Raw genomic sequence first — 288,358 nt, 5'->3', positions numbered from 1 at the left:
CTTGATGGACCTTTGGTCTCACCCAGTATGGGCATTCTGATGCCCATCCTGGCTAATAGCCATTGATGGACCTATCCTCCATTAATTTATCTAGTTCTTTTTTGAACCCTGTTATAGTCGTGGCCTTCACAAAAACATCATATGCACTCACCATATGGGCACTTACTGTGCAGTCAAAGTGCTCTTGGGCAGTTCAGCTTAGTATGCTTTAAAGTTTATTACTGACAATTGCCCGAGTCAGCCTGAGCTTCAGCATCTTCCACCAGCTGGACTCTTGCGGAGCCTCACTGGAACTTCCAGTTCACTCCTGGAGAGGGCAGGTTATGTTTCTATTCCTGCCCTTAAGATGGAAAGGGGGCACAGCTGGGGCACAGCTGCCCTGGCTGATGCAGAAAAGTGCAAATTACAGGGCTCGGTCTTGCTCAGAAATGGAAATTTTCTTTTAAATCAGAATCCTCCCCCCCTTTCCTCTCTTTAACACTGTTTTGTTACATCTTGCCACCAGGAGGGCAGAAATTCAGTACTTTGCAGATCCTGTGTAGTGAAGCATAAAGTTTTACTCTAGAATGACGGATTGCATCTCTTTATGGTAGTATGTGTCTTTTGTGTTGGGTTGCTTTATGTGACTGGATAACAGCAGTAATGTGAGGAGGGAGAATGGCATCCATGTCTCCAAATCCATTTGCACATGTAGGATCACACTTTGAGATAAGGAGGCCTGAGATCTAGGTGCAAAAACATGTACCCAGGTGTATATGTAACAAGGTGTTTAAATTCCTATCTGTACACAAATTCAGAAACTACAATGGAATGCACATTTTTGCAATTACAAATGGGCATCTTCCATTAAAACTTTGCTCCATCATGTCCTTTGCTGACATAGAACTGATTTGCTAACAAATGCAAGCTGCACCCAACCTATCTGTGTGCTGCCAGCTACTGAACTTTCACATGCAAACCAGTGCAAATTACATCTGAAATATGACCCAGAAAGCAAGCTGCATAAGATAAAGGGGAAAGAAATATTCTCTTTTGATTGTAGTCCTGCTAATGGAATGTCATGGCCCTCCTGCCCCACTGTGATATCTAAAAGAGAAGAATCACAGTTTCTAGTGGGTTCTGGCCACATTTAAAAAAAAATTTACCCACAAAACTACTCCTCAAACTTATTTGCTTTTTCTACAGGACACAATCCAGATATCATTCTTGTAAATTTAAGACTATTATCGTACTTCTGTTGGTTTTGTGGGATAAGCATGTTGTCTACATATGTGGTAGAGGCTCCCCTTCAGAGCTAGGTTGGTTTGTGAATGCCTGGTAAATGACTGGCAAACTAGTTCCATAGAAAGGATGACAAACCTGCCTAGAGAAGAAATAGACTAATGGTTCAGGGCTAGATTGTGACTCAAATTTGGCACCAGTGAGAGGGAATCAGAAACCTTATTGACTCCTTTATTCAGGCTCCCTGTACCTTGGGTCATTGTTTTCCAGGTAGGTGTCTCTTGCAACCGCCAGGGACAGTTTTGAAAATTTGAAATGATCTTCTCTTTAATCTTTGATACCTTTGTTAGTGTTAGAAGATATTAAACAATTTACATTGTTGCTTTTTTATCTGTTTTTATTATAATTTTATTTGCCATTTTAAAGACCTGATTGCATGAAATTGCATAACAAAATAATAGTAAATAAAGAGTATTTAAAACAAAACAAAAATTACTTAGCACGGTGAAATCACCTACCATTCACCAAAGGCCGGCCACAATCTAATCTGCTTGAAAATAGAAACATTAAATTAATCAGATCTATTTCTATGGAAAATAAATGAGGCAATTATTATCACATGAATAGATTGTTCTTTTAGAAAATTGTTTTGCATCACTGTTGAGTCAAGCACCCATTTATTTAATCTCGTAATGAAAGGACTCTGTGAGCAGCCAACACACTGATTTTAGAAAAGGCTGAAAACTTCTAGTTCTTTTTATAAAAGCAAATGCAGTGAGTCGGAAGGAGTGGAGAAAGAAGGGATAGTATCAGGAAAATAGTTAAGAGCTAGAATTTTTTTTGGTCAGTTTTAATGAATAATAAGAATAGTGAATAGGCTGGTGAAAAATCTGATAAAAGGGAATGTACTTGAGGAATTTTCACACTGCCTCAAGTTTTCTTTGTTAGAAATATAATCAGCTAGGCTAGAAAGTTCTTTCCAATTTTGATTGTATTACATTAACTTTTTTCCTCCCAACCCAGTCTTTTAACTAAAATTGAAGAAATGGGCACATAGATAATTGGCCTGAAGAAAATGAGATGACTCCATGAAGGGTGGTGGTGGTGGTGGGGGAGGGGGGAATAATACACTGTACATACAGCACTACATTAGTTTAAAGGTTTTATCAACTGTTATATTTTATCAACTATTAAATACACTATGTAAATATAAATATGTTAAACTACAGAACTCACAAAAAGTACTCAAGTGTGGTGGGGTGCACCTAATTTTCTTCTTTGTGAGGGTTACTGAACACGTGGATGAAGGGCGGTGGGGGGTGAATGTAGACATGATCTATCTTGATTTTAGTAAGGCTTTTGACATAGTACCACATGAAATTCTCCTAAGAAATCTAGGGAAATGTAGTCTAGATTAAATTACTATACGGTGTGTGCACAACTGAGTGAAAGACCGTATTCAATAATAGTGTTTTTAAGTAGATTACTTATTACAGACAATACACTGCTACACTAACTACCTGATTATGGGTTGAGGTGACAGAACTGGTCCTATGGTTGTGACAAAGTATATGTATTGTGACATCAGAGGAATAAGAACATAAGAATGGCCATACAGGGTCAGACCAAAGTTCCATCTAGCCCAGTATCCTGTCTTCTGACAGTGGCCAATGCCTTGTCTTAAAAAACACCCCCTCAAAGCACCCCAAAAAACCGTCTGTGCAGCCAGACCCTTGAAAAGCAGTGCTTGCCTCCATAATAGCTGCTACAGGCAACCTCACACCAAAAGAACAGTTTGTTTCAGTGTCCATTCCCCTTGCCTCTCTCTCAAATCACACCACCTGCAACCCAACTAATGGGGAAAGGGACTATTTATAAGAGGAACATATGAAGTTCTTCATATCTTGGTTCTACAGGTTTTAAAACATTGAGGCCATAGTATTTCATGTCTAGTAAAAAAAAAAGTACATTGATACTTCAAAGGAAGTAACACATTTTTTTAACTCTTTGATTCCTGTGGGTCTTAATTAGCATTCTAGAATAACCCAGGTATTGATAAAAACAACAAGGAGTCCATCTTAAAGACTAACAGATTTATTTGAGCATAAGCTTTCGTGGGTGAAAACCCCACTTCTTCAGATGCATGAAATGAAAATTACAGATGCAGACATAAATATAGTGACACATGAAGAGAAGGGAGTTACCTCACAAGTGGAGAACCAGTGCTGACAGGACCAATTCAATCAGGGTGGATGTAGTCCACTCCCAATAATAGGTGAGGAGGTGTCAATTCCAGGAGAGGCAAAACTGCTTTTGATAATGAGCCAGCCACTCCGAGTCCCTATTAAAGCCCAAATTAATGGTATTAAATTTGCAAATGAATTTTAGTTCTGCTGTTTCTCTTTGAAGTTTGTTTCTGAAGTTTTTTTATTCAAGTATAGCTACTTTCAAATCTGTTACAGAATGTCCAGGAAGATTGAAGTGTTCTCCTACTGGCTTTTGTATGTTACCATTCCTGATGTCTGATTTGTGTCCATTTATACTTTTACGTAGGGTCTGTCCGATTTGGCCAAAGTACATGGCAGAGAGGCATTGCTGGTACATGATGCCATATATAACTTTAGTAGACGTGCAGATCTGTCTGACCTCACTTACAGACAGCCTCCCAACCTGAAGGAAATACTCACCAGCAACTACACACCACACCACAGAAACACTAACCCAGGAACCAATCCCTGTAGCAAACCTCGTTGCCTACTCTGTTCCCATATCTACTCTAGTGACACATCAGAGGACCCAACCACATCAGCCACACCATCAGAGGCTCATTCACCTGCATGTTTACTAATGTAATATATGCCATCATGTGTCAGCAATGCCTATTTTGTGGATAGAGACTAACACGGCTATCCCCTGATACTTGTCACCAGGTATTGATGGTAGTTTGCAATTGTAGTGGCATCCATTAAAAAAAAATCAAGATTTCCCAACACTTGCTGCACCACAGCTTCTGAGCTACCACAGTTATATCCATAGACTTAGAATGGGGAAATAACTGGTATGTCTGGTACTGTAGCATGGTGAGTGATAGGAAATACATTGGCATCTTTATGGTGACTGTTATACTGGGCTAAATTCTCCTGTGTCTGAGTGGAGGATTTGACCATCTGAAGTGCCTTCAATTTGAAGATCTCAGAATGTGGCAAAATTTAATTAAAACTTAAAGTACTCCTTTGAGGAAGGTTATGTACCAAATAGGTAAACGGGAGCAAAAGCAGGTTTAGTGATGTGCCCATGCTCACAGACACAGCTGGGGATAAAAACCAGGACTCCTGATGCCCAGTCCTCTGCTCTAATTAAACAACATTCTTGAATGCTGAACTTAGAGTAAGTAAGTTTGTTGTTGGACTAACTGCTTGCTGGATCTATTGCTGCAGCATGCTGTTTCTTTGTGAGTTCTCAAATAGGAATGAACATGCTGCAATATTTTTTTCTGATCTGCACTTTGACTTCATGAAATTTGCAGAGAATAAAAATTAAAACATGTATATGTGGCATCCAAAAGCAAAACAAAGAGTAATCCCTGCCTTTCCCTTATGTCATGAGTTTATTGTTTAATTTTTCAGGCAATGTAAAATCTGCATGTGGCACATCGAAAGCAGAGAGAGGTGTTTCATCGGTATCTGCTTTCTGATGTACTGTGATCTTGATTGTTTGAGATCAATGGGAAATTCAGGGAATTTACAGATGGATTTGGATGTGGAAGAAGTGGAGTAAAAATAGATGTAATATAAAATACACAAGAGGATTACAAATCCCTATACCTTTTACCAGCAGACTTAACTAGGGATGTGCAAAAGTCATGCCAATCTTCACTTTGCTTGAAGCCATACAAGAGAACAACTAAAGATAAACCTTTAATTTATACAGCTTTCTACTCTTGTGGATGGTTTAAATCCAACTAGCTTTTTTATTTTTATTTTTAAATAAGAGATGATCTTTGGTTATGGATGTTGATTTTACAGGTCAGTGTACAAATGTAACAAGATCACTATTCCCTAGCACCCCAAAGGTCTGAGGGTTCATGTTATAGAATCATAGAAATGTAGGAAGGGACCTCAAGAAACCATCAACTCCAGCCTCCTGCGCTGAGGCAGGACCAAGTAAACCTAGACCATCCCCATAGTGTTCGTCCAACCTATTTTTAAAAGCGTCCAGTGATGGGGATTTCACAACCTCCCTTCAAAGTCTACCCCATAACTTACCTACCCTTATAGTTAGAAAGTTTTTCCTAATATCTAACCTAAATCTCCCTTGCTGCACATTAAGCCCATTACTGCTTGTCTTGCCTTCAGTGTTCTTAGAGAAGAAATGATCACCATCCTTTTTAGAACAGCCCTTAGCAGTCTTCAAATATGTCTTCTTTTCTCAAGACTAAACATGCCCAGTTTTTTAACCATTTTACGTAGGTCATGTTTTTTAAATCTTTTTTCATGCTCTCTCCAATTTGTCCACATCTTTCCTAAGGTGAGGTGGCCAGAATTGAACACAATACTCTAGTTCTATCTCTCTTTTCCAGTAGTCCAACACAAAGGCTTTCAAAACAAAATACAAATTCATGCAGTCCTCACCCCAGAGCCCTCCCTGAAGGGCTGCCTATCAGTGTCTCTCCACTGCTTCTTGGGTAGGGTCTCTCCTGGGCCTCCCTACCTGGAGAACTTTCACCTGCTTTCTTGCTCTTTTTCCTCTGCTGACTCTCTACCACCCTAAAGACAATTTCCTGAACTTCAAAATAATACAAAAAGTGTCCAGAAGAGGACTATCTAAATAGGATCTCAGGTACACAGTGCCTGTGCAGGCCCCAGCCTCTGTATCTCATCTTTCTATCTATAAAATGCAGATAATGATACTTCCTATCTCTGACACTTTGCCTGTCTTGTCTATTTAAACTATAAGCGCTCCAGGAGAGGGAAGGAATTGGAATATGAACAATCTGGGAGAACAGGAACTAAGCTTATGGACTGATTGTACTGCCTCACGTGTATTTAATATGAAGCAAAAGGGAAAAACCCCCACAAATCTACCAATGATTGATCTTAGTGTTCTTTTTCTGAAACAAAGGGTATTCAAATAGAGGCTTGTAGCAAACCACAAACCTTCATAAATGATTCATAGTCATGCTAGAAAATAGGTGCTGTTGTACCTGATTCCTCTTGTGTTTCACTATTACATTACCCAACCTGTCACGGAGTGACAATACCTTTTTTCTTTTGTGAACTTCCTTCATTGTGTGTATGTATTATTGAGGAAGGCATCTAAAGATTGGATGGCAAATACTGTATGCAATGAATTTTTCAAAAGGCATTTGTTATTAGCCTAAACTAGTTGGATTAAATGTCAATAACCACTGAGTGACTGCAACATTGAGAAACATATGTTCCCTCTGTGCTGCAAAGTTGGAAACTGGACCAAGGATGAGACAGCTCTACAGACTAGGGAGGAGAAGAACTGGGTCAGAGTTAGGCTCTCTGCTAGTTTGGATGGAGCTTCTGAGCCTCCCTACATTGTGAAGATGTGGGGTAGGCGATGAATAAAATGGTTGAGGGTCTCCTTGGGATAAGAAGGTCAGAGAGAGAGAGATTCAGTAGTTTCCCCAGTGGCAGAGGAATATTAGCCAGCTGAAGGGATTTTGTGTCAGCTTTTGGCACTCTCTTCCTAAATAAGTATTGGATCAAAGATAGATGGACTTTAGATTAACAATTCCCTATTCAGAGGTTGGTCCAATGAAGAAGCCAAAAGGGGGCCTTTGACAGACAACGTAATTAGATGTGTAAATATGTATCTATTAAACACTGATCTAGTAATCTGTAGCCAGTTGTACTCACACACACACATTTCTTCCCTCATATGCCCCAAAAAATCAGAGTCCAGAATCTGATGAGTTGCCTTAATCACATTATGGAGCTGCCTGTAGTTTGCATTGACATAAATATTCAAAAGTGATGAATTGGGCCTTGCATTTCTTTTCTAAAACGGTACTTCAGAGTGTAAGAGCAACCTTGAGACTGCTTAAACTTACACTAGGGGCTAGGCATGCCCCTGGGTGGCATCAGATTACGAGTATAATGGTGGTTTAAAGCCATTTGTGTCCCACATGCAGGGCCATTGTTACTGAGAGTCATCAGGTTCCTTATCTATAAATGAGGACAGTACTGTTCTTTGTTTGCTGCTTATTATATTTCCAAAGTATTGCCAGCCTGAGCCTCTGTAAATCTGTGAGGGAAATTAATAGTTCTAAAATAAATAAATAAAACCCTGCAACCTGGGGTACATCCAGCTAAGGAGTAAGGGATGGGGAACAGGGAGGCAATGAAGTTTGTTTGAATCCAAGGAATATTTGCTACTCCCTACTCTTCCTATTGCCAATGGAAAGCTGTGTGTTGTGATTGAAACCTGTATCAAATACATAGAGGGGGAGAGAAAAGATTCTTAATTTTTAACAAAGTTAAAAACATTCATCTGTTTCCTGGCAGGTTTGTTTCTTTGCCAATGGTGACTGCCTCACTGCTACTCCTTGACATTAGCTTCATAGCTACTCTTTCATGTTCTCCCTCTTCCATGGCTAATGCAAAAATATTTGAACCTTCTGTGCTAAATAACTGCTAAAGAGTTGAGTGGACACCTTCAATGCTCAAGCACTGTGGAGAGAGGCAGTGTGCCCATAGAAGGCATAATGCATCCTGGAGAGAGCATGCTGGGCAGTTGCAATTGCTACACCCCCCTCTTTTTCCACAGTGCAGCCCTGCCAGTGCACAGGGAATCGGTGAGGGGAAGAGTCAGCTGAAAGCCCTACTGACTGCTTCACAGGCAGCCATTGTGCACTCCCAACCACAGCATCAATTTCAACACATCTTGACTGATATCCTAGTGGCTCACGGGGTAAATGCCTGGTTGTTTAGTGGCCCAATCTGAGCCTGTTTAGAATACAGATTGCTGGGACAATGCAATGCCTAATCCACTAAACGACAGTAACACTTTCTGTAAAAGGTAATTCAATGTTGCAACTGGCCTGTTCTAGCCTGTACATACGTCGATTTAGTTTGGAAACAACTGTGCAGGACAGCAGCTAGTGAGAAGCATGCTAGCTTCTCTGCTGGTTTTGTTCTCTGACTCTTGGAAACTATTTTTTTTGTTTTAATATAAAATTAAACCTTTTGTTTCAGGCAATTCAAATATGATTTGTTCATCTTTAGTTAAATAAAGAATCTCTTAGTCTGATTAGCTTTTAGTCCCATATGCTGGACATGCTTGCAATCTTTGCAATGTGAGGTCAACAGCAGACTGAAATCCCAGTCTATAGAACAAGAAAAAAATTACCTGCTATCACAGTTACACTTCATATTTTGTTTAAGTTTTCTTCAATTAAGAGCAATTATTTTTACTAGGACAGAAATGAAAGTGACACTTACTAATTAAATATTAATTGAACATCAAAACCAAAGTGCCTTCTGTGATCAAAAGCAGCCATCAGTGTTTTGCTGATTTATCATGTTTACTTTTGGATGAAGTGATTTTTTTTTATTTATTGATTGAAGTCACAAACACAATCCACAAGGTAGACTAAAGATTAAAACAACTTATGCTGCATTTCCTCCATTTAATTTTTAAAAACATTTTACCAATTCCATACCTGTCAAATTGTATTCCACTGTGAAAGCAAACAAAACCCAAGAAAAAAAATACAGTAACTTTAAAATAATTGATAGCAAGTTTGACCAGTAGTCTCTTCACACAACACCTTTCCTATACAATACAATACAAGTCAGAGTGTATGCCTTTGGAAGGTATGCTTCAGTCAGTCAGAAGTTACTGAGCTCAGTACAGGGGTAACTGGGGAGGTCAGACAGATGCTCTAATGGTCCCTTCTGGCCTTAATCTGTTAATGTGTGACCCATGCTCCCCAATACTTCAGCTTCACTAGGACATGTAATAATGTTTAAACTCTGTTTTTTAACAACTGAGTTAGCTGATTTGATGCAGACTGGTCAGTGTTGTCAAACACACAGCATGTTGACCATCATGTCAGTTAGCTGTGGACAAACCCCACTTGAACCTGTGTGTGTTCATGACTAGTTGATATGATGCTGACCATGACTTGTCCTTGTCTAAATTGCCCTATCACTCACTGTCAGCTAACTTGATTGTTAAAGATCATGTTTAAATGTAATTAGATTTTCTAATGAAGACTTTCTCTCTGAGATGATTTGGTCTCTGTCTTGCTTCTAGGACAGCACAGCTACTTGCTATCCGTACTGAGGTTGGATTGGCTACAATCCAGCCCATAATGAGAGAATCTCTGCCCCAAAGAACATACAGTCTAGAAGCATTATAACTTTAATTTTTACAAATGGAGAGCTGAGGCACAGAGATTAAATGATTTGCATAAAATCACTCAGGAATGCTGTGACAGAGTTGGGAACTGAACTCTGATTTCTCAAGCTCCAGGCCAGGGTCTTGATGATGAGACTTCTTCCCCAGTGATAAAGAATTACTCTGTGAAACTTGTTTAAAGCCGGAGATATTTCCTCAATCTCTTCCAGATTTAGATTTGTCATTGTATGATGATTCTTATCCTGCATAGTTGAATGGTTGGAGATATTTGTCCCGGTAGTGTGTTTGCTTTCTCAAAACTGCTGTCTTTATATAGAAATTGGCTGGACTATGCACCCATAAAATATATATATATGGATCAGGAGAGTTTCTTTTTAAAATTGCTTTTAACAACATTTTAACAGGAAGAAATACAGAAAATGAGTTAGAAAGCATCAATAAATGTTAAGAAAATGGTGAGGCAATGTCATGTACTGGCATCACTGGATTTTCTGTCTACAAAACCTGAAGAAAGTCTGTCCTGAGCAATGCTTTGGGGCTGACAAGGAAGTAGAAGGGGAGTTGATCTTTCAGTGATTTCAAATGAGTTACAGGACAGAAGGGTAAAATAACTTGAGAGAATCTTGTAACTGCAACCTGGCATTTTGAAACCCAAGACATTCCATGGTATTCTTAAATTACAACCTTCCTATGGCCAGGCTAACCAGCCAGACTCTCATCTGGTATAAAGTGGCATAGGAGGAGCCCATAAATGACATAATTTTTGGTGATTTTTAAAACCGCCCACTCCTAACATTTTTGTAACACTGAAACAAACATGGAAATTAAGAATCCATCCACCTTCGAAGATGGTCCATATTATATGGACAGCCTCATAGCTCTGACTTCTATTTCTGAATGCTAGCTGGTAGCCTACAAAATAATATAATTAGTAGGAGGCTGTAGACTCCCCATAGGGTTGATTGTTGCCTTCCATTAGGAATCTGACTCTTCTTTTCTTCTCTTAATTTTTGGCCTCCAAGGCCACTTCCACTTCAAATGTTATATGTGTGGTCTGTGATACTTTGGTAACCAGGTATTTATGATGTCTGTTTTTCCTGAGTCATAGGTGTTAATCACACCTAAAATATACTTCTGATGCTTTCTACCATATCTTTTCAGAGAAGGCTTGTGTTAGAAACTTCAGTTTAGATTTATATGGGTCTGGTTTTGATTTGTATTTTTGCACGATCTTGTGCATGGGACCTATTCTGATTTTTGAGAAGCTTATTTGAGAAGTTATTAACTGGTGAATTAGGAAGATCAGAATGATCTGTTGGGCTTTTAAAGAGCCCCCAAGGACTAGCAGAGACCTAAACTTTTATTGCATATGTTCAAATGTTTGTTTAATGCTTAACTCTAAATTCCTAGTTTTCTAATGATGGCTTTTTGATTAACTAAAAAACTCTTATAGGATTTCCCCCCTCTGCACCTGAAGAATAAATGAGGCACTTCTTAAATTCCATCTATTGTTTGGAGCAATCTTGCAGTGGTGACTACTTAATAGAGATGGAAAAGACCTAGTAAACAAACTTCTGTATGAATTACAACTGGCGAAGCAAGCATAAGGAAACAGGAATGGTCTTAGACAGCCAAGTCTTTTTTTGTTTTCAATTATCAGAATCTAATTCATGTGTTCAGTGCCAAGCTTTTTCAGGTCAAGGATCTATATTGTCAAGCGCACACAACATGCAGGATTTCAGTTACTGCCCCTCTTTTTGCCTCAAAAAGCAAAGGGATGTGAGTGCCGATAGGGCAATCATCATCTTAGCACAAACACAATTGATTTATTTTTCAGACACAAACGCTCTTACTGCAGATCAGTTTAGATTAAATGTTTCTCTGCTTTTTATGGTAGTCCACTTACTGGAATAAAGAATTTTGTGGCTGCTGGATTCTGGAAGTAGTTACATCCCAGAAAGTTGCTGGATTGGCAACCCAACCTCCACACGGCAGAACACCTTTTTACAAAAACAGAACTACTTTGTTCTAGTGAATAGACATAATATCCACTTATTACTCTAAAGCTTCATATGTTTTGGAGATTTGCCCACATTACAGCCATCACTGGCTAGCTTTTGGTGTAGCTGTGCCAGAATATTCCTCCACCAGAATAGGGACTTAGCTACTACAGTGATGGACAGCAGTATAAAACCCAGAGATAGTATAGGCAGGCAAAGCAGCTACTACCATCAGGGAAGCTTACCTGTGCTTGAAAGAAGAGTAGGCTATACCTCTGCATGTAGTGGCAGCTACATCAGTGATAGGTCACTGATGGCTGCAGTCCAGGGCAAAACCAAATCTAAATCTTTATTTGAACCCATGGAAAATGCAAGAGTTCAGAACAGTCTGTGTACAGCTGAGATGGTCATGTTGAGAGGAAAAAGGGAAAAACCTGCAGTAATTTGAAAAATAACAATTAACTGCTGGTCTTTGGCTTATTTGATTTACAGCATCTTGAGAAATGGGTTATTTAGGTTTTTGGTCTGATTTCTTTTTTTCCCTAGCATGGTGCCAGTCCCAGAACCCCATGCAAAATGAGACAAATTAACTTAATATGTCAATACTAAGGAAGTGGTTTCCTTAGAAATGGTAACCATATGAAAGCTATAACTGCTGAGACTCAAAAGCTGACTTGAATATACGGATGTGGGCACAGGACAAAGAGAAATAGGATGTGTTTACCCACTAAAGGAAAATCAAGCTGCTTCTAGGCAGTTGGCCGAAACACAAATAAAATAAGAATTCTTATAGATATTCCTTATTTTCAAGCACCATGTGAAGCTCTTGGTACCTGTGAACATAAGGAATCTGGAAGAGTTTATTACAATTGCTAGTTTCATACTTAATCGTCATCATAGCTTGAGAAATTTAGGGGATGCATTTTCAAGAGTAACTTTCTTTTGGGTGATGTCATTTGTGCCTGTAGTTTTATAACTACCAATCATTTTTGGGTGCAGATCTGAGTAGTTGGAATGGTCAGTGGGTACCATAGGCTGGGGAAGGCTGTGCATTCCCAACATTCCCTGCCCATACTCTACCCCCAGACCCCCGCCTCCTGCTTCCACTCCACACAGCCACTCCAGTCTCCCTGTGGGGTGGCCCCAGCTTGCACTGTGCCACTCGACCTCCTGGTGCTCTGAAGCTGGGGGGAGCAGAGGGGGCGTTGCGGTTACACTGCCCGCCCTCCCGTCACTCTGGGGCTGGGGCCATGCCACCTACTCCAGGGCTGGGGGGGAGGTTGGGGGCACTCTGGGGTTGGGGAAAGGGGGGCTAGCCTGGGGCGGTGGCTGGAGGCTGCAGTGGAGAGGGCTCTGGTGAGGGGTGCAGAAGGGGCAGGACCTTGGGTGAAGGGACGGGGCTGGGGAGCTAACCTCCCGCAGCCAGTGGTTCATGTGCTCCCCTTCCCCCCGATAGTTGAGCTTTTTCTCTTCTTTTCCATTCTATATAGGTGGTTATACCACACTCATCACCATTTTATCTGAGCGCATTCCAATAGTTTAAGCAACATGCCTACACATTTGTCATCTGGTGTTTGTTCTCTCATCCTCTTTCCAGAGGAAGAAATATGTGAAGTGTCTTATTTTGGACTCTCTCTCTGTATATCTGATTGCAGACGCAAATTAGTTATACAGTTATTCAAATGTGTGTCCACAATTTACCTTGTGGGTATAAAAATGGAAGTACAAATTGTGCCTGTAAATAAGGAACACTGGCCTTAGCCTACCGGAAAATATAATCTAAAATTTATACTGGATAAAACCTGGGTGCCACACTGCAGGAAACAATCCTGCATTAATTGGTGTTGGGACTAGATGACTTACTATATTAGTTTTAATCTTCAGCTTCTATAATTCTGCTACCTTCAATACATATGCATAATTTCCTTGAACAGGGAAAAATAAAACAGTTCTATTCTTACTACTTTGAGTTCTTCTAATTTCCCTTTAATTCTCACATATGAGTTTCTACCCCTTTCTGCTGTTTTTATATTGTCCCCAGATCTTGCTGTAGCCTGACAAACTGATGTACAATAAATATTAAGATTTATTAAGATTCTTTAATAAACAGGAATGTTTTGTCCAATTAAAACACATTGTACTAATGAATGTAAATGATGTAGAGGGCCTGCAGGCTACATACAGCGTCATACACAATAGTACATGGTTTCAGATTTCGCCTTAAGATTTGAGTTCCTAGGGCCAGCAGGACCTGGAGGAATCATGGAAATGACATATTCAACCTTCAGTGAGAGGGAGAAACTTGCATCAGCCTCAGGTGACCTCCTCTCTTTGGCTAAAGGAACAGAATGGATGGCACTCCAATATAACTGCTTCAAGATGGGGCCTTTGTGGGAGAGGATGGAAACAACAAAGGCAGAGTAGCACCACTGTTTTAAACAGCCGTTGAGGTGCTCTTGGTAGCCCTGTCATGCCTGCTTAAAGCCCAGGGCAGCTTCATGTTTTATGTGGTATCAGATAGTTACAAGGAAAAACTACAGTTGGCTATCACACCACAGCCCACTGTGGCACTAAGTTCAGAGAGCCAGACAATCTCTTTGCTTCTCCTCCTCTATCTGCTCCCCAGAGAAGTGGAGGCAACCAGTGGTAGGGAGCAAAGGGCAGGAACACAATGGGGGCAGGAAATGAGGAAATTAAAAGAGATCCTAATATATGGAGCCCAGTCCATCTTAAACCACAGACACTTGCAAGGGAGAACTGCAGCAGGCTGCGAATAAAGCAGACGGCTGGCTTCCATCTTAGCCTGTAGTGGAACTCTCAACACACTACATGGGCTTCTAGTGGCTAAATCGCAGAACTGCAAGTAATTATCATTAAAAATGGGGAGAGGATAGAGTGCGCTCCGGATTCCCACACACCTCAGCAGTTTTCCAGACCTCCTGTTGCCTCACAATAACCTCCCATAAAGACTGACTCTCTTCCTCACCCACAACAACCCTCTCAGATTCTCCTCCCCCACCTACTCTCACGCAACTCTCCCATGCTGCCTCTGGCTTCCCCTGCCCCAACAGTCCCTCTTTCACACGCTTTCCTGCAGCATCCCTCTTCTCCCTAAGCCCCAGCTCCCCTTAGTATCCACTTGCTTCTGAGGCATGCAGGGAGTTGAATCCTGTCTACCCCACAGCTGCTGCTTCTTGTAAGGGGAGTCTGAGGAGAAATTCAGTTACATTCTCTAAATCAAGAAACTCATCAGCTCTGTTAAAATCAATAGTAACTTCTGAGTTAGAATATTTCAAACAGCTTCTCAGATGCTAGAGGGAAGATCAGTAAATGCTCTCTACTAGGTAGCACAGGACTTTCTATAGATAGTCTGCTCCAGTTAATTACAAACTACTAGGCAAGCTTTACAGCAGAAGCAGTGGCTGTTCAGTATAAATGTATTAAATTCCCTTCCAGACAGCTAAAATGCTAGATACTGAATAGATGCCAGGTATGGACCCAGTTCTAGTTGGACTAGTTCTAAGAATGTTGGATTCTTCCTGGGATAATTTATTTAGGTCGGTCCTCAGCAGTTTAGAGAGCAGCTGATATTGAAAACTATCCAAATTGAATAGGAATATTAATGTCTATGGATTCCATAGGTGCCAACCTTTTGAAGGCAATCCATAGGGACACTTGGAAGGAAACACAGGGATGTGTGTGTATATATAGTAACCATTGAAATGCACTAAAAATAGGTATTTTTGGGAGGTGGCGGGGTAGAACAGAATGAAAAAGTTAAAATGTTTGCTTAAGATATGGATTTTCCCTAGGAAAAAAGGACAGGTGCATCTATACATGCTATAAATAATTAGTGGCTTATCTTTATTTCCAGGAGTTAATTTAGTGGTCAAAATTTGCTCAAGGCTAAAACTTGCAATATAACATCCACCTGTAAGCACTTAAAAAAAAACCTGCATGAAAAACAAGGAAAGTTGTTTGGGATGTAAAAGAAATGAAAATACTGGCTTCGATGCATTTTGCTCTTCTTTAAGGCCAGTATGGTTTGGGATTTTCAGTGTGGGTTTTTAAATGACATTTAGCATATTAACTGTGGCTGAAATATGCTAACACTGTTGCTAAAATCACGGCCTTGAGATAGGAGTGGACTGGCTCAGTCACTAGCTAAGATGCTACAGTACAAGTACAGAATACCAGAGACTTGTCTCTTAATACAGATTCTCTCCCCCACCCACTTCAGACTTGAACCATGTTCCTTTCCAATGTAGATATCTTCCTGTAAGCCTTCTCTCCTTGCAAAATGATCAAGAGCAGATAGGAACCTTCTCACCTCCAGTACTTAAATTTGTAATGAAAGAGGTGTTCAAGCTCAAGAAATTAGGTGCTGGAGCTCAAGCAATTTTTTTTACTTACTTAACTGCCATGCCAAGCCCACAGGTGTCTGGACTATGATATTGCCAAGCCTAGAGATGCTGGGGCTCAGGCCTGGCACAAATTAAGCGCTGCTTACCAACAAATATTCATTGTTCCCCGCTGTAAATGCTGAGTGGGTGCAGACAGGCCGTGCTAGCAAGTGGTGACTGAGAAGAAGGCCATTGCTGGTAGTGAGGGAGGACTAGCAGGAGGAAATGGTTGCCTGCTTGTTCTAGGGCCCTACTAGATGGCTACTGACATCCTGAGGACCCCGGGTCAGTCTAGGGCATAGCTCTTTAAACCACAAGCTCCAATTTAGTGGGAATTGAGATTCTGCCCCATTGTCCAGTTAGGCTTTTTCTTTTCTTTTTCCGTTGACGTTATTCTTTCTGTAGTTTGTTGGCAACTAAATATAACAAGTCCCACTCATTTAGTAAATTAGGGAGATGGCCTAAAATGGGACAGGCAGTATTGCATAATTAGAGACATCTTATTTTACAGATATAGGAGCTTTGTCATTAGCCTCAACGTTATGAAAGCTAGAGAACAACTTAGTTAAAAATCTTGTGAAAAGAAATCTTCTAGTAACAAGCAGAGCTTAACAATTCTATTCAGCAGAGTTGTGCTAAACATCAACAAGGGAGTCTATTATCTAGATGACATGGGTGTATCAGCCCCTCTGCCTCCACTAATGTTAATATGAACATTAGTTACATACCTGTATGGAATGGAAAAATAAATTAATCTTTTTACTTGTATGGAACCTTTCAACTGAGAATATTAGTATTTTACAAACCTTGATTAATTATGCCTTAAGTCTCTCTAAAGTAGGGTAGATAAGAAGTAATGTACCTATTTTAGCAATGAGAAACTGAGGCATAGCAGTGATAAGTTCTTTGCCCAGGGACACAATGAATCATCGGCAAAGCTGGGACTAGGCTATAGGAATTGTGAATGCTCTGAAAAGACTGAGCTCAGCATCCCCCCCCTTGAGTCAGGAGAAGATGTAGACTAACCCTGATCTAAATAACCATTTAAAAAATTTATACCTCTGCTTTTGAAAATGTTTACATGCTGTATCATTGGCTAGATTCTCAGCCGAAATTCTGTGGCAGAAAATAGTAATTGGCCAACTGACTATTTGCCCAGCATAGGGAAATCTGTCTGATCTCCTGTTGGGCTGCATGTTCTGTGCTGAACCTCCATGAGTCAGAGCTCAGAATCACTACTCATCTTCCCCTCCCCGCCACACACCTTTGTAGCTAGGATACTGTGAGCACAGTCCAGTTTGAAAAAGGACTACATAAACAGCTCCCTCTCAAAACTGGTATATAGTAACTGTGATGTGTAGTTAGTCTTTTAAACACTGCGTTTGCATATGCAAATCAGTTATTTACAATTAAATCTTAATCCCTCAATTGTTCCTCAATTGATCTGGACATCTGGGGCAACTTCAAAATTAGGTAAATAGGTTAATCATTGTGTGGAATTTTTTGTTTGAAATAAATAATTAAAAATGTGAAGCCAAGTCTAAGGCTGTCTCTCTCTCTTTTGCTTTTTGGCTATGGTGTTTGTTTTTCTGTACAGCAATAAAAATGTACACGTTATGAAAAATTTACCAGATGAAGAGTGAGTTTGCAATTTGGTTCAACTCCAGTGCCTTTCAGGCAGGTAGCTTACTAAAAACAGTAACTGTAGAAAACGTCAGAGGATCGTCAAATTTAAAAAAGCTAACTCTGAAAGCCACTTCCTCATGCACTAATGGACATGTCAGCAGATATAGGGTATATTAGTCTCAGGGTAGTAAAAAGAACAAGGAAGACATCGTGTGGCCAGCGTAATTTGGAGAATGCCACTTCACAGATTAGAGGAACAGTGCATTTTGCTAAGGTCTAGTAATGGAGTTACTTGAAAATGAGGGGCTTCTGAAATTCTGGAGATGGTAACCAAGCACCAGATCCTCAGCTAACATAAATGTGCAGAAAGAAAAGGAGTACTTGTGGCACCTTAGAGACTAACAAATTTATTAGAGCATAAGCTTTCGTGAGCTACAGCTCACTTCATCCGATGAAGTGAGCTGTAGCTCACGAAAGCTTATGCTCTAATAAATTTGTTAGTCTCTAAGGTGCCACAAGTACTCCTTTTCTTTTTGCGAATACAGACTAACACGGCTGCTACTCTGAAATAAATGTGCAGAGCTCTTTTGAAATCAGTGGTGTTGTGGTGGCTTACACTAGTTGAGGATAGGGTGACCAGATGTCCCGATTTTATAGGGACAGTCCCAATTTTTGGGTCTCTTTCTTATATTGGCTCCTATTACCCCCCACCCTCTGTCCCAATTTTTCACATTTGTAGTCTGGTCAATCTAGTTGAGGATCTGGCCTAGCACTCTAAACTGTACTTACTGGTTCTGGTAGAGCTAGAGACTAGAATGAGAGAAATCCTTCCTAGAAGGAAAAACCAAGAGGCAAAATCGTTTATTATCTACCAAAAATAAATATTTGGGGACCATTCAGGTCCATAACACTCTTAGGTACAAAGTTAGAGACTGGGAGCCCATTGATCTTGTGAACAGTGTGACGAGCAGTTTTGGACTCATTCTGCTACTCAGAACAACAAACTACTAGCACAATTCACAGTAGTGTTATTTAGTACAAGCCAGGATTAAGTTAAATATATGCATATGGATAACCAGACTGTGGAGTCCTCACTCACCTTGGTGACTGTTTGCTCACACAAGTAGTCCCATTGAAATGAATAGCTCTACTATCAGTATATGTCCACCAAAGATGTTAGTGCTCCACCATCATGGCCCTATGTAAAAATAACAATGAAGTGGATATAGAAATTAAACAGCCTAGACTTTGTGTGGTTTTTAGCGTCCACCCTCAGACTGGTGAATGAAGTCAGCTACAATAGTAGTTTTGTGGTCTGTTGCCCCTAGTCACTGGACACCTTTTCATTTTTCTGGCATGAACAGATGCAACTCCTATTAAGTCAATGGGAGTTGTGCCTGCTTATGCAGTTGCTGAATTTAGCCCACTATCTACAGCGAAATTAAATGCACTGGCAGTTTAGCCAAAGGCACAGTGTTCTTCCAGATGAGTGCCTGAAACCCATTCTACAGCCCTCCACTTTCAGAAGCATACATGCTTGGTTTGGGCTTGTCAATGGTTTCCTCTTTATCAGTATATTAAAATCCAGAAGTAGTCAAACATTGCTATCCTAATTTATTCTGTGTGAATGTTACATTGTGAAAAATGGATTTCCTGCACCGCCCTCCAAAGCTCCATTGGTTGGATGCTTACTTGGATTAAATGTCTGCAAAAGGAAGTAAAAATCCTGCTTATAGCCCTAGATGAGCTATTTTGAATCCAGGTGCAGAGGAATAGGCAGGGCTATTCATCCACTTACTCCCTTCTGCAGAGAAAGTGTGTGAGGGCAGGGAAGGGCAGAGCCTTGGTTCTAGCCCCTCTACTTGCTACGCACAATAGCTGAATCACTGTGTGTAATGGTGGGAATTGCAGTCTACTTGCGCCATCCCCAGCCTCCCCAGGAGCAAGAAGGAAAAAGGGGAAGAGCTGTGACTGACATCATCCCTTGCTCAGTGTCTAAAGTCCTGATCCCACCCCAAAGGGGCAATCCTTCTGTGGCTTTTATTGAAATTTAAATTGATCTAGAACGTATTCAGAATTTTTTTCTTTCATCTGAGGTTTTTTCCCTGGAATCTCCTTCATTTGTGAGCCAAACAAAGTTGACCTTTTCTGAGATTTCACAAAGGAAGTTTATTTTGTTTCTCTATTTCACAGGGTAAAATATTCAAAAGTGCCCAAATGATTTAGCCTTAGTCTCATTTTCAGAAGTGATGTAGGACATTTAAGAGTCTAATTCTCATTGAAAATCAATAAAATGTAGGTTGCTAGGTGTCTTTCACTTTTGAAAATGTGGAACTTAGACTCCTAAGGCACTTGTATTAAAAATTTCAGAAGCATCTATGCTTTTATTATTTTAAAATGTTTATAATAAAGCAATTATCTAAGACAGTTATTAGAATCCTTTTTTTATTATGGCATCTTATTTTTGGAGTGGGTAGAATTTATATTACAGAAACAGAAGTCATAACATTTCAGTGTCTTACACAGTATTTACAATAATAATCTGATGCTGACAACTATTGTGGAGTGTATTTATTCTCCTATGGATTAAACAATTCATTGTGAAAGATTGAAATCCCCACCTAGTTCCTTGCACAATTCTGTTTTGCCATGTCAAGCAATATAAAATAAATACCTCACTTCCTTTCATCTAATTGAATAATTTACTGTAAATAGCTGTCATTTATTTTGAGCAGTAGGGGATCATTAGCCAAATGGATGTGAGTAAGTCATGGCTTTAATGTGTTAGATGGTCGAAAATGGAATCATCTAAATAGGACCATCAATACAGCATGCTGAATTAAGTCATAAGCACTCAAAGCAGACTTTGACTCCCTCAGAGAACTGATGGGCAGGATCCCCTGGGAGAATAACATGAGGGGGAAAGGTGTCTAGGAGAGCTGGTTCTATTTTAAAGAATCCTTATTGAATTTACAGGGACAAACCATCCCGATGTGTAGAAAGAATAGTAAATATGGCAGGCAACCAGCTTGGCTTAACAGTGAAATCCTTGCTGATCTTAAACACAAAAAAGAAGCTTACAAGACGTGGAAGACTGGATAAATGACCAGGGAAGAGTATAAAAATATTGCTCGGGCATGCAGGAGTGAATCAGGAAGGTCAAATCACACGTGGAGTTGCAGCTAGAAAGAGATGTTAAGAGTAACAAGAAGGGTTTCTTCAGGTATGCTAGCAACAAGAAGAAAGTCAAGGAAAGCGTGGGCCTCTTACTGAATGAGGGAGGCAACCTAGTGACAGAGGATGTGGAAAAAGCTAATGTACTCAATGCTTTTTTTGCCTCTGTCTTCGAACGAACAAGGTCAGCTCCCAGACTACTGCACTGGACAGCACAGCATGGGGAGGAGGTGACCAGCCCTCTGTGGAGAAAGAAGTGGTTCGTGACTATTTAGAAAAGCTGGAGGAGAACAAGTCCATGGGGCCAGATGCGCTGCATCCTAGAGTGCTAAAGGAGTTGGTGGATGTGATTGGAGAGCCATTGGCCATTATCTTTGAAAACTCATGGCGATCAGGGGAAGTCCCAGACGACTGGAAAAAGGCTAATGTAGTGCTCATCTTTAAAAAAGGGAAGAAGGAGGATCCTGGGAACTACAGGCCAGTTAGCCTCACCTCAGTCTCTGGAAAAATCATGGAGCAGGTCCTCAAGGAATCAATTCTGAAGCACTTAGAGGAGAGGAAAGTGATCAGGAACAATCAGCATGGATTCACCAAGGGCAAGTCATGCCTGACTAATATAATTGCCTTCTATGATGAGATAACTGGCTCTGTGGATGACAGGAAAGCAGTGGACATGTTGTTCCTTGACTTTAGCAAAGCTTTTGACACTGTCTCCCACAGTATTCTTGCCAGCAAGTTAAAGAAGTATGGGCTGGATGAATGGACTATAAGATGGATAGAAAGATGACTAGATTGTCGGGCTCAACGGGTAGTGATCAATGGTTCTGTGTCTAGTTGGCAGCGGTATGAAGTGGAGTGCCCCAAGGGTTGGTCCTCGGGTCGGTTTTGTTCAATATCTTCATAAATGATCTGGAGGATGGTGTGGATTGCACCCTCAGCAAGTTTGCAGATGACACTAAACTGGGAGAAGAGTTAGATATGCTGGAGGGTAGGGATAGGATTCAGAGGGACCTAGACAAATTAGAGGATTGGGCCAAAAGAAATCTGATGATGTTCAACAGGGACAAGTGCAGAGTCCTGCACTTAGGATGGAAGAATCCCATGCACCGCTACAGTCTAGGGACCGAATGGCTAGGCAGCAGTTCTGCAGAAAAGGACCTAGGGGTTACAGTGGACAAGAAGCTGGATATGAGTCAACAGTGTGCCCTTGTTGCCAAGAAGGCCAATGGCATTTTAGGACTTATAAGTAGGGGCATTGCCAGCAGATCGAGGGATGTGATCGTTCCCTTCTATTCGCCTCATCTGGAGTACTGTGTCCAGTTTTAGGCCCCACACTACAAGAATGATGTGAAAAAATTGGAAAACGACCAGTGGAGGGCAATAAAAATGATTAAGGTACTGGAACACATGACTTATGAGGAGAGGCTGAGGGAACTGGGATTGTTTAGTCTGTGGAAGAGAAGAATGAGCGGGGATTTGATAGCTGCTTTCAACTACCTGAAAGGGGGTTCCAAAGAGGATGGATCTAGACTGTTCTCAGTGGTAGCAGATGACAGAACAAGGAGTAATGGTCTCAAGTTGCAGTGGGGGAGGTTTAAGTTGGATATTAGGAAAAACTTTTTCACTAGGAGGGTGATGAAGCACTGGAATGCGTTACCTAGGGAGGTGGTGGAATCTCCTTCCTTAGAAGTTTTTAAGGTCAGGCTTGACAAAGCCCTGGCTGGGATGATTCAGTTGGGGATTGGTCCTGCTTTGAGCAGCGGTTGGACAAGATGACCTCCTGAGGTCCCTTCTAACCCTGATATTCTATGAAAACTTCAAATCCTCTTTCTTGTAAATTACATATTTCCTCACTGAAAGGGAATCCAGAACTCACTTTAAATATGGCATCTTTGTTTCAAAGCTTTTTGATGAATAAGAGTACAATTTATATGACATGACTGGTAAGTGTAACAATGTTTTGGATTTCACTCATTACTTTTCTTCCTCAGTGGTTAAAGCATTTTTGCTTGTAAGTAGCTACTTGTGCTGACTAATATTGGCTGGATTCCCTAAGAAAGAAGAGATGTGCAGGTAATAAAATCTTACCTTGACTTTTATGGGCATCTAACAGGCTAATTATCTGCAAAGTTTCAGTTTGTGTTTGTATGTGTGAAATAACCTAATACAAGACAGGTCCCAGTCAATTTATTTAACTCTTACCATGCAAGGAGTTTTGGATCCAATTCAGCTTCTATTGAGGTCAATGGCAAGACTTGCAGTTGCTTTAATGGGAAGTCAGAATGGCTTCCCCAACCCTTCCAAACTCAGGCATCTGGTTTCCAGTGCAAATACCATGAGAGGCTGTTCCTGTGGTATTTTCAGCTAGAACTGGATGTAGAAATCTTAGCAATCTCCTAAGAAGCCTAAGCAGGAGCAGCCAGAAACAAACAGAATTCTGAATGATTTGGCCAGAATTCCTCTGAGGGCTTTGGACCAAAAGGCCTCATCCTGATCTCTAATAAATAGATTGGCTTAAGCCTTGAAACATGAAGTCACTATCCTTTCTAATTTTTTATCATTTAATTGTGATAACTCAGGTTACTCTTATTCATTTTCCATTTTGAATCTTACTACTTTCTTGGCCTCGATAACATCCTGTGGCAATGAGTTCCATTTGTAATTACTCATTGTGTGAAAAAGCATATCCTTATATCAGTTTTCAATTTCCCATCTTTTAATTTATTTGTCCCCTTGTTAATATGTTACAAAACAAGGAGAACAGAAGTTCCTATTTAACTTCTCTACCATTCATTATTTTATATACTTTTATCATGTCCCCTCTTAGTCTCCTTTCTACAGTAAACAATCCATTTTTTCAATCTTTTCATAAGTGAGTTTTCCTATGCCATTGATCATTTTCATCTCCTGTTTCTTAACCCCTTCTAATTTTTGCATTAAAACATGGTCAATTTTGAATAAGTAGTAAAACATATTAAACTGATCGTGGACTTCCTGTGATCTGGAAAAAATGGATGAAATTTAGGGAAAAAAGATCATGAACTAATCTTTTAGCTCTGATATGCAATACTACTATGTCATTTGGATAGTGAGAAAATAGAATTATTTAGGAGAGATGCCTGAGTACTATCAAGTATTACTATTTAGTAACTTGCTCAAGGTCACATAGTAAATAGTGTCAAATCTAGGACTTGAGTTTGAAGACTCCTCATTCTTAGTCCCTAGCTCTAACCATTGACCCATGTTTCCTGTGGCTGACTATCTTTCTTCCCCCCCCCCCCCTCGCCTCCTTGTTGATGTGACTTTTTCAGCTGAAACGCCCCAGGTTCTGCTTTTGAGCTGCTTTCACATTTATTGGATGAGTCATGAGTCCAAAGCTCTGACTAGTAGTTGCACCATGAGTAATGCTTACCACTTTCTTTGGCTCTCTTTTAGAGGGCTTTTTAATTAAAAGAAGAATCCGTTTTTTGCTATCTTAATGGACAGTTAGATGGCAGAGTCTCAGAACTGATTTATGTTTACCACTACAGTAACTTTAATATTTTCTTCATTTAAGGATATCCTCTTTCTTGCTAGCCTTTACAGGTCAGAGCTGTCTGTTTCTGTTTAAAAATAAAATCAATAAGGACCAGAAATACCACGGGAGTTTAAAATATTACCAGTCCCATATGCACAATGGGGCAAATCCTAAAGCTTTTCATGAGACAAAAAACATTTAAGTCCATGGAAATTTTGCATGAGTGAGGACTGAGTAAAAATGGAATAATGACTTCTAGATTTAATCAGTTGCAGTTCTGATTTTTTTTGTCTTTAAACTCGGGACCAAAGGTTATGCTTTTTTGTTCTTGTTGTTTTGTTTAAATCTAGATATGCTGGAGAGTCAACACAATAACTTACATGATCTTCAAAAAGAAAAGGAGTACTTGTGGCACCTTAGCGACTAACAAATTTATTTGAGCATAAGCTTTCGTGAGCTACAGCTCACTTCTCACGAAAGCTTATGCACAAATAAATTTGTTAGTCTCTAAGGTGCCACAAGTACTTCTTTTCTTTTTGCAGATACAGACTAATACGGCTGCTACTCTGAAACCTTACATGATCTTATAACAATTATGAGTGAGGACCTGTTACTTGAAACTATCCTATTAAATATTCCACCATAATATTGGGTGGAAGTGAAAATAACTATGAAGTGGTGGTTTCATATTCTAATGAGAGGATGGAGTGAAAACAGCAGAATAAAGACAATGAACTTCAAAAAAGCAGACTTTAACAAACTCTGAGAACTGGTAGATAAGGTCCCTGTGCATTACCTTTTGAAGGACAGAGGGGGTGGGGTGCCTGAGGATCTAACTCTTTGGCAGGGACTTAAAAATATAAATGCAGTCATATTATACATTATACAAAGTAGAGTTATAACAACTAGGAAATGTCAGTTTTGCTTACAAGCTCTCTGAAGGAGAGGTTAATTAAATTAATAAATGAAATGGCCAAGAAATAAAAACAGCATTTAAATGTTAGCTCTGGGCTCAAACATTTACATTCATATGTTCTCAAGCAGATTCACTAATCTTGTCTGCTTTTTCTTCCTTACCCTGCCATTGTATGGCTGTGAATTGTCATGGTTTTTCCCAGCCTAAGAGAACAACCTTCTATACAACTACATTCATTATGCTATTTCACTTTTAAATAAGGCATCCTATAAGGCAAGGTTAGGGGGTGTTTATTTATGTTGGAACTTGCTGACAAAATAAATTTCTTCAGTGAAGAATCCCTACTAAAAGTTGGTTTCTTTGCAAGTATGCAGCATGAGCATTTTATACCTATAGAAGTGAATATGGAAATTAGAGCTGTCAATTAATCGTGATTAACACAAAAAAATTAATCGTGATTAAAATGAATCACACTTTTTTAAATTGCACTGTTAAACAATAGAATATCAATTGAAATGTATTAAATATCTTTGGATGTTTTTCTACATTTTTCAAATATATGGATTTCAATTACAACACAATACAAAGTGTACACTGCTCACTTTATATTTTTGATTACAAATATTTGCACTCTAAAAATGATAAACAAATAGTATTTTTCAATTCACCTCATACAAGTACTGTAGTGCAATCTCGTCATGAAAGTGCAACTTACAAATGTACATTTTGTTGTTACATAACTGCACTCAAAAACAAAACCATGCAAAACTTTAGAGCCTACAAGTCCATTCAGTCCTATTTCTCGTTCACCCAATGGCGAAGACAAACAAATTTGTTTACATTTATGGGAGATAATGCTGCCCACTAATTTACAATGTCACCAGAAAGTGAGAACATGCATTCGCATGGGACTTTTGTAGCCAGCATTGCAAGGTATTTGCGCGCCAGATATGCTAAACATCTGTTTGGCCCTTCATGCTTCAGCCACCATTCCAGAGGACATGCTTCCATGCTGATGATGCTCATTTAAAAAAAAATAATGTGTTAATTAAATTTGTAACTGAACTCCTTGGGGGAGAATTGTATGTCTCTGGCTCTACTTTACCCGCATTCTGCCATATATTTCATGTTATAATAGTCTGGGATGATGATTCAGCATATGTTCATTTTAAGAACACTTTCTCTGCAGATTTGATAAAATGCAAAGAAGGTACTTTGACAAAGTTCCTCCTCTGCCTTGGTGGGTCCTGCACTTTTTGGCAGATTTGCTCGCCTCAGAGGTTCACGGCAGCCCTCAGTTTGGCCGCTTCTGCTAGAGGCGCAAACCTGCCGTTCACTCAGCTAACCTCATCACTGGCCAGCATGGGGGAAACGGAGAACAATCCCCACAGTCTCTGTGTCCCACCTAGTGGGTTGGGGACAGGCCAAATCCCTTTTCCAAATTAAACCTTCCCTTCTGGTGTTTCTCACAGACCAGGTCAACTCCTCTTGCTTCTGATCAGGAGTTGAGGGGATGGAGGAACCTGGGCCCACCCGCTACACTGGGTTCCAGCCCAGCGCCCTGTGGATTGCAGCTGTCTACAGTGTCCCCTGTATCAGCTGCGTGACAGCTGCAACTCCCTGGGCTACTTCCCCATGGCCTTCCCCCAGCACCTTCTTTATCTTCACTGCAGGATCTTCCTCCTGAAGCCTGATCACGCTTGTACACTTCAGTCCTCCAGCAGCATGCCTTCTCACTCCCTGCTCCTTGCACGCCCCTCCCCCCACTAACTGATGGGAGTTCTTTTTAAACCAGGTGTCTTGATTAACCTGCCTGCCATAATTGATTCTAGTGAGTTCTTAATTGGATCCAGGTGTCTTAATTAGCTTGCCTGTTTTAATTGGTTCTAGCAGGTTCCTGATTGCTCTAGGGCAGCCCCTGCTCTGGTCACTCAGGGAACAGAAAACTATTCATCCAGTGGCCAGTATATTTGCCTTCTACCAGACTCCGGTACCTCACTGGTCTGGGTCTATCACAGTACCAATGTGAGATTTCTAAAGATAGCTACAGCACTCAACCCAAGATTTAAGAATCTGAAGTGCCGTACAAAATCTGAGAGGGACCAGGTGTGGAACATGCTTTCAGAAGTCTTAAAAGAGCAACACTCCAATGCAGAAACTATAGAACCCAAACCACAAAAAAAGAAAATCAACCTTCTGCTGGCATCTGACTCAGATGATGAAAATGAACATGCGTCGGTCCACACTGCTTTGGATTGTTATCAAGCAGAACCCATCATCAGCATGAACATATGTCTGCTGGAATGGTGGTTGAAGAATGAAGGGACATATGAATCTTTCATGCATGAAGCGGGCAACATTATCTCCTGAAAATGTAAACAAACTTGTTTGTCTGAGTGATTGGCTGAATGCGAAATGGGACTGAATGGAGTTGTAGGCTCTAAAGTTTTACATTGTTTTGTTTTTGAGTTCAGTTATGTAACAACAACAAAATGTACATTTGTAAATTGCACTTTCATGATAAAGAGATTGCACTACAGTACTTGTATGAGGTGAATTTAAATACTTGCATTGTAAAAAAACAAAAGAAATATAATTTTTCATCAAAAATAAATATAAAGTGAGCAGTGTACACTTTGTATTTTGTTATAATTCAATATATTTGAAAATGTAGAAAACATCAAAATATGTAAATAAATGGTATTCTATTGTTTAACAGGACAATTAATCATGATTAATTTTTTCAATCTCTTGACAGCCCTAATTGAAATAGATATCTGAAATATCTCTAGGTTTCTTTAGCGTTAGGAGGAAGGATCTTAAAGGGAATGAGGAGCAGAATAACCATTCCTGCTTCATGGTACATCTACATTGCTAGCCATTTGTTGTATTAACAGAGTAAGAATGCCTGCAGCCAATGAAGGAATAAAGATAGAGTGCATATGTATTTCTTGCATTTTCTACTGCAGTTTTTATAAAACTAAAGTTAAAAACTTGGTGGCTTAAAAGTCCCCAAGTCCAAACGCACTGGGTTAGTGGTGGTGCTGCAAATGTACAAAGCTAAAACTCCTGATGACCCCAATGTTGTGGACTCTCATGGTTTAGTCACAAGTCTTGCAACTTTGTTTTTTTCTTAATACTCCAGCTCCTGGAGGAACTTCATTAGGCAAGAACCTGAGCTTTCACTTTTTTTTAAAATGTAAAGTTTCTAGTTCTCGTAGTTGTGGAGAAAAGCTTGAGAGTATGACCTCAGAGCACCATAAAGGCTAAGAAACCAAAGGAGATTTTTTTTTAAAAAAGTATTCTCCTTGAAACTCTTATGATTTTTTTAAAATCCAATCTTTTTTTTTTTTTGCAGGGGGAGGAGAGCGACTCATGATTTTTGCTTTCTCATATGTCGAGGCCTGCACTCAAGAATACAGCTATGTTTGGTTTTAAAAATGGCTAGCTAGTTTATTCATATGAACCTGCTATTCTTTGGTTCAACTATATCTAGTATCTTTTGTGTTAAGAAGTACTGCAGGTGATGGCCTCTTACAACTAAAAAAAGCATCACGTCCGTATTGAAGGCAGCTATCATTTTCATTTCCTAGGCCATGAACTAAGGTTTTGAGCTCTGGAGGCTCTCGATACATGTAACTTCAGTGTCTTGATTGAACTGGTTTCCTCTTGTCATTAAATCAGATTCCTCCGTATTCAGCTGAAATGTCTTATTAGAAGAAGGTAACTTTTGACACTGATTGTATATTTTCTTCCTTATTAACTTATGAAAAAAGTCTCAGTTTTTTTCCCTTATTTTCCTCCCTTTTCCACACTGAAAAGAAGAATACATAAAACCAACAACTAAGGCACTGAAGTTTATTGCTGGATGCAAACAACCTGTTCTATTCAAACATGCATCTGAAGAAGTGGGTATTCACCCATGAAAGCTTATGCTCCAATACGTCTGTTAGTCTATAAGGTGCCACAGGACTCTTTGCCACTTTTACAGATACAGACTAACAAGGCTACCCCTCTGATACTTGGAATCTATTCTATTGATACAGGAAACTGCTTTTAAAGTGCTCCAGCTGGTCTTCCTTACCACATTAAGTTTTAAGTGGATGTGTCAGTATTTGGTCTGAGACTAATTTCAAAAGTTTTCAAGCTAATGTCAAAAAGGAGCAATTGGATATTAATTCTGCAAAATGAAAATATTCATGATAGCTTGCAAATATTTTTAAAATGCCACCACTATTTACCATGCAATACAGTGTAATACTTCCAATAAGGACTGTGGTGGTGATGTGTGGGGGTTGGAGGGGGACTGTGAGCTGAATTAATATAGTATTATTTTTTCATCTCTTAAAAATCTATCTTAAATGTCAGATCATTTTCAGTGTGTTTAGAGGAATCTGAATGTAATCAGCAAGGATGTCTTTCAGACAGCATAGGTGAAGAACAGTAGCTGGTATTAAGCGAGCTGAAATCTTCTAATTATGGATGATCCCCTTTCTGTAGAGAGATGCAGAGGCATTCCTATCCTCTTTGCTTTGCAGGTAGTGAGCAGTTCACATATGGCCTGATTTTGCCATCCATATTTTTGCTGAGAACGAGGCTAGTCTTGTGGCTAAGGTATAGAAGACTGAGATTCAGGAGAATTTGGTTTCAGTTCCTGACTTTCACAAGCTTCTTGTGTAATTTCGGGGGAAGTCATTTAATTTCTCTATTTCAGTTTCTCTTAAGTTTGTTATTGCATAAAAGTTGTGGGAGCTTAAGTGACTTTACCACAACATCAATAAAGCCATATTACAAATACTCATTGAGTTATTTAGTACTATTTAGATAATTCAGTTTTAGTTTAGGAAGCTCATATCAGCAACAGGTGACATCAATTTAATTATAAGGACAATACTCTGTTGGTTCCTAGAAGAAAATCAGTTCACATTTTACACCTCTAATGTGTTCACATTAATTTTTATTTATATTACAATAGCACCTAGAGGCCTTCAGTGAAATCAGGGTACACAAGGCTAGGTGCTGTACATATACATGTAAGAAACCATCCCTGATCTAAAGGGTTTACAGCCTAAACAGAGAAGGGGTGAGAGGCAAAACAGACTTGTGTGCAGTCACTCAGTGACAGAGGTGGAAATAGAACCCAGGCTTGTAGGCTCGTACTCCAGTGCCAGTCCTTCGCTTCTCCTGAGTGGTTGTCCCTGCCTTTTCGCTGATGTGTGTCAAGGATCCATCTTCCCCTTTCCTTTCTTGTGCACCCTACACAATGACCCGGGAGAGTTGCAGTCCCTGAACTTCAGATATTGCACATTGTCCCAAAGAGTGTGTCCAAGTGGAGCATGGTCCCTCCTCCCTCCAGGCAGAATGCGTGTGCTGAGGGGACAAGCTGCAAGTATTTGGGGTTCCTACTTAGAGCTCTGGCTAAATATTCTATTTAACCTTAAGTGACCATGTTTCTGATCCTGTTTCTCACTATACATCATTCTGCATAAATTATTCCAGTACAAATGAGGGATCTGAATTTGTCAGCTCAGTGTTTCCAATGAGGTACTCTTTATCCTCAGCTCCTTTGGATTTCCATGACAGTTGAGGGTAGACAGCACTCAATATTCAGAGACCTACATTCTGCTATCTAGTCATATCTCTGGAAATTTTTATGACAGAAAACATAATCCAAGTCAGAAGATGGACTGCTTGCAAACTTCACCTGAGAGAAAAGCGTGCACATACCTGCTGCTTAGCATGAACCTCTTTCAAAGTAAGAAGCCATTATCTAGAATAGGGTTGCCCTCATTTTGAGCTTTAGTGTTGGGAATCGTTATTGAAAGAGGTGATGTCAAACGAACATACTTCTATTCTTCCATTAAGACAGAAAGAGGAAAGCATTATACAGTCCATCGATCAAAAAGATGTGTTGTTAGAAAAAGGTGCACATCTCAGCACTTTCTGAGAACAACCTATATTAGTATAGGTATGAAAACTAATAAACACTTTAATGCAGTGATTATTCAGCACTAAAAAAATGCAGAAGCAAGTGGCAATCTATTTTTTATCTGATACTGAACCTCAAAAGTAAATTATTTGTCACTGAAATATTAATTACTAGAAACATGGCTGCTAATCATTTCCCCCCCCCCGCACTGTTGTATATTTTATAAATGTGTGTACCCCTCCCAGTAGATGAGATCTCTCTGAGTAATGAGCTAAAAATGAAGATGCCGAGGGAAGAAGCTGAATTTACTTCAAGTTTTGAAGTGTGGGTACGTATGTGCGGTTCAGGCTCTGGCTCTTTGTCTCAACATTTTTTGCTTGGACAAAAAGATGCAATATGGAAGAAATCACACCCTTTCCTGTTTTACTGTATTAAAAATATATTTCATATCTGGAAATCCCATTATAGAGACATTTAAACCTAAACTTAGTGAATTAGTAGAAGCTATATGGAAAGGAAAAAATTGTGTGCTGGCAAAGGAACTGACTAGATGAGATGACAGGCCTTTTTTTCCAGCTGCAATAACTATAGACATAGGTTTAGTTTATTATGTTGGGTCAGGCAATCTGGGCCTTCACTCTCACTTCCCAATGTTGCCAACTCTCTCAATTTTATAGAGAGTTTCATGATTTTACTGCTTTTCTTAATGTCCCAGTTGCTGGAATCAAGAGGCAGCATGAGCTTCTCAACTTTCACTTTTTTTAAAAAAAGGTAAACCTTCTAGTTGCAGTAGAAAAACTAGAAAATGTGAAGTGAGAGCCCTGTATAGGCTCAAAAACCAGAAGGCAAATATAAAGAATCCAAGCTTATTATTTAAAACCTCATTACTTTTAGGCCAATATTATTACTTTTTTGGGGTCTGACTCACTGCTATTTTTCTAATGCTTGGGTTTGTTGATACTGCACTTCTCAACCCAGTACAGGATCTGGAGGTATTTGTTTCCTGTGTGTAATTAGCAGGATGAGCGGTTTCTGTTGTGCAGGATTTTCTCTGCCTCTCTTCTTTCATTGAGTCCTTGATGTGCCACTGCACATAACAAGGCTCAGAAGAAAATATCTAATTCAGAACCCCAAACACAGAACTAACTGTGTAGAACATCATCAAATAGTGTTGGTTTCTCTGTTTGACATTGGAATGGTGGTGTGTTAATCAATGAAGAGTCCAAAAATGCTTGCTAAATGTTTGGTATAAGATCTGATATTCAAGAGGCATGAGATGAAAGAAATAGAGGTGGTCCAGAAGAAATATGCATGGTGCAGGAAGGATGGGGAGAAATGTGTTGTGCCCCCAAAAGGTACACTGCCATTGTACAGGAATAGTTCATCTTTATGCAGAGATTGACTTGTAATGTTGCTAAGGCCCGTGCAAGCTTGGTTATTGGTTCTGAAAGTAATTCATATTGCTAAAGATCTAAGTAAATCTGGCTCTGTTCTCCCCCACCCCCTTTTAAAAGTGTGTTTTGCATTCCAGGGAGTATGTGTGTACATATCCATGTTCTTGTGTGGCCCCATCACTATACCATTTCAGCACACCTTCTGCTGGACCCTCAAGTTTTTCTTTGTTCTTGATTTTATTCCTCCTCATATTTTGTAGGCTCACAAATGGACTTATTCTGTTTTTTGCTTTCACTGGTGTAAATGAGGAATAACTCCATTGAAGTAAATGGATTCACACCAGTATAAAACTGGTATGAACAGTATTAGCCAGTATTAGCACTCTGAGTCTTGAAGTGGACATTAGAAAAAACTAATGATGAATCTTACCTATTGTTATAGAGGACAGAATGGATACTATTTTCTCCACCTTTCTGACTAACATACGCAAACTAACAGTACATAAGTACTTTCACAATACTGCCCTTAATTTGCTTTGTGGCATTCTATTAGCAGATCTTCTGTGTATCAGGAGAATAGTGACTAATGATTCCCAGATTCAGCAATATAACAGGAAGACAGACACTCTCTTTGGCAGCTTTGGGATTTTTCCTTTATTATGATGGAACAACCATTCTTATTAATCAAATGATGTCTGGTCTACAATGACTTTCAGTTGTGGATGAAGGCTTGTTATCCCCAGGTTAGTCAGGCTATTTATGAGATTAGTTCCTACAAATCCAGGGATATTAATAATTGAGGGTGAAGAAATTGTTCTCTCTGAAAATAAAGAATGATGCTCTGTACTTTAAAATACTCTTTTTAATGTTGAAGTTACAGTGTTGAGGTTACAGGTGACACTGGAGTTCATGGACTTGCCTTCTGATTTAGGTCTTCAGAAGGGCGGATGTCCTGGCATTGTGATTTCAGAAATGTGCACTTAATTGTATCAATTTCAGTACCGCCACTATCCAGCACATCCTTTTGAGAGGGGAGAACTTCCTTAAGGCCAGCATTAATAGGACTAAATGAGTCACAACTGTTTCAGTTTGAGGAACTCTCTGCCATAATTGTGACATAAGAATGGCCAAGTTGAGTTAGACCAAAGATCCCTCTAGCCCAGAATCCTGTCTTCCGACAATGACCAATGCCAAGTGCCCCAGAGGGAATGAACAGAACAGGTAATCATCAAGTGATCCATCTCCTGTAGCCCATTTCCCAGCTTCTGGCAAAATCAGGACCTGATTACATTTCTATAGTCTTTTTTTCTAAAATGGAATCTAGACTATTAGATTCTTTCTAAGTTTCTAGTTGACCTCTTAGTGTTTCAAGTTGGGAGACTGCCATATTGAAAGCTTTTACTTTTCCATGTTCTCTCTTGGATACTGCTGTTTATCAGCTAATGTTAATGGTGAAGTTATTGGCATCTATCTTCTGAAGGACCAAAACAGTAATTCAATCAACTGCAAAAAAGCCATGATTCCTATTCTAATTTATCAGCTATTTTAGAACAAGATTAATCTCATGGTAATCAACTTAATGTACTATATTTATCAACATTAGCTTACGTTGGGATATTCACATTTGCAAAATTCTAGTTCTAACCTTGGCATAAATATTGCATGATGGGGAGAGAACTTATACTGGGAGATGTGATGTGCTGCAAGTTAGTGAGTGAAAATAATTTTCCTGTCATGTTTTTGCTCTACCTGTAGTGTCAGAGACAGAATGCTGACATCTCTGGTCTGCTAAAGCCACTTGGTGCTGTGTAAGATTCTACACAGTGCTAAATGACCAGATATTCCCAACAGAGAATTTCCATTGTGTAGGGGAAATCTCTGCTGCCATAGAACTGGTAGAGGTTGCATAGTTACCTCTTACACTAGCAACCCGCAAACCCCTAGCATAAGGGGAAATAGTGTGTTGGGGTGGGGTGGACCTTTGCTCCTCTATGCCTATTTCTCCACTGGTGGTCCAGCTCTAACTTAAGCGTGGGCTGGGTGACCCTGAATCTGGAAGCTGTATTTGGCTTTCTGTGGCTGCATCTATCCACTATATCAGGGCCTGAATGCTTTAGTGCAAACAAGCTACCTGTCGCTCTGCAAGCACAAGACTAGAAGGCAAAGTCTTTCTCTGATGATTGAGTTTTTGTGGGTGATTTGTATGTGCTGTTTATATCATTTTCTTTTCATGCTAGTCATTTTCCTTTGAAAAGACTTTGGCTGACAGGTGTTTGATGGGAATGAAATATGGCTTGTGATCTTCATATTCCCATCTGTTAATAAACATGAGGAAACAGTGTCCTAAAATCTTTGGCACGGACATGATAAAAGGAATGGCAAATGACACAACAAGAATATATCTAAGGTTGCATCTACACACACAGTTGTGCTGAAATAACTACACCGGTTGCAATTCACACCATTTCTTTCAGCACAAGTCTGGGTGTGGACACTTATTTCAAAATCCAAGTGTCCTATTTCATTGTTGCTTAAGTTGGTAAGTCAATCTTTGACTTTTACAGGGAGTCCTCGGATTTACGATGCCCGACTTATGTCGGATGCCACCGACAATGCTTTTCAATTGACTGTCTGTTTCACCCCTACGACGCCTGTTTCGCCCTTAGGGTGCTCAATTTGTAAAAAAGTTTGCTTGATATCACTTCCTGGTTGTGTTTATACTGTTTTGGAGCTGGAAGGGGTTACTTCTGATTGGCTTTGATGCAGCAGGGTAGCTTGTTACCAGGTAGGGTTGCTACTTCTTTTTGATTGGCTCCCAGCCCTAGGCTCAGCCAATCAGAAAGCTTGAACAGTGATTGACAGAGGCTCAGCATGTGTGCTGTTCTCCCTGGCATTCTGAGCAGCATATGTGAGTTTATATGTTTGATTAAATGCTGTTTACAAAATAGAGTGTACAGTAAATATGTTGATGTTGCAACATTAGTCATCTATAATTCATTTAGGACAAAAATCTGGGTTATTGTGGTGAAAATAGTGTATCACGAAAGCTTATGCTCAAATAAATTTGTTAGTCTCTAAGGTGCCACAAGTACTCCTTTTCTTTTTGTGTCAAGCCTTGGTTCAGGAACCAATCCCCCCTTCATACCATTGATTCCTATGGGAAAAGCAGTTTTGACTTGCAACGTTTCGACTTACAATGCAATTCTGAGGAGCGAATTGTTTCGTAAGTCCGAGGACTCCCTGTAGTTTGACTGTGAAATAAATGTCCACACCCAGATGTGTGCTGAAATAACAAATGGTGCAAATTACAACTGGTTAAGTTTTGGTGCAAATTTGCATGTTGACCAGTCCTCATTGCCTGACCCAGTGCCTGTTGCAGTCAATAGAAGGCCTCCTGTTGGCTTCAGTGGGCCTTGGATTTAAACCTGAATGAGTGTATGAAGTAAAATGTTTCCTAAGTATCCTGCTACAGATGTTATTTAAAAACAAGATTTGTGGAATGCATCTCCACTTTGCTATTAATATTAGGTTCAGGAAAGCACTTAAGCAGATGCTTAAGTCCTATTGAAGTTACTGAACTTAATCACGTGATTAAGTGCTTTCCTGAGCCAGGACCTTAGTGTCACCAGACGTTATATGAACAGGAGTTATCCCATACTGTGGTGGTTATAAGTGCCTCCAGTAAAATCTCTAATTTTCAATGTTTCTAGTATTAGTAGTAGCAAAGTGGAGAGACTCTCCGTGAATCTTTTATTTATTTAAAAACAACACAGTAGCAGGATACTAATGAAAGTGGGACTAAATTATTTTCATCCAGTTAATTATATCCATAGGACAGATTATGTTACAATGGTTAATAAAGCAAAAAGACCTTTAAAATAAAAAATAGAAAACTCTACCATTTGTTTTTAATAAATCTTAAAGCACCACTGAATCCCAAGTTGACAGATGGGTGTCATATACAGAGATATTAAGGTGCTTAGAAATGTTTGCTCCTACTATGATAACCTATTATCAATATAAACATGACCAATGAGACAAATAAAAACAATTAGATTAAGAATATAAGGATTTATAGGACCCTTTCAAAAAGACTGCTAGGTACTTAAAATGGTTTTATTTCTAGTAGAATTCTAATTTTGCCATAATGAAACTTTAACTACTTATACATAAAAAAGTGGCAGCACATCTGTTAATATCACAAAGATTTTTCATACAGGTGGGATGTACATGGTGTCTTTTTTTTTTTGGTGGTAATTCTGAATAGATCAAAAAAATCACAAGAGCAACTTTCAAATGGACTTTTGGGAGGAAAAAGCATTGAAACTGGACTTCAGGAACTGCTTGCAGACTAGCAGTAATGAGTGTTATGAAAAATCTCCCCAGGAAGCAAGGGGTGTGTGTGTGTGTGTTTGTGTGAGAAATTTTTAAGTTGAATTTAGTGTTAGTGAAAAGTGCTGGATTGATAACTCTGAGAGGAAACAATTTCTCAGTGTATCTACAGAAAAGGCTGAGACATCAACAGTGCAAGCATAGCAGAGGCAGCACACATTGCTTTGAGAATGTGTTTCAGCCTTTCAGAGAAATAGCCTGATGGCATGTTTTCTTGACATGGTAGATAACGCGTACGTAAATTTTTGCATCTGTATCCTTTTGGTGCCTGTTGTCTAGCATTTTCTAGTTCAAACATGTTTTGATTAGAGTGTTTAATGTATAAATGTATAAATGTTTGATATGCTAAAGGCTCTCTGGTTATAGCTTTAGGTGATATTTCGGGGGACGTTTGCAATGCCATCCATTTTAGGAGAAGTTGCCTTTACGAATGCTGATTAGAGCTGGTCAGAATGGTTCCTCCTCCCCACATCCCCCCAAGTGGGAACACTTCAAAAATATTTTTTGTTGATATTTTTCCATGGAAAATTGCAACTTCTGAATGAAATCAAATCCCCAAAGATTTGGATTGGGAAATGGTGCCGTGGTGTCACATGGGAGGTGTAGTTTGGGTGCCTCAAGCTCCCATTCTCTTCTCTGGGTCAGGCTCCCCAGCCAGACTTCATCTCCCATGATGCACCACAGCCATGGAGACTTCCATGAAGCACTATAGTGAGCTAGCAAAAGGTGAGACCATGTTTCTTCATGGGAGATGTAGTCCAGTCAGGGAGCCTGAACAGTAGAGGAGAATGAATGCATGAGGCACTCAACCTACTCCTCTCAGGAGGCACTGTGGTGGCATTTCTGAGTGGAAACATTTTGGCTTTTGGCCAAACCCAAGCCATTTACATTTTTAGCCATAAACCAAAAACTTTCCAATTCTTGAGTTTTCATTTTTTGTTGAAAAGATGAAATTTTTCTGGGTGAACGGGTGCTTTCAGTAAAAATGTGTTGAATGGAAAACCCAATTTTCCTTTGGAAAAAACAGTTTTGATGGATAATTTTTGACCAGCCTTAGGGTTGACGTGACATAAAGCACAGCTAACAGCCATTCACATTGTGATTGGACAGACTACAGTGTAGGTGACAGAATATACAGCTTGCCCACAGGATTCTCAACACTCCATTTGTATTGAAGTATGATTGTCATTCACGAGTGTTCAACTCATTACTCATAGATTGTAGAATTTCCTGCCTGCCAAAGAGCTGCTGCTTGTCGCATCAAATCATGACCCATGTATGCATTTTTATTAAGGCTTGAATTAAGCATTTAGCCACAGCCCAGTGTAAGGGGTAGTGTGTCACTTCACTATTTCTGGAGAACAATGAGGCACAATCCCTGTCAGTGTTGCTTGGAGCACAGGGGAAATGCACATCCTGAAGCATCTCGTCAGATAATGCAGCATGCTCCCCTTTCCAAACCTGGCCAACTTGGTCTGGGGATAGGGGCTACATTCTTGTGATATGTAACTTGATATACAAACAAGGATCTTTTTAAGTCTGTGAAGTGCTCAGGGATTCTTTAGGATGCAATATGATCCAGAAATAGCTTTTCATTAAAAACTCCCAGGGCATGATATAAGTATATATTTTGTGGAAGGATAATATTGTGGAAGGAAAATTAGACCACAATGACAGGTCTGTGTATGTATATACGTATGTATGTATGTATATAACTGATTACTGCTACATCAGAGGTGTGTGTGTATAAAGGTTCCCTCCATTGGCTGAGCAAATGGAGCAGCTGCATTAGCTTGCCAGATAGAGGCCTTTGCTTTCGTGTTGGGAGCAGAAAAACGCAAATTCTATTCTATCCATAATGTGAGCTCAGGCACAGTCTGTTAGAAAAGGGGTCCCTCAATTCTTTACACTTTTTTTTAATATTTAGTTTTAGAGAGAGGAAATTTGACCTTGAAGATCAAGATTTTGAGCAATATTTTATTCCCTTGATCAAAAATGTGCTCAACACCAATATGAATGAAGTATTTCCAGTAAAACTACATTTACAGTTATTTATATTAGCTGCCCTTAAATTTGTTTTGGTTGGTTTGTTTTTGTATTGCTAAATAAAGATATGATTTGATTTTTTTTCTGTACTTTTCATGGTTGTATGGCAGAGCCCCTAATGTCAAAAAGACTCATTAATCCTGTTTCCCAAGTCAAGACATATCTCAGAAGAGATTTATATGTTTTAATATGTATGAGTGATGTAGGGACAATTTATTAAACTTTAAGCAATCTTGTTTTAAGATGGAACTTCTTCAGACAATTTTTTAAAATCAGAGTATTCAAAAATAGTTAAACTGCTAATTGTTTTATGCTATTCTATTTGCAGTATATTCCTTTGCTAGATGTATCTTTTAAAGTAAACTCATTTCCAGGAAAAAGGGTGGGGGGAAGTTTCCCAAACAATCTGTGGTATTGTGTATTATTGGATGAAGTATGTGAATGCATTAGTTTGGCTATAACTTTTATTTACTCAGGACAATATTTGTGGATTTTGACATACAAATCCCGTATAAAGCAAGGAAATGCATTAGAAATGAGATCAGTTTCTTAGGAAACAGGTTCAGGCCCACACTTAATGTCAATTAAGAGCAATTTGGAGTGGAAAGTTTCATAAATGCCAGCTGAACTCAATTTACAGAGATAGCCAATAACCAGCTGATGTGCTGCCAAAATTCCACTAGGGCATCTTTCAAATGTTCTGCATTAGTTAGTGAATACGTATGACATTCCCTGGGTAAAATGTTTTCTACCTGACTAAAACCCACCAATTCCATATCCTTCCTTGGCACATCTCAGAAAATGCATCCGTTCCATATTGGTCGATGGGGTGGTGGTGGGGGGGGGGAAGAAACAATCTTTCACCCCTGCTCCTCCTGACCACTATTCTCCTTCACTCCCTGTCACCTCAAGTAGGCTCTTCTATGTGGTTCCCCAAACAGCAACAGTTCATCTTGGGCCTCATGAGTTTGGTGCGGAATGGATTCCCTGTAGTGGTGGGTTGGATGGTTACTTAGGGTTATAGATCCCCCTTCTTTGCAAAAAGCAAATAGAGTTCCTTTTGCTTTCCCTTTTTTGACACAAGGAGCTGTAGACCAGTACGGAATTGGCCCTAGTATGCTTTTTTTTTTAAGCTGTCAGTTTCCCCCATATCCCCCCACCCCAAATTATGAAAAACATTACAAATTGCTAAACCAATGTGTATGGAAAGAAACGTAATAAAAATAAAAGCTGATAGTGTGGCCTGTTCGGGGTGGGGCATTTGCCAAGCCTATTGGCCTGCTAGGCAAGGATGACACCTTCTTAACGAGGCTTTGGTCCCTAATCCCTTCAGGATCCCTTAACTGGGGAAGAGGGGTTAGTCAGGGAGAACAGAGATTTCAAAAGCCATCTCTTAAGTGGCTAGAGGAGCTAGTGACCAGAAGCAGCAAATGGGAGTATTGCAAGGGAGTTGAGCGAGGGCGCAAGAGAGCCAGATACACCTACCATTCTCTAAACTTACACCAACAAACTCTCCTCACCAAAACAAACAAAAGAAAAGCTATAAGAGTAAAAATAATACAGGTAGAAATCCAGCAGCAGAGTGGAGGCAATCCAGTTTATTGCACTGAATGCAGAATGCGTGATTACCTGCCTTGCGGGCAGGTAACGTGTGCATTTGGTGCAAGCATTTCATGGTCCTCAGAAACCAAGTATGAGCTCTTGAGGCCAGAGTGGGTGAACTGGAGGCACTAAGGGAGACTGAAAAGTACATAGAGGAGACTTTCCAAGATGCAGTACCGTGATCCACCCACGTCTGACAGCCTCTGTGCTGTTGAGGAGGACAAAAGACTTGGGGAAGGAGAAAATCAGACTGAACAGAGGGAAACTATCTCATAGTTGGGATCCTCCTTTCAGATGACATCATGGTATCCTCTCGTATGGAGGATAACCTCCTGGAGAGGGAACCCTGGAAGAGACAGGTAATAGTAATGGGGGATTTGATTATTTAGAAATTGGGTTTGTGATAACCAAGAGAACCACAGAATAAATTGCCTGCCTGGTGTGAAGGTTGCAGATCTAATTTTTCCCACCCATGTGCGGAATGAATTTTGTTATGTGCACAAATATGGAGGTGATGTGTGACCTACATATTGGTGTGCTCAACAAAATTCATGTGGTGGGGGGGAGGGAAGGGTTTGGTGCGTGGGAGGGGGCTCAAGACTAGAGAAGAGAATTGGGCTTGGGGTACAGGGGAGTGAGGGCTCTGGCTGGAGGTGCAGGGTATGGGATGGGGCTGGGGATGAGGGTTTGGGGTGCGAGAGAGGGCTCAAGGCTGGGGCAGAGGGTTGAGGGTGCAGGGGAGTGGTGATGGCTCCATTTGGGGTGTGGGCTCTGGGATAGGGCTGGGGATGAAGGGTTTGGGCTGCCCCAGGGCTGAAGGATGAAGGCTGCCCCATGGCTACGATGCAGAGAGATGACTCCCCCAGCTCTCTCTCCCCGCAGCAACACCCTGGGACTCTCATCTCTTCCCAGTCTCCACAGCCCAGCTGGGGCTGCAGAGAGGCGGCTGCTGGGGCTGGGAGAGAGTCACTTTTCTCCCCGGCTGCTGCACGCAGCCCAGCTGGGGCTGGGAGGGATGCCCCAAACTTAGTCACAGCCCCACCTGACCCCACTGACCCCCACCCACCCCTTATTTCTTCCACTACTTCACCTTCCACATCCTTTCGAGGGTCTATGAGACACCTAATTAGTGGAGCCATACCTGCGCGGCTCCTCTAATTTTGTGCATGGCCCTACATTCTCTTTTGTGCGGCCGCTCAGGCATGAACCTTAGAGGGAACGTAGCTGGGGAGAAGGTGGTGGCTGTGGTACATGTAGGTACTAGTGAAATAGGGAAAGGTGAGAGAGAGGTCCTAGATGCCAAATTTAGGCAGCTAGGTAAGAGATTAAAGTCCAGGATTTCATCGTACATTCTCTGAAATGCTTCCAGTTCCGCATTCAAGGCTAGGTAGACAGGCAGAGCCACAGAGTCTCAATGTGTGGATGAGATGATGGTGTTTGGAGGAGGGATTTAGGTTTATTAGGAACTGAGGAACCTTTTGAGAAAGGAGGAGCCTATACAGGAAGGATGGGCTCCACTTAAACCAAAATGGAAGCAGATTGATGGCACGTAGAGTTAAAATGGTCAGAGAGGAGTTTGTAAACTAAGGGGTGGGGGAAAGCTGAGAGGTGCTGAGGAGCATGTAGTTTGGATAGAGACATCTCTTAGGGGAGGACCTATAAATGGGGATTCTCTATATCCTAATAATAATAAAGAGGAGAGGATAGAAGTTTATAAAGTACAGGTAGGGGCTGAAGGGAAACGGTCAAATGAAGAGTCCCAGTCAATTACATCACATGAAGGCAGTCAAGTAAATATTGACAAATTTTATAAGTGCTTGTAGACAAATGCAAGAAGTCTAAACAGTAAGATGCGTGAATTTGAGTAACTGGTATTAAATGAGGATATTGATCTAATAGGCATCACAGAAACTTGATGGAATGATGATGATCAATGGGACATGGTAATACCAGGGTACAAAATATAATAGAGTAGTTCATGCTGGTGGTGGACTGGCACTATATATGAAAGCATTATGTTGATTATAATAAAAATCTTAAATGACTCAAACTATACCATAGAGATTCTATGGATAGAAACTCCATGCTTGAATAATAAGAATATAGCAGGAGGAATATACTACCAACCACTTGACAAGGATGGTGATTATGAAATGCTGAGGGAAACTAGAGAGGCTATAAAAATAGTTGAAATCCGTCATTATTGAGTTTTCTGTCTCCATATTGACTGGTATATGTCACCTTAGGATGCGATGCAGAGATAAAAGTTCTAAACCACATAAATAAATGTTTCTTGGAGCACCTAGTCCTCGAACCCACAAGTGGCACACAGGATATGATAGAAGTGGTGAATGTGGCGGAGAGGGAAGGAATACTAAAGAAGCTAATCACAGTAGCGTTTAACTCCAGAAAGGGAACTATACAAAAAATGAGGAAGCTAGTTAATGGAAATTAAAAGGAACAGTCATGAGTGAAATGCCTGTGAACTGCATAAAAAGTTTTCAAAAACACTATAATAGAGGCTCAAATTTAAACGTATATCCCAAATAAAAGAGTAGACCAAAAAAATGCCACCATGGTTAAGCAACAGAGTAAAGAAGGCAGTTAGAGGCAAACAGGCATTTTTTAACAATTGGAAGATCCATTCTACTGAGGAAAATAGAAAGGAGCATAGTGAAGTGGAAAAGTACAATTAGTCAGGCCAAAAGAGAATTTAAGCAGCAACTACCAAAAGACGCAAACCAACGGCAACAAAATGTTAAAGTACATCAGAAGCAGGAAGCCAGCCAATCAATTTGTGAGGCCACTGGATGATTTAATGTTCTAAAGGAGCACTCAAGGTAGTCAAGATTGTTGCCGAAAGCTAAATGAATTATTTGTATCAGTGTTCACTGCAGAGGATCTGAGGGAGATTCCTATTCCTGAGCAATTTTATTTTTAGGTGAGGAAGTGTCTGAATCCAAGGAAGTGTCCTGTACTGAGATGTCGACCGAGGAGGTTTTGGCACAAATTGATAAACTAAACAGTAATAAGTCAGGTTTCAGAGTAGCAGCTGTGTTAGTCTGTATCCGCAAAAAGAAAAGGAGGACTTGTGGCACCTTAGAGACTAACAAATTTATTTAAGCATAAGCTTTTGTGAGCTACAGCTCACTTCATCGGATGTATGCCAGTAATAAGTCACTGGAACCAGATGGTATTCAACCAAAAGTTCTGAAGGAATTCAAATATGAAATTGCAGAACTACTAACTATGGTATGCAACCTTTCACTTAAATTAGCCACTGTACCAGATGACTGGTGGATCACTAATGTGACACCAATTTTTTAAAAAGGTTCCAAAGGCAATTCTGGCAATTACAGGCCAGTAAGCCTAACTTCAATAACCAGGCAAATTGACTGAAATGATAGTAAAGAACAGAATTATTGGACACACATAGATTAATATAATTTCTTGGGTAAGAGTCAATGTGGCTTTTGTAAAGACCAATCATGCCTCACCAATCTATTAGAATTATTTGAGGGAGTCAACAAATGTAGCCAAGGGTTATCTGGTGGATGTACTTGGATGTTCAAAAAGCCTTTGACAAGGTCCCCCATCAACAGCTCTTAAGCAAAGTAAGCCCTCATGGGATAAAATGGTAGGTTCTCTCATGTATCAGTAACTGGCTAAAAGATAGGAAACACAGGGTAGGGATAGTTTTTGCAGTGGAGGAAGGTAAACAGTGAGGTCCCGCTGAGATCTATCCTGGGGCCAATGCTGTTCAACATATTAATAAATGATCTGGAAAAAGGAGTAAACAATGAGGTGGCAAAGTTTTGAAGATGCTTAAAATTACTCAAGATAGTTAAGTCCAAAGCAGATTGTGAAGAGTTACAAAGGCATTTCACAAAAATGGATGACTGGGCAACAAAATGGCAGATGAAATTCACTGTTGATAAATGCAAAGTAATTTACACTAGAAAACATAATCCCAGCAATACATATAAAATGATGGAGGTCTTATTTTAGCTGTTATCACTCAAAAAAGAGATCTTGGTGTCCTTTGGATGTTTTCAGAGGACTATCCACCTCAATGTGCAGCAGCAATAAAAAAAAAAGCAAATAATGGTAGGAAACATTAGGAAAAGGGTAGATAATGCCACTATATACAGCCATTGTAAACCCACATCTTGAATACTGTGTACAGTTCTGGACACCCAATCTCAAAAAAGTATATTAGAACTGGAAAAGAAGAGGAACAAAAAAAGATTAAAGGTATAGAATAGCTTCCATGTGAGGTGAGATTAAGAAGAATGGGACTGTCCAGGTTGGAAAAGATACAGCTAAGGGAGGGATGTGATAGAGGTCTATGAAATCGTGACTGATGTGGAGAAAGTGAATAAGGAAGTGTTATTTACTACATCACAATACAAAACCAGGGGTCACCCAATGAAATTAATAGTAGGTTTAAAACAAACAAAACAAAGTATTTCTTCACACAATGAACAGTCAACCTGTGGAACTCATTGCTGGGGGATGTTGTGAAGCTCAAAAATATAAATAAGTTAATAGAAAATAGATCCATCAATGGCTGTTTGTCAAGATAGCACTAAGGGTGCGGGGTGCTGCAGCACCCCCAGGTTTTGTGCAGGGTCCCACTAGCCATCCTGTGCCCAGGGTCCTGGCGCTGCCAGCCTGGTGCCCGGGGTTCTGCTCCTGGCCCCGCACCTGGGGTCCTGACTCCTGGGTGCAGAACCCATGCCCGGGGCTCTGTTCTCAGCCTCACATGTGGGGCCCCAGCTGCCACTGGCCTTGCGCCCAGGGGCTTAGCTCCTGGCTGCCACCAGCCCCACACTGAGGGCTCTGTTCATGGCCCCGCACCTGGAGTCCGCATATGGGGTCCCGGCTGCCGCCGGCCCCACACCAGGGGCTCTGCTCCTGGCCCCACATGTGGGATCCCAGCCTTGGTCTCCTTACCCCTGTCTGCTTCAGCCCCACCCAGAGCCAGGGTCCCGCTCCTGGCCCCGGTTCTGGGGTTTGCGTGGAACGGACAGCAGTAAGGGGTTGATGAGGTAAAAAGTTTGGGGTGGGAACTGGCTTTCAGCAACCACACTGTAAAAAATGTTCCAGTGCCACTGAATTGCCCTTTTCTGTTCATTCCCTTTGAAGCAGCTGGCATTGGCCACTGTCAGAAGACAGGATACTGAGCTAGATGGACCATTGGTCTCATCCAGTATAGCATTTCGTATGTTAACACTTATCATTAGACATCAGGGGCCTATCCTGCCCCCCTCCTTTAATGCATAAAAATGTACATATCTATGTATGCTGCTAAAACAGTGTTAACATACTTCCTGAGCTGATCCTTCACACAATAGCCTGATGCATTGTAATCTGAGTCTGCTGCCTCTGGGAGATCCCGGGATGCAATTTCGGTGAGGGAGAAGTGAGGTGGCTGGGTAACAGCCCTGTGTCACTTCACAGTCCCCATACTAGTATAATGAAAATGTTCCTTACAAGTGACTTTGTGCTGTGCAATAATACAAGAATCTCATGAGCACAGCAATCCTATGTGTTCTGCAATGTTATGTACTTTCTGGCCTGACTCCCTGCCAGAACGATGCTAAGCATTCTCAGTGTAAGGAGACTCAGGCCCTTTGAGTTGTTCTTAATGGATTATTTTGGTACACAATTGAATATTATTACTGTATGTCAAAAGAGTGGATTGACAGTTTATTGTACTATATCGGTCTGACTTTATACTGTTTTGATTTATTTATTTCATTTTCGATTTTCTGGCCTATGAAGAAGCACACTAACAGACTGAGAAGCATGGCTTGTCAAGGTGATGACTACTTAGATTCCCTTCCACTGCCCGTTCAGCGGTAAGTGCTGATGTGATTTATTGTGCGATGTTATAATTAATTATCTATATCTATATATCTATATCTATATCTATTGTGACAGGGTCAGGCCAGATGGCTACAGGAGAGTGATAAAAGGCAGATATATTATCCCCAGTAGGTCCCTTTTCCCTGGGTAAGGTAACAGGGAAGGTTCCAGAACAATCAGGAACTTTCTGGAAACAATTAAGGCAGACAGGCTGATTAGAACACCTGCAGCCAATCAAGAAGCTGCTAGAATCAATTAAGGCAGGCTAATCAGGGCACCTGGGTTTTAAAAAGGAGCTCACTTCAGTTTGTGGCGTATGTAAGGAGCTGGGAGCAAGAGGCGCTAGGAGCTGAGAGTGAGAACGCGGACTGTTGGAGGAATGAGGAGTACAAGCATTATCAGACACCAGGAGGAAGGTCCTATGGTGAGAATAAAGAAGGTGTTGGGAGGAGGCCATGGGGAAGTAGCCCAGGGAGTTGTAGCTATCGCACAGCTGTTCCAGAAGGCACTCTAGACAGCTGCATTCCACAGCGCCCTGGGCTGGAATCCGGAGTAGAGGGAGGGCCTGGGTTCCCCCCAAATCCTCCCAACTCCTGATCAGACCCAGGAGGAGTTGACCTGGACTGTAGGTTCAGAAAAACGGCCAAGCTGAGGGCTGCCATGAAGCTCCAAGGCAAGCAAATCCGCCAATAAGCGCAAGACCCTCGAAGGTAGAGGAGGAACTTTGTCACACTATGTATTGTGATACAGCATGGCCAGAGGGCAGCAGGAGAGTGTTAGAAGGGAGCCTTATTTCCTGTAGAGGGAAGAAAGTTTGCTATAAATTAATTAAAACACCTGAAGCCAATTAAAGCACCTGAAGCCATTCCTTTAAGAAACCCCACATCCAAGGCAATAGCAAAAGAACTACTCCAGGTTTTTGCCAGAGTGGGCATCCCTAAGGAGATCCTGACAGACCAAGGACCATGTCAAAATTAATGAAAGATTTAGTACTCTACTCCGCATCCAGGCCATACGGACCTCAATCTACCATCCACAAACAGATGGACTGGTCAAGCTGCTTAACCTTACCCTTAAAAGTATGCTCCGGAAGGTGGTAGCTCAGGACGGAAAAGACTGGGATACCCTTCTACCATATCTAATGTTTGCTATATGGGAAGTCCCATAGGCATCCACTGGTTTCTCTCCCTTTGAACTACTATACCGATGCCACCCACGTGGAATATTGGATATTGCCAAGGAAGACTGGGAAGAACAACCCAACCCAGGAAAGAATGTTATTGAGCACGTGACACAGATGAGAAAGCGAATAACTCAAGTAACCCCTATAGTATGAGAACATTTGGAAAAAGCACAAGAGGCCCTGCAGACATATTACAACAATCAGGCAAAAGTACAGAGATTTCAGCCGGGGGAACGGGTGATGGTGCTAGTGCCAACAGCAGAAAGCAAACTCCTAGCCAGATGGCATGGACCATATGAGATAGTGGAAGTCATTGGGGAGGTGGACTCTAAGGTCAGACAACCAGACCGCTGAAGGCCAGAGCAAATCTACCACATCAACTTACTGAAGCCCTGGCGTGACCAGGAGACGTGCCTGGTCATTCGGGGAGCTCCAGCCCAGACAGACGACCCACAGGGGCAGGTGAAGATATCTCCTGAATTAACTCCAGAACAATGAACAGAGGTCATTGATATGATCCAACAGAACCAGGATGTGTTCTGTACACAGCTGGGCCTTACAACACTGGTCCAAGGTCATATTGTTACCAGGCCCGGAGTAAGGGTGACGATAAGACCGTACCGGTTACCGAAAGCTAAAAGGGAAGAAATTAGGGACAGAAGTGAAGAAGATGCTGGGACTCGGAGTAGAGGGCGGGCCTGGGTCCTTCCCTCTCCACTCCCCTCCTCTAGAACACTAATGGGGCAGTTAATACCCCAGTTCAGGGGCAAGAAACGGTGCCCTGAACCCCTCCCCCCAGAAGAGAAAGTGCGAGACCCATCATAGTAGTGCCGGCAATTTGCCACAATATATAATCTCATTGTATGCTAAATAGAGTTAAATTGTAGGATTATAGAATTATAATTATAAGATTATAGGATTATAAGATTGATCAGTAGTTAGAAGGGATAATTATGTATTAGGTATTTAAGTAAGTAGGATTGAAACGCAAGGGCTACAGGCTGAGGCCTGTGAGATTTTTAGCTTAGCCATATTAGCCCATAGGGTTAAGACATGCTTGACATAAGTAATTACCAAAGAATGACCCTATGCCACAAGATTACGGGGGAAAAAGATGTACCAATGGATGATATTGCAAAAAATTAACAAAGTAAATTTTTGCTTTTAAAATACCCAGTAGGCACACTTTTCTTATAGTGCACCCTGCAGTTAGGGCACCTATGTGCATAAATGCTAATGCGGTATAGTCAAATGCCATTATAAAAAGAGGGTGCCAGATTAGGAAAATTGAGCTCTCTGTGGGGAAACTCCTGCAGGAACCATCCCTCTTCTGATGACCAATCCATGAGACCCATCAGACCCAAACACTTAAGGTGACCAGATGCCCTGATTTTATAGGGACAGTCCTGATATTTGAGGCTTTGTCTTATATAGGTGCCTATCCCCCACCTTCCATCCCAATTTTTTCACCCTTGCTTGCTGGTCATCCTACTAACACTATCTAGGAGGATGTGAGTATAACTATATTTGTAACTTGTGCATAGGTCTGTATAGAATTTCTATATGTTTCGGTAATCACTTTAATTGTAACTTTAATGAAACTTGTAAAATGGACTAACCTTGAACTTGTGAAATGTATGTATGGTCACTATCTTTGGTTTTTGTGTTCCTAGAAACTCTAAACCTGAAACAGGTAGCAGAAGTGACTTTCACTCTGTTAAGCTTGAAACTGTAGCCACCAGAGCTGAACCTATGGTGATGTAATACCACATTACAAAATTCACTTCAAATAAAATAAAAGGCTACAGATGTCATACACATGTGAGCTAAGATAAACACTGAGTACTATATCTGAAGTCCAGTTGCTCCGGTTTGGCTCAATGAGTTTCTCTGTGGATCAAAACATCCAAACTTTAAAAAAACATACATTCAAAGAGCTGAGTATGTATGGGTAAGTCTGGGTTGTATTCATGCAAAGTTATTAGTAAATCTCCTATTCCATGTGTGCAGTTTGGCGTTTAGAGCGTACAACTTGACTGCTTATAAAGAGAGCATGAATTAAGTTTTTTTTTGTTAAATGTCGGACTATATTTGTAGCAATAATGTAGCCATTTCAATTGCTTTACAGTATCACAATCTGATTAGTGGCTCACAGTGATGAAAGTCATCATAATGAATGGTACCCTATTTAGACGGCTGAAAACCCAACTATAGAAGTAATTAATCATTCCTAACCTCAGTGAAAGTGAAATTATGATTTTGTTCAGATATTCCTTGTATAACTCACACCCACTCAATGTAGTGCTCTGTCCTCCTCTAGTGGTAGCTGAGCCAAACATAGAGGTGGTTTAAGAATCCCGAAACAGTAAAACTCTTTCAGAAATGTCTGCTCTCTTGTGTGGTTTTTGTTTTTGTTTTTTGGGATTCTTTAAATGTTAAGGTTTGTTCTGGTAAGAAAAAGGAGAGGGAGAGAATAATGGAGGAGGGAGAATGGATTGCAGTCTGTCATAATCATAACTAGACCAAAAGAGTGGTGAGTGTTTCAAAGGATGCTAAAGTAACAAAAGAGACAAAAGTGAAAGAAGGGAGTTGGTATTGGGGAAGGAAAAATACAGGGTGGGCGTGGGGAAAGCGCTCCTACTACTTACTCATGCATGTGGGTTGACTGTACAATAAGGTCCAAGGATGGTGCAAAACAGTCTTTGCAATTTGAAAACCACAATATAATGGCTTTAACTGGTGGGATTTAAACAGAGTTGTGAAACAATTGTTGTGGACTTGTAAAAGGAATAATATAGACAGAATAGTATTTAAATGAGGACTGAGTCAAGTTTCAGAATAACACTTAGTTAACTAATAAGAAATAGGCTGTTATAGCTTAGCCTAGTTTGCATAGGCTGTTATAGCTTAGTCTAGTTTGTCTCAGGATTCTGGCTTTGTATTCGTGTGTGTGCGTGTGTGTGAGAGAGAATTGTGTTAACCAACAGGAAATGTGGCACTGTGTATTGTGTTGTGAGGCATTTAAAATTATAAATATAAATTTTTATAAAGAGTTCAACTCTTTATAACCCAACATCCCACTAGGAGTCTGTAAGACCGCTTTTTAAAAAATATTTTGTTTCCACAATGGTCAATTTAGTACTGATATCCTCTATCCATAAAAGAATACCATGTTGTGCATCCTCAATTGCTATTAAAGTCACTAATCATGTTGATTTTGCAAGAATTCAGGACAGGCCCTTAAATTGCGTTCCTGTCATGTTTCAATTGTTTACACTGTTTTTCTCTCCACTATGATTTTGTGGGAAATCACAGTTTGGTTTGGGAAGTCCCTGGTGTATTGAGTCACCTCGCTAGTGGTTTTCTAGCGTACTGTCAGACCTATCTTCTCTAATTGACATCTGGTTTGATATATACAGTACTTAGTAAAAAAGAAAAGGAGTACTTGTGGCACCTTAGAGACAAACAGATTTATTTGAGCATAAGCTTTCGTGAGCTACAGCTCACTTCATCGGATGCCCACCGAATGCATTTGATGAAGTGACCTGTAGCTCACAAAAGCTTATGCTCAAATAAATTTGTTAGTCTCTAAGGTGCCACAAGTACTCCTTTTCTTTTTGCGAATACCGACTAACACGGCTGCTACTCTGAAACAGTACTTAGTGTATGTCCAAAAAAAACAACTAAAGGAGAAAAACAAAACCACTGTTATAAAAACCTATTTTCCATCTCTGTAAGTTAAGAACACATAGTGACCAATATGAGTTTTATGAGAGAAAACATTTAGAAGTAAATTTAAATTATCCCTTTTTCAGTTAGCGCTGTTTTAAATGGTTTCCAGAACTATTATTAGGTTTAATATGAAACACTGGTCTTTTAAGGGAATAGAGAAAAATGTTTCATGCAGATGCCATTTTCAGAGTGATAGTCATGGTCAGTTCAATACAGCTTGTTTTGGTGTATATTCCTTAAATATGCTCGACATACTGCTGTAATGTCTTAGCTTAGTTTTTGAAAACTCCTGATTGATGGGAACTATTTTCTATCAACCTTTCTCTCAGAAATTTTACTGCATTTTAATTCTTTCCATGTTTCTAGGGAATTCTTCCAAATAGGGAGGTATTGGAAGACATTGATTTTCCCCCTCCCCAACATGGTAATGAAGTAAAATACAAAAGGCTGATCAGCTTTTGTTTAAACTTCATGCTGCAGCCATTCTTTTTCCATCATATTTGTGGCTTTTTGCAAAGCTCCTTATGGATGGTAAACCGTTACCATGAGCTCAAGAAATTTAAAGAGGACCTAACACGGTTCTTTAGTTTAAAGTCCGACTCACTGGTTATTGTTAGGATGGCAAATACACACTACCTAAACATACTTTCATGTTTATAAAATGCATAATGAGAAATTGTCTACATTTAAAAACAAACCCAAAAAACATATTTTGTGCATCTGAACCTCTCATCTGCTAGGATAGACTCTCTTTGGCCTCGGCTCTCGTCACAGAGGCTAATCTGCTTGTATTCAATTTAAGCAATTTAATTTCGTAGGATGTAACCATCTCTAGTTGGAGATCCTCACTCCTGCTTTATGCCAAAATGGTCTATCAGGGCCCTAAAAGCCCTGTATTTGACTGGGGGAAGATTCTCCAGGTGTAGGAATCATGGAAGACAGCCATAAGGCTGCTTCCCGAGGACCCTCTCCCAAAACCTGGTTGGAGGTGTCTTGGTAGTGGGGCTGTAGCCCACAGCAGTATGTAGATTCTGGGCAGTACTGTGGCCCATAGGCTAGCCCCCAGGGAAGGCTTAGACTGGGGCTGCCTAAATTATTTAGGGGCCTCTTCAGACCATTGAACAGCCAAGATCTTGGGGATACAACGTGGTTGAAGCTATGTTGGCCTCTTCCCTCCTCTTGAAGTGTGAGTTCTGTGCTGCCCATCTTAGCGCCCCTGAAATTCAATGTGGGTTGAAGGCACTTTGCCTTCCTGACTGCAGAAACTAACAACTTCAGAAAAGTTTAATACGAGGTTTGAATAAGCTTTTAGTTCTAAAAATGAAATGTGACCCTAGAGAGGAATTAGTCATGTTTGTACTTTGCTTTGGAATTATAAAGGGCAATATATTTTATTATATAAATAAAGAAGTTTTATTTAAAGGTCAGGAGTTAGTTAGTGAGTACTCAGGCCAGAAAAAAATCTATCAAACACCCATGGGAGCAGGTGGCTTGTCTTCATTTTGCAATTGGTTTAAATCTTGGCTCTGAACACCATATTATAATACCATTTTCAGTCTATAGTGTCTTGCACTTGAAGCTCTCAAAGCACCTTACTAACATGAACAAATGTAAACTTCAACCCTGTAACTTAGATAAATATTGTATCCCTGTTTTACAGAGGAGAAAACCAAGGTCCAGTGGGCAATCCTTTTATATTTGGATACCCAAAGTTAGCTATTTAACTCTAGTGACTTGTCTGCTGTACCTTTGAAAATCAGGCCGCCTTTTCCTACATTTAGTTCCCCAAATGCAAAAAGTTTACCATTAAGTGACTTGCCCAGAGTCACAGAGGAAGTCCATGGCAGAATCAGGAATAGATTGCAAGTTTCCTGATTCCCAGTCCTCTCTTTAACCAAAAGGCAATCCTTCCTCCCTTTGTTGGATGTTCTTCCTTTCTTTGTTAGACTAAGGAACAGAGCCCTAAGAAGGAACAATACAAATAAGGTCACCCTATACATATTTATAGCTTTGTGCTGCTCTCTAAAATGTACTCTGTATCTGCAGTATTCTGATAACTTATCAAAGAGAGATGCTTAACTATTCTGTCGTAAGAGCAACTTGATCTCTGCCATCAAGAAAATCGTGCTTAGTTTGGCTCTCAGCTCTTTTTAAAATCTAGACTTAATGCATTAACTTATTCCAGTTATCTTAATTTATTTACCTGGGTTTTTTCATGTTTGCATTAGAGTTTATCTGTAGGTGTTTCCTTGTATTTTTATACAGTAGGTGAATGGAGCTATATAAATTACATTTATAAAGAATCTGTATCAATTACTAGTGAAAGGAGCTATGTGAACTCATAGTGATGATAATAGATCTATGGCTGTATGTCACATAATGCCAATCACCAAAAACTGAGCTTGCTGGAAAAACAGGAGGAACATTCCATTCATTTTTTTTAAGACCTTCATTATCATAGATTGTGCTGAATGAATGGAAAACTTGGCCCAGGAGTTTTCAGCCACCTCAACTTGGTGTCTAAAATTGTACCCATAATTTTGCATGTGAAAACAAATGGGGTAGTTAAACAAATGTCTGATCTCCCGTATGGGCCATGTCTCACGACACACCTTCAGTCATGTGACTTTCAAGATGCATTGTGCAGCTTGGTCAGAGGGGAGCCTACATTGAACTATGGGCCAGGTGACCCAGCTCATAGGCGAGAGTGGGGCCCAAAACTACAATTCCCATGAGGCAATGTGGCACAATTGGGAAAGGCAGTTTAATGCTGAACTGACTTTAAACAAAACTTTTCAGGTCAGGTCAACAAACCAATCTAGGGATAGACCTTATTACTAATGCCAAAATGGTTAATAACATTATAAATTATCATAATGTAATGTTAAAACAAGATTGCATTTGTATTTACTGAATTTTAAAAGATACTTACAATTACTTTCATGCAGATGATGATTGGAAAATGTTAGCTCAAATTAGCATGTTTTTGGTTCCTTCATTAAATGAAATGTTTTAGCGAATTAAATAAATTTCTAGGGAAATCTCTACTTTCTGTTAACAGGTATCAAATGTTAACAGGTGCAATGACAGGTATCAAAAATGTCTGAGGAGAACACCTCCTTAACCATAAAACCATATTTTTACCTCCAGTGTATTTACTGTATTGATTCTGGGATATAGCCTTTATATAATTCTATTTTTCTATATTTCTTTTATACAGTGTTTGCAAGATGTAAATGAGTGTATGTCTTGTACAGAATATTTGCTAGAAGTCTTTAAATTAAAATTGTAGATGTACTACAAATGGTAGGAACAAATCTATATACTAGGAGCCAGTTGGTCAAAAGCCAATGAACCAACAAGAGTGTTTTCTCAAAGCCTAGTACACTTCCCCTTTTACAAGACACCATTTGGTATAGACATTATCTTTATCTCAAAAAAAAATTTCTCGTGATATTTATGTCGTAGTAAGAGATCTGGTTGTGTGAAATAATGTAAGGTATTCTTTATTCAGGATATTTCAAAGAAGATCATAGCTGTACACTTGAGAGTATGTCTACCCTACATGGTAAATCCAGGCTCAGACTTGTGTTTAAGCCCAATCACCCCCTACCGTCTACATTCAGTCTTTTGACTTGTGCCAGAAGTCGCTTGGGACTCTGATCTGCCAACCCTCTGAGGGGTAGGGGTCTGAGCCAGAGTCCTATCATAGTGCGGGTCTAAACTTGCTCACTTTGCAGCATGGATATAATTGAAGCTTGGGTTGCCAGATTTGTGTCTAGAGTTCAACAACGCTATCTCTGTAGGTCTGTGCATTCTGACCCTTCCATCCCCAATATTCCTAGGAACCAGAAGCAACCTTCTGGTTCATATACAGCTATTGGCATTTAACCCTTCATTTGCACGTGAATTGCTCCGCTGGAAATGTAGTTAACCCTATTATGTGTTAGCTACGGAAGAACTAAAAAGAAGTCTAACACCAAGTGCACTGCTGGTTGGCCAGGGGAAAACAGATGGATTCTGGTTTTTTAAAAAATGATGTGAGAAGGACAAGACACTTGGTTTCAGCAAGAATGCCAGATTGTACCCTGGGTACAACAGTATCTCAGATTGGTGGCCTGGGGGGATCCACCAGACTGCTTAGTAATATGGGGAGGAAGTCAAGCAGCTGTACACTGACTACCATAAAGCCAGGGGTGATAACCACACCTTAGGGAACTCCCTCTCTACCTACTTCTTCAAGGAATTAAATTGGATGTTGGGAACTGTGGCAAACGCAGAGCCCACTGTCCTGCACAACAACCTGCTGAGTGGGGATGGCAAGCTTATACTGCCGGAGAAGTACCTGCAGCTGCTGGATCAAGCAGCCAAACCCTGGTACTGATGCTGGTTGCTGATGAAGCTATGCTGCCAGAGCAGCTACAGCATGTCTTGGGTCCATGTTTGGAGGAAATGTTTCTGAATGGCCCAGGAGAGCAGCTTGCAGCTGAAGATCATGGTATGTTTTGGTTGCCCTCTTTTTTTTTTGTTAACCCAGCAATTCCCCGCCCCCCTTTTTAGTATTATGTCCAGGGCCGGCTCCAGGCACCAGCGAAGGAAGCAGATGCCTGGGGAGACCAATAGAAAGGGGCGGCACTCCATCCGTCATCGGGGCAGCACGTCCGGGTATTCGGCAGTGGGCCCTGCAGTCCCTCTCTTCCTCTTCGGTGGCAGCTCAACCAGGCTTTTTTTTTTTTTTCCTTCGCCGCTTGTGGGGGGCAAAAAAGCTGGAGCCGGCCCTGATTATGTCCAACTAAAGTATTAGAAGCTGTGCGGTGTTGTGTGCTTCCACTGAGGGTAGAAGCCATGCCATTTCCCTAGCAGATCTTCACCCTTCCTCCACTCCCTCACTAAGTGGGATTCATTTCAGATAGATACTGGGAAATGAGGGAGGGGAAGCTAAGCAGTTAGCATGAAACTTTACTGGATGAATGCATATTGTTAGACTAATGGGTTTGGAGCAGTAAACTTATGAACCTTTCCTCCAATTACAGCAGTTTGGAAATCAATCATGCTGGACCATCCCCCCAGCACAGCTGAAGGGCCCCAGGCAGTCTGTATTGTGAACCCAAATGGTAGCAGAGAATGAGTTCAGCATTATGAGTCCAAATAGTATTTAGTTTGTGGTGCCTGTATTATGTATGAGTCCACATGCACTTAGTTTGGATCTGTGCAATAATTCAGGGTACTTCTAAGGAGCCTGTAATCCGTCTCCATCCTAAATCAGCATCTTACTTATTTTGCCACTAATTTTCACCTCATCCTGGATAATGATGCATGCAAACGTCTCATGGAGTAGAAATTCATAGACTTCAAGGCCAGAAGGGACCGACATGATGATCTAGTCTAATGGTTGGTTGCATTCCATGGCAGGGCGTATTTAATAGGGCTGTCTTTGTAGCTCATTAGCTCCCTCCATTTGTAAATGTGCTGGTCTGTCACCATACACCAAAAAAATCTCCTTAGCATACTTGGATGGGACTCTACTGCTGGCCTGGAATAAGAGCTCAAACTTCCACTCAGGTACCTCCAGGACCAGGTATGAGGCTTGTGCTACAATGCAGTGTGGATGCTCAAGTGCAAGCTTGGTAAGAATATAGCTGCAGATGTGAGTGCCACAGACCTGGGTTTACTTTGTGGTGTAGACCTATCCTAAGTCAGAAAAGTGGGCCTCTATACCACATCTCTTTGCAAAGAGAGAAACCTTTGGTTTTAAATCCACACACAGGTCTAAATATCTATAATATTATATATGCACGCTGAAACTAATTTTTTTTATATCTTCATTCTTTCATTGGAACAGGGATTGGAAGCCACATGTTCCTCTCCCAGGTGAGTACCCATGGGAGTAATGGTAAAAATCTATTGAGATACAATGGTAATGGGGGCAGTATAAGAACCTATATAGAATAGAATTTGCTATTTTTGTTCAAGTCAGAGACCTTAAGAATTGTAATGAGTTTAATGAACTTGGTGCAGCCTATGCACAGTTGAACAAAGTTTTCTCTCTCTTCTGAGATCATTGGACTTGAGAAATGAGAAACATGATGAGCCTTCCAACAATGTAGGCTTGATTCTGCATTCCTGACTGTCCTTAGCAAACATAACACATGGTGTAGGGAAATGGAATGGTTCAGTCCTTTGCCCTTGCCATCTTAGTATCTAAGCATCTCCACAAAAGTGGATTTACGTAGTGTTCCCTCTAATTTTTCCCACCCATGTGTGGAATGAATTTTGTTGTGGGCACCAATATGGAGGTAATGTGGAGGTGATATTGGTGCCCATAACAAAATTCATGTGGCAGAGTGGGTCTGAGAGGTTCAGAGTGTGGGAGGGGGCTCAGGGCTGGGGCATAGGGTTGGAGATGTGTGGGGGGGTGAGGGCTCTGGCTGGGGGTGTGGCCTCTGGGATGGGGCTGGGGATGAGGGGTTTGGGGTGCAGTGGGGCCCCCCAGGCCTACGGTGCGGAGCCCCCCAGCTCTCTCTCCCTGCAGCAGCACCTGGGCCCCTCTCTCACCTTGCTGGGCTAGGCCAGGGTTGGGGGTGGGGCCACTGTCCCCCAGCCACAGCAGGATGGGGCTGGGAGAGGGGCGCCGCAGCAGATCTGGGGCTTGGGGAGAGGCATGTCTCCCCACAGCAGCCCTGAGCACCTGTGTGGCGCTTAATAGGCAGCTGCATGGCTACGCAGCTTAGGGAGAATTTAGGAACCTTGTCAGGTAGGGTAGTACTATGTTCCCTGTTTACTGATGGAGAACTGAGACCGAATTAGATCATGTGACCTACCCAAGGTGACCCAGAAAATCTGTGATATACTAAGATTTGAACTGAGGTGCCCTGCCTCCTAGTCCAGTGCCATCATTACAAGACCATCCTTCCTCATAGGTATTACTCATGCTGTTTTTGTGTTCTATGCATAAATGAAGGCCTTCACTTTCTAACACCATATTTCCAGACTTCAAAGCATTAAACTTGCTTTTAAAAGAAACTATTGCTAAATGAAATTACAAATACTTCAGGTGTTTGCCAGCTGCTACAGCCTCTAGTGAAGACTATTGCTATCTGTACATGCCATGCACTGGAGCATTTTTTGCTTCTTAGGAGACTAATATGGTATAGATTAGAGGGGATTTTGACATCCTGAGTTTCTACACCTGCTGCCAGGTGGAACTAATGGTATAATTTGGAGTGTTAATCATTGTAACAGTTGTTTGTCTGCTGTGCAGTCACTCTCCCGGCCAGCACTTGATTCATTCTCTCTCTCTCTCTCTCTTTTTTTATGGTATAGTGAGGTATTTAAAGTTGGTTTAGACCCTCAAATGTCTCTTCCTAAAAACAGGAAGCAACATTTCGTTCCAAAAGCAGTACTGAAAAGTTTGAATGAATCACCCTATTCAAACACCTAGCAGTGATTATTTTTAATTAGTTCCATATTCCCAGCAGACAGATTTTCTTCAGACATGTATTTGTTCCAACCACTCATCTTTGTTCACAGCTTTATATTGGACAGGGGCCAGCTGAGGTATTGAGTCAAAAACCTTGTTTAATCCCAAGTGTGCACTTTGTCACATACTGATATCTCAGGCCATGCCATGTTTTTAAACCAGAACTTTCTGGTGTTTTAAAATGACTATATATAAACAACTGAAAATACTAATTTTTTTAAAGGTCACCTGAAAACAAAAATTTGCCCTATTTTGTAGGCCTAAGAGGTTTTTTTTTTTTTTAAAAAACTCTTTCTCTGCTTGTTCTTAACATTAAAAATTCAGGTCTTGGCTATCCTTTGGAAGATGCTTCCTGGATTATAGAGGAGATAATTGGATTATGAAATCAAAAGTGCCAGGGAAGTGATTAATTGAAGGGGAAGCAAATTTTATTGACTGTTTAAAATTCTTTGGAAAAGATCTTCAACTGGTGTAAATCAGCATAGCTCTATTGTCTTTAGTGCAGATACATTAGTTTACCACCAGTGAGGATCTGGCCCTTTGGGTTTTTGTTTACCTCTTTATCAACAACTTTTGAGAACATTTTCTTTGTTAATTTCAATACAGCCTTCAAACAAGAGCTGAGAACTTCAGATACACATTAGAGTCATCCAAGAAGTACTGATGGTCAAATTAAAAAAGGCTGGAGTTTCATGTCAGCTCAGACAAATGTCCAAAATATCAGGTACTTAACTGTGGATTAGAAACTGCATGGGAAGCACTAGAAGAATAGGCTCTCACAGGATTTCTAGTTCCTCTTCATTTCATCCAGGTTGAAAATAATTATATTTTTTTCCATGTTGTTTTGATCCTGTCTCTGCGGTATCTATTTGGGGTTGGGACACATGAAATGGCAATGAAAACAAACTCTGCCTTATAAAAGTGAACTAAGTCTTGTTGGAAGTTTTGCAATGAATTTTGGGCAACAGTTTTTGTTCATATCTTATTTCTTCCAGACGTTCCTAGTTCATTCAGCTAACTACTTTCTTAGGGGCCAGTCCCACAACTTTTAATCAATGAGTAATCCACACTGACATCAGTAGTCCTGTTAATTTTTGTGGGACTATTCACAAAAATAGGGGTTTGCAGGATCAGGCTCATGGTGTGTATTTCATTCAGATATTCCTCATCTTTGTCCTTTCCCCTTCTTTTTCCTCACCACCAACTCCCTTCAGAGGTTGTAAATCTCCCATTTACTCCATCTCTGCATATCATCTGCACTGAGATACTATCACTCTGTTCCTTGTGCCCCTCCCCTTTATCTTTATCCTATTCCTGAAGCCCTGTTCACTTCTGTCCAGCCCCTAACTCCCAAGAATGCCCAAGGATTCAGAAAATATGTAAGCACATGAACGGTGTTAGATATGTGCTGAATTCTATCAATATTCAGCAAAGCACTTATGTACATGTTTAAATGCAAATACATGCTTAAATACTTTGCTAAATTAGGGACCATATGTGCATGTAAGTGCTTATACACCTAATGCAGCCACGTACTATAAGTGCTTAATTATTTTTGAATTTTCTATAGCACCTATTATTGTAATAAAGTGTTTTAAGTACCTAATATTTTCACCCATGTCTGAAACTTGGGCTCCCTATCTCAAAAGTACTTGTGTGTATTTGCTATCTGCATTTTACAGGCTAGTTATCATGTGTAGTTGTTGTCCAGCTAATGAGAAAGCAGAATCCCTGAAAGAAAAGGAGTACTTGTGGCACCTTAGAGACTAACAAATTTATTAGAGCATAAGCTTTCGTGAGCTACAGCTCACTTCATCGGATGCACTCTGAAACAGAATCCCTGACAGTCAATACAGTCTTCACTTGGAAAATATCAGGAATGAGTATTTAATGATTTTTTAAAAAAAATCATTTGTATGAATACTTTAAAAAAATCTGAGAAACATACATACAGTGTATAAAGTAAAATAGATTGGAGTTGAAAGCAGCCTAATATTTAGTATTTTGAATATTGTATTTTATTTTAAAATGCTGCATAATCCCCATTCTCTTTTGATGTAGTTAGATTTTTGTTATACAGCTTTATTTTGTTGTTGTTGTGTGTTCTGTTGTGGTTGTGGTTTTAAATACCATTCAGGAATAAAATGTTTGCTGGAAAATTGAAATTATTCTTGCAAAAGCCTATTTTGTAATAAATCTTAGAAATAGTATTTCATAGGAAAAAGAGGATACTATATTAGTTACACAGCAGCTATGTTTTGGTGACAAGAATTCTGTGCCATTATAGAATGGCTGGAGTAACTAATGATACCTCGTTCAATGACCTTTTATCCTTGTTTCATTTCATGTTGATTTATCTTATAATGATAACAATTCCAACTAAGAATTTTATAGCCACAGAAAGGGAGCTTCATTTATAGTGAATAAAATGTTTCCCATTTCAAGGATTTAAAACTCATCTGCAACAAAAATATTAAATCCAGATCACGCTCTTTTTTTCTTTTGCTTTTTTTTAAAGCTTTACATAATTACCCATATATGCACCCTTTTGGAATTGCAGTGTGTTATATAGCATGTTGAGTGAAGCCAGAGGAAAACTTTAGCAAAGTAGAGACCATGTCAAGAGATCCTCTATTGGCTGACATTCATAAGAAACCTGGACAAGGAGCCCATTTTCATCCATGGGTCAAATGTCCCAGTCAGTAACTGCATTCAGCATTTTAAAGTTTAGGTCAGCATCTTGGCCTATGGGCAGTCAATAATTACATTTCACTTGTAGTGACTGCAGTTTTGGTTGTATCAAATTGCCAGAAAGTAGGATTTTTCCTAACCTTGTCTTTTATACTTATACCCCTGTAATTTTAAAGCAAGTTGTGTAGCATAAGATATCATGGAAGCTCTAAGAAGTAATATGAGATAAAGCTTAAGAAATGGTGTCGTACAATAGAAATCACAAGAACATCTGGCTTTTAATTTGATGAAGATTGAAATCATCAGTGGCTAAAACTGAAGCTTTAGCAACTTTGTCTTTTCACTCATCAGTTAATTCCATTCTTGTAAAGGTTCTCTTTTGTGTTAATTCAGTTCCTCTAACCAGGTTTTCATTCATCAATGTTTTTGATTATTTGAGGTAAATTGTTCTTTTTTTAAAAAAAATGAAATAAATAAATTAAACCAAACACCAACCAAGAGTGGGGGTGGGAGGTGTAACCTTTTGTAGTGATAATCAAGGTGGGCCATTTCCAGCAGTTGACAAGAATGTTTGAGGAACAGTGGGGGGGGGGGGGGGGATAAACATGGGGAAATAGCTTTACTTTGTGTAATGACCCATCCATCCCAGTCTCTATTCAAGCCTAAGTTAATTGTATCCAGTTTGCAAATTAATTCCAATTCAGCAGTCTCTCGTTGGAGTTTGTTTTTGAAGTATTTTTGTTGAAGAATTGCAGCTTTTAGGTCTGTAATCGAGTGACCAAAGAGATTGAAGTGTTCTCCAACCTACAAGATCTCTATCAAGCATTCTTACAAATACAATACCCAGCTGCTGAAGTGAAGAAACAGATTGACAGAGCCAGAAGAGTACCCAGAAGTCACCTACTACAGGACAGGCCCAACAAAGAAAATAACAGAACGCCACTAGCTGTCACCTTCAGCCCCCAACTAAAACCTCTCCAACGCATCATCAAGGATCTACAACCTATCCTGAAGGACGACCCATCACTCTCACAGATCTTGGGAGACAGACCAGTCCTTGCTTACAGACAGCCCCCCCAACCTGAAGCAAATACTCACCAGCAACCACACACCACACAACAGAACCACTAACCCAGGAACCTATCCTTGCAACAAAGCCCGTTGCCAACTCTGTCCACATATCTATTCAGGGGACACCATCATAGGGCCTAATCACATCAGCCACACTATCAGAGGTTCGTTCATCTGCACATCTACCAATGTGATATATGCCATCATGTGCCAGGAATGCCCCTCTGCCATGTACATTGGTCAAACTGGACAGTCTCTATGTAAAAGAATAAATGGACACAAATCGGACATCAAGAATTATAACATTCAAAAACCAGCTGGAGAACACTTTAATCTCTTTGGTCACTCGATTACAGACCTAAAAGTTCCAATTCTTCAACAAAAAAAACTTCAAAAACAGAACCTCTTCTTACAGTGTGTATGGTAACACCCATTGTTTCATGTTCCCTATGTATATAAATCTCCCCACTTTATTTTCCACTGAATGCATCTGCTGAAGTGAGCTGTAGCTCACGAAAGCTTATGCTCAAATAAATGTGTTAGTCTCTAAGGTGCTACAAGTACTCCTTTTCTTTTTGCGAATACAGACTAACACAGCTGCTACTCTGAAGCCTGTCATGGTTTAATAAGTGATTCAGTATTTTAATTGGAATGTCTCTGTAAGTTCATTTTGTTTTTTTCATATAGATGTTTGTTGTGACACTTTTTTATCCCTTCTGTAAACTTCCTGGGTGGTATTACATATCTTTTACACTGAAGTAGCAACATATTAGTCTTGTCTAAATAAACTTTCAATCTCTCTTTTGGCCATCCTCATCCTCTGGCTTTGGCTCAAACTGTAACTTTTAGAGCACACAGCTTCAAATTTTCCTCAGTAGCTTCATGACCTCTCTGAAGTATCCATACATTCTCTGTGGTGATTTGCAGTTGTTTTCACCCTCATTTTCCTCATATTTGCTTTTCAGTAGCATCTTTCAGGGAGGCTCTTGATCAGGTATCTAGACATTAGCCACTCACATTGGTTTTCCTTGTCTGTGTGCTATTTTCAGAGCACAGTTTTGAAACCAGATCATTAACCTCTCTGCCATGTGTGGGATTTCTCATTATTGTTTGTGTCTAATATTGTAGATGACGCACTACCTGACACAGATGCTTTTGATTTTTTTCAGTCTTTCGAATGCTTCTGTTGTAGTTAGAGCACTATAATTTTCATATCACAGCTATTCTGTGAGGATTTTGGTAACACAAAGGCATATGGAAATGGTTTTGGGATACATTTAATTAGTCACAGTAGACTTTTTTTTCCAATTTTTTTTTTACAAAGTTGTCTTTGTCCTCTTAAATTCTTTGCTTTTAACTCAAATGTGGTTGGTCTTCCCTGCATAATTATTATTGTAAGTACTTACACTTTCCTTCCTAGGGCCATCATATACTTGATATATGTAAGAAGATCTCTCACATAGAGTATGAAGGCATAGAAAGAAGAAACCCTGTTAGATATCACAGAATTAAATTTAGAGACAGTTGTGTGCTTGATTTTGGTATATTGGTACCATATGATTTCTCTGTCCTATATAGCTTCACGGCTCCAAACTCTTAAGTTCTGAATCCTGTAATAAATGCAGTCATATTCAATCTCAAAAGCACTACAGCCATATGTGGCCATGAATGTGGCTCTTCTATAGTCTACACATATTTTCTAGTATCTCAGAGCGTAGTGAGCACTGATTGCAGGAATGTTCCATTGGTCTTAATGGGTTAAGTGTGGAGAGAGGATGTGCTGCTTCTTCAAGAAGTGATGAAGGGCTGCGGGTGGAGGAAGGGGAAGAACACAAACAGAGTAGCAAGAAGGTACAGACTATCTGCATTGTGAAGCTTGAGGTTGTCATGTAATTTTTGTTATCTATTATCAATATTTGATGATGCAAAATCAGATTGTTGCGCTTTGAATGTTTGTATTTCTCCCCCCACCCCACCCCTCACTGTTCCTCAGATGTTCTTGTTAACTGCTGGAAATAGCCTACCTTGCTTGTCACCATGAAAGGTTTTCCTCCCTCCCCCCCCCCCGCTGCTGGTGATGGCTCATCTTAAGTGATCACTCTCCTTACAGTGTGTATGATAAAACCCATTGTTTCATGTTCTCTGTGTGCGTATATAAATCTCCGCTCTGTATTTTCCACTAAATGCATCCGATGAAGTGAGCTGTAGCTCACGAAAGCTTATGCTCAAATAAATTTGTTAGTCTCTAAGGTGCCACAAGCACTCCTTTTCTTTTTGCGAATACAGACTAACACGGCTGCTACTCTGAAACCTGTGTTCCTATAGAACTTTAGTGAGTGATCAACTTTGCCAAGCTTAACATGCAATTCAACAACATTGGTTTTAAAATGATCCAGGTTCTAGCTAACAGCACAGGACTCTTGACACCCAGACCTAGATTCTACTCCTTTCTCTTCCACTGTATCTAACCTTGGGCAAATCACGTAACCGCTCTGTTTTTCCCATATGTAATACAGGAATAATAGTTACCTATTTCACACGATTGTTGTGAGATTTGCTTAATGTCTGTGGTGCGCTCTGCGATGCAAGTGCTATAGAAATGCAAACTATTCTACTGGCAAGAAACTGTGTGCTGTAGTTCCTTCTATCTTCCTTTAAATATAAAGAATTGTATTTCATCTGTTGCCTTTATCAAACTTAGTTACACTGTTCTCATCACATGCTTAATATAATTGAAATAATGCTTGGCTGCCCGGAATGATCACAGAGAGCCAGGATTTCACACCTAATCAAGTCAGTTGTAGTGTTGCCATTGATTTCAATGGCTCCAGGATTTAAGGTGACCAGATGGCAAGTGTGAAAAATCAGGATGGGGAGGGAGGGTAAATAGGTCCATATGTAAGACAAAGCCCCGAATATCGAGACTGTCCCTATAAAATTGGGACATCTGGTCACCCTACTGGGATTTCACCCTGGGTTTTAGGACCATTGCCTTGTTTGAGCAGTTGACGCTATCCTGGAGATGGCTGCGCATACTGAGCTAACCAGAGAGGAGGAAAAACAGTGCCCAGAGAGGACACCATGGGGTAGGAAGTTTCTTCTTAAAGGACCTTTTAAAGACACATGCTCCCTAGACAGACTGAGTAAACCAACACAGAGACTGAGTTAAAGAAGGAATCCCAGGGCCCAAAAGAGGACAAAAGAGACAGTTCACTTGCCTGAGGATCATCTTTTCAAGAGAAAAGGTAACTTGCTATCTACTTCCAGAGAGGCAATATGGTCTAGTGAATGGATTATGGGATTGGAAGTCAGGAACTATTCCTGATCCTATTTTGTGGGTATGGAATTGACTTGCTATCTGGCTTAGGGAAGCTACTTCACCTCCCTCTATCTCTTTCCCCTTCTGTAGAATTGCAATAAAAATGCTTATTTACCTACCGCAGAAGGCTGCTATGAGATTGAATATTTATGTAATTGTTTGAACAAGTAAATGTTGTGCATTATCTCATGTGCTGCGTTACTTTGAAATGCTGTCATTGCTCATACAGCATCCTAAAACATTGTTAAAAGTGGTCAATCCAGCGAGTGGGAGCTTTTGAGAAATGTGAAAAATGGGTGATGTGCATATCTCAGAATCTGAGTATCTATGGACCAGACTTTATTATCTACCCCTTTCTTCTATGTTGCCACCTAACTAGCTAGTTCAGTAAACTTTTTTAATCATTCACTATAACTGAGAGACTACTTGAATAGCTCTCGACCTTGTAATTTTTAAGACACACATTATTCCACTCTGATTCTTAAGATATCTTTGGAGATATTTTTAATATGATTTGTCCTACTTGTCATCTCACCTATGTATTTATTACAAATACTTGTACTGTATTGTGTTAAATAGAATATTTGTTGCCTTTAATTCACATTTTTCCCCTTAGGGAATGGCTTCCTGACATAATTGCCTGATCTCCCTTAATTTGGCTCATTTGCTGACTGGGGATGGTGAGGACGATCTTATAATCAGTTGTTGAGTTACCTGTAATGAGCAAGTTAAGAAAGAGATGAGAGAACAATGCCCCAACCTTGGGTTGGGTTTCTTTATTTTTTGCAAACAGGCTAGTAGCCTTAAGAAATCTGTTGGTTTTACCCCATTTCTAGTCTCATTAAATTCCCTGGTGTCTGTTAGCTATTGGCTCTCCCAGCTCACATTACCCCTTAGTGATTTGGAGTGATGGACCAGAGAACACACAGGAGTATTAGCAGAAATGGGCTAGCTTTCAGTATTGTTTCATTGTATTTGTTACTTGCAATATTTAGGTATGCTGTGATGAAGAATATATGTAGACTTGAATAAGATGGTATATATATATATATATGATTATAGAGGCCTGGTTTTAAACAAATGTTTGTGCTGTTGTGTCTGCATTCATTGTGCTTTAGCTATTAGTTTGCTATTTCTTTTCTTTTGCAAATGTGTGCGTGTGCGTGTTTTGTATGTGTTGGGCACAAAGGAAAAATTGTATATGCACCATTGCTGTTAACGGGAGTTTCTCCATTAACTTGAATGGGACTTAGATCAGGAGCAAAATGAATGCTTGATGGATAGGAACGAAACATGTAAACAAAATCTAACATATGGAAAAAGCTTCTGTGCAAGAGGGATGGAAAACATCATTGTAAAGCAATGTGGGATTCAATGGCTAGTTAGATTGTTGTAAGCCCCCTTTTTGTAAAGCAAAAAAAAAATCTCAACTTCATTGTCAATGAGAACCTCAGCTGGGCACATGTAGGGCACAAATGTTTGATTCTGGATTTGTTATATCCTGTATAGACATATTTTAAAAATAACACTTCACTTCACTTTGAAACACATGATTTAAGAAATAAGTGGTATTTGAAAAATGCAAAAAAAAAATTATTTTGATACTTACTGGTGGGTTGGGAAAGACAAATGTATCCAGATAGTCAAATAAATAAAAGAAACATAATCAGAAGGCAAGATGCACTTTCCCCCACAATTGTGAAGGGTAACTCTTTTTTGTAAACAGCTTTTGTACAGTTAGAAACAAATCTTTGAACACTAGGCTTGAATACTAAACTTTAAAGTGTAAATGTGTGGGACAGCTCGCCAGTTGTACCAGAGCTCTTCTTGATGCTGCTGTTAGTAGGGTAGAGGTGGGGTCTTGGGGGTCTCCAGTTCCTGGGCCTGCCAGGGTGCCCTGGCAGGGGAGTTGCTGGAGTACAGTGTGCTCAGGCTGTGTCCTGATAGGCCTCTCAGTGCCAGGTCTATACTAGCTTGATATTCCTTCATACTAGGGGAAAATTCGGCTGTTCTCTTAGGAAAGGGAGTTTGCCCTCTCTAGGGTATTTGTTAGCCGTGTGACCAGAGCAGGTTCTGGGAGTCAGAAAATTACTTTCTTTTGAAAGTATGGCACTTTTGTGACTTCCTAATTGGAAAATAAGTTCATACATGTAACAAGCCTCTTCTTTGCTGAGTGCAAAGTTGTTTTAGACATAGGAAATGCCTTCTAGTCTATCAGCTCAACCCCTTGCAAATGTACATTCTCCTTAGTACATTTTGTCCAGTCTAGTTTTAAATATCCTAACAGAGCTTCCATCACTTCCCTTTGGAGACTATTCCACATGTTAATTGATTTTACTGTCTGGAACTTCCTGATATTCAGCCTATCTTTTCCCTTTATTTCATTTCACTATTCTGAACTGTCCCTGATTAAATCTTCACCCTCCTTAATGTCTATGCCCTTCAAATATTTATAGACTATTATCTTGACCTGGGTTGATCTTGATATATACTTTTGATATATAGTGTTTTAGCTTATTGTGTCCTGGGTCAAACTCGGGCGGCGGGGGATGGGACTGACCCCCCACCCCCCAAAAAAACCCCATGAGAATAAAAATAAATAAATATTCTCCGTGCTTCCTAATCTCAGTGATTCCAGATATTCACAGAGTTGGCTTTATAGCTTTGTGGGGGCCCCAGTGTAAGACCGCTATTGTCCTATGTGGATCTCCTGAAGCATTGGGCCTGACCTCTGGTCCAGCTGCCTGAGTGAGGTGCTTCAGAGAACTTGTGGATCTTTATACCTAGAGTAGAACAAATGATGGAAAGCAAAACATGAATAATTTTTTTAGTGAATTTTGTGATTTTTTTTTAAAACAAATATTCACAAATTTATTTTCATTGTTTGCTCAGTTCTAAAACCAACATTTTTCAAATGTGAGTGCATAAAATCTGACACCTCAATCTTTTTATTATTTAGGCATTTAAATAAGTGACCTGATAGTGAGAGGTGCTGAGCACTCATAGCTCCCAGTATAGTCAATAAAAGTTGTGGTTGTTTCACCTTTGGTGATCACAATATTTTTGTTTAGGTTCCCAACTTGGGCACCAATTTTGAAAATTTTGGCTGAAGTGCTTAGATCTGAAGAATAAAGAATATGCAACTTCCAGTCTCTGGTCATGATTAGCAATTTTATTATCAGGGCATGGGGCATTTCCCTCATGGAACGAAGGATGCTGAAATAGGAATCAAAGTGCTTCCTTAGATTTTTTTTTTTTTTTTTTTTAGTTTTAGGGATTTATTTAAAAAAAAAAAGCAGCAGGTGCTAAAGGTGACTTCCCGTCCTCATTTAAAAAAATTCCAATTGCTTCACTCATCAGAACTCTGCCAGTGACACTGAACACTTGAGCACTGGGTGTGTTTGTTGTTGTGCTCTGACAGCTAACTAGGCAATGATTAAACCAGAATATACTTACGGCTTTAGAGGGGAAAAGGTTTAACATCATGTCACTCTTGGCTAAGACGCTAGAAATGAACTAGAAACAAATCTTTTCAATCTGGCACTGTCAAGGTAAGTGCATGAATCAGTCCCCAACCACTTCCCTCTCCGCTGAGAGAGTCAGGTTCAGACCGTGCAGCCTTCTGGGGTTTATTATCCGATAGGAGGCTGGTCTCATTAATTTTTCATAATTTTTCAATTTTTCTTGTTTATCTTGTCACATGTGAAAACAGAGTCTGCCTGAGTTCTTTCAAGTCGACTGCTACATGACCCTACTATAACTGAAAGTCACATGTTTTTTGTAATTGCTTTGGTCAAAGCATATATTCGTCTTAATGTTGTATTGGTAGCATTTATTTTAAGCTGTGGTCTCAATTTCCAAACACAAGCACTTAAGCAGGATCTTCAGCTATGGCATTTGAGCATTTAAATTGACATTTAGTATGTAAATGGGCTTTTATCGATTTTGGGGTTCTAGGATAAGTGTGTATTTGGGCTTCCATTTAAAATGGAAGCCCAAGTTGGAAAAACTGGGCATTCATGGGCCTGATTCATCATTGCACTTTGCCCCATCACACTAACCGCAAAGCACCACACCTGTAAGGATCCTGGAGAATATCCCCATTGCTGGGTGTCTTTATGCCAGCGGAGTGCCACCTCTGTGGGCATTCCCAGGTAGGCGTGGATAGAGCAGCAAAAGGTAGGCATGGCTGGAGGCAGCATGTCTGGGGATTTGACACCCCTGAAATGCCCCATAGGGGCTGCAGCTATAGAGGTGCATGTTAAGGCAGCTGTTCAGGCTACTTTAGCTTATTTTGAGGTCTGAGCCAGCCCCCAGCAGCTCCTCAGTAGAGAAGGCACAAGTTCCTCTGTCCCTGTGCTGGTGACAGTGCGGGGATGAATCTGGCCCCATGTCTTCATGAGGTCAGATGCTGGAGTCATAAAACTTACTATCCCATGTAATGCTAGACAAGAGTTGTAATTATAACCATCCCTCTCACAGTCTTCATTATTTTTGTGAGCTTCTGCAGTGTTTGTAAGATGATACTGCTTTCAATCTACAAGTGAATGCTCACAGATTTTTGTGTATAGATCCAGAGTAGTATTTGAGGCCTTTAGATAGTTGTTTGACAATTACTTTTAAATTAACAAAAGTAAGCAATATCACTGCAATATTTTTCTCCTCTTTCTATTTTGATGTAACTCAGCTGTATTTAAAGACAAGGATCCCCCCTACATTGTACAATACTTCTGTATAGGTTCATTCATAATGTAATAGCACAGGTTAATTGCAATCTGTGCAAGCAGCAAAATCTGTGTGGGGACTTACAAAAATGTAAATCATGTGTTTCCAGAACAGCTGCTCTGAGCTTTGACAAATGAGTGTATAAGAAATACAGGATTCCCATGCCCTCCAACAACCTCTATCAAACTCTACCTCCATCCCTACTATCCATTTTTCTCTTCTGTTTTCATTGTTTCTTTGAGGAATTCATTCTTTTCCATATTCTCATTTCTTTTCTTTTGGGTTTTTGATCCTGCCCCTCTGCCAGGGAAAATTTCTCTCTCTCTCTCTCTCTCTCTCTGTCTCCTTTTGCAGCTTCTTAAAGATGATACTTTTGCTACAGACTTAGAGACTGATGGATTCAATTGCTGATAAATGGCTTATAAGGACAAGCTAAACAGATAACAAAAACCTCATCATATACGGATACGGGTTGTGTATAGATTATACACACACACACACACACACACACACACACCATGGTTAATTTTTCCTTGAGATTACTAGGTACTGCAAATATTGAGATAACATTATGTTCTATAATTAATAAGACTAGCCAAAAAACTTCAAAACAAAATATTTTTTCCTTTTGGAAAATGTGGTTTTATTGAGATTTTTCTACTCAAATTGTTTTCAGCAGAATTTTCTATTGGGGGAAAAATCAAACAATTTTTTTTAGTTTTTGTTTTGGGTCAACATTAATCTGTGTCCACCTGAGCTGTAGTTCTGGATCTCATGCTCCCATTCTCCGCAATGGTCATTGTTCCCCAGCTTGACTACATCTCTAATGATGCACTCTGGTCTTTTGAGCTGAGCAATCATGCAACTCCTAGAATGTGATGTGGTGGCACTGGCATTTTTTTGACCAACTCTACTCATGACATTCTCTCAAACATATGGTCTCTCCGGCACACCCAATGTCTGCCACATCCTGCCGCTCTTTTTTTTAAACCTATAGTTCTGAGTGTAAGGGGCAATTCCACAAAGAGCTTTGAGACTTATTACCATTCATTGTGGGAATAACGTCTAGTGTTTAACTTATTTGTATCTACACACAGCTATCAGTCACACTTGGATTAGAGCACAACAGCATTGCACTCCCAGATTTGTCTTTACAATTTGTTTAAATGCAGGAGAAATCTAAGCCAGTTAGGTTTTAGATCTCCTATAGCTTTAGCAATGAAATCAGTCTATTATTATTAGCGGTCTCTGTATCTCCTGGGAGCTTGTTAGGACAAGCTTTCAGACTTCAAGCAGGTAAATATGTCATGGTTTAGCTAATTGACTGTGTTTACACAGGAGAAGAAATGTTAGGTTTAGGACATCAAGTGCAGCCTTTTATGTCAGAATGTCAAAGATGGTGTATCCTCTAATAATATGAGCAATGTAAATTGACAACATCTGCAATGCTCCTTGTTCTTTATATACCATTCTCTGTAAGTATGAAGACAGGGCAGACAAGTATAGCTTCTGTGCAGCAAGACAATATTTCTAGAACTGAACAACGTACGATTAAGACGAGGTCCTTACTTGGAGAAGCATGAATAAAATGAAAAGAAATAGTTATGTGAAAATTTATTTCCGGGAAAAAAATTGCAAAAACACGATGGGGAAACTTGTGCCAAAAAAAGAAGCTGTGATTCATACACAAGAGGGTTCTGAGTTACCAAATAGTTCATTGGCCTAGTGTTCTCTTCAGTTACTTTCTGTGGCAGGCTGCATGAAGGGTTCTGTAGTCTTATTCTTCTTTTGCATCTAGAAATATACCCTGATCTAAGAGTCATGCCTTCTTGTTTTGGGAGCACTGCTTTATTTATGTTAGGACTGAAAAACACTGCATTAACCTACAGGTGACAACAGAAGAATACTAAAATACTAGTGAAATCAGTGCTATCATATAAGTAGTAGAAGAAATTACTTTATTTCCATCATTATGATTTACTTCTAGAATATTGTTGTAGGAACTGGAATATGATTGTCAAAATATGGTTTAGGCAGCCAGTTCTCTTTTCTTAACTTTAGAGCAAGGAGGTTCAATCACCTTGTTTCTTAGAATGGTTCATCTTTACAAATGGGTCACCCATATGTTGGGTTGATTTTTAATGCAACTTCTCTTTTGGTTGGGTTAGAAAGTTCCAGGCCATCTGGGTTCTAAGTTAGATGGGCCTAATGCTCCCAGTTGCAAATGTTCCCAAAGTTAGTAAGGTTAGGAGTCTGGAGGGTTTTGTTTGATCCATGTATAGAAATAGGTCAACAAAATTTTTGGCTCTGGATTGCACAGGTGGGCAGAACTTGGCTTGCGGAATCTGATGTGTGAGCTTGGCTTTGAGATCCCAGGTTGACTTTGCAGGTTTGACAGTTGAAGATAAAACACACACAGCATTTTACTTGTGAACTGAAAAAACTTTGATCTGGAATCAGAGACACCGTAAGCATGCACTTTATGGAATTGTCTTTGTATGAAATCACTTAGCACTGTACAGACACAATTTAATTGTCAATTCACATACTCAAATGCAGAAAGGGGGACCTTAAACCAGAAGTACGCAAACTTGAAAACTGGCTCCACTCTGTGTCTTCATATGATCACACCAAATATTATTAGTTTATTTACTGTTTGCATTAGGGTAGACCCAAGAGATTCCACCAAGATGAAAGCTAGGCATACTGCAAACATATAATTAGATAGTTCCTGCCTCGGAGCTTACATTCAATAGAGAAGACAGGCAAAGGGTGGGAGAAAGGAAGTATTACTATCTCCATTTAATAAACCATTATACTTCTTTCACTTGTCAATTATATTTACTTAAGATATATTTCAGATTTGTTTATAAGGAAGCTGCTGCCTTTATTTACAGTATTTTAAATAAAAAGATTCTAATAACTAAAGCTGCCAAATATAATACATTTCAAGTTATAAAACATTCCCTTGCTTCCAGCTGTTCATTTTCACATGTAACAACACAAAATCCCGGAGCCACTTATTCCGTAATTGTGTTTAATGCAAAATACAGTTCTCATAGAAAATACCTGTTTGTTTGGTGTCAGAGGCTAATTCATTGAACCTGATGATATATTGTTGCAAGACAATGGTGCTCACTACAACTTCGCTCCTTTTAGCTGCTTCCCAGGTTCTTTTCATGGGCAGTAATACAGAATTTATTATAACTGCATATATAATTAACAAGGGATAATTGTCTTAATTTGTATACTGCTTCCAGAATATTTTTTTTGAAAAACATCATTGTTCCCTTTTTAATGTGCTACAGAATGTTGAGCCTGCATACCCTTATGAATCATGGGTAACTCATTTGTATAAGAGATTCACTGAGAGTGACCCAAACCCTGCTCTCTCTAAATGAAGAGGAATAAATAGATATGTTGCTTCATCCTACTTGCTAAGAGGAAAAATATCTTTGTTGCCTCCATTCTTATCATTTGTAACATTTCCATGGCTCCCCATAAAGACCACCTGGTTCTGTCCTCATTACATCAGAACATTAGTCCCTTCACACACTCGCTTCTGAATGTAGGGGTTGGCACCCACACTGCAGGGCTCTTGTCATCAAGATTTGTTCTTTTCCCCCACTCCAGTGCTGCTGTTAATAGCAAAGGGGTGAAAAGTCTTCACTAATGAAATGCTTCAGAGGAATGAGCAGTTTGAGGGACCCCTCTACCACTTACCTTTTGCTTTTACCAGGTAAATACCAGCTGATTTCCTCATCTCAGTGGACTCTAATTCTGAACCCTGTTGAAGAACAAATTATGCCAAACCAATCTATTTTCTGTCTTTGACAGGGTTACTGGCCTAATGGATAGGGGGAAAGCAATAGACATGATATAGCTTAATTGTTAATAAGGCCTTTGCCACATTGCCATATGACAAACTAGGAAAATGTGGTTTAGTTTGTTATAAGGTGAGTGCTCAACTGCTTGAAAGAACATTCTCAAAGAATAGTTATCAATTGTTTGCTGCCAGACTGGGAGGGTATATCTAATGGGGACCCACCAGGGTCAGTCTGGGTCCGTTACTAGTCAATATTTTCATTAATGACTTGGATAATGAAATGGAGAATATGCTTTTAAAATTTGCGGGAAACAACAAGCTGAAAGGGGTTGCAAGCAATTAGGAGGACAGGATTAGAATTCAAAAGGACCTGGAGAATTGGTCTGAATTTAACAAGATGAAACTCAGTAAAGAAAGGGGCAAAGTACTTCAGTTACGAAGGAAATATCAGATGCACAACTATAAAATGTGGGATAACTGGCTAAGTGGTGGTAGTGCTGAAAAGTATCTGGAGATTATAGCAGATCACAAATTGAATGTGAGTGAACAATGTGGTGCAGCTGCAAAAAAAGCGAATATCATTCTGGGGTGTGTTAACAGGAGTGTTGTATGTAAGACACAGATGGTAATTGTCCCACTGTATTTCAATAAGGCCTTGATTCAGCAAATAACTTAGCCATGTACTTTGCTGAGTTAGCACCTATAGCTTATTATAGTGGTGTTGCTGCTCTGCTAAAGTTAAGTTCTCAGCTCACTAAGGGTTACTACACCAACACTCAGGGACTTTTGGGGTGCTAGTTATCTCTTGTTTATCTTGTCTATGCTAACACTCTTCTAATGGCTTTCAAAAATACAGAGTATCTTTATAGAGCTACCACCTTTGCTTTCCTTCAATTATTTATTGGATACATTTGGTCAGGGATATTGCACAGCAGATGGGGATGAAGCTCCAAACCCATTCTGGTTTTGTCTGTAAACTCTACAGACTCTAACTTTCTGTAAACAGGCCCAGTCCTTCATTCCTTAAGGTAATTCAGTCTTTACATAAGTAACATAAGGTTGAGGACAAAAAATGAGTAAAAATGAGAAGTGAAGAGCTAATGTTGACACTCATAACTCATGTCATTATGCTTTTAAAAGAAGGCATGAATTACATTATTGGTGTTATAATGCTACAAATGAAGGCAGATAAAAAGGAAAGTCAGGAGAGGGGGGCATCGTAGCAAGGTTTTTTTTTTGTTTTTTTTTTCCAAACCAGGCACAGGCTCCATTTTCTTGGAGCTTTTGTAAGTTTCTAAATGGGTGCTTGTTGGTGATATGACTGATGGGCAGCCCCATAGTCTGAACCTCCAACCTTGTACAACATTGTCCCCCTTTCTCTCCCCCTCCTGCACACAAAGGGGGTTTTCTCTGTACCTTAAGGCATGTTGTCTTTGTTGAGGTTGGCCCAACTGTACTATTGGCTGATCACCAATGGGGCGGTCAGGTGACATGGTCCTCTACACTGTTGCTAGCAGTTCTATGAGGAGAGCAACTGGATGTTCTTCTCTTCCTGTTGCTGGTCTTGCAGATATTTCCTGTATAATGTTTGGGGTAGGAGCAGCTGCTGGCTGGTAGGACTTAGTAGCCTATGCTGAGCTCTGATTTTTTTGTCAGTCCCTCTATGTGCATGTAATAAACCTCTATCTGTGACCACATCTGTTAATCATACTCAAAGATTTTCAACCACAAGACCTACCTTTAAAATCACCCTCTCAGAAATAGACTAAGCAAATAGGCCTTGCAGTGTGCCCTGAATGTTATCAAACTCTGACACTGATGGACCTAGTGGGAAACAGATTCTAGGGTCAACAGCCTTCCACTTTGCCTGCCCTGGCCTTAGTACCCAAAAACAAATCTAGGACTGGGCACCTCCAGTATATCAGCGGATATCAGTTGATGACTGGGAGGACGAACAGAGGGGCTGTCAAGGTTCCTTCCCCACTCTGAACTCTAGGGTACAGATGTGGGGACCTGCATGAAAACCCCTTAAGCTTATTTTTACCAGCTTAGTTTAAAACTTCCCCAAGTTACAAACTATTTTACCTTTTGCCCTTGGACTTTATTGCTGCCACCACCAAGCATCTAACAAATATATAATAGGGAAAGAGCCCGCTTGGAAACGTCTTTCCCCCAAAAATCCTCCCCAAACCCTACACCCTCTTTACTGGGGAAGGCTTGATAAAAATCCTCACCAATTTGTATAGGTGAACACAGACCCAAACCCTTGGATCTTAAGAACAATGAAAAAGCCATCAGGATTTTGATTTTGATTTTGAAAGAAGGATTTTAATTGAAGAAAAAAAGTAAAAATCACCTCTGTAAAATCAGGATGGTAAATACCTTACAGGGTAATCAGATTCAAAACAGAGAAAATTCAAAATAGAGAATCCCTCTAGGCAAAACCTTAAGTTACAAAAAGACACAAAAACAGGAATCTACATTCCATTCAGCACAGCTTATTTTATTAGCCATTTAAACAAAACAGAATCTAATGCATATCTAGCTAGATTACTTACTAAGTTCTAAGACTCCATTCCTTTTCTGTTCCCGGCAAAAGCATCACACAGACAGAGAGAGCCTTTGTTTCTCCCCCCCTCCAGCTTTGAAAGTATCTTGTCTCCTCATTGGTCATTTTGGTCAGGTGCCAGTGAGGTTATCCTAGCTTCTTAACCCTTTACAGGTGAAAGGGTTTTTCCTCTGGTCAGGAGGGATTTTAAAGGTGTTTAACCTTCACTTTATATTTATGACAGGGGCCATCTTTCATTTGCACGAGCAGCCCTATATAGAACCCATTGTAATAATCTGGTCTCAAGATGGCAAAGATATAAAAACCCAAAGTCTGTGTTCTGAGGCTTCTTTTATACATGAGCTCCAGACTGCCTGACCATGCTTAGGACCCCCAAAGTATACAGTATAAAAAGACTCTGGGCTGTATGTATTCTGAAGTCCCAGGCTGTCACTTGCATAGAACAGCAGTGGGCCCCAGCATAAAAGCACCCAGGTACTGCTACTAGGGCTAAGCAAGAATAGTATCCTATTCTAGGACCAGCCCTCAAATGGAGGGGGAATGGAGAACCTGGTCCTTCCCTTCAAAGAGCAATCTACATCAGGAATGAAGGACAGCAGATTGCACCATGCAAAATAAACATATAAGCAACATTTTGTACAGAAGAATGAATGTCCTTCCTGAATCCTGGCCAAGAAGTTGTCTGTGTCTATACTTTCATTTTATGTATTGTTTTAAAACAAGAGAACTCAATTTGGCATTGTATACATGTTTTCAGAATGACAAGATGATGAATTTGATTTATGAGCCAAGTGAAAATTCATCTGGTGATCTCATCCCAGTTTGTTTGTGCATGTTGCAAAACTGTCACGTGGTTAAGTGGCCAAGCTGGAAATCTCAGCCCAAAGAAGACCCCAGTCTAGCAAGGGTGCTGCACGTTAGGATTGAGATAGATTTGTAGAGCTATGTATAGGGAAACTTCTACCTTGGTCACAATATACTTCATCAAGTAGATTTGTTCCTGATTTTCATGAGCAATCCATGCACTTACAAACTTAGAAACACAAAATAAAAGTGAGAAAATGGCAGTATTTTTTGTTCAGAAAATAAGTCTTAGCTAGTTTATAAATGAGTACTATTTAAGCATCAGAATACAACACTAACCACTCTAAGCACAAGTTTATCACTTGCTGATGATACAAAGTTGAGAAAGTTATACAGGAAGAACTGGATGGCCTTGATGAGTGGAGTAATGGGTTAAAATTGAATAGTACAAAGTGTAAAATCATGCACTTAGGATCTAATAAGACTCTCTTCTACAAGCTAGGCACTCATCAGTTGCAAGTGACAGAGAAGGAGAGACCTGGGTGTGTTAGTTGATCACAGGATGATAGAGCCACCAATGTGATGTGGCTGCGAAAAAGGTAAATGTGATCCTAGGATGTATCTGGCGAGGAATTTCCAGTAGAGAGAGAGAAGCATTAATGCCATTGTACAAGGCAGTGGTAAGATCTCATTTAGAATAGTGTATACAATTCTGGCCACCCATGTTCTGGAAAGATGAATTCAGACTAGAACATGTGTAGAGAAGGGCTACTAGGACAATCAAGGGAAGGGAAAGCCTGTCTTATGAGAGGGGACCAGTAGAGCTTGGCTCGTTTAGTCTTGCAAAATGAAGGCCAAAAAGGATATGATTGCACTCTATAAATACATCAGCAGGTTAAGGGAGGGTGAAGAGCTGTTTAAGCTAAAGGGCAGTGTTGGCACAAAAACAAATCAACTGGCCATGAAGAAATTTAGGCTGAAAATTAGAAGAAGGTTTTTAACTATCAGAGGAGTGAGGTTCTGGTACAGCCTCTCAGTAGCAATTGTGGGGGCAAACAATTTAATCAGTATTAAGAAAGGGCTTGACAAATTTATGAATGGGATTGTGTGATGGGGTTGCTTGTGGTGGTGGTAGGCAGGACTCTGCAGCCCTGGGTATCCCTTCTGCCTCATATCTTGTGTTCCTAATATCTCATCTTTTATATATTAATATATTTTATATATTAATATAATATCTTTTGGGCCAAAAGAAATCTAATGAGGTTCAATAAGGATAAGTGCAGGGTCCTGCACTTAGGATGGAAGAATCCAATGCACCGCTACAGACTAGGGACCGAATGGCTCGGCAGCAGTTCTGCGGAAAAGGACCTAGGGGTGACAGTGGATGAGAAGCTGGATATGAGTCAGCAGTGTGCCCTTGTTGCCAAGAAGGCCAATGGCATTTTGGGATGTATAAGTAGGGGCATAGCGAGCAGATCGAGGGACGTGATCGTTCCCCTCTATTCGACACTGGTGAGGCCTCATCTGGAGTACTGTGTCCAGTTTTGGGCCCCACACTACAAGAAGGATGTGGATAAATTGGAAAGAGTACAGCGAAGGGCAACAAAAATGATTAGGGGTCTAGAGCACATGACTTACGAGGAGAGGCTGAGGGAGCTGGGATTGTTTAGTCTGCAGAAGAGTGAGTTAGAAGAAATGAGGGGGGATTTGATAGCTGCTTTCAACTACCTGAAAGGGGGTTTCAAAGAGGATGGCTCTAGACTGTTCTCAATGGTAGCAGATGACAGAACGAGGAGTAATGGTCTCAAGTTGCAATGGGGGAGGTTTAGATTGGATATTAGGAAAAACTTTTTCACTAAGAGGGTGGTGAAACACTGGAATGCGTTACCTAGGGAGGTGGTAGAATCTCCTTCCTTAGAGGTTTTTAAGGTCAGGCTTGACAAAGCCCTGGCTAGGATGATTTAACTGGGACTTGGTCCTGCTTTGAGCAGGGGGTTGGACTAGATGACCTTCTGGGGTCCCTTCCAACCCTAATATTCTATGATTCTATGATTCTATGATTCTATGATTCATGCTTCTGGACTTCAGCCAATCATCTGCAGCATTCAGGAAAGGATTCCTCTCCCTCCCACCTCTGAATGTATTCTGAATAGTTTTTGTTTCCTTCCTCTGAAGTATCTAGCTGGAGGTGGGACACTGGATGGACTGAGCTGGGCTGTGAGGTGGTGCTGAGAATTCTCTTTCTTAGGTGCTTGCCTGCATATAACTGATCACCATATCAGTTGGGAGGGAATTTTCTCTCAGGTCAGATTGGTAGGGATCTTAGGTTTTTTTGCCTATCCCTATGGTACTAATTTATTACTTGCAGTTCTGCGGAAAAGGACCTAGGGGTGACAGTGGATGAGAAGCTGGATATGAGTCAGCAGTGTGCCCTTGTTGCCAAGAAGGCCAATGGCATTTTGGGATGTATAAGTAGGGGCATAGCGAGCAGATCGAGGGACGTGATCGTTCCCCTCTATTCGACACTGGTGAGGCCTCATCTGGAGTACTGTGTCCAGTTTTGGGCCCCACACTACAAGAAGGATGTGGATAAATTGGAAAGAGTACAGCGAAGGGCAACAAAAATGATTAGGGGTCTAGAGCACATGACTTACGAGGAGAGGCTGAGGGAGCTGGGATTGTTTAGTCTGCAGAAGAGTGAGTTAGAAGAAATGAGGGGGGATTTGATAGCTGCTTTCAACTACCTGAAAGGGGGTTTCAAAGAGGATGGCTCTAGACTGTTCTCAATGGTAGCAGATGACAGAACGAGGAGTAATGGTCTCAAGTTGCAATGGGGGAGGTTTAGATTGGATATTAGGAAAAACTTTTTCACTAAGAGGGTGGTGAAACACTGGAATGCGTTACCTAGGGAGGTGGTAGAATCTCCTTCCTTAGAGGTTTTTAAGGTCAGGCTTGACAAAGCCCTGGCTAGGATGATTTAACTGGGACTTGGTCCTGCTTTGAGCAGGGGGTTGGACTAGATGACCTTCTGGGGTCCCTTCCAACCCTAATATTCTATGATTCTATGATTCTATGATTCATGCTTCTGGACTTCAGCCAATCATCTGCAGCATTCAGGAAAGGATTCCTCTCCCTCCCACCTCTGAATGTATTCTGAATAGTTTTTGTTTCCTTCCTCTGAAGTATCTAGCTGGAGGTGGGACACTGGATGGACTGAGCTGGGCTGTGAGGTGGTGCTGAGAATTCTCTTTCTTAGGTGCTTGCCTGCATATAACTGATCACCATATCAGTTGGGAGGGAATTTTCTCTCAGGTCAGATTGGTAGGGATCTTAGGTTTTTTTGCCTATCCCCTACATCATGAGGCATGGGTCATTTGCTGGGGTCATCTACGTATTTCTCACTTAATCAATTCCCTGCCAATGCAGGGGGCTCAAGCATTGGCTCAGCTCTCTCTCTCCATTTCTCTGTTGCACACAATAGATTTAGTATCCTGAGAGATGTAATACTCTGGTCTAATTATAGTTGGGTTTAGTGTGCAAATGGCTGGCTGGTGTGGACAGATGGTATGATCTGGTGGTCACTTCTGACCTTCTGCTCTGACTTATTCTTTAGAGAAACATGCAATTATAAATCATTTTTTCATATTACTGAAAATAACAATATTAACATGATAAATTAACTTGGTCATCATTTGTACAGCTTTGCTTGCAAGCATTTCAGATGCTGTAGACTAAATCAATTTGTTGATGGCAGGGAATAGTTCAGCATAGGGCAATTAACAGGCAAATATGTCCCCTTCCTACTGCTTGCCTTTTCTTTCTGAAAACTAACTGGTGTATCTTATCTAGCCATTTCACCATTGGTGTACTCTAATGTATGAGGTGATGAGTTATAGCAAATAAAAAATAGGCTACCCTCTGGTGGCTGACCTAGGTCTATTTTCTTACAGCTTGTAGATCCTGCAAATTTCTATACAGATGCCTAACTTTACTCACATGAGTAAATTTAATCATATGCATAAGTCTTTCCAAAATTAGAACCTTGTTAGATTAGACCTGTTGTGGTCTACCCATCAAAGTGAATGAATTGAAAAATTCATTTTTACAGTGTCTCTTCCTTATGTTCTCTAGTGAGCCAGTAATTCTCTGATGTAAACATAAGCGCTTTAAAGAGAATGTTAATAAGTTGTAATAACTGGAAGAATCATCCTGAAACTCACATATTTTTCAGCAATTAGTATTGAAATAATGTAACCAAAATGATAACTTGCCTATTGCCTTTTGGATATATGTAATAATGCTGTATTTAATTTGACACTGACATGTATATGAATGGTGTTTAACGGTTGAATAGCTTTACTTTCCTTATAAGCAAAAGAGTTGTAGAAAATGTCTCCCTGCATAGGTCTAGATTTCACAATCAGCTTCTTAATTTTGTCTCTTTAGGTTTGATTAATAACACTATAAATGCTGCATACATTAATTCCCACACATCTCAGACTCAGTCCTGATGCTGGTCTTAGGAAGCTTTTATAATAGCTGTTATACAGCTACAGCTTTTATTATATTTTTTTCTGTAATCTTTAATAAAACATTGGTAACTAAAAAAAATTGGTTTGTCTCGACATACACTGTGGTAGTGATCATACCTTTGCTATTTCCCACACTGTTAATAGTGATTTAAGCCTACTGCCATATTAAACAATGGTGTTAAAGGGTAAATGGTATTGTCATTGACTAACTTAAATAATGTTGTATTTACCATTTACCACAAGGGACTCATCTGATTTCAAAGCATCATAACCTTTCAGTAAGTGCTGTTGTTTTGGAGTGCTGTTGTTTTGGGAAAAGGTTAGCTGGTTCTTATCTTTATTGCCTTTTAATCATTTTTCTGAATAGAGGCCAGCAGACTTAATAGATATAAGGAGCAAGCAGCCACTGAGTCAAATAAAAATATATTCATACATAGGTTTGTAAAGGATGGACAGCAGTGCCTCATTTAAAATAAAAATAATTCATAGATGCTAATAATATAACCAGCCTTCAAAACCAGAAAGTATCTCAATTTACCTTTTTTCCCTACAGAAACCTCTTAGACCCATTTAGAGTTATATAATGCTGTGCAGTGAGTTGACAAACATGTTGAAGTTACAGCTAGGTGGATATTGAAATGTTTTTTTTTAAACTTTCATTTGATTTTTAAAAAAAACAACAAAAAACCCATCCCTGTGAATTTGCTTTGGTGGTATTTCAAGCCCTTTCTTCTACTTTTCGTGAACATTCACACAAGGGGAATTTTTGTTAGCAAGGATAATCCCCAAAACAGAAGGAGTCACAAATGGTTGTATGGATGCATTTGCACAAATGTTCATAATGAAAATTTCAATGGCCATTTCAGCCTTGTCTTTACTAGGAAAAAAGTATATTCTGAACTCCAGGTTAGCTAATTTGAGTTAACCGATATGAGATAAAATCCTAGTGAAGCTGAAAAAACTTATAGTTTTCACATGAGATACCAGGTTGAGTTTAAAGACTAGGAGAGAGACAAGGTGGGTGAAGTAATAATTTCTATTGGACCAATTTTTATTGGTGAGAGAGACTAGCTTTCAAGCTGACCCAGAGCTCTTGTGTGGCCAAATCCCTCCCCTGGCTCCCAGTCTGCTTTTGTTGACTGGTATACTAAGGCCTTAATTTTCAGAGCATCAGCAGGTTAGAATCTAGTTCTCTCCATCATGACTGTATCTCCAGCCATGACTCGCCGAGATGGCTACACTTTCTCAGAGAAACATAGCTAATGAAGCCTAGAAGAAGCACATGAGAGCCTAAGATGTTGGAGAATGCTACAAGGGTGTTTGGCCATGGAATAAACGTCCCAAGGAGATTAGACTAAGTAGAGTCTGAGCATTTTAGGGAATGTTTAAGAGCTTCCTCTCCATTAAAGCTTTTCTATCACAACCAGAGTGGAATTAAAAACTATAATAGATATAAAACCTAACAGAGCTTGCTGTAACCAGGGAAGAGAGGGGACCAGAAAATTCCATGAAGTCTGCTAGAGAGATCCGCTATGCGGATCAATTTGACTGGCAAGTACTTAGATACTACAGTGAAGTACACTATAGACAATGCTTTAAGATGGAAGGTGGGCAAGTACAAAAACAAAAAAACACATACAAACGAGTAGTCTGAACATTGTAAAATCTAAGTCATAACTGTACATCTCAATGATTCCAATAGGTATGACTACATCATTTACCAAGGGCCCATCATACAAGTAAAGTGTACTAAGCATAACCAAACTATACCTTGCAGCAACTTTTGGTTAGTGACATCAAATGCAGTTGGGATACAATGGCTTATGGCTTATAAAGCTTTCCAGTACTAGGGCTAAAGAATAGTCTTCATAGGAATAGTCCCATTGAAGTCAGTGCAATTACTTGTGTTAAGAAAAAGAGCAGGATTTTGCCCCTTGTGTGTTCTTAAGAATATATGTTTTCCTTAAGGTAGTAAGTGAAAAGTTCACTGTTCTATATCTCCAAGTAGCTACTAAGTGTTTTTTTTACAAATACTATTTTTAAAATTTATTTTGACATTATTTTAATTTTAGTGTATATAAGTTTAAGGACTAGCAGTAATACAAGCTGAAGACCTTTTCTGATGTAAAATACAACCAATTTACATATTTACAGTGGGATTTTTAAAAGCCTAAATGTTGACCAGGTTTGCCTCACTGAAGTCAAGCAGAGTTTTAACATTTACTTTAATGGGAACAAAGTTAGGCTGAGGGTGAGCGCTTTTGAAATTCTCACCTCTTTACATAATTTTCCTCTCTTCCAAATGGATGATTTATTTTCTGTGTTAAGGAGAATACGAATGATTCCCTGTTTTATCTGACTATTTGTCATTTTTAGGTTTTGTCCTATGAGTGCAAAATGTAGTAACAGTCATTTGTACTCAGTAAACAGAAATTTAATCAGCTGTCAAAGTACATTCTATAGTCCAGAAAATGAAAAATGCATTATTGCAAGTCAAATGAACCTGTACTGTGTGTCATGCAAATGGCTTATGTCGTTATAAATCAAACTTTTTATAAATAATTATTTTTGTCAATTATGACGTCTTGTTTCATATCTAATAAAGGAAAGAGAAAGTATACATAGTAACAAGAATAAGAGAGCCACAATCAACCATGTGATGCAATTACACAATATTCAATTCAAAGCTGAATAAAATGAAGACCTTAAACATCAGCAGCCTGTAAAGTCTAAAATTAAAAAACAGTGGTATTATACATGGCAATCTGGGAATTCTGATAAAACAGATCAATAATTTCTGTCTTCTGGTATCTTGTTTCCATACTGATCTATATTGCATAATTCCAGGGGTGACTCTCGTCCCCATACATACGTATGTAACGTACTTGGTTGCTTGTGCAGCACTATTACACCACAGTGGAGGACGCTTTTTTTTCCTGAGTCCAGCTGCTGATCAGCATATACCCTGAGGCAGGAGAATTGATGACGGTCATGTCATTTTTATCTTCGCTAATGTAATTGCAGATTCTATTCTTACTGCAAGACTTTATGTAATGACAGTGCAAGGGTACTCATACTTTGGTGATGAGTGTAGTACAAATGTTTAGATAGGTATATAGCTAGAAAAAACGATAAGAGTTAATTCAAACTTTCCTTAATCATTTTTAGGGTAGCAGCTTCTGAACACAGCCAGCTGCAAAATGTAACCAGTTGTCAGACTAGCACGGAAAGAAAAATGGTGGGGCTCTCTTTAAGTTTCCACCAAACCCCCAAAATAGGTATATGTTTCTGATGGAATTAAAATCTCTGTGCCTCATCAGTTCCCATCTGGCCAGCACTAGAAATAGAATTGAGGGAAATGCAGTTCTGTTCTTGAGACAAAATAAATATTTAGGGCCAAATCTTTAGCTGGTGTGAATCAACAGAGCTCTAATTGACTTCAGTTTAGCTACACTAATTTACACCAGCTGAGGATCTGACCTTTATGCTGTGTAAACAAGCACGTATTTTGAAAGTCTGTTATGTAGGTGAAACTTTAGGTTCAGTTAGCTATGCCTGTTATAGGTTCCTGTGTTGCCTTTATAGTTACAAAAATAAAATCTGCAGTGCATTGTCTAACCATAATAGTTATGAGCAGGGCACAAACACTGTTGTATCCTTATTTAAAATTAGAACGTGGATCTGTACACATTTTAAAAATATACATTTCTTCTCCTTTTGTCTTTTCCTAGAATACCTTTCATTCAGGTGATTATATTCCATAAAATAGCTTTTTATTGCCCTTGCGTATTTAAATGTTTTGAATTTGATTTGTTTTTCAGCTCTGTACCTCTGTTCTTACTTTTTAAACGTGTTTTGTTTTTTTATAGCCTGACCCCAGTGGCTCTTTCATTTTCTCTATTTTACCCAAGTGTTCAGAAGTTTTGCATTTACTAATATTCTGATCATGTTTTTTGGATTATATGCCAGCTAGCTCTTACATTCAACAATCAAAAAATGATAAGTATGTAAAAACTTTTCTAGGACGAAGAAAGGCTTTATGAGGCTGTGTCCATCTTTACTACTTTCTCCATGTCATCTAATTTTTTCCTAATGACCCTAGTATTGTGTAAAGATCAAAAGAGACAACAAAAATACTATAAAGAAACCAGGGGCACAGCTGGTATCCTAAATACTCATGTTTACTAAATAGGCACAAACCTGAAAGGTCATGCAGAAGCATACATACATAGTGCTGCTCTAACTAGTTTCTGCTAGCTTTGGAAAGGTAGAGCACAGTAAACTCCACTAGAGAGCTCATAAACGTATTTAAAGGGATACTACCCTATTTCTATGCACTACCTAATGACTTTGCCCCAGGAGCCCTGCTTTGACATGACATTTCACACACTCATGATTCTCTTTCTGAGGAAAGGTGTCTTGATGTCTTGGAATACTACAGCTTTTTTGCTGTCTTCAATGCCTATTTAATTTTAGTGGGTATTTGATAAGGCCTGTAGGGCCAGATTCTGACACTCTCTGGCCAAGATTTTCAAAAGAGACTACAGATTTTTGCTGCCTCACTTGGAGTTGCCCAACTGGAATCATCTTAAAAGGGCCTGATTTTTCAACATCTGAAAAATGTATCCCATTAAAATGTCAATTTTGGAACTGAAAAAAATTAGAGCACCTCTAGACACTAATCACTTCTGAAAAATCTTGGTATCTTTCTCTGTTTTAATAGTAGTTGACTCCATGGAGGCGTGTTGTTTAAAAGGTGTCTCAGGCCCATAAGATATTTATGAAACCCTTGTTTAACGTTGTAATAGTAAACAGTTAACTTGACACAAACCCCTGGACCACACTTATCACTGGCATACTACCAGTGTAATAAACACCACTAGAAATCTTTTAAACCTATTGTTAAAGATACAGTAAAAAAGGGGGGAAATGGCTAAAGAATTTGAAAGTAAAGTATTGAGGCTTTCATTTAAATAACATTATTCAGTTTCCCTTCAGCTGTAGAGAGCTTTTTATGGGAAACATTCTGTTTGACAGTCTTTTAGGTGGTATTAAAAGAGGTAATTACAATCCTTTTTTGCAGGTAGGGGGAATAGAGAAAAAGTTAACTGAGATGGTCTGGAGCTGTAGTGGATGAAGTCTGATCCAATTTTCTTGAAACCAAAACAAGACACACAAATGCAAAAGGAGACAGAAAAGGATTGCAAAGATAGGAAATGCAGCTTCTGTCTCTGGAGCTAAATCTTACTTGCAATGTCAGTGTTGGAGAAATGTGGGCACAGCATGTCTCGTTAGTCATACTGTGAACTGTAAAACTTATACTGGCATCAGGCTGCTTAGGGCATTGCTTTTAGTTGCCTCACTGGTCACGAGGTCACAACTGTGTTGCAAAGGATGTAGTCTTGATCAGCTAAACCAGGCTATTAAAGAGAAGGCAAAAAGAGAGATGGGAAAGAAAAGAACCAAGGCAGAGAAAGAACAGGATACACACAGGGATGCAAGTCTCAGATTCTAGTCAGTGGTCAAGATTTAGCTACTGGTGGTGATGACCATGCCTCTCTGGCCTAATCTGGTCAAGATATTGTCACATTCTGGGATAATCCAAACATGTGAGCTGTTGTTCCTGAGGGCCTCAAAATGCTCTGCTACTGTAGCTCTCTTGTCTGGACACTTCTAGCCAGCATACAAGCTTTCGCTATCTTTTAAGTAGCTGTGCCTCAGCGATCCTGATTCCAGCAGCCTGCTTGTTACATCTGGCAAGATGACCCCAATGCCCCCATCCCAAATGTTCACAAAACCATGTACACTGCAATGTCCAGCCTTCTCCTAGACCATTCAGAGAGATTAAGGTTCGTTTGTTGCTTTAAAGATTCAGTACTCAGCAGCTTGACATATTAATTGGAGTTAACATTCACTTTAAATCAAGCACAGCACTAGGCTGCTTTAGATTAAAACAAGTTCCTTAACAAAAGGAGATGGGATTTTAAGTGAATTAAGTATAAATGAATTAGAAATGATTACAAGCAAATAAAATTGAAAATGCTTTCTAGAGACTAAGACTTAACAAAGCAAGCTATAACCTTTGTTCAAGCTAATTTCCTTACCAGTCTACCTTGCCAGCAAGATGGCTGACCACCTCTCTGGTCAGGATCTCCCACAAAGTCCAAAGTGCTCAGTTATTTTGTTGCCTTAAGTGAAAGGTCACTTGTCCTGCCCCTTTCTTTTATAGTCCATTGAACCTTTGATTTGTATTCTTCTTAAGGTTACCCCCCAAAATAAAGTTTGCGGAAGCTGTGAGGAAGATGACATGGAGTCTGGGGGTGAAGGGAGTTCCATGCAGGTTTCTTCCCTGCTGGTGTTCGCTAAAATGCAAATTATTTGTTTCTTCAATCTCCTTCCCCTGTGGTGAATGCTGAGTGGTTGTCTCTTCCTCTTGTTGGCTTGATGGTCCTGTTTACTTTCTAATTTTTTAATTTTAATTAAAATTGCATTCCCATTGTTTCATTGTACACTGGAAATACCTTTTTCAGGTGACAAAACTACATTCCTTTGTTTAGGGTAGGGTACCTTCAGCCCTGCCTGGCAGACACACTTTGATAACATAATTTCCAATATAGCTGTAATCTTGAATTGGAGCTTCATACATACACCACACAATAATATTAATGATTAGTATGTTAACTGTATCTAGAAGGTGTCATTAGTAAGTTGGGGTACACTGAACTGGTCAGGCAAGCTGACTAGCACCAATATCAGTGAGCTGCTTGCCTTCTTGAGTTGGGATACCGCTGGAGTCATATATATCAATCAAGACACTGAAGGCCCAATGGTGTAATGGTGGATCCTGGGGTTCCAGGAGACAGTGGGGGTGCCAATGGAAACTAGACACCAGGAAACCTTTCCTCAGGCAGCCATAATGGTGAATCTCACTCTTTTCAGTCCACTTGGTCCCACTGACAAACAATGTCCAAGGAAGATGTGGCAGTCTCAAGCCATTTGCATTCACCTGTCTAAACACATTTTGGTAATTTCAAATGTAAACATTTCATTCCACTTCTAGAATTGTTCAGCTTACTGTTGTAACAACCCATGATTTTACCAGTCGTCTCGAGGACCCCTTATCACACTGCTTTTAGCCTAAACAATTCTGTTTGTACCAGATTTATCTCCAGTTTTTGCTGAATTTCATAAACAATTTTATGAAGCAGGCTGAGGTGGACGCTTGTTGCCTTGGTCAACTTACAGTACAGGCTTCGGAACAACAGCAGTCCCATTGTACCTTAGTGAGATCAGAGTAGGATGTATCTTGATATGAGGAAAAGACTCTGGCCCTTATTGATTTATGTTTTCTGTTCTTACATGTGCATTAGTCCAGGCAATGTGTAGTGAAGTAGATGAAAGCTCCTTAACATGGAGTGCTTCCAGTCTCCATGTAAAATCAGGGGACCCCCACGTTTGTGCTCAATCCCCACACATTGCTACCACAAAACTGTGTAGGTATCTTTTATTTCAGTTTCCTATGCCTCCATTTAAACTCTCAACCACCATTTTTCCAGATCACATAGAAGCCCTTCAGGTTTATTTCATGACTCATACAGAAGCATTAATCTTCTGCCCTGGTCATTAATGAAAGAAGCAGTTGTTTTTAATGTACATTTTAAAATATTTTGTTCATAATAATTCATCAGGTATTTTGATGTGTATACAACTTAGTGATACTAATATATAATGGTATAGCACTTGTGGCACATCAGTTATACCCATTAAATGTAGGGCCTGATCCTGTTTCCATTGAAGCCAGTTAGTGTGTTACCATACGTACAGTGGCACCAGGATCAACTTCATAGTGGGAACCTTACAGAAACATCTCCAGACAGCAGATTTGAGGAAGGCAATCTCTTTTAAAACAACCCTTAGACATTAGTTCCTCTTATGCCACTTAGACATTGGGCAGTCCAGTTCCTCCACTGATCACAGTCCCTCATCTCTTTTTGTTAGTTACTGTTGGTGGCCAAGTCTCTACTCTGTATGTTAGCATGCTCAATACAATAACAAATGAATTTAAAACACCGGTGACATTCAAGACTGTAAATTAATTATTTAACAGGCCAATATTTTTGGATCAGTAATTTATTTGCCCAGGAAATCTTGGCCAGGGTGTAAAATGACTTGTTTTAATTGTAAGCCATGTGTCTGCCTCTATCATACTACTGAGTTCACTGATGCACAAAGTGAAGTAGCTTCACCAAGGACTCACACAGTGAATCGGCTCTGGTTCAGATAGTTTTACAAGATGCTACTGTTGGTTTCCATTATTTTGTTCTGTAACTATTACACCATGTGGCCTCCATGCTGTTCCCGTTACCAGCAGATTTCTGCCTCTACTGAGAGTCCATCAGTGCTCTTAAGAAGACATATTTCTGAAATGCACAAAAATCACCATAGTAATTGTTTTAATTTATAAGTTTCCACTATGGGCCCTTTTGAAAGGATCTAATTTAGATGGATGTATATAGCTAAATATTACTAAAATAGAATTCAGCTGCCCAGAATTGTGTATTTTTATGCAAAATGTATACAATTTTGTGAGGGGAGGGAGGACAGACTACTTCAATTTTTAAGCAGCATACATTCCACATATGATCCATATTTATTTTTACTTTATCTGCAATGTTTCCTTTAGACTTAACACCTCTCACCTTGAGCTGTTCAGTTTTTTAGATCAAGGTTTTTTATTTACTAGCAGGAAAGTCCACATATTCATTACAATGGATCTTACACCTGCTTACAGCTTCCTGGAGGCAGAACCAGACCTGTCAATTAAGGCAGGTTGTTAGTGTCCATACCCTTGAAGACCCAGCCAGATTAATTTGCCTCTCCCACCTGCAGGAAGGCTTTAGCAAGCCTTCTGCTTGGAGCAACGAGAAAACAAAACCATTGAAAAGAAGTTTCAGAGTAGCAGCCGTGTTAGTCTGTATTTGCAAAAAGAAAAGGAGTACTTGTGGCACCTTAGAGACTAACAAATTTATTAGAGCATAAGCTTTCGTGAGCTACAGCTCACTTCATTGGATGCATTGAAAAGAAGTATCTTTCATTCTCAATGTTCAGTTTATTGGTGGTATGAGGCTGTTCAAAAAGATTGCTGGAAGCTCTCTTCTGATACTGTGGGGGGCTGCCTTGCTTCTCAACTCTACACCAATGGGGAGAAATCCCTCCTGAGACCTAAATCTTGTACTGAATGCCCTGACTAAGCATCCTTTATCTAAACTTACGTGAAAATGTCCTTTCCTCTAGTGGGGAAGTCTGCAGATGCAACCCATGAGGCACAAAGTTTACAGTTTTGAGGACCACTTAAACTCTCACATTTTCCTTAATGTTCTTCATGGTAGTTGTCTGTTATCTCACTTGAAGTTGTCTCCAAAGCAACCCTTGGTGGTATTTCTAGATAGCTTTCTTCAGTTTACATGGAACACTGGAGTACTCAGTTGCTGTGTTATATTTGACATAAACTAGTATTAGTTGCAAGGCTTTTGTTAGCTGAAAAATACATGTCTGACAAAACACTTCAGAGCTAATGACTGACAGGTGTTTTATTATAGTAAAAAGTAGGTGAAAATGCAAAAAATAATTAAGATATAAAAGCTTAGTTGGCATGTTACATCTCTTCAGTGATACTCTTCAGCACAGCTAATCCTTTAAAATCTTCTCATTATATTTGTATTTCAATATCTTTTCATAGATGTCTCCAATATTTGATTTTAGTTGCTCCTAATTGTATCCTTGAATCAGAGAGGTTCGGAGCACCACCAATCGGAATTGAGGGTGTTTACCCCTTCTTAGGAAGAGCTAAGCATCTCATAGGACTGGGCCCTATTTTTATACATCTTCTAATTCTGGCATCTCCACAAATTTACTTTTTGATATCAGTGTTCTCAGTAATATATTTCTCACCCCCCGTCCCCCAAACTTTGTTTTGTGCGTATTTAGGTCTCATGAAGTTTGAGAGTCTAACAACTCTTACTTGCTATAAGACAAGCATGGTCTGTATCAGCTTAGTGGTTAAACTTCTGAGAAGGCCACTGCCTGTCAGTTATTTCACTATAAAATAAAGTAACTTTTTGACTCTAGTCTTAATTTCAGCCAATATAAAGAATGTAGAATAGAATATAGTAGTGATTTCAGCTACTGCCTGGGTATAGGCAAATCGTACTCCCCTTTGGAGATCTGTATGTCTCTAATGTGGAAGTGGTTTATAGGTGGTCAAAATCTTTATTTGGAATATGAAGCATGTCACTTTCATAATGCAGCCAAGTTAATTCTTCATTTAGTTGATTTTTTTTTTTGGTGATCCATCCTTATGGGAAGTTTTATCCCCATATTCTATTCATGAAGGCTATGTCTAAATTGATTCAGATGTTTCATCTGGTTGTTTTCTTTTTTACTACACTTTAGCATGCACTTAATTCAGGTGGATTCCGTGCAGCGTTGGATGGAGGACTTGAAGTTGATGACGGATTGTGAATGTATGTGTATTCTTCAGTCCAAACCAATCAGCACAGAGGAGGATGCACAGAGTGAACTTATCCTTTCATCACAACATAGTGCATATGATAACTTGCAGTTATTGTTAAAAAGGGCTTGGATCATAAGCACAGAGTTGACCAGGATTGCTCAAAAACTAGAGAAGAACAGATGGCAAAGAGTTCACAGCATGACAGTAAGACTTAATTGTCACGTACGTTCAATGATAAATGAATACAATAGCTTCACTAGAAATTCCTCAGAAGAAATGCACCAGGTAGGATTATTTCTTCAATATTGATTTGTTTGTCAATTTGAATTTATAAACTATGTTTAGAATTTGAGAGCTGATAGATCTGGAGAGGGCAACCTTTGTATTTTTTTTTAATTACAATAATGGCAAATCATTCTGAACAGTGAGAAAGACTCCATGTCTCAGAACTATCCAGTCCCCCTCTGGATGTATAACAAACATGTCTTATGTTTGGATCAGTGTTTTTATAGGCCTGATTCTGCCACTTTTACTTACGTTGAGTAGTTCACTTCATGTGGCCTACTGGAATTGAGTCTTATTTTCAGTTAAGATGTAGAAAATGTTCTTATGGGACTGGGACTGGCTTAGCTCCAGTTTTTATCTCTATTATAATTAACAACAGATACCAATAAAAAGAAATTAAAAAAAAGAAGTTCACAAAATATCTTCTTGACTATTTCTAATTACTGTAATCAAGTGTTTTTCTCTTATTGAAAGACGATCTATATTGGATACATTATTTCAAACACATTTTTGTCTTTTTTCCCCCTGCAGTTTGAAAAACTTTTAATTGAAAAATGTTCAGAATTTACAGCAGTCACGGAAAGGTAACTTCAATTTTCTGAACTTGATAGTCAGTTTTGCTTCTTAACTATTGTTACAAGCTGTGGCAGTTTTAATGAGGGAGGCAAATCCAACTAATGCTCCTTGAACGTTTAATTGAGTATGTGCAGCTTTCATTAAAATGCCCTCTGATTATTGGGCCATCAGTGCCTTAAGTTATATACTTAGTTATATCCATATTTAGACCCTGATCTTTCATTAGGATCTGTTGTTGAACAGGGAACTTGGCATGGCACAAGGATCAATGCTAGTGTATTGTGATGCTTTAACCCTCTGGGCTTTAGGCACTGAGGGTGAAAAACTTGCTCTATTGAAATCAATAACAAAACTACCATTGACTTTAGTGGGGCCAGGATTTCAAGCTAAGTTTGAAAACTGCAGTCCTGGTTCATGTTTGAAAACAATGATACCACATGTTCATGTACTGCTGCAAGTTTTTTGTTAGCCTGTTCCCTAAGCACAGATATGTATTCACTGGTATTAGTTAGGTTAGAGTCACTGATATAAGCGCTATACAACATTGTTAAAGTCAGAGTTGTGAAAGAATTCTTCTCATGCTGATGCCCTGATTCTAACAGAACTTTCCTTGTTTGCACAGTCGTGCCAATCAATAGTCTCATTTGATTTACTTTAAACACTTAGCCTGTCATTCCTCATCTTTAGAAAAAAACATAATAGATAATTACCAGAAAATAGAAAATGTGTTTCTTGAACACTGTTGCTTTTCATGTGTGTCCTAGAGCACACTCTGATGGGGTAGACAAACCCCACACTGCAGAGCAAGGAATTAAATAACAGCTTTGGGGCCCAGGCAGCCTTGCCCAGTAACATCTGCAGGGCCTGCACAAGCTGGAGGCAGGGCTTTAAAAAGAGGAGCAGAGCGGCTTGGAGGCAGGCAGTGGAAGGAAGCAGATGGCTGATCTGAAGGGAAAGGACTGCCCAGGAACTCACTTCCTGGGACCTGACAACACAGGCCTGTGCAAACGCACAAAGGAGAAGCAGGACAGAGTGTGCGGGTCAGAGACTTGATTGGAATGATTTACACTGGGAAGCTGAATGAGAACAAAGTAGGAAGTGGTCAGGGGAGCAGCAGCTTAGCTCCCATGGTGTAGTGTGTAACTGCTCCTGGGCTCCCCACCCACTCCGAAAAGACAATACAACAAGAACCTTCACTTCCATTGAGAGGGCAGCTGGAAAAGATACTGACTGTTCAAAGGCCAAGCCCCGAATGCCCCTGTACTAAAGGGAAGGACTGGAAACCCTTGGGATGGGAGGCGCTGAAGGAAAGGACTGTGCTTCAACAGGGAAATGTACTGTCAACCATCACCTGACCACTAGGTCATACTGTCAGTTATTCATCTTCTACAGACTCATTGACTTCAGTCAGAGCTGTAAGTGCTAAGCACTTCTAAAAATCAGGCTATTTATGCATCTGCTTCAATTTATATGGGTGGTGGATGGGAAGTGGTGAGGTTAAAAGAACTGCTGAAGGGAGTGGCAATGGGGATGTTGAATGACTGAACTGTTTATTGCCTTGCTTTTTCTGGGTTTTGTTGGTTGCATATATGATCTACCAATTTTAATTCAAGTGAACGAGTTTTTTATGGGGGAATATTATATAAATCCCCCTGGTCCCTCTGCCAGCTGCTTCTGGGAGCTGCCTAAGGTAAGCGCTGCCCAGATCTGCACCCCAGCCCCTTGCCCCAGGTCGGAACCTCCTCCCACATCCTAATTCCCTCCCAGACCCTGCTCCCCAACCCTCTTCCCCAGCTCTGAGTCTCCTCCTGTGCCCCAAACCCCTCATTTTTGGCCCCACCCCGGAGTCCACACCTCCAGCCAGAACCCTCACCCCCTCCCACACCCCAACCACCTGCCCTGGCCCAGTGAAAATGAGTGAGGGTGAGGAAAGCAAGCGATGGAGTGAGATGGGGGCAGGGCCTCGGGGAAGGGGCGGGGCAAGGATGTTTGGTTTTGTGCAATTAGAAAGTTGGCAACCCTAATCTCATCAGATTTCATAAGCTAAACAGAGTTGGGCCTGGTCAATAATACTCAGATAAAAGATATCCAAAGACAACTAAAGTGCTCTAAGAAGTTGTGTGCATAATTCTGTAGACCAGTGGTTCTCAAAGCCGGTCCACTGCTTGTTCAGGGAAAACCTCTGGTGGGACGGACCGGTTTGTTTACCTGTCGTGTCCACAGGTTCGGCCAGTTGCGGCTCCCACTGGCCGTGGTTCGCCGCTCTAGGCCAATGGGGGCTGCAGGAAGGGCGGCTAGCACATCCTTTAGCCCACACTGCTTCCCACAGCTCCCATTGGCCTGGAGCAGCGAACCGTGTCCAGTGGGAGCTGCGATCGGCCGGACCTGTGGACGCGGCAGGTAAACAAACCGGTCCGGCCCAGCAGAGGCTTTCCCTGAACAAGTGGTGGACCAGCTTTGAGAACCACTGCTGTAGACCTCACTCTAGTCTTTGTCTGCATGAAAATAATGCCCCTCCACAGTGCTAGGAAGAACTGTACAAATGGAGGCACAATCTTTTAGATGTGATGCAAAACTGAGACCCTGACTAATTGTGGCTGTTCTAATAGCTAATTAGACAAATAAGGATGTTAACCGTGGTAATCCTGCCCCAAATTTTTGGATATTTCTTATTGTTAGCATAGAGAACATTGTTACTGTTTAACAATAATTTGGCTACCCAAATTCTTCCTGTATCTGTAAAAGTTATTCTCCATCTTCCCTCATTGAAACTGTAGCATAGGGTTGTTGGGCACAGAATGGCTCTTGCATTCAATCCTTGAGGTTGCTGTATTTTCGTAGTGGTAAGTGCTCTGTGTGTATAGAGGGCTAATTTCTGCTCTCAGGTACACCATTTTAAATCCAGACTAACTCCATTGACATGGACACCTTGACTTATACTTATTAGGGCCTTGATCCTACTCCCATTTAAAATATGGAAAATTAAACTTATTGAGAAAAAATTTGGCTCTGCAAATAGAGGACGTACATTCCTACAACTGAAATGCAAACACCTCAGGGTGGATCGCAGCAGCCATTTGATGCACAGCAACACTAAACTTTAGTCAACAGTGGTGGAGTAACTCTGGATATATCCCAGTGTACTTGAAAACAGAATTTGTCACACAGTCTATGAAGTGCATGGTGAACCTGTAAGATATTAATTTATAATATTATCATTTGACTTCTTCCTTACCTTGCACAGACAAGACTTTGCTAAAAGCCTCTTCTGACGTTAACTATAATAAGTTGACTTGAACAGTTGAATCTCCATTATTAACATTTGTGCAACATAAAGTGCTTGGTTAGCTCAATCAGCTTGATAAAGGTGATAAATAATGTGGGTATTTTTCTCATTCATTTCCCTTCAACTTCTTTTCAGGTGCATACAAACTGAAGACAAACGGACATTACAGTCCATGAAATCTTGTATTAATGAAACATTAACCACAGTCGCACAGTATTTCGGCCAGTTGATAGAATTGGCCTTAACATATGAGATACAGGTCAGTAAAAGCTGAATGCATTTGTTTTAAAACATTGTGTTGAAGAGGAGTGTTTTTTGTTTTGAATGGTGGAAGTAAAATATTTACAGCCCTCAGTCCCTACAAACCTGAGGTTGGTGCTTCAAGTATCCTGAAAACCGTTCCAATTTTGTTTTGAGATAGAGTATCTCATAGGCCCTGATAGTAACCTATTTAAGTCTTCCCATAGCCATTACTGATCAGACCCTTCTCTGATTTCATGTGCACTTAGTTTTTCCAGAACACCAATATACTTCACTTTCTCTGTTCATTGATCTGGTTCTGATATCCCCCCCAAAATGATCATGTGGCTGCCTGAGTTGATCACTTCTGCTGTCAGGCTCTCTTCAGTTTAAAGGAGGTGACCTCTGGACAGTGTCCAAATAATGATTCAGTGCAATGGATCTGCTTCCACTCATGCTGCTGTTGTTGTTATGCTTATTACAACAGTCTAAGGACCAACCAAGAATGGGGCCCCATTGTGCGAGGCATTGTATAGACCAGTAAAAAGGGTAGAACACACAAGCAGAGTGAACAATATGGTGGGTGGGTTTAGGAGGTAGATCAGATAATTGAAAGTGAAGGGACATGAAAGGGATAGGGAAGGGATTAAGAGGGGCAGGTATGGAAGACAGGTGAAGAAACACTGAGGGAGGGGGGAAGAGGGGATTGGCATAAACATCCAATCAATACAGATCAGTCAAAACTGTGGGAAGTTCTCTGAATGTCCAAAGGTCCCTGCATTGACTGTTTCTGCTCCTACCAGCTGGAGTCTTCAGCTCTTCTTTGCTGTTTGTATCTTAGGGCCATATGATGGGAGGTTGGGGAGGTGCCATGTGCCCCTAGAGCATCCGTAGTCTCTCCTGCACAGTTCTGGGGGTGGGAAGGGAGCTCCAGTTGGGCCCCATTTTACCATCTTGTGTAAGGGGAACGATCCCTGCTTTGGATCCTACTGGCTGGAGTTGCTGTCTGGCTCCTCTCCGCAGGTTTTCCCCAAAAGGCCACATCAGTCCTAGACTTTAGTTCTAGTGAGTGAAATATGTAACTGTGTATGAGCTAAACAAGCCCATTCGCTTTTTTTCCTTCCCCCAAACCAGAAAATAACCAGTTAATGAAAGATGGAAAAAGACACAAGCAGTGCCTTTCCTTACCCACAAATGGAAGATTTTTCTCCCTCCCCATATAGGACCAAAGGATGCTGGAGAACAAACCCCTCCATGCACAGAATCTTTTCAGTAAATGCACTGTATGATCATAGAACCTATCATTTAACCACCTTTTGGAAATATAAGGACTGAGACTGTGGCATTGGACTGGGATTACATATATATTTACTCTGGGAACATTCTTTAAATGGTAACAACTCAATCTGTACCAATCTGGCTAGACTTAAACTGGTGACTTGCTTGTTATGCCATTATTAATTCCCTTAACCATCTATTATGCTCTGTGTATTGTAGTATTTGTGCATACTTCAGAGTTGATGCTAATACAGCCCAGAAATGTTATGTTTTCACTGCAGAAAAGGAACATGAAGGGCTGAGAATGGAGGAAATAGTTATAGTACTTTAAATACTTTGCAAAAATTAAATTGCTTCTGTGCTCTAACTTAGAGCAGAATTTAACTTGTTGTCTTAAGAGATTCAAACCCATTATGGCCTGTTTGTTACCTTTCTCTCTGTCTAATATCTTAGTTTTAAAACAGATTGTTGCCCAGGAAATGGGAAGCTAGAGAAGCAATTTTCAACATTGCAGAGCTAAGTCGAGGTAACAAGCTGCCTGCTGTTGAGCTTTAGTTATGTTTTATGGGAACCCTATGTAATGCCACAAATGATTCCAAGCATAAATAGCTATGTAAATAATTTAAGTCATTATTTCAATTTAGCAAATAAAGTAACTAGGCTGTACTCAGACTTTCCTTTTTTCTTTACCTTAACGAAAAGGTAAAGAAGTAGGATTCACTTTATAGTTAATGACATGATCTTTGTGTGAAATATCGAATCACTTAATTTTAAGGGAAGCAGAAATTATTTCTCTGAGCGATTGTATATGGAAGAACAGTGTGTGTCTGAATGGGTGAAAATATGGAAAGAGTTCAGGGTTACTAATACAAAAGCACTTTTAGAAACTGTTTAAAATCTTTTCGCTTTCGTTTTATGTTACCTGGCATAGTACATTATACAGTCCCTGCTACAAAATGTGTGTCCCCCCGGCCTCAAAGGACCTAGTCCTTTTGTTTTAGTGCTCAGACTCCATTAGGATAGTTATTGAGGCTGCCCATTGACTGGATGCCTGGTCTCTGTGTGCTTGGCTAAAATTAGAAATTTTGTGAGCTGACACAGTGCTAGTATAGCACTGCTTGGGAACCACATGTATGAGTCAAGTGAGCCTGTTGAGGTCAGAACTGACAACTCAAACAGCCTCTCTCTGTCCTGATTAATGTTACTGTGATGTTATACCCCATATTGTTCATAGAAATACGGTTATGATATGAATATGGCCTAAGATATATATTATGCAAGATGGGTCTTGTAAGGTATCATTGGAAAGGTTATGATTTACTGAATGTGATTATCCAATCTGAATTCATGTATAATTTCTGTATCTAAAGTTAGAAATATTGACTATGTAACAATTATAAATGGGTGTGTACTTGGGGGAATGCTCACCAGACAGTAAGCAATCATCCTGGATAAGCCATTAAGGAGAACCATAGAACTGTGAAGATACTAATCTCTCTCCTTCCTGAGAAGTGTCCTGGGACATACCTGTCACCTGGTATTAAACACCATGTTGGACTTCTACTAATTTTCCACTAAAAGGTGGGGGAGGTCAAGACTGGGAAACAAAAGATCCCCGCCTTATGTAAATCTTATTTAAGGCTGGGGAGTAGGTTGATCTGGACTCTCCCTTCACTGCCTTCCCAACCAAGAAGAAAGACTGCTAAAAGTACCTGAAGAGACAAAGGAACTAAGCTCAGGGAAAGGCAAGGGTTGAGTCCAGACTGAGACTGAGGAGTCTAGTCTGTAAAGAGAAATAAATGGAAATCTAAGCTACAGAATCTCTGCATCCTGCCTTAAGTCAACATTTAGGGTGAGAAATTACATTTTGTAATGTGTTTCTTTAGTGAATCAAGTTTAGTTTGCGTGTTTTGTTTTATTTGCTTAGTAATCTGCTTTGTTCTGTTTGCTATCTCTTATAATCACTTAAAATTTACCTTTAATAGTTAATACACTTATTTCTTGTTTATAACAACCCAGTTTGTGCAATTTATAACTGTGTGTAGGGGGAGAAGTTGTGCATATCTCTCTTAACATTGAGGGAGGGGGGCAAATTTTTATGAGATTGGGCTGTGCAGATCTTTCTATATAATGCAAGACAATATTATCTTGGGTGTACTTTCCAGAGGGACACCCTGCTGGGAAAATTCCTAGCTGAACCTTCCCATAGAGAGGTGTTTGCAGCCTCTGTGTGATTCTACAGGTGGTGCTCCCTACATACGTGTGTGTGTGTGTGCGTGTGCAGTCAGGGAGCCTGATTAAGCAAAACAGGGAGAGGGAGCCCAGGCTAGAGGAGCAGGCGGGCTGAGTGAAATCCCAGTGTATCAGGTGGCATCCCAGAAGGGAGTCCAACCCATCACAGTTGCCATGGATTGTGAGGATTTTACTCCTGTCTGGATAAATGTTAAAATGTAAAACAATAGGTTCTTTGACTTTCTAAGAAGACTTTTTGGGCAGTGGTGCTAAAAGTTAAAGACAGAAATACAGCCTGTTGAAGAGAAGAGGACTGAATTTTGGCTCATAAGCTTATAAATGGGAATTTTTTTCTACACTTCTTCCAAAGATATGAGAAAAATAAAGATAGACTCATAGATATTAAGGTCAGAAGGGACCATTATTATCATCTAGTCTGACCACCTGCACAATGCAGGCCACAGAATCTCGCCCACCCACTCCTGCAATAAACCTCTCACCTATGTCTGAGCTATTGAAGTCCTCAAATCATGGTTTAAAGACTTCAAGGTGCAGAGACTCCTCCAGCAAGTGACTCGTGCCCCATGCTACAGAAGAAGGCAAAAAACCCCTGGGCCTCTTCCAATCTGCCCTGGAGGAAAATTCCTTCCTGACCCCAAATATGGTGATCAGCTGTGGGCATGTGGGCAAGATTCACCAGCCAGATACTCAGGAAAGAATTCTTTGTAGTGACTCAGATCCCATCCCATCACAGGCCATTGGGCCTATTTACCATGAATAGTTAAAGATCAATTAATTGCCAAAATCATGTTATCCCATCATACCATCTCCTCCATAAACTTATCAAGTTTAATCTTGAAGCCAGATAGGTCTTTTGCCCCCACTGCTTCCATTGGAAGGCTATTCCAGAACTTCATTCCTCTGATGGTTAGAAATCTTTGTCTAATTTCAAGTCTAAACTTCCCAATGGCCAGTTTATATCCATTTGTTCTTGTGTCCACATTGGTACTGAGCTTAAATAATTCCTCTTCCTCTTCCTCTCCAGTATTTATCTCTCTGATATATTTATAAAGAGCAATCATATCTCCCCTCAACCTTCTTTTGGTTAGGCTAAACAAGCCAAGCTCCTTGAGTATCCTTTCATAAAACAGGTTTTCCATTCCTCGGATCATCCTAGTAGCCCTTCTCTGTACCTGTTCCAGTTTGAATTCATCCTTCTTAAACATGGTAGACTAGAACTGCACACAGTATTCCAGATGAGATCTCACCAGTGTCTTGTCTAACGGTACTAACACCTCCTTATCTCTACTGGAAATACCTTGCCTGATGCATCCCAAGACCGCATTAGCTTTTTTCACGGCCATATCATTTTGGCGGCTCATAGTCATCTTGTGGTCAACCAATACTCCAAGGTCCTTCTCCTCCTCCATTACTTCTAATTGATGCATCCCCAGCTTATAACTAAAATTATAGTTATTAATCCCTAAATCATGACCTTACACTTCTCACTATTAAATTTTATCCTATTACTATTACTCCAGTTTACAAGATCATCCAGATACATAGCTTCTCTTTCTTAAAAGCTGTATTTCTTCTTTGTAATGATAACATGCACTGGTGGAGAGAACAACATTAAATGTAGCATCATGGAGCCTCTGCTCTTCTAACCACCCCCTTAATCTGTGCAAATGCAGTGGTACACATGCAAAACCAAGATAACGATTTAAAAAGAAAATATGCATTTAATCAATTACATTTACTGGTGACTTAATCAGTGCTTTTTCTGTCACAAGGCCATGCACTGACTATGAGACTTCCTCTATAGTTTGAGGGTCGTTAATAGATCTTAGCAGAATCCTATTATAGAATTGTGGAAACTAGAAGAGGAAAAGGCCTGTTAGGTCAGTAGTCTGCAGCATTACTCTGGTGTAAAAATAGGAGATTCATAGCATTATGTCAGTTTTGAGCTAGGCAAATTAATCACCCTTTGCAAATCATAGAATAATTCCATGCTAAATCAAATAATGTTCTCCCAAATAATTGCAGTGCTCTTTGTTCAGTATTTTAAATGTTGTTATTTTCTTAAGAGAGATCTCTATATAAAAAGGTGTAGGGGCAAATTCTACCCTTAGTTAATCTATGCAGTTGAAATAAATATGGTAACCCAGTGTTAACAAGGGCAGAATTTGGCCCATACAATGTCTTTTTTCTCTCTCTCTCCCTTCACTTTGTGATTAGTAACTTTGAAACTGGTTAAACTGACTAGATTCAGTTACTCCAACCTAAAAGAAAAAAACACAGCTATCCCACCTTGATTCTTTTCATTGGAAGTAACTGGTGTTTATTATCTTTTTGTGTTGCACAGAATCTTGTGAGACAAATAAATTCATCAGATAATATATATATCACCGAATCATCTACCAGTAGTTTATTCAGCCTTACCCAGGAGGGTGCTCAATTGTGCCGCATCATAGCTAAGGTAAGGTGCAAACAAATTCATTCAATGTAGAGTTAACTGGCTATTTTTTTTATTATAGTTGCAGTGGTCCAGAGGTTTCCCAAGTGTTGGGGGTGCAGTGCTAGGGAAGCTACTTCCTGTTCGGAGAGGAATCCAGTAGTAAATCTAGAACTAGATTAATTACCATGTATTATGGGAATGGTTGGTTTAGAGTTACTAACTGGGCATTTATGATAAACATACTGTACAGGTTGTAATATGAAATTCTATAATGCAGCAGGCTAGAACTTTTTATTTCAGCTAATCCAGTTTAATGAAAAAATAAATTTTTACTTTAAGAAACCATGTTTTTCTTTTTTTCATTTAAAAATATCAAAAAAGACGGACATACAGGGGAGTGGCAGCTGGGTAGAGGACGGCACAGATGCTGTTGCATTGCAGGTGTCATGGAACATGTGACCCTATCTCAGTACTGACATTTTAAGTGTAATTTTGGTGTTCGTAATGTAGCTATTTATGTAGAGGTTGAATTTTTCATGAGGCGCTAATTCAATATTTTCTCCCTTAAATTTATGTCTGTGCGGCTAGAAGAGCTAAATGGTAATGGTGGAATTCTAAACCCTCCTGAAATAGGCCATGATTCAGTCTGAACACAAATAGAACACAGCATGTTTGTTAAGGGGATAATTACATCACATCACTGTATTATGATGACAACCCAGAAGAACCGGCTTTACTGGAACCCAGCCTTGTTACTGGTGCATGAATTGGCTAGAGAGGGCTGGCTGCTTTCCTGTATGGCTAACCTTTTGTTGTCTATTCTCTAGGGATAGGCTTTTGATGAGTTACGGGTTGTTTTGGGCTTCTTAATAGTGTATGCTCCCATCCTCACCACCCCAAACACTGTGTACTAGCCATCAGAGTGACCTCTGTAATTTCTAACCTACTGTCCACTGGAATTTTATGCTTCAGTGAAAACTACCTTTATTTTACTCCAGAACAGCATTTTGAAAATTCACTTTGCGCCGTTCAAAAATCATATGCCATATACAACCCCAGTCCATACACAACATCTATTGATATCAGTGGGAATTCTGCCATGAGTTGAAGGATATCTGAGAATAAAGGAGTCTGTTGTTCCCTTGATATTCAGGCCTAGCACCTATTAATATTTATAAAACTTACATGGACATACCAAGAGGAGAATGGACCATTCACGTTTCTAGTTTCCTTACCATTTCTAAATCTGCAGCTAGCTGTGGATACCTTAAATTTATTATGTGTTTTGCTTATCTATTTAATTCCACAAGCCATTACAAGAATAAATCCAGGTATTTTTATAGTAAATTATCTTTTGCCCATTGACAACACTTGAATTTCAATTGGATCAAGACATTATTTCTTATCAGATATAAAAGGAGCATCATGTTCTTTTGAGACGTATTGATTGATAAAACTCTGAATTTCTGGATGGATGTATGAATTTAACTGACACTGTAGGAATTTAACTGATCATCATTTTCAACAGGAAAGGGCAGTAGACGCATGCAGAATTAATTTTTATTTGTTAGTCATTTTAGCAGCTTTTAGAAACATTTAGCATCAATAAAGAGTAGGTTTAAAATGCTTTGTTTATGTTTTTAAAACTGAATGTGCATTGTAAGGTATAGACAGTAGAACTCTACTTGAAGTCCCAAAAGGAGTTTCAAGGAAGAGTGCTAGTTTATGACTAGAGTGAAGACAGTATACTGTCAAAAGAACTAAAAACCTGTATTTATAAATCTTGTTTTCAAATCTAAAAAATAATAACCCCAGGAAAAGATACGTCTTTTAAGAGACTCATGGCCGAATAAATAATACATGAACACCAAAAGAGTTTGAGTTACTTCAAATTAAAGTAAAAACAAAAATTACTGGTATAGTCTATCAATGAAAGTGGAGGCTTTCACATTGTATGTTGACATCCTATGCTATTTGTATAATTTAATTGATGCCAATTTCATAGAATATCAGGGTTGGAAGGGACCTCAGGAGGTCATCTAGTCCATCCCCCTCCTGCTGTCCTGTTGACAGGAGAGTTTCTCCCATCGACCCAGTGCAGTGTAGACACTGCAATAAGTCGACCCAAGGTATGTCGACTCCAGCTACATTATTCAAGTAGCTGGAACTGCGTAACTTAGGTCAACTTAGGCCCATAGTGCAGACCTGCCCTAAGTTAAGGCACAGAAAGGCTAAATAACTTACCCAAAGACACAGGAAGTCTAAGATAGATTTTAAGGGTGTAAAGATCCTTACATCTACTCTAAATGAGCAGCCAATTATTCCCTCAATGTGATGGAATCCCCAGCTGATACAAGCCAGGATAGCAAATGACATCATCTTCTCCTTCACCTCCTGAGGCAGGAATTGTACTGGAAGTGGAAGAAGATATTTCACGGGCTGAAGCACACTGTGCTCTATAGATTGTTACTGTTACAATGGCCTCTCAGGAGATTTATAAGCTGGCGCAAATGCCTCTTTAGGCCTTTAGCCAGTCCCGGGATTATGGAGCAGAAAGGTGGCTTAAAACCACTTTTGCCTTCCGTCTCCTTGTTAATGAGACCTTTAAGGTTTTCCACGGTGCTTCTGGAAATTCTGCTGTCATTTAGCTGCCTCAGTTCAGTCTGCTATAACTAGAGATTGTTTCTCTAATGAACGTTGCAGAGCATATTAGAACTGAAGTGATTACCTGCAGCTATCAATATTGGTTATTCAAGGGATAAGAGGGCAAAGTATGTCACAACTTTATATAGGAAAATCTGCACACTCTAAAATGCAGCCATTTGGCTGGGTTTCAAATGCAACCCAACATCTGTATATGTTACTGTGATGTAGTCAATGAATTACTCAATCCAATGCTTGTCCATCCTTTAAGGAAGCAGAACCATTAGTATGGTCTGATCTAAAAATCCATAGTTGAAATGTTGCCAAGTTTGTTTTGGTAAACTATCAAATTATTTAGAGATCTCCTGTAGACAGCATTAATTGCATATTGGGTTTGGGCTTAATGTTATCAAAATAAACATTTCTTTAAAAATGTTATCTCTTATCTCAATCTTATCTCAATCTCAATCTTATCTCTACAATTGTGAAAAGAAATGCGAACAAGATGATGCAGGTGCATTTAGTATAATGTTACAAACATGTACATTGTGGGCTGATGTGGTGTGACTCAGCAGTTACTTCCACTAGTGCAAAATGGCTGTAAAATGATGATCTTCAGTTTTGGTAGCATTTGATAACCAATTTGCACTGGTGTAAAAGACTACACAAGGTGCAGGGCAGTAGTGAATCAGGCCCTGTGTATGTTCACTTTAAAAAAAAAAGGTGTCATGAATGTCCCCTAATATATAGTAAATAGAGCAATCCGAATACCATATACATATTTAAACCACCACCTGCACACAAATACGTGCACATGTATAAAAAGGGCTAAAGTGCCATGTAAGAAAATAAAATGCTAATTTACCAAAAGGTAAGATAGATATATAGTGAAAATAATATTTCTCACATAGTTGTTTGTGTTTTTAAATGGATTCACTCTGGTTTTATTTGCAACCCTTTGTGTGCTATTTACTACTACGAATACTCATGGAAAATGGTTTTTAAGCTTTTGTGTTTGAATACTCCCAGAAAGCAAGCCATGGAGATGACTGAATATTTCAAATAGTGAAGAAAGTAGAGAAAATCTCGGTGTGTTTGCATAAATGCTGTGACTAGAAAAGTAAGCAAAACTGGTCAAATAGTTTTTCACTGATCTCTATTTCCAATGGTAAGATGATGATGATCTTGAACCTACACAGGTGGACGGAAGGGGAGATGTGTGTGAGAGAGAGAGTCTTTCCTCCACTCATTATTATTATTATTATTGTTATTATTATTATTATTATTATTGCCTTTTTGCAGAGGCAAACCACAGACCAAGTACTTTCACTTCCTGAATGCAAGGACAGTACGAGTTTGTTACTGACACTAGAATGAGACTTAGCACATGGTTCCACATTGGCCAGCAGAACTTTACCAGTGAAGGTCAGAGGAGAACATGTATAATCCTGTAGAAAGGTGGCAGAGCTCCCACTCTAGTTTCTAATCCCCAGAGCTCTAAGAGACATTTGGAGGCAGCCAGAATGCTTCCTGGGACTCCCACTGATTCCCTCTAATATAGACCCAAGACTATACAGATCCAAGACTATATAGACTCCATCTACCACTGAAGTGAAGGCACACTGGGGAGTGAAATGCCATAACTGTTTAACAGCACATAGCAACTACACACAAACCACAGGGGAGCTGAAGGCAGGTAGAGTGTTATTACCATGGCCAGAATGTTAGGTTGAGTCCTATGGAACCTTTAATTTCATGAAGGTCAGGGCCTCTGCAAGCAATTCCAGCAGCCACTTACATGATGCTCACCCTTGTTGCAAAGAATATTGACTCAGAGGGAAACCACCTAATGTTACCACCATTGCCTTCAGTTCCCTGGGCTTTTTTTTTTTTTGGAGGGGCAGGGGAGTCTCTCATTAAAGTACTTTTCAAGGACAAGCCATCTTGGATAATGACAAGAATATAACCCGTAGCAGTGTGGCCAGGCCACATTGGTAGCCTCAGTGAACATAGACACACAAAAATACATCTTCATCTGTGCTTGGGAAGGAGTGTTAGACATTCTGATGGGTCTGATTTTTCAGATGTTCTCAGCAGCCCCATTTCCCCTTGACTTAACTGGAATTGTGTGAGAGCAGCATTTCTGAAAGCCAATCCCTAAATTGTTGCACTGTGAGGGAGATTTTATAAGGGTGAATAACTGATCCATGTGCTGTTCACTGTGCTAAGAGTAGAGTTTGTCTATGAAACACAAACAGCTTTATGCTGTAATTACAGCTACACCTAAATAATAAATATTAATTTTAGCAAACAAATGACATTTGCTAATACCAAATATCCCTACAAAATGCATCATGAATCCAGCCTGTACAGTGTTGTCATGCTGACTCATCTGGAGCCTATTCTTTTCCTCAGTAAAGTTTAATGGCAACTGTCCTATTAACATCAGTGGGTGCAGGATCTGGACAGAGCTGCCAATATGGTTCAGACTAGATGTGGATCAAGTCCCTAACTGCATGTTGTCACTCAAAGCATACAAGATGTTGATATTAAAGGTAAACAATACACATTGCAACAGATTATCCCTGTCTTGCATTGGTAGGCAGGATGTAGCGAGTACAAAGAATATTTCCCTGCACAGTTCCAATGGGAAGGCTAGAACTTTTTAAAATTGAAACAAGACTTTCCTTTTGTCTGTCTGTCTGTCTGTCTGTCTGTTCTTTGGGAGAGGCAGACAGGGAGCAGTTATGCTGTGAGAAGCTTGGGCCAGGTATGAAAAATCCTCAGTGCCCTACCTAGAAACGACTCATTTGAAACCCCACATATGTAAGTAAATCAGGGAATGTCTAAAATGATGCGATTAGGTTTATTCCTTTTATTTCTTTATGGCTTGTGGATTCCTCTGTGTTAATCCCAGGTGCTTTAGTTTTGCTTGTAACCTTTAAGCTGGACCTCAAAAGAGCTATTCTTGATGCTTGATCCTTGTAGTTGGGTTTTTTTTTTAAATCTAGCAAAAGCCTGAGTTGTCAGATGTATTTTCTTCTTTTTTTTTAATTAATAAAATTTACCTTTTTTTAAGAAAAGAATTGGATTTTTGTGACATAAAATGTTTGTGCACATGTTTAATTAGCTGGTGGCAACAGCTGATTCCTTTTTTTTTCTTTCTCAGCTCTTCCCGGATGGCGGGTGAAAGGGCTTGAGGGTATCCCACAGGAAGGAATTTCCAAGTGTGCCTTCCTGGGTTCTCAAAGGGGTTTTGCCCTTGGGGGTAGCAGCATCTACCAATCCAAGGTCAGAGAAAAGCTGTAACCTTGGGAGTTTAATACAAGCCTGGAGTGGCAAGTATTAATTTTTAGAGTCCTTGCAGGCCTCCACCTTCTGCGCTCAAAGGCCAGAGTGGGGAATCAACCTTGACACCACACCTCTGTGGGACTCTGCTCTGGCCCTCTCCACTAGCTTCTCTGCTGGCCACTTGCCACGCCTCTCCCCCAGTTGCCCTGCTAGCCACTTGACATGCCTCTGCACCAGCTACCCGCTCACCAAGATGTCTTCAGGGCTCCCACACACACTTAACACAGCTCTTGGTGAGTTCAGATCTCAGTGATTTCAGCTGCTAGTGGGAGAACCTCACTGCTGGTGCACCATAGGCACTCTTGCAGTAGATACACTATCCCAAAGTAGGTCTAATACTTAGACCTAGGTATCAGTGATTTCAGCTCTGCAGCATGTAACAAGACTCTCAATAGAGTCTAAATTAGCTTTTTTATTATACCATGAAAAGAGGAAGGATCAAATAGTGTCTAGGACCCTTAAACAGGGCCCACACCACCAGGTACACATATCTATCTCCAATATCTCACACTCATTGGTTTTTGGAACCCAGTGTAGCAAATGCTGTTCAGTTGAGGGTCAGTCCCTCTATTGGGGTATGCCAGGTACAGTTCTGCTGCCCTCGGTTCACATAAGAAGGGTAGCAACCCTTTATTACACCTGCCCCAATAACAAGGAGACTGGGGATCCAACACCAGCCACAAGTGATAATTTGGGCAAGCAGTCCCATCATGCTGAGCACCTAGGCAGGGTGATCTCAAATGTTGTGATCTCATACGAGATCTGCTTCTGAAGTCTTTTTCCACACCTCACCACTAGATATCAGGGGAGAACTCATCCAGACTCTGCTTACAAGTGCAATCTGAATGACTGGTAGAAATTGGCAACAATGTGAGAGGCTTAAATTGTTCTAAACTGATATTTGAGCTCAACTCTGTGGTGTCCATAAAACAATGTTAAAATGCCTTATTTGAGCAAACATGGAACTGTCAAATGGGTCAAAAACATCCTTTCAAATGGCTTCTTTACCATTGTGCGACCCCAGGGTCGAGTCTGAGGAAAATGTGGTTTGTCTAAGGTCAGAAGGTACTTTACCCACTCACTAATGGCAGTAGCACAAAATGTGCCAAACATGTTCCAAATAGTGAAGCAGAAATGTTCCCTTTCTCAGAGAACCTTTAGATGTTGCCAACTTAGTGTTTTTTCTTTGAAAAAAATGTGGGTAGTGGATGCATCACTCAGTTGTATCATTATTTCTCCCATGCACTAAAACTTATTGGGCCTGATTCTGTCATCCTACATCTTGTTTAGTCACTTACCCCAGTGCACAGTGAGCACACACCAGATCAGAATAGCAATATTTTTATGTCTCTTTTGTATTCTCTGTGCACTGGCATAAGTGACTTTTTGAGATGCAGGGCAAAAGGAACCTGGAAATGAGTTCACGATTTCCTTCAGTAGCAAAGTGAAAATTGATGTAATTTTTTGTGAAATCTCAGCACCACACACTCACACACAAACCCCTCAGATATTGCTGTTTCACATTCGCCCTATTTCAAACCACTATTCACTGGTGAAAGCTCGCGTGGGGGGAGGGATAGTAATTTATAATAAACAAACAAACCCACAAAATTGTTCATGCAGCTTTTAGTCTCATTTTCCCTGAGCATCAGGATCTACTATCCCCTTCCCATGTCTGTGCCCTCTTCCCCCACCTCCATCTCTCCCCCATTTCAGGTTTCACAGATTATCTAAGAACTAGGGCATTTAAACCATGGTAAGGTTGTATGGCTAGTTGCATGAGGTTGATTTGTTTGATTCTTGGTGGAGTTTTTGTTCTTTTTTTCAATATGTTACTTTGCTAAAGTTTAAAACGTTCTGAAATAAAAAAACTCCAAACTGAAAACCTACCTGGCCTCTTATTCCTGCTGAAGGCACATTATATTAATTAGAAACAAATAGTTTCAGTTTTTTGTGAAACCTAGAGTGTTCATGCCATTATGTCAGATTCTAAAACTGTGTGGTGGGAAAGAGTTATTCTTTTGACCCAGCCTGGCAGACAGATCAGTTGGGTCACTTTGGTGCATACTCAGCAGTATTAAAAGTAGCATCTCTAAAGCAAATGAGAGACAGGGAGGGAGAAAGGAAGTCCTGTAAGGGGAAACCCTAGGAACAGATAAACTAGTTTTGTGTGTGGTGGTGTTATTCTGAATAAAGAAAAAGCTCAGGATTTGGCTGTAAGTTTTGGACAATAATCCATTTTGTGTATATGTGTGTGTGTGTGTGTACATATATATGCCATGGTGACAATGGGATGGAGACCCTAGTAATGTGTATATAATTTTAAAAATAAACAGAATTAAAGCTAGGGCCTGGCATAAGTTATTGGCTGTATCATTGTCTGGCCATTGCAGGGCTATTTTCACAAAATTCTTCTCTTTATTACAGTATGTCTATTATATTTTTGTTCCCTTGGACCTTCCCTGTCAAGACTCATTAATCATGGAATGATCATTAAAAATCAGTCATTAGGCTTTGAGATCATAGGGAGACCTCAACAACCTGAGTTATAAATCTTACCCATGGAGTCTCGCACTTGTGGAAAATTGGTTTACGTGAAACAGATTGCTTCTAAATTAATTCTGCTTCATGACAGCTAAAAGAACCAACAAAAGCCAATAACAAATAAATGGTACATAAATAAAGGAAAAATACCACTCAAGAAACAGACCTTGCTGTAAGTGAATCTAATTAGCAGATGAACAATTAAGGGGTAATACTAATGGCTTGTGATTTAATACTATGCTAATAGTCTCCTTACAAGAGAGAAATGCTAAGGGTGAAGCTGCCAGTACTGGGCTTGATATTCTAATTCAAGCCCTTAATTATGCCCCAGAGTGCTCAGTCCCTACAGGACTGAACTGAAGGCAATATAACATGCTATTCTGATTGCTGGAACATTTTGGTACATTTAGTTCGGCTCAGGTATCAAGCAAGAATTTGGGTGGGAAAGAGGGAAGTGGGCTTAGGTATGTCAGAAGCTCTTGGAAACAGGCACAGCTGTGTGAGCTCAACTTCCTTGTTTTCTCTGAATTAGTTCACACATCTCTAATTATTACTATTTTAATCTCCATCAGGCTAAATCCTTCTATAATCAGTATTAAAGGTACAGATACCTGTTCTTGCAAGATGCTGATTGACTCCTGGGAAGTGCTGAGAGTCTTCAGCTCCCCGTGAAGTCAGGAGCAACTGAGAGCTTTTGGGTTTGGTGTTTGTTTATCTCAAACTTCAGTTCAGAAGTAGAAATCTCCCTTTTTGGCTTTCCTAGATTCATTACTTATGAGCAACTCTTTACATCTCAATACTACCCATAGCTATGAAACAAATAGGTAGTATATCCTGCTGAGCAAGTTGTTGATAACTCACGTTCTGCCCATGTTAGACAAAAGCAGGATGGCTGTTATCACACAGAAAGCTTGCAATAAATGTGCCACCATTGTTTGGGAATTAGTAGTGTCATCCATTCTAAACGTTCACTTATTAAGATTGAAGTACTGAAATACATATCTTCAATAAAGAGCAATGTTCAATGTGTCCTCTTTGTATCTGACAAACTGCAAGGACTTTAGAATTTGAAATAATCAAATGCCTGATTGCACTGGGGTTAGAAAAAGTGCAGTGCACTAACTCTATTGTATCTTTTTCATTTGTGTGTTTTGAGCTTTTGATGGAAGAAAGGTATGATTGAAACATAAAGTAATTTTGTTAGTATATTGCCTTCATTAATTTTAGAGATTCAGTAATGAGCTATGTGGTAGGTTTTGTGCTTCTGCTGTGTATATGCTTTATATACTTTTTCATGATGATTGTAGGAGCAAATTCTGCTCTCAAATACATGCATACTACTTCCATTGATATCAGTGGAAATTACACATGCATAACCAAAGGCACAGTATAAAATTTCTACCTTGAAGATTTATTCAGAGCTCATCTTTCAAAATTCTGATGTTTTTTCAAGTAGTGTCACTTTGTTAGATTTAACATACTCCAAACAAACTCTTCTACAGTTTGTATTGTTTTCATATATAGAGAATGCAAAATCATACAGTATTTTATTTTAATTCCAGAAATCAATGTTTGATTCACATTCATGCCATAACCCCCATGCCAATAAAGTTCTGTGTGTCACAGTATTTCTAGGCATCACAAGTGGTAAAAGAAGACAAAAATGAAAACAAAGAAAAAACCACACCAAAAAGACAGTTCTGTGAAATTGAAAATATCTTAATCTTAATCTATATCTTAATACGTGGACCTTTTAGGTGTATTTAGGAAGATGCCTGAGGATTTCTACTTTTACTGAATGCCATTTGGTTCATGTTGGAGAGAACTAAAACCTCTCCAACGCATCATCAAGGATCTACAACCTATCCTGAAGGACGACCCATCACTCTCACAGATCTTGGGAGACAGGCCAGTCCTTGCTTACAGACAGCCCCCCCAACCTGAAGCAAATACTCACCAGCAACCACACACCACACAACAGAACCACTAACCCAGGAACCTATCCTTGCAACAAAGCCCGTTGCCAACTCTGTCCATATATCTATTCAGGGGATACCATCATAGGGCCTAATCACATCAGCCACACTATCAGAGGCTCGTTCACCTGCGCATCTACCAATGTGATATATGCCATCATGTGCCAGCAATGCCCCTCTGCCATGTACATTGGCCAAACTGGACAGTCTCTACGTAAAAGAATGAATGGACACAAATCAGACGTCAAGAATTATAACATTCAAAAACCAGTTGGAGAACACTTCAATCTCTCTGGTCACTCGATTACAGACTTAAGAGTGGCTATCCTTCAACAAAAAAGCTTCAAAAACAGACTCCAACGAGAGACTGCTGAATTGGAATTAATTTGCAAACTGGATACAATTAACTTAGGCTTGAATAGAGACTGGGAATGGATGAGTCATTACACAAAGTAAAACTATTTCCCCTTGTTATTTCTCCCCCCCACCCCACCCCCAACTGTTCCTCAGATATTCTTGTTAACTGCTGGAATTAGCCTACCTTGCTTGTTACCATGAAAGGTTTTCCTCCTTTCCCCCCCTGCTGCTGGTGATGGCTTATCTTAAGTGATCACTCTCGTTACAGTAAAAAGAAAAGGAGTACTTGTGGCACCTTAGAGACTAACAAATTTATTAGAGCATAAGCTTTCGTGAGCTACAGTTCATTATGCAAGGCACTGAATTTAGCCGTATAGAGTGGAGAAACCTCTCCTTACAGTTTTCAGAGTAGCAGCCGTGTTAGTCTGTATTCGCAAAAAGAAAAGGAGTACTTGTGGCACGTTAGAGACTAACAAATTTATTAGAGCATAAGCTTTCGTGAGCTACAGCTCACTTCATCGGATGCATTTGGTGGAAAAAACAGAGGAGAGATTTATACACACACACAGAGAACATGAAACAATGGGTTTATCATACACACTGTAAGGAGAGTGATCACTTAAGATAAGCCATCACCAGCAGCAGGGGGGGAAAGGAGAAAAACCTTTCATGGTGACAAGCAAGGTAGGCTAATTCCAGCAGTTAACAAGAATATCAGAGGAACAGTGGGGGGTGGGGTGGGAGGGAGAAATACCATGGGGAAATAGTTTTACTTTGTGTAATGACTCATCCATTCCCAGTCTCTATTCAAGCCTAAGTTAATTGTATCCAGTTTGCAAATTAATTCCAATTCAGCAGTCTCTCGTTGGAGTCTGTTTTTGAAGCTTTTTTGTTGAAGTATAGCCACTCTTAGGTCTGTGATCGAGTGACCAGAGAGATTGAAGTGTTCTCCAACTGGTTTTTGAATGTTATAATTCTTGACGTCTGATTTGTGTCCATTCATTCTTTTACGTAGAGACTGTCCAGTTTGGCCAATGTACATGGCAGAGGGGCATTGCTGGCACATGATGGCATATATCACATTGGTAGATGCGCAGGTGAACGAGCCTCTGATAGTGTGGCTGATGTGATTAGGCCCTATGATGGTATCCCCTGAATAGATATGTGGACAGAGTTGGCAACGGGCTTTGTTGCAAGGATAGGTTCCTGGGTTAGTGGTTCTGTTGTGTGGTGTGTGGTTGCTGGTGAGTATTTGCTTCAGATTGGGGGGCTGTCTGTAAGCAAGGACTGGTCTGTCTCCCAAGATCTGTGAGAGTGATGGGTCGTCCTTCAGGATAGGTTGTAGATCCTTGATGATGCGTTGGAGAGGTTTTAGTTGGGGGCTGAAGGTGATGGCTAGTGGCGTTCTGTTGTTTTCTTTGTTGGGCCTGTCCTGTAGTAGGTGACTTCTGGGTACTCTTCTGGCTCTGTCAATCTGTTTCTTCACTTCAGCAGGTGGGTATTGTAGTTGTAGGAATGCATGATAGAGATCTTGTAGGTGTTTGTCTCTGTCTGAGGGGTTGGAGCAAATGTGGTTATATCATAGCGCTTGGCTGTAGACAATGAATCTAGTGGTATGATCTGGATGAAAGCTAGAGGCATGTAGGTAGGAATAGCGGTCAGTAGGTTTCCGATATAGGGTGGTGTTTATGTGACCATCGCATTTGCTCAAGAAACTCCCTGAAAAAGCACAAGAACAAATCTCCACAGACACACTCCTGGAGCCCCGACCTGGGGTATTCTATCTGCTACCCAAGATCCATAAACCTGGAAATCCTGGACGCCCCATCATCTCAGGCATTGGCACCCTGACAGCAGGATTGTCTGGCTATGTAGACTCCCTCCTCAGGCCCTTCGTTACCAGCACTCCCAGCTATCTTCGAGACACCACTGACTTCCTGAGGAAACTACAGTCCATTGGTGATCTTCCTAAAAACACCATCCTAGCCACTATGGATGTAGAAGCCCTCTACACCAACATTCCACACAAAGATGGACTACAAGCCGTAAGGAACAGTATCCCCGATACTGTCACGGCTAACCTGGTGGCTGAACTTTGTGACTTTGTCCTGACCCATAACTATTTCACATTTGGTGACAATGTATACCTTCAAATCAGCGGCACTGCGATGGGTACTCGCATGGCCCCACAGTATGCCAACATTTTTATGGCTGACTTAGAACAACGCTTCCTCAGTTCTCGTCCCCTAATGCCCCTACTCTACTTGCGCTACATTGATGACATCTTCATCATCTGGACCCATGGAAAAGAAGCTCTTGAGGAATTCCACCATGATTTCAACAATTTCCATCCCACCATCAACCTCAGCCTGGACCAGTCCACACAAGAGATCCACTTCCTGGACTCTACGGTGCTAATAAGCGATGGTCACATAAACACCACCCTATATCGGAAACCTACTGACCGCTATTCCTACCTACATGCCTCTAGCTTTCATCCAGATCATACCACTCGATCCATTGTCTACAGCCAAGCGCTATGATATAACCGCATTTGCTCCAACCCCTCAGACAGAGACAAACACCTACAAGATCTCTATCATGCATTCCTACAACTACAATACCCACCTGCTGAAGAGAAGAAACAGATTGACAGAGCCAGAAGAGTACCCAGAAGTCACCTACTACAGGACAGGCCCAACAAAGAAAACAACAGAACGCCACTAGCCATCACCTTCAGCCCCCAACTAAAACCTCTCCAACGCATCATCAAGGATCTACAACCTATCCTGAAGGACGACCCATCACTCTCACAGATCTTGGGAGACAGACCAGTCCTTGCTTACAGACAGCCCCCCAATCTGAAGCAAATACTCACCAGCAACCATACACCACACAACAGAAGCACTAACCCAGGAACCTATCCTTGCAACAAAGCCCGTTGCCAACTCTGTCCACATATCTATTCAGGGGATACCATCATAGGGCCTAATCACATCAGCCACACTATCAGAGGCTCGTTCACCTGCGCATCTACCAATGTGATATATGCCATCATGTGCCAGGAATGCCCCTCTGCCATGTACATTGGCCAAACTGGACCGTCTCTACGTAAAAGAATGAATGGACACAAATCAGACGTCAAGAACTTTAACATTCAAAAACCAGTTGGAGAACACTTCAATCTCTCTGGTCACTCGATCACAGACCTAAGAGTGGCTATACTTCAACAAAAAAGCTTCAAAAACAGACTCCAATGAGAGACTGCTGAATTGGAATTAATTTGCAAACTGGATACAATTAACTTAGGCTTGAATAGAGACTGGGAATGGATGAGTCATTACACAAAGTAAAACTATTTCCCCATGGTATTTCTCCCTCCCACCCCACACCCCACTGTTTCTCTGATATTCTTGTTAACTGCTGGAATTAGCCTACCTTGCTTGTCACCATGAAAGGTTTTCCTCCTTTCCCCCCCCTGCTGCTGGTGATGGCTTATCTTAAGTGATCACTCTCCTTACAGTGTGTATGATAAACCCATTGTTTCATGTTCTCTTTGTGTGTGTATAAATCTCTCCTCTGTTTTTTCCACCAGATGCATCCGATGAAGTGAGCTGTAGCTCACGAAAGCTTATGCTCTAATAAATTTGTTAGTCTCTAAGGTGCCACAAGTACTCCTTTTCTTTCTCCTTACAGTGTGTATGATAAACCCATTGTTTCATGTTCTCTGTGTGTGTATATAAATCTCCCCTCTGTTTTTTCCACCAAATGCATCCTATGAAGTGAGCTGTAGCTCACGAAAGCTTATGCTCTAATAAATTTATTAGTCTCTAAGGTGCCACAAGTACTCCTTTTCTTTTTGCGAATACAGACTAACACGGCTGCTACTCTGAAACAAGCAAGCGTGTAACAGGACTGGGAAGTGAGCCTAGTTTCTCAAGTCCCAATGCATGTAACCACAAGGTCAACCTTTTTCTCTTAAGCTTTTCTGTAGCAGCTCTCATTAATCTCTATTTTAACAGAATGTCAGTATTTGATATTTTCATTAATATCCTTTTGGGATAGTTTCACCCCCCCGCCCCCGTGTGTGTGTGTATCCACTTAGTGAGGAATGGACCAAGAGACTTGGGAAGAAGACTGACTGCACCAAAGCACCATCTGTATGTCTGAGAGATGATTATATACATGATTATGTTAGGGATAGGAAAACTTGTTTAGGCAAAGTAAGATCTAGGGCTTTGCCCATTGCCCAACCAGAACCCAGATCTTTGTTCGGATTTACATAATTTCATCAGAGTCTTCCCGAGATCCAATCACTCCTCAAGTGCAATCTTCCTTATGGATTCTGCTCCCCCTCACTTCTCTAACAGCTGTCACCATTCCTAACTTTTTTTTTTGCCTTTTTACTACTGTTCACACCCTTTCATGTGTTTAGATATTATGCAAGGACGTCTGTCTCCTTGCTGGACTTAATACTCTAGATCTTCTCAGTCATTTGGGCCTCAGAATGAACAGCTTGCCTCTCATGTGAAATCCCAGAATTTGAAAGGTGGTGTTTACATTAATAGTAGTCCTTTGGAATAGTAATGAAAAGTGCCATAATGTTATCTTTTTTAAAGGCAAAATAGATATGTTTTAAGGATGATCACTTGTATGGATACACACATACATAAATCTCTAATGCATCCCTGCAACATTTTGGCAACATATGAGGCGCATAGAGAGAGAGAGAGAGAGAGAGAGAGATTCAGAAATTTGGAAGACTGTAAAGTATTTGCAGTGGGTTTCTTATTTTTCCCCTAAAACCAATATTTACTGGCAGAATCTCTTCTTTCCCCAGCTAAATTTTTCAAGCAAATATTGTTACTACCCCAAGACTGGAAATTCTAATGATAATTCTGTGTATAATTTTCACTTGTATGACAAATTTAATTAAAACAGTGTTTGTAAATGGTAAAAGTCAATAGTTTAAGCACACCTCCCACTGAGGCTACATTACTCTTTCATCTCCTAATTTATAAGCACTAATCAATTTGACTCCTCTGTGCGATCTTAAGACCTTTTTTGTTGTTGTGGCAGTAGTTAATTTGGAGAAATTACTGAAAAAACATTTATTATCCTAGATCTTTCAAAAAGAACAATTAAGTGCAAGGTAGTAATTAGTGTTGTTGACCTGAGTTTGCTTTCCTCTTACAGGAAGGAGGTGTTGTTGCTCTCTTTAAGATCTGCCGCCAGGATTGTTTCAGGTGCCTTTATCCCCAGACTCTCAGAACACTGGCATCTATATGCTGTGTGGAGGAAGGGATTCACCAGCTGGAAAAGGTATTGTTACTTCAATGCTCTTTACAGTGATTGTTCAACAAGATCAGTGGAGTCCAATCATTAATCTTGTCTAGTAATTGGTAACTTGGGAATGTGTTTGGATTCAGTTCAGGCTTGTGTTTGATACCTTGCTTGATGATGAGTTCAGTTTTCCCACACTGAGCACATCTTCAATGTTTACACTATTAGTTTCAGCAATAACATTATCCCATTCAATTGTCTGTACAAATGATCTCTCTAAGTAGGGATAATTTCCATAAGGCAAGTAGATGCATTGATGGCTGTGTCAAGAAATTATTGAAGTAATTACCTCTGAACTTGCTAAAGTCTTTGTTTAGAAATCCCCATATTCCAAATAACCCAAACCCTTGAAATTTGGAGAGCTTTAAACATGTTTAAGCCCTTTTTTCTGACATCCCCGCAAAGCACCTCTGTAGTAATGAGGTGACATATAAGGGGTATAATTGTATTAATATAGAGACAAATATAATAGCTGAATGTTAGGAAGAGGCTTCCACCAATAAGCAATAAGTCATGTAGAAGACCATTTTAACACTGATAGCTGACATGAAAACATTATCCCACAAAATTATTTGGACAGTTTATACTTTAATCCACCATCACCCACAAAAGTACACTTCTATATTTAGGAAAATGAGCACTTCTGCCAGTCACTAAATCATGATCTCATCCTTTGTGTTTCATAAAACATTCATCTTCTACAGTTGAATAATGTGCCTCTTCAAGTTAATGATAAATGATTTCACTGCTACTTTACATTGACATGTCTTGTAATTTACTGCCCAGAACTCAAGCAAAGTATGACAGCACATCTCCAGCAAAAATTAAATCTGTAAGCCTAGGTTTAATGAAGATGATAACTTTTCACATTTTTGTTGAAATAAGTGTTAGTTCAGACTAACAAAGGAAGAAAGCTCAAGAGTTCACCCATTACATCTGTAATAATTGTGGCAACAAAACTGCTAGAGGGGAAACAACCTGTTAATCTAGTCTAGGCCATTCCCTGGCAAAGTCAGGATGTAGTCTCTTGATATAGGACATACCAAATATTAAGATGACATTACAGAAGTCCAAGAAGAAGCAGTTGTCCTTGGGCTTAGATGTCTATGGACTGATTGTAATGGGGAGAGGAGGTGGGAAGGACAAGTTTGGACAAAATCAACTCTCTGCTGGGGTTTGACTATTTTTAACTGAGATCTTTACCATTGGATTCACCAGCTAATTTGTCAACTGGGCCTTCACTCCCTAAATCTGCACCTTCTCAGGATCTGTGCCTTGTCCATTAAGGGCCAGAATTGGAGTTGAGATGTTTCGTTTCCTCCGTCTGGCTAAACAGAATTAAGGTTTGTGACAGGAACATTCCATTGTTAGTGATGTAATATGTGGTAGAAGCAGCTGTTTTTTTTTGTTTTTTGTTTTTGTTTTTTTCTCTGAGGAGGAAGAAGCCAGGTGTAGCTGGAAAAGGGGGAAGCTCAAGAAAAGTAAGACAACTAAACAAATGTTTAATGGAGACTAAAGGGAATAGATCTACAATAATGATTATTTAGGCAGATATGATTTAATGAGGAAACAGAAGAGTTAATTCACGCTGATAGTGGAAAAATAGGACAGCCATGAGGAGAGCATACTTGGGTGATAGTTAATTTGAGTTATATTTGAGGGAGCTTAGGAAACTGGAAATGAAAAAGAAAATGACAGACGCCCTATACCACAGGTTCTCAACCTTTTTCTTTCTTTCTTTCTTTCTTTCTTTCTTTCTTTCTTTCTTTCTTCCTTTCTTTCTTTCTTTCTTTCTTTCTTTCTTTCTTTCTTTCTTTCTTTCTTCCTTTCTTTCTTTCTTTCTTTCTTTCTTTCTTTCTTTCTTTCTTTCTTTCTTTCTTTCTTTCTTTCGCAGACTCTCCCCAAACATGCTGTAAAAATTCCACTGCCCACCTGTGCCACAATAACTGGTTTTATACATATAAAAGCCAGGGCCAGAGTTAAGGGGTAGCAATCTGGGAAATTGTCCAGGGCCCTATACCATAGGGGCACCTTGAAGCTAAGTTGCTCAGGCTTCTGATTCAGCCCCAGGTGGCGGGGCTGTGGGTCTCAGGCTTCAACTCCATGCAGTGGGACTCCAGCTTTCTGCCCTGGGCCCCAGCAAGTCTAACACTGGTCCTGCTTGACAGACTGCCTGAAACCTGCTTGCGGCCCCCCAAGGTGCCCCAGACCCCTGGTTGAGAACCACTACCCTATACTAACCTTAAAACAGCCATCTATCACTCTATCAGCTAGAATTTTGTGGCTGTTGAGGATATGTATATGTTTATGGATTTAGTAAACTGTTCCTGAAGGGAGGAATGTTTCACACATGAGAAAGAAGAGGGGGAAATTCAAAACAAAGTAATATTGAACTGAAAAATGGAAACACTTCATTTCAATTTTCAAAAAAAAATTTTCCAGCTAAAACAGTGCAGTGAAATGGACATGATTTTTGCAAAGCATTTTGGTGTTACCAAATTTGCATTTTTTTCTGTGGAAAAAATGTTTTGGCTGAAAAAAGCTGCCCAGCTCTAGTTGGGATTTAAATTGCTGTTCTGTGCATCATCATCATCAGACCATAGAAAGGAGGGCATTTAACACCAGAAGGAGAGCATTAGAACTTCAGCCCACTTTGATACTGTACTTTTAATGCAGAAAATTCATTAAAACTGAAGATGTATTGTATCCAAAACAATTTGGATTGGATAATTCAAGACAAAATAACATTATTTGACAATTAGGCTTCAAACCCATTAATGCTTGTAAAGAACCACCTAATGGAATATTTAGTGGGGAGCTGAGCTAACAGGGAATGATATACTCATGGAAACAATTATAGGGCTTAGTGATTGGAGACATTAGAAATATTTTCTTTTATTTCTCAAATTTCATGCAATCTCACAAATTCAGTGGTAGAATAAGCGTGTCTGGGCTGATGTAAATGCTATTAAAGTAGGGAAACCACCAAGACAGTGTGGTGGTGTTTACAGAAGCAATGGGAGTACACTTTAGTCTGATGTTTTTCATGGATTTTAAAATATGTGAACACTAAAGTAGCATAATTACATTATAAAGAAATTCTAACATGAATGAAGCTATAATGAGGACATAAAACATAGTCTATGGGAGATGGGGACAAAGGTTAAACTAACCTTGGTCAATGTTCTGTATGGAGAACTGTTTGTGAATACAGCCTTATCTCTTCTTATATGTATTTGACACAGATGTCTAATGACAAACCCCTAGGAAGCAGGAGGAGAGTTTTGGACAAGACCATATTGTACATGTGATATGTGGGGAACAGTATGAATACTGAGATCACTCATAGTGTCCTTTTAAAATTCAGAGGACAATGATGTGCTTTCTTCATCTAGGTTTCTCCATAAGGAGGATTATCTAAGGGAAAGAATGGTGCAGAATTAAAATGTTTGGTCTGTGTAATGATATGCAAAAATGTGTGATGTTTAGTTTCCTTCCTTTTCACAATTCAAAGTTTGCTTTACACAAAGTGTGGTTAAAATGGGCATGTTCACAATGAAGATGTGAAAAAAATGTGTTTCTACATGTTTTCATTGTGAAGCCATCTTGCATGGAAAATGAGCCTAGTTTCATTTAAGATAGTCATGTAACATGGAGGATTCTTTGCCTAAAATGGCTATTTAACTTCATAATGAAACACTTGAGCCCTGATCTTGCAATGGCTTCTATTTATGCAGCCCCCTGCGCTACATTAATGTCAAAGGGATTCTGTGTCTGCATAGCTTGTTTGTAAGGATCGGGGTCTAAGGCATGATTCTTTTGTACTTGTACATTTTTGCAGTAAAAATGCAACACTTACATCAAGGCTCAATTGTGTGATCCTTAGTCAAAACTCCCATTGGAGGAAAAGATTTGCAGGATCAGGCCACAAATGGCTAATTATTGCAATATAATATAATTAATACCTATCCTGTATGAAGCATTAAATAATGCATTTAAAGGCTGCAACTCTCCATGGATCTAGAACTGAGGCAACTGCAACAAAAACAAATGATCTTCACAAATATTCATTTAAACAGCTGCCCAAATATTAACATTGACCAGAACATATTTGTTTTAAATATTTAAAATGGCCTATGGAGCCAGACACCTGGAATCTATTCATTAAAACGGAAGTGATTCCAGAGAGAGGCTGATGACAACACTTGCTACTTTAATAAAACATTTGCACAAGGTTGGGTGTATGTACAAAGCTTTTTAATATTGTACATTATGTACAATTGCCCAGTTATGGGCTGTAAATTGCTATGAGTCCCTCAATGAAAACACATTATTTTAAATGGTGAATTACTGCAAAAAATAAGTTTAGGAATGGGAAAACAACTGTGAACTGAAACTTTTTTGTGAAACTGAAATAACTTTGCAAAACCCCTTTAAATGTCAGGAAAAATCTTAACATTTAATATTATGTAGGGACCCTGCCTTGGAAAGACAGAGGCACATTATAACTTTACACATGGGTAGTAATCTTTGTAGGACTAGAATATTGTCCAGCAGGTTAGACAAAACAGAAGAGTTTTTAACAATGGTTGCTTTATATGGGGGTAGGACTGTGTGAAATGTTTGCTGCAGAACCTGAAACCATGCGTTTGTACATATTTTTGAGCTACTGAATGCTGATTTATTGATTTTGAAACAATTTCAAACTTCGTGGTTTTGACTGAGTGTTGTTTTGAGTTTCAGATTATTAAAGCCAAATACAGGTGGTTTGACCCCAGTGAAGAAAAACTTTGCATGATTCCTTGTTAGTTAATCCCGCCCTCCCCCCCCCCCCCGAGTTTTACATAGTTCTGCTGAGAGGCAGAAATTGGAGATTAACTTTAAAAGTTTGGATGTGAGGATCTATGTTACTTGCTATGGAGAATAAACACCCAATGTAGTTGATGGAGGCTGTGCCCAATGAAGTCAATGGCAAAGGACTGGCCCAACAGCGAGTCAATACTTTAGCTTTTCATTCCTTAATTTTTTGTAAATAAGTCTGAGTTGTCCTCACTAGAACTAGTCACGAAAATCAGAGATTAGATAAAGAATACTCTTGTCACTTATTTCAGTTTAAACATAAAGACTAGCTCCATCTAGCTAAGGTACAGTAAAACATTGGCAATCCTAGGAAATGATTTTTATTATAAGCGAGCAGTGGCTTGCTACATTACAACTGGCAATGAGCAAATTTCATACAATTCAAAGGTTTGCTTCAAACCATCTGTAGTTTCAGATGTTTATTCAGACACCTTGGATCTGTTATAGTGGGCTAGAAATTTATGAGAATGGGCTTCCTTATGAAATTTCTGTTATTCCACTTGGGCAATAAGAACCTTTAAGGTGATATTTCAGCATTTTCATTTTAAATTTGTATCAGAAGGAGAAAAGAGAGAAGTGCCTAAAAGGGATATAACAGCTAAATTACTTTTTTTTCAAACTTAAAAAAAATATGTTCAAGAGATGGGCAACAATTCAGTTTTACTCAAAGTAGGTCACTCATTTTAAATTAGGAAGAGGGAAGGTGAGCTACAGTGTTTTTAAGAAAGAGGGCTTTAAAATTAGATATTAATTCATAGAGAAGTAGAGAAGCTTCCAAAATAGTCATGAAATTCACTCCTATAGCTCATTGAGAAACAACCCTTTGTTCTATTTCTCATGCATATACAGATGTCAGAATGTTATAATCGGTCTCAATTTTTCATGGGTCATCTTGACAAATATTTTCACATCATTGTCCATTTTGCAAAGTAGAGATCAGTGTTCATGCTTAAAAATGGTATTTTGGTGAAAGCAAAACTTTGGGAAAGTGCATGAATGGGAACATAACTTCTTTAAAGAGAAAAATACTTTCCTTAAGAATGTTTAAAAGACAGAATGCATTAGTTTATGGGCCAAGTGCATATTGGGTTACTTTAGAGAAAGGGGATTTAATCCACACATTCTCTTCATAACCTAATGAATGCCCTCTGGCTAAAATGTCATCTCTGATTGTATTTTCTATTTCTAGTTTGCACATTGTTCTTTATTTTGCAGCCAATAGGGCTGACATGGCACTGGCCCCATTTCCTTAGTTGATAGCTGGGCTTTGTAATAATTTTTGATGAAGTTATGAATAATAATTAGGAGCAGATAAAGACACTTCTGTTCATCTAATCATGAGTGAGGAGAATGTGAAAATGAGACAAGCTCAAACAACTAGTTCGCTTACACTTTGTCCTTTCCATCTAGAGCTGGTAAATAAATGTCACAGTTACCATTGTTTAATTTTATAGGTCACCGAGAAGACTGTTGTAGCAACAAAATGGCAGAAGAACATTAAGCAATAGTTAGGGGGAATAATGTTTCCAAAAGCTGCGTGGTAGCCAGCCAAATCTATTTCAACATCTGAGTTCATGGCACAATTAGATAATGTAAAGTTCTAGACTCGCAGATCTGATTTATAGGACTGTGCTTCTCAATAAGGCCGTTTTAATAAATTGGCAGTGAAAAATGTGCTGGCAAATTGGCATTTGGCAAATGTGCTGGCAAATTGGAAATTTGGCAAATTCCATCTTCATCAAAGCCCCAGCAAGGTTCATTAAATCCTATCTAAGAGTGCAGGAATTGCCATTTTTCCTTTCGGCTTCATACACGTTATTTGGTGGCTACACTTTTATCTTGTGATTACATGACTATCTATGAATTATTAGTATATTCATCTCCATTCAACAAGTTTTTATGCAAGAGCAATAGGACTGTTTAAGTAACTGCAAAGTTTGTATTGTACTTAGAGTATGAAGTTTGCTGATTAGGTTACAATTATAGTGAAATTCACTTACTGAATCATTTACCATTTCCACCTTACAAGCATGGTAAAAGGGATGAAATTTGGCAGTAAATTTGTGTAATCTTTTAATCTGTTCAAATCCTAGTACTGGTTATAACTGATGAAAAGTAATCAGATTTATGGGAATACTGTTTTGATCATGTCAGGAAAATACAGTGCATACTTGACAGCCTGGTTCAGGATACACAGATGTCAGGGGAGGGGAGGAAGTGCCTGTTAGGTTAGGATTGAAGGACTTTGCCAGATCTATGTAGGGAAACCTGTACAGTACCTTCCTGGGCTGAGGCCACTGCTATTATCCCTATTCCATTAAGTAACTAATTTCAATTACAGATTTTTAGAAGAGGGAAAGGGGTGCTAGCATGAATACCACTAGAGATGATTATGTGGACAGATATGGCAAAATAGGACATTAAGACTAATCTAATAAACTAGTGAACACCTGCCGTTATAGAGCATGATTTGTTTTTTGTCAGTAGATCACCATTTAGATAAGCTAGGTCCTCATTCTGCAAACACTTGCACATGTGCTTAGCTTTGAGTATGTGAATACCTCCATTGAATTCAATAGGACTATTCATGTATCTAAAGTTTGACACATGTATAAATATTTGTAGGATTGGATCCTTGGATTGTAATAAATTTCACAAAGCAAGAAACTCAAATATTCATCATTAACCCTTTTCTCTGTTTTGCAAGACACATGTTGTTCAGGCAGACCATTGGGTGATAGTAGATAGCATGGGTGCTACATTAAGGGTTGTGCAAAAGTTTTGTAATGAAATCAGGTGAGCTTCATCTGGTTTGGGTTCTGCCAGGTTCAGTAAAGCCTAGACTACCTTAGATTAGAAAACTGGCATTGTAGGCACCTGCCATGCTCAACACACCTCATCCTGCAGCAGTGCATAGGTGTTGCATTTGCTCAGAGCAAGCCTCACTATGGTTCTGTCTTGAGTTCAGCCATGTCTACTCTAGCATGGCAAAGTAGCTAAAGATCTGATGTTGTAGCTGCACCATGGCAATTGGTCTGTGCAGTAGAGCTGCTGCAGTCCCCTCAGTGACCACTCTGTAAGGTATAATGTTTTGATTGCCTTCTTGTTCTGCACCACTGCAGTTTGTCAATTGTGTATGAACTTTTGATTTATAAGATGCAAATCAGGCAATCTGAAGGTTGTTTTTTTTTTTTTTTAGAAATTGAAAATATATCTTAATTCAACAATAATGCCACTTAAGCTTGTGAAATTCATGCGGTTATATGTTGTAAAATGCTTAACATTGTACACAGTTTGTTCTTTAAAATACAATTGGAATTGCAACTTGGATTGCCGCTCCCACAAATCTCAGTTTGGGGATCTGTGCTGGAGACAGGCATGCACAATGCATTGATTCTTCTAGTTATAGGTTACGCTCAGTTTTTGCAGTCTGCTAAATTAGTATTTCATGCTATTTATTAATTTTATACTGTACTAAATACTTCATTTGAAGCATTTCAAATAGCTGTAGATTTATTAATCAAAAGTCAGGATGTTAACAGAATATTGTAGATGAAAAATAACTTGAAGTCACCAGACAATGTTTATTATTTAGGAATTTATAGTAATCCATAAAATGATAATCAGGTCTATAAATGATCCATGAAAAGCATATAGGAAATCAGATGATTACATGGCTAATGATAGATTAGTATTTTAGTTCGGGAAAATGCACCTAGCAAGCAAGCTCACTTTTCAAATGAGAGGGAGAGGCGCTTGGTCAGCTTCTAAGCTGAGGGCATAGTTTAATGAAAATCAATGGAGACATTTAAAAAGAATGCAGGAAGAGGGAGATTTAGAGCAGCAAGTCCAAACATTCCCCCTCCCCCGCACACACAGGGGAAAGAAACAAGGAAGAAAAGGAATTGAAAAGGGATCTATGAAAAGAACAGCTTTCTTAACTCTCCTGGATACTTTCTGTCCCCCTATCATCAGGAAACAACATTAGCATGTAGCATCTATGCTGGCATGCTGCACACATATGTTGAAATGTTCATTAGTCAGCTGCAACCAGAATGAGTGGGGTGGGAAGGATTGAAAATACTTCCTCATAGAGACAGAGGAATTAAATCTTTCCTCCCATTCCCCGCCCCCCACAACAGATTCTGTATTGGAGGCAGAGGGTAGCTAAGTGAATAATCTCACTGACTCTTACACTTTGTCTTTCCCTTCTAATAGTGCTGTGCATGTGTAAAGTTACTTCAGTGCTTTCCCCCCCTCTCAATTCCAGGGAGTTCTGACTGACTACACGGAGCCAACTGCTAATTCTTACAATGGGCCTAGAGTTTTTTCAGAGCTCACTGCAAAAGAGAAACAACAGCAACTAAAACCTCCTAACCAACCAGCCAACCTTTGCCAACTATTGTGATATGCACAAAGTCATATTTCTCAACGCGGTTGAAGTTAATATACAGATGGTGATAGCAGATGTGGAGGCTTGTTTACGTGCACAGCTTAAGGTTGTTCAGTCAGGTTTGCTTGCAGGAAACCACTCGGATGTGGCAATCTGCCTGACGTTCTAAAACTTTCATGTGTGTGGTTTTTTTTTTAAAGAGCTTCTTCAAGAACATCTCAATACCAAACTATTTTTAAATGACATAAAAAAACTTTTTTTGCAAAGCGAAGCATTTGACACAAATATTCATAGATCTACCCTGCCATGCATCTCTAGCCTGCCTACAGTTACAGCCCTGTACAACAGCTCTCTGACTGTTCCTTTCCTTCTCAGTATTGTCTTTCTTTAACGTTTATTTCCCAGTGAGCTTGCCTCAGATTCCAGCCAGCCTGTCCTTCTGTCATACTTAGGGATAGGCAAATTTGACATTTGAATTTGAAGCATATTTACATATGGAGTGGGTGGGTTTCCTACTTTTCAGATGATATTTAGACATTGGTAACTGAATGGCAAAATCCTCTTCCTGTCCCATCCCATTAGTAGGAGTTGGAACAGATTTATTAGAGCTGACCTATTGAGCCAGATGCGGCTCAGTGACCCTGAAAATGAGAGGTGGGAATAGCTTTCTGCAAGAAGGAGCTGCCATGCTTAGAAAGGAGGCTCAGGCACTTGGACTCTAGAAGGAGCCAGGCTCATGCTTGGGGGTTTAAGTCTTGAATTTGCTTTTTGGTGATCATCTGGACTGCAGAAAGGGGTGACTTTTTATTACAGTAGGTAGCTTCTGTGTAGAGCTGGGTAGAGACTCCACCAGGTTTCAACTCTTGGATACAAATATCTTAACTGAATTATGATTACTACATTATGGCATAAGACCATGTCTCAGAGGGGAAAATGGCAGGAGGAGGAGATCTCTTGCAGTCTTCCCTTAGGCCTAGTGTGAAAGTGGGGGTTGAAAACTTTCTTCCATCCAGCAGACCATCTTCTAGCTTCAGCCCAGTGAGGAAGGGGTAGAAGAGGTTCCCCCCAGAAGCCTTTCCGTGACCTCTGGGAACAGGGAAGGAATCTTCAGCAGTGTAACTGAAAGCAGAATTTCCCATGGGTGACTGGTTGCCCAGGCATAGGATGGGGCCTACTTGACTAACTTCAGATTCTGTGAACACCAGTATCCTGGATGCCCTTACTCCCTAGAGTAGGCTGACACTGCTACTCCCTAAAAACAGGTAACTGTAAAAATAGGCTTAGACCCTTATTTTTTTTAAATCTTGAATCTCTAAGTTACAGAGTGCTACTAAGTGGCATTGTACAGGGGCCCTCCTAAAAGTGGCATCATCCCATGATGCCTACTGACTTGTAAGTCTTAGTTTACAGTGGGGGCAGCATTACAGACCACACTGGTTCTGAACTGAAATAGATCATATTTAGTGGTCCTACATTTCTCAACGGAGTCTCCAATCTGCAAAATTATAGGAGGAAAAAAAGAGAAAAGCTTACCATGTAAATAAACAGGTGGGCTGGTTTTGTAGTGGTTAAAGGTCGGTGTGGCAGTCTGCCTATTTTTATACAAGGGAAATAATTTTAAAGTTAAAACAATATCCCTTTGATGGAGTTTTTTAGATTATTGTCAAAAGGCAAGTAGATTCTACACAGTGCAGGAATAGAAAAGTATCCAGAAAATGTTTACCCTTAAAAGTAGGACTAAAGGCCATATGACTTCAGCCCTGCTGTATAAAAGAAGTCAATCTCAAGCTGTTGTTTCAGTGCTGGCTGCTAATGCAAGCACAGGGATCCTCTCATTGTTCATAGTACATACATTTACTTGTGGACCAATTCCCCTTCCAATTCATTGCTGCGTGAGCCTTCCACCCCTATTCATGTACACCTAATATCCCTGTAGCAATTCCACTAAATAATATGTAAGCAATTGCTCTATCTTGTAGCTGTTTTTAAATGTGATTTAGCTACTGGGAATAAAAAGAGGGAACCATCCATGTGATGTCCACTTTCCCATGGGTCACTAGTGACCTGCAGACACAGTTTGGTTCCTAGGACAGAGACTTGGAACATGGAACTCCGTTGAAGGGTCTGAAGAAGAGTGGCTGAATAGTAGTGTTTGTTGTTCCTGCCTTTGTTTTCTACTAAAATATTTTTGTCTTCTGTGGGTCAGCCCACAGTAGCACCTCACAAGCCAAGCAGTTTTGCCTGGCCTAAGAAAATCATCTGCTTTCTTTTAAATAAATACAGCCTCTTGAGAGTTTCTCAGACTCGGAGATGAGCAGTACTTCAGTGTGTTAGGCTTTCCTGCTGCTGCAGGCTTATGCCAACTCGGGATTCAAAGATTGGCAGTGTCCCTCAAAACTAGAATGTCCCAGCTGGTTGTGGAGAAACTGGGGATTTGTTTCAGATTCAATACAGCTGATCTAGGGGTCTAGCCACCACGTATCCCTAACATCTTGTTCTGGGTTCCACCACTTCCTATTGCAGAGTTTTTCCCTCTGCTTAGTACCATAGCTTCTTCTCTGCTTTAATGGTGTTTTCCACCAGACCTACTATGTATTCTTCTCCCCTCCTCAGTATCACACACCTAATGCTGGCATAGTCACTTACAATGTCTCCCTTTTTAAAGAAATCTTTGATCAACTATTGCAACCACAAGAGTCTTATCAGTTTTGATTTGCAGAATGAGATAACTTTGAAGGTCAGTCTCTATAGGAATTTCTTTGCTATTTAATGCCCCAGTTGATGGGATTTAGACTCCCAAGTGGTTAAATGTTTGAAACTGGGATTTAGGCTCCTAAATCAGTTAGGCATTGTAACACTGAGTGTAGCAAAGCCTAAATACCTTTACAAATCTGGGCCTGAGGGTGGTTGATGGTCTTCTAGTAGCCAATGCAATCCTCACATGGGAGGGATGGGTGAATGATAGAAAAGATGAGCCATTATTAAGAGAAGCTCATGTACCTTAGCTTCGCTGTCTGCAGGAACTGAATCAAGTTCTCATTGAAATTAATAGGATTATACTGGTGTAATTTAGAGAACAATTTGGCCAAATGACACCACTTGAGAGAGGCAGCTGTAAGATCACCATATAATATAACAGCAATATTCTCCTTCTTCCTGTGTGAATGTCGTATAAGTATAGTGCAAGTTGTTAAGAGCTTCCCTGACACAAAGTGGAAAAAATAAATCTTGTTGCATGGTTTTCAAAAAAGGTTGAGGGAATAGGTAATATAAAAACCTCGAAGGAATATGACAAGGAACAGGGATTGCAGGGGGTATTCTATACTTTGGCCAAGATTTTCAAATGTGACTGGTGATTTTTTGGGGGTCTGCAACTTGAGGCAGCTGAATGAAGCCTGATATTCATCAAGTGCTTGACACCCACAAGACATTAAGTCAACTTTATAAATTAAATTCAGTCCATAAAACTAATATTTACTTTACATTAAACTGCAAAGGATTGATGAGAAATGGACATTGCAGTGCATTGGCATTATAAATGTACAGCCCTTTCAGTTAGATGCAAGAATTGAGGACTAGACTAGGTGAATGACTGAATATATTAAAGCCCACTAGGTGGGTTTATGGTAAGGTTCTAGCCATAATTGTTTAAGTAAATCTGGCCCTGCCTTAAGTAAACATAATTCTCACAGGCTGATATCAACCTGCCTTGCTTCTAATCATCCTTGGAGAGTTTAAAGAAGGTGGATCATAAGGGGTAGAAACAGTGAGCATCGATCAAACCTATGATCAAACATGGAGCAAGAATCCCATGAAATCATGTGAGCCAAGTCTTCTATCTGACAGGAAGGAATGTTGTGGACAATAGGAAAAGAAGTCTTACTTATCCTAGCAATTGTTAAAGTTGCTGAACAAACCCTTCACTTGTAGCTGCTCCAGGGGAAATTATTCTCACTTTGGATGGGAGTAATTCCTACCTAAAATGATTGTCTTGTGATATTATAGGGGTGTATGAAGTAAATGAGTGATTAGTTTGAAAATTCAAATGGCCAGAAATACAACTACTTAAACTTTGTATGTCATTTTTGTTAATTGTGGTTTCCTGTAGCATAGCACATACCTTGGATTGTGCAACAGTGTCACCCAGTGGAGACTGAAATTATGACAGTTGCTCAGTTTATAATTACTTTCTCGCTGTCCCCCCCCCCCCCCCCGCCCCCAAATGTACTCTGGATTTGTAACTATAGGCCCCACTTCAGGAAAGCATCCCTGTTCAAGGCAGCATTTAAGCACATGCTTAAGTGTTTTCCTGAATCAAGGCTGTAGTGACTCATTTATTGACATACAACTCTTATCTTCCAACTTGCAGAACAGTTTTGCATCTTGACCCAAGTCGTATATCTGTTTACCAGAAAGAAACATTTTAGGACTCCATTAATTTAAAAAAAAAAAGATTTGTGTAAACAAAAAAACCTCTTTCAAAAAAGTTGAATTCAAACTTAGAGTATCTATTTCATTACAATCTATATTTAACAGTACATCAATCTAACCTTGCTTTGTGTGTAATCTCAACGAAGTACTTTGAAAGTCTCCATCCTTCTCCCTTAAAGAGGGTTAGATAGCCAAAACAGTTTGTGCTATTGCTCGCATACTAATCAATTATCTAGCATAGGCCTTGTCCTGCTCTTGTTGAAATCAATAGAAAAACTCCCATTTCTTTCAATATGAGCAGGTTGAATCTCATTATCCATGTATGTTCAGAAATGCGCTAGGGAGAATCCATCCCTTCCCTATAGCCCCTTTGTGCTAGTGCCCCTTTAGAGCATACATAGCTCCTGCAGCAGCATCCAGGATGAGAGGTGTATCAGAGCATTCTGGGGTGGGCTGGAGACAGGGAGCAGTATGGTCAGGGCATCTTTACACCCCAGTAATTCCTTACTGCTGTTATATTTTAAAGCAATGATCTAGTGAAGGAGAGTGAGATGAATCAGTATTCAAGCTGCTCTGACCTGTATCTTTGTTCTAGGGCATGTGCAACCAGACTCGCCTCTGCTCTCGCACTGGCCTTAGTGCCCAAACAGCAGTGGAGCTGACCTACTGTCTCCAGCTATACCCCAAACCATTTAAAGGCACAGTACACATTTACATTTAAGAGGTGCACTGCTATCCCTTTGTTCTGGCTCTAGCACAGTGTGCCTTTCCTTTTTTGTGTTTAGGCACTTAACATCCCTTTAAAACTAATTAGCAGGTTCCCAAACCCTCCCTTTTTTTCTATTTAATTCAAAACTAGTGCCACATCCAATTTAGAAAGAAAAGTATATAAAGACCAGAAAAGACAAATCAATAAACCAAAAGTAACCACCATAATTTCAAGAAATATAAAATCTATTGGGTTTGCTAATGGCTAGACTCTTCCTAACTGTGTCATAGTTAACTCTGGCTGACAAATTCTGAACAGTATGGTGGATGTGTGACCTCAGAATAGCATCCTAGACAAACTGTGGGCCCTAATCTTTTCACCTGTGCATGACATAAACAGTGTTATCTTCACGTGTATTTACTAAATGTAATATCCTTCGTGGTGATTTTGAAGTCATTGCAGTCAGTTTATAGCAAAGATACTCCTCCCAGGAGTATCTAAGAGGGGCTAATTATAGCACTTCTGTACCTCAAATTTATAATAGAAATATGAATAGAGAGAAGGTGGGAGCTGTTAACTTAGCTCATCACTGACCATGACAACTTCTGTTTTTCTGAGTTAGAGGAAATTTCATTTCACTCTGTTAACAGATTTAGGACTTTTTATTTACCACATTTCATTCTGAGCACCAAATCCCTTTACATTGAGGGGTATGTGGAAATTATTTCGCATGTAAACATTGCTGACCCCAGCAGTGGCTAGATGCAAGAAAAAGTAATTGCTTTGCAATTGGCAAGGATGTTTGAAAGCATGGCTGATAAGTTTAGGCAAATTTATGCTGTCTACAGATGCAGCAAATTTTAATATGTGATGGGTGGTGGGAGAATTTTTCTGGTCTTCAGGGAGTAGCATGTAGAGTAGTTCTGAAAATGTAAGACCGTTTATTATGTGCCATATTCTGCCACTCTTACACTGAGTAATATTTTACTCAGTAGTAGTAAGTAGTCTCACTGAAGTCAGCAAGACTGCACTCACAGTAAGATACTACCAAGTGAGGAAGAATGGCAGAATTTGGCCTTACATTTTTTTTGCAGAAATTACTGTTTGTAATCAGTAATATAGTGCTATTTATCAAAGGACGTCAAAGCACTATATGGAGGAGAGTAAATATTATACCCAATATACAGCGTGAGTGCTGGTGGGGGGAGAGAGAGAAATCAAGAAATCGAGAGAGGATAAGAGGACCATAACAAGTCAATGACAGACTCCAAGTCTACAAGAAATAGACTCCTAGTCTCCTGATCTAGCCACAAGATAACACTGCATCCCAGATTTGAAAAATATCCCAGTGGAAGAAGAAAAAGAGTTGTGTGTTAGAGCTATGTATGTGTTATACAGCCCATTGCGAACGATGACTATTTCTAATGTGGTTGTGTGGGAGGATACTGGCCCTTTTATATGCCCACATTAGGGTTGCTCACATCACAGTTGCTGCATTTGGGAGAGAACTGTAGCTGCATGTCAGATGCTCCCACCCAGAAGCAACTGGGTGGGGAGTGCATGAGGCCATTTCTCCTCTTCCTCTTCCTCCTCCTTCTCCCCTCGCCCCCGCCCCATGGTCTGACCAGTTGAGATAGCTGGAGGAGTTATAGGGAGTATATTGTATCCTTCCATGGGCTGTAATATATCCCTTCTCTCCCCCTCCCCTCCCCACCATACAACTGAGGAATCACTCTGAGGAATTCTGCTTCAGAGAGGTCAGTGCCTACTGGGTTATATCAAAAGGAACCATCTCAGTCTTTACTTGTATTGGTTTTACCACAGTAATTGTGCCAGAGGTAAAGTTGATGTCATATGGGTAAGGACCATTATCCTGAATGCTGATAGCCCTTCATTTCATTTCCCTACTCTGTAAGACTTCTCTTTTCAACAGGGAAGAAAGCTCTTATCTCATTTTTAACACACCCCATTGACTGTGCTGTAAGGATTCCCTTTGTGTACAGGCTATTCAAAATGGAGGACAGCCGATGTGTTTGTATGCAAAGTCTCTTGTGTAGTGTGAATCCCACACAGCAGGACCTAGGGCAGCTTGTATGAGCATCGGGAAGCGAAACTCCAGTTAAGTGGATGAAGTGACTTCCTGACAAAGGGCAGGTAATTGAGGCACACTCACATAATTATAATTGATTTTTTTCACAGAAAAAAAGACAAAACCTATGGAAGATGCTGATGTTGATAATGGAGAAGAAAGTGATTTAGAGTGGGCTGCAGCTGCTTTTTAATAGCATAAAAGTTATAAAAAGAAAAGGAGTACCGGTGGCACCTTAGAGACTAACAAATTTATTAGAGCATAAGCTTTCGTGAGCTACAGCTGGATCCGATGAAGTGAGCTGTAGCTCACGAAAGCTTATGCTCTAATAAATTTGTTAGTCTCTAAGGTGCCACCGGTACTCCTTTTCTTTTTGCGAATACAGACTAACACGGCTGCTACTCTGAAACCCATAAAAGTTACAAAACTCCAGAAAGCCAATTCAGAAAGAAAGCCAATCAGGATAGTCATAGAATCATAGAATATCAGAGTTGGAAGGGACCTCAGGAGGTCATCTAGTCTAACCCCCTGCTCAAAGCAGGACCAATCCCCAACTAAATCATCCCAGCCAGGGCTTTGTCAAGCCTGACCTTAAAAACTTCTAAGGAAGGAGATTCCACCACCTCTCTAGGTAACGCATTCCAGTGTTTCACCACCCTCCTAAAGTAAAAAAGTTTTTCTTAATATCCAACCTAAACCTCCCCCACTGCAACTTGAGACCATTACTCCTTGTTCTGTCATCTGCTACCACTAAGAACAGTCTAAATCCATCCTCTTTGGAACCCCCTTTCAGGTAGTTGAAAGCAGCTATCAAATCCCCCCTCATTCTTCTCTTCCGCAGACTAAATAATCCCAGTTCCCTCAGCCTCTCCTCATAAGTCATGTGTTCCAGTCCCCTAATCATTTTTGTTGCCCTCCGCTGGATGTTTTCCAATTTTTCCACATCATTCTTGTAGTGTGGGGCCCAAATCTGGACAGATGAGGCCTCACCAATGTCGAATAGAGGGGAACAATCACATCCCTCGATCTGCTGGCAATGCTCCTACTTATACGTCCTAAAATGCCATTGGCCTTCTTGGCAACAAGGGCACACTGTTGACTCATATCCAGCTTCTCGTCCACCTTAACCCCTAGGTCCTTTTCTGCAGAACTGCTGCCTAGCCATTCAGTCCCTAGTCTGTAGCGGTGCATGGGATTCTTCTGTCCTAAGTGCAGGACTCTGTCCTTGTTGAACCTCATCAGATTTCTTTTGGCCCAATCCTCTAATTTGTCTAGGTCCCTCTGTATCCTATCCCTACCCTCCAGTGTATGTACCTCTCCTTCCAGTTTAGTGTCATCTGCAAACTTGCTGAGGGTGCAATCCACACCATCCTCCAGATCATTTGTGAAAATATTGAACAAAACTGGCCCGAGGACCAACCCTTGGGGCACTCCACTTGATACCGGCTGCCAACTAGACACGGAGCCATTGATCACTACCCGTTGAGCCCGACAATCTAGCCAACTTTCTATCCACCTTATAGTCCATTCATCCAGTCCATACTTCTTTAACTTGCTGGCAAGAATACTGTGGGAGACCATGTCAAAAGCTTTGCTAAAGTCAAGGAACAACACGTCCACTGCTTTCCCCTCATCCACAGAGCCAGTTATCTCATCATAGAAGGCAATTAAATTAGTCAGGCATGACTTGCCCTTGGTGAATCCATGCTGACTGTTCCTGATCACTTTCCTCTCCTCTAAGTGCTTCGATTCCTTGAGGACCTGCTCCATGATTTTTCCAGGGACTGAGGTGAGGCTGACTGGCCTGTAATTCTCAGGATCCTCCTTCTTCCCTTTTTTAAAGATGGGCACTACATTAGCCTTTTCTAGTCGTCCGGGACTTCCCCCGATCGCCATGAGTTTTCAAAGATAATGGCTCTGCAGTCACACCCACCAACTCCTTTAGCACTCTCAGATGCAGCGCATCTGGCCCCATGGACTTGTTCTCGTCCAGCTTTTCTAAATAGTCCCGAACCACTTCTTTTTCCACAGAGGGCTGGTCACCTCCTCCCCCTGCTGTGCTGCCCAGTGCAGTAGTCTGGGAGCTGACCTTGTTCGTGAAAACAGAGGCAAAAAAAGCATTGAGTACATTAGCTTTTTCAACATCCTCTGTCCAATAATCCTACCCTGGGAAAACCATCCGAATCCTGAGAAAGGGGTAGTGTGTGACAGGGGAGCATGTAGCATTTAAAGATTCTGTAATTTAAATAGATTAAGATTTTAAAGTTGGGTGAAAGAAAATCATACCCTGGAAAAACTGAGCAATTTGTAAAAAGCATATTTTGGGCCAAATGTTCAAAAGGAGAACATGAGTGTACCCATTGTTCAATTGCAAACCCGAGTCTGCAAGTGTTGTGCAGATAATGGCATTCACCAGTACACTTTCATGGGGGGAAGCATTTTGTGGGTGTGCAAAAACAGAGCCAGATCATGCCTTCCCTATCAATGTATGCAACTCTCTCTCCTTCTGCCCGTAAGGGTTGTGTGTTTCTGAGGGTAAGGAAAAGACAAAGGATGTTTTAAAGAGCAATAAGTGGTAGTTAAAAGATGTTTCTGCTAAAAAAGGGAATGTGGAAAACCATCCACCACCTTTTTGATGTCTGAATAGTGTGATTAGTGCATGTATTAGCTTTGGGCCTGAAACCTTGTGGATGCAATTTGCAAGAGTTGCATAAGCTGTGCCAGAAAAAGTGGGGGGACACCTATCAAAATCTGTGAAGGTTTAATAGCCAAATGCTACAAATGCAAAGGAAGACCTAGTCATGTCAGCCAAATTTGTTCCACAGATCTTCAGGAAGAGAATCACTGAGAAGAAAACAAAGTTAGAAATGACAGGTTTCAGAGTAGCAGCCGTGTTAGTCTGTATTTGCAAAAAGAAAAGGAGTACTTGTGGCACCTTAGAGACTAACAAATTTATTTGAGCATAAGCTTTCGTGAGCTACAGCTCACTTGAAGTGGGCTGTAACTCACGAAAGCTTATGCTCTAATAAATTTGTTAGTCTCTAAGGTGCCACAAGTACTCCTTTTCTTTTTTTGAAAGTTAGAAATGAGTGCAAGGGATTCTGTGACTACCACTGCTGTTTGTTTGTGTCGTGGTAGCACTCAGGAATGACAGAAGCTCCCTAAAACCAGAGGGGGGGGAAAGAGGAGGCCACTGGCACCTGAACTGTGGCCATGCTGCCCTTTCTTCTCAAGCCCCCGCCCTTCTACTGTCCCTTCTCCCCATGAGGAGCCATCCCTGTTTGCTCCTCTCAACCCCTTCCCCTATTGCTCTCCCTTATGGACCATAAAAAGTGGGAGGGAGGGTATACTCTTCCACTTTTAAAAGTGATGGGGCCATGGCCTCCTGGCCCCCCACCCCATTCCGGCACCACTGGTAGCACCTAGGAGCCCTAACCACAGACCTCTGTGTACAGCACCTAGAACAATGAACAAAAAGATGATCCATGCCTTCAGGGGCACACACAGGTTTTTGGGGGCCCATGAGCAAAATTTGACATTTCAGTGTGTCACCCCTCCAAAAAAAAATAGTACCTCTGAGTAATCATACATGCTGATGGAAGTTACAGTGCATGGAGAGAATGATGAGGCTACAGAATAGAAGATGTTCAGCGTTGCTACAGGGGAACCCAAATTTTACTCAATTAGGGCTTGATTCTTTGCCCATTGAAATCAATGGTAAAGCTCCCATCCACTCCACTTGGCAAGATCAGACCCTTAGGGTATGTCAACACTGCAGCTCGGAGCGAGCCTCCCAGTCTGGGTAAAAAGACTAGCTTGAGCCCAGCTAGTGCAAGTGCCCTAAAAGTAGCAATGTGAATGTTCCCTCTTGGGTTCTCAAGCTTAGGGGAGGTCAGATGGGCTTGAGAGCCTGAGATTCCACACTGCTCGAACCCTGTTACTGCAAATCTGTCTACCAGGGCTGGGAGACTTGCTCAGTGTAGACATTTCCATAAGGGCCACATCAACATTTTCCAAGTAGCAGGAAGGCCACAGATATTTTGCATAAAATGGAGCAGACTGCATCAGCCTTCATCTTTAATATGAAGGTGCAGTTCAGAGCCAGAGGACCTTGGCACACCAGGTTGTTTAGACCGAGGTGGAACACTAAATCGCATGTAACTAACCATATTGGTGGGGCATAGATCTCCTTGCTAAAGACAAGGGCAGCTGCGGCCATGCATTTTGATGGCCCATAAACTAGACTTTGGATGCCTTCATGCTAAGCAGAAACAGGTCAAACTAATGATGATTCACAATGGAATGTACAGAGTTTAATTACTTCCACACAGTAAAGTTAAAAAAAAAATCTTGATATTGAAAATTAGCCAATGTAAGAACTATGCTGGAGGAAATATGGCAAGTAAAACATTCAGCAACCTTTATTCTTAAGGAACCAATGAGTTATAAATGTAATATAAGTTTGCAAATAGTACTCTTTTTTCATTACTATCCATGGCAGGAATTTTTTTTTTAAATCACTTTTCAAAAAGTCAGGAGGATTTTGCCTACCACTCTGCTTGCTTTTTAAATGACTGCTTGTTCTGCAAGGTGATGGAAACCTTCTCATTAGCTTCAGTGGGCTTTTGTTCAGACCCTAAACTATTCATTTCAAGTCTTCAGTGTTTTTTATTAAATGTAATATTTATAGTTGAAACACTGGAAAGTTATAAGTTATAGGGAAAGATCTGTTTACAGTGCTTTAGCTAGGTGAAATTCACTCAGGGTGAAGATAGGGCTTAAATGAGATGGAGCAGTACAAAGACTGGCCGGCTGCATGGGGTGAATTTCAACCTCTGATATTATCTCAGCCTTCTTTTATGTGCTGCACTTTGTCTGAGACACACACATAGGCAGTAAACGTTTTAGCTCCACCTGCTGGGCCATTAAACAATGATACAAAATCACAAACAGCTGTAATGCCCTGAAACTAGAGTGTACTTTAACTAGAGCTGGTTGGAAACGTTCTGTCAAATCTTTTCAACAAAAGATTTGAAACCTATTTTGAGTCTTTTCATGACCCTTTTTTCCTACTTTTCATCCAGCTCTATAGCTGATCAGAAACTTTTTTCATTGTAAAAAGTTTTTGTTTAAAATGTTTAATTTAAATTTTGTTAATTTTTCCCTGTGTTTTCAACCATTTCTTATATCACTTTTTTGTCTTTACTAAAATGTGATCACTCTCCCCCTCCAGAACACAATAAACAAATCCTGATCCTACAAGCTGCTCTGCATTCTGGAACCCATACATCTGGGCAGAGCTTTTTTGATTTCAAAGATGACCAATGGTGGTGTAAGAGTCTGCTTACAAAGAAAAGCTTACAGGATCAAAGCCCCTCATTAAAAAGTGCTAAACATTAAACTAGGAATGGATGAACTGGTTGACTTGACTAAATTAAGACTTGGCTTTAATCTTTGCCCAGGATGCAAATGGAACCCACATTCAAACATTTTGAGGTTTGAAGGTATTTAAGATTTTGAAACATGTATGTTTTGTTTTCATATAGTTCTGCACTCTGCTGGACTCAGAGTCTGTAAGGAGAAGTGCAGAAATACCCTAAGAGAGGCTGGTCTTATGATATGATGACCTGGCCAGAAAGAAGGAATACAAAAATCTTTCAGTGAACCCCTGATTATGTGAGAGTTCCTGACCAGTTTTGCTGATTCAAGAGATGAAAATAATTTGGATAAGGAGCCATATGTTTTTCAACTTATTTTAACTAAAATGTTGATTTTGCCCATCCCATTGAGTAATCATATTTAGCACTTTACAGCTGCTAAATACCTAATCCTCACAACATGCCCTGTCAGGTAGGAAAGCAAGTATTATCCCCATTTTAAAAAAGGGTAAACTGAGACATGGATTAGTTAAATGATTTGCATAAAACCGTGCAGTGAGTAACTGGCAGAATGGGAATTAGAATTTAGGGTTATCTCAACACCATGCTCAGTCTCAGATTCATGCTGCTGATTAGATAAAATATGATGAAGTTGATGAGGTTTTAATTTCACTACTAATAGCATAAATAACACTGAATTGCAAGATATTGCTACATGAAATATTTTTTAGCCAGAGAAGATCCTGAGCTGTTGTTCTGATCCTGATTTGAACTTCCCCAAAGTCTGAGTGGCTTCCAATTTGGTGTTCTTGCCTGTTACTATCTTACCGAAATGAGCCTTAGTTGCAAAATTTTGATCTGAGTCCAGATCTGAACTGTCATATTATCAGAGAGTTGTGATCGCATTTGGAGCCATCTCTGCTTCTTGCTGCTTGGAGAGGATAATAAACTTGGGACACAATTTGGGAAAGCACTTAAGTGTGTGCTTATGCCTGACCCCATACCCTCCTGGTTATGCATCTGACTGGAGGGCCTAGTGGCAATGCCGTGGGGCTACTCATGGTGGGGTAGCTTCTGTAAGGTGTGAGTATAGGGCACCTTAAAATCCTAGCCCGCACTGCCTTGTGGGTAATCCTTGGTTGGAGCAAGGCTAAGGGACATCATCCTGACAGAAAAGCAATGTTGCTGAGGCATTAGGCAGTCGGCAACAGCAGAAGCTATGACCATTGAGGCACTGAATGTCTTGACTCGGTCTGGCCTTTGGACTCTGTCTCAATGGTCTTAAAGGGAATGGTAGATCTAGGGCAGACTTCACTCCACCATACTTTTGTCTAGGCATATATATCAAAGGTCTTGGTGTGATGGTCACAGGACTCCGTAAGGGGCATAAAGAACCTGAGGCAGCTACTAAGGCATCCTAGAAAAAGTGGCCCGAAAAAGCTTTGCTCCAACCCAATCTATCCTGGCCAAAATGAAATAAAGTGACTTGAAGGTTGGAATGTTCAGACCCTGACCCCTGCATTTGATTCTGACTCTGATTTCCAAACTATGGCACAACTAAACTACAAATTGGTTGGACTCTGACCTTGGTGCATTATCTGAGAGCAGAGTTTCTGATACAGGTTCTATCCAAGAGAATGGTTACACCATATTCTGGCGTCGGAAACCAGTAGGAGAAAGGAGAGAACAGGGAATAGGTTTTGCTGTTAGAAACAGCTTACTATCTTCCTGTGAAAGCTCCAATGCTCTATCTATTCAACCTATGATGTTCAGAGTGCACACACAGAATGGTTTCATCATGTTGTTTCGTGTCTATGTGCCTATCCTTCAAGCTAGCAATGAAGACAAGAACATTCACTTCCAACGGCTTGACGTGATTGAGAACTCACAGAAATTAGACCATTATAATACTTGGTGACTTTAATGCAAGACTTGGATGCAGTTTTGAGAATTGGCCTGGTATTCTGGGCAAATATGGAATTGATAAAATGAATGAAAATGGCCAGCGAGTGTTAGAACTCTGTGCAAGTCAAAATCTGTGTGTTACCAACACCAGTTTCGCTGGGAGAAACATAAGAAAGACATTGTGGAAACATCCAAGGTCAGGAGACTGGTACCAATTAGATCTAGAACTTACCAGGTGCAACCTGAAAAGTCTTGCACCATGAGGTTTTATCACAGTGCTGACTGTGACAGTGATCGTGCCTTAGTCTTCTGCAAAGTCAGAATCGATGCCAAAAACATCCATCATAGTAAAACTACCAGTTGCCTTCAGATTGACATCGGCCAAACTAAGATGTAGAGAGATGCAGCTATTCCATGAAGAAGTTGTGAAAGTCAGTTTTTTACCTAAGAACTCAGCAACCGAGGCTCGGGAAAGCTTAAAAACCAACATGTAGAATGCTGCTGTAACAGTGTTTGGCAAAAAATGTAAGAAAAATGATGACTGGTTTAAAGAGTACTCTGGAACCCTTCTATCACTGGTTGAGAACAAAAGGACAGCACTAACCATCTAAAAGAAATCTCCCAACATTGTAACCCTGGAAAATTTGAGAGAGGCTCAAAGAGAAATGCAAAAGGAGGCTAGGTGGTATGTCCAAGATTTTTGGTTGAAACTCTGTTATGATATTCAGAAAGCAGCTGATGCATGTGATCGCTCCAGAATGTATGAAGGCATTAAACAAGCAATTGGTCTAGTAAAGAAGAAAACATCTCCACTGAAAGACTTAAACAGAAATATCCTCACTGATAAACAAAAACAACTCCAGCATTGGACTGAACACTATGGAATTCTACACTTCAGTAACACTGAAATCAAACATGAAGAACTTGAAGCATTACCACATTTTGAAGTTCTGATGGATTTGGATAACGAGCCTGCATTAGAGAATTTGTAGAAAGCTATTAAATCTATTCCTGGAAACAAGGCATCCGGTAATGACTGCTTGCCTGTTGAAATCTACAAATGTGCCAACAACTAACTAGTCCAAAGCTCCATGAAGTTATATTACTTTGTTGGGAAGAGGTAGTGGTACTGCAAGATTTCAAAGATGCTTGGTTTATACAATTATTTAAACACAAGGGAATATAAGCAACTGAGACAACTATAGAGGTATTTCCCAGTGGAACATCATTGGAAAAGTTGTCACCACTCGCATTATGCTCCTTACACTGCAATCTCTAGGTGAAAGAATCTATCCTGAAAGTTAGTGTGGTTTTCACTCAGGACACTCTACCATTGATACATTTTTGGTCAAGCAGCTACAAGGGAAGTGTAAAGAAAAATGAACACCACTATACATTGATCTGATGAGGGTCTTTGATATGGTCAACAGAGAGGGCCTTTTTACTGTTCTGAAGAAGCTGGGTTGTCTCCCCAAACTGAACATCATTTGGTCATTACATCAATGGTATGAAGGCAATTGAAGTGTATGAAAACAAAGAATCAAATGCCTTTGATAACAATGGGGTGAAATGTGTGTGTCATAGCCCCTGTACTCCTTTTCATTCCTGCTTCTTCACGTATTTAAGGACAGCAATGGTGGCTTTAGCTTTGCACCACACTAGCTGGAGGATTGTTCAACATCATAAGGTTTAGATGGAAAACCAAGGTGAAAAATCTGGTTCTGAGAGATTTCCTGTTTCCGGATGACTGCAGTCTTGCCCACAGTGAATCTTCTCTGCAAAATCTCTTGGGCAGTTTTTCTGTGTCATGAAAAAGCTTCAGGTTGACAATTAGTTTCAAGAAGACTGTGATCATGTACCAAGGGGTGAAAGAACCAATGTCTGACACTATTCTGGGCGGGTAAATCTCTTGGAGTTAACAGCTTTTGCTACTTGGGTTCTACAATCTGCAGGAATCTTGACTTTCAGATTGAACTGACTAACAGAGTTGAAAAAGCAGCTAAGAATTTCAGGCTATTACAGAAGTGTGTATGGAATAACATCAAACTATTGACTAAGGTGAAGAGGCGAATCTGAAACTTTTGTGTGCTGTCCTCCTTGCTTTATGGTTCAGAAATGTGGACTACATATGCTAGGCACATCAGGAGACTGAACAGCTTTCCTATGAGATACCTGTGCAAGATGCTGAAAATAAAGTGGGAAGACAAAATACCAAATGCAGAGGTGCTGGAGTGTGCAGGACTGACACATTTAGAAACCACTATTAAGAAGAGGAGGTTGTGATGGCTCAATCATGTTAGAAGAATGGGAGGAGACCATATCCCCAAAAATATTTTTGTACAGCAAGATTCATGATGGCTCTAGAAAGTGAGGTAGCTCTTTATAAAAATGATATGAAGTCATTCAACTGCAATGTAAACAGCTTGGAGGTCCAATCTGAAGGGAATATCTGGCACAGGGTGCAGCTCAACATGAAGCTGTGACCAGCCGATGGAAGCAAATGGAGAAACAAGAAAGCAGCATACTGTAATTTTGGATTCCAACTCAGACAACATGTGGATCTGTGAAACATGTAACAAGCTATGTCGCTCTCAGATTGGGTTTGTCATCAATAAGCAGATTCATCAGGTACCTGACTAGACCTCTCGTGTGCGTATACATGATCCAGTGGATGGATTGATTGTTTTCTTATCCATCAAGGTTCCGATATAGGAAAGCATCCTCATGGACAGCATTTACTAGGCAAACAGTATTGAAGGAAGGAAGAGGAAATATTCAGCAGGTATAATGACTTCATCATTCTAGCCTCTGAGCAATATCCTTGCTTCCAACACAAAAACTACATTCCTGTCATATTCAGCATTTGTTCTACAAAGGAGAAATATCAGGTAATTTCTAAGTGATATTGCTGTGAAATAATTTCATCTGATGGTTCATAGCAGGTCTCTAAATGTTCGTCCAGATGGATGCTTGTGTAAACAGCTGAATTTAAGCTTGAATCTCATATTTTAACCAAATTAAAATATTTTGGTGTAACTGCCATGATATAAACTAGTATTTGTAGGTGACAAAAAGGATCTTCTTACCCATAAAGAGAAGATTCTTCAGCTAGTTTAAGTCAGCCTGACTCCAATGAAGTCAATGGAGTTACACTGACATATACCAGCTAGAGGTCTAACCTTTTGCTATGTAGTGAGTTGTTGTTGTCATCATAATAAAGCGGTCATGTCCCTTGTCATTATTACAACACAAAGAAACTCTTTTATAAAGTTATCCACTAGAAGTTTTATGGTTAAGGTGCTGTGAATGTTTCTACTGTAAACCATTATCTTAAGTCTTTACAACTTAGCTGTAAAAATTCTCTGCAGATGAAACCTGGCACGCACAGGCTCAGGCCTGGAGCCAACTTATTTAAATCAATTTGCTAAAATAATTGCAAGGCCATTTTTAAGGTATGACTGAAACAAACAGAATTTTATTAATTCTTGATGCCTAGTGGTGATTTTATAATTCAGAAATAAACTTTGCTTTTGAAAGGGAATATAGGCACATTTTTGAGCCCATAGAATGGGTTATGTCACTTATGCATATTTTTAAAATCTCATTTTGAATGATGGGTGCTCTATATATTCACTAACTACTACTTAAAGAAAATATCAGATTGTTACTCTGCATCTGGTTATTGCACATGCACTCCATTAAAAAAAGTATTCTAGTTGTCATTTGCAACTTTTTGACGGAACTCATCCAGTCAGGGAGATATGCAGTTTAGAAGAACTTCTGCCAAGGCCCAAATTAGGGACACCATGTGTGACAAGAGTGAAAATGAGGGACACCAATTATGGTTCATGCAGGAAGCTGAAGATGCTGTGGGATTCCTTTCTTTAGTGTAAATAACCCTTTTTCTAACCTGAGTTTTATGATTCTCTGTTTCTGATGCAAACAACTATCAACAATAAAAGTGTCTGTGTGGGAGCTGGGGGAGAGACACAAATTTGCATAGAATGTAGCTAACTTTTAGACTAAAATTAGTGACTACCTTAAAATGAGAAACATTTGAAAGAGGTGTTTGGCAAATACTTATGAATAATTCATTCGTTAATAGAAAATGGGATTGGTTCATGGACAATTTACGTACAGGAAAACAGGCTGTGTAATCGCCTGCCTGTACACGTGCCTTTACAGGATTGGAGCCCTAAACTTGCACTGAGTAAAGCAGCAACCTCTGGTGTTTATACCTTGCATACGCCTGCACTGCTTATTCTAAAGTATCGCTTGTGCTTCCTGCCACAACCCCTGTGGCATAATGCTCTGGTTCAAGGATGGACTTGTCAGCTTTTACTTAATTGTGTATGTTTCTCTTGGTCTATGTGAGGACTTGACTTTAATGTGGGATTTTTTTGGTACATGTAGGTGTACTACTATTTACTACTTACTTTATTTTTTCAAATTATCCAAGGATCCTCCCTAACACATTCAAATCTTTCGTTGTATGTGTTTAATTCCCCTGTCAGAAGCCTGAATGTACTCAATCTAAAGCTACAGAAAAAGTATGTGTCAGATATTTTCTGCGAGGGAAAAGGGAATATGAAGAGTTAGATTATTTGATAATGACTGCTTCTTTGATTGTGCCCTGAGTCCAGCTCTTGTTGGATCGGTGGGGAGAGGGGAAGGCTTCTCATCATTGTAATACACCAGAAAAGTCCTCTGTGAATTTTTTTTTCTTACTGGGAATACATTGACAGGCACTTTTTGAGCATAAAATCCACAGTGTCACTCCAAAAGACTCAACAAAAAAATACAAAGTAATCAAATGTGTTGAAATAAGGCTCTTGTTTCTAAATGCCAGGCACCAGGTGTTTGATAATGTGTCCTCATGCAATCAAGTGCCTAAATGAAGTTCCACACTATCCCTTACTGTAAAAAGAATGGGTTATGTACAATTAATTCCCATGGCCTCCTTTGTTCAGTTGTAGCAATAAAAATCCATGCACATAGGTGCTGAAACTAGGGGTGTTGGGGATGCTGCTGCACTGCCTGGCTTGAAGTGGTTTCCATTATATACAGGGCTTAGAGTTTGATTCAATGGCTCTCAGCACCCCCACTATTAAAATTGTTCCAGAACCTCTGTCGTTGCAACTTTTATTTACTACTAGATAGTGTTAGTATGAAGAAAAGGAGTACTTGTGGCACCTTAGAGACTAACAAATTTATTTGAGCATAAGCTTTCGTGAGCTACAGCTCACTTCATCGGATGTGTTAGCATGGTATTCCCTATACTTAAAATAGGGTAAACTAATGGAATATCACAAACACTGCTGTAAATGTGACTTGGTAAGGTTACAGACATGATTATATGATTAGGTTGCCCATGATAGAAGGCGACTGGACTCGATGACCCAGGAAGTTCCTTCCAGTTCTATGTTCCTAGTGCTAATTTCTTGGCATGGTATTTTAATGGTAACAATTGTATTTAGCCTTTGCTCTGTATCCTCTTGGGTTAATAACGGTGGACCAGATTTTTAGCTGGTGTAAATAAGCAGAGCTCCCTCTAAGTCAGTGGAGCTATGCCAGCTGAAACCTGACAGCAGCTTAAACTGGCAACTGCTGAAATATGAAATAGTGTATGTGGAAGGTGGAATTATTTTTTGTCTAATTTCATAATTTTTAAGTGGAAATTATAGGCAAAAATGTAGGCCTTTTGCATTTAAAAAGTGCAAGATGAGTTTAAAAAAATCCATAGACAGTAAAGATGAAGGCATTATAGGATTATAATTATAGGATATAGTTCCATCTTGATGATCAAGGATTAATGCTCCTACATATTCATTCATTGAAATAAGGATATAGTGTATGCCACTGTATTCCGTTTTGAACAGTTGCAATACAGGGGAATGTCATTTAATGTTTCATACTGTAGTTTTGAAAATGCAGTGTGGTCTGTTCCAAGAGTGTGGAGCTAATGATTGAGACATATTTTTCTTCTGCACAAAGGCAAATGTGATCATTTTTCCCTTCCTCTCCCACCACGATAATTTTTCAGTTTGGTTTATGTTCGAGTTGTAATCCAGCTCTGTAGCTTTCAGCTATTCTGCCTTGATACTGAATGCATTGCTTTTTAGTTTCTCAGCTGCCATAGTGTTCATCTCATTACCTGTAGCTCCCAGCTATTCTGTTCTGGCTTCAAATTGCAGGTGCTAAACACTAATACACAGTAAGTGTGGAAGGAAAAAAAAAACAAGTTAACCTCAAAGTCAACTTTGATATTTTTTCCCCATTCCTCCCAGTGTTGCACTGTGGGATGCAGTCTTCACTTTCAACCCCAAAATGTGGGACATCCACCCTGTGAAGGGTGGAACACGACTTGGAGCATTTCCCCACACCCCTTGTTTCTCTCTCCTTTATGCTTCTAATCCCAGTGCCCTTCCTCTTGTCCTCAATGCTTTAAAGGTTAAGACTTCAGTGTACATAATACTCCAAATAAGGAGGTCATAAATGTAATTTTTCCAACATTCCGTATTAGTCACCTCATTAAATGCCAGGATTTCATCAGAGCCAGTCCAATTGCTTTTACAGAATCCTATATTCATTTAATGTTTCTGAGAGAACAATGTGTATTGATGAGAGGACAAGGCCATAGGTGCTGGAATTAGGGTGCTGAGGGTGCTGCTGCACCCCTTGGCTTGAAGTGGTTTCCATCATATGCAGGATATGCAGTTTGGTTCAATGGTTCTCGGCACCCTCACTATAAAAATTGTTCCAGAGCCACTGGACAAGGCTATATTTTTTTCACTCCTGTTGTAATAAATGGGAATCATATCCGTCCAGAAGTCATCTGTGCATGAAATCAGTCTCACATCCATATCTGTTACACCAGTTAAGTTTAATAATAAGGTTGTGCCCTTACGAATTTAAGCTCCCTGTGCTTTTCCAATAATCAATATTGAAATATCAATAATACATATAATAAAGTGCTTATCAAATAACATTCCTCAAATGCAAAGTCTCTGCAGAATCTTGTTGCATTCATAGAATTCCTTTGTTTGTGTTATGGCTCTGACCCATTCTTTTGTATAGCCAAGGTGATGAGCAAATTTGACATTTATCTGATTACCTCACCAGAATTAAACAGAAAACAGGGCAGCTATCCAAAGTTCCTTTCAGTGTAAAAGCTAATTATATAAATGCTTTGAGCAGCAGTTTCTTTTTGGATGTTTAAGTGCTTTTATTAGATTGTTCTCTTGTCATTTTAAAATTTATTATTGGACACTTATAAATGATGTTGCTTGCTGGAGCTTTTTTTTTTTTTTTTAAATCGTTGCCAAAACCGCATAAAGCAGATCTTGGGCTAAATTTGCTGGCATATTGCATCATTGGAAAAGAAAAAATAAAGATGACTAAACTGCCTTTTATGAGTCTAAAATACCAACCGTATCTTTTTATGGGCCAGCCAGGATATATCCTTCTTATATTTTTCTCACTATTAAATCAAGTCCCCTTTTCCAAATACAGCAACTCAGCATATCAAAAGTATGAAAGCAAAAGTCAGACCGAGGGAAGGACATTTGTCCTTTATATTTTGATACTGGCTTTTAGGTATAAACAGCAAGTACTGGGCTGAAGCTCTAATCATTCAATTGTATACATCTTTTACACACTATGGGTTGATTCTCCATTTGTCTTGTAGCTTGCATAGTCCTTTGCTCCTGCACCAAGTCAGTATAAAACACAGGCTAATAGACCGCTAAGTCAAATAGGCAATCTGTTTTAGGGTTTTTCACTGCAAAACTATCTGAGCATTTTCCCCATATAATGGATAGCAGAAGTGAAGTCTCTAGGGGACTTCATGGAGTCTCTGGCACTTTCCCTTTTCTTTTTTCTTTCAGATCACAGTTCTCCACTCAGACAAGTGGTAGCATTTTACACTTACCTTGCATGGGTGTAAATGACTAGACAAGATGCAAGTCACTGGAGAAATGGACCTAAAGTATGTTGGAGGGAATGGGGTATTAAACTGCCTAGGAAAGCGTGCCCCTGTGGATGGGTTGGTGGTCTAATCCTCAGGTTTTGCAATATTTAGACTCAATGGAATCACAGGTTCAATTTCTGTTATGGCTGAGTCAGCATATGCTTCCAAGGAAGATCAGTTTAGTTGCATGAAGTTTCCTGTGTTGGGGGCAGGGGAGAACTTCTGGTTAAGACACAAAGATGCAAGCTGCTGTCTGGGCGATGGAGACATAAAATACTCCATGGCATGATTTGTAATAGTAGGAGATTTGTCCTGATGTCCTTGATCTGCTTTCCCCACCTCTACTGTGTGTTGCATGCTCTTGGTTGCTGCATTTTAGTGATACTTTACAAAATGTATATGGCTTGTAAAGACATGGGAATTTAAATGTAAAATACTGGTCATAAAAATTCCTTAGCCACTGTGTTCATATTCCCACAACTGATGCCACCTACTTGCTCAATGAATAGAAGGACAATGTATAAGTAGCTAGGCTCTGGTGATTGTGGTTCATTCTTCTGGATACCTGGACTTGCCAGCCCTTGTGCACAGAAAGTGTTGGGTCTCTGAGATCGGTGACTATGGCTCAGAGTAAAGCAATAAAATGGAAATAGGGAATTTACATATTCCCCTTTCTACTCACTCTCAGAGCAATGAGAGGCAGGGGAAAGAAAATGAGCCCCGTTAGAGCCCTGCTACTCTTGTGGGTATGTGGAATCCATCTGCAATTGCATGGAGCAAGTACATACCTTTTGAAGGCCACACAGTAGCAGGGGCAAAGACAGATCCTGCTGGAGTTCCTGATGGCCACAGTTGATGATGGGAAGCCTGGCTGTTCAAAAAGGATGGGGGAGAATTGAAAAGTGGAACCATGAAAGAGGTAGACTGATTATTTTGAAACTCCGGTTATAGTGAGTTGATTTGACATAAAGACACCTGGGTTGTTTTATTCTGAATTCTACTTAGGGAAAATAGAAATTAGTGGTGGTTAATACTTCAGTGCATAGTATAGACACTAATTAATCCTTACAATGCTATTCTGATGTGTATATAGCTAAATTTTTCAAACCTGAGTGTTTAAAGGTAGGCTCTAAATTGATATCTAGGCATCCATGGTTCAAATTTTTGGTTATTTATTATTTAGTCCAGTTATTACAGGGAAGCCAACATTGAGAGGCTACAGTTCTGTCACAGCTTTCTGAAAGGTGGCCAGATCTTCTTGATAATATAACTTTATAATCTCTACTTGCCTGTGAATTCTGTGATATTCTGTGAATGCCTGTGATAAGTCATGCATGGTCCCCCCCCCCCTCTCTCTCTCCTCAGTGGTGAAAATAAACACTCCCTTGCAGTTGTGTTCACTGCATGCTCATGCATTGCATCTGTATACATTTACAGTGTAAATTATGTAACTATATGTGTATTCTAAGCAGCAGTTCTATTTGGATTGATGTTGTGTATTTAGTTCTATTTTAGCTCTTCTGAGTCAGTTTTCTAAATGATTTTCATATGGCTTTGCTGTTTATACGTAACCTAAGATCTCAACATATTTGAGTATATGAATTTATTTTTCTTTTAAAATGTACATTGTGCTCAGGAAAGTTATTAGAATGAAACAACAGGAAACAAATCCTTTATTCATAGAGTAAAGTATGCATAGGCAGCAGCTGGGAGGTTCACTCTCATCCAAATGCATCCGATGAAGTGAGCTGTAGCTCACGAAAGCTTATGCTCTAATAAATTTGTTAGTCTCTAAGATGCCACAAGTACTCCTTTTCTTTTTGCGAATACAGACTAACACGGCCGCTACTCTGAAAACTCTCATTCAAGGTATTCATCCCCATTCAGTCCTGGGCCTTTCTGCTGAGACTGTCAGCAAGGGTGCAATTTAGTGCCATGTGTTGTGATGGCAGTTTTGGGAATGAGGATTCCTCTCTATAAACAATTGCACTGAAGTCCTTCTGCATTGAATAACAGTCAACAGGTCATGACCTTGGTCATTATTGACCTAGGTTTGGTTTGAACAAGTGACTTTAGAGGTGAAAGTCTGTGTAACCTGTTACCTAATGCTTGAGCAAGTCCCTACTGCAGTATTTTTTGAATGTCTTGAAATATACATAATTTGTTTTCAACTGACTATTATTATTAGCATTTTTTTCATCCCAAACAAGGATGATACTGGAAGGCTTCAGGATGACAAAGTAGGTTGGGTTTTTTTTGCTCACGATTATGTCTAGCACACATTGGCTAGTAAATCAATTTGTGAGGACATACTAATTTTTGACAGAGTTCTATTAATACACCTTGCAGCTAAATGAGTTCTGTGATTCCCCAATTTCAAGTTTAGAATTCTTCCATAACTAGAAGGAAAATATCTTGCTCTAGGTAGATTAATGTTGAAAGCTTGTCAAAAAAAATTTAACATTGAAAAGCAATTCATTTCTTCCTGTCATTTTTTTGAGTATCTAATCTAAACACCATTTGTAATCACTAGGAAAAAACCCAAAGAGATGTTAATAGGGATCCTATTGAATATTTATATTTCCCTTTAAAAAGTACATCCCAATGACTAATATTCAAGACAGTAATTCCTGTTCCCAGGAATCTGATATTTCTTTTAGAGTAAAGAAATTGCCGCTACTTACCATGCAACTTAATTTATATCCCATGGGGACATTTAAGGTAACCTGGCATTGTATATTAATAAATAACTAAAATGGGAACAAGAGAAGCATTAAACAAACCATTTAGAGATGAAGAACTGAACATTAAAAATACACAAGGTTTAAGGAAACATTGACTGGGTGGAGAGAATGAGACAGCTCCACAAGCCTAAATTGCTTGATTGGTGAGTGCATTTGGCAAGTCCATGTAGCTTCCCTGAAGCTCTAGGTAGGTAGGTTGTTCTGCCTTGACTGCTTTACTACATATGGCAGTTAGATAACTGAGAATATGGCCAGTCCTCAGAACTTCATAGTACACTCAGGAAGCCATTCCTGGCATTGTTCGGTGGGATTAGATTCTTCCTGACTATGCCACAGGATGCTCAGAACTTTTCTGCACCTTGATACCTCTGAAAAGTGCTAAATTGGGTTGTTGAGGGACTAATCAGAAGAACAACACATCCAAAATCTAAGGCATCTCTCTATGCAGTCTTCAAATACTTCCTAATAATTAAAGAGAGCATTAAGTGTGCCCTACATGGCAACATTCCCAAAGCTTCCCTTGATGCTAGTGTGTCTCTTTGCTTGTTTTTGATGTGGATTTGTTGTATTTATCCATACACTTATAAGAATAAGTTCCTGTCATTTCCTCTAGGAGCTCCACAACACATTTAAAATAAAGTGATAAAAGGACTCCCTCAGGGACTCATTTTGCCCAAAAATTAATAATTTATCACCTAGGAAGTGAAGATATTAGTGGAAGATCAAAAGATATTAACTAAGTCCTCCCAATCCCTCACAAATAGGGATTGAGAGGATGAAAAGGAAGGGTTATATTTCTTTTTTCTTTTCTTTTCTTTTCTTTTCTTTTCTTTTCTTTTCTTTTCTTTTCTTTTCTTTTCTTTTCTTTTCCCCCTTATCGTTCTTCTTCAATTTTAGAAACAGTGGGTTGTTCCCAGAAGATGCTATCCGGGGGTGAGGCTTTATGTTTAGGCCTAAATGCACGACTCAGCTCTTTGATAGTCAGGCTTGGACTCAATCTGATGTCCTCTGATAGAGTTTTAAAAATCTTAGAGCGTTTTCAGCATTAGAGCCCTACATATCAGAGTCTTATCCGGGAGCTAGTCTAGTGCAAGGGTCTCTCTGGATCATAGCTGCCTTAGAAGGTCATGAAAAGGTAGATTGTTGAAGTATCTTAGACCCAGCAAAGTGCCTTGTAGACTAGAATCTTAAATTCAGTACAGGAAGGACTAGGCAGCCATTGGAGTTCCAAGTATTGGTATGATGTGCTTACATCTGCCTTTGTTCGCTAATAGGAGTGCTGCAGGCTACTGCACAAGCTTCTTCAGGGCAGTCGTACTAATCTGCAGTAGTCTAACTGGGAGCTGACAAGCATCTGGATCACACACAATATTTGGGAGACGATTAAAGAGGGGTCTTTCCCATAAAGTGGAGATACCAAATATTTAATACAGGGTATTGTATAAACTACCCCCTCTATTGATAATGCTGATTCTAGCTTCTCTTAAATTTTGAGCAAGAAATTGGTTCTCCTCTGAATCTTCCTTCTGGAGGGGAGTCTGTAAAAGCGAGTTATAAAATCTGTCCAACTACCATGAGCTGATAGAGAACAGAAAACATGGAAAGAAGCAAATAGAAAAAAATTTAGATTTTAGAGGAGCTTCCAAACAAAGCTTAGCAAAGGGGTAATATTTTTTAACTATAGGGCCTAATTCTACTGTCAGTTACTGAGATTTGTGTGCAACTCTGAGATCAATGGAATAACTAGATTTACATGGATTAATGGATAGCAAAATCTGGATCATTGTGTACAATTTCTGTGTTCACACATGTAAAACAGCCTTAATAAGCACATCTACCTACCTCATGGCAACATGGTGAATTATTCAGGAATATGTAGCACAGTCAGAAAACAAATTGTACTGGTCTACAAATACATTGATTATGACATAGTCCATAGGTCTTTCATCACTCTTGCCTATTGTTATCTGGATAATAGCTATATATATATATATATATATATATATATATATATATATATATATATATATATATATATATATATATATATATATATATGTGTGTGTATATATATGTATGTATATATATATATATATTACAATATGAGCTATCACATTGTGTTGGCTGTTTTACATCATCCCCTGTTGTTACATACTGAAATGCTACAGGAGACACTAAAACAAGTGTGTATGTGTGTGTGAGTAAGTGTGTATGTATGTGTATGCCTGCTAAAAGGAACATACTTTGAAGATATCAGTCATTCCAGATGTACAAGAATGTACAAATCTTTGCTTTGTTTTGCTTTACTTTTCAAAACTTGTAAGAGACTAATAGCTATAGCTCTGGTTTAAGACAGCATATGCCTATGCTACACTTGTGTTAGCTTCCCAGAAACTCCTGGTCTACAAGAATCTTGTTTCTGTCATGGCTAGAGGCTGACAATTATAGGCCTTCATCATATTGGCTTCTTGGCATTGTCAATGAGCTCCTCAAGATTCCACCCATGTGGAGCTCATTGCAAGATTGGGTAAGTTGAGTGAAGTGACATGCGCAAACAGGGACTTAGATATAGGGTGACGAGATAGCAACTGTGAAAAAACAGGATAGGGTGTAATAGGCGCCTATATAAGAAAAAATCCCCCAAAACAGGACTGTCCCTTTAAAAACGGGACATCTGGTCACCCTACTTAGATGAGACTGTGACATAATATCTGTTTGTTTTGACAAACAAATTCTTATTTAGAGTAGGATTTTCCATGCTTCGTCTCTGCCAAAACATTTTTGTTACGTTTGAGCAAAATCAACTCAGTCATTTTGAGTTATAAAAGCTTGGGGATGGGGAAGAAACACTTTCCCCACTCCGACCCCTGTGCATTCTGAGAATAATTTTTTTACGTTGCACTCAATTTTTAAAAAGGCTGAATCTATTAAATTTTTGTTTGGTATATGTCACTGAGTCCAAAGGTTCAAGCCAATTTTGAAAACAAATCAGTTCAGTAGTTTTATAAGTAGTATACAATGCACACATGTAAATCCTAATTTGGCTGTGAAAATATTTGTCTTATTGGTTAGCCTATATCCAACTGTTCCCCCTCCTCCTGCACAGGTTGACGGGATATTGTGCTTGGCTGACATTCTCACAGATAGTACCCATTCTGAAGTCACTCGTGCAGAAGCAGCAGCAGTAATAGCACAAATCACATCTCCACATCTCACTTTCACTCAGCATCTCAGCAGCTTTCTGGAGAATATGGAGGAAATTGTCACAGCACTTGTCAGTAAGTATGTAGGGTTTGTTTTAAGCCTTTCTTGTTAGACTCACTGGAAAAGAAGAAAAAACTTATGATGAAAGACAAACTTTCCTCCATTAGCAATGTTCTCTAAGGAGTATTTGCCTTTCTTGCCACTATAATGTTCCACAGTAGAAATCTATGTGGAATAGATCAGTTGTTTTAAATCCTGAAGTTAGAAATTCTTCGATAGTTCTAACATTATTGATTTTTAGCCAAAGTTCAAATACAATTTATTTGTGAAAATAGCAGCCATTTGAGGCCTAAAACCATGTGCCTGGTTATCATCTCACCTACACTGGTATAAATCAGGAGTAATAATACAGTCAGTGGAGAGCTGTCAATGTAAAACTGGTGAAAGTGAGTGGAGATTCAACCCCATTAGCTTTCTACAATTGTATGATACTTTATACAAAAATTACTATATGTCTTGTTCTTGTGCATTAAAAAGTGGCCATTTCATTAGGATATCAGTCCATGCTAACGCAAGAGGTGGAATGTAGTGGTGACAAGTACAACTTAATGATGAAGACCAAAATGCATCCTCCAGTCAACAATGATTTGCTACTGCATGTGACTGGGGTTTGCCTTTATCTGGGGTTAATGATAACATTCTTGTAAATTAAGAAGCTAGTATTATGGTCTGAGACATCATTCATATCTGAATTTAGTCATTGCTAGGTAGGGGAACCTTTAGTTTTTAATGCTGTTTTCTAGCCTCTTCCAGTACAAGAGTCTGCCAAATGCTTCCTCCACTCCCTCCATATTAGAGATATAAATACTTATTCATCTTTAACAATCCATAGTTACATACATTTACAGATACCAGCATCATCAGCTAACTGCATATGCAAGACCTGCAGAATAGATACATAGGCTCTGCTCTATCCCACTGAGTTCAAGCAACCAACTAGGCTAATGGACCTTTTATCTGCTACTGATAAGTGACATACACTTAAGCAGGTCTGTCACATTCCATACTTGGAAGTCATTGCAACTCCTTCACAAGAGCCGGTACATCATAATCTGTCCAAGTGGATAGAATGAAACCCACATCAGAATCACTCCATATTTTTAACAACATTGATCTATCCACTTAGCTGCCACTCTGCCCAGGCATTCCACATTCACAAACACTGTACAGATGAAATGACCATTAACAATGACCATTCCACATTCACAAACACTGCCCAGTTGTTGTAAATACAGAACACTCACAAATCTGGAGTCAACACTCTGATTTAGTACTGAATAAAATGTTTCAACCTGTGAATATAACTATTAACCATCAACGGTTAGCCTGCAGACTGTCATCTTGCAATTTCTATTAATTAAAAGTAGGTCTACTATGCCTACAGGCACCTCTGTGCTCCGATCCTCCCCAGCTCTGGCACACTATGCTACACACCTCTCTTCTATCCAGCAGCCCTTTTGTGATGAGGTGGTGTTAGGAATTCTGAGGGGGGCTGCTTCTTGTGCCCAGTATGTCATCAATACCCAGTCTATTCCACCTCTAATTTACCCAATCCCAACCTGAAATGGAGTTATAGGGCACCACCCAAGGATGCTCCAATCAGAGCTGTTGCATTTTGGATTTTGTTGAATTTGTAAGTAAAGAGTCCATCACAAATGTTGGCCTGTTGAGCAGAGGAAGCTGAAAGACACCTGTCCCTGCGGTTGGGTTAATATGTCAGATGTGGAAAGTTATTTCAGATCTCAAATATGGCAATCATACTATCTTGTCCAATCCAGTGAGTACGAAATCTGTTAGACCTTATTTGATACTTTCTATTGTTCAGTGTACTTTTCAAGACTGGGCCTCAGCATCATGTCTGAAGATTAGAAGCCCATAGTACACTTGCCCTGGAACCGGTACACTGTGTGTATGGGGGGGGAGGGGTGTGTGGTGCGGGGGGGTGGTGATGGTAGGAGAGGGAAATGCATGAATATGTGGAGATAAAGAGCAAGGTAACCCAGCTTCCTCAGCTGTCAATTTCCAATTTATACTCCATTTGTTGAGCTAGCTTGCTACCCGTCAAGCAGTATGTAAGCATAGCAATCGTGGCCAGCCAAGAATATGCCAAAATGAATCTGTGTTCCTGTGGGCAGAGTCACTGAGGAGAGGGCTATTTCCTTTATTGCCACCACCAAATCAACAGATGAGGCATGATAAGATGCACCAAGCCTAAGCAATATAAGCTTTAGGAATAGAATGACTCAAATTTGGGAAAGCCTTTTCACTATCCAGTCATCAATTTCCTTGTAATATTTATAGCTGAGTAATTGAGTGACTCTCGCTTCATATTTTTAATTTTTAAAACGCACTGAAATCAAATTGCTGGATGACTCAGACCTAGTTCAAGTAAATGTGTACAGGAATTAAAAGGCACTTAGGAGGTTATGATAATAATAGCTGTGTCTGCAGCATTTTTTAAGAGGTCTGCAAAATTTAAAAATACAAGATAGTCTGAGACTATAAAAAAGTTTTAGAAACAGTAAGATAAATTGCAGAATTTTATTCTCATGGATCCATTAGTTTTACCCATCTGCTGACTGCATCTCATTTTGTTTAGGAATATAACATTTATCTTGAACAACATCCAATGGAGAAAGTTAAGTGTGATAGCCTAGGTCACTAATTAAGTGAATGCTCCCAGAGACTTGTAGTCTAGATTTATCTTGCCATCTATACCTGCTTCAGTCCAGTCTGCAAAAATGCAAGTGGAAATGTCTAATATTAATTTCAGAGGAATATTTAACTCGTATACAAATCTTTTCATGCTGAGGAGTAACCGATTTATATTAATTAAATTATTTTCTGCATTTCTAGAATTGTGCCAAGAGGCGTCATCTGGTGAAGTTTTCCTTCTGGCTTCAGCAGCACTTGCCAATATTACATTTTTTGACACAATGGCTTGCGAGATGTTGCTTCACTTGAATGCAATGAAAATTCTTCTAGCAGCTTGCGCTGACAAGCAGATAGTGGATACTCCATATTCTCGAGATCAGGTGAGTGGTTTCTGAACAAAATGTTATGTTTACACATGACTATAGCAGTCAGTGGCAGTTCCTGTTATAAAGTGACACAACAGTTTCAATTCTAATATCCAGTTCTTGATATATTCAAAACTTTATTTGGTCCCATATTTTCCATGCTTAGTTTCTGCCCAAATTTTTGTCTTTTTTCGCTCTCCTTGTAATTTGAACAATATTGAACAAAGTAATTTTGAACATGACTTTATCAAAAATGGCTGAGGTTTTATATTTGCCCAGTGAAGATTACATACATGCTTTCAAAGGGCCTTTGCCTGGTGTGAAAAACATGTGTTTTGATTTAAGAAAATTATGGTTATTAGAAAATTTAATGCACAATAGAAAATCTCCTTAAGCCTACAGGCCATCATTTAAACATAAATGCATAACACCTCTGTGTGCAGCTCTTCAAGGCCCAAATCCTTCAAGCACTTTTGTGCATGCTTGACTTTCTGCATGCATGTAGTCCTAATTACTCACCTACATGAAGTTAAGCATGCATGTAAGTGTTTGTAGGATTGAGATGTAAAGGAGTTTACTAGTTCTACCGGCTGAATAAGTGCCTAATTCATGTAATGGGCTTTGGATCGAGTCCTAACTGAGTAGCAAGTAGTTTAAACAAGTGGAGTTGTTTTTTTTCTTTTTCATTAAAGAAATCTAAGGAGTTAAATGCAAAGAAATGCGTTATGCATAATTAATCACAAAGAGTTCATATGTGCCCATGAGTCACTGGCCTGCATTAGGGTTGTTCCAGAAGGGTACTGTTTAAGTGAGAGCTGTAGTATGATTTCAGCCTCAATAAGATAAAATACTTTTTAGAGCTCCCAGTTTTCAGGGATGCACTCACTATTACTCATGTAATGAGAGTGCAGAATTGTATTCTGTTTTGAGCCTGTCAGCTCTGCTAGCCAGTGTGGTAGAGGATGAGGCTCTAACCTTATCAGCTGTCTACATTTTGTGGGCAATCTAGATAGAGCAATAGGGCCAGATCCTCAGCCCCTGTTAAGTCAGTCTCCTTCGTGCCTCTGCAGCAACACAAAGGTGATTTCCACCTGGCTAAGGACCAACAGCTCAGGATTGGGATGACATAGTCAGCCCTCTGTCACCAGTTTAGGAGTGTTCCAGATTGTACTTGGGAAGGGAGGGGCACAGCAGGAGCCCAGTGTTCTCCAGTGACCCTGGCTGCTGGAGAGGCTCCAAAGTAGACATCATCTGATGGGGTAAAACAAGTAATCACTGAGGCTGCTCTGACTTGCACCTGTGGCCATTTTGCCATCACCAGAAAGAATTGAGAATGGTGGTAGAAAGATGGTGTAAAATGTAAAAAGCCACAGATGCCCATTCCCTACTCTGTCATGCCAAGCACTGCTCTGGTGCCCCTGAGGATCTAGGCCATGGTGTTTCGCTTACTGTATGCCCATTATTTACTATATGTAATTTGCGTGCTCTCGCTCTTTCTTTCATATATGCTCTGATTCTTTGTCCTCTGTCTCTTCCTTCCAGTGGACACAATTCTGCTCCCTTTGAATCCAGTGGTAAAGTCACTATTGACTTTGGGAGCCAGACTGGCCATTTTCTTCATAGTAGCAGTGCAGCTGTTAAAAATTTTAAATTACAATTACTGTGTTAGCCAATAAGCTCGTTCCTATTCTCTTGCAACTTGCTAACTTCCATTACAGGATATCTTAACTAAAGTAACAGGAAACTTTTGAATGACTGACCCTTGGAAAATGTGCAGGAGGTTAGATCACGTCAACCCATTTATCTCATTCGCGGTTGCAAGGAGGGCAGGGGTGCAAAGAAACAATGTTCAAGGAGGACTGGTACATAGACTGGAAGGAGTAGGTGTCTGGGTTTTACCGTTATCCATTTGCTAGGTATCAGTAGGTTGTGTAACTGAAGATCATGCTGCTAGGACCTGTTTCTGTGTTGGTGCCTAGGATGAGCCTGATTTGCTGTTGATCTTATCTTAAAAAAAAAAAGAAGCATGTTTATGCTGGCCAAGCGGTTTTAGCAATATGATCCTTTCAATGTTAATTACTATAGGACTGGAAGCTTTATATTACTGCTACTTATGTTGCCTTTTGGATATTCAGAACTTACTAGCTTCCCTTTGTCAGAATGGCTCAATTTGCGATGGGAATTTAGGGCTGGTTCACCATTACTCTGGGGACAACTCACAACAGGAGGGCTAAAGTGGAGGAAATCTCCAGAAGGTTCCCATGGTACAGTTTTCATTCCAGTTGCTGTGCTGGAGAGGATGGTGTTTGTGCCCACCCTTTCCCAGGCAGCAGAGCCCCAAGGATCAGTATGGGTTCAGGGGATCAGTGGAAGACCCTTCTACCTAATGGCCCTGTGACACTGTATTGGCAGCTGTCCCTTGCTACATGCAGGCTTTAAGGAAGAGCTCAACCGTGGCTTCTGAATAGGCATTTGTTTGACACAAGAGGTTTATCTTATACTGGTGATGTTAGCCGTGTTGTAAGTGGGATGTTTGTTCTATTATGGCAGTTTAATAGAATATGTTGCTTGGTTTTAATTTGTCATATGCCCAGATGCTGTGATGATGGGGATATAAACTGGTTGATGGCCAGTTTATATCCATTTGTTCTTGGGTATACATCAGCGCTTACCTTAAATAACTCCTCTCCCAGAAGCATTTATCCCTCTGATGCATTTATAGAGAGCAATGCATCTCCCCTCAGCCTTCTTTTGGTTAGGCCAAACAAGCCAAACTCTTTGAATTTTCTCTCTGAAGGTAGGTTTTCCATTCCTCAGATCATCTTAGTAGCCCTTCTTTGCACCTGTTCCAGTTTGAATTAATCTTTCTTAAACATGGGAGACCAAAACGGCACACAGGATTCCAAAATGAAGTTTTACTAGTGCCTTGTATAATGGTTCTAACACTTCTGTGTCTTCACTGGAAGTACCTCGCCTGATGCATCCTAGAACTGCATTAGCCTTTTTCATGGCTGCATCACATTGGCAGCTCATAATCATCCTGTGATGAACCAATACCCCCAGGTCTTCCTCCTCCTCTGTCGCTTCCAACTGTTGAGTCACCAGCAAAAATTCTTGTTAGTCTCTAAGTGCATGACCTTGCACTTTGCACTATTAAATTTCATCCCATTTCTATTACTCCAGTTTTCAAGGTCATCCAGGTCATCTTGTATGATATTCCAGTCCTCTTCCATACTTGCAATACCTCCCAATTTTGTGTCATCTGCAAATTTTATTAGCAGACTCCCACTTTCTGTGCCAAATTCATTAACACGGCCAGAGCTAGGCACCAGCAAACCAAGCATGTGATTGGGGCGGCACTTTTCAAAGGGCGGCATTCTGGGCCCTTTTTTTTTGTTGTTGTTGCTTCGGCGGCATTCCGCTTGGGGCTGCAAAAAACCTAGAGCCGGCCCTGCTCATTAATAAAAATGTTAAATAAGACTGGTCCCAAGACTGATCCCAGAGGAACTCCACTAATAACTCCTCTCCAGCCTAACCATTCACCTTTCAATATGACCCATTATAGTTTCTCCTTTAACAGGTTCCTTTTCCAGCTTTCAATTCTCATATTAATCCCCCTCTTCTCCAATTTAACTAATAAGTGCCTGTATCAAATCCCTTACTGAAATCCAGATATATTTGATCTACTTCATTTTCTTTGTCTAAAAAATCAGTTCTCTTCTCAAAGGAGATCATGTTGGTCTTGCATGTAAAGCCATGTTATTTTTTTATCCCAATTACCATTTACTTCTATGTCATTAACTACTTTTGCTTTCAAAATTTTGTTCCAAGATCTTGCATACAATTGAAGTCAAGCTAACAGGCCTGTAGTTTTCTGGAATAGTTTCCCACCCCCAACTTCTTAAAAATAGATACTATATTAGCAATTCTCCACTCATATGGTCTGACCCCTGAGAGTCAGAAATTCTGGATGCTATTCCCAGCTGTGCACAGACCTATTTCTTGAGCAAATCACTAAGTCTTTGTGAACTTGGGCATGTCATATACCTCACTGTACCTTAGTCTCCCCACCTATAAGACCAATCCAATGAAGTTAACATTATGCCATTAAAATCACCCCCAATGACAAGAAGGTACATGGATAAATCCTAGTTAAGAACAGGATGGAGTGTCTAGAAAAGTAACCTCCCTCTAGCAATAACTGAAAAGGAACTGCAGGGGCTGCGGCAAAGTACATCTCTTGGCCCGCGCCACTTCCCATAGCCTCCATGGGCCAGGCATAACGAACCGCGGCCAGTGGGAGCCGCAATTGGCCGAACCTGCAGACATGGCAGGTAAACAAACTGGCCAGGCCCAGCAGGGGCTTTCCCTGAACAAGCGGTGTCCCAAGTTTAGGAAACACTGCTTTCAAGCATTAAGAGTCTCTGAAGCGCAAAACAGGTCTCCACTCCTCCAAAAAAAAAAAAAGGATTTCTATTTCCTGTCTCATAAGAAAGCTCCATAGATCAAAAAACAGCATTTCCGCACAACTAGCAGGGGATGCCAAGAAGAAACCACTTCTTGGGGCCCAAAGGACTGGTGCACAGGTATCCAATCAGGAGCTATGCAGAAGTTGATCCATCCCACCATTCCGAACAAAATTCCCTCTTTCTCTCATCCCAAAACTAGAAGCGTGGTAAAATATTATATTAAGAAGGAGAAAAAAAACTACTGCACCTCTCCAGTAAGACCAAGAGAGCTTGTATGCATTAGCGTCTACCTTTTCATTAAGAACAGTTATAAAATTGGCACTGGTGTTAATACAGATACCAATGACTGTTTAGTAAGTATCAAGTTTCTTCATGTTCAGGGACTTCAGGCTCCTCCTGTCAGAGAAAGCTGGTACTCTGCTGTGTTTGTGCAATGTGTGCAGCATGTTGTCTTCATGAATCTTTAGTGCTGTCAGATACAGGAAGGTGTAACTGAAACTTTTGTGGCTCAGGGTCTCCTTTCATTCTCTACATGGGGAGAAAAATAAAAAAGAAATCTGTTCCTTCTGAATTCCCACTTGTCTTGTCTCCTCAGTGATGCTAGCATTCTCACCTTACCTGTGAAGTTGTGGAAATGCAGTCTAACAACTTTTGATCTTTCATTATCCAGGGGGACAAAGACTTAATGGACAAAGAATCTCTCAATTTTAAAGCAGTTATGTTTGCAAGTTTAATACCTCAGTAAGCCATGTTCCCCAAATGTATATGGGATGGGGGAGGGCCTTTGACTCAGTCCTGGAGACCCACAGTTAGCTAGCTGTTCCTCCTGTTTTCCACATAATCCTGATGTTTTCCCATTTTTGCAGCTTCTTGCTGGAGATGTTGCAGGCTTTGAGTAAATCATAGCCTCTCTTCCTCTAGTTTCTAGATTTTTTTTTTCCTGCCTCCTCCACTCACTCAGGCCATTTATTAAGCTTTCCTGTTGTGTTGCCTTTAGTGGGAAACCCCCTCCCCCAGTAATTTTAGGGTCAAAAGTAGAGGAGAGGCAGATGTTACATTATGACCCAGGCCTTTAGGATGAGGTTTTTCAAAGGGGTCTAAAAGTTAAGTGCCTAGCTCCCAATGAAAGCAGTAGGAGTTGGGTGCCTAACTCCATTAGGCTCCCTTGAAAATCCCACCCTTTATTACTGCATCAGAAATTGAATATCAGCTGATTCATTTTTTCCTATGAACTCCTCATCTAAGTTCTACTCAGTATCATCAGAGTGGTGGCTTACCAGCTTTTTTTCTCAAGCTGCTGACCAGATGGCCTTGTACTTGGAAGCCAGCATGGGTCCCTGGATATGTTTGCCTGACAATTATTAAGAACAGGGGACTTGAGATGGAGGAATTTGGGCAATGAAGCACTGCACTCTGTACCGGGTGCCCTTCCACCTTAGTTTGACAGGACTATATTAAAAATCATGGAGAGAGAACAAGATAAAATGGTGTAGGGGGGAAGGGAGGCTGCGAAGACTTGATCTCCACCCTGAGGCTTTGGTGTTGCTGTCAGAGAGAAGGGGGGGCAGGAAACCTAGGTCTCCCCCTGCCATTGCTGCCTCTGCTGGTGTAGTGTCTTATTGGGGTCCTGGCTGAGACAGGAGAAAAGATCCCCTGCCCCACTGCATCACAACCGCTAGTGCAGTGTCTCTGCTAGAGAAGGACCGGGGTAGGAAGGAAAAGCTCCTGTGCTACTTGAGACACCCATGTTTTAACATTTTGGGCTAAGTCACTTGCTCAGTGTCACACAGCCAGATAGTAGCATAGTAAGGAACAGAAACCAGGTGTCCCAACTCTCCCAGGCTGTATTCAGTCCAGCGGATCATAGCTTCCCCCTGTTCCTTTTATGATCAAAAGCAGGGAGGGGACCAATCCTTCTGCCAATATGAAAGTCTATGTTTAAGCATATGATCAGCCACGTTCTCTCTGGATGCCAATATCCTGTCATACACTGTGCATAAGTACTGGGTAGTATGTCCCTACCCTTCTACACTGGGGTGATAAAAGTAATGTACCGAAGATCTCTTAAACTCTCTGTTAATATGAGAGTCTACATAAAAATTACAGATAGCTCTGAACTTTCTTGATTTTATGACTTTTGGTTTTTGATGTCCCATTTTCTACTACTGCTTAGTACTTTGCACAGCCTATCTGGGGTTGAAAGTTCCTTTACCCAGAGTAGTCCAAATATGCTCTGTGACTGGATAATATAATACACTAAATGTTCTGGCATGACACTGTCGCTTATACTGGTGACAGGACTCACATTAAGAAAATGAATTCATATGCCTTGCTGCATAGTGAGTGGTGAGGTAATCTCTGTTGTCTATTAACAAAGAAAAAGATGATAAATTATGGTAATTAAATTCCACAAAATACTTAGGAAATCAAACAAGAGGCAATGGTTGTCAATAATAGATATAACAATAAGAGCAAGGCCACAAGTCAGAGGAACTCTAGCAATGCCATTATATTACTGGTATCCTAATGAGTTTTCTATAAGAGACCATAACTTCCCTGCAGGAGCCACCCCTCCTCCCCCTTTTTTTTAATACACTTGCTCAGCTCTGCACTTCTGTGCCAAATTAGGTTGTTTGAACACTGGAAAAAGAGGCAGATAAGTTTTTCATGGAGTGTCAAAATATAGTTATGTAAGAATATAACTGTGTGTGAAAATCATCTTTGGCAAGCACAGTGGAGTCAAAATAATGGAGACTTAAACTTCAGGGGTCCTTTCTCAGCCAAAATGGTCATTATCCAGTACTTGAAAGTTAGAAGCATGCGAGACAGGCAGCATGTTCCAGTGCATAAGTCACTAGACAGAGTTAGAAGACCTGGGGCAAAATCCTGGCCCTGTTGAAATCAATTGTAAAACTTCACTAGGGCTATAATTTCAGCCCTGGGATCTATTCCTGACTCTGCCATCTATTTGATGTCATCTTGGGCAAATAATTTAACTTCTCCGTGCTTCTCTTTCACCATCTGTAAAGTGGGGTAAACAGTAGTTACTCATTTGTGTATAGTATCTATGGATGGAAAATACTATATAATTAATGCAGTTTTTATTTATTATTACTCCATGTTGACTCTGCCCTTGCCTGCCACGCTGTCAACTGATGCAGAAAGTGCAGCTACTTGTCTACTGTGGAAACTGGAAATGATATGCTATGGGTTTTAGAGTAGTTATAAATTTGTAAGACCTAAAATGATGCAGTCACAAATACATAAGAGTGCTTCTTCCTTCTGGTTCTCTCCAGTCTGGCAGGAAACAATAAAAATAGATTTGTCAAACAATACAATAGATCTCAAACTGCTGTGGAGTTTTGATATTTTACAGCACCTTTTCCCTGTAAATAAATATCACAACATATGGGTAGCTGGTGACCTCAGGCACTGCTGTCGGCAATGGGTGCTGTATAAACTCTGAAAATTCCCTAGTCCCTCCCTGAGTCACAATTCTACTCCTACGACTTTCTTGCTCCCAGCAGAGTAGTAATTTACTGCTGGTATAGACACCAATAAATTACTACTCCCACTCACTCAGCTAATCTGACCAGCAATTGAGAGGCTTGGCACTGCCTGCACTCCATTCCCCTGCCCACCTTCTCCAGGGAGGAAGTAAGCATGCACGCATCATGCTTACTTCTAGTCACTCAGACGAAAAGTCCAGGTTGCCTAAGTAGGCAAGTAAGGGGGATTTCTACACCTGTACACTGTCTTCCAGTCCTAGTTACAGGCTAGTCCTGTGTCATTTAATTCTTTAAAATATTAATATAGTTTGTGGAAAACTATGAGTAAATAGGAGTATTCAGTGTCTCCTTTACTACAGAGGTCAGGGGTTTATTTTGTCTTAATCCCTCATGCTGAATCGTATGGTTCCCAGAAGAATTCCTCTTGCATCTCCCTGAGACCATCTGCTACAACATCTCCTGTCTCCACCTGCTGCTGTGACACTGCCCTTTACTAACCAGTAAGATAGTAGAAAGCAAATGACTGTCATACACACTGCTGTGTGCTGCTTCTTCCCTGTTCTTTTTGGTCTGGAAGGGAAAGGGATCCCCATCCTATATTAAAAGAAAAGGAGTACTTGTGGCACCTTAGAGACTAACACGGCTGCTACTCTGAAACCCATCCTATGTTGTGTCCTGGATACCAAACATTCTGTGCTGGCTCATGTAGTATTGAATCTTCTTCCTTCATATAGTACCAGGCACCAGAGCGAATTCACTCCTATTTTTTAGAGGTTTCTTAGGACCTCTTGATTGTCTAAAAGGTCTTTCTCCATAAGTCTGATACCTCAAAAGCAATGCCTGCTGTCAGCCTTTGACGGGGCTGGGGAGAGGGGAAGCTCTCCATTTGCAGCCTCAGGTAGGTTGATTTTGCTTTGATGTTTTTAATTTACATACGGAAATAAAGAACTCTAATAAACTCCATATTGCTTCTTGCAAGTGGCCAGACATGCCTTTATCCCTGGAGACGGGTGTCTGGAACTTTGCAAACTCTCTCTGGCTTATCTTTATTTGATTCATTTAAGTGAAACAATATTCACACTCATAATGTGTAGCAGAAATTAATTTTACTTAGCGATGAATCAGCCTTAAAGGAGTAATTAACTAAGAAGATTAGCAGTTCCATATTGATCTTCTTTGCCACTCAGTTTAATGATTTGGTCATTTTCATTTTGAGTTTGAATTTTTCTCCATATATCAGCAGTATCAGTAAAAGTTTATGAAACACATTTACCTTAGTAACAACAAAGATCATGCCTTTCACCTCTACAGGGCAGGACTCATAAAACTAGGATACAGATCATTGAAGAGCAGGTCACAACTGGGAGGATATCCTTTATTCCACTGGATCCCAAAATGTACCTCTATTGCCCTCTAATGCCTGTTCACTCTATTTCTTCTTTCCCTTGCTAGCATCTTCACTGTTTCTGATAGCTGGAATTTCTAGGCAGCAGAACTGACCAGTAACTGCCAATAGTGGGGGGACAGAGAGAGGGCAGCCGCTTCAGCAGATGTTACTGAGCATGCTCAGTCTGTATGATCATGCTTAGTACAAGCCAAGCGGCAGTTCTGTGGGGCACCTGACCCCGCCTGTCCCACACATCATTTCTGCTAGGAAGCCTTTAGTCTCCATTCGGGACTGAGTTTTCCCAAACAGTGAGTAAACCTTCTGGCCATTTAGTCCTTTTGACACACTTGGGGTTTGCAACGAGGACATTCACTTTGCATTACCTTTTTTAGCCTGTAAATGAATTTTTCATCTAGTCCTAGCTATAACGCAAAAACAGTTTGATACCTTTGTTCACTATTGGTTAAACATGCTAATAAATCAACATTGTTATTTAAAACAAGACACATTATCATAGTCCGTTGTGGTTATGGGTCTCCTTGCAATATAATTTCTTCAAGCTGACGCTTCTCCATTTAACATATCTGATGAAAATTTCTTTAAAGACCCTTAATTAACTTAATAGTTTCCTCAAATTTCAATCAATTTTTTCTTTACAGAAGATTGATTTCCCAGAAGTGTTTTATTTCTGTAATGTACTACTGACACTAAGAAAACATGATTTAACACCATTCCATATTTCAATGTCAACCAGACCACGAAAAAGACAAAAGGCGGAGTTCATCTTTTACAAATTCAGTAGAAGTTGTGGTTGGTTAGGCTATTCTTTTTTGGGGGGGAGGGGGCTAAAAACTCTCTTTTTTGCAGTACAGAAAGCAGTTTTTGTTTACTGTAAGATGTAATGATACAAATGCTGCCAATTAATATTAAAACTAAAAAATGTAGGTGATTCTTATATCTGTGAGGTTCTTGTCAATTTAGATGGCTTCCATTAGATTTTGTATATGTGCTGTGAGATATTGAGAGGTTAATTTTATAAATACATAAGACTAACGTGATGTGGCAACACTTGTAAAGATATGAAACTTATATTTATTATTATTAAGCTATATAAGATTTAAAGAGAAGAGACTTCCTATAGTTTTAAAAATACACTGTAGACCTCCTAAGTCACTAATACATTTGTTTAGAGCCTGTTTTTTTTTCCAGTGGTGCTAAGCACCCAGAGTTCTGAGTGCTCAGCATCACTGAAAATTAGCTTTTAGGCCTCAGTTTTAGGCCTCAGCAAAGCATTAATTCACATAACTTTTAAGCATGTGAGGAATTCCATTGGAGTCAATGGGACTATTCACGTACTTAAGTGCTTTGGATCAGGACTTTTAAGGGAAGTGCTTAAAGTTCTGTTCGGAAAAGTGTCTTTAAAAGTGGCATGGTGGGGCTCCGTGTTCATTATATCTCACCGATTCTATGATTATCCTGCTATAGACTACACCATTATAATTTCACAATAAGAAGTAAAATTTTGATCCCCCTGCACCAAGGCATAGCTCCATAGTATTAATACTAAATGAGAATCTTATTCAGTAATTGACAGCCTGTGACACAACTCTGATTTCATGTAGTGGTACAAATACTTGCTGATCAGTTTATCTATCAATCTGATCTGTATTTCTAGTGTGCTCATCGCCATTATGTTTGAGTGAAGTAATTGTTAAATGATCCCTAAAATTAATGACTGTATCAGTATTTTGAGACAATTTCTCAGAGTGGAGGCTCACATAGCTTCCTGGTGCCTGCCACTGTGATTTTGAGCTAAAATAAATGGTTGAAGCGGAGGTATGCATAGCAAATGCAAAAGGAGGAAATACATCAGAAGAGACAGTGTAAAGACCGAATTTTTGACCAAAGAGAGACTGTTAATGAATGCAAAGAATAATACAGTATGAAAAGTAGTTAACAGCACATGTGGATTACTTGCTGTTCTTACCTCAAGATTTTGTTTAAATTGGTTTTAAGGGAAAAAAGCACCCAAAAGTCTTTATTTAATTTGTAGACTAATTGCTTCCGAATTTCATTTTGAAATGTGAAGCTGTTTTTGATTTATAGGAGCATCTAAAAGAATCTTAAACCACAAAACCTGTTTTTCTTTTCTTTTCTTTTCTTTTCTTTTCTTTTCTTTTCTTTCCACTTCTAGAACTTAAAAATTGCAGAACTGATTTAAATCAAATTTGGCCTGAAAAACTACGTTGTCATGTGAAGTCAAGTTTCTTTCTGAACTATGAGCCCTTCAGAAATAGTTTCCAACCAAAATTAGTGATAGACAGATATAAAAAACTTCAGAGATTTGGATAATCTTTCAGAAGCTGGGATGCTTATTCAGATTCTTCTTGTGCTTATCCCAGTCTGTTCTGTTTGAAAAGCTGGAAATCACCTGAGAAGAGGGTCTCTAAGAATTTTTGGAAATTCCTAGTGTAGGTAGAGTTGCTACAGCATGAAAATATCCTTTCTCAGGGTATTTTAGTGCTTCTGCTTCCAGCCCAAACCAGGCAATTCAGAGATGTGTTTGAAAATCCGAAAGCAGGCTAACCCATTGGCTTCAAACCTCAGACATTTTTTTTTTGTTGGCTCAGTTCTAGTTTGGCTTGATTCTTATCTTATCCAAGCTACTTTGCCCATCCCTAAATCTGAGCATGTACGGAAACTGCTGCTGCTCATTAAAATACCAATCACTGATAAGAAAGAAACAAGTATGATTTGCATCATGTGTAAGTACAATGGGAATGAGAACCCTAGCATTTGGAAACTCGAATACATCTAAGGAATTGATGAAGTGTGAAGTTGGCTGAAATTTAGGAACTGAGGAGCAGGTCTTGGACTCAGTGGAGATGTGGCTGTAAACCATCTTTTCCTTTCCCTGATTTTGCTGTCTGGGTGCCACTTCCCACTCCCCAGCTTTATTTAGAGCTGCACAGGGAATAGGAATTATCATTGTAAGAGACTTGTCTTAAATCCCCTCCCCAATCTATGATTTATTGTTGTGGCTAGTACTTTGTGGGCAATGTAATGCAATTGTAAAGGCTTAGTGAAGAATGTCAGATATCTGTTTATACTGGGTAGAGCTTCATTGGGAGCTAGATGGTTGTTCTTGGTATCAGCCCTCCACTGCTCTAATGGTGATATGCTAAAAAACCACAAAAATTCTGAGCAAAGATAAATTCCATTTGAAATCCTTGAGATACTTTTCAGATATTCAAACCCTGCTGCTGATTTTTCTCTCTAACAGGAAGTATATAAATAATTCATTTTCCCCCCTGCTATTCTATGGAAGATGAGTTAGTGTTCCCAATGGTGAAAGAATTTGATACAGAATAATGGTTCCTGAGCCAATGAGAGAGGGTATTGGTCTTTTTTTTCCTGTTCTTTTTAATTATTGTGTTTTGCTCTAAAATCCATACTATGCCAAGTGTACGCTTGGTGATCTATTAAAAATTCAGATAACATTTCAGCTGCTGCAACAATGACTGTGAATATGTTTTTTGCATGTATGTGTTGTGCCCATCACTAAAAATTTAACTTGTATCTATAGTAAGGGGTGGGGGTGGGGTGGGGAAGACAAGAGTCTTGGGTGCTGTTACCTGAAGTTTATGCAAAACACAATCCAGTTACTTTGGTCTGGAAATGAATGTAGATTTGTCTGAGGACTTGAGTGTACATCTTTTGTCACCAAAGAACGACTTACTGGGGAGTGATAATGCAAGCTCTTGCACTCTGCTCCATCAGTATGTCCCAGCCTTAATCTGGAAGACCCACAACTAGCAGTTGACATGGTTTTCTTTCCTGCACATTCATGGCTGCTTTGCAGAGGATGCTAATAAGGGTGTCATTGCTATCAATTGTGGTAGATTTTTTTGATGCAGCTGCCTTTTCATGAACTCAACATAGACCACAGGATAGCCATTGGGTAGTAACAATTTCCAGTCACAACAGCACTGGACTGGATTTTAACTGGTGACTCTGAGGTGAAATGGTATATCTATTCCATTATCAATTCTTTGATTCTCTGAGTGACTCAGTCCTTCCTATCAAGAGAGTCCAAAAAAAGGTTCAGAGAAATGTGGCTTCCCCTATACATGGGAGTATTCTAAGGCCAATGAGCAAAGAGTGTATTTTGTGGCCAGTACCCTTCCCCCACACCTTATGGTTGAGGTTGCTATGTTTATTGACAGCTTTCCTAGAGATATTATGTCTAGGAATTACACTGCAGTACTGGAAATCCTGATTGGCTTGAGCTGTGACTTTCCCAATGGTCCTATACATCTCGAGCATTGGCAGATAGTGAGAATGTGGTCTGTGTTCCATTTTCATAGATATCCCTAATCTTGCACTGTCCTATGACACAAAATTCATTTGTTGCTAAAGGATCCAGACAAATTTTAAATTTGCGGCAAAGGAGATTTAGGTTCGATATTAGGAAAAACTTTCTAACTATAAGAGTAGTTAAACTCTGCAGTATGCTTCCCAGGGAGACTGTGGAATCCCCATCACTGGAGGTTTTTAAGAAAAGGTTGGATTTGTCAGGGTTTACTTGGTCCTATCTCAGTGCAGGGGTCTGGGCTGGAAGACTACTTGAGGTCCCTTCCAGCCTACATTTCTATGAGTCTATGAAAAAGAGGAGCATTTTCCTCAAAATGATAATTAGGCTGCATCTACAGATAGAATTTTGTTTTCACCTGGAGAGTCCATTTTTAGTGTTTACATTGTCCTTGGACTTTGGCCTGCATTACAGTGTGTCTCCATTGTATGAATCTTGATGTGAGAGACAGGAGTTTTACTTGTACTAAACTGGTCATCCCAATAAGTATATGATTTTTAAGAATAAGTACAAACACTTAGAGTAGTGTCTTCTCCCAGTTAAACTGTATTCTGTGTTGCTTGTGTATGTAGTTTACGTTACAAAAAGGTATGACTCATTTTTCCACTGAAAAATTCTGCTCACTTTGAGTGAAATAATCCGAATTCTTCTCATGCTGTCAAATGATGCTTAGAGCATAAATAAGACACCACCATCCGTCTATCCTGCACCATTCTTGCATGTCCTCTATGATGTTAAGTCCTGTAAGTTTTCCCTCTCTGGCTAGCGTTTAATGAAGAGATTTTTTTCAGTTGGCCCCTTTGGCATGTTCTTACAGCTGCTCAGTAGCATGCCTGCCATGCTAGGTGCTCTGGCTTCATGCTTAACGCATGTCCCAGATCATTCCATCTTTTTTTTTTTTCCTGGAAAACTTTCATGATAAAGGGTTGGGGCATTCTTTTTATTTGTTATAAATTCAATTTAGTATAATACCTAATATTTTTCAAAGGCCTTTCCTTTCAAAGGAGGTCAGACACCTGTTTGGACCTTTGGTGGGCTTCTGGGTTTCATGTCTATATGTTAAGATGGAAATAACAGTTGAGTTGAAGATTCATAGTTTGGTCTTTACTCTAAAGCTTAAGTGCCTTTAACACCTACTTAATATCTTCAAATAAGGCTTTAGTTGGGCCTGAGTGATGCATAACCCTCTGCAAACCCTCTGCACAGGGGTAATTTAACCCTTTTTGTCCAGTGCACAAATATCTCTCAAAAATATGCAGTCCTGTATAATCAAGGAAAGCAGAGCTGTCTTGATTGAGCCCCAATACACCCCTCACTCAAATAATTTCTTGTATAGAAAGATACACAACACATTTTTATATATAAAAATACTTATTAGATAAAATAACTTGAAGCCGTGAAATAATTGGCATGTATTCAAATTGTGGTTAATTGAATTCATCTATCACTTAGAGAGCCACATGGGGTACTGACTCTGCATAGAGGAAGTAATTTTCATTAACAGGATATAATTTAGAATGAAAAAATATATACACGCTGCTTGAAACTCTGTTAATAATTAACATGGAATAAATACCTAGACATATATTGAGTTTCCATTTTTCTACCTGTCACTCTTTAGAGATTCATCAGCTCATTTGCATCCTAAGTAAGTGAATTTATTCAGAGAGATGACACTGTAACACTGCCTTAGAAAGTGGAAGACCTTTATGTAAGAGCACCAAAAATTAGTCACCTTTGTTACTATAATGCCAGAGTGAGATCAACATTAATGGTCATTTGTTCTCATGCTTGCTTACATCTGTCAAGGAAATTTGTTTGTTTGCGAACACAAATCCTACAACTAAAAGCTGTTAGCCAAATCTGTCCTCCTTCCATCCATTATTCCTCAAGCAGATCAACAGCATCAAGTTAGAATAAGGAAAAAAAAACAACAAAAAATTCTTTTAAATAAAATTATTTTTGTTTTGTTTTGGAATTTATATATAATAATGGTTATTCACAATCCCTTTACACAGTAATGTCAACAACATGTGTGGTTCTTTGCATGCAGCAAGATATGCAGGGAGTTATGTGAATGTTAAATAACAATATCTTTGCATGTGACCCCGAAGCGCTGCATCATCAAAACCAGTATAGTATAGTGGATTGAGTATAAGAGCTACCTGTTTCCGAGTTCTAATCCAACTTCTATCGATAAATCATTGTATTGCCAAAGAGAAGTTGCTTTGGACCTGATTTTGAGAAGCACTGAAGACCCACAACTCCTATTGTGATTGCTTAGCAGTTCTGCCAATCAGGTCCCTAATTTCTGCCACATTTCAGGGTGCAATCCATACCAGTGAGGGTTGTCAGCACCTGCTCTGAAACCATGGGTCCTTCACAATGCTTTGCTGTTGTAGCTCCCAACCTGGGCCTCTCACAAACAGGATGCAGGTCACACACGAGTGAATGTGTGTGTGTGTCTGTGTGTGTGTGTGTGTGTGTGTGTGTGTGTGTGGCCAAAGCGCTGGTCCGGTAGTTCTGACCCCAGCAGTATGTCAGCAACACTCCAGTCACACTCTGGCTTCCACCAGCCTTGGTTGCTACTTGCAGGGTGACCCAATGCACTCCCTGTTCTCTAATTTCCCCCAAATATGTATTCTGAACTGTACAATCCTCTCCAGGGCAGTTCAGATATTAGAGTTCTGTTGTCCCTGTAAACAGTCAACATTCAACAGTTTGCTACTTTAACTGGAGTTACCCTAACTGTTCGGTTTAACTACAACACTAGATTAGTTTTGATTAAAAAAATGTATTTAACTACAAAGAGATTTTAAGTATGTGCAAGTATAAGATATTAAAGTCAGAAGTGATTACAAGAGAAATAAGGATTAAACACTTTCTAGTAGCTAAAACTTTAAAAAGTTAGATTTGGCTCAAGGTAAAAAATCCTTACCACATGTTCCCACCAACATTGACTCAGACTCTCGGATCAGAATCCCCATGCAAAGTGAAAGGGCTGCTTTGTTTGTGTTTTTAGGTGAAAGAGAGAGAGAGATGGGGAGTGATAGCTTGGGGTGTTTTTGCCCCTCAGTTTTATAGTCTAGTCACCCTTTGAAAGGCATTTTCTGAGGGTCATCCTAGATAAAGTTCATTCCAGCTGTGAGGACTCCCTGTGGAGTCTTGTGGCAAAAGAGGTTCCATGTTGTTGATTGCTAAAATTCAGACCGCGCTGTTCCTGCCCCTCTTCCTTGCCAAAGAATGGCCACTTGACAGGTAAAACTAATCAACTTTAACACCCGGAAAGAGGTGTAAGCTTTTGCTTTGTCTTTGAGAAACTGGTTTACTCACTCCCCAGACTTGTCTGGTAAACGCATTGTAGTCATAATTTCAGTTTATGTTCAGAACTCTTAATATGCATTTTGTACATACTTTACAGAAGAATATTAATCAGTGTTACCAGTTTTTAAATGATGCTTCCTGAGGCATATTTTGCATAAAGATTATTGTAATAATGTGTAGGGTGTGAATACCTGATTGAGAAGCGCAGAAGACCCACAACTCTTATTGTAGTTGCTCAGCAGCTCTGCCAATCAGGTTCTTCATTTGTTTCCTCAGCTGCAAAATGCGACTATGGCACCAATTCAGGAAAACATTTAAGCAGGTGTTTAAGTCCATCTCTGTTCAGGATAACACTTGAGCATGTGCAAAATCCCATTGACTTAAATACATGCTTAAATCCTACTTATGTGTTCTCCTTTAATAGGTATGCTTTCCAGAATCAGGGCCCAAAATACCAACCTCGCAAAGGGGTTCAGAGGATTAATTAGTGTTTCTATCATGCTTTGAAGATTAAAACTGACTTCTAAGTAGTAGTATTGGATATACACTGAAGTTCTCAGTAGTTACTCAATGGGAGTTTTGTCAGAATTTGAGTATGGAATTCAGGATTTGTACCCAAATGAACACTGCTAGAGGCCCAATTGTTTGTAGCCCTTCAGCCCCTTTATGATGATTTAGCAGCATAAAGGGGCTTCCATAAAGCATGCAAATCTTACCACCAACCATCCACACCAACCTCCATCTGGCAACCCCCAGTACTGGGGCTGGGGGAAAGGAGACGTAATTGGAGTGACACTACACTCCAGCTACTCTTGAATGTTATTAACAGCTGAGTGTAAGTTGAAGCAACCACAGAGTATGGAGAAGTGATAATAAAATGTCAGCCCACAAGGATAGTTTTTTATTCTACTCTATTGTTCCATTATACTATCTTACTGAGTATATTTATCATTTCTGAATTGTAACATTATATTTTATGTTCTCCTCTCTCATTAATGCAGATTGTGACAATATTAGCAAACATGTCTGTGCTGGACCAGTGTGCTTCAGAAATAATTCAAGGAAATGGTATGTATTTAAGCTGAGTTAATGCTGTATTTGTATGTATAGAATGCACATGAGAAAAGGAGAGAGCTTGAGAGGTGACCTGTGTTAATCACAAGGCAACATGATCTACGGATGTGATCCAATGCAAATGAAGCCTGTTGTTTGCTATAATTCTTAGTGGAATCTGCATCTTCTGGCCCATACAGGTTGATGAGGGATACAAAGTGAGGTCTCAGAATGGCCTCGTAATGGAAATACACTGCCATTCTACAACATGATTTAGAAGACTTCAAATATATAGCCATCCTGCTGATTTAATATTTATAGTTCATGTCATTACCCACAGCTGTATGTTGAGGCAATAACAGTAACATTTGTTTCTGTAAATCAAGACTTAAGGTGTTTGAGAAGACCTGTGATTCTCATAAATCAGATTACATCATCTATGTATTAAGCATTGTACATTAGCATCCTGCATTTTGCATTGTTTCATTCAAACCGTACAATGCCATAATAATACATTACTGCTCCAAAATGTACAAACAGCCGCAGCAGCAATGCTTTCCCACAGGCCTTTAACAATATTTTTGGCAAAACTTTATGGGAAATGTACATTTTAGATTTGATTCTGATGAACAGGGAGGAATTGGTTGCAGATCTGAAGGTGGAAGGCAGTTTGGGTGAAAGTCGTCATGAAATGATAGGTTTCATTATTCTAAGGAAAGCGCAGCAGAATGAGGACAATGGATTTCAAAATTAAAAGCAGACTAACAAACTCAGAGAACTGGGGTCCCATGGGAAGAAAATGTAACAGATAGTGGTAGGTATACTTAGTGGGGAAGGAAAGTTACTAAGTGATATCAAAAAGATTGGGGTGTTTAATGCCTGTTTTGCTTCAGTCTCCACTAAAAAGGTTGATTGTTACTAGATCCTCCAGTGCAATTAATGTTAAGAAAAATGGGGAAAGAGCGTAAGTCAAAATGAGGAAAGAATGGGTTAAAGACTATTTGCATAAGTTGGATACATTCAAGTCAGCAGGCCCTGATGAAATGAAGTAGTCGGAATACTTAAAGAACTAGCTGAAGCAGTCTCAGGATTATTAGCATTTTTTTTGGAGAAGTCATGGAGGATGGGTAAGGTCCCAGAGGACTGGAGAAAGGCAAAAATAAGGCCTGCCTTTAAAAAGAGGAACAAAAAGGACCCAAGGAATTAGACCAGTCTGCCTAACTTTGATATTTGGAAAGATACTGGAACAACTTATTAAACAATCGAGTTGTGTGCACCTAGAGGATTATAATGTTATAAGGAATAACCAGCATAGCTTTGTCAAGGACAAATCATTCCACACCAACTTAATTTCCTTCTATGACAGGTTTACTGGTCTAGAGATAGGGTGGAAGCAGTAGACTTGATATCTTTTGGTTTTTTTAGTAAGGCTTTTGACAGTCCCACATGACATTCTCTCATAAGCAAACTAAGGAAATGTGGTCTAATTACTGTCAGATGGATGCGCAACTGGTGGAAAGACTACTCAAAAGTAGTTAATGGTTTGCTGTCAAACTGGGAGGGATATCTAATGGGGTGCAACAGGGGTCATTCTTGGGTCCAGTACAAGTCAATATTTTCATTAATGACTTGGATAATGGAATGGAGAATATGCTTATAAAATTTGTAGATGACACCAAGCTGGGAGTGGATGCAAATACATTGGAAGACAGGATTAGAATTCAAAACAACCTTGAGAATTGGTCTGAATTTAACAAGAAGAAATTCAATGAAGTGCTTCCATTAAGAAGGAAAAATCAAATGCCCAATTACAAAAAGGGGGAATAGGCTAGGCAGTACTACTGTTGAAAAGGATCTGGGGTTGTTAATGGAGCACAAATTGAATGAGTCAAAAATGTCTTGCAGTTGCAAAAAAGGCTAATATCATTCTGAGGTGCAGTGTCATAATTAAGACACAGAAGTTAATTGTTCTGCTAAGGAATACTGTGTCCAGTTCTGGGAATCACACTTTAGGAAAGTTGTGAACAAATGGACAGTGGACAGAGTCCAGAGGAGAGCAACACGCATGATAAATAGAAAACTTGACAGATGAGGAAAGGTTAAAAAACCCCAAGGTATTATAGGAGACTGTAAGGGCAGGAGAACAGTCCTGTGGATAAGGAAATAGCAGATCTAACTGATTTTATAGAGCTGCTACCAGGTGGCACCATAATTATGATTATATGATCTTAAAATAGGGTATAAATTCCTGTTGTTCTCTAAAAGTAGATGGCTAATCAGTGAAGTTTTACACAGCTTTTGCTGTCCCATGAAGTTTAGTTTGGTTTTGCTTAATATGTTTTTAATAGAAAGGGTCTGAATTTGAGTTGTGGCTGAAACATTTCTTTAGCAGGCCTACTTTTTCAGTGTTGACTAATACTCTTAAAATCATTTTTTGTTTACACAAAACTTTGTAGAAGTGGATTCTGAGGAGAAATGATGCAATGGTCTGTTTGCTAAATATAATTAGATTTAAGGTAATTTTTAGTTGTTTCTCATGTTATAGCTGAAAGTGTTGTGCACACAGACCTGACTGATGGAGGATTGGCACAAACTAACCTGGATTCAATAGAGTCCATGGACACATAGGAGGCTTAGGTTTTCATTTCCTTACTTTTGTGTGTTTGTGTCAGGTGTGTGTGTGAGAGAGTGAGTGTGAAGTAAAGCTGCCTTACAACAAGGTTTTCTTGTGTATTGATTACACTATATATTAGGCAAAAATCTGTGTAGGGTCATGCTATGTGTAAGCTCATGTATTTTCAATTAGGCATCCTCTAAACAGTTTGTTGTTACAGCTTTATTGTTACTTATAACACACCCACTATTGCAGTCTACTCCTCGTAAAATCAAATCCTACAAGGTGCTGAGTCCTTCTGAGAAGTGATGCGCACTCTCCACTGCCACTGAAAACAATTGGTCTGATTCTCTTCTCATTCAGATTGGTATAAATCAGGAGGAACTTTATGGAAGTCAATGGAGTTACTCCAATGCCAAATGAGTGACAGAGGAGAATCAAGCCTAGTGGAACTGGAGGGCACCGAGCATCTTGCAGGATCAGGTCCTTGCTGAATTGACACTGCTGGTTTCAATAAATTGTCAGGCAGTTTGGGGATGTGAATGGACATCCACTATGGTCTAAGGTGAGACCACACAAGTTCACTTCATTTGTGATGAGTAAACCTTATTTGGACCCCGACCCAGGGTGTTAAAATGTTAATGCATTAGAACACTGTGCCATCTAGCCTTCCCTCTTAGCCAGTGAGAAGATGCAAGTAAGTGATCATTTTAGTTCTGGCACATGTCCGTGTAAAACTTAGACTTAATTAATTAACCAAAGTGTGTTTGTGGTACAGTAAAGTCTGCATATTTCCTTCTTGTTGGAAGCTAAGACCAAGACAGCTGCCTCTAGGCTTGTGAAAACGGGTGAGAGCCAACTTGTGCATAATAGTTTCCTATGTCTGTATAATATGGTAACAATTAGCAGTTGGTTAGAAACCAGAGATACTGATGAGAGAAGAGTCTTTGGAATTGGAAGATCTTGGATGGGCTCTCTTCTCAACTTTGGTTTCTAGCTCTGATTCTTTTGGTAATTGGAAGCAATTAATATTTTTGTTAATTATGTAAATGTTCTAACAAAAATATATATCCATAATATTAAATAACAGATGTAGGTAACAATAAATACATAGACAGAAGTATACAGATTATTGACATTCTGAGTAAAATCCTGGCTCTATTAAATTAATGGGAGTTCAGTTGTAATGGTATTTAATTGGAATGGAATAGGGGCTTCATATCCCTTTTAAATGTTTTTGACATAGTATCTATCTATCTATCTATCTATCTATCTATCTATCTATCTATCTATCTATCTATCTACCCCCTCTGCTGTTTTGGTACTGAAAGAGTAGGTTTTGTGAATGATATAATTTTTTATAATCTGGCTGTTTCTCTCATCTCTTAATCATTATGTCCTGTTTTAAAAGGTATCATGATACCTGTAAGACTTATACTTAGCGTGTTTTGCTCTAGATATACTGCGGGTGTGATATTTTATGTTTTTGTTATAGATAACTATGTGACCTAGTGGGTTCTCCCCTGTAATCCAGCTCATGAGAAGTCTAGGGGCTGCAAGGAATCTTTTTTTCCCCCTCTTACTGTGTGTATATGTCCAGGGAGCTGATGAGTCATCAAAACATCTAATTGAGTACAGTAGCTGTTTCATTGCTGTTTTGATTGTATTATTGTTACAGGGTGGCCATCAGTGTAGTATCGAGACACACATTATACAAGGTACCTAGAGGAAGAGTACACAAATAATTTTCCCTTCCCTTGCACTTCTGTGAAGGGTCCATCTCCCCCAAAGCACCAGGACTGAGGAGTCTAGCTTGGCTGGTGGTATGACATATCTATTGGGGTTGTGCATGGATAAGACTATGTACCTGCTCCCTCTGTGCTAGCCAACAGAGCTATTTGAACACGGTGATGTGTGCACGCCTCCCTAGTAACGGAATATAGCACGATCCTGCAGCAATCACAGTGTAACAGGGAACAATGTGCAGCTCAAAGCCTGCAAAATTGGGTAATGCCTTAAAGTGACAACCTTGCCCTGTGTGCTGACATCTGATCCCTGCAGGCATAAGGTGTGGGGAAGACTTGTCCTGGCAGAGCAGAGATTCCCCCGGTGCTCCCAGCTGGTGAAACTATGGAGCTGTGAGAGCAAGGCTGCTGAGGACTGCCTGCACTGTCACAGGGTTACTGACACCCAATCTCTGCAGGCTCATGGTGCAGGTGGGAGGTTGCACTCCCTTTGACTTTTACAGAGAGATTATTTTTTTAGTCCATTTCAGTCAGCTGAAATTGATGTTTACTGATATCTATCAATTTAAATTGAATCCTGCCAAAACTAATCATGACCACAGACCAGCAGATTAGATGTGTTGACCCAATAACTTCACAAAATCCTGAGCCTTCACAGAAGCTTAACAAAGTAATGTTGCTGAGCCATAAGCACAGGGCCCTATGCACGTAACATCAAACTGGCAAAGTAAAGGTACTTAGCTAGTAATTTACAAAGGCTTATCAGTCAACGGGTAAGATAATAACTTCATAGAGGCTTTTAGCTTGACACTAGCCCACCAAAATAGATTTGCTGAGTGGAAATTTAAAATAACAGTGAATATATCAGTAGTTATAATGTCATGTTATAACAATTGGAGACCAAGGCACATATCTTGGAGTTTTTGGGTGAATAAACTGAAGCATAAAACTTTACTGAGAATGCAACAAGACCAAAGAGTCTAAAACATTAGATGAATATCTTCCTTCACATCCATGTCTCTAAATGTCACTGAAGTCCATGGGAAACATACAAATGTGTTTGAATTGAGAATTCAGTCTATTAGCCATGATTTAAATTGAAACATTAAAAAGGTGTTTTAAAACATATGAGCTGGAAAGGAAAATTACATATATGTAAGATCTTCTAATGTACTTCAGGCGCCTGCATATAGATTAATCTCGAATTAGAAGTTGAATGTAATAAAGAATTAAAAGCACTGCCATGGATTTTGAGCCAGATGTGATAGGTCAGTCTAAAATCCAGATGTCAGTCTGTACTAGAACAATCTGGAGAGAAGAGGGGGAAATGTGAATGAATTTGCTGGTTCCATATGTTTTCTAGCTTTCTGTAGACAACATATGTTTTTGCGCAGATGCAGATTGTGCCCATATTCTGAACAACAAAATCGTATGTTGCAGTTGTGCAGTCATTATTCAGCAAAGCTTGCTTCGCTTTTAAACTACTTTCTTGTATGGAAGTTTTTGTTTTCTGGGAGAGATACTAACAGCAACTTTCACTTCTTTGTAGGTGTTCAGCTTTTAATGGAAATGCTCTTTGAGAGATCATCTTCTGGGAATTCAGCAGAAGTCACCGCTTGTGAGCGAGTTCAGCAGAAATCTGCCGTTACTCTGGCACGGCTCAGCCGAGATCCTGAAGTGGCACATGCAGCCATAAAACTCAGCTGTAAGAATTTAATGCTAACCTAGTGGCAGACAGTAAAATATGGAGAGAATGACTTCCTGCTGAGACTAGGGCAGCAGAGGCTTTTGCTGGTTTAGCAAGGAGAGAGGATCTCTGATACCACTTGTTAATGGTTGAGCTCTACAGAACCTCTACATGAGGTTCCCTGCACAGTCTGTCCTGACAGTGGATGTGGAGAATGTACTAAATGAATCTATGGCTAATTTTTCAGTGGAAACTGAGGTGCAGCTTCCTCCTACACATAGCTAGGGATGGAGGGGATACAGAGCTTTTACAGTGACTATCTGATGTTGTGACACTTGAAGATGCAGCATCTACTCTCTCCTCAACTTAAAACCTCATATATATGTGACTAGTAGGATCCTCCAGCAAAGAGAGACAATAGGGACCAGATTTTTCAAATTTAAAAATTGAGGAAAAAACATGTCTGTTCTGGGGAGTTGCGGGATGATGGATAGGAAGGATTTTTTTTTAGGTCAGCTCTATTCATTGTAAAAGAGCAGTAGAGGGTAAAAACAATGTATTTGCTTATGCTTTGCCGTTATCTAACTGACAATTTTAAATTGCACAGCTCGTTCTAATGCATGTGTGGAGTTCCTTCTATACCTTTTGTATAGCAGTTGTATTTATTCACAATTGTATTAAATGAGACGGATAAAACAAAAGAATCCACCAGGCTGATTTTTGGTGTCAAAATGGCAAGTTTTAGATGGCAACAAACATTGTTTATCTTCATTCTTTTTTTACACTTTTAGGTATTCCTCGCCTTATAGAACTCTGCAGATCACCCACTGAAAGAAATAACAGTGATTCTGTTCTAGTGGCTTGTCTGGTAGGTGCACTTAAGCCATCCTTTATCTCTCCTGAAAAATGCAGAAATCCTATTAGTTTCAGTAGGATTTCAGTGTGTGTAAGTAACACAAGTTTGTTGTAAATTACATGTCAGACTCATCCCTTCCCATCTTGGGTTCAGTGCTGTGTACCTTAATTCCCATTAAAATCAAGATTGGCATACAGTGATGGCACACAGTCCCTTCAAGGCCCCTTGCTCGATGCCCTGCACTCCTACCACACCCTGCCCTAGGAAAGGAAAAATGAAGGTGGGTCCTCTAGGGCTGTCTAGAAAGGCTGCACAGAAGCAGTCAATCAGAGCCTAGCAGGCTCAAATAAAAGGAACTGTAGGGCTTGCACAGGTCAGTTCCTGGCTGGAACCAGAAAGGTGTGGAAGGGGGCTCTGCTCTGGCCAGAGGAGCTCGATGGACTGACTTACTGTCCCTGGGAATGAGAAGACCTGGAGGATTTGGCTAGTAGATTTGTCCTCTTCATTCTCAGTGAAGTTACAGTCATGACCTATTTAATTTCACACTTGGAGTTGGTTGATTCTCATTGTATTTTAAAACTCATCCAATGGCTTCTAACCTCCTCCAGTTTCCTAGATCACTCACAGTCAGGCATTGGAATAGGACATGGTGCAAAGACAATCCTTTCTCCTGGCTCTGACTTCCTTTGGATAGAATTCAAACCTCCATCATAAGTGGAGCTGGTAGCAAAGCCTATAGTTAAGGTTGCCTGACACTTTCCATCATAAGAACTGTTTTCAGATGCTTATAACTTAGCCAAAGCTTAACCATTTGGGAGGAGCCTGAAGGGGTGAAAAATTTGTACTGATTGGGCAAAGAGACTGGAACTGGGATGAGGAGTCCCAGGGGGTGGAGAGACAGGACTGGCACGGGGGCAGGCTGGAGAGGATATGGACAGACTGGGTCAGGCTTGTGAGGAACAGAAGCAGAAGGCTCTGTACGAACTAGAGTACATTCCTTTCCATCACCAGGAATCGAACTCAAGATTCCTGAATCTGAATCTTCCTCTGCTGTTGACAGATATCCATGAAATCCACAAAGTGTGTTTCGTCCCCCACTAGTGGCTTGTATAAGTAAAGGATGACAACTTGCTACTGCTATCAGTTACTTTATTAGCCAAGTGCCTGAAGTCTGAGCAGTGGATCTAAAGGATTGAACTCTGCTAATGATGCCTCTGGAGGCTGGTATGATTCCACATGATGGAATTTCTGTATTTTCAGTTTGCTTTTTTAAAAACCCAGAAAATTACACACAAAAAGCATGTTTAAAGAACGTTTTTAAGGTTGCAAAGTCAAGTACTTAAAAGTTAGGAAATGCCAAAATTTAAAGTTGCATGTACAATCTTAAACAGCGCCCTCATGATATGGTTTTTAATTACATGATCATGTACTATTTTTTTCTACAAGACCCCTTTTGAGTGCTTGACTTGGCAACTTTAACTTTTCTTTAATATAGTTTTTGTGTGTAATGGATATAAGGTGCTGCTTACAGGACCTGTCAGGAGAAGGAAATGCCAGCACTATATTAGCTTCATTCATTCCTCTAAGATAATCAGAATGAATCCTGACAGAGAGTATTTACATATTGAATGGACAGGGTTCAATACCATCAGCTCTCTTCTTCAGTAAATATGAAGCTACAATGTGTACTGTCAAAGTGCAGAATAAGACTCTTGTGCATGGGGGCAGGGCACCTTCAGTGAGATAAACATGACTATGGAATGCCTTAGAGGACAAGAGCAGACTGAGTTCCAACTAGGCCATGTTCAATTCTAAATGCAAGGGCTGGTTCTTCAATAAGGCTTTGTCACACTTCCTGGAGAACCCAGGGTTGTGAGGCACCTTTCTCTCACCTGACTGTAGTGTGAGGAAGCCTTGTCTATGCCTGCTAGGGGTCAGCTCCCCAGTTCCACTGGCCACTCTGTCTGTTGGTGATAGGCACACTCCAACCCCTGAGCCTGCTGAGTGTCTCTCTGGAGTGCCCTGCCCCTGGTCCACTGGATACTCACAGTAGTCACAGATTGCCTCAGCTTGCCAGTCCACTTAACACACATAATTTAGATATGGTTATAGTGAAAACAAGTAGAAGTTTATTAACTGAGGATAGAGATTCAAGTGACAGCAAGTACAAATATTGGAAACAAATAGTTACATATAAAACAAAACCATAACATGCATTCTAAAACCTAGACTTAATTAAGTAGGTATTCTTTTCTCATGTAGAGAAATCTCACCCAAAGTCCTTTGTGTCTTACAGCCAAATTGGCTGTGACCCTCCATTCATAAGACAAACATGCTGTTAGCTTACTCCTGAGTCAAGGATCCAGAGTGTACTTCTGACCACCCCAATATAGCACAATAATCCATTGTATTTACTTGTAAAGAGGATCCTCTCATGCTATTTATTTCATCCTGTAAGTTTCCTCTCTTGAAGATTTCACAATCTCTTGATGAGCATTTGGCTCGCTATGCAAACAGGCATCCAGCGTGAGACGTACAATCAGAGGTGAAAGTAAGCTGGTATGGCATACCGGTAAGAAAGTGGCCGCTGGTACGGGCCACTACACAGCCAACATTAAGCAATGTACCGGCAGGGTCACTGATATGTGGGGGGGGGAAGGAGGGGGGACGGGAACAAAAGGGGCAGCTGCCCCGGGGCCAAGCAATTTAAAAGGGCCCAGGGCTCCTGGCAGTGGGAGTGTCTGTTACCTCCTGCTTGAAAGGAACCTGTCTGAGACATGTCAACTCCTGGTTACCAGCCTTAAAAACATAATATTCAATACAGTCTCACAACTCCTTAAATATCTATACATATATTTCACAAAATGATTGATGCCCAGTGGGCTACTGGCTGTCAATAGGGAGGGGAAACAAAGGTACAGAAAGTGAAATGACTTGCCAAAGGTCACAGAACTGGTCATGCATTAAGGTCATGCATTCAGTCAATGCATTCAAAAGAACAGTTTCATAATCAAATTGAGAGGGAGATTTAACTGGATGAGTGGACAATTCAGTCTAGTACATAGGTCCTATGCTGGCACTGTGCACAGGGGTCAGTTTCAAGTATTGACCATTATCGGTGGGCACTATATGTTATGGACTCAAAGTGAAGAATTTACTAATCTTTAATTGTACTGTCATTGTTTCTGACAGGCAGCCTTACGAAGATTAGCAGTTATGAGTCCTGATGGCCTTGAGGATTCAGATTTCCAGCAGTTGGTAAAGCCTAGACTTGTGGATTCCTTTTTGCTGTGCACAAATATGGAAGAGAGCTTCGTATAAATGACTAAATATAGCCTCCGAAGCAATTGAAATAACACATGCAGGATGATGTAGTTCTACAATACTATTTTTATGATTAATTTATTTTAAAACTAAGGTCTGGTATGTAGAGAAAAAGAAACAGAAAAAGCAATCTTGTATCAGTGGTTTGAGCAAGTAATCCACCCTCCCTCCCATTTTTCTGCAATACTTATAGACATGTCAACAAATCAGAAAATTATGATTATAACTATTGTCATGTTAGATTTGGGGCCAGATTTTCTTCTTGATTAAACTGGTGTGATGAGATTGCAGCATGATAACTAGGGAGAATTTCATCCCTTGATTTTAAATGTTATGACATTTTATCACTATTTCTTTGTAATTACAGTACTATTAAGTTGTCCAAAAGATTTATTAGCTTAATGCACTCATTTCACAAAAATTGATTCTTAAAAATGCAAAAATATACTTGAATACAATTGAAACAGTGCCATCTGGAAACAAAATTCTCAAGTCTCCATTGAGGTATGCTGATTTGCTGATATGTTGAAGATCTGGTCCTACTTTTTTTTTTTATAAACAGAACTGTGGAAATATCTGCACAGGATTAGATACTGAAGGTATGTAAGAAATCAAATAGCCACATTTTCAAGACTGAATTCTGAGATTTTTTTTGAGAGTTGATTTAGGCTGTCTAAAAATGTGGTCCTTTACAGAATATATAGTTACAGGTCATTTTTTCCCTATTTTAATTACATATAATTAAAAAATCCTGGAAAATGATAGTTTATAAAAATATGTACAAAAATATACCTGATTCTGTACAAAATGTTTAGATATCCACAAATAACTTAGCATGTCACACAAATCCATTTTCCTTGCATTTCATAGTTGTATGTGAATTTCTGTAGTGCATAAGCCCCAAAATATTTTTAGTGATTCAAGCCAATACTTGTTTGAAAGTATGTGTGCATATATTTTAAAAAAACAGGTAAACAGATTATAACTCTGACTGAACCTTGAGTTATTCTGTTTTCTTAGCTTGTCATTTTTCTTTAAAATGTAGGGTGGGATTTTAAAATTCACTCAAAGATGGCAGAAGAAAATTCCATCTGTAAATGTTTACATAGAGGGTAGAATTGATTGAAAAATGGGAATTTTTTCATCAAAAATGTTTGAACTTCGAAATTTTTCAGCCAGGAATGTCATGGGAGTCTTTTTGCTTTTACTTCTCTCTAGTAACTCAGGAAGAGTTGTGTTTTTGACATTTTGTGGTTGTTTGTGAATACTGCTCTGAATAATTTGTGGTAGGCAACTATCTGGTGCTAGGATGTCTGCAAAAAAAAAGGAAAGAGAAACCCTAATTCCTGAATTTACCTCACAGAAGTGTTCTGAGGCTTAATCTGTTAATATTTGTTTAGTGTTTTGAGATTTGAATGAACAGCACTGTGAAAGTGCTAAATTGTCATCATCTTCCCAGTTTTGAGAAAGATGCTTATCCTATGTATGACAAAGTCCAGCTCACTTCCAGATGTGTAGGAGCACAGAAGAAGTTTCTTTGCTGTCATCTTCATGGTAATGTCTTAGGTCAACCATGTATTTATCCTGGATGAAGGTTAACATGCTTTTTATAAATATTAGCACACGTACAATGACCGCTGCTTTAAGCAACCACTCAAAGGTCAGACAAAAATCAGATGCTTTACAGAGATGCTTTTCTTATATGAGTGGAGATTAATTCTGCTTAGTATACCATGACTATTTTGAGGCAGTCCTTTAAGACATGACCGTGCACTGTAAGGATTGGTCTGTTGTAAAGTCTTCATTGTATTATACCAGTGACTTTGGCACTTTCCTCACTAAAAGTAAATACATATTTGAACTGACACATTAAATGGTGAAATCATCACCCCTGGTGTAAACCATTTAACTTGATAGCAACATAGAGGATAGTAGAGTGTACTACAGGGATCCTATTAAGATGTTATAATTTATATTTATAATCCAAAATTGCATATAAAGGGCCAAATTCTGCTCTGTCCCATTGTTGTAAACCTCTCTTCTTTGGTTAATGTCAGTTATTCTGTATTTGCATTCGTGTAGCTAAGAGTAAAATTTGTCCCATAATGTGTTCAAGTCAACAGCTGCATTCAAAAATGGATAGGTACAAACTGCATGCCATTGTTCTGCCGAAAAACGTGTCACATCCAAGAGGGGACAGAATTTACTGGTACATGTTATGCCTGTGTAAGGCCAAAGGGATGTTTATATAAGCACCAAAAATAGCTATCAATAAAAATTAAAGAAGTCCATTTCTCATGTGCATGGATACCACTTTGCACTATTTTATAAGTCTAAAATGGGTATACGTGGAATTTACATTGCCAGAATCACATGAAGTAGAACTGTGTGAATAACTGAGGTTTTTGTCATCTCTGTGGCTGTTCTGAAAATTTAAAAAAAAATTGGTTTCAGGTTGACTGAAACAAAAATTTTCCAAAATTTTTGGTGAATTGAGGAGTTAAAAAAAATAAAATTTTGTTTCAGATTGAACAAAAGGTTTTTTACCTAAAAGGAAAATATTTATTTTTAATTTGAGCTTTCTGAAATGTTTGTTTTTCATGAAATTGAATTAAATGTCAAAGCAAATTTGTTTTGAATCAAAAAACTGAAACATTTAATTTCAAAGGTGTCAAAATGAAAAAAAATTGTTTTTTTCCCGATTTTTTTTGTGTGTGACTGGAATAATTTGGTGAATTCAACACACATTTGTCTACACTGCAATTTTACAGCCCCACAAGTCTGAGCCCTGCAAGCCCAAGTCAGCTGACATGGGCCAGCCGCAGGTATTTTATTGCAGTGTAGGCATACTCTCAGTATCGCACGGGCAGAAGAGTGTTTTGGACTACATCCAACTCTTTGGAAGTGCAACTAGTCAGTAAAAGCTGATAGAAGGAATACAAACACTTCAGTGCTGACCCAGGTAGAGCAGAAATAATAGTATAGGTGCAGTGGCGAACCAGGATCCATTTATAGTAGGGCATAGTACAAAGGGAGAAAATTCATAGAAAAGCACAGCCAAACAACCCTTTACATCAACCACATATTGGATCACAAGTGTCATATTGATTCACAGTACAAACTTAGTCAACAGCCCTCAAGATCTTGAACAGCAGAAAACAGGGCTGGGTGGGAAGAGGTGGGGGGGCGGGGCGTAGGGCGGAGTGGGATTTTGAGCATCCCTGGGGCCTGGAGGAAACTGGCGCCTGTGGTTTTTATTAAATTTTGTTCCATTTTTTTGTTTTGTTTTTTTGGGAAACCAACCCCCCAAACATTTGAAGACAAAACAACATGAAAATTGTCATTTTGAATTGACATTTAGACATAAAATGTTTTTTTGTTTTGTATTTTTAGCCAAAAAGAAACAAAATGGCATTTTAATTCTAAATGAAAATTTGTTTAATTTAAGAACATTGAGTCTAAAAATATCCCTTTTGTTTCGCCTTTCCATGGGAAAAATCAATGTTTTAAATTGTAGCCGTGTTGGTCTTGTCTCTCTTACCAACAGAAGTTGGTCCAGTAAAAGTTATCTCATCCATCTTGTTTCTTAAATAAGAATTGACAGTTTCCAATGAAAAATTTCAGTTTTAATGAAACCATATTTCTTAACAGGAAAATTTTGTGCACCAAAATTGTTGATAGCTCTAAAATATATGTATTAAACCTTATTGAAGTCAAGGAGCTGCAGTGGGGAACATAGGGCAAAATTTAGCTCAGTTACTTTGGAATCTGAAAGCTATGCTTGCTAAAAAAAAATTCTCCCTTCATTTGCATTTCTCAGAACTGTTTTTTAAATTGTATGTTTTTGAAATGTTGGACAAATGGGCAGTGAACTGCAAGCTCCTTTGTAAGTTGTTTAACATACTTATGACTTTGGACTATGAACTGAATATTTGTATTGAAAATAATATTTAGTTCAAGTATTTACAGATATTTTGGCTCAGACATTTATTCACAGAATAAAAATTTATACTTCAGTGTATTGTGTGTCTATTACATTAAACATTATTTACAGTGAAGGTTACTGGTCTGGCATTATTTGTTTTAAGGAATGACTTTAGGTTCAAAGAACAAGACCTATGTTTATAAATCCACCTACTGACTTATTCTGGGTGTTGTACAGCTAGCAGCTGATTCTAACTCCTCTCCACAACAGTAGAAAGCATAAAAAGACTGTGTATTGTAAGGGAAAAATTAAACCACTGGTGATGTGTTGGGTTTTTAAATCAGAAACTGTGCTAATGATAAAATGTCTCCAAGAACTTAGAAAAGTGAAAGGAATAGATAAGCTAAGGCAGATGCTCAATAAGAGCATGTTCCATGGTCAGAAACCAGCATACCAAAAGCCTAGTCACCCACTCCCTATTGGCCCAATTTGTGACATATTGAAAAGACAGACATTCTTCAGGACTTTGGTTCAAAGAGGAACTCCATTGCCAGCTTGAAATCTTAGGGCAGGTCTATTCGGTGTCTGGCTTTGACTTTCTTAGCAGATCTTCACTAACCAAGATGTAATGGATCAGCATATTGCATGGAAATCCTTTTGAAGTCAAGACATTTATAGAAGAGGATTTATATGACAGGACATAACAGGCCTTCTTAGCCCCCTGCTGGAGTCTTCCTACACCCTTCCTACACCCTAGGAAAAGTACAGGGAAGGTGGGTCCTCCAGGCCTGTCTAGAAAGGCTGCACAGAAGCAGCCAATCAGAGCCCAGCAGGCTCAGATAAAAGGAGTTGAAGGGCTTTAATAGATCAGTCCCTACTGGTAATTTTAGTTTTATTTTTTTCATTGAAACTTTTCACTGGAAAATAAAAATTTCCCAACCCTCTATACTTTGGACAGATTGAAGTTTGTATTGGCAGCCATTGCTGAAAAATATTTTAACTATTGAAAGCATCTTCTCTTGAGAAAGATCCCAAAGTACTTTACAGACTATGCAGAGCTTCTCTGAAATGCAGCCTGTCTTGGGGGTGAAGTCAGCCAGTGCACATCAGTGTGTGTGTGTGTGTGTGTGTTCAAGGTAACCCTGGCATCTTTATTTTCTTTACTCTTTAGGGTTTCCATCTAATTAAAGACAGACTGAGGAGATGCTGGTAAAGGCATTCATCATCCCAAATAAAGGGAGAAAGAAGCTGAGCAGTTGGCTATAGTTGTGTATGTTCACTTGAGAACTGAAGGAATTCACTATCTGAGATACATGCACAATGTGTCATTATTAAGTAAATGTTGATCAATATTTATAAAACCTGAAATACTTAAGGCAACCAATCAAACCCTACAAACAAGTTGTGTGAAAATTCAAATTTGTCTGTTTTACATTGTAAGCTCTCCAGAACAAGGGCTGTCTCTTGCTGTGTTTGTACAGTACATAGCACACTCAGACCCTAATGTTTGCGACCTCTCAGGGCTACTGGAGTAAAAGGAATGTTAATTATAAGAGTTTCTGTGAAAGTATCAGCATTTTCTTTCTGTTTGATATTACATTATGTAGTTCCTGAAAATATTCTTGCAACCTTTAGCATACCTTGTGTGCATGTATGGTGAATGCTTACTAATTTTACATGGTTTTATCTTAGACTACTGCCTATTTTGTTGTGGTATATTTTCAATAGCAGTATTCATGAAGTAAGAATAATTGAACTTAGTGTACTCCATAAATAAATTTCTTGTATGCTAGCTTATTAGAGAGCCCGTATTATCAGACAATACTTCTGTTGCTTCCTATCTTGTTCCTTCGCTTATTTCCCTCATATTTTCACTTGACCCTCTTGCTGTGATGATTTTGTAATGGGCTTGTTAAATTGTATCATCTGGTACCTTTTCTTTTTGCACATAAATACAAGAAAATATCACGGACTCTTTTTTTCCTTTTCTGTAACAATTTTTTGTAGAAACCTATTAAATTCTGTACAGGTGATACAGCCTACAGATTGCCCCTTATTAAATGGAAGCCCTACATAAGTCTATGCCCTACATAAATCCCACTTAAGCTTTCAAAACAGAGTTGGACTAACCTGGTCCACAGGCTTATGCTGAGCCAGGGCACATGGATGAATTTTAATCCATGATTACATTATAGAACCTTTAAGGAGACTTAGTGGAAGCTAGAAAATCAGGATTACTGGATAATACTCCATAAATATCTTGTCTTTCTAACTGGTGTGGCTCTCTTTCACTTCATCATATCTAACTAGAAGAGACACATTTGTCTCACCTTAGCTAACCAGACTTAGTTTGGTACATAAATGTCCTTTTTCTTCCTTACCTGATTGTTCTTGCTGTTGTCAATCAGTAATTGTGAATGATCGGTGAAGTGTTCAATGGTCCATAAACTTATGGTACATTAACTGTGCGTTACATATTAACTGTGAAGCCAGAACATTTCTTCAACTCCCTATGACTGCAGTACAAGAGACATGAAATGTTAATACACTATGAATTCTTGATGACTAAGGGAGGGGAGAGGATCACTAATGTAAAGGGAGTTAGAGTTCCTGCTGTATGAATGAAAAGCCCCTTTACCAATTTTTGATGACTCAGTATTTTACTGTATATTTGTCAAGCAGTGAATATGAAGAGTTCCCCATTCAGTGATGATCTGTTTAGGTTGTAAACTCCTAGGGGCAGGAATATTTGTTTGTTTGTTCTGTGTTTAGTCAAAGACCAAAGCCAACTGAAATCCTGGTCTATGACTAAGGCTCCTAGGCACTACAATACTAGTACTACTAATTTATGATAATAGGGGAAGAGAGATGGAGACCCTCAGAATCCACTGAAGGTGGGAATGAGAGAAGAGTAATAGGCCCATGTAGTAGGATCCTAGAGCACGGCGTGTGGGCATCAGCCTTGATGCTGAGGCCTGCAAGAGTCTGTCAGAGAAGAGTGATTGTTACTCAAATATTATTACTAGAACTGGTACAAACAAAAATTAGTTTTGCAAAATAAATTGAAATGTAAAAGTTGCTTTCCTTTTGAAGGGTTCTATATTGATTCTTTTTCTTTTTTTTTTTCTTGAAAAACTTTTTGGAGGATTTTGTCACTTAATCCCACTGCACTGCCCCTCAAAAGTACCAAACACATTATTGAAATTGTTGTTCAATTTTAAAGTTTACCCAAACTGAGTTTTGATAAGATTTTTGAATCACTTTTTGGAAAGAACTTTTTTTTAAAGGCACAACATTTTTTCACAAAATGAAAAATTTCAACAACGGTGACAATTTTTCAAGATAAAGTGGTTTTCAAAAATAATTTTTTTCAGAGAAACATTTTGTTTGGCATATTTCAACCAACTCTACTTATTGCCATACAAAAGCCATTTTAATATAGCTGTAAATTATAATTTAAAATATTAAAATAAACTTGGATCATAACTCTTATTTAATAATGCTGAATATAAAACAGATAGGCTTAGGGATAATCAAGAGAGAGAAGTTTATTTAGCAAAAGCAGCTTAACATTATTTGATCATTGGCTTGCTTTATAACGTCTTGCAGCATACAAATGAATAACATTGACATTTCGCCTATTGGCATGAATGGATAAGTTATATATTTTAACAATAGTTCTGAGGCCGCATTTTCAAATGTATTGTACTTATTTTTTATGGCTGAATTTCTAATATTTGCCTGGAACTAAAAAAGAGAAAACTGATGAAGGAAAATAAAACTTTTTGAAGTATAAAATATTTCTGCTAATAAATTCAGCTACAGCAATCATCTCATTTTAGGGCCTAGTGATTTTGCACTAGAGGAAGAAACAAATCCATGACAACTGTCCTCCTGGAGCCCCACTTTCAGAAAACAACCTTTTCTCTATTCTGTGAATCTTGGAAGCCCCAGTGATGAGGTCAGCAGAAATTAAAAGATTTTTCTCTCACTTCAGATTGTTGCCACATTGTAACTTGGCATTTTCTTATTAGTTATGTTCCGTGATGTTCCAAAAGAGTTATTTGTGCTTTAAATCCAGGATCCAGACTCCAAGGTGTCAATTATCAAGGCAAAATTCTGTCATGCTTTTTGACTCATAATAATAAAGTTAACAGAAGTCCTGTCTTTTTAATTTAGAGCAGTCATGTAGTTGTGCTCTCTACACACCAAAGGTCTATTTTTATGCTGTGGCCAAGTGCCAGGGTATGGAGTGAAATCAAGTGGTTAAGTCTCACCTAAAGAGATTTGTCTTGTTGAATATCCAATCAAGCATGCTTCACTTGGGATGATCTTTGACTCTTAATGTGTTTGCTTCGTGACTGTCTTCCTTCATGTATCCAGTGGACTTTTTAAGTTTCTTCAAAAACTTCTTGAGAGCAGCCTTCTCCCTATCCACATCAGCACAGCGGAGAGCTGCGGCCCTCTGGATAATTTTGATTTTATCAGCATTCCTCTTCTCTTCCCCACGATTTGCAACTCTTGCCCACTGAAGAGCTATTGTGTCTTCAACCTTTTTTAGAGGCATCTTCTTTACCTTTAGCTTATTCATGCTGGACTCTTTTTTAAAATCCACAACAGAACAATCAAGCTAGCCACAAAATCAATACTTTTTCTCTTCTAGGTAAAGTGAGTTATTAACTTTCTTTGAGCGTTATTGCAGCTTCTTTCTTGGAAGGCTTAAGGTTAATAATTAACCAATTTTCTCAGAGCGGGTTGTTCTCATTGTTCTCCTGTTGTGCCATCCTTTTAGCTGATTTAATAAACCATCTGATAGGTTTTTACTTGAACTACTTTAATTTCAAGCCTAAATTTCTGAAAATAATTTGTAATTTGAAGAAATTGAAATTGAAGGGCTTTTTTAAAAAAAAATTAAAAAGCACTAAAAGCAATTACATTAAGGCCATCTCCATTTTACATTTTTATTTTAAGATTGTTCGTTTTTTGTAATGAAGATAGTGTAGCTATTGTTCAACCTGATGTTAACTGTGGCTGTTGTATTATGAATATCAGTGACAGTATTGTTATGAGCTGGGTTAAGCCTTGGTATGGATTGAGTTGAAACCTCATTGAAACTGATGTGTGACTGCACCTTTCACTTAACATTGCTGTAAGAGACTGTTAAGGGGTTACACCTAAAACAAGGCATAATGGAGTCTGCCCAGAAACTAGTACCATGTAGGTGAAGGGTTCATCTGGGTATTGTTCTAGCCAGGATGGTGGGTACGCCTGCATGTGTGTGAAGAAGGCAAACTGGGGCTGCAGACAAGACGTGCAGAGAGAGAAAATGAAGCAGCGGGCTGTAAAGCACAGTGTGACCTTGGGAGAAGCCTAAAGAAAGATGCCGAGTCAGAGGTGCTGGATGAAAGAAGCTTGGGCCTCAGGAGCTAAGAAACTGCTCCATTTGCTTTCCAGTGTTCACAGAAGCAGGACTTTGTTTATTCCTTGTAAACGAACAAGATTGCACCAAACAAAAAATGCCAGGCACCACTATCAATTTCTACTTCCAATCACAACATCCCTAGTGCCCCAAATCTTGAGTAGCTGCTCACGTTTAAAAAGGGGTAATAATATATTAGTCTGTAAGCCCTTTGCGATTTCACAGAGAGATTAAACCACACTTTTTCTAAAAGCTACATGATGGTTTTAACCCCCTCCAATGAAACAACCAAACAAAAACCTTAAAAAAAATTCTGGTTAGGAATGGAGCAGAAACTCCAGACACTGGTTAAAGTTATTCCAAGAGCCAACTTTTGATACGTTTTATAACATCTGAGGTAGAGCTTTAGTGCTCTGAATTAGAGAAGGACAAAACCATTTGGATGAAATAATAGGTGTAAGCCTTCATCCAGAATCACAACGGAATCTTTTTAAAGTTTTAAAAAGGTTTAGTAAATCTATAATAATAAAATCTGTTATTATTCATTGTAATGCACCCAGAAGCAGAAAGGATGAAATACAACCAGAAGAACCACTGCTTTTATATTTGCGGCCTATTGAGACACTGGTAATATAGGAAATCTCAAAACCCCCCTGATTGTTGTTCTGAGATTTCTTTAGAATGAATTTTCTCTGAAATATGCTTGTCAGGTGAAATATAGATGTGAGAATAATATCAACAAACTATGAAATTCATATCTGGGCAGAGTCTCCTCAAGAACTCCCCCTTAAATTCTCTCAATAGAGAGGTTTAAGTGCAGGGCATGTGTTGTACAAGTCCTTGGCACAGAGGTGGATTTTACAGATAGTTTACTGACATTATTCTCTCATCTATATGGATTTAGGTGGTGGTTGTTTTTTTTAAGGGAATAGGGAATAATAATTTTTTGTCTCAATTTGACATGTAAAACACAAATGGTGAAAAGTAATTCAATAGTACAATAGAAAAATGTTACAGCTGGCAGAGACAGAGGGCTGAAGTGAATGTAAATAGGTGGAACTCCATTGATGATGTAGCCCCTTTAGCTGTAGAATCTGATAATGGCTAGACCTTGTGTTTGAACCTGATTCAATGCCCATTGAAGTCAATAGACTCCCATTGACTTTAATGGGTATTGGAAGAGATCCTTGGTGTGCAAGGGAAGTGAGGGTAAAAAAATCTATAAAGGCTGCATGCAGCTGGCCAGAATCATAGTCTCAGCATTCTCCTTTCTAGCTCTCCAGAATGCTAGCCATCACAAACGGGGTAAGAAAGACACCAGCACAATATGCCCTGATCATTGGAATTGGCAAACCACAAAAAGGTCTGTTTGCGGTATCCCCTTACAGAATATACCAGTGTGTGTGTGCTCTCCCTGCACTTCTTGTAACACAACAATTGTAACACAATAGTAGAATCAAATTCTGAATTTGTAGAGCTTTTTGTAACATCTGGTTTAGACCGTTATTTTCAGGAAAAGGAATTGACATATTGGAATAGGTCTTCAGCTGGTGTAAACTGTCTTACTTCTGGCCCATTCTGTACTATACGTTTTAGAATATAAAGATACAACAAAGCTGAACAGAAAATCTCAAAGGGCAAAAGCTCAATTTTGTCGTTTGTTTTTGTAGTATGCGTGTTCTTGTTCTTGTTCTATTTAGTCTCATCAAAACTCTTTCAGCCTTATTTTAGAACCAATAATTTTTTGAATTCTGTATTCTTGGAAAAAATCACAAAAGTTGAACTGTAAGGTTTATAAAATAATAGTTTTGTGTTAGTGATATCATTATTTCTTTGCAATTTTTTCCCTTTTCAAACTCCTAACCCAGCCAGGGTTTAGATCACATTAGTGACAGGATTTCTATAAGATTGCTCATTCACTACATAAATCAAGAAACCAAAGCAACACAAGTCTCCGAGCATTCTCACTGTATGATACAGTGCAACCAGCTTTTTAAAAGCTTCTGATAGATTTACTTAAGCACTTGCTGGGGAAGGTGTGCTGACATCTACTGGAAATTTAAAACACTTCATCATGCATTTCCACGTCTGCTAGCGGGATGTATTTGGTTTAGGACTAGAGCTGGATGTATGACGCAAAAATGCTTCTACTGATACTTGTGCAAATTTTTAAACAAATCTGCTTCAGACATTTTTTGGATTATGTTGGTATCATTTTCTGTGCAAACTCCAAAAGTAAGTTTTTAATACTGTGAATACTGGCAGAAAACAGTAAACTCTCATAATAGACTACTCTCACAAAAGTGAAATTTAAATTTGCTTTCTGAGTATTTGCATCCCAAAGCTCATTGAACGAGTTATGTTCACCTGACTGGGGAACAGAAGTGATTTATGGGGCCAATCTCAATTGAGCAACAACGCTTGGCCTTTGAATAGCAACCCTTAGTTAAAAGAAAATTTGTAAATAATTCACTGACTAATTTTGGATAATGAATGACTGAATCTGAGAGAATTGCAATCTGTTCATCAATATTCCTTGAAAAGAGAGAGGTGAAACTTATGCATCATGAAATGTATTAAGTGACAATGATTTGTTCAGCTCCATTTAAAACCATATTCTAACCGTAATCCAGTATTTTGGGACTAGATTGTGACATGGACTATGTATCATGGAAGGGAGTAAGACCTCCCATTATATCCTCACGTGGGATTCTTGAACCTTGGGTTCAGGTGTGCAGGAATCAGAGGGCTGCATGTCTGCTTAATGCCTCCCTGGAGCAGTTGGGTACGGAAGGTGCAGGGTGGTAGAATGTGGTAGGACTATGCCCCCTCACCCACCCATCCACAGTAGCTGGCCAGCATGAATCAGTGTGAGGGGTGTTGTCACTTGCTGCCAAGGTAGACCATCAACAAATAATTCCCTATAGAGCAAGGAATAATTGTGCCTCAGAGGTGCATCTGAATCACCATTGCCATTTATACACCACCTTTGCCTCGGGGCTGTGCCTAAATGCAGTAAGTATCTTATAATTTTCCATAATTTACATGACTGGGTTGTATAAAATGGTTGTCACACAATTAAAAGTGATGAGGCAGGGCTGTGTGTTCACTTAACTACATGCTGTGTTCAATATCATTCCACTGGCTCTAAGTGAATATCTGTTTCACCTGGCACTCCCACATCTATTAAATGTCCAGTCTGAATGGATAGAACTGCATGATTTAGAACATAAGAACAGCCATCCTGGGTCAGACCGATGGTTCATCTAGCCCAGTATCCTGTCTTCCAACAGTGGCTGGTGTCAGATGCTTCAGAGGAATGAACGGAACAGGACAATTATCGAGTGAACCACTCCCTGTGGTCCAGTCCCAGCTTCTGGCAGTTTAGGAACACCCAGAGCATGGGGTTGTGCCCCTATCATCTTGGCTAATACCCGTTACTGGGCCTATCCTCCATGAACTTATCTAATTCTTTTTTGAACCCGATTAATCTTTTGGCATTCACAACAACACCTGGCAATGAGTTCCACGATTGACTGTGCGTTGTGCGAAGAAATACTTCCTTACATTTGTTTTAAACCTGCTGCATATTAATTTTGTTGGGTGACCCCTGGTTCTTTAGGAATTTTAATAGGTGAATACCCAGCATTTTGACTTACAATTATCCAGCCAAACTCCACTGCAACCCAGAATGTATGTATGTATTAGAACTACTACAGTAATTAAAGAGACACTTTCATTTTTCTTTTCTCCTAATGCCCTTGCTTGGACAAACAGCAAGGGCAACAGGAGTACTTGTGGCACCTTAGAGACTAACAAATTTATTTGAGCATAAGCTTTCGTGCTTGGACAAACAGCAAGGGCATTAGGAGAAAAGAGAAGTGCAGGATTAACGCATGAGTTGAATGTGTTTTGAAAATGTGTACTGTGGACTGTTTTTAAAATGATTTTTGGGTGTCCAATTTGACATATCTTTAGAGGGGCCTGATTTTCACATACTGGGTGCTCAGCACTTTCTGAATTTCAAGCCCCCTTATGGGGTCAGGTTAGGCACCCTAAATCACTCGTCACTTTTGAAAATGTAGGCATGTTAGTTTGATTTTGTTTAAGATGTCTTCAATGAGAAGCTTCATTAGGGAAGGTGGGAGAAAGTTTGCCAATAATTTAATGTAAAATAGGAATATTTTCAGGAAGTTAAAGAGCAAAAAATGATTAAATATTCTTCCTGAAGAGCTATGAATCCAAACTCAACTTCATCGTACTACTTAGACTGAAAGTGACTAGAAATCAACTATGAACAAAGAAGAAACAGATCTTTTTCCTTGTCACAATTGAGAAATGCAAAAAGTAGTTTTCCCCTCAATTAATGCTGTTTGTTTAAACTGGCTTTCTTAAATTCTCTCAATTTGCATAATCTAAAAGCTGTTTGTTAGCTTTTTGGTTATGTTTTTTTCCAGCTAGTTGTCACCCCTGTCCCCACTTTACCTTCTCTGGTACCTATTTTAGTAAAAACTACTGGGTAGCTGATCCAAGCCTTTTCCATCCACCATTTGCCAAAATAAGACACTTATTCTGGGAACAACTCTGCTGTCCTTCATCAAAATGCAAACCTGCTCCTTTCTGACTCAAAGGCAAGACAAGAGCAACCATATAGGGATTTAACAGTGGTTTTGCACCTCTGAGCATATGGGTTGTTGTAACATCCTTACCCTGCTCCCTACAGTTCAGCCCTGTGGAAAAGGTCACATTCCAAATAGGAATAGGTTTCAGAGTAGCAGCCGTGTTAGTCTGTATCTGCAAAAAGAAAAGGAGTACTTGTGGCACCTTAGAGACTAACAAATTTATTTGAGCATAAGCTTTTGTGAACTACAGCTCACTTCATCGGAAGCATGCAGTGGAAAATACAGTGGGGAGATTTATATACATAACACCCATGAAACAATGGGTGTTACCATACACACTGTAATGAGAGTGACCACTTAAGGCAAGCTATTACCAGCAGGAGAGCGAGGAGGGGTGGGGGGACCTTTTGTAGTGATAATCAAGGGTGGGCCATTTCCAGCAGTTGACAAGAATGTCTGAGGAACAGTGAGGGGTGGGGGGGGGGGGGGAATAAACCTGGGGAAATAGTTTTACTTTGTGTAATGACCCATCCACTCCCAGTCTATATTCAAGCCTAAGTTAATTGTATCCAGTTTGCAAATTAATTCCAATTCAGCAGTCTCTCCTTGGAGTCTGTTTTTGAAGTTTTTTTATTGAAGAATTGCAACTTTTAGGTCTGTAATCAAGTGACCAGAGAGATTGAAGTGTTCTCCACCTGGTTTTTGAATGTTATAATTCTTGACATCTGATTTGTGTCCATTTATTCTTTTACGTAGTTTCTCCAGTTAAGGGAGATCTTTCTTAAAATGGTGTTTTTCTACATATGAGAATGTCAGGTGAAACAGATTGCAAACGTGATAGTCTAACTTATGTTCAGAATTGGAACTGTTTGGCTGTCAATCAGGATTAAGGTGATAAGGTCTGACATGACAGTTTTCTGACTTGTATTAATAGGTTTTAATCCCGCATGTTACCGTGTCCTGACATACTTGCATTGTGTTCCTGGTTTGCTCGGCTGACAGGTTTCTATCAATCTATCCATCTTATTTAGCTGATCTGTGGCAGATTTATCATGAAACAGAAAATACATTTTCTCTTACTAAGATCCTCATGCCTATATGCAAATTCATGTCTATTCATGCTGATTGTTTCATGCCTCAGACCTACTTCTACTGAAAACCTTGAAGGAAACATGCATTCCTCATATGTATACAAAAATGCTATGTGCGTTTTCAGTTAATATTTTTCAGACCAAAACACTTTGCTGAATCAGGCTAGAGTACTTAGCCCCTTCCAGATCAAACTCTGTGCAACGTGAGCAATAACCCACTTGCACAAATAAGGGGTTAGATCCTCAGCTGGTATAAATCACATTGATTCTTGGTGCTACAACAGCCTACACAAATTGAGGATCTGGCTCAAAACCTGTAATGTATGGTAAAAGATTTAGGATACATAGTACTAAAATCCTTCCCACGCAATATCACATGATATCCCATTAGTTGTTATAGTAAATCTGTCTTTTCAGAAATGTATTCCATAATGATCATGGCAATTCTTGCTTTCAACTAGATAGAGAACACTTATATTAGGAATGGGAATTAGCCTGAATAACATTCTAATTATTTACACTGCTATATTTGAAGTGTGTTAAGGTTGTTAGTAGCTTTTTTCTTGGGTTTGGTAGCCATTCTGGGGCCACCTTTTCATCCTTTCTGAACCAAAGCATAAGTGTGAACCAGTTTTGAAAGTAAAAAAATGAAAGCAACAATTGTGATTTTATAACAAACCACAAGAGGGGGGAGAATGAACATAAATGAAAGGGCTCGATTTGAAGGAACATGAGGATTTATAACAAAATGAACAACTGTTAGATTTAAAACAATATTGTACTGGAGTTTGGTGTTATTACATTAAGCAATATTTGTTTGTGGAATGAAGACATTCAAAATAGTGGGGAGATCCTACTCTTTTTTGTGCTGTTCGTTTATAATCATGTCTCTCTGAGGTCAGTGGACAAACCACATTTCCTGTTTGCAAAATACCATGACAATCTATAATCTCTTGCCTTACTGCCTTGAGCTGAGAAAAATGTTAATTAATTGCCAAAAACAGAGATCTATATGACCTGAATAATCACTAAAAAAACCTCATGCTCTGCTTTTAAATTATTTTTTCCTGTTATGTAAAAGAGCTTTCTGCCTCTAATAATCTGGGGATTTCTTTCTGGTTTATTTGATACCATGAAAACTAAAGAACACTTCACTGAAGCCAACTTGGAGTATGGCAAACAATAGAATTTCTAGTCCTTTATACAGTGGTTCTGACCTTTGTAAGAACCCCCTAACCCTGTATCTCTTCCACCTCACCTTAGGAGTTGCCACTTCTCTGTTTTCCTGCCAACTTTTTCTCTCCCTTTCTGTCCCCATTACTTTTTTCTCTTCTTGTTTTATTTTACTTTTTATGCTTTCCATTTTTATTCACTTTCCCTCTTCATCTTGCTTTTTGTGCCCCTCCCTGGGCCATTCCCCATCCCCCTACTCAGAAGAAAGCTCAGTCCAGTCCAAGGAGTATCCATTGGTGGCTCTGTGAACCCAGAACATACTCAGCTGGACTGAGTGTTGCGAAAGTAGGCACACTATATTTTGGCCAGCTACCTGCTCCCTGACCTGCTAGCCCTGGATGTGTTAGTGGCTCCTCTGACCAACTGGATTAGGGAGGAGAAGGGAAGGAAGGTGGATTTCAAGAAGCTATGAACTGCTTTCCCCATGCCACATTACAAACCCAGGGTTATGCAGCTTTCTCTCCTTCCTCATTCCTGTGTATCGCATGTGGTCATCCCTCAGGAGTGGGCACACCCCGGGTTAGGAAAAAAGCAAAGTGATAACAATGGTAATAACTTCACCAGAATTTGGGATGGTATGTCAACTGTAGCATGGTGAAGGACTGGCGGGATTGGCAGCAAAGTAGCTTGGAAGCCATGCCATTACATATGGTGGTCTCCATTCAGATCCTTACCACTGCTGTTTTGCACCTAATTAACACTGCCCAGATAGTCAGAGTATTCCCCAGAGGGAGTACCGTTGTAATGTTGTTAGTTACAATTTTGCCCATCTTAATTTCAAACACTGTAGCTGACTGGCACAGGGGGAAACATCCAGTAAGAAATTATGAAGAAAGCCAAATTAGAAGAAGACAGAATGCTGATTACCATTGCCATTTGACTAAGGGCAAAATTATTGTATGCACAAGCTCTAATAGTGTTTAAGTGGTTACTAGAATGGTTACTAGAACAGTTACTAGAATAGTAGTCTAGCTCCATTGATGTCTGTCAAATTATTCCCGATTTTCAACATGGTTCCACAGATTAAGTTTAGAAGGGATCATTGCGATCATTTAGTTTAACCTGCATAATGCAGGCCATGCATTTCACTGAGTGATTCCTGCAGGAAACCAATAACTTTTGGGTGAGCTAGAGCATATCTTCTAGAGAGACATCTGATCTTGATTTAAAGACTTTAGGTGAGAGAGAATCCATCACATCCGTAAATTCCTCCAGTGTTTAATTCCACACGGTATTTTTTTTTAAATTGTGCCTCATTTCTATTCTGAATTGGCTAACTTCAGCTTCCAGCCATGCAATCTTGTTATGCCTTTGCTAAATTATAGAGCCCTATACTATCATAAACCCTCTCCCTATGTACATACTTGTGGATTGTGATTAAGGCACCTCCTAACTTTCTATTGGACAAATTTAAATAGATTGAACTTCTGAAGTCTCTCACTGTATGGCTTTCTAAACCTCAAATCCTACTTAAACTCTTTGTAGTCCTTTATAATTTTGCAACATTTTTAAATATAGAAACCAAAACTGGAGACAGTATTCTAGTAATGGTCTTCTTCATACTGCATATAGAGGTAATACTATCTCTCTGCTCCTTCCTTATACACCAAAAGATCTCATTAGCTTTCTTAGCCAAATGACTTTGGGAACTCAGTCAGTTGGTTTTTCAGCATAACTTCTAAGTCCCATTCAAAGTCTCTACTTTCCAGGATACAGCCCCCCATTCTGTATGTGAGAGTTGCATTCTTTTTGTTCCTAGATTATGATTATACATTTGGCTGTGTTAGAACACAAGGGGGGGGGGAAGCTACCCATGTGTCAGTAGAAAAGCTACCATTGACTTCAATGGGACAAGGATTTCACTCATGCTATTCAAATGAACCCAGCTCAACAAGTGATCCAAATCATTCTCTACAAATGATGAGTTCTTATCGTTTCACCAATTTTTCAATTATCTTCAAACGTTACCGGCAAAGAGTTTATTTTCTGCCAGACCTGTATGAAAAGAAAATCAGAACCATTACAATTTTGTTACGAACTTGAACCTGGGGAATATGTTTCACCTTAGAATGTGGAGGTAGAACCTAATGTGATAGTCAAAATTTTGTTGTTAGAAATTTCCCATGAGTATGAGACATTCCTTCTTTGAAGATACAGCACACCTTCTCCATTACAGTGATGCAATGTGACAGTTGCTTGAAAGCTTGTTCCTCTCACCAACAGAAATTGGTCCAATAAAAGATATTACCTCATCCACCTCATGAATCATATTCAGTGTTCTGTTTTCTATTTAAATTGAACATATCTGTTATACAGTTTTTTTCTTTCACCTAATTTAGAATATTGGTGTTAAAACAGCCTAAATAATCTGAAATGTTAAATAATTACTAAATCTTAACTGAGTGCCTTAATCACAATAGTCAACTGCATGGGGGCTTTACAATGAAGTAATACTTGGTGACAGCTTTGCCTTTAGTTTGGGATCCAAAACTTCATTGTAAAGTCACCAACAAAGGTGACCATGGTCATTATATATATATATATATAAATCAAAGTCCAACACAAGCTGAACCTATCAAGCTTATATTCACTAACTTTTATTTCATTTCTAGTACAGATTGGAGTGTTCTTCCAGCATCAGGTAGGGAATATGGCATGAGGAAGTAGGCATGACAAAGTAGGGTGTCTTTTGGAAACCATGCTGAATTCTTATATATTGATAATTTAAATGCTGCAGTGTTGTTAATGCTTGTGACTTTTTTTTGTTGAGTCTCACAATAGCTGATGGTTTTCTCAAAGCCCCAGCTTCTGGGGTCATTTGAATATAAGGGACCCTCATCTTTCATTTTAAAAATCTTCTAGACTTAATGGTTGCAGAGAGAAACTGTACAATATTGAACATCAAAGCCCCCCTCCCCAACTAGAAAGCAAATAAAAAGAATACAACATTTAGTATATTTTTAAAAGTGTATGATTTTCAAACATACTCATGATTTGTCGGGGCCTAACTCATGAGTTTTGAACACTTGGGTCTGGCAATATTGATGTTATCAAAGTATCTCAGGCCATGATCATATTCTCTGCTTCCATGAGTGGAGGAGAAGTGCTTAGGTAGATTCTCCCCATGGGAACATTGGTGCAGGGAGTGGATGTTTCTGCAACATTATTTCCTTCTTCCCATAACCGAGTGGAAACTCCTTTTCAGGAGCTCAGTGGTGAATGAACTCAAGGGTAGAAATGAGGACAGAAAGGGTAGGAGCCATTCACTACAGTATTTCATTTCCCCGAGAGGTATTGAATATTTTTGCTAAAGAGAATATTGTTTGAAGCAGCATTAATTTGGGCACAGCAAACTGCAGCCACCTCAGGGAGGAGATTTTTTCAAAAGCTTGGGATGGCAGCTCAAGGGCAGCATGACATCTGCAAAGATTCCTCTTAACTTCTCCCCATCATGGGGAACTCCCCATCCTAGGATCAACCTTATCGAACTTTCTCATGCTTTACGTTCTTCCCATGGGCATTTAGCAAGGGAGGGTTCAATTTAAATGCCCTTAGAATAATCGATTGTGTGATAATTTATTAATTGTGCACAACTGTAGGAGTAACTTCCAACATTGAGGAAAATATCTGAATAGGAGGTAGAATTAATAGTTTATCTCCACCATAGAATTTTACACTTACTTCTCATTATAGCTTTACTCTAGGGCTTGGGTACATTGGTTGACCAAGTAGGAGTTGACAGACTTTCTATATAATGCTAATTAAATAGAAGACACAAAGCATGTTAAATAAGCCACAGATGCATTTTACAATATATTTTTGCAATTGATTGAATCTTCATAATAGTTATTGGGCAAGGCGGTCAAAATGTAAAACAACTAACCAAAAAGTAAAATGCCAAAAGTGATTTTACAGAATAATTGTTAATGTTGCCCATAATAGTAATATTAACATCTGGAGACAAACTACATAATGAGCTATGCCTGTTCAAACTATTTGCTACAATAAAGCTGACAGTAAAACACCATACTATATGAGTGCAGTTTAAAGAGACAGATCTTCAGAAGGTGTGAATTAGGGCTGCTCCATTGTAACAAGTGGAGCTACACAAAGTTACACCAGCTGGAGATCTGCCCCTTTTTTATCCCAAAGAATTGCTTGACCTAGCTGACTAGCTTGAAGGCAATGTTATATTTACATTTCTGCCATCTCTACAACATCAAGATACAGTGATGTGTTTCAAAGGAAATGTTTATATGTTTTTGAAGTCTTCCTTTTTTGTTTTGTTTACTGTCAGCTATTGGTTAGCAAAACACACAGAATGAATAACACAGCTTATATTAAGTCGCTACCAACAAACAGAAATAGAACAGCAACATTAGTTTATAAATTGTACAGTGCTAGAACAGTGAGTTGGAATTCAGCTCTGGTTCTGGAAGGAGTAAGTTAATATTACAGTGATTTTACTGGTCTGGTACAATTCTGAAATAGATAGTAGCGACCTGAGAACTTTCAAGTTCCACATGGGACCTTAGGAAACTTTGAATGCTTCCTCTTGTTGTCTTGATCTTTGGGAAAACCCTTAGGCAGAATGCTAGCAGCCTTAATTTATCTAATGTACAGTTCCTAGCTTTTTGTCAAACGATAAACATGAGGGGCCCTGAGACTCCAACTCTAAGAAACAAAACTAGAAAACCACAAATAGCATTTTTCATTCTCCCTGGTAAGAGCTGTAAAACCCTGAGTTAAATCCCTCTGCCAAAATGCTTTTACATGAACTTCACTTCCCTGTTCACTAGTTGTACTCAAGTTAATTAACAGCAGCACTCCCATCCTCAACTGCAGTTTCCAGGTTGATCACTGAAGGCGGTATGACCACTCCAAAGACTGGATGCGGTTGTTTTACAGCCCCTCAATGGAATGTGTACTCCAAATTGCAGTGGGGGCTCCAAAGTCTGGGGCATTTGAGCTATAGCCTCTAAAAGATTCTTGGTATGGAAGATGGAAATACTACACTGTTAAAATAACAGTGGTGAATGGACTGTAGAGCTGGGATGAAGGCAGATGCATTTCACTTGGATTTTGTTTACTCTTTTTTTCCCCAAGAGGGGTGATGATTCTGGTGTATGGGGCAGGACAAGGTGCAATGCATATTTTAGGGCATCTTTAAGTAGCAGTCAGACCCATCCCTTGGGTAAGGCATATCAGGGCCCGTTGTTTGGGGGCCCTGTAGGTGGTGCAATTGGCCGTGCAGTTGGTCCCGGAAGAGACACATCTATCACTTCCGGCCCTGCCCCATCCCCTAGGGATGACCCTGGTGGCAGTTTTCACACTTAAGAAAAGTATTCTTGCATTCAAATATCAGGGGGTAGCCGTGTTAGTCTGTATCCACAAAAACAACAGGAGTCCGGTGGCACCTTAAAGACTAACAGATTTATTTGTGCATAAATTTTCATGGGTAAAAACCCCATTTCTTCAGATGCATGGAGTGAAAATTACAGATGCAGACATAAATATACTGGCACATGAAGAGAAGTGAGTTACCTCATAAGTGGAGAACCAGTGTTGACAGGGCCAGTTTGATCAGGGTGGATGTAGTCCACTCCCAATAATAGATGAGGAGGTATCAATTCCAGGAGAGGCAAAACTGCTTTTGTAATGAGCCAGCCACTCCCAGTCCCTGTTCAAGCCCAAATTAATGGTGTTAAATTTGCAAATGAATTTTAGTTCTGCTGTTTCTCTTTGAAGGCTGTTTCTGAAGTTTTTTGTTCAAGTATAGCTACTTTCAAATAGAATGTCCAGGAAGATTGAAGTGTTCTCCTACTGGCTTTTGTATGTTACCATTCCTGATGTCCGATTTTGTGTCCATTTATTCTTTTATGTAGGGACTGTCCGCTTTGGCCAATGTACATGGCAGAGGAGCATTGCTGGCACATGATGGCATATATAACATTAGTAGACGTGCAGGTGAATGAGCCTCTGATGGTGTGGCTGATGTGGTTGGGTTCTCTGATGGTGTTGCTAGAGTAGATATGGGGACAGAGTAGGCAATGAGGTTTGGTACAGGGATTGGTTCCTGGGTTAGTGTTTGTGTGGTGTGGTGTGTATTTGCTTCAGGTAAGCAAGGACTGGCCTGCCTCCCAAGGTTTGGAGAGTGAGGGATCGTTTTTCAGGATAGGTTGTAGATCGTTGATAATGTGCTGGAGAGGTTTTAGCTGGGGCTGTTCGTGATGGCCAGTGGTGTTCTGTTATTTTCCTTTTTGGGCCTGTCCTGTAGTAGGTAATTTCTGGGTACCCATCTCGCTCTGTCAATCTGTTTCCTCACTTCCTCCAGGTGAGTATTGTAGTTTTAAGAATGCTTGATAAAGATCTTGTAGGTGTTTGTCCCTGTCTGAGAGATTGGAGCAAATATAGTTGTATCTTAGGGCTTGGCTGTAGACAATGAATCGTGTGATTTGTTCTGGATGGAAGCTGGAGGCACGTAGGTAAGTTTAGTGGTCAGTAGGTTTCCAGTGGTAGGGTGGTGTTTATGTGACCATCACTTATTTGCACTATAGTGTCCAGGAAGTGGACTGGTCCAGGCTGAGGTTGATGGTGGGGTGGAAATTGTTGAAATCCCGGTGGAATTCTTCAAGGGCCTCCTTCCCGTGGGTCCATATGATGATGTCATCAATGTAGCACAAGTAGAGGAAGGGCACTAGGGGACAAGAGCTGAGGAAGCATTGTTCTAAGTCAGCCATAAAAATGCTGGCATACTGTAGGGCCATGCAGATACCCATAGCAGTGCCAGTGACTTGAAGGTATAAGTTGTCCCCAAATCTGAAATGGTTGTGGGTGATGACAAAGTCACAAAGCTCAGCCACCAGGTGTGCTGTGGCCTCATCAGAGATACTGTTCTTGACAGCTTGTAGTCCATCCTCGTGTGCAATATTGGTATAAAGAGCTTCTACATCCATGGTGGCTAGGATGGTGTCTTCTTGCATTTTGTTCACTCTTTGCTTCTAATTACATTTTTTGACTTTCTAACGTGGTCCTATGTGTACTGAGAAATAACAGCAACAAGAATGAATTTAATACCATGCCTGGTGTCTTGGCAGCAGAGCTTAGTACTCCACTGTGGGGAGTAGCAGGTTCAGCACAACCCCATAAGTCTTACTACTTGGGCTGGCAGATGGTGAGTGTAATGCATAGACAATGAGCTCATTCTGCAAGTGGAATGTTCAGCAGCATTGATCTTACGGCACACCCAGCCTGCTAAGATTTTAGAGAAACACCAGCTCTGATCTGAAAGGAAATTGTGCTGCCATGCCTGTCTTTCTGGTAGTTTAACTTGCAAATTTAATAACATTTTTAAAAAAACCCACAACTATACAGGAAGGCTGACACAGCTACACAGACACAAAGTAATTTCCTAGAAATGGCAAACACAAGAAGCAAAACTCTAATCTCTCATCATGTAATCGTATTTTCAGGGAGTCAGCCAGTCTCAGTGGCTACATTGAGGTCAATTCTAAACTGTGTATTATATATAAGACATCCATTAATGAAGCATAAATTTCATTGGCAATCCAAGTGCTGAAATCAACTCACTGGAATGCATGTTTTGTATCTGTATTGGTATCTTATGGATCTGTTCCATAACTGAAACAGGAGGTTCCTGTAGACGTAATAAGTGGTGTGTATTTAGCAGAAAAGCGTGGCCCCATGATCATGTTAAAGTAGCATAAATCTTCTGAATTGTAGCTAGCCGAAATTCTAAAGTTGAGGGAGTCTGAGAATGGCGGATTAATAAAGGACACAGAAAAGATCATGTTAACAAAGCCAAGAATATATGGGCAAAACTAATATAATTCATTCCTATAGCCAAGGGTGAAATGAAAGCAGGGAACTATGAAGTGAGGGCTACACTTTGCAACAGCCCTTATTGGTTGAGGAGGACCGAATGGGAATCCATTTAAGATCCCATCAATACAATGCTTAGCTCAGTCATGGGGGTCAATGAACTGCTTCCAGCTTCTGTCAGCATAATACTAGGTTTAAAACTTTTTTCCAACAATTACAGGTGTTAAAAATGGTTTGAATAGCACCAGTGTCACCTATTACAGAACATTATGAGCTTTGTTTTTTCATGAAGGTAGACAAAATGCTAGTCTACTTCACAAGCTAAGCGTAGCTGTATCTTCTTTTTCAACATGAAAGTTTGGATTTGATTGGGTTTTACAACTGCACAGTCTGAAGAAAGAACAGATTTTGGCCATTTTTATAGCCTGCAAAAGTTCCTGAAGACGTGTTTCAAAGTAGTAACCAATATAAAAGAAACTCTTAATGGATCAGAAACAGCTTTGTTTCACTTATGTTTCCATAGCAGTGCATGAGATTTCTGTATTCCTTGGCACTGGAAAATAACATCACTTTTTTTGAAAACACCAGAGCAAACTTCATAGGTGGCATAAATTGGAGCAATGCTGTTGGCTCCAAGCTGTTTTACGCTAATAAGTTTGACCATAGAAATGTATCTGTCATTTTAAACAAATATCTGCCAGAATTTTATTTAAACATGTTTGGCACCTTTCAATTCAACTCAGTATGTAACAATAAATAAGGGTTACATTATGCTCCTAGGCATAGTGCATAGCAAAGGATAGTGCATAATCTGCCCCAGAGTTGTCTCGGGAGACATTGCATCAGGGTCTGAAGTCTATGGCCAGCAAATGAGTTATGAGATCCTGGGTTCCCTCCCCAATCTCTCCTCACTTGCCAGCCCCAGGAAGAGAATAAGTGGCCAATAGTCCCAATTACTACTGTGTGCCAAGACCCAAAGTTCAGGGAGCCTAAATAAGTGCAGCAGAAATGTGGAGGGAATCTTGCACAGGTAACTAGTCGAAGTCAGAAAAAAGAAAAGGAGTACTTGTGGCACCTTAGAGATTAACAAATTTATTGGAGCATAAGCTTTCGTGAGCTACAGCTCACTTCATCGGATGCATCCAGTGGAAAATACAGTGGGGAGATTTATATACACACACAGAGAACATGAAACAATGGGTTTTATCATACAGACTGTAAGGAGATTACTCATACAGTGTGTATGATAAAACCCATTGTTTCACAGTACTCACATTTAGATGCTTTTCACCACTTGAAAAATATAACACCCCTTTCCATCGTCCTAGTTGCCACATGTGTCAGAAAATATTCACAGTTTTAACAAAGGGCTAAATCAGCTCCTCCCATGATAAAAGGTGCAGACTTGGGCTAAAGGTGAGGGATCCATCCCTAAGTTTCTTCACCTGGAGTGGTTGGGACTTTCTGCTGATCCCACCCCAAACCTGGAAGATTCTCTGATTCCTTGATGTCTCTCTTTACGGGGGGTCCCTACTACAGAGTTGGATTTGTGGAATGGGTAATAGTCTTATGGAAATCTCAGGAGGGGAAACAATATGCATACTACCCCCTTCTCCCACCCCAAACAGGCTGTGTACCCCAATCTCCATCTATCTCCCACTCTTCTCTATGTAAATCGCAACCCTACAGAAGGAGGAAAAGGAAAACAGTGCAGCAGAGGTGGTGGAACCACTTCTGTGTATGAGAGGCGTGAGGGTTCCCTCTGGATATAGATCAGTGGGGCACAACCTGGCACCACTGGTTAAACTTTACCTCTCTGAACAGCACCACACATTAACGTGTTTACGCAACATAAACTGGAAATGTCTTAATCTTTATCATGCGGTTTCTATGTAGCTATATAATCGAGGGGCCAGGCTCTAATTCGAGTGATACCACTCTCAATCGGAAGTAGCTCTTAACTTCAGTGATGTTACTCCCAATTTACCGCAGTATAACTGGGATCAGAGTCTGGCCTATGGCATACAAGGAGAGTCCAGTGCAGGACAAAATAGCTTAAAGGGAGAAATGAATGAATGGTGATGAAGAATAAAATTCTGGAGTGAAAGATCCGTGGAGGAAAATTTCACATGGTGTAGATATGAAATGTGAATATTCAAGATGGAAAAAGTATCTATTGGAATAAATTTTAATAAAGGAAAAAAAATCTTAATTTGTTAGTAGTTTAGGAACAGTAAATAGGTTGATAGTTCCTAACTGGTGGAAACCCAAAATTTAAAGCCTTTTCTGTACCTTTTGGTCCTGCTTCCAAGCCCATTGAGATCAACAGGAGTCTTTCGGTGGTCTTCGGTGGGCTTTGGACCAGGCCAATAATCGTCCCGTTGAAATGAGGTAGCCATTTATACGCAGGTTTATTATTTCCATTTTGCTGCATATAATAGTGTTACATACTGCAGGCTAGTGGGTTCTTTTTTATTATTTAGAGTATTTAAAATGAAGCAGATCCTGACTGCCATACTTGGAGTCCGCAGTCGGCCTACTTTTGGGCTCAGATATTATCTGCTCAAGATAAACTGGGTTGAGTCTTTTTGTTTAAATTTGGATTTGTTTAAAAATGTGCAGTAATATTTGTGGATTTTTTCCCCTTCTGTTTATTCATTTCTATGGTGCTGCAGCACGTGCTGGCTTTTGTAGATGTAAAACAGAGGTCCTGATCATTTGCAGTCATTAAAGAGCACATGGCATTTTTTTACATGAATAGAGGTGTTAGTGAAGGTGTCCTGGCACAATTCCAGCTGTGGTAATTAGATTTTTTTTTTGTTGCCTACCTAAATTCCTTCAGCAGTTTCATTTGGCTACAGTTGTTGGGCCTGATTCAATGTGGTCCTGTGGCCCCTTTGCACTGGTCCCATAGATGGGTCAGGAGGGGGATGGAGGGGAAACTATGTATACCCCAGCCCCTTCTCTTACCCAAAACAGGCTGTGTACCCCAATCCCCAGCTATCTCCCACTATCCTCTGTGTAAATCCCAAACTTGTGGAAGGAGGAAAAGAGAAACAGTACGATAGGGGTGAGGATTCTCTCTGAACATAGATTGGGGGCACAAAGAGAATATCTCTAGTGCAAGGGGTCCCTACAGCAGGTGCAATGTCTTCGCTGCCATCTCCACAGCAACCCTGGGTTGCATTCCAGGGTTGGGGAGGTATTACAATGGGGAAGCCAATATTCTTATGACCCAGTAATTCTACACCCCTGCAGTGGCCCATAGGGATGACTGCAACAGGGTACTAGTTAGCCTGTTTCAGGGGTCAAATCATGTTGTGTCCTGTGGTAGACAAACTGACTTCTGTTTGTGCAGGTTCATAAAGCACTGTAGAATTCTTCAGAATAAGAGGTGCTGTATAAATATAAGTTATTATAGTAACTCTATCTGGGAGTAAAGAAGAAATTCACAAGCTGGGACAGAGTTCTGTCCAAGAAGTAAAATTCAGAATATTCTATCTGATGTCATAATGGAAAATAGGACAGTCTACTTAAAAACTTAAAGCTTTAGTGAGTAACTGGCACTGTTAAGGGTAAGGAAAACAGTTCAGATAATATAAGAGATTTGTTTCTTCACCCAAATTATGACTAGTGCCCAAATTGAAATCTGACAGTAATCATGCCTGTCTTTGTGCCCTTAGCCAGGCACAATATAGCCCTAATTACTTAGAGTAGGTGAGCAAACTTGATTTTTCCCCAAGGATTTTAATGGCTCCTCAATGTCCACATGCAGATGGGATTGCTGTCTCTGTAGCATGTTCCCCACTCTCCTTCTGTGGGGGTTCAGGAGGGTCTGAGCTATGGAGGGGGAAAGATATGATCCTTCTTTGTTCTTTCTTCCAGACACACAGGGTTACAGCACAAGTTAATGGAGCCCAGTGGTGTATTAAAATGCACTGGTTTCCCCCTTTGTGCTGTGCAGTGCCTGTGTAAGCAATGTTCGGAGGACAATGGTTAGATGAGCAGCTGGACATATGGCTTCTGTAAAAGCTATGTTTCGCAGGGGCCAGCTGGAGCAGACTGGAGTTCAGGAGCCTCCTCGCAGATACTCCTTGCCTCATGTAGATTCCAGGGGCCTCTTAGGTTTAAACTGGCTCCTGACTTCTTCTGCCAGGATAGAGGCAAACCATGTCCCTCAACTCAGAGAAGAATGAGCTGGGAACTTCATGAATTTAATGGGTAGGAATCTCTGTGATTGGAAGTTTCCTCTTCCCTATGTGGAAGTGAATGAGGCACCCCAAATTAAAATCTGGCCAGAAAACCAGGATTAACACCCTGTCAACGAAAATGATAACAGGAGTTCAGGGCCTCTTCACACTTCAGCTAAAAGATAGTACTACCCACCCTACTCTGCTTACCCTGTGATAGTCAACAGAACTGCAGCGCAAAGTAGCAAGACGGGCAGAGTACGGAGGGCTATTTTAATTCAAAAAACATATTTGCATACCCTGAATGTGTCATGTCATTCAATGAATAGCAGTGCATCCCTCTTCAGATACATGTCTGCGGCACACCAGGGGTTACAGACACACATTAAAACCAGTTTCTGTTAGATATTGGCCAAACAAAATACTCTGACATGGGTTTTACTAAGCACGTTTTGCCACCTGGCCAATGTTTTGCTGCCAAGTCATTCATTCAGGCCTTTGGTGTGAAAAAGATGTTTAATAGTCAGTGGAGTACTATAGTAGGCAATAGTTTATAAATTTCCATGACTACTTATACTCAATCTAAATGACTGTTTATTGCGTGTCTTTTAGGACCCCCCCCCTCCCATCTCATTGACTTACAGTATCAGTGATTTGTCCCTACTTCTATTTTTAATGGAAAATATTCGCCATGTCTTTTGCCTCGAGCACGTGAGAGGACTCAGTTGAAAAAAGTCAGGGTGGATCCGCACAGAACAGAAGCCATCCTTTGCTAGATACAGTATCTGCACCATTCTCTGCAGTAATCTCAACCTGCAATAGAAGACATATGTTACAGAGCAAAAAACTATAAACCTTCCTTGTATAAAATAAAGCTAATTTCCTACTCTTTTCTGCTGTAGGTTTATTAAAAATGACCCAGTCAGTATTATCAGTAAAACATACCTCATATTAAAAAATGTACCTTAATTATGAAATATTACTTTTATTTTCTTAATGGAATTCTATAGTACTTCAGGGAAATATTACATAGTAAGGTTAAATAAATTCTGTTAACAAAAAACAGGCCCAATTTTAACTTCAGAGTATCTGCTGTTAGCTCTGCAATTCTAGGGTGACTCTATAGCCAAGAAAGGCATGAACTATAAAAGAAGATTGTTTCCTCATTTACCTCCTGAATGTGAAAAGATGTTCATTGCTATGGCCAAAGCTTAGTAAAGTCAATCAGAACAGTCCCATTGACTTCAATGAGATAAGTATCTCTTGGATAAAGACACTTTAGTAATATTAAATAACCAATGCACCAGATTAATTTCTGGTGTACTTATACTGAAGCTAATGGAATTACACCAAGGATTAATTTGGCCCACTAATATTTGGGTCTGCTCCTGTTCCAGTGGCTTTAATCAATAGGACAGTGGATAGGAATATGGGCTTCAGAATCATTTTTTTTATAAAGCAGCCAGTAATATGCAGCACCTCCATGATTTTAAAATACAATATATCAAATGACAATATAAAAACAGAGAAAAACACAAAGAAGGTGGCATCAACAAAAAGGAGGAGACAGTCTTACTGACAGAGCGGTGATGTGGAAAAGGAGACATTTAATAGTCAACAGAGCACTATATTGGGTAATAGTTTATGATGTTCCATGACTACTTATATGTTGCTCAAATTACTCTTGTTGAACAAATTAATTTTGAAAACTCATTCCATTCATTCATTTACTAATGATTTCCCCTGCCCTCATTTTTAATGGAAACCATCAGCCAGATCCTTGTTCTAGGGGCGGATCTAGCCAAGTGAAAACTAAAAGGACACTACAGGTAAGTTACAGCTTTGAAAGACTTTTCGTCATGGAGTTGCAGTATATTTCTGCATTAAATATTCCAGGAAGCTCTACATAGTAGTGAAGAGAACTGAACCATTACTATTTAACAAAAGCCAGTCAAGCTGGGTTTGGTTCATACCCACTGCTGCAGAAGGTGTGTGTAACTTACCTGCACCTGATGGGCTCACTGAAAACATCTCCCAGGGGAGGAAAAGCTTAAATCACAGTCAGTGCTCTAGAAGAGTCTCAGAAGAGGTGTCCTGGGAATGTGTTAAATCAGTGCATCCTTAGCTGTCCATCTTTGGGGCTGTGATAATATGTATTTCTTTCTCTCTGCTCCAGTTTTAAGATATTAAATAGAAGATACAATGACAGATGTTGCAACCGCACGCAGTATGCTTCGGGGCCACTAGTACATTTATAAATGTTTCTGCTGTGACTGTGTTCTACCCCATGGGGTAGGGTTACCAAAGATCCTCCAGGAACTACAGTGTGTGTGTGTGTGTGAGTGCACATGGGGGAGATTAAGACAAGTCTCTGAAACTGTAAACAGCCACAGAGATTTATCATCCCCCTACTGAGGCTTTCCTATACTGGTTCAGATTGTTTTTTCTAGAGACCAACAGACAAAGAAAGGGCTTTGGGTGTAGGAAGGATACAGGGCCTTCTTTCTAATCCAAAAAACAAATGTGATTTTTTTGTCTGAGGGGTCCCAATCCTGTTGCCAGGTTGGAAGGATTTTGGCCTACTAGGGCTTGTAAGATGATTGTGTGACATCTGCAGTGTTTTGTGTGTGTCTAAATCTGTTTATTGTTTTTATGTTTTCTTTCTAATGCCTTTACCTTAAGAATAAATGGGCTTGCTTAGGAAGGCTGTGTGGTAACTGCTGGTAATGCATTGTTCATAGCACTCAAACAGGTGCTGACCATTAGGCAGGCTGGTTTGGAGGGGATATCACAGCATAAGCCAGGGAGCTGTGCAGCCTTAAAAAACGCTAATCATAAGGGAGAGGACCTGGGTCCCTGCCCAGAGTTAAGAGATAGCTGAAGTCTTGAGATCTGACGGGGCCTCCTGGAGTGGACCACGGCGTGGGAGAATACAAGTGCAGTTTCCTTGAAACTGTGACAGATGTAAAAAGAAAGTGCTCCCAAATAATCTATAGACAACTAACAACCCAGTCCTTCAAAGAAAGTAGTATTCCAGAACATCCCTAGACTTACTAAACAAACTGTTTTGTGGTGAATAGAATGTGTGCTAGGGTCAAAAGCTTCCTGACCTTTTAAAATTTCTAATCTTGCCACAAATATACTACTCCTAACAGGTAGCCATTACAGGGATTAATTTTTCCTTAATTATGCTGCACACCAACAATTAGAGACTGTGGTTGAAGAGTTATTTGTATTGTTTTGAAGAAGTCATATAACACAACATTGTCTTCCTCAGGAACTCAACTTTATGGGTGTTTTATCATTCTAATGCTGAAAAATTTGGGGTCTAAAGGTTCTTAATGATTTCTATGATAGTCTTGCCATTGACTCCAGTCAGAATCAACAGGAGTTAGATGCCTAAATACCCTTGAGGCTCTGGATCCCAGTGACGTCAATGGGCTTTGGATGGGTCGTTTGCCAAACTGACCATTCTCCAAACAGAAGAGCAAATGGGGCAACACATTTTCTTTTCATGTCCCCCAAATATGCTTTCAAATACAGTACTTCCGGAAATAATATGTCATGGGGCAGTGTTGCTTAAATGGCCCTGTGAAATCTTACCCAGAAGAATCACCTTCTGCAGTCAGTTCAACCAGGATTGGTTCTAAAAGACAGAAATTCCGATTGGGATTGTCTGCCTGTTAGTAGATGAATTATTTATTGTACAAGATAATAATGGACAGACACTTGCACTGGTGGCAGGTGTAACATCTGGCAGATCTCTTTAGTAATTATTTGCTTTTATAAATACCTGTTACTAAAAGCAGGCACAAAGACATTTATACAGAGCAACCCATTGTTCTTCCTAACAAGTGCACACACTGTATGTAAATTGGATTTTCAGATTTACAAAATTTTTTGTTTTCCTTTATTATAAAACAAAGAGAAGAAGGGCAGATCAAGCCATGTTGCTTTATAGATGCTAGTTTATTAAACTATAATGTCAGAAGCTGTCGAAGGAGAATTAATGCTCACTTTTATGAGTTTCTTATGTCATATAGCTTAAAAACATTTGGTGTAAATATTCATCATATGGCTTAATTGGTTTGATATACTGTAGCAACATGAGTGTAGTCAGATGCTTGTTATGTAGGTCTTCGTGTTGTTTTAAAGTCTTTATTATTATGACAGCAAAGTCTTGTTCATTAAAGTTTCACAATCCATTTTCATTAGGATGAAACTGATTCTGTAAATGAACAGTTGCTCTGGAAAATCAAACCCTTGCAGCTATCACAGGGGAGGTACAAAGTCTGTATTAATTATCAGGAATATGGTGTCGATCGAAGATGTTAATTGCCCTGATGGTTAGTTATTTGGGGAATTGCCATGCATTTCATGCAGGGATAATAAAAATGAATTTTTAAACAAAGAGATCTTAAAATAATATCTAATCTGTAGAGAATACCAACATCAAAGGCTTATCTCAAAGCTTTGAATTTTATCTTTGTGGTCCAAAATGTTAAAGATGAATTGAACAGTATTTCAGTTGGTTCAAGTTTGTGAGAGGAAAACAAAACAAGAGTTAATTAACTGTTATTACAAATCTTTTCAACTTTAATTTGACTTTCAAATATTAGCATTTATCTATGAACTATGCTTCTGGGTTTGACAAATTAGCTTTCACAGAACAAGTTTAATTAGGCTTCATTGTGCTTTTATGTCACTTTGCACAGCTCCAGACAATGAGTGGATTATCATATTAAAAGTCATGTGTTTTAAGCATTAACAAATTCTTTTAAAGGTTGACAAAGTTGGAAAGCTATTGCTAGTCAGGTGTGGGGAAGATGCATCCTGTTTAGGTTTATCCCATGCATTCTTTGCAGAGAACAACTGGCCCTGACGTACACAACCCTGCCTAGGTGCTGTCAGGTACCCACAGGCTATTCCACCCACCTAGCACCTCAAGAAAGTGCGGGATGTGTGTTTACTACCAAAGCCTAGTACTTGCAACAGCCAGGAAAGAGAGCTACAGGTGCGCACAAGCCAGGAAAGAGAGAGAGAAAGAGAGAGAGCTACAGGTGCGCACCACATGAACAGGTGGCATGTGACTGGGAGATCTGGGATAGTTCTCTATCTCAAATAAAATGATCTCACTATGAACTTTGATGTTTCTGTTATATTTAATTTCTTTACTAGTAGCATTAGGGATATTCAATATTTATATCTAAGATATCATAAGAGAGGATAAAATTGACATGAGATTGAGGCTGCATAACAGGCTGATTCGGTAGAGCAATCCCACGTAAGAATGGTGAGTATTACAGGAAATATATACACAGATTCTAAAGTTTTTATAAATGTTGGTATAACTCACAATTCAATATGTAACATCAATATATTCATCATTAAGTACAGGGATGTCAATACAGTACAGGCTGACCATGTACTTGCCTTCAGTAACCTATTTGAGGAGGGCAGCAAAATCAGGGTAGCCAGATTTGCACCTGAATGTTTGGTGTCCTCTGATTACATCTGCCCCAGGTTCTGTCTGCTTCCGGTAGCACACCATATACTCCTCCCCCTCCAGTCAAATCTTGCCACTGATCCCTTTCTATGGGATGTAGGCAGCTGGAACACAGCAGTATCAACAGAAGACATAGGGCTGAAAGGTGGTTTCATTGGAGACGTTCTTGACTATAGGAAGGGGGAATGGAATATGGCTGGGGAGAGAGATGGAAAACACATAGGTTTGGAGGAAAGCGATTTGTGACTGGTGAAAGGGGGATATGGGACTCCATGGAAAGAGTATGATTGGTAAAGCACAGGTAGGGCTAGATAATCTTGTCCAGCTGAACCCTGCTTGGTGCAGAACTGGAGTGAGTGGAAAAAAGGCAGCTTTAAGCAACATTTATGCTCCCTAAAACCTAGAGCATCCAGAGACCAGTTTGGAGCCCAGTGTAAATGAGACCATCCCTCAATGCTGCAGTAATTGATGCCTGTCTGCTTATGTTTTCAAGGGTTATTTGGGCACCAAGGGATTGACATGGTAATGAGATGCTCTGGACAGGTCACCTTTATCCTGGACAAACTCCCGATATCTTTGGGGGAGCAGATCTGCTGGGTTTCTGGTTAGAAGCCAGGATGTGTCCTTCTGGGTGGGAGTGTAACTGGGGGTTGTGGGCCGGCTGTCTAGGATAGGTGCAGAATGAGAGAGGGGTGAGTTTGCAAAGTAGAGAGTTTGATAAGTAGATGAGGAGAGAAGAAAGGTGGAGGGAGATAGTGAAAGATAAAAAATGAGGAAGATAAGAGAATGAAGGGGAAGGAGTGGGGTGGACAGAGTGAACTTTTAAGGAACAAAGAAGCAATTATTAGGTATTGAAAAATGAAGGAAAGCAGAGCTGCTTTGTTTCAGAGTAGCAGCCGTGTTAGTCTGTATTCGCAAAAAGAAAAGGAGTACTTGTGGCACCTTAGAGAATAACAAATTTATTAGAGCATAAGCTTTCGTGAGCTACAGCTCACTTCATCGGATACTGCTGTTCAAAAAGGACCCCTTGGAGCATCATACAGTATAAAACCCCCAAAGAGACATACAATCAGCATCTCAAACACACATTAGTCTGCCACCCTGATCCCTGGCCTCAGGAATACCTTTCAGTGTAGCTACTTTACTTGGTTTCCACTAACTTGTCTAGATTGAGTTTGTTTTATTAAATATGCCTTTCCTAGCATTGTTTTTTGGGTAGCTGACTCTTTAAATCTTGGAGAAACCAGTATCTGAAGCCATATGTGACTACTGTACGAGAGGAGTGTACAGGCTGTATCCCTCACCCACTCTTCAAGTTGGTAAGTATTGTTAGTATGTAATGTTTTCCTATTCACTTATTACTGAAAACGTGGCAAACTCTTGTATATGTCAAGTTATACAGTTGAAGTAAAGAAAAAATAGAGTGTGTGTGTGGGGGGGAGTAAAAGGAAGAAATCAGGGGAATACAGATTTCTTTTCATTCGCTCCACAAATTTTCATTCTCTTCAACAGGTGTTGGATATGCTCAAGTAATGCAGGAGAGGCTCACAGTAAGAAATTTTTAAAAGCACTGTTAATAGAAAAATATAAAACAACTGTGTGTATTAGAGGTGGTTAAAAAATAGAAAAAACAATTTGAAAAAAATTGGAAATATTAAAAGTTGTTTCTGTTTCATAAGGTTCAAGATAGGAAAAACTTTCGCTAACTTTTTTTTTAAATTAATCTTAGTTCTTCCCCTATTTTCCTTTTTTGCTGCTGAGTGCAATAAAGTGAATAATGTCCAGGGATTTCCCCCACCCTCCCATTTTTAACTCTTTCCACTTTGTAACTTTTCAACATTTCTTCAACTTTGGGAAAGTGGCAGACTGACCAAGTTAGTGTTTCCATTTGCTACTCTGTCACTTTTTCAAAGTTGAGGAAGTTTTAAAAAGTTAATAGAAAAATAAAGTGATGTCCCCCATCCCCTACCACAACCTAGTTATTCATTCTATTACATTCAGTGGTGAAAAAAAGGGAAGAAAGGGAAAATTAAAAAATAAAAAAATTCAAAACATTTTCAGTTTCCAAAAAAATCAAAATATGTTATTAAACAATATTTTCCCACAGAAAAATAATTTTTGATGAATTCCTATGTTGTGATGGGAAAGCTTTTTGTGAAAATCTTTTTGACCCATTCATATATTGAAGATCCCAGTATTTGGTCTACTCTCACATGCACTGTCTCTGAGTTCCTTTGTCAATTTTTTACTCTGTGCTTTATTTACTTCAGTGAGAGATTTTCTGAGTAAAAATTGATTAAAAATAAGTAAAAACCTCATCTGTTTATACCAAATAAGGACCTAATCCTGCAGAGATTTACATGAGTTTAATTTTATGCACTGTGAGTAGCTCCACTGAATTCAATTCCTAGCTGATGTAAACTGTTACAGTTCCATTGACCATTATACCAGATGAGGATCTGCCTCATTAGGATTAATCACAGTGCATAAAGTTAGATATATGCACAAGTCTTTGCAGGATTGGAATCTAAATCCAACCCCTCCTATGCCAACCCCCCCCCCACATTTTTATATATTCTTTTTGCTGTTACATTTCACTCCAAAGGTGTGGGAAGTGATGGAAGACAATCCAATACTGGTATATAGCATAAAAGGTAATATATAAAAGCCTGTGATAAATGGTGTAATGTGTCACCTGTGGGTTAGTAGGTAAATTCATATCTGGAGATATCCAATTTGTCTGTACAAATTTTGCTTTTACAGTATATGGAATTGTTTGAAGTGCTGTTTAGTTCTACTTTGAAAAGTGATTGTGAAAATGCCATTGTGAGAGCTCTATATTTGTGTCTCAGGGCAAAGGCAGATAGATGCCTAAAATGGAGATTAGACACCTTTGAAAATCCCAGTTGGTTCTTATCAGTTGTGTCTAACTCCCTGTTGATTTCAATGGGACTCTGTTACTTAGGCATTTAAACACCTTTCTACATCTTTAGGTGCATAATTTCCTTTGAAAATCTGGCCCTTGGTGACTCCAGTTCATTTTTTCTCAGTTTAAAAGTATAAAATTATATTTTTTTAATAAGTGCCAGCCCTTCCAAGAACCTAGGGAACATCAAGCTGGTTCTTTCCATCTTGCATATCACCCCATTAACAAATGGCTTGCAGGCCAAACTCTTGGGTCAGTTTCAGTGCAAATTTGGCTGCATGTTAGGCTGCAACATAAAGCAGGCAGGTAACTATTTCAAGATTTCATAAATGATTCTCTTTTCATTGCCTGGAAGGTAGATCTTGCTTCTTCACTTAGCTATCTACATTCCCTGATACTCCCCTTTTTGATTCAGTGTGGTTAAAAAAAGGGGGAAATAAATGTTAGCGTTTCTACTCATAGAATTATAAATGCACAAAAAATGTGGGAGTGAGGAAGCTCAGACAAAGGAACAAAAATACAAGGCTGCTTCCAACCTGAAACCCTTCCATGCAACAACAAAAGCCAAAAAAGTTGACATTGATGGGAGCAACTGGGTGTTCGGCACTTTTCAAAATTAGGCGGGTTCCCTGATAAGAATATAGAAGTTGAATTTTAGGCTCTTATATTCTGAATATCTTGGCCAAAGTTAATTTGTCAACAAACAGCTGTAAGTTGTTCAACTAGGTGAAAATGTGATTATTAAGGCTGGCCAAATTGCCTATTGGTGGATAACTTTTCTCTGTGTGTGCATATAAATCTCCCCACTGTATTTTCCACCGAATGCATCCGATGAAGTGAGCTGTAGCTCATGAAAGCTTATGCTCAAATAAATTTGTTAGTCTCTAAGGTGCCACAAGTACTCCTTTTCTTTTTTGTGAACTTTTCCATGCAGGTAGGTAAATTAGAGACTCAAGCTAAACCATGTGTCATGAGCCAAGTTCATGAGCTGGGGAGTAAGTATTTTCACACTTCTTTTCTTGGTAACGAAATGACCTTTACCAAAATGATAATTAGAAACCATAACCTGTCTTGTAGGCTCAGCAGTATATAACCTCTGTAGTTACCTTCCAATCCAAAGCATTGCTACAGGACCCCAGAAAACATGATCCTAGGCCAAAATCCTGAACAAGCCCTTTTCTCGTGGGAAGAATTATGAACTATTGCTGGATGAAGAATGTAGGTCTCTTGCCTCTAAAGTAGTGGTGACTGTGAGTGTACTCATTCCATGGGGGAAAGACATTTTCTACATTCTTTTCCAACAGCCCTTCCTGGCAGACTCAAATTGCTGGGTAGATCCATGTCCAGTTATCCTCAGCCAGAAAGAAAACTAGTAGAGCTGGCCAGAGATCAAAAATTCTACTCTGTGAAGACTTCTGAGGTTTCAAAACTAGATTTTGTTCTGATGCGGAGAAACTCAGTGAATTGAAAAAGTACATTTCAGGTCAAATGAATTATTTTTGCACACTGGAACAGCTTCAACAGGAGAGTATGAAAGAGACCTATATCAGAATATGCCATAGCCCAGTGGGTAAGGGTATTTTCTTGCAATGTGGGAGACCCATGTTCCAATCCCTTCTCCACATCTGCCAGAGGCGGGAATGGAACCCTAGTACAATCCCTAAATCATTGCAGCTGGGCAAAGGGAAGGTCCTGCTGCTTTTTGAATGGCCCCTTGGTCCTGAAAAAACTCTATGCTCAAAACTCTTTGGAAAACTCCTGTCAATTATCAAATAATTTCAGTGCCTGAAAAATACATTTAAAAAAAAATTTTTTATTATTGCTGAAAAGGAAATTTTCCATTTCTACACTGAGCACTAGTAAGCTATTGTTATCAGCCATGTGGTTTGCAGGTAGAGTGCGGCCCATTTGCTAAATCAGTTTGTGAAATCTCTAAATCATTGCAGCCCATCTATTCAAACAGAAGTAGCAGAATGTGCTTTCATGGTAATGTAAAATGCATTAGAAATGAATCGCATAATGCTTACCTCTCAAATTACAGAAAAGACAATGATGACCATATGTGCAAATGCAAATTGTGTACAAAAATATCACAAATGAATCCCTGAGCTATAACACTTGTTGTTCATTTCTATAAATATTAACATATCAGGATTTATTTTGACATACCACTAAGATAAGTGCTAGAACTGACAATAATAATGTATAATTTATGTCCTTCATATTACCTTAACATCACTGCACTTACATTATTACATAAATTAATTTAATGTTTCTGACATTCAGCAGATTACTTAAGCATTTGTTCTTTTGTCTTCTGATGGTTTCTGTTTCTGTTTTCTGAATTACAGAATATTATTATACTCTAATGTTTATTTTATGTTTTGTACAATTCGTAAATTCACTTTAAAATTCTGAAAGTCTTTAGTTAACATTTGGATAAAAATCCTTCTATCACCATTTTGTATGTGTTGGGTTTGCGGCGGGGGTGGGAGGGAAGGAGAGGAGGGTTAAAGCTTTTGTGTATTAAACAACCTTAAGATGGTGCTTCAAACTGACAAAAGCTAAGAAGTACAAAACAATGGATAAGGCCAAGGTTGATAACAACCTATCATTGTTAGGATATTTTTGGGAGGAGAATGTGGTGAGGGTGGGGGATGGGAAAGGAACACACATACAAAGATTCTCGTGTCAGCCTTAACTTTGAATCTCTTGGATTTTGTCAGTTTGGGACACACTTGGCATTATTTTGATCACATGGTAAGCTGGACACAATGAAACATGCCAAGTGTGAAGTTATTACAGAAGTGCTGGCAATGCTTGTATTTGCTTTATACCTAACACATTTCAAGAGATCACCTAGTGGGCATGTAAGGTTCCATCTTGTATTGAGCTGTGACACTCTGGGTATGTCTACACAGCAAAGAAAAACCTCTGGCCCGTGACAGCCGACTTGGGCTCGTGGGGCTTGGGCTATGGGGCTGATTCATTGCTGTGTAGTGTTCTGGGCTTAGGATGCTCATCCGCACATCCTGTTCTGATCCTCCATTTTATAGGGATGGGAAAGTATTTTCCCACAAGCCACATAGTGATTCACCTTGCACAAAAGAGTTGATGCTACAGTTAAAATAATCTTTTTCTATGCTTGGGAGATGTTAGTGACCACATAGAAGAGGCACTTTATCTGTTTGTGATGATGCATATTAATGCTCTAGCAAGTCATAAAATAAAATAAATAAGTAAGGATTTGATGTCCAAAAGAGAATTTCAACAGCTGAAATCTACTAATGATCACTTTCATTTTCTCTTCTCTCACTTCCTGAAAAAAATAGATTTGAAGCTTAGGGCCCTTCATAATTTTTGGAGCCAAATAGTCTGATCCTGTTTACTCTGGTGTAAATCCATGAACATATTTTCCAAAATGAGAGAAGTTACTTCCCTAAACATCCATTTATATATGGAATTCAGCCTCTGTGGCATGGTGTGGTTTTGTGGACTTGTAGGTATTTAACAGGAACTAAACTGAAAAGAGATGTGGAGATGGACAGAGTTTAGGTGTTCTTTGGGAGAGATGAGACACTGAATCTTGTTTTATCCATTAGATTGTTGATGTGATAGTTAAACAAGTGTTTCTTTAAGAATACTACAAGTTCAGTGAATAAATTGACTTTAAATTAAGATCTGGAATTGCATGGATGAGATACATGGAGACCATATATCAATGAACCAAAATTGGTGCATCTGAAATTATACCTAATGGGTGAGCATAATAATGAGGGTATGGGCAATTCCACCCATCACTCCCTTTTGGGATCCTTAAACAAAAGAGACTTTGGGGGATGCGGGTGGGGGAAGGTGGCTACTGAAATGCTGGCTGATCACAGATGAGAAGGGGAAGGAGTAAGCTTCACTGTCATGGCTGCCAATCCCACCATCTGCTATACCCTGGACCTTCATCCAAATCCTGAAAGATGACCTGATCAGACAAGGCCAATGGGAGAAGGAGACAGATGATGTCATCACCTCCACCGGTTTTAGCTAAATCCCAACACAAGTTGGGATTTCAGATTTTGTCATCCTCCTACTTCATCCCCCAGTGTGTCCTTTTCCTTTCTCATATTATTTCTTCTCTTTCCTATCTCTCTCCCTTTTCCCTCTGTCTACTAAGTGTCTGTATTAGACAACCAGGACTGTGTATTTTGCGACACTGCTTGTCAGCCTGTGACCAGAAAAAGGGAGCTAAAACCAGTGCCCTAAACAGCCTGAGGCTTGTACAAGTTTGCCAGGTCTTGGAGTACCCAATAAGACCCTGTGTTTTTCCAGTGAGGCTGCAAGTGAGAATCAGCATCAAACAGCATTTTCTTTCATTACTTTGTTCCTTTTTTCCTCCTTTTGTGTACATTTGTCTTGTTTTGTTTTCTAGGAAATGGGATCAAACTTTAAAAAAAAACAGCTCCAACCCATCTCAACTAACTTCTTCCCTTCTTCCCAAAAGGACAGTTATTACCATCTTTCATACCATCTAAAGTATCAAATATGGGGGGTTTCCTTCCAAAATATCTCCCGCTAAAAGGAAAAGAAACAAGGGATATGGTAAATATGAAAGTCTTAGTTACACATTTAAAATGCTTTAACCTCCCCCCTTCAGTTTTGTATCTTAATAGAAGGTTAAAAGATTTGTAATGGCGTGTTTGCGATGCTACTATATATTATAGTATATCTGTATATTAAACCCTGAACTTTGTTTAATACTGTTTAGTGTTGGACAGTTTGGAGGTTATGTTAACACCTTTGACTCTTTAGGCCCTTTATTCCATCTAAATTAATACCACACACCTGGCATGAGTACTGAATTCGTTTTTTGTTTTTTGGGTTTTTTTAAGCCTTTTGGAGTGTCAATATTATTGTCTATGTTGGCTGAGATCCTCTGTGGATAAATGCCAGTCCTGTATAAACTGTCCCATGAGTAGAATCAAAAGAAATTGAAAGGATGACCAGGGATGATATTGCTCATTTTTATTATAGAAGTATGGTTATGTTTTAATGGTGATAGAAACCTGTGTTTGAAACTTGTTCAAGAAATTTGTGTGCATCTCATAACATCTCTTTGTACAGACTTAGTTTTAAGAAAGCAGGGAAGATATTAGTTACTGGGTGAGGTTTGTTGGTATGAATGATTAGTAAGTTGGTATAGTGGAGCCCGTACATTTAGTGTGAGAGCGATCATCCAAACAGATATACAACTGGATATAGAACCTCTTCGGAGGTATCCACCCTGCCACTCCTGCATGACATGACAAACAACATAGAACAAATAGGCAGACCTATGCTCTTTATGTAGAATTTGTTCCTAGGGAAGCAGGATGGGCTTTTTTGGTAACAAATACTGGGAACTGTAGTTGCATAGTATGGCGATTACTACATAGAACTTATTTCACCCTAAATCACAGATCAGGGTGAAACTTCTCTTTAAGATCCCATGTGAATATACACCTTTTTGAAAGGAGGCTCTATGTCAGTGGTTCCCAAACTTGTTCCGCCGCTTGTGCAGGGAAAGCCCCTGGCGGGTCGGGCCAGTTTGTTTACCTGCCGCGTCCGCAGGTTTGGCCGATCGTGGCTTCCACTGGCCGAACCTGCGGACGCGGCAGGTAAACAAACTGGCCGGCCTGCCAGGGGCTTTCCCTGCACAAGCGCCGGAACAAATTTGGGAACCACTGCTCTTTGTAATGGTATTGTGCCTACTGATATATGCAGTGTAATACTATCTTGGTCACGTATGAAGCTAAATAGGTCTATTTTAGTATTCAATATTTTAACAGAGAGTCCCAGAAAAATGCCTAGATTGGATGCTTGTTGTTGTGTTTTTAATCTTAATTTTCTATATAGACTTATTTCTAAATATTCCATTTTGATTAGAATCTGTCTGTAGGAGCAATAATGGGAAATATGATATTCCTAGACTGTAGTTTGTTTGATATTAATGAATCCCTGGACTTTTAATTGGCCTTTCTTCTTCATTGGCAGGAATAATCTCTCTCTCTTTTTTTCCCCCTGAATGAGAGGGAAGTGGAATTGTTTAAAAAAATCAAAGCTCAGCTCTGCAGAAACTGAAGCAGAACAGCATCATTTGAGTTTTACTGATGAAGTGGCACAAGGGAGGCAATTGTATTCTGTATAAACACAAAAGAAGCATTCTGGAAGTAAAGCAGAATAGCTTCTTATGCAGTAGGAGCAGCTCTCTTTGATCTCTGTTGTGGCAGCACAAACTGCCTCCCACAGAGAAAGCACAGAAGAGAAAAGGAGACACCCCAAGTTTAAAGAGGCAACATGGGATAGGAGAAGAAATGATAAAGTAAAAAGACATGGAAACAGAAAATCTGGGGGATAGGTGGTGCCAGATAGACACTCTGAGGAGCAGCTTCAGCAATGTAACAGGAGTGGCATATCATGAAAGCGCTTCAGGGTGAGGCCATGTCTACAGTAGGAAATGGAATGAGTGTGACATCAGTTATTAACTCTAGTGGCATCTGAACATTATTCAGGTGTAAGTGTACGCAAGGGCAGACTGTGTTCAGCAGTGCATCACTTCATGTAACTGTTAAACTGTAATCTAAGCAAGAAGCAAATGAGGGTGGGGAGGGAATATAATGGAAGCATGATATGCTGAACTGCTAGAGGAGGAGATTCAGCTTTATGTCCTGAACTCAATCACTTAACCTGTCTAACCCAGATCAATACCTTTTTTATCGGACATGGATCAGTATCCACTGTCTCCAATGGTTACTCTTATGGGAAACTACAAGGCAGGGAGAAGGTGCAGGAGTCCTGGAAGCAGCCGGGATGGGAGGAGTGACAAGGCAGAAGGTATGAAGCAGGAATGAGGGAAGAGGCGGCCATGAGGGGAGAAAAGGAGGGAAGAAGCATCTGTGGTAAATTTAGTCTTTCTTGGGGAGAAGCTGCAGTATGAGGTACATATACAGACACCTCTTGTGAACTAACTTTATTATCAGCAAACAAAGGAAGAACAGTACACAACATTCTTTAATTCATTACATATATAGAAACACCATTAGGAGGTACTCTATAGCTAATTTCAATATACTGCAGCAACCTTTGTAGGGGCCTATTGGGATTTATTTGTGAAAACTGTCCTGGCAAAAATTTTGGCAATCATGGACTGAGACAGGTTTGGGCTGGGCCAGATTTGTACTTGGAAGGCCTTGGTGGTATATGGTATTTGATATGTGGATGAACTCTTGCTGATATAGTTTATTTGATGTATTCCTTTTTCATGCTGTAGGATTATACCTAGGAAATCAGCATGCAGAAAAAAATGCCAAAAATTAAAATTCCGACTTCTTCCCAAAGACACCATTTCAGTATCAATATCTCTTCAAGTTTGCCATACTGCTGTGCATGAAACTGCAACAGATGGCAAGACAGTTACTGCCGGTTTGACATGCTGTAGTTTGGGTAATATATATCTGTATTGCTACACTGAAATAACTGTGACGTGTAAATACTGCATTTGTCCCTACGTGTATTTAAAGGAACTTCTGCACAAGCACAGCTTCTGGTAGGTTTGGGGGGTTTGTTTTTCTTGAGCAGTTAGTACAGCTTTCCCCTAAGGGCTTTTCTTTACTTTAACAGCGAGCTTGAGTTGGTATGCTCAAGTTTCTGCAATCAACCTAGCCTAGCCTATGCAGATCACTGATAAGAGCAAATTGATCCAGTGAAGCAACAGAAGCTTAACCTAGCTCCTGAGACAAACCTGTCTCAGTCCATGTTTTGTACAAATTGCCAAATTTTTAGTTGTAACTGGAGCTGTTGCATTCCCATTGCATTACAATATGGGGCATCAGCATCATTCAAATGTCAACCCTCTCCCCATGCCCACTCCTGGATGGACCAGTTAGCTGGAGTTTAAAGCACTACTTAACTCAAGCTAGAGATTTCTGTGTGCAGATGGGAGTCAAGTTAGGGGTAACACTCAAATTATAACTTGAGCTAATTGTGCTGTAAAGACATACCCTTTTCCTGGCTCCACTGAATAACTACGGGTCTGCTGAAACTCCATGAAAGGTGATGGTGCTGTTGTTGCAGAGAATTTAAATGTAGATGCATAAAAAAACAGCTTTATGATTAGCTGCCAAATCTGGAGTTAGATTTTTGTTATTTGCATTTAAGAAAGTGCCCCAGGCCAATAAAGTGAAAAGATTGAAGAGACAAATGCTGCTGTGAGAGGGAAATAATTTTATAGTCCTTATTCAGAAATACTCTGTTTAATGCCCTGACTAGATTCACAATCACACAATTATTGGTGGGAGTTTACGTAGCCCCATAAGTGGACATAAACAGTACATGATGACATAGTACCTGCCTGAGGTCAGGAAGCAATTTCCAAATATGGGTTGGTTATGCCAGAATTGGACAACAAAGCACTTCTCACTTCTCACTTTTTACCTCTTTCAGGGAGAGATTATGCTTAAAGTGATGCTCTCCAGTGATGGATCGGGTATAAAAATCCGGCCAGAGGAGAACAGATAGTGAGGAACATTAGCATGTTTGATTGAGATCCTATCTATCATGTGGTCTTAGACCATCTATTATAAAAGACTTTTAAAAAAAATTAGAGGCTATGTAATTTTCTATTAAAAAAATCAGAAAAGTGAAATTTGTTCAGAAATGGGTTGAAGTTCTGAAATTTTCCTGAAACATCTGGATCTTTTTTCAGGGTTCTAGTTTGCGAGGGCGTATATAATTTGGTGCTTCTCCAAGTATTCCCGTCAACAGATGGTAATGTGATGAGGATCTTTGGATTTACTTCTCTCCATGATGATGAAAGAATCTTGCCATATACTCCCAACCTCTGATTACAGTAAATAAATTAGGACACATTTTCTGTTCTCGTTCTAGAGACGCATCCCTCATGTACATTGTGATTCCTGTAAGTCAGAAGTTTGTTCGAGCAATTATATCTTCCTGTACCATTTTGTTTCAGTGAATAGGAGATGTGCTAAAAAAAAAAAGTTGGGTCTCTTGCATTCTGATAACAGCACATCCTGTTCCATGGTATGAAGAGTAGAGTGTTTTTTTTTTTTTTTGGCTTGTGGAAAGTCCAATGAACCCACCTTTAAGTTTAAAACAAATATTGATTTGGTGGCCTGTTTTCAGATAACATTGAGAGTCCTAGTGTGCTAAGCTTATGGGAGAAGACCAAGACTAATAACTGACTTTCTATTGGTTTTTGTGCATAGCGGTACTGGTGGTGTACCCCTTTGAATTGGCATCAATAAAAGCGATCTCCTTCATTTTCTTCTGCTGCAGACAGACTAATTTATCTTGTTTTTCATGTTGCAGCTGCCACCACCAATAAATCAACTTAATGATGATGATGCTAGGAATACACCAAACACTTTGTTATGCTTTCTTTCTGTCCCTCTATTTCTTATCTGAGAGGGTGTGGCAGTTACCAGGAGAACGTCCTGGATCAGGCCAAACTGATCCTGTGAATCAATAAAAACTAAGGTCCTTCTGAGCTAGATTGTGGCATTAATGCTACATCTAAGCTTGGATCTGGGGGCGTGACTAGCACATCAGTGTAGTCGTGATGGCGTGACAGCAGCAAGCTGTGGCATAGGCTAACTGCCCCAAGTACAAGCCTGCCTGGATCCCATGGGTAGTGTGACTTTGTTACTATTTTTAGCATTCTAGCTTGATGAGAGCTAGTGTGCATATGTCTATGTGATCTGGGAATCACACCCCTAGCTCCAAGTGTAGATGTAGCATTAACTACAGCTCTGAATGAGATGCAGTGTACTGCTGCAGGGGAGAACTTAGGCAAAGATTGTTTTTTTCCCATGTGTTTCCTCTTTCTGAAGCTGGTCAGCTCTTTAGGGCAGGAAAGAAAACTGGGGGGGGGAGTATGGCTGCCCCTACTTTATCCCCAGCCTGTCTGAGGAGACATACTTTTAGAGATGCATGGAGGTAGTGGTTTTGAGTCCCTAACTGTTCCTGACCCTGGGGCAGTGTGCACAAAGGAGCGATGATGGCTGTTTTGGTCTCCCCCCTATATCATGTGCTTGGCATGTGATCAATCTGGCTGTTTATAGTCAACAGCAATGTAATTCTTTTAGCTCAAGATATGCATTTGGGACACAATATATCTGAACAAGGTCCTCTGCCAAAATCTGCAACTCCTGCACCAGCTGGTTAGAGCAAATAAAGCTCAGTTGCTACATGCTTGTGGACAGATAACACAAGTGGCATATGAACTTCCAATGTGGGTTGATTCTGAAACTGGAGTGATTGTTTTTTGGAAATGTGTTTTTTGCCTTGTTTGCACAGCTCTTTTTAAACTCTCTGTGTAGGACAGTGGTGTGAAACCTGTATAGCCTGAAGCCCAAATACGTTTTTTCAAAAAGCTCAAGGGGCTGCAGTCAATAATGTGGGAAGATTCTCAGTTCTGTTCTGCTTCCTTTACTTTGCCTGGACAGTACAAAGGGAGCAGAAAATACCCACAGTTCCCCTTCTGGGATTCCCCCTTGGTGTGTGGAACTCCCCAGTGGACAGAAAACCCCTATAGCCAGCTCTTACACTTTCCTCTGCAGTCCTTGGGAGAAATCATGTCTTGGGGTGAAGAGGGGCATGTCAGAGGGAGAATGGACAAGTGGTGGGATAATACTACATTCCTGCTTACCTGCAGCTGACATATGGCTCTTTGGGGACCAAAGCCAGCTGGCACAAGTTAGAGCAGCCCAAAGGTGCTCTAACCTGGGCTGGAGCAGAGACTCGGGGAGAAATGACTGGTGGGTTCTCTGCTTCTCTTTGTTTCCCTTCTTCTAGGCTGCCCTGGGTAGCTGTGTGGGATGAGGGGAGCCATTCTGTGCCAGGCACTCCCAAAGCTTGGGCAAAACCAATCAAGCTGCTCTCCTGCTCTCTCTGGGGCTCCAGTAGCCTGATGAGGAAGTAAGCAATGGAGCAGCTACATTTGCTCTCTTTTCCCTCCTCTGCAATGTAGCAGGCTACCAGGGAGTGCTGCTAAGTAGCTGCCTCAGGGAAGGGACAGCAGCTGTTTACAGTGCTGTGGCTCACATCAGAGTTGCTCCAAGGGAAGTAATGGGAGGCAGTTGAGAAAGCAGTTTTCCCTACCTTCAGTGACAATGCAAAGACTTCAGTTAAAAAATCACAAGGCATGGATCAGGAAGCACATTTGCAATTCAAAATCAGTTACATGTTTTCTTCTTTACGTGGTGCCCCTTGAGGGCCCCAGTTTAGATTTTCCAGGTCCACAAAGAGTGGTGGTGGTGCAAGGGTTGGACACTATTGGAGCACCATAAAAGGGAGACTTTTGAGAGCTTTAAAAGACACAAGTTGGACATCATTGTGTAAGGTTCTTAGATGGCTCTGGAGTGGGGAAGGTGGCTCCTCCCCATACCAGTCAAGGAGGGGTTAAAGAACTGCTGTGGTTCCAATTAGCCCCAACCGATGGCACCTGTGCAGCTGTCAGGCCTGGGGATGGGCCTTTAAAAGGAAAGAACTCAGTGCAGTTGGGACTAGCACTCTGAAGCAAGCAGGACCAGGGCTTGCGGACTGGGGTTCTGTGTTACTGACATATGGCTTGAGAATGCCACCTGCCAGCCTGAGCCCCTGAGGAAGAAAATAGACCAGTCAGGTTTTTTTTTCTGTTGGAAACTCCCAGGATTAAGCCTTGGCCTTTAGGTATACAGGAGAGTGGAGCCAAGACAGTCTGTGGAGCTGGAAAGTCTGCTTCCCACTCCCTTGCACAAGGAACAGGGCCTGACCTCTTGACTGCTTCTTGCCCACTTCAGGAAGGGGTGGACTCACTGAGAAATACAGCAAAGATTGTATCCCATCTCCCAGGACCACCATAGGATTGCTGCCATCCAGAGATTGCTGCATGAAGTAAATGAGGTACCTGTTCTGCCCCAAAAGGCATGACCTCAAGACATAACCTTTGACAGGCCCCTAGCCTCTCAATGTTTGGGCAGGATAAAAACAACCACACTATCTTCCATCTCTTTCCCTCCCAGCAAGAGGCTAGGGGTTTTTGTTTGCAGCCAGCCCGCACAGAGCATGGGAGCATTTGTTGCTCATGCAGCTCTCCTAACACAAGGGTTCTTCTTCCTAAAGCACAAGTGTAGGGTGGGGAGTAGAGTACAGATCAGATTGATGCTCAGATTGATGCTGATGATCAGTCAGTTGTGTGTGTGTGTGAGGAAGAATGATGATGTGGTTCTGTGGGAGCAGCACCTCTATACCATGGGTTAATGATGGGAATGAGAGGCTCAAGGAAGGGAGGACACAGTTGTATGGGAATAATGTTGGAGAGGAAGATGGAATAGTGGGGGGGGGGAAGGGAAGAGTGAGGGAGCTGAGTCTGAGAACAAAGAAGGAGACAGAACAAACAGCAAGAGGGAAGTGAGCATAGAGTATGTAGAAGATGATGAAAGGGAAAGGAGAAATAAGGGGGAGAATGAGACACTTTTAGGGAAGGAGAGAGAAAAGAAGAAAGCATTGATCCAGCCATTAATGGCCTCTCAATTGCCAGAGGAAGACTCATGTGTTGACTATAGGTGAGAGGGGAATAAAATCTGTTCTTGAATGCAACCTGTGCATTTACATATTTCGTTTATATTAGAGAAAGTTGCAAGATTGACTCTTCTTCCCTGGTTCATTTCATTCTACTTGAGCTCATCTTCTATCTACTACAACCCAAGTTCAGCTCAGTTAATTCAAACCCTAGCTAGCATGAAATAGAGCCTTTTACAAAGTAGGCTTATATGGTGTTGAGAGCTAGCTTGCAAAAAAAAAAAGTTTGTTCTTAAATTGGGGTGAGGGTACATATATTGATCCACAGGGAAGCTTAGAGCCTCTTTTAATGAAAGTTTTGTATCAGAGAGACAGAGGGAGGCCTTGGAGCAATTGCATAATTTTAAATATTAAAGGTGTAAATTTGATGAAGCCTCAAACCATACACCAGGCTTACATTTTCTCATTTACAAAATGTACCGCATTGTACATTGGATTAAAAAGTTATTTTTTATTTCTAACTTTTAAAATTCAGCTCACTTTCTGGTGCGTCTTTGATTTATATTGCAATGCCCTTCAAAAGCCTGTTGAATCCTAAATAGGGAACAAAACAGAAAGATGAGGAATTGGCATTTGAGCGCTTGGATGCTTTACTGAATCTTTACTGAATTTTCCACTGAATGCATCCGATGAGTGAGCTGTAGCTCACGAAAGCTTATGCTCAAATAAATTTGTTAGTCTCTAAGGTGCCACAAGTACTCCTTTTCTTTTTGCGAATAGAGACTAACACGGCTTTAACTTTACTGAAGCTCTGTCCCTTTAAAGGCTTCCCTGACCCACTACAGCCATAATCTTTCAGCAATTGCCGTGCCTTGGGATTACAGATTCAGACCTACCCTGCCAATTTTGAAGACCATGTTCCTCAGAATGGAAAATGAGGTGGGAGCGGGGCAAAAATCAGGCTTCAAAATAGAAAGTTGATTGGAACTTTAACAGGGGAGAGTCTGCTGCTACTCCACAGTGAGAGGTGCCATAATGTAGTATCTTGGAACAAACCAGTGCTCTATGTAGTCCAATATATTTTCTTTGAGAGTTGCTGGAGACACATCAATCTCAGAGGAAGGTGCCTTAATTGTGCAACATTGTACCATACAAGGTAATGTCGTTTTAAGTCTTTCTGAAGATCTTTCTGGCCATGAAACATGAGAACTTGTTGCCCTTAATGTTTTTATCCTACTGTAGTTTACGTGTTCTTATTAATGCAGAAATCTAATGTCTCTCTTTTAAACTTCTGCCTTGTTGGACTGTCCAGAAATGTATGCAATATCAAGGCATATATACATAAATATTCATATTAAACCATGACACATTTTAGGGGAAAAAAACAATGTAACCTGGAAACAACTTTGCAGTTATATTTGTTAAGCATAAACTACACCCACCTTACAAAAGTTGTTGTTTTTATTCCCACTGTAGAAAAATGAAAAATAAAGATTCCGTCTTAGACCTCCCCCCATCCTGCAAAGACTTATTTGCGTGAGTAAATATACACACAGAAATAATCCTATTAAACTCAGTGGCACTGCTCATGTGTGAAAGTTTCTCATGTTTGAAGGATCAGGGCCTTATCATGATGCTTATATTCATGTTAAACCATAATATGGTACTAATACAGTGCAACATTTCACCATACATGTTACATCAAATTGTCTTATTTTGAAACCTAGAGGTTTCAATGGATCTGTTTATATCCAAAAATATGACTACTAATAAATCCAACAGATTTATTAGTAATAGTATGGCCCTCCGCCTCGTGGCACCCAAGCCTGGGATGCCGCTCCCCGGCTCTGCGTCAGGGGCTCAGGTCCTTGCCCCACTTTCGGTCCTCATACCCAGGGTTTTACTCTTGGGGCACTGGCCCCATACCTGGCCCCCTGCTCCTGGGGCTCTGCTCTGCTACTATCCCCATGCCCGCCCCCAGCCCTTGCCCCTGTCTGGGTCCCCCATCCCCCCGGAGACACGGTGCTGCTCCTGGCCCCACCTGTGGTGTGGGGGGCGCAGACAGGGGTTTCAGCACCCCCACTACTAAAAGGGTTCCAGCGCCACTGCTCATGCATATTTTTCATTTCTTTCTCATGAGCAGTTTATTTTGCATTGAATTGCAATGTAGCATTGGGCAATAAATAGTTGTACCACTTTACATGTGAAACATCCACATATCTCTGCTGACAATGGGATGTGAGAAACCCTGGCACAAGCTTTGTTGTAGCTTCATTACAATTAAACCTGCATACTCTGTAATGCATCAGTAAAGGTTTCATATAGACCCACATATGAAAAGTATGCTGATTTCTAATAACCGAGCCGAGTTTGCACACAAATCAACTGATTCACAAACTCATCTATTCAGATCAGCATGCTGTGTGCAGTAAATCAGGGTTGCTCATGTAAAATGAAACATAATGTTATCATATGCTGGAAGTTTGCTCTCTTTGGCAATTCATATATAATGCCAGTTCCCTAATCAACCAGACTTTCCCCATACTTTCAGAAGCCTGCAGGCAAAATGGAGGTGAACACCATGGGCATTACGGTCTTGATAATATGGTGTATTCATTTCCATATCCTGGATGTCTGACCACAGCCTCTGGGCATCAGTACCATAGAAGCTGGTCTACTAACTCATGCATTTTTTACTCATAATCTACAGCCACAATTTATGACCAATAATACTTCTTTTGTTAAAATTGCTTTAACAATTACTGTTAGTAATTCACTCCCTTTGAATAGTACGTATTGCTTTGTCTAGTAGGAGCTACAGGAACCTGTTAGGTCCCAGCTGTGCTTCCCAGCTTCCCTCTTCATTCCTCAGCTCCCATGTTTCATTTCATTAGCATCCCTATTGGGCACCAAAGGTCTCTGGGATCCACTGCAAATCTTAGAAGGCCCCAAGGAATAAAGTGCCCACACGGCACCATATTAGAGCTGGAATCACCTAGCGCTGTTAAAAAATTTTCTTCACAGGAAATTTTGAGAAAAAATTAGTATTTTAGTTTTTGTCAAAAATTTTTCTGTGAAATATTTTTTACTTTTCAATGGAAAAAATCATCAAAGTTTTCTGTTTCTGAAAATCATTGTGATAATTTTAAGTTTTTTTTAAAAAAAAGAAAAGAAAAGAAAAATTTGGTTTCATTTTCTGTTTTTTGACAAAAATGTTGTGATTTCCTCCCCCACCCTCCATTATTCATTTTTTGGTGAAAAATAATCAATAAACACATATTTTATAACGTGTGCAATTGGACATTATTCCTGGCTTTTCTAAAGAATGTCCTCAAGGATACTAATTTATTATGGGGAAGAGAAAAGCAATGTGATTTTTATGAACGAAGGGGGGAGTTGTGGAGTAGAGGGAAGACAACTTCAGAAATCATAGGGTAGGCACAGAGTAAGCAGTGCTTTATGGGGCCTGTTTTCCAGCTTTCAAGCAGACACCTTCTCAGCTCCTTTTTGCTCTCCACCACCACTTTATCCCTAAAATGCTTTCTTTCTTTCTTTCTTTCTTTCTTTCTTTCTTTCTTTCTTTCTTTCTTTCTTTCTTTCTTTCTTTCTTTCTTAATAAACTGACACCTTCTAAAGTGCCCATGTGTGATGTCAGGAATGGTGCCCCCAGGGCAAATATAATGAACTGCTCATTTGGGCCATGCACAATTTATGAAATAAGTATTGGAGGCATTATTCCTGTGGACCTTTTAAGATCTGTAGACTTAGAAATACTATATTTAATATATATTTCCTTTAAAAATACAAATGAAAAATCCATGGAAACTCACTAACAAATAAAGTTAATTTTAATGTTGATACATGACCTAGACTGATCTGACACCTGATTGTAATTCTGTAACCAGTTCAGCATGTACTTTTTGTTCAGAGCAAACAGGACACCCTAGTTATGGCCCTGTAAACAGATTTGCCAGTTTGCCTTCCTTCCAGCTCTCTCTGCAGTAAGATGTCCTCGAGTGCTTTTTCTGGTATGCTACCAGTGCACTGTGTGCATATCCTCTGGGCACTTGACCTCTGTGCTGAGGCACAATATAATGGCTTTTGTAATTTGCACTGGTACGGATTTGGGCAGCATGGTAAGTGTGGATGCATGACATGGTTGATTCATAACTGTGTTGTGAATAAAGCTGTTTTGTGGGCACACCTGTGTTGTAACCAGATCAGAAAAGAATCACAAGCTGGTTACAAAAATACATTTGTACATGTAGCGTAAGCTAGTCCTTACATAAATGTATATTTCAGTGAGATTACGCAATGAATTTGGGCCATTATGGTCATTGTGATTAACCGGTATGGCATGGGTGTACTGTAAAGCATTATTAGATATTTTCCAGTCCTGCAACAATTGATCCCGTCCCACATTATATTTTTCAACATTTGTCTTCAAAATAGCGTTGTTTCTTCTGAGCTGGGATACATGACAAGGTCCTCAACCAAGGCACAACCTCTGTGGTTTTGTTTCGTTTCCATTTGAAGCATAATCTTTTTTTGGCTAATAAGATACCAGTCTTTGCAACCCCTATTTAGTCCATGCATTATGAGGCAATAAAAAGCATTTTAAACAAAACTTGGTTTGCAACCTAGACTTTAAATTGTTGTTCATGTCACTGTAGTGCATTGGAACCCCATTATGTTAAGTGTTGTGTATATACACACAAGACAGTCCCTGCTCTGAAAAAGTTACAATCCAATGACACTAGCCAAACAAAGTGTGAGAGAAAGAAAGTATTATTATATTCCCCATTTTACAGCTGGGGAATGGAGAAACGTAGACATTAAGTGACTTGTTCAAGGTCAAACAGGGAACCTGTGGTAAAAACAGGAGCTGAATTTCCATCTCCATCCATTTTAGATTTGGTTTTGGTGAGTAGTGAGGACCTCATAGAAGAAATGGTTGTAGGGGACAATCTTGGTTCAAGTGATCATGAGCTAACTCAGTTCAAACTGAATGGAAGGATTAACAAAAATAAATTTGCAACTAGGGTTTTAGATTTCAAAAGGGCTGACTTTCAAAAATTAAGGAAATTAGTTAGGGAAGTGGATTGGACTGAAGAATTTATGGATCTAAAGGCAGAGGAGGCCTGGGATTATTTTAAATCAAAGCTGCAGAAGCTATCGGAAAGCCTGCATCCCAAGAAAAGGGAAAAATTCATAGGCAGGACTTGTAGACCAAGCTGGATGAGCAAGCATCTCAGAGAGGTGATTAAGAAAAAGCAGAAAGCATACAGGGAATGGAAGATGGGAGGGATCAGCAAGGAAAGCTACCCTATTGAGGTCAGAACATGTAGGGATAAAGTGAGACAGGCTAAAAGTCAAATAGAGTTGGACCTTGCAAAGGGAATTAAAACCAATAGTAAAAGGTTCTATAGCCATATAAATAAGAAGAAAACAAAGAAAAAAGTGGGACCACTAAACACTGAGGATGGAGTGGAGGTCAAGGATAATCTAGGCATGGCCCAATATATTAACAAATACTTTGCCTCAGTCTTTAATAAGGCTAAAGAGGATCTTAGGGATAATGGTAGCATGACAAATGGGAATGAGGATATGGAGGTAGATATTACCATATCTGAGGTAGAAGCAAAACTCCAACAGCTTAATGGGACTAAATCGGGGGGCCCCAGCTAATCTTCATCCAAGAATATTAAAGGAATTGGCACCTGAAATTGCAAGCCCATTAGCAAGAATTTTTAATGAATCTGTAAACTCGGGGTTGTCCCGTATGATTGGAGAATTGCTAACATAGTTCCTATTTTTAAGAAAGGAAAAAAAAGTGATCCAGGTAACTACAGGCCTGTTAGTTTGACATCTGTAGTATGCAAAGTCTTGGAAAAAATTTTGAAGGAGAAAGTAGTTAAGAACATTGAAGTCAATGGTAAATGGGACAAAATACAACATGGTTTTACAAAAGGTAGATTGTGCCAAACCAACCTGATCTCCTTCTTTGAGAAAGTAACAGGTTTTTTTTATACAAAGGAAACGCAGTGGATCTAATTTACCTAGATTTCAGTAAGGTGTTTGATACCGTGTCAGATGGGGAATTATTAGTTAAATTGGAAAAGATGGGGATCAATATGAAAATTGAAAGGTGGATAAGGAATTGGTTAACAGGGAGACTACAGTGGGTCCTACTGAAAGGTGATCTGTAAGGCTGGAAGGAGGTTACCATTGGAGTTTTTCAGGGATCAGTTTTGGGACCAGTCTTATTTAATCTTTTTATTACTGACCTCGGCACAAAAAGTGGGAGTGTGCTAATAAAGTTTACGGATGATACAAAGCTGGGAGGTATTGCCAATTTAGAGAAGGACCGGGATATCATACAGGAGGATCTGGATGACCTTGTAAACTGGAGTAATAGTAGTAGGATAAAATTTAATAGTGAGAAGTGTAAGGTTATGCATTTAGAGATTAATAACAAGAATTTTAGTTATACGTTGGGGATGCATCAATTAGAAGTAACGGAGGAGGAGAAGGACCTTGGAGTATTGGTTGACCACAAGATGACTATGAGCCGCCAATGTGATATGGCCATGAAAAAAGCTAATGAGGTCTTGGGATGCATCAAGCGAGGTATTTCCAGTAGAGATAAGGAGGTTTTAGTACCGTTATACAAGGCCCTGGTGAGACCTCACCTGGAATACTGTGTGCAGTTCTGGTCTTCCAGAAGGATGAATTCAAACTGGAACAGGTACAGAGAAGGGATACTAGGATGATCCGAGGAATGGAAAACTTGCCTTATGTAAGGAGACTCAAGGAGCTTGTCTTGTTTAGCCTAACTAAAAGAAGGTTGAGGGGAGATATGATTGCTCTCCATAAATGTATCAGAGAGATAAATGCCGGAGAGGGAGAGGAATTATTTAAGCTCAGTACCAATGTGGACCCAAGAACAAATGGATATAAACAGGTCATTGGGAAGTTTAGACTTGAAATTAGACAAAGTTTTCTAACCATCAGAGGAGTGAGGTTCTGGAATAGCCTTCCAAGGGAAGCAGTGGGGGAAAAAGATCTATCTGGCTTTAAGATTAAACTCAATAAGTTTATGGAGGAGATGGTATGATGGGATAACATGATTTTGGTAGTTAATTGATCTTTAAATATTCATGGTAAATAGGCCTGATGGCCTGTGATGGGATGTTAGATGGGGTGGGATCTGAGTTACTACAGAAAATTCTTCCCTGGGTATCTGGCTGGTGAATCTTGCCCATATTCTCAGGGTTTAGCTGATCGCCATATCTGGGGTCGGGAAGGAATTTTCCTCCAGGGCAGATTGGAAGAGGCCCTGGAGGTTTTTCGCCTTCCTTTGTAGCATGGGGCATGGGTCACTTACTGGAGGATTCTCTGCTCCTTGAAGTCTTTAAACCACGATTTGAGGACTTCAATAGCTCAGACATAAGTGAGAGGTTTTTCGTAGGAGTGGGTGAGTGAGATTCTGTGGCCTGCGTGGTGCAGGAGGTCGGACTAGATGATCATAATAGTCCCTTCTGACCTTAGTATCTATGAATCTATGAATCTCCTGAATCCCAGTCTAGTGTCTTTATCAACAAGATCAGCCTTCTGCTTTAAAAAGAATGGTTACTGAATAGCCAGTTATTACCAGTTTGCATAAAAGCTCTTTTTAATGTATCACCATTTCAGTGTTGCAGAATAAGGTTTAGTGACTACTTATTTCATGCAAAAATTCCCCAGGACTGATATCAGCAATAGTAAAACATTGTTGAAGCGGGGGGGGGGGGGGAAGTATGAAACTAAAAATAAAAAACATACAGTATATAATCCTAGCAATATTATCTGAAAGGCAGTAAAAATAGACTCAATTAGACATTGTCAAAGCTTTTTCTCTATGCAGCTGCCTAGCAGAATATGACAATTTATCCACAATATAAAAGTTCAATACAACGTATAGTGCATTGTGTCAGAATCCATTAACATTTTGCTACCTTAAAGAGTGTTGTAAAGAAAAAATGCAAGCTTGTCATTTTTTTGTGTTCCTTTTGTTACAGTGACATGTTTGGAATTCTATGCCTGCTAGAGTGTTGTGATTTAAATTTAATCATTTTAACAGGGATTTAGTAAGATACTGTTTTTCTTTTGCAGACTTCCCTAAGATGAGAGCTACATGAAAAGTGAGAATCAATTATACAGAAGTATAATTTAAATATTTTTTTTATTTAAAAAAAAAAAAGCCTTTTCATGCAGCATTCCCTCAGGAAAATAGCATTTTTGTAGAGATTTCTTGGCTCTGCTTTACAACAATATAATTAATTATAATCTGAGGCGTTCCATATAACATATATGTGCACACGTGTATAGAGGGAAGGAGTGACGCCTTTTACATGTTGCACCATGATAGCTGCTCTATTTGATTTTTCTTTAAAAATAAAAACCAACCAAAAAACCCCCGTTTAGCCATGGTCCTTCATTGGGATCTGCTAGTGCAGACCCCCTCATTCATGCAGTATCCTTGCAAAGTCTGTGTGACTCTATACAAGTGAAGGGGAGTCCAGGCTAGAAAATCCCAGTGCAGGACCAGAGCATTTGATTACATATCTCAGCCATTTTAACATATGTCAAGCTAGTATTTGAGGCCTGATTCCACTTTCAGATGTGGGAAGTGCATTGCCACGTGTCTTCAAAAATCAGCTTCTATGTACCATATGCTTTTTTTGGCACTATAGCGCTTTTCGTGGTACTATGGTTATGGTACATACTTTTAATATTATTTTTGGGTCTAGAGAACCATTTGATGTGAAAATGGCAGGAACAGTCTACATCCCATACTACCCTTTTATGACTGTTGCATAAATATGCTGCACTGGCTTTGGGCATGTTGTTATGCTTAACAATAGTTATTATTATTGTGAGCATGATCTACCTTCAGCCATATTATGTAGCAATTGTTTGACTATCCCACTTTGGTAAAATAGGAAAGTTACAGGTAATAATAAAAGAGCTCTCCTTAGTTTGGATTAAGAAAAGATTCTTCCCTTCCCATTCAAAGCCATCTATGTGATATGTGGAGAGATCTCTCTGTGGGTGCTCCATTATGAAGCCTCTCACTTCCTCCCGTGCACAATTGAATTTTTGAGTTTAAGTGGGGCAGAAGGTCTTGCACTGGGTAAATTTTGTCTTACCTATATTGTCTCTGTTTTTCCATCACAAAGTTGGTTTTAGAATGCTACTATCTTTTTTCACTTTTGCCAATTGAGGCAGAGGGGTTTCTTTCAAAAGTTAGTCTCCTCAAAGCAACCGTAGTGAGTACCACATTCTTATAATTAAATGTTGTGTGATGATGATGTAAAGCTTCAGCTGCTCTATGAGCAGAGAACATACATGTACATCTGCCTTCCGTCGGACCTTTTATAATTATATATGATGTATGTATATGTACACACACAAGCATGTGTGCGCTCTAATAACACTTTTCTACCACATCACACCATTGTGTATTTTTGTATATGCAACTTATTTTTTAGAAAAGCTATTTCACGCACACGCATGCACACACACACGTATGTAATGATTTAAAGCCTAATAGGCAGTCCAGGACTAGCATTATTATTGTTTTAGTAGTGATTGCTGGATCCCAGTGGGAAGCTGTTCTTTCCAATGCTATAAACCTCGTATTTCTATTCCTGGAATCTCCCCAGATATTGAACTTAATAGTCAGACTGCTTTAATATGTACAAAAGCTTTAAAGGTGATTTTTGGAGGCGTTTTACATTTCTTGGTTTTAATCCCCTCCCCATTCATTCCTATACTGTTGGATTCGTGGTACTAAAGGAGCCATTGCCAACATGTGTTGTGATTCTGGGTCTCAGCCTACAAGATTACTTCAATGATACTTTGGATACTTTGGAGGATTGGCCTGTTGTCTGCTATTACAGCTTGGAAAGTTAGTACTTCTGTAGGATATGTCTAAAGGACAATGAAATATGGCACAGAGTGACTTTGGTGATTCAGTAGGGACCTCTTTCCTGCGAGGTAGTAATATACTAGTCCACTAGTAGATTGCAGAAGGATACCTTCTTTCAAATAAGACCTATAGCTAAGATTTTGACTTCCTGTGTCATATATAGTCTTTTCATAAGAGTAAGGGTATTAACCCCAGTGTCCCAGAGACTCAAACATAGGTAATTATATTTTTCTAATGAACATTCCCATAATGCTTTCAGTGAATAATGATATTTATTTTTCATTTGGACCCAGGCACTCTTAATATCACTAAAGGCTTTCTTTGTTTCATGTCATATAGGGTTGTGCAGCATTGCAGTGCATAGTAAAACAGTTGAAGAATTTTACTCCAGAGATGGCTGCATTTGGTAAGTGAAGCAATCCTGTAGTTTGTATAGATGTATAAGTTTGCTAAAACTCTTTGAGATCCTTCAAGATGAGATAGTGTGTACATGAAAAATTGTTATTTTAATAGTGCTGCAAAAATACAATTCAAAACAAAATCAAACAAATTACATTGGTGAATGATGAATTAATGACATATGTAAGATAGCATCAATACGTATTTTAACCTTCATTTAAAACTGAATTTTCAGTTTAAAGAGGGGAACTTTTCTTCTTGTTTGAAAAATTGTAATAGAAAAATGAATATTGAAATATATTGGCCGGGGATTTTCAACACAGTTTAAATAACTAATTAAGAAAAAGTTGCAGGGAGGAAAAACATTAAAACTTGCAATAATTTATTTTTAATAAGTGTAAAACAGATTATTTTAATTAATACATTAAAATTAGAGGGTAAATAAAATGTTTTAAATTGTCATTAAGAGAGGTCTGGAGTTGAAGTATGGAGATTAAAGCCTTTAAAAATGTAGGCAAAAGGCTTAATGAATAATGAACACAGGAAAGAGTTGAATGGATAGACCCCATATCCTGTATGTTGCATTCCTGGTTTACTCCAATCTTGTTGACCTATTTCAACCCTTTAGTGTTATAAAAAAATGAATAGCTAAGCAAGTGTGGTTCCATAATCTCTGAGATATTAGTATTTTCTGTTTCCAAAGATCCGTAAATGCTTTTAAAATATTTGTTGTAATGTATCTTTAGATTTACCAGCTATATATTTTTTAACCTCTTCCTGACCAGATAGTCTTCTGCTGGCTAATGGCTTTAGGGAGCCAGGCTAGGTCCAATGTTTGTTTCTGTGTAGTCTTTTGCTACTTAATTTCAAATCTCTTCCCCTTGCTGGGTCCAGATTCCCATGGAAGTCCTTATAACCAAGTATTGTCAAAGTCACCCAGTGCATACTGTAGTCAGTTAGTTGGTTAGAACTGTGAACTGTGGCTATTCATGTTACTGGATAAAATTCAGATACAAGTGCTAAAAAATCTTTTGATTTTTATATAAATGCTCAGACTATGTACCCCACTAAAGCTGCTTGAATTAAGTTCCTTGTGCTGCAGGGTCTGTGGAAAAGCCAATGCAGTGTAATGGAGATATATCTCCTCTGTTGCAGTAAATGTGGTATTATTTCAAGTAAGCAGTACATTTTCCTTTTGGATGTATGCATATGCCTCCTGTTGACTTAGATCTAAAGATGTCTATGTGGCAGCCACATAATCACACCCATTGATTTTAATTTATGTGCATTCAAAGGCAGAATTTGGTGCTAGGACTGTATATTTGTCAGAGTTATGAGATTAAGAGATCCATGCTTCTTTTTTTTTTTTAAAGAAACAAACAAACTCACTCTTCGGAGACCTCCACTTTAGCTTAGCATCTTAGGACTGCTGAGGCAATGAGCTCACAAAGATCTGTGCTTTGGCATCAGAAAGTTAGAGCTGAAAACCTCACCGAGACCTTTGGCTTCATATCAACCCAGCATGCTAGAGGGTCAGTCAGCGATCACACAGGCAAGAGAATATGAAGTAGGAGCAGGAGATGGAGCCATTCCCAGGCTGGGTCATTTTAGAGGATTCCAAGCCTTCCAACCAGCAGGTGGGCTACACTGGCACCTAATGGGCAAGAACTGTTGTCCAAGATGGGAGCCCCATCTGCCTCCTTTCTTCAACAGCAAGATAGTTCCCCTGCTAGCTTTCCCTCTCTGCGATGGGCATAAAGAAAGGGTCTGCGACTTTCAGCTTTCCTTCCCCTAGCTGGAATGGCTCTGTCCATTCTCTCTGCCATCCTGGAGCTTTATAGAGGAGTGTCTGAGTGGGGAGGGTGGTTGGAACTCATTGGAAGTCATTGGAAGTTTTGCAATTCTATGAGGAATTTTTAAAGACTTGAGGATTTGGCTCGGGTGGATTTGAATGTGCTCAGTGCCTATCAAGGTTTGGCTCACAGTGAATTTAGACCTGGAATGACTATATAAATACTACTGTTCTTATTATTTGAACATCTCATTTTCATGTTTCTGGTCTCCATTTATGTTTATAACCCTTTATAACTAAAGCTTCTTCAAGTGAGAGACTAATACTGTTGTTACAGGCCTCATAAGACTCCAGCTAAAAGGTACTGAAGATTCACCTGCAGTTCAATTAGTCAGGTTGTTGGTTTTTGATCTCAGGTTCCCCCCAGTCGAGTTAGAGTGCTCAGAAACTGAAAAGGCCCTTTTTAGTTTAAAGAAACTGATGTGATGCTGCTGTGTAGGCCATTAATGTGCTACAGTGGACTTGCCTGGTACTTTAGTGAGGATTGTGGTGTGCTGTTAAGGGATTTCCCAGGAACTGCTACTTAAAAATTACATGGTGCTACGCCAGCTCTGGGACTTGTAGATTTGTATTCACTCTGTAGCTTCATTAACAATTTTAACTGGGATATATTTAGCACTATTCAGCGTGTTTTCATTATGTTGTTTTAGCCTTAGAAAACTGTTCATCCTTGTGAAAATAGCACGTGAATTGTAATGTTATGTTTAATGCTATGAGCTTTGTTGTTGTTTTTCCCCCTTTAAAATGAAGACTTTTTACAAATATGACCTTGCCATGTTGAAACCTACAATAGCATGGTCATACATTGCCCCTTATCATTCTTCCATTGATTTCAATGCACCTCTGGAATTGATCTGATTGCTGCCTTCAGAATAAAGGAAGAGAGGAAGGTTGGTCTATTGGTTCAAGCATGGGACAGGGAGTAAGGAGATCTGGATTCTGTTCCTGGCACTCGCCACTGAGGAAATGGCTGGACCACTGGACTGCGGTACTGTCCCCCAGAAGAGAGGAGCACAAAGTATGGCACAGCCGGAGGGCTGAGTCCTGAAGAGGACGCCACGGTCCTTGGAGTGACATGGGCTCAGGAGCAGAAGTGATGGTGGGTGAGACGCCACCGAGAGTCAATGTACCGACTTGTGGAGATGATCTACAAGACAACACTAGAACCAGCATGATGAGTCACACCCCATCATAGGGCCAACCAACTAAATTTAAATCTAGTATGAAATATGTAACAGGAGCAGCTGAACTAACTTTATTGTTCTCTTTCATATTGAATTTAGGAAAAAATTGCCATTTTTATTAGCTTTAATATAGCTTCTACTTTATTTCTAGTCTACAGCCAGCAATTCTTCAAAAAAAAAAAACAACTTCAGAAACAGACTTCAACGAGAAACTGTGGAACTGGAATTAATTTGAAAACTTGACACCATCAAATTAGACCTGAATAAAGACTGGGAGTGGCTGGGTCACTACAAAAAATAATTTCCCCTCTGTTGATATTCACCCCTTCTTGTCAACTGTTGGGAATGAGCCACATCCACCCTAAATGAATTGGCCTCATTAGCACTGACCTCCCCCCACTCAGTAAGGCAACTCTCATCTTTTCATGTGCTGTGTATTTATACCTGCCTATTGTATTTTCCACTCCATGCATCTGATGAGGTGGGTTATAGCCCATGAAAGCTTATCCCCAAATAAATTTGTTAGTCTCTAAGGTGCCACAAGGACTCCTCGTTGTTTTTACTGACAGGAAGTTTTTCCAAATGTCCAACTTAAACCTCTCTTGCTGCAATTTAATCTCATTGCTTTTTAACAGTGAAAGTTCAGAGTACTGGGGCTGATGATATGTGTGATACCTCTTGCCTTGTTAGTGTGCAGTAGCAGGGCATACCTGGGTATTCATTAAGAGCTACATACCAAGGATTCTACAACCTCCCTCCTAGCTCATTGTTGTGAAGGCACACCTGGGACATGTATCTACCTTGTTCCTCAGTGGTGGGAGCAGTGTCCCGTCCTTGGTTCTTTCCAGTTAGGTAGTGGTAAAAAAAGAAGTGGGTGAACTAACCTAACCTAAACTCCATAATCCCCAAATGAAAAGTGTCTAAACTCAGTTTACCTGAATTTACCATCAATTACACTTCTAGTTCTTTCTGTCCTGCATAGGTTGTCCTTGCCTGAGGAATTGGTCTCTGATCTATATTTATGGCTTCTGTTTTGGGGGGTTATTAATTTTAATTTTGGGGTTTGAAATTAACCAAAATGAATTTATTCCTCTCTACTTTTTAATGTTATCTACTTATCTTTTCTCAGGAGTAAATATAGGAGTCAATGTATTGTATCTCCATAGACATATATTATATTTGTCCTGTCCTGTCACAATAGGCTTGAAACATTTCTCATCTGGCCATATATCTTGATGACATCAGAAACACGATAATTAATGTATTTTCTTACCATTGGGGAAAACATAGCATTAAATGTTCCCTGCCATCCTTGGAGGTTGGGAATGGGAATGGACATGTTTAGTAAAGCGCATTACTTTCTTTAATGAGTCTGCATGTAAATAACTGTACTTTATTTACTAGTCAACTGATATACGTTTCTATGATTTTTCTAACAAAAAACTATAGTTTTGATAAAGCACATCCAGTTAACCAATTTTAAAAATAGGATTAGGAGAAATCAACTAGTTTATGAAGAGATGGGCAATTGTTTATTATCTCAGCAAAATAAAATACTGTTTGTTCTCTTCGAAATAACAAATTCATATCTCTAGAACTGAGAGAATTGCTGTCTGCATTTCTAATCATTGCCATTGGGTGGTGCCAGGCAATCAGTATATACAATATTAGACAACTGTTTCCTTTTGTACATATCAGAAATCAAACAAGCTTTAAAATCTGAGCTTGAATAATTTACAATGCAAATAAACTAAGGAACTAGTTCAAACAGTTAATGTAAGTTTTTTTTTACATTTAAGATAAAGCAAGGGTCTGTCTTATTTCTGCTTATTTTTTATATGAATACATTGACCTGAAATGTTGTTTTGCCCAAAGGATATTAGTATCTAGGTTTTGATCACTTCGAGCTAATGTAGCTTAATTAATTGGGCCTTTTAACATGCCTGTTAATGTTAAGGCTTTTGTTCCTTAGGCTTGTAACAAACATGTGTGTTAGATGTTAAAGCTGACTGGAAACAAATGACACATTTCAAACTTTAAAAAATACCTACTTCATTGATATTTAAACAAGAATAATTTACTGTTCAATGCCCAATGAAAGGAATGAAATATTAACATTTTAAAATCATACATGTTTCCTGACTTCTTCTTTTCATATATTGTATTATGTTAATAAAACGTATATACCAGATTGTATCCTGGAATTCATACCGCATCTAACTCAGTGTTTCAAACATTTAGTTTATAGTAACAGAAAAAGAAATAAAGGGTGCCATTAAACATATTTGTTATAAAATAAAATTGCATTAGCTGGAAATAAAAAATAAAATAAAAATATCACTGACGAGGAATTCAGGGGGGTAAGAGTCTGAAAAAAGCATTTAATTTTCAGAAAGAAATATCACATTGCCGTGTGTGTGTACACACAAGCACATATCACACCTTTTCCTATGATCATTTGTATTAAAATGGAGGAAACAAACGATCATGTGATATGTTTATAATTTACAAATGTTTAGTAAAACAGTTAATGTGAATTGAAACTCACTCTGAACACCATATATTAATGTATGAAATGGTTTCAAATAAAATATGGTCTGTGGCACACAGCTGAATAGGTTTAAAAAAAAAGGTTTGTCCAACTTATATGGGCTCTTATAGCTCCTGGGTTGCTTGGCACAAAACAGTAATCTAGCTGACATTCAATTTAATATTTTATCTTATACTCGGGTTTTTTCATTATCCTTCTCCTAGATAAATTTTTTTAAATACAATCAGTTTTTTAATCTTTTAAAAGTTCTAGTTGACAAGAAACTTCATGTCAAATGAGCTGAAGAATTTAAAAGATGCCAGAACCGAATTGGAAGGCAGGAGAGAATGAACAACCACACCACACACAGACGTGATTCCTTTCTTATCCACACATTTTATCTTGTTCCTTTTCACCTGATTGCAGCAGAGCAAGACCAATTTTCTAAAATGATGCACTGTATTCCACTTTGAGGCCAAAAGCTTCCAAAATGTTTGTAATAATTTAAATTGTAATTTCTCTGTCTAGACTTTCTTTTTCTTGACTAACTTTTCATTAAAAAGTGAACTTTTCTGCAGTACATAAATCAGTGGCACATGTGCATTTCTGGACTCTCCCAAGTTTTACGCTGGGAGTGTTTTGTAAAACATTCCAAAACATTGAAATCCAGGAAATGCAAGAAAACAAGTCTTTAATTCAAATTTAGGAACATTTTTTAAAAATGTGAGTACAGTTTTCAGGCAGAAATAGCAAGTACTCATAAAATGTCTTCCGTCTAATTCTAATACCAGTAAGAATACTAACATCACCAGCGATGAGCTTAGGTTCTTGTATGTGATGCTTTTGTGAAGTCAAATTTGGTAGGCTTTTTTCTGAAGTTCTGTTTCTATTAATATATATTTTTGTCTTTATTTGTTGTGCCATTTTTAGAGGCTCACCTTAAAAAAATATGCTGTAGTCATTTGCAGCATTTGTGGTGTTTAAATGTACATCGTTATGCTGGTTTGGTTCCACTGACATCTTAACATTCTTAATAATCACTAGTCATTTATGTGTGCTCTGTAAAGGCATAATGTGCGTTTATATAAAACATAGTTATGACGGCACATTATCTTGCGAGGCAGCAGTTAAAATGAAAATTGAACAACTGCAGACTTGCTATGTCAGTGTTTTAATAAATTTAACAGATTGATCCACAGTCCCTACCTCACTTTGTGGGTTTATACATATATCAAAGTGTTTGAGAGTTGTATGCATAAGTCCCTTTGAGGAGTAGTGAGATGTATGCATGAAACTCCTCACACTGCTTTACTAACTTATCTAGAAATTCTTGTTATGCAGGCAAGATCTTACTAGGACATGGAATAAATTCAAACATTTGAAACTAACTCTTAGTGGCATTAATAATTAAATGGAGTTTATAACTGGCCCTTACTTATGAATGGATAACTGGTAGCTTATAGAGCTGCTGGCCTGCAATCTATTACAGCTATTTGTGCTAATTTAGTAAACAGTCTGAAGGTGGCCTAAAGATTTGGCAGTCATGATGGATGATCATCTGAACAAGAGCTCCCAGTGTGATGCTATGGCCAAAAGGGCTAATATGATCTTAATCTCAAGAAGTAGAAGAGCGGCTATCTTACCTCTGTGTTTGGAATTGGTGTGACTCCTGAGGGAATGCTGTGTCCAGTTCTGGTGTCCATATTTCAGGAAGGATTTATAAAAAATTTGGGAGGATTCAGAGAAGAGCCACAAGAATGATTAAAGAACTAGAAAACATGCCTTATGGTGATAGGTTCCAGGAGCTGAATCTATTTAGCTTAACCAAGAGAAGGGTAAAGGTATGCCTTGATTACATTCTATAAGTAACCACATGGGGAGAAAGTATTTAATAATGGGCTCTTCAATCTAGCAGTGAAAGGTAGAACATGATCCAGTGGCTAGAAGTTGAAGCTAGACATATTCAGATTAGAAATGAGGTATACATTTTTAACAGAGTAATTTACCATTGGAACAATTTACCAAAAGTCATGGTGGATTGTCCATCACTGACAATTTTAAAATCAAGATTGGATATTTTTCTAAAAGATCTGCTCTAGGAAATATTTTGGGGAGTTTCATGGCTGTGTCATACAGGCAATCAAACTAGGTAATCCCAATGATCCCTTCTGGCCTTGAAATCTATGAAGGAGAATTATCAGCTATTGCATGTTTTAAAAAATAATGTAGTTGCTGTACTTCAGTATCTTTAGTGCAAAAAAACCCAAAATATGATCAGGAAAGCATTAATGTGGCTACTTCACATCACATTATATTCTACTCATCACAATAAGGTTTATATAATATCATACATAATTTATTATTAATTTTTCAGTGTTCTGTACAAAAAAGTTTAAACGGTAGCTATGGTAATGGGAGAATAAATTCAAAAATGTATGGACCAGATCCTCAGCTGCTGTAAACCAGCATATCGCTGTTGATTTATTTGGCACTACATCACTTTACAGTAACTGAGACTTTGGCCACCTGTAATGCACTTTTAAAATTGTTGTTGCAATGTTTATTTTAAAGCTGAGATAATCCATGATTTACATGTAACTTTTGGCTTCTGAACCTGTATTTATGATATCAAATTTGTCCTATCAACCTACTTAGCTTTTCTTTTTTAAACCCAGTGTTCAGGGGTTTGCCATTCTCCTGCAGCCTGTTCCAGTACTGCTGAATTTAGAGAGAGAAAAATTGCTTTTTAAACGCATTTAATTTTGAAAAATACCAAGGTGTGGAACAATAATCCAGGAGGTTCAGTGTCAAATTACCATTCTTTATTAAAAAATAAAATAACCAGGAGGTCTAGCACATTATTTCACTGCCTAAATCACACAGTAAGAGGGCCCATCAAAGAATAGTGGGAATTATCCCAGCAGCTTGCTCCTTGTTAGAATCATTTACCTCATGACCCTTTCATTTGCCTACTGCCACTTTAGTTTAAGAGTGACAACACTGTATAGCACTCTGCAGTTTTTTTCCCTTTCCCTTTCCCTTAGCACCAGATGCCTTTGTAAAGCAGACTGGTGAAGCAGTGAACAAAACCTTGTGGGATAAGTCTGACACTGGAAGTTAATGATTATCAGTCGAAACAAAACACTTGTTTACATGTTGTAGTCATTAGAGGTTCCAGTCAGTCATACCTCGGCTGGGATTCCTGCCAAATGTTTTGAGGGTTCTTTCACAAGCTGTGCAGTTTTGTAAATACAAAAGCACTCTTATTAAGCCTTTTTAGTATTAGACTGTGCAATTAAGATTATGGGTAATTAGATTCCTTTATTTGGAGTAGAATGGTCCAAGATACACACGCAACTTTCTTAGCCATTGGACACCATCAGATCTGTATTTGGGTGTTCCGCTACAGATCAAGGACTAGGACAACCTTTTCATATTATGCACATTTTTTCTTTATTACAAATTGCAGTCAAACCTCACAGTTGTATGATTTTTTTTCTCACCTTAATGTCAGCACCTTCATCGTGATCATAAAACTTTCTTTTCTGTTTAGTGTGTGTTAGTTTTCTGGAGACACTTTGCTTATATCTTTTTTTCTAAATACTGCTGGGTTTTCATTTCAGCCTTATTACAAGTAGGATTTGGGAAGTGATTTGACTGTGAAGGAATTTACAAAAATTTCCAATTAAAATTATCCTTAGTTAAGCTAACACTGGCATAACAGTGTTGTCCAGCTCCTTTGCTAGCAAGTGAATATTTCTTTTAACACCTGTGTATTAGTCCATACCTGTATAAGTAAGTGGTTGCTTTCTCATTTCAATTTAATAGAAAACAGCCACAACAGCTCAGATTTGACCAGATTTTGTGAACACTTTAATCATGTAAGGATGCATTTAATAAATAATCATGGGAGCCATTGAACCCGTTTCACATACTCTTCTGTCTTGACAGAGTTCTCTGAATTCAGCACAATGGTAAATTATTTAAGGTTTGGGAGGCCATATTTTGTAACTGTGAATTGTAAGACAACTGAATCATCCGTACATATTTTATCTCTATTTTTTTCTTTGCCAAAGAAGATATCAGTTTTAGTTGCTACCGTGTAGGACTGCTCGCTTTGACATTTCCCGGTTGTCTGTAGTACTAGGCAATAATTAAATATCAGGTGCATAAGCTGCTCTTTAATTTGACATGTGTGCTCCAGGCAATAAACACATGCAGTGCAATGTGGGAGTGTAATTGCTAAGGAATAAAATCTTGTACCAAGTGAGATCATTGTATCAGGTACTGTGTGACAGCTCATTTGATCATTATGCCCAGGCTAAAGAGGTTGCCTAATTAGTTTCCATTAAAACCCACCCTTTAATCAGGAATTATTCTTGCATAAAGAATGTCACTTGGTCCAGATGAATGAACAATGGTTCCCCCTTGAGATTCAACTATCTGTTACACTTGGGATGCCATATGTCTTTTCAAACAATTCAACTATAGCAGCAGTAGTCTGTGAACCTGGATCTCATGCCACTGAACAGTGCATGCATTTTCTTAAAACCAGCCAGCATTCTACAGAAAGCCATGAGTGGTTTTCTGTATATACTGTTTCAAGCCATACCAAGCTCCATTCAAGCAATACGCTGTATGGGCTGCAAACTTGCAAGAGACTGATGCTCTTACTCATATTGTTTCTAAATACTGCAGTACGTATTTTATTGTAGCGACAAAAATTAATTGTGAATGCTTTTATCTGGAGCTGGGCTTTGGTCATGCACCTAGAAATGTAGAGCTAATCTGATGCTTTCAGGTTTGAAGGAAAATAATTTTCAAGCTCTTTCCTTGTGAAGATAGCCTTGAAAATGTAGACTGATGGAAGCTGAAGGGTTGGATGTGATTTCCCCCCCCCCCAACACAAATCTGAGCAGGGGGGTGGATTAGATGATCTCCTGAGGTCCCTTCAAACCATGATATTCTATGATTTCAGTTCACCTAACTAAAAAAGTTATTCTGGATCTTCCGCTGTTCTGCAGTCACATGACTTGGCTGCTTATTGGAGTCCAGGCAACCCACAGACAACAGGGCTCAAGTCTTGGGAATACTCCAAGCTAAATCACAGCTATCTTGCTATACTTGCTGCAAGTGCCTGCCAGTCCTGCTGTCTGTCTGAAACCGAGCTGGCTCATCTGATGAGCAGAGACTGTAACCTTTGGACTCAAAGAGGGGCATCTTAATAACATGAGTGGCAGCATGGTGTAGTGAAATAGGCCTGGGACTGAGAATAAAGCGCTTGATATTCTAAACCCAACTCTAACATCAGCTTCATCAGGGGCCTTAGTCAACTCACTTAACATTTCTGCCTTACAGTAATGGTTAATTATGTAACATTTGCAAAATGTTATTGGGCTAGAGTGTCTGTTTATGATTCCATAGAAAAGGGAAATATGCTGTCATACCATCCCCAGAGCAACCAGTGAGAAAAAATTGCCACTCCCAGGGTATACCTATACTGCAGCTGGAAGTGATCATCCCTTCCACTGTCAGGAACTGTACCTTTAAGGGGCTCATGTTATGTAACAGAGGCTCACATTGTGTAACTCAGAGGCAGAAGGAACTTATGCTGAACGTCTCTGAGTGATTCCTGAACCCCACATCCACCACATCTTTTTAGATAAAATGATTTATATAAATTTGGGGTAGCCAAAGTAATGGTCCCGATAGTCTTCTCCTAAATGGTTAGTCATGTGCATATTGGTGTGATCATAGCAGACATCAGTTGTATCCATTGGGATGAGGAGGAGTGAAAAACGTTTGCAGGCTAGCCCCAAAATATTAAGGCTGGCTGCGTATCCCATGATAATGACATGGTTTTATAGTTTTTTACCACATTTTATTCTGGCTGTGGGCAATTATTTTCAAAGAAAAGAATGCTGTACTATGAGCATGCAGGAGATCTTATAGCTGTGTATGTCAGAAATTCAGTTGAGCCTCCATTGTACAGCACATAATATAATCTGCATTCTCAGTTTCCTGGCCTAAGACATGTCATGAGTTTGAGTACCACCACTTTCACACTTACGCCGCATGGTTTATTACTCTATGGTAGTTCTCAGTGGAATATGAGGACATATGTTCTATACAGACACTACTGTGTACCATGACCAGGGTACTAAAAGGGTTAGGATCCAAATTCTGGACATGATTCCTCTGCAGTGTGGATTTATTATTAGTATTTAATATTTCTATTTTGGTAGTGCCCAGAGTTGGCTAAGCACATTCCAAACACAATGGAAGACTATGGTTGCCTGTAAAATAAAGAGTAGGGGACAGGCATACAACATACAGGAAAAAATGACCAGTGTGATGAAAGTCCCATGACTAATTAGTCACACTTCTTAAGTTAAAGATCACTGGTCCATCTAGTTAGTATCCTGTCTCAGATACTGGCAAGTACGAGATGCTTCAGAGAAAGTTCAAGTATCCTTTTGGAATAATGTGCCCATAGCGGAATTGTCTTTCTAACCCCAGACAGTTAATGGCAGTCTTGTTCTCTAAGATTTTATATCCTTATTTTCCCCCTCTTAACTAGTGTAACTATGGATGTTCATGTTACTCCTATAAATATCTAAAGCTTTTCAGCCCCACTAAGTTCATGGCTTCATTGAGTTCCAAAGCTTGGTTATGCTTTGTGGTTTTAACCCCTCACCCCACAATCCCCCCCAAATGATTTATATAATGACATTATAGTATTTTACAACTTTGTGATGATGTCAAGATACCCCTATTTTCAACCCAGCACCATAAATCAGTTTGGCTTCACTCTAAACTTGTCCTAGCTTCAATGAAAAGTTCATGAACTGAGCAAACTTGGCTCAAATTTTGATGAAAAACTGGCCTGAAGACAGTTCACATTTTCATTGAAACCCTTGCAGTGATTCCACAAATAGTTTAAGTATGTTTAATGATCTTCATAGGCAAACTTCCTTAAAAACAAAAACACATTTGTTGTAAATATTTAGAATAATCAGTTCAAGTTTTGGGTGAATATTTAGGGCTTTTTGTATTTTATCCAAACCAGTTTTCCAAATCCAAACCAAGACCTAAGATTTATCTCTCAATTTTTCTCTTACAAATGTATACATTTATTTTTATTTATATTATAAAATAGGAACTGTATGTTTATTACCTTTTTGTTAATAATCTAAACAATCTTTTGTGTTTTATTAGGCATCCACTACTATGGAATCAAAAACATTGTCCAACACAGAATTAACCTTTCTCATATGCAAAAAACAAATTAAAATGTATTCAATGTAAACTGAAAGCCATCAGAATTTCTCTGTGTAGCATACTGGTACTTTATAGTCCTTATTGACCTGAACACATCAACTATAATTCAGAAGCCTTATTACAATTACTTAAAATGTTTTGTTTTACAATGAAATTTCAAAATTTTTAGTAAGAATAATTTATTGGCCTCCTTTTAATTTTACTGTGTACAGTGAATGTTACCGAGGAAAATAAACCATTGTTTGTTTTGTTTCTGTAATGTTCTGTTCTAGCTATGTGGTCAAATTCTGCTCTTAGTACAACAATGTACATATGAAGTAACACTACTGGGTTTACTGTAGTCTTCTTCAAACCTGGCATAATTCCATTGTCCACTTATTCCAAATTTACACCATTATAACTGGGAGGAAAACTTGACCTAGTGGATATTTTGCCTCATTAAGAACAGTAGGATTATTCCAAGATGAATAATACAAAATATTTCTTCTAATATATCCATTTTAACAGAAAATCCAAATTATATTTGTACAGTGGCTCAAAGCTGTTCCTAAATCCACAGCAAAGAATTCAGAATTATAAAATGTGCCCAATAATATACCTATACAAAATGGATAACCCCAAGCATTCAAAAAATGTGAATTAGGTCCTATGACAGGGTCGGGCTAGATGGCTACAGGAGAGTGATGGAAAGTTGATATATTAGCCCTAGATTAAACAGATCCCCTTTTCCTGAGTAAGATAATGGGCTGTTCCAGAACAATCAGGAAGTTGCTGGAACCAATTAAGGCAGGCTAATTAGGATACCTGGAGCCAATTAAGAAGCTACCAGAATCAATTAGGATAGGCAGGCTAATCAGGGCACCTGGTTTTAAAAAGGACCTCACTTCAGTTAGTGAGGTGTGTGTGAGGAGTTAGGAGCAAGAGGTGCGCAAGAAGCTGAGAGTGAGTCGGCATACTACTGGAGGACTGAGAAGTACAAGTGTTATCAGACATCAGAAGAAAGGTCCGGTGGTGAGGACAAAGAAGGTGTTGGCAAGAGGCCATGGGGAAGTAGCCTAGAGAGTTGTAGCTGTCATGCAGCTGTTACAGGAGACACTACAGACAGTTGCAATCCACAGGGCCCTGGGCTGGAACCTGGAGTAGTTGGCGGGCCCAGGTTCCCATCATCCCCTCAACTCCCTATTTGATATGAGAGGAGTTGATCTGGACTGTGGGTCCCACCAGAGGTTAAGGTCTCTGTCCTGTCCCCCGATCCATTAGATGGGCCAACAGAGACTGCGGGGATTGTTCTTTTTTCCCCATGCTGGCCAGTGATGAGGTTAGCTGAGTGAATGGCAGGTTTGTGCCACTAACAAAAGGAGCCAAAGTGAGGACTGCCGTAAACCTCTGAGACGAGCAAATCCACCAGAAAGCACAGAACCCACCAAGGCAGAGGAGGAACTTTGTCACAGCCCCCAAAATCACAAAAATTGCTTAAAAATCATGGGATTGGCATAAAATCATTAATTTGCCTTCTGGTTAAACCTTTTGGCCTAGTCTATATGGGAAAATTGACTGGAATAGCTATTCCAGTCAAATTATTACACCAAATTATGCTGGAATAGTTACTTTTATTTCAAAATAGCCCACATGAGGAGCTATTGCATAATAGTGTATTCTGCAGTAGATATTCTGGTCATTTTACCCATGTAGGTAAGGATTTAGCATGCATTCAGTTCAGTTTTTTTCAAGACTTTCTCTGTAACAGTGAAGACTAGAAACTTACCTAAAAAAATAATGAAGCTGAGATTCTCATGCAATTTTTTTTTTAATTCCAGCAGCTGGGGCTTTAACGCTAACACCAAATATTGTGAGACTCATGACAAAATCATGAGATTTGGGAACACAGCCTACAGTGGAAAATCTACAGCAAACAGGATTCAGAAATGTAAGTTTTAATGTTGACAATGGTACAATTTGAAGTATGGTGAAAAAGTCTCTTATTTAATAAGTGCTGTGACTTATGATCTATTATTACTGACACTTGTATTAAAAGAATAAACTACAAATTTATTTTTGAACTGAATTCATTATTCAAAAGGTTGTTGTTCATTCTCTAGCTTTTTAAAAGGCCAACTTTCATGGGAAGTTGAATCTGAAGTTCAAAAATAGTATGTATTTACAGTTGACTTCATTTTGAAAGCTTTTCCTGTTCATTCTTTCATATAGAATGTTGAACACATAATATTCACAGACCCTCATGATAATAGGCTCATTGGGACAGGGAAAGCATCTTTCTTGCTTGTTCCATTTGAGTTAATACATCTGGTTTGGGCTCTTGAGAAATCAGGTTGGTATCTGCAACTCCTTGTTAAAAGATGTCTACATCCCATCCTTGGTGCCCCGTCAAAAGTTATTATGAATTGATCCCTAAAAGCTTTTGAAAAATTACGTTTTACTAATGTCTTAAGTTTATTTTAAAATAAATGCAAGTGCCATGTACGATCGTTATTTCTTATATATGGTAGAGCTGTCAACCGCTAAAATAGGACAGATCTACATGTTAGGTTAGATTGGGAGGTGAAGCAGAAGCACATAAGTTCTTCAAAAGGGATATGGAATCTCTCTGATGCTTTTCTTTACAAAAAAATCCACTAGTGTATGTCCTGGAAAATAGAGTTTACAGTTTTCAATGGTAATGACTGGAAACATATTTTCAAGTAGACTCAAAACACTGCAAAAATGAAGATCTGTAGGGAATAAAGGAAGGATCAATATATGTGTGGGTTTTGGTTAACTACAGAATCTACCAAAGTGTTATGATTTTTCCAAATCACAAGACACTAATGCTATAGAAGAAACTCTGATTATTTCTAACTGAAAAAACAGAGGTACTTAATGATGACTCGGAAAAGAAAAACACATCAAAATTGCAATGTTCCCTTTGTTTCTTGTAGAATTTAAGAACGTCTTTGACATCATGATCTGAATACATAGTTTTTATCGTTGAACCATATCACGCTTAAATATAGAGTTAATCCAAGAATTACATATTTACTATTGTGTATCAATTTTCATATTAATATATATCTGCTAATGCCTATCTCTTCAATTATAGAATATTTTTAGTATTTTTGAAATGAAGATCCTGTCTGAAAACTAATGTATTCTTTTGTATCATATCTGCTAGTCATATGCTTTAAAAGTCCTTCATTCAAGGTTGCACTGGAGGTTAGGTAAAGCTAAGGCTGCTATCAGTAAAATAATTTGATTTTTTTTATCATATTGCATAATGTGATAAAGGAATAGTTAGGTTGTGTTTTGTGGAATTTTGAATCTATTCAGAAAAGCATATGTGGACCCAGAATGTTTAAGGTTTTTACCGTGTGTTTGATTTTGTCCTTTTCGGTTGGCAAGCAGGGGAAAGTGAAAGTTCAGTTTCTTTTCAGCTCTGTCAGCTTCCTCACTACTAACCTTATTCTGTCTCCTATGGCACTCCAGTCCTCTGTTCATATTCTTTCAGCTACTCAAATATAATTTTATTTCTCTTGCTATACCTCCAGTACTTTCCCAACTGCATTCAACAATGTATATTCTCCTGGCAACTGTATTCTATCCACTCTTTTTTCTCAGCTTCTCCACTGCCATTTAATTATATTATCTTATTCATGTTACTCTCATCCTCTCTCTCTGTTCCCACCATCTGCTATAATTCTCTCTCTTAGCTTCATATGTTCCCTGGTCTTAATATACAAACTGATAGATATCTTCTATTGTATTCTGATCATCCCTGTGCTATGCTTGCAGTTATAAACTATTGCCTCTTCTTCTTCACACACTGTGGCCTACTCTGACACCTCCTCCTACCCCTTCAGCCATCTGCTTCCTGTATTGTCACTTGAGTGTCCTCTCAGCTTCAGCATTCTGGATTTACTCTCATGGCATTTGTTCCCTTTTCAGTTCCTTCAGCTGTTTAGAGACACTCTTCCTGCTATCCTGCTAGTCCTGCATTCAAGTTCTTGCTCTTCTCTCATCTTCTCCCCTATGCTTCACTAAACTTCTTATCTCTTCTTATATGATACTACAATCAGTTCATCTTCCCCATGCCAGCCAATTTTCTCCCTATCAGTCCTTGTCCCCCCTTTACATTCTGCACAGGTATCTAGGACCATTGATGGGAGTAAGTTTTCTTTATCATGAGTTCTCAATGCATTCAGAATTAAAATATTTCCTTTGATATCAGCTCCTATGAGTGAAGAAACAACTCTTCTTATGTGGTGTCTCAGTGGGCTTCAATTGCTCACTCCAGCCCCCGCCCTATTCCCCCTACCCGAGTTTGCCACTGCAATCTTGCCCAGAGTCTTCTCAATCAACCATTGTGGTGGACTCCACTAGGACACTCTGGTGTAGGATTCAGTAGTATGCAAGAGCTCAAGAGTCAGCAGCCCTGCTCATGAAACAAGTATACATTGAAGCCAAACAGCATTTATTGCTTCTGACCTACCACTTGACGAGGTACAGGTGGGATCCCTCAGTGCTTTGAGGCCATTATCCCAGCAGATGGTCTACCAGTGACACCTGTAGCTGAGATAAGAAATGGACATCAGAGGGCTAGGAGGTCTGTGGCTGAATCCAGAGAGCATAGGTAAGAGAGATCAAGCCAATGAGATAAAACATGGCCTTTTTGGAGTGAGACTGCTATATAACTCTTTTCCAGACTTTCCTTTCACCCTTAATTTTGTCTAAACCAAATGGGAAAAATTAGCTAGTGGCGCGTGATGTCATAGAAAGATAAGTGGATAACTATGCAATTTGTAATGGATGTATTACTGGAGCTGTACTCCAGTAGGTGCTAGTTTAGAACTGCAAGCATAGCACAGGGATGATCAGAATACAATAGAAGATATCTATCAGTTTGTATATTAAGACCAGAGAACATATGAAGCTAAGAGGACAGAGTACAATACAATTAAAGTTAGGCTTTTCTATAACAACTGATATGTTGCCAATGTGGAACTTCCTATTTTCCTGTGAGATGAAGAGAGCAAATGTGTACTCCTGTTCTGGCTGTTTGTTCTGTGAATGAAATGGTAGTTTAAGAGAATCACTTTTGTCATAGATGGTCTAAAATTGCACCCCACCCTCCAATCTTCCTAGACCAAACACTACTCATAATCAAGGAAAAAACCTTAAAATTCTTTAAGATGATGAGGAACACCAGCAAAACCAAAAATCTGCCAGGCAGAGAAACTCCAGCCCAGGCTAAAGAACAGAGACCTGGCAGCAGCATGGATGCTCTCATTCTGCAGATGCACATGTGGAATTGTGCCCTGAACTTACAGAGCTCATCAAAGACATAATTTGCTTACAAGTGGAGATGTACTTATTCAGACAAGAAGTGGCTGGGAAGTTCAAAGGAGTGGAAAAATACTGTCTGAAATGAGACAATAACCCCCCCTGGACCTGAATGGATGAAGTTAAGCAGTGCATGCAGTAAAATATTACAAAGATTACCTATAGCCCAGAGTGCTATATTTAGTCTGCTGCAGTTAGTCTCTGTTTAGTCCACAGCTCTTGCTTTCAGGATCTGAGGTTGGCACCAGTTTGGAATGATGTGTATATAGTCCCAGAATGGGGCTCAGATCTTTTCTTTTCTCCACTTAGCTTCTTAAACACATCATTTCTTTCTGTTGGTGTATCTGCTTTTCTAGTAATGGAGCTGATTTCCATGAATAAAGTCTTCATATGCTTTGTAAGACTAAGATGGGAGTTTCAGGTTATTAGATGTCTGTCTAGCTGGAAGGAGTCCAACACCATTTTGCTATACAAGTAGGGCGATTGTGAAGATCTAAAGAACTATCGTCCAATATGCCTGCTCTTGAAAGTATACAAGCTGTTCACCAAAATAATAACAAACTGACTCTCACATAGTCTGGATGAGCAGCAGCCGAGATAGCAGGCTGGTTTTCGAAGAAATTTCAGCACAATGGACCGTATTTTCGCTATAAACCAGCTATTGGAATGCTCAAGGGCATACAAATTCCCTTTATGCATTGCCTTCATCGATTATGAAAAAGTGTTTGACAGAGTAGGGATCAATGCAGTGTCTTAAAGCTCGTGCAGAGGAGGGCATTGACATAAACTACATCAAACTACTAAAGGAAGCAAATTCGTAGTGCGCTACAGATATAACTCTATTTGATGCCCCCCTTTGCATATCAGTTAAAAAAGGTGTGACACAAGGAGACATTGAAACTCTTCACAGCCTGCCTTGAAATGGTAATGAGGAGGATGAATTGGAAGAGTGGATTCAGTATCAATGGAAAGCAGTTAAACCACCTCAGATTCGTGTGCAATATTGTGTTGATTTCCGAAAATACTATCAAACTACAGAAATCAGGCAACATGCGCCAACCTCTTCAACTCAACATTACTTCCGGCAATATTGTACTGCTGCAAAACATGGGCGCTGATGAAGGTAGAGGAGTAGCAACTGTTTGCCATGGAGAGGGTGACAGAAAGAAGAATTCTGGGGTTTCAATCCATGACTGAGTTCCTAGTGAAGTGATCAGACAGAAGAGTGGGGTGTAGGACGTCGTTGAGAGCAGGTATAGTAAAATGCGATTGGCCAGGCATATAGTGAGGCTCACTGACAATCGATGGACTGCAGCTGTCACCGAGTGGTACCCATGGGAACTCAAATGACCATTCAGCTGACCTCCAAAGAGATGGGAAGAGTTCATCATGAAAAGACATGGCTGCACATGGAGAAGGAAGGGCAGGATAAAAGATGAATGGAAGACGTGTTGTGATTGGCACAATCTACATGAAGGCTGAAGGGACCAATCAGTCAAGGTTGGTTGGAGGATGAGTATTTGTTTCAGGTTGGGGGCCTGTCTGTAAGCAAGGACTGGCCTGTCTCCCAAGATCTGTGAGAGTGATGGGTCGTCCTTCAGGATAGGTTGTAGATCCTTGATGATGCCAGTCCTTGCTTACAGACAGCCCCCCAACCTGAAGCAAATACCTATCAGCAACCACACACCACACAACAGAACCACTAACCCAGGAACCTATCCTTGCAACAAAGCCCGTTGCCAACTCTGTCCACATATCTATTCAGGGGATACCATCATAGGTCTAATCACATCAGCCACACTTGTACACTTGTGAACAGAGGCTTGTTCATTTGGGCATCTACCAATGTGATATATGCCATCATGTGCCAGCAATGCCCCTCTGCCATGTACATTGGTCAAACTGGACAGTCTCTATGTAAAAGAATAAATGGACACAAATCAGACGTCAAGAATTATAACATTCAAAAGCAGCTGGAGAACACTTCAATCTCTCCGGTCACTCGATTATAGACCTGAGAGTGGCTATTCTTCAACAAAAAAGCTTCAAAAACAGACTCCAATGAGAGACTGCTGAATTGGAATTAATTTGCAAACTGGATACAATTTAACTTAGTCTTGAATAGAGACTGGGAGTGGATGGGTCATTACACAAAGTAAAACTATTTCCCCATGTTATTTCTCCCCCCACTCCACCCCACCCCCCACTGTTCCTCAGACGTTCTTGTTAACTGCTGGAAATGGCCCACCTTGATTATCACCACAAAAAGTTTTCCTCCTCTTCCCCCCCCCCCCCCCCCTTCCTGCTGGTAATAGCTCATCTTAAGTGATCACTCTCCTTACAGTGTGTATGATAAAACCCATTGTTTCATGTTCTCTGTGTGTGTGTATATAAATCTCCCCACTGTATTTTCCACCAAATGCATCTGATGAAGTGAGCTATAGCTCACGAAAGCTTATGCTCAAATAAATTTGTTCGTCTCTAAGGTGCCACAAGTACTCCTTTTCCTTTTGCGAATACAGACTAAGACGAGTGCTACTCTGAAACCTGTATCCTCTTTGTTATCTTGCCCTCTTTCTATCTCAGCCCCCATTTCTCTTCTTGTTGTTTTCCTCCATTCCTTTCCCTTCCCAATGTGTTACCACATATTTCTCTCCTTCCTGTCTGTTCCCCATCAGTGGTGATGGGGGAGCATTTCTTTCACAACCTCTCTTTCATAAAGTCCTGAGAAAGATGAGAACTGGAGTCAGAGCACCCCATCACTATAGCAATAAGCTAACAGATAGAGGTTTGATGCTGCCACTGGCTAGGTGGGAGTCAGTTGCCTGATTGCCCTCTCTACTTTTGTGGCTTTTTGCTCCATTCTGCTCTTGTTATACCAGTGAGAGTAAGGCAGTGAGAAAAGAGAGAAGGGACTATGAAATCTAACAGCCTTCTCCTGCCCATCACAGCAGCCCCTAGCCATTGGAGACTTGCCCCCTCCCTCTAACCCACCCAAATAAATAAATAAATAAAAGAAAAGAAAATCAAGAGGATGATGATCTAACGCTCACTTCCCAAAACTGGCTTTAAAAACCGCAGCAGCCATCGATCTGGACAGTTGGGAGGCATAGTCATACAATGAGTTATTGGGACTCCAGGAATACAGTACTAACATCTAATCATGAGCTGTAACAAACACACTTCCTCTACCAAGAACTTTTTTGTAAATAAGCTTTAAAATAGAGAGAGAACTTGAACCTCATCAATGACAATAGCTGGTAGCTACAAAGAAACTTTCAGTGTTAGCAGTTCAGGAATGAGGAGAGTTGATTCAGTGAGAAAACAGGAATTAGTTCTAGCGTTTAGTAAGCACCTCTTGAACTGAAGTTCACTAATGAGTAATTCAAAATAGCGGGCATGTTATTGGCCAGATCTGAATTTGCTATCAAGCATTGATATTGATGCCTGTTACCAATCATATAGGTTTTATGTAAGTAATCTCTCTTTCAGTCCTTAGGAGATCCTTTCCAGTATTATCAAGTACACTTACAGTATGCCTAAATGTTAAGATGTTTCAAAATGATTCACATTTCTTTGAACATAAAGCATTTTCTGAATGGTTTTAAAACTGAGTTGGAAGGAAATGTGCTTAAGTTTTACCAAATTCTCCATTTTTACAGCAGTCCAGATCAACAAATGTGCAGCATTATTTAAAATAAAGGTACGAGAGCATGAAAAATTGCTGTGGAAGTGAAATTCTTTATTTAAAAAAAACCCTTTATTTAAAAAATATATCCTCCAGTAAATTTGTAAAACTCAGAACAATCTACTTAAAGTTAGAGGAAACTATAAGCACAGGGAAAAAAAGACAACTTAAATATTTTATTTTATTTAATCTCCTGGCCACACAAAATATCTCTGTTCCTGACGGTTTGTCCTCTCCAATAAGACAACTGCTTATAATAAATACAAATAGAGGATCACCTTTGAGGCTTGCTTTTCATTTGATTTTTAAAGGGAGAAAGGTACAGGGTTTGCAGACTTTTTCAAATGAATCTAGAGAGGCTGGATGAACAAAGTAGGACAGCTCCAGCTAAGAACTGGATGTGGCTTTAATTTTAGGCAAGTCATTTTTTTTGTGGGTGTCTAAAACTGGATCGTAGGGGGCATGTTATCTGCATGCAAGTCTCATTGAATTCAGTGAATAGTGTGTGCATGTTTATCTAAGAGTAGAATATGGCCCCAGAAGCTCTGAGTGGTTAACATACCACTTAGAAAGATAAACACTATTCATTTCAGTAGCATGTGGTAAGGAATAATTGTAATTTAACATACTTGAACCAAAGTAATTACCTTTCCAGTGTTTCCACAGTATGAAATTATAGTCCACAGTAATTTAGAAATATTAATTCTTTCAGACTACTGATGTGAGTGGTGTATTTTGAATACATTGTGCAGGCTGGGGAAAAAATAAGTTTCACGACCTTGTGCTCTGTAATCTGACTTCCTTTTCAAATACTGTACCTCAGAACTGCTGGTCAGAGACTAGCTTGTAGATGAAGAGAAACGGACATTCAATCTCTTTGTGCATATATGTGAGGTGCTGACAATTTTTGTTTGTGTTTTGTAAGTTTCCATGTATGCAAAACATGAATGTTCCCAAGACAGGCTTTCTTCCCATATCTTCCTTTGGATTTTTTCCTGTTTCTGTATTTTCTTATTGAAAAAGATCAGGTTTGCATGGAGAATGTCATTAATCATGACATGCAGTCTGTGTGCTTTTAAAAAGTCTATTTCTTGCTTATAAATAAATGGTAATTTGTTTTAAAGCGTCATTGCACACAGTGTTCAGCCAGTTCTCATGCATTCGATTATTTTAAATAAATGTACCATAAATGGAACAAGTTCTTTCTAATTTGCAAATGATATGCAACATTTTTCAAAAAAAAAAGAAAAAAGAGGAAAAACTGTAAAATTTGTTCTTAACTACATCTCATTAATGTGAAGCTGTTCAATGACCTGTTAAGATTAAAGAATTAGTGAATTGGTAAAATTATCAGAATGAAAAATCTGTATAATTTTGATTTCAATTTAAAAACCTGCTAAACATTCTTCGGGCTTTAGAAAAGGATATTACTTTTTAATATCTGTTCCCACAAATGTCCTGATATCATTACAAATGGACTGAAATAAAGGCAACAAATAGTATGTTTAAATGTATCATGTTACAACAGTCTGTTTAAGCTGATGATTTTTTTCTTTTCATTAAAACAACTGAAGACATTTAATTAAGTGACCACTCTGCTAAGTGAAGCAAAAATTAATATACATAAATGAATTTATGTGTGGGCAATGATTCATATTTAAAAATATGCTTCAAATGAGGAGCCAAAGAGAAAGAAAACAGTTTAGAAGAATGTTCTGAAAGACTGTCAGATAATTAATTTTAAATCTCGGAAATACATAGGGTCTACTCATTGGCAGTACTTGAACTAAAAATTGTGACACAATTGCCTTTCAAATACTGGGGCATAGTATCATAAATGAGTGGGAGAGTGACTGCCATCAAAGCTCATCATCTTGACCAGAAAAATCTGTTGATTGAATATAACACCTATAATAACATGCTGTCTAATATGCTGAAAATAATATGTTGAGGCATGGGTCATCATTGCTAGAATTTGATTCAGAAATGCCTATGGTGATGAGCCCATAAGCAAAAGTCAGACTCACTATGGCGAGAATCCATTTTTCTACATGAAAAACAAATATGGGCTTAAGGAAGACTCCTTTGACACTTGTAGACTATTTTTATTTTGGTGTGCTAGTTTTTGTTTTTGTTTGTTTTCAGATTCTTCTCTGCATTTGAAGCTGCTGGTGTATAACAGGTACACATATGAAATTGCTTTGTAGCATCTGTATTAGAAGTACAATTGCATAATTTGGTATACAGTAATGTAGGAGTTTGTAAAGGTTTTCATAGCATAGACCACATATTAATCCTGACTTGGGCCTCTACGCAGTATCACAAGAAATAAGAGAGAGGTTGTCTTGTGGATGACTTGCCTCTCAATTGCAATATCTTAATAACCTCTCTGCAACAACTATAGAACATGTTTACATGGAAAAGTAATATTAGGAAAATGTTAATATATTTTTGCAATTTAACTGTGGTAAACAGCGGTAAACAATGGAGAAAGCCAGTATCATGTGACCAGCCAGTTATCTGCAGTTAAACAGCAAGTGCTCCATAGACAACAGTTTAAGAACTGCATCTGAAGAAGTGGGGTTTTTACCCATGAAAGCTTATTCTCAAATCTGTTAGTCTTTAAGGTGCCACCGGACTCCTTATTTTTTTTTGTTTAAAAGCTGCAATCCTCATGTGTTCACATGACTCCAGCACTCTGGGTTCGGGGAATAAGGACCCACACTTAGCCTTCTTACCTGCTAACTTAATCCCCAGGCAGTCTAATGAACATAGCTAGGCTTCAGTTGAGCTACCTGGCCAGCTGAGGGGATCAGCAAGAAAAAGTTGCTGGCCGCTCAAAGCTTTTGTTCATAGCTGTGATAGCTCCTTTGCCTGCTTGTTCAACCCTATTCTTGCCCTGCCTACTCTAGCTCACTTGGCTCTCGCACTTGGCTCTGGCATCTGGTTCTGATCCTTGGTTTTGATTCCTGGCTGCCTACTCTAACCATATGTACAGCTGCCCTGTCCTGGTTTCATGACAGTGGGGTCTTAAGAAGAAAAAAAGGGTGAAGTCCTGACTCCACTGTAGTCAATGGCAAAACTCCCTTGGACTTATCTAGAGCCAGGATTTCACTATAAATATCATGAGACTTGCAGTTAAAAATTGTGAGAATTAGCAATACTGTATTATAAACATCTTGTCTTTGTATATGACAGATACCGACCATATGTTCTTCCAGAGTTGAGCACAGTAGTAAGAAAACTGCAATGTTCTTACACTCTTGATCATCCATCCACCACTTCCACCATAATGAACCTTTAACTAGAATGAAAGAGAGGAACAATACAGGAGGCCCTTTCCCAACTGCTTGTATGTCATGTTCTAACAAATAGCAGTTGGCAGTTGGTAATGTTCAGGTTCAGTCTAACTCCCATTACTACTGAAAAATTCGGGTATCACCCATAGCATTTCATTGGTGAGTTCACTTCAGTAATGAGAGGGCACTTTGGGGAGTACAAAGCCTAAGTCCCTGAGGCCACACACAAAGAACAGAGCAGCCACATTTCTTTTACTATTTTTGCTAATAAACACATGCATCAGTAACTGCCATAACTTAATTACTGCAAAGTAGCTTGAAACCACTAACTTAACACTGCATAAACAAGACGTAAAAACAACCTCACTAGGAATATCATTCCTCATCCTTGGACTTGGACCCACTAAAGTCAATGGCATGAAATTAATGGGAGGAAGGTTGGGCCCCTTGTGTCCCTACTGGGTTAGGACTTCAATGCATTGTGCCTGGGAAACCCCATTTCCTTGTAGCGTTTGCAGTTTCATTTACATGACATTTCATAAAGGTTTCTCTTTCCAAGTAAAATGCAGGAGTGAGTTTGTTTTTTAACTTTATACATGAGGGATTAGATCATCACCTCTCTAACTAGTGCCAGGGGCTGGTTTGGACTCTGGGGCAGCTGGGTGACTTAGAGCGACCTTTGCCTCTCTCGCCCTGAGCTGAGCCAAAAGTGAGGATTAAGCCTTATTGGTTGGGATTTTCAAAAGTACCTAAAATAGTTAGGTGCCCAACTCCCACTGACTTCTGAAAGCCCTCTCCCTTTGTCTTTTTAATGATGTACCCCTGGTCAGACAGTAGGAAAGACAAGATGCAAGGGATGTGGTTTAATTAGGTTACAACTTTATTAACTCATCTGGGAATAAGCAATAAGTCCTATATTGCAGGACTGTTGTTTCCACTTGTTTGGGGAGGGCTGCTGTCAGACCCGCTTTTCCAGTCCTGCTCTGAACCCATTGTTGGGATCCTACTGCTGTCCCCTCATATGCGGATAAAAGGGGACAGAGGAAAAAGGGTTGTCTCCTGACACTAGGAATTCCAGTTTCCCCCTCCCTCAGCTTCCTGAGGGGATGCCTTCTACCAAGTGCACTTCCAACTCCAGTTCCACTGGGGAACTAGACCACCTCTGGAATGATACCTGCACTGGACCCAGGAAACCCTGCCATGTTGACAGCTTGAACCAAACCGCTTTACCTACTTCACCAGGTCCTGGATTTGCTCTGGGGAAGGTGGAAAAACCCACCCCGCTGCCTAATCTGGTGATGAAGGAAAAATTTATTCCCAGCTGCCCAAAAGGTGACCTGTTGCTTTTTAGCTGGCAGGGTGTATTCCCTTTTTAGATTTCATTACTATTAATACTTAGCAGTAGTACTGTGGTAGCAGTAGCATTGTGGTATTAATGGCCACACACCTGTTGTGCTAGTTGCCATAAAAGCATGTAAAAAAGGAGTTTCCTGCCCTTTACAGTCTAAATAATTTGTGTTTTTAATCATGTAAAGAGGATAGAAATAGATACTTTTTCAGATATATTGATGCATGAGATAAAACAAAAAATAAAAGCCAACCAACCAAATAAAATCAAACCAATAAAACCAAATCTCCCCATCCTCCTCACAGAATGAAAAATACACTCTAAATATGTGTGATATTCAGAGAACATTTCTATTTTACGTAAATGGATTTTACCTAGCAATAAATATGATCTGAGATAACCTTCTGAGCTCTTGGTACAGCTCCTCTTGTGTGTCTCAGTTCCACTCACGTACTTTTGTATACACATAGGGTGACCAGATAGCAAGTGTGAAAAATAGGGAAAGAGGGTGGGGGGGTAATAGGGGCCTACATGAGACAAAGCCCTGAATATTGGGACTGTCCCTATAAAATTGGGACATCTTGTCACCCTATGTTTTTATATATATTAAAAAAAGCAAAATTTCCAAACCAGGGTATAGGGAATGTAGTCTATCACTAGGACATGATCTCCTCAGAGTCCTCTTGCTGGAGTATCTATCCTCAACATACATGGGTCTTTCCCATCTGGCATGGCATCAGCTGAAGATCTATTTTATTCTGTGCCCCGAGATCTTGCCAAAATTTGACTCAGTAAGTTAGTGAATGTGAAAGCGAGTGAAAATACAAATGGAGTACCAATTAATGGTGGCTCCCTCCAGAGGTGATACCATAGATATTGTGCTCATCTCACACTGAAGTAATAATTCAATATTAAAGGTGAAAAGGGGTACCCAAGTATTTTGACCTTGTGAATGGACCACAGAGGCAACATAATTAATCAGTGTCTATGTGGGTGAATAAACAAGGCTACAATCAGTTTAGCGTCTTTCAAACTCCATTTTCTCCATTACTGTGAAGTAGTAACCTCTTTCAATTCAGTCAAAGGCTACTGTATGTCTGCTTTTGACCAGGCAAAATAAAACAATTTAAACACAACTTGGAAATTTAATGGAGGAGAATTTTCCCTTTGACAAAGCCAGTTTGATCTTTTTGTATAATGTTATGCATTTAGGTCTGAAGCCTAGAAGGGAGAATTCTCGCAAAAATGTTTACATTAGTATTTAACAGGGCAGTTGGTTTATATGAAAATCACTCAGCTGGGGACTTGCCCCCTTTAGGGATTAGGGCAAAAGCTGCTAATTACATGGTTTCAGGGAGTCTACCAATATCCAGTGGTTTCTGATACACATTCATTAGAAGAGGCAAATATTTTTTCAGAGACCACCTAATAAAAGTCACTTTAAAAAACACCTATACTTCTGGTTGTTTTGGACTTCAGTATGTCTAAAGTTTTCCTGTATTTCAGCTATTGTTCAGAGAACTGGTTGGGAAAATGTTTTGGTTTTCTTCTGCAGAAAATTTTGACTTTTCATTTGAAAATAAACAAAAGTTCTCCAGATAAAACTCAGTTTTCAGTCAGAAAATTTTCAATGAAAATTCAATTTTCCACAGAAAGGAGACACTTTTTTTGGGGGAAAAAATCAAAACCCCAATCATAAAACACTTTAGATGAATTTTTTTGACCAGCCCTAATTTTGTGCAACTCCAAAGCTGCTGTTTGGAGCATGATTCTTTGCCCTAGTTGGACATGGAATGAGGGAATCTCAGGGAAGTGGGGGAGGGATTTACAGGCTCTCTCTACAAGCCAAAATTGCAATAGATAGCTGCTAGTTTGTGACATTTCAAATATGTAATTTCAGTAATGTGCAATGTCAAGCTAGATGGGGATTTGTATGTCAGTCAATCTGAGGGGAAAAAATAAGCCTTGAATTTTTGTAAAAATTTCAAGGACTTGAAAATCACATGGAAACTGGCAAAACATTTAATGTGAAAGTCTGGGGAAAAAAATCTATTTCTGCCCAGTAGCCTTAGTTGCCCAGCACTACAGAGCATGTGAAAGATTAGCAGGCTAGGTGTCTATATCTTGAGCTAATTTTATACAAGGGAAAGAGCACTAACAGCAGTAAAATGTGGAAGTGGGAAGATTTTGTCTTACTCCCTGGAAGAAGTTAAGAAGACAGTGCTGTTGTACATTTTTCTTCTAGGAGCAAAGAGGATGACAATGATTTTCAAAATGATGCAAAACCAAATTTAATCAGGAACCCAAAAGATGGATGCTTCTTTATCTGTCTTCCCTCTTTAACTATCATTTCCGTGGAAGTGATACTTATGCAGGTACAGAAGATCAAACAGTGTAGTCTGGTGCAACCCTATTGTAATCCCAAATTCAAAATTTAGGCACATAGCACAAGTTAGATGTAGATATGATCACAAAACATATGTGCCATATATTAGATGTGAGTGTGACGATCCATTTCCGCTACATGCCCTATTAGGCAGGGATTGTTTTGGAGTGCTTCAAACCTCAAAGAAAATTATTTACTCTTTTTTCCCCATTTTTCCTTAGCTGCTCCTATTTTATTTGTTTTCACTGTAGTCTCCTCCTTTGCAGTGATGGAGATATGAGTGGGATTAGAACCAACACAAAACACAGAATTTAATTTTGTTAATATTTTCCTACAATGCCTCAGTTTCTATCTCTTGATAACACTCCTACTGTGGGAAATAAGGTCACATAACCCATTGGTACTTGTTTTACAATACTTACTGATGAGGAGCATTTTGCTATTCTCACATCTCTCTACCCACCCCCACCTTGCTCTGCCCCCTGCTAATAACAGCTAGTCCAAATTTCCCAGATTAATCTGATGTGCAAGGAACAGTGATGTAAACTTTGAAAATTAAATGTACACAAAAGCAGAGGTTTGAGAATAGAAGGCATACATTCTATTTGGTTTGCTGTATGACAGACTCATAAACAGATACACAGCCTTGCCCATAGCCACTGTATTCCACAAACCCTTTGAAATATTTCAGTTTCATGTCTGTGCTAATTAAAGAGCAATGACCTTCTCATTAGCACCAAGAGGGTTGATGATGATTGTTCCCCATTTTTCTTAATGGATGCAAGCTACACGCATGATCTTGGAATATCAAAGCAATTCTCCAAGATATTTATTAGACTCAAAATTATAAAAACACATAGCAAACCTTTAGTTTGAATTACAAGTGTTAATATATGCAGAACCAAATGAATAGCTCAGCTTTCTTCCTCTCTTGTATCTTAAATTTTTCATTACAAATTTCCAGGGCTTCAAAGTAGCATCTCACAGTCGGTCCCCTTTTTTCTCTCTCGCATGACAAAGAGCTGTCAAAAATTGTTCCTGTGTTTGTTAGTATTTTTCTCTTTTTTTCTCTCATCTAAATGTCAAACAACTTAGCTTAAATAAAGCTCAGCATTCTTCATCTGGTGCGTCTCAAAAGAAAAACACCACAGAAGGCGTCTAAAAAGGCCCTAATTAATGTTTCTCATTGATTTTGTTTTAGTGTGATGTATTTTATGAAAAAAATATGAATCCAGAAGGCACTCTCATTAAAATCATTAGCAGCTCAATGTTAGCTGAAAACAGCTCATTCTTTGGTGCACTGTAGTGCTTAAAAGCATGTTCACACATACAGCTCCTTATTTAACATCACAAGCTAGTGCTAGCTGAAAACTAACATTAGGTTTGTCAGGTACTATTGAACTATGATGAACACAATGCACAAAAGCTCTATCAAGGTGAATAATATAAATATAGTGTAGGTTTATCATGATTACCTTTTCAGACTGTCTTTCATGCATACAAGCATAAAAAGGAAAGGAGTACTTGTGGCACCTTAGAGACTAACAAATTTATTTGAGCATAAGCTTTTGTGAGCTACAGCTCACTTCATCAGATGCATGCAGTGGAAAATGCAGTGGGGAGATTTTATATACACGGAAAATATGAATCAATGGGTGTTACCATACACACTGTAACGTGAGTGATCAGGTAAGGTGAGCTATTATCAGCAGGAGAGGAAAACAAATCTTTTGTAGTTATAATCAAGGTGGGCCATTTCCTGCAGTTGACAAGAACGTGTGAGGAACAGTGTGTGTGTGTGTGTGTGTGTGTGTGTGTGTGTGTGGGGAATAAACCTGGGGAAATAGTTTTACTTTGTGTAATGATACATCCGCTCCCAGTCTTTATTCAAGCCTAAGTTAATTGTATCCAGTTTGCAAATTAATTCCAATTCAGCAGTCTCTCATTGGAGTTTGTTTTTGAAGGTTTTTTTGTTGAAGAATTGCCACTTTTAGGTCTGTAATCAAGTGACCGGAGAGATTGAAGTGTTCTCTGACTGGTGTTTGAATGTTATAATTCTTGACATCTGATTTGTGTCCATTTATTCTTTTACATAGAGACCGTCCAGTCTGTCCAATGTACATGGCAGAGGGGCATTGCTGGCACATGATGGCATATATCACATTGGTAGATGTGCAGGTGAATGAGCCTCTGATAGTGCGGCTGATGTAATTAGGCCCTGTTCTGGTGTCCCCTGAATAGATATGTGGACACAGTTGGCAACGGGCTTTGTTGCAAGGATAGGTTCCTGGGTTAGTGTTTTGGTTGTGTGGTGTGTGATTGCTGGTGAGTGTTTGCTTCAGGTTGGGGGGCTGTTTGTAAGCAAGGACTGGCCTGTCTCCCAAGATCTGTGAGAGTGATGGGTCGTCCTTCAGGATAGGTTGTAGATCCTGAATATGTGTTGGAGAGGTTTTAGTTGGGGGCTGAAGATGATGGCTAGTGGTGTTCTGTTATTTTCTTTGTTGGGCCTGTCCTATAGTACGTAACTTCTGGGTACTCTTCGGGCTCTGTCAATCTGTTTCTTCACTTCAACAGGTGGGTGTTGTAAGAATGCTTGATAGAGATCCTGTAGGTGTTTGTCTCTGTCTGAGGGGTTGGAGCAAATGCGGTTATATCGTAGAGCTTGGCTGTAGACAATAGATCGTGTGGTATGGTCTGGATGAAAGCTGGAGGCATGTAGGTAAGAGGCTCATTCACCTGCACATCTCCCAATGTGATATATGCCATCATGTGCCAGCAATGCCCCTCTGCCATGTACGTTGGCCAAACTGAACGGTCTCTACGTAAAAGAATAAATGGACACAAATCAGACGTCAAGAATTATAATATTATTATATTATTCAACAATTAAACTTCAGAAACAGACTCCAGCGAGAGACTGCTAAATTGGAATTAATTTGCAAACTGGACACCATTAACTTAGGCTTGAATAAAGACTGGGAATGGATGTGTCATTACACAAAGTAAAACTATTTCCTCATGTTTATTCCCTGCCCCCGCTTCCCCCCCCACTGTTCCTCACACGTTCTTGTCAACTGTGGGAAATGGCCCACTTTGATTATCACTACAAAAAGTTTTTTTTCTCTCCTGCTGGTAATAGCTCACCTTACCTGATCACTCGCATTACAGTGTGTATGGTAACACCCATTGTTTCATGTTCTCTGTGTATATAAAATCTCCCCACTGTATTTTCCACTGCATGCATCCGATGAAGTGAGCTGTAGCTCATGAAAGCTTATGCTCAAATAAATTTTAGTCTCTAAGGTGCCACAAGTACTCCTTTTCTTTTTGCGGATACAGACTAACACGGCTGGAACTCTGAAACCAAGCATAAAAATGTAACCTCCAGACACTAATTTCTATGTTAGCCATTCGAACAATAGTAACAGCGAAAAGAAAATGAAAAAATAATTTGGGTCTGGTGATTGCCTAGTGTGTTCAAATAGGCTCAGGAATATTTCAGCAATAATACCCAGCTGATTTCTTTATTTAGGCAAGCGTTTTAAAGTTAGATGCCCAAACTAACAGAGACATGGCACTATCACAGAACAACACTCTGGAGTTCTGATTTAGTACAACTATAAAGTGACCATTGTAACAGGATTTTTTTTTTAAATTTGGGAGCACATTCTAGAGCCTCAAGTTAAATTAAACGGTTCACAATTTTCAAATAGATATTAAAAAGAGTGCTTTTTTCCTGGTCTAATTATTATTATTTTGTTTATATAGCATCCAAAAAGTGCTAGTACTTTCCAGTCCAACTATGACATGGTCTACCTTGAAGCTCTCTGCAATTCGGACTGTTTGACAGGGCTACTCCTTTATTTAAGACTGAAAAGAGTCTTGTGTGAAAAAAGCTATTTCTAACTCAGTAGAGCCTGGTTAAAGAAACTTGCTGTTCTCATCTAGAAGTGACCATCTTTAAAAATTACATGTTACTTATTTGAGAGCCATCTGACTAAGTCGTACGAACTCAATGTAGTTCCAAAAAAGATAAAGTGAGAGGGTATGGAGAGAGAACAGCTATTCTTACAATGCGATCAAGCAAGGCTTTAGGAATTGCTTAGGTTTTTTAAAGATTGAAATAGTGGTGTTACATTGAAGAAGTTTGTCAAATTCTTTCTTAAGCCTGAGACATGCTCTAACCAGTGATGCTTAGACGCATGATGCTTACATTGGTACCAATTAAAAAGAATTCTAAAACAATAAAAATAAGGATAGGCCTCTCTTCTGCTATTTGCCTTTGTATTTTCAAAAACCTTTTATTAGCTGAAATAATAAATCTGGGAATAGTATTCCAGTTTCACGGTGTTATACTTGAAAAATAGGGTTAATGTGTGTATGTGTTTGGGGCACATAAACACTTTATATTAGTTTTAACAATACAAATATTTGGAGTTACTGAAATAAAAGAAATGTAGTGAAATCCCAGGATGACACACATTCATTTATGTTCTGGTTCTTAAATACTAAATTCATTAGTACAAATCAAATAGCTAATGGGCTTATACTAGTATATGGCATTCTCCCATTACCAAAGTCACACTGTTAGTATTATAACCTTTATTTTGGTGTGGTTACCTTTAATAGTACTATCAACAAAAAAATAATTACACTACAAGTAAGAAAAGTTAGATCCAGATATGAACAGTAAACCTGTATTAATTTAAGACTCAAAATATGTTAATGTTTTGTAATATTTTTTCTTTATAGTGAACACAATAGTGAGGTCACCTGTAATAAAGATGTTAATATTGAACCTTGTTAGTTTTACCTCTCAGGGCCATAGGATATTTATGGATGAAATATGGTACAGGGATTCTTAAAACGTTGTTTTATGGCAACCTGTATGCAGTGCTATAAAACATTTCATGTGAATGATAAATAAACTCAAGAAGATCTGTCTTAGTAAAGAGCTGTACACTTTCACTTATGACCAATCTGACTTTCGTGATATTTTATTTATCAGTACTATACTAGCCCAGATTTACCCCTTTTGCAGCTTCCTTGATGTTAGGGGAATTGCACCTACTTACAACAGAGCTGAATTTGGCACAAGGAATAGCAGGATTATTAATCATTATGGTCACTCTTTGACTTTGATATGAATTACTGTTATAGAAAGTGCTCCATTTAAAAAAAAGATATCAAATTGTCCAGTAGGTCTGCAAATAATTATCTTAAACATTTTTCTGATGCACCAGAAAACAGATACAGGTTCTATATTAAGTTTAAGAGACATAAATAAGCAACACAGATTGGCTTTTAATTCTCTGTTGAAATATTGATTGAATTTGTTCATGCTAATGAAGTTGTAGTGTATAATAGACATAGCAGTATACTGAAAAGAGTAAAGGCAGGTCTGTTGATGAAGCTTCAATATATTGTACTTCCATGTGGAAGTCTCAGACACAAAAGCTATGAGAGTAGTCTCAACAATATAACCACATCCTGACTAGAAACCCTATTCTGTTCTCAGTCACACAGGTATGAAATTGGAGCAAGGCCAATGAACTCAAGAGAAAATTGCTCTATTTAGAGTGGATTCATATCTCAAATAAATTAGAGCAAAATTTTAGCCTTAGTTGTGTTGCAATGGTAATATGGAGGCAATTGTCCCGTTGTTGAACTCTGCATCCTGCTTGACTATTCAGTAGAGATGCAAGATCTTTCTGTATGAGGAGAGTGAGCATCCATTTTCTATGGCTGTGGGCATGAATATGGGGAAAAATCAATTTTTGTAAAGTTTACACAATCCCAATTTTTTGACTGTTTGTTTTGAACATTATTTAGTATGATCTATGAGATTGGGTCCCCACTGTGGTAAGCACTGTCCAGACCAGGGGTGGGAAAACTTTTTGGCCCGAGGGCCACATCTGGATACGGAAATTGTATGGCAGGCCATGAATGCTCATGAAATTGGGGGTTGGGGTGGGGGAGAGGGTGAGAGCTCCGGCGAGTGGTGCGGGCTCTGGGTTGGGCCTCGGGATGAGGGGTTGGGATCCAGGAGGGTGCTCCGGGCTGGGACCAAGGGGTTCTGAGGGCGGGAGGGGGATCAGGGCTAGGGCAGGGGGTTGGGGTGCGGGAGGTGGTCAGGGGTGCAGGCTCAAGGCGGCATTTACCCCAAGCAGCTCCCAGAAGCAGCGGCATGTCCCCTCTCCAGCTCCTACATGGAGGTTTGGGCAGGCAGCTCTGCAGATTGCCCTTTCAGTAGGCGCCACCCCAGTAGCTCCCATTGGCCATGGTTCCTGGCCAATGGGAGCTGAGGGAGCAGTGCTTGGGGTGGGGGCAGCGTGCTGAGCCCCCTGGCTGCCCCTACACATAGGAGCTGGGGGGGACATCCCACTGCTTCCAGGAGCCACACGGAGCAGGGCAAGCCCCTGACTGGAGCGCCGGATTGAGGCAAGCTCCAGATGCTGCTCCCTGGCGGGAGCTCAAGGGCCAGATTAAAATGTCTGGAGGGCCAGATGCGGCCTTCCGGGCTGTAGTTTTCCCATCCCAGTCCAGACTATAGAAGTGTCAGTCCCTGCACCAAAGAGCTTACAATCTAAATAGAGCAGACGGACAAAGAGTAGAGAGGTGAAGTGAGTTACATAAGGTCACAAAGCAGCTCAGTGGCAGATCTAGGTGTCCTGACTCTCGTGTTCTATTCACTAGACCACACTACCTCTCTGCCATGCTGCATCTCTTTCACTTGGGGATAAGTGAACTGTATGACTATAAGTTGCTACATAAGTAAAATGTTGATTGGTGGTACAAGCTACTACTTGCCATAGAACAAGCTTCAGGGACCTGGATCTTGAGTGATAATTGTCTCAAATAGTTTTCATGAGCCAAGAATTTACTGCCTCTGGGAAGCTGAATGGGTTTTAAAATAAAGAAGTTCCTTGTTACTTATGGGTGTCACCCATTTGATTTCTTCCACTGTGCAAAATTTAGCAGCATGGTGTATGTGGTTACTGTCAAAGAACTATGTACTCTGACAGCAGCCAGAATATGGTTTTTATCTCTTTCAATTTAAAGAACTTTACTCTGATATGTAGTTATTAACCGTTCTTCAATAACTGATAGATAATGCATTTGCAGCAGTAATTTGCAACAGCTATTTGAGAAGTTGATTGATGGATGGAGATGAACCAGTGCAGCAAAGTTTGGCTCTAGCTCTAAACTGATCCAAGTTTAGGGGATGTTCTGATTGGAACTTTACAAACAGGCTCACTTCTGAGACTAGTACACTGTATTAGTTGAACCAAATCATTTTTGGTTGAACTTTAGGAAAGCATGTTCTCAACTGCAAAAAGTCAGCCTCACAGTAGACCTGTGACAATGCAGGAGTGCCAAGCTACTTTAATAAAAGGCAGAAGAGAGCCACATGCCTATAGGATTGCTTCTGGATTATCTGGAATCATATTTAACAGAGGATCAGTTATACCCAGAAGCTGCTATGTGTGGGTGCCTCTCTTTCATTTGGGGATAAGTGCTTTTAACCTCTGATCTGGATGTTGTTGTTACTGTGATAGGTTACTCAGTTTTAATTATGTATTGTCAGTATCTGTGGATTTAATGTCCCTGGAAATAATATCTCATCAAAAATCCATCTCCGATAATAGCCTGCAATTGTCTAAGTGCTCATCTGGGCAGATGTTTTTCCATTATGAACATCTTTCCTTGCAGTCCTAGAAATTTCCTGAGCTCTTACTAAAGTCTCCTCAAACCCCTATCACTGTACCATGAAATATGATTTCCTTTACTATAGAGAGAGACAGAATATATGCCCATTTCCTTTTCTTGTGTTCTATTGAAAACAGCATCCCAGAATGTTTTGTGTTTCCATTCCTTTTCTTTATGGTTGAAACAGAACTTGCCCTGAAGATATGTCCTGTATTGCAACTGCATTTGCTACAGACAGAAAATGAGGGGAATGTATTGAACAACATACTTCAAACTCGTGCTTTTAATTAGCTGGGGACAGGATTTAGCAAGTCACAGCTTTTATTTAAACAGTCCTGACATAACTCAGCTTTACAACATCAAATTTAACACTTAAGGCCATATTAACAAAAACAGATGGCTTTCCAAAATCTCTCTTTAGAGTGTTAACGTTGGTTTAGATGATACACTGCATTTTGAGAATTTTGGGAAATAATTGCTGGTTGCAGGTCACATGACTGGGCTATGAGCTAGTCCGCTACATATCCATGTGAATGCTTTACGTTATGATGTATGACAATGTATCAAGTTTGACACTTTGAAGATTATCCAGTGTTGAGATCTGGTTCTGCAGTGCTGATTTAGCTCTATATAATAGTTCACACTGTATGTACCCAGCACACTGTATGATTCTTAACTTTCACTCTGCATAACAATACTTGGAATGGGAGACTTTTCCCTATAAATTTAAGATTAAAAAAAAATTAAAGCTACAGACCAAGGAGTCCATTTTTAGCAGCATGTGCAGTTAAATAAAAATGCAACTCTCATTAGCATAAATTGGAATTGCATGTCTAATGTGCCACTCAATGGGTTGAATGCTTACCTCTGAATGTTTAAACTGGAGTGGGAACAGTTACAGCATAATGCCATTTAAAGTCACAGATTAGTGCCAGCCTTCCTGGCACAGGGAAAAAAATGCTTTACATAGTTTTAAAATAGGGTTGTATCTAACATAACCTTATGGAGTCACATTTGCTGCCCACAAACTGCTTTGCTTGTATTCACTTAACATGTCTTCACCTTTCAAGCAAATATACAACTTACCTTTAAATGAGGAAATTTATGAAACAATGGGTCTTGCTCTTGAATTTTATTTATGCTTTATCGGTCCTTATTTAAAAACAATCCAAACTGTGATTTACTTTTCCACTGAGAAAATTAAAAAGGTACTTTCTCTGTAGGGAGAAAGGTGCAAATTTTGTGAGATGATTTAGGGAATGTATAGTGTCTCTTTAAATAGATTGTGGGTCCTCTAGTGACCCTCTCTGTTGCTCACATTTCAGAAGCCACCAGAACCCAGTCTACAGCAGTGTATATATGTAGCTAGGCCTTGCATGTTATATATATTTTGTAAACATGTTTATTTGGACCCCATTGTGTGGTTGTGGTACCTTCCAATTATATTTCTTATGTAAGAGCAAAAGACACAACAGAATGGTATATCAGATCTACATTAACTAAATACTTTAGGCTAGATACCATGGTATTAGATGGTGTAGAACTAGAAAGAGAGACAAACTATAATAAGGGATAACGGAGCTAATTTTTGTTCTCAGAATTTAGTTCTAGTAATTACTAAACTTCTACATTCATAATAAACAGCATCTTTGAATAGGCTTCTCTCTTTATATAGTATATGTCAATTTATCATAAATATTGAAATTTGGTAATTACAGCAATAGTTGAATGGTCATAGTTTTATGAATAAGGAATACCAATTCCATTTCTCACTCAAACTGATAAGTAAAAATATCCCTTATGTGAATCCATCTCTAAAATATCAGACATTTCTAGATTAGAGACTAAAGTAGTTTCCATTTAGAGCTGTGTGAAGAATTCATAATGACTCATTTGGTAAATTTTGTCTCTCTTTCTAGCTACAAATTTTCTGTAAACAGATGGCAAGTTTCTCAAATTTATTTATTATTTGAAATTATTTACTGATTAATTTGACAGTGTAGTTCTTGAACATATAGGTCACATGGAGCCATATCATCAGTTTGTGTAAGCTGGCATAGCTCCATGCTGTGTTTCTGCTCTCTGATTAGATTGAACATAATTATTAGAATCATATTTCTGATATGAAAACTCAAGATTACAAATTCAAAATTTGCTTTGTGCATATTTTGAAAAATTTGCTTGAAGTCTGCTGATTCTATAAACATCTCTGCCGGTGAATTCTTCTATCAGCATAGTCATCGAATGTGAACACCAAAAGGTGGGAACATAGAGGAAGCAAATTTATTGAAAAATGTGAAAGAATGTTTGCAACATTATGTTTAGCTTATTTTTCCAGTTCCATTTCCATTTTGGGCACAAATCTTCTTTTGTGAGCAAGGCTTGCAGGACTGAAACCTTCATGATTATCAAAGGCTGTTTCCACAAACAGTACTCAGGTCAGATGATTTCTTGTTACCTTTAACTGTGAGTAAAATAAAACTGTAATAGTCACATGCCTATTGTTATACAATAATTGGGTAGCTCCCAACTGTGTGTAAGTATTTTTCAAGCTATGCTGCAGATCTATTCAAAGTTTCATTTAAAACTGTACCAATATTTTGCTTTTAACCTGTTTTGAATTCCATTATTTAGCAATATTCATAACGATAAACAACATTGTTAGTGGTGTGAAATTCAAATAGTATCTGTTTTGAAGAGATTACAGTTTAAAACAGTAACCTTCTAAGCACCAGGGCCACCTCCCCTTTAGCCAGAAACCCTATCTCAGTTAGCGAGGTGGGAAGGGAAGATGGTTGTGTCCCATTGACCAGAGCTGGTCAGGAATTTTGCAATTAAACATTTTTCCATCGCAAAGTGATGATTTATCAAAACCAAGACCTTTTGCAGAAACATTTCAGTTTTGATTAAATTTTTGTTGAGAAAGTTTCTCAGATGCAAGACAAGAAGGAGAGAGAGACACTCACCCCAAAATAGTTAATAGGCTGGTGGTCCCCACACTCACATGTGGTGTCGGAAACCCTAACCACCAAGTTATAGGCTTTTCTGGGGTGGGTCTCTTGCAATCTCTCCAGTTTAGAGCTGGTCCACTTTGTATAAATAATGAAATATTCAACAGTGTGAGAGAGAGAGAGAGAGAGAGACTAGGGCACTCAGGTGGGGTATGGGAGGCGCACAGGAGAGCCTTAAACCTGGGTCTCCCATATGCCACTAATGTGCTCTAACCCAATGGCCTAGTGGCTAACCTAGGGTGGGCCTCTCATTTTTTGTGAAGAATTTTTAAAGTTCTCCATTTTGTCCCCAGTGCAGAATGAAACAAAACCCTAAAACCTCAACATTTTTAATAAATCAAAATTCTTGCTTTCTGACCAGTCCTACCTCTAACATTTGATTGTGAATTCTTATGTAAAATATTGACACACTGGGAAATCCCAACATAGGGCTAATTTAGGATTACAGCACTTATTTCT

At 39.5% G+C, this 288,358-nt stretch overlaps 1 protein-coding gene and 1 long non-coding RNA gene across 2 annotated transcripts; both read left to right on the top strand.

Moving 5' to 3' along the window:
- The first annotated feature begins 46,283 nt into the window (after positions 1-46,283).
- On the top strand, positions 46,284-191,217 carry INSC (INSC spindle orientation adaptor protein). The gene is made up of 12 exons (XM_038406380.2): positions 46,284-46,475; positions 92,867-93,212; positions 93,744-93,796; positions 97,210-97,333; positions 103,190-103,303; positions 119,350-119,475; positions 157,081-157,252; positions 160,095-160,273; positions 178,321-178,387; positions 184,281-184,436; positions 185,210-185,286; positions 188,467-191,217. Exons 1-12 carry the CDS (start codon positions 46,300-46,302, stop codon positions 188,593-188,595), a joined length of 1,719 nt encoding a protein of 572 aa, XP_038262308.2. The 5' UTR covers positions 46,284-46,299; the 3' UTR covers positions 188,596-191,217.
- Positions 191,218-236,927: 45,710 nt separating this feature from the next.
- Positions 236,928-274,076, top strand: LOC122460638. The gene is made up of 3 exons (XR_006282079.1): positions 236,928-237,277; positions 272,291-272,327; positions 273,344-274,076. It is a non-coding gene; the product is annotated as an uncharacterized LOC122460638 (long non-coding RNA).
- Positions 274,077-288,358: the final 14,282 nt, after the last annotated feature.

Source organism: Dermochelys coriacea, chromosome 6 (assembly GCF_009764565.3).
Source record: "Dermochelys coriacea isolate rDerCor1 chromosome 6, rDerCor1.pri.v4, whole genome shotgun sequence".
Taxonomy (NCBI): Eukaryota; Metazoa; Chordata; order Testudines; family Dermochelyidae; genus Dermochelys; species Dermochelys coriacea.
This window is presented reverse-complemented; position numbering and strand designations above follow the sequence as displayed.

What these genes read in the sequence shown, in the direction of transcription:
- INSC (XM_038406380.2), top strand. Translation starts at nt 46,300, where the DNA reads ATGTCAAAAGAGTGGATTGACAGTTTATTGTACTATATCGGTCTGACT. An exon ending in CCTTAACATATGAGATACAG is followed by an intron (nt 97,334 to 103,189) that starts GTCAGTAAAAGC and finishes TGTGTTGCACAG; the next exon opens with AATCTTGTGAGACAAATAAA. An exon ending in TGTGCCGCATCATAGCTAAG is followed by an intron (nt 103,304 to 119,349) that starts GTAAGGTGCAAA and finishes TTCCTCTTACAG; the next exon opens with GAAGGAGGTGTTGTTGCTCT.